Genomic DNA, 288,358 nt, shown 5'->3' with positions numbered 1-288,358 from the left:
TACTTAACCTGCTACTTGGCAGCTCCGTCGATGACCGGTAAAACCTACATACACAAAACTATATACAAATCACAAATCTCAATGGCGGTGGATGCAGAAAAAATTGGCTATGCTGGCTTGTTTAAATCTGTGTTGCTATTATTTTTTTGTCAATAAGTTACCAGATTCAATTAAAAACACTCTAACGCTCAAAGTGTTAAAAACTCGTTTGAAACGCTTTTTAGTGTCACAAACATTTTATAATGTTGACGAGTTTTTTGCTTATGATTGGGAGACCACTAATTAAAAAGGCTGACAAAATTCGTCGCTGGAAGTGGGAATAATTGGTGAATGAATGGATGTAGGTACGTTTGCAAAATTGTATGTTTGAATGAGATTTCTTGTGGTGTGTTTGACAAAAATTTTAGCAAGTAAAAAGTAAAACTCTGACGTTTGCCATGCGTTGTATAGCCTAATGTTCCGGCAATAAAAATCTGATTTTATTTTATTATTCCTATCATGACTGGACCTCACCAGTCTCCAGGATTTGAACCCATGATCTCTCAGTTAGAGAGCCGTGACTGTAATCCACTAGTCTACGGAGGAGTAGATTGTTGCTTTAAATCAAAGCTTATTAAGGTAAAATTAACAGAATCAACCAGCAAATTTTAATTGATATCACCTATCAATACATGTATTGTTCTTACTTAGTTCTGGCATAACATCAGAAAACCCACTTATAAATTGATTCTCTGAGAATTCCTGTAGCATATAAATGCACACCAGTTTAAAGAATATATCAGCAACTCTTACATAGAGTAATATTAGATCCGCGGTTTACATGCATAACTCAACTTTATCTATTAAAAGTGATCGCTATAAATCAATAACCATGTCAATTCTTTCTCGAGATATTGTGAGACATACAGAAATTAAATTTTCATCTCTCTCAGTTGAGTGGCTTCGGCACTGTCAATCGGCGGCTTCTGTCAATCGAATTCCTCATAGTGCATGTTTGGAGTTGTAGTTGTAAAAAATCTACTATTACAGTTTTGATTTGTTTGCAACGTTTTCATTTTAACTTTAATTTGAACGTTGGATAATGTTTGATTAACCATTTAATAATATTTAGGAACCTCAACCTGTTTCCGACAGAAGTATAAATATGAATGATAGTTACATTATTTCAGTTTTTGTATATGAGTGAAATATGTTTTGAATACATAAACAAGAATTGGGAATCATAACAAGAAATTTATGTCTTAAAAATATTTCTTATACTTTATAAATACAATTGTTACCAGACTTTAAATCTAGTTCAATAATATACAGGGTGATTCATGAAGTTCTCCCCCCACTTCTACAGCACATTTTACTAGTAAAAATAATGAAAAAAATGTTATATAAACATAGGTCCGAAAACGCTTCGTTAGCTAGTTACAGCTAGCGAAAGATTTCGCCTGAATTCCTGGGTAAAGAGTAAAATAAAGCCATACTGAACTTTTGGAAAGGTTAATTAAGTAAGAAATATCGTGGATTCTTATGTATTTTTACCTGATAAAGCTAATAAAATAGGTTTCAGAACTGTACCTGTAGTAGTTTTTGAGGGATTCAGGGTTAAATGCAAAAAATTGGGGCACGAAACAATGTTTTTTTTAAGTTTGATGTACAATAACTTTGTTAAATTTGTAATAAATACATAAAATCAACAAACAATAATTGTAGAGAATTTAATTATGAGAAAATTGATATAATCAAAGTCTAAAATAAAACAGAAATAAGTACCAAAAAATCGATTTTATTCAGTATAATACATTACTAGCTATAAAGAAATACCGTACGGTATTTAGTTAAAATAAAACAAAATGTTTGTTCCTTAATGATGAGATAAATTGAGAAAAACAAGATTAACTGTTAAATAAATTTGTTTGTAAATAAAAATATCATGTTTTATTACGTTGTATTTTTTTTTTAATAAAAATTTACATCAAATGTTCGAAAATAAATGAAGCAAACATTTTCCCATTATTGTTTACTAATCATCGAAATGCAGTTTTTTGTTTTATTAATTTCTAAGTTGGTAACGCACGAATAACAGCTGATCAACAATGGTATTCTGTACTGTTAAGTTAGAACTGTGTATTAGTGGTGTTTTGCAAGCTACAGCAGGAGATCGGGTTCTGTGAATCGTGTTATTAAATGCAATTTTTCTGTGAGTTATAATTCGGTTGTTTATTCAGCGAAAAAATGCCTTACTTATTTACATCAGAGGAATACGCTGCTGATATGGTTTTTTATTTTGGGTTAATGTAATGGTAATGCTAGAGCTGCTGTAGAAGAATATGAACTACGTTACCCTAATAGGAGGATTCCAGATACCAAAACAATTTCAGGAACTTTTCGTACTCTTCGGGAAACAGGATCACTACCAAGTACTAGAACCAATTATGAACGAGCTGTCCAACTTGATGATGATATTGTTATTAATGGTGTTCATCGCAGTCCAGGTGTAAGTACACGACGTATTTCTAGGCGGATAGGAGTTTCGCAGTCAACGGTGTGGAGGTCACTTAATCGAAACAAATGTTATCCATTTCATAAACAAAAGGTTCAACATCTACAGCTAGGGGATGGTCCGCTTCGCTTGGAGTTTTGCAACTTTTTGAATATTAATAATCAACTCTACAAGCGTATTTTGTTTACGGATGAGGCACAATTCACTCGGGATGGTGTCAATAACTTGCACACAATGAACACTCATGGGCAGAAGAAAATCCACATGAGGTAGTGGAACAGAACTTTCAACACCGATTTAGCGTCAATGTCTGGTGTGGCCTTTTGCACAATCGGCTGATTGGACCTTTCATATTACCTGGACGCCTAAATGCTGAGCTCTATTTGCATTTCCTTCAAGAAGAGTTGCCGCAGCTGTTAGAGAATGTTCCTTTACATCTCAGACAAAATTTGTACTTCCAGCATGACGGAGCACCTCCCCACTTTTCACGTGCCGTTTCTGCTTACTTAAATCATCCATTTCCTGGACACTGGATTGGTCGTGGAGGGCCTCACCCTTGGCCACCAAGATCACCAGATCTATCTCCATTGGATTATTGCATCTGGGGATGGATGAAAGACATTGTATACAAGACAAAAGTGAATTCTCGTGATGAATTAATTGCCCGTATTATGGATTCGGCTGTGCAGATACAGGGAAGTCCTGAAAAATTAAGAAACGCAACAAAAGCAATACACAAACGTGCTGCAAAATGTATTGATAATGATGGCCTCATTTTCGAACATCTATTATAAAAAGGTGCGTACGGTTGGCCCAACCTGATTAATTTTGCTTAAAACTAGTAACGTATTATACTGAATAAAATCGATTTTTTGGTACTTTTTTCTGTTTTATTTCAGACTTTGATTATATCAATTTTCTCAGAATTAAATTCTCTACAATTAATGTTTGTTGGTTTTATGTATTTATTACCAATTTAACAAAGTTATTGTACATCAAACTTAAAAAAAAACATTGTTTCATGCCCCAATTTTTTTGCATTTAACCCTGAATCCCTCAAAAACTACTACAGGTACAGTTCTGAAACCTATTTTATTAGCTTTATCAGGTAAAAATACATAAGAAATCCACGATATTTCTTACTTAATTAACCTTTCCAAAAGTTCAGTATGGCTTTATTTTACTCTTTACCTTACGATTCAGGCGAAATCTTTCGCTAGCTGTAACTCGCTAACGAAGCGTTTTAGGACCTATGTTTATATAACATTTTTTCATTATTTTTACTAGTACAATGTGCTGTAGAAGTGGGGGGAGAACTTCATGAATCACCCTGTATAAGCGTTTAAATAACCAAACTAATATATGATCGAAAGACCAAATACCTGTCAAATGACTTTTGTTTACATTTATTAAATTTGTATAAGTGGCAATAGCCTAATTTAATTTCAATAAACATTGAACCACAAAAAGTACTTGCTCCACCGGGACTCGAACTCGGATCTCTCACTTGCCGGGTGAATGTGCTACCATTACACCACAGAGCCCTCACTTTTTCCGATTCAACTATATTGTATTTGGGTATCTGTCACATATGCGTTTAAATAACTCCAGATTTAAGAAGTCAAGTCTGCAACAGCAGATGATTTCAGATGCTGCACTTAAAGAAGAAGGTGAAATGAAGCTAAAGTTAATATTCGCATCGAATCCGCCACTCACATCGAGTGTGTATAACAGGTTTCAATATTGTTTCCAACCGGTACGCCACCACGGAGAAATAAAAGGTGTTAAATATGTTTGCCTCAGGAAACAGCATCACTGACCGGGGCACCACTTCAATTACAGTTGTATTCTCACCTTCTCGTTCTTGGAAGAAATATTGGAATTTATTACTCTTCATATTGTTTTAGAAATTGTCTTCAGTTCAATGTTTCAAATCTCAATTTGGCTTGTATTCTGAATTGTTTGTTTATTCTATGAACGTTTTTGTACAGAGTAATAGCCTAGCCTACAGTTGGAGGACTTTAGCTGTGCTCGTAGGGCCCTAATACTACCCTTTCAACAAATAAACGTTATCTGTGTGGCGGGTTGCGTTTACGTTCTAACCGCTGAGATGAAGGCGCAACGATCGCTTAAACTCACGATTTCGATTTGCAGATTAGTATTGACAAATACGTTATTTTCAAAAACACGTTAAACAACACTATAACAACTAAAAAATAAGGATAAGTCCTATTATTGCTATTATTCGGTATTATCTTATTATTTAATTCCACCACAATCAGCACTGTCACAAAACAGACTGATTTTAGCGAGTGTGGTGAGTTATTTGGGCCAATACGATTCCCGAAAGGAGGGTTTTACCTATGAGTCACAGAAAATGTTTTCGGGACGCAGCGCATAATGCTACCCCGCCACCCCTCCCGCCTATCACCACACACTCAAGGTCACGCGCACAGCTAAAGTCCTCGAACTGTACGTTTGATTTAGTTTGTGAAGATTGTTAGATGATTTGGTATAAATATTGTAGAAAGCCTAACCACTGCGCTGTTTTGTATTTTGTTTGTTACAAAAACTCTTTCAACAAGGTCATAATTAAATAAATAGTTACATTTATCTATGACGATGGACCACATAGACGCCTCAGAATCGGATACGGCAAAGCTAAGTACTTCTGAGCCAAAATTTAATTCTACACGCTAATTTTTAAATATTGGCGGTCTTTACAACACACAGCGTACCCGAACACATAACCTCTGATATAGTTCAAGCAAAAGTAGAAATAAATGACGTTATAACAGAATACTAATTTAATTAATTGACGGCTAATAATTATTTTTACCAAACATTGTCTAGGATCAAAATACTGCATTAATTACTGGAGTAAGAAACATAAAAACCAAAAATCATGACGATACAATGGGCAGAGCGCGCTGGTGTCGTGTGACACGGAGGTCGGCGAGACGTGTCTGCGCATGCGCGTGGTGTTGTATTGATTGCTGGCGACAACAGCAATGTGACTGCTCGTCGGTCGTCGTTCTACTGTGTACTACAGCCGGGCGCGCGGGAATCTTCTGCCTCCAGACCGCGGCACATAATGATATACGTGGACAGATGACTATGAGCATCGACCAGAAGTTGATGTACGCCTTCAGAGGGTGGATAGCTTTTGTGGCCTTCATGGACCTCGGCGTCGCCTTCCGCTCCTTCATCGAGAAACGCTGCTTCCTCGGCGAGTACGCAGATGACAAGTCCGACCAACTGATAGAGCAGAGTAAGTTTATCGTTATCATTACAGTACCGACTATATTCCGTTATATATTTATATTATAACTTATAACACTAATCAAGATTTATAGAACAGTATTCATCGGTGTGCATCTATTCATGTTTCTGAAGATATTTGAAGAGCGAGATTCAAATTTTAATCGATTGACTGAAGTTATGGGAATACTTTTATTCGGCAAGAAGTGGAGTTCTCATAGCGATATTTTGGTTTTGGTTCTTCCCAATTAACCAACTCGTATGTACCTTTTACATTCAGTAATTTTTTAAATAAGTTAATGAAACATATTAATAAATTATAAAATTCGCCTGTATTTGTTTGATCATTGGTGTTTTTCACGTTTCCAGCACTCTAAATTTGAAAATCTACATGTATTTGTTAGTGTTAGTTCGAAACCAAGTGCAAAGCAATAGATGTGCATGATTTTATACACCAACTAGCTGTTTCCCGCGGCTTCGCACGCTTTACCTAAACTTTTCCCGTGCATTTGCACTTCTGGTTCATGCACGTACATGTATTTTATTATAAAGCGGTCTAACAGTCAAGCTTTAAGTTCAACCATATATTTATCATAAAGACAAACATATATCCTAACTTAGTGCCTTCAAATAGTCGTTGGCAAATTAATACACGTAACTGTCTCGTAATTGCAGTTTATAATGTGCTGGCGCTTTAAAAACTTTTATATTTTGTAGTGCCACCTCGTGGTGAGTTTTTATAAATGAGTATAGCATATAAACCTTCGCCGTCGAAAAGTACACATAGGCTAAATTCAAATTTTTCATAATGATCGGTCAAATAGTGTACGATTCCATAAAGGACAAACACAAAACATACATATATATATATATATATATATATATATATATATATATATATATATATATATATATATATATATATATATATTCACCCGGCAAGTGAGAGATCCGGATTCGAGCCCCTCAGAGCAAGTACTTTTTGTGATTCAATGTTTATTGAATAAATTAAAAATTCGGCTATTGCATTCATACAAATTTAATTAATGTATATATATATATATATAATACTCACCGGATTCAGTAACATTCTTGGATACTGATGTATCTATTGAAAGTCATAATATGAAACTCATATCAAAGACAACAACAAAATGCAATATTTGCATTTCAACAGCTGCCATTCAACCCACATTAAAAATCAATCCCTACCTAAGGATCTACCAATAAGGGCAACAAACCTTTATAGCAATTAATATGATTTTCATAACTACATAAGTACTTTAGAAGGGGGTATCCAAAACTTCTTGTTGATAAAGAAATCAGGACATCTAAAAACAATTCCATTGCTATCTATTTTCCTGGACTTCGTAAAATTGCCAAAGTTCTAAAGGTTCCTTTCCATCTTTGAATCTTTCCCTGAAACTAGAAGTTAAGTCCCATAAAGTAATCTTTAAAACCCCTCCAAATTTACAAAACATTCTCTGTAGACCGTAATTAAACTATGAAGGCCACCCACAAAGTAATAACTTAAAATGTAATGTGTGCAATCCTTGAATCCTTGTAACAAGCCAACATACGGCACTTGTAAGATGTAAATAAATTCTAAATCTTTTAAAAGTAAATCTAACCATTGATTGTACCACAAAAAATGTTATTTATCAACTAACATTTAAAGATGATATCGGAAAAACCATCACTCCATTAAGAGTGGGGATGACGAATCATCGAATTCGTGTTGTTCACCCGATTGGATTCTTGTTATTTATGGTAATTATTTGTTAAAACTTCCTTCTTTTTTGTTGTGTTTTTAATTCTTGAATTGAGTTTTGTTTGTTTGTTTCATTAATCAGTGTGTTTCTGATGAAGGGTTCTGGAAACCTGAAAATTAAAACGTGAGCACAGGTTTTTCAGATTTTTTTTATAAACTTTGACCTATTTGGAAGAGCACACACGCACGCACGCACGCACGCACGCACGCACGCACGCACGCACGCACGCACGCACGCACGCACGCGCGCGCGCGCACACACACACACACACACACACACACACACACAATTCGTGTTTTTAGATTTGTGGAAATAGTTAGAAGTAATTTTTATAGGCTATCCAAGGAATAAATAAACATTTTTATAAGACATTTAGTGTTCATTACTGCTTATCATCAATTTTCCGTACAAAAATGAGATTTGATAGAATATTGTAGTCCGAGGGGGTCGTTCATATGTCAACCTCTAACTAAGCAAGTACTAATCATACACTAATTAGTAACTTAGTTAAATGTAGTATAATTGGCTATAATTTGTTCTTTGTAGTAAATGTTAAACTTAGCTGATCGGCATCATCAAATACATAGAGTTTGAATTAAAGTAGCTTTCTGTTGCTCTGATTATCCATTGATATTTTCTAAACTCAATGTATTTTTCATATGGGTTTTTGTGTCGGCTTCATTATGAACTAGGACAAGTTCCTAGGTATCATTACGTCAATATTTTAATCATATAAATTAAAGTAGCTTTCTGTTGCTCTGATTATCCATTGATATTTTCTAAACTACTCGACGGATTTTGATATGGGTTTTGTGTCGGCTTCATTATGAACTAGGACAAGTTCTTAGGTATGCTACGTCAATATTTTAATCATATAAATTAAAGTAGCTTTCTGTTGCTCTGATTATCCATTGATATTTTCTAAACTACTCGACGGATTTTGATATGGGTTTTGTGTCGGCTTCATTATGAACTAGGACAAGTTCCTAGGTATACTACGTCAATATTTTAATCATATAAATTAAAGTAGCTTTCTGTTGCTCTGATTATCCATTGATATTTTCTAAACTACTCGACGGATTTTGATATGGGTTTTTGTGTCGGCTTCATTATGAACTAGGACAAGTTCCTAGGTATGCTACGTCAATATTTTAATCATATAAATTAAAGTAGCTTTCTGTTGCTCTGATTATCCATTGATATTTTCTAAACTACTCGACGGATTTTGATATGGGTTTTTGTGTCGGCTTCATTATGATCTAGGACAAGTTCCTACGTATCATACGTCAATATTTTAATCATATAAAATAAGTAGCTTTCTGTTGCTCTGATTATCCATTGATATTTTCTAAACTACTCGACGGATTTTGATATGGGTTTTGTGTCGGCTTCATTATGAACTAGGACAAGTTCTTAGGTATGCTACGTCAATATTTTAATCATATAAATTAAAGTAGCTTTCTGTTGCTCTGATTATCCATTGATATTTTCTAAACTACTCGACGGATTTTGATATGGGTTTTGTGTCGGCTTCATTATGAACTAGGACAAGTTCCTAGGTATGCTACGTCAATATTTTAATCATATAAATTAAAGTAGCTTTCTGTTGCTCTGATTATCCATTGATATTTTCTAAACTACTCGACGGATTTTGATATGGGTTTTTGTGTCGGCTTCATTATGAACTAGGACAAGTTCTTAGGTATCATACGTCAATATTTTAATCATATAAATTAAAGTAGCTTTCTGTTGCTCTGATTATCCATTGATATTTTCTAAACTACTCGACGGATTTTGATATGGGTTTTGTGTCGGCTTCATTATGAACTAGGACAAGTTCCTAGGTATGCTACGTCAATATTTTAATCATATAAATTAAAGTAGCTTTCTGTTGCTCTGATTATCCATTGATATTTTCTAAACTCGACGGTATTTTGATATGGGGTTTTTGTGTCGGCTTCATTATGAACTAGGACAAGTTCCTAGGTATCATACGTCAATATTTTAATCATATAAATTAAAGTAGCTTTCTGTTGCTCTGATTATCCATTGATATTTTCTAAACTACTCGACGGATTTTGATATGGGTTTTGTGTCGGCTTCGTTATGAACTAGGAAGTTCTTAGGTATGCTACGTCAATATTTTAATCATATAAATTAAAGTAGCTTTCTGTTGCTCTGATTATCTCTTTTGATTATGAACCATAATATCTAAACTACTCGACGGATTTTGATATGGGTTTTGTGTCGGCTTCATTATGAACTAGGACAAGTTCTTAGGTATGCTACGTCAATATTTTAATCATATAAATTAAAGTAGCTTTCTGTTGCTCTGATTATCCATTGATATTTTCTAAAACTACTCGACGGATTTTGATATGGGTTTTGTGTGTCGGCTTCATTATGAACTTATAACAAGTTCTTAGGTATGCTACGTCAATATTTTAATCATATAAATTAAAGTAGCTTTCTGTTGCTCTGATTATCCATTGATATTTTCTAAACTACTCGACGGATTTTGATATGGGTTTTGTGTCGGCTTCATTATGAACTAGGACAAGTTCTTAGGTATGCTACGTCAATATTTTAATCATATAAATTAAAGTAGCTTTCTGTTGCTCTGATTATCCATTGATATTTTCTAAACTACTCGACGGATTTTGATATGGGTTTTGTGTCGGCTTCATTATGAACTAGGACAAGTTCTTAGGTATGCTACGTCAATATTTTAATCATATAAATTAAAGTAGCTTTCTGTTGCTCTGATTATCCATTGATATTTTCTAAACTACTACTCGACGGATTTTGATATGGGTTTTGTGTGTCGGCTTCATTATGAACTAGGACAAGTTCTTAGGTATGCTACGTCCAATATTTTAATCATATAAATTAAAGTAGCTTTCTGTTGCTCTGATTATCCATTGATATTTTCTAAACTACTCGACGGATTTTGATATGGGTTTTGTGTCGGCTTCATTATGAACTAGGACAAGTTCTTAGGTATGCTACGTCAATATTTTAATCATATAAATTAAAGTAGCTTTCTGTTGCTCTGATTATCCATTGATATTTTCTAAACTACTCGACGGATTTTGATATGGGTTTTGTGTCGGCTTCATTATGAACTAGGACAAGTTCTTAGGTATGCTACGTCAATATTTTAATCATATAAATTAAAGTAGCTTTCTGTTGCTCTGATTATCCATTGATATTTTCTAAACTACTCGACGGATTTTGATATGGGTTTTGTGTCGGCTTCATTATGAACTAGGACAAGTTCTTAGGTATGCTACGTCAATATTTTAATCATATAAATTAAAGTAGCTTTCTGTTGCTCTGATTATCCATTGATATTTTCTAAACTACTCGACGGATTTTGATATGGGTTTTTGTGTCGGCTTCATTATGAACTAGGACAAGTTCTTAGGTATGCTACGTCAATATTTTAATCATATAAATTAAAGTAGCTTTCTGTTGCTCTGATTATCCATTGATATTTTCTAAACTACTCGACGGATTTTGATATGGGTTTTGTGTCGGCTTCATTATGAACTAGGACAAGTTCTTAGGTATGCTACGTCAATATTTTAATCATATAAATTAAAGTAGCTTTCTGTTGCTCTGATTATCCATTGATATTTTCTAAACTACTCGACGGATTTTGATATGGGTTTTTTTGTGTCGGCTTCATTATGAACTAGGACAAGTTCTTAGGTATGCTACGTCAATATTTTTAATCATATAAATTAAAGTAGCTTTCTGTTGCTCTGATTATCCATTGATATTTTCTAAACTACTCGACGGATTTTGATATGGGTTTTGTGTCGGCTTCGTTATGAACTAGGACAAGTTCTTAGGTATGCTACGTCAATATTTTAATCATATAAATTAAAGTAGCTTTCTGTTGCTCTGATTATCCATTGATATTTTCTAAACTACTCGACGGATTTTGATATGGGTTTTGTGTCGGCTTCATTATGAACTAGGACAAGTTCTTAGGTATGCTACGTCAATATTTTAATCATATAAATTAAAGTAGCTTTCTGTTGCTCTGATTATCCATTGATATTTTCTAAACTACTCGACGGATTTTGATATGGGTTTTGTGTCGGCTTCATTATGAACTAGGACAATTTTCTAGGTATTCAGTATTACGTCATATATCATTGATATTAAATATTAAAGTAGCTTTCTGTTGTAGCTCTGATTATCCATTGATATTTTCTAAACTACTCGACGGATTTTGATATGGGTTTTGTGTCGGCTTCATTATGAACTAGGACAAGTTCTTAGGTATGCTACGTCAATATTTTAATCATATAAATTAAAGTAGCTTTCTGTTGCTCTGATTATCCATTGATATTTTCTAAACTACTCGACGGATTTTGATATGGGTTTTGTGTCGGCTTCATTATGAACTAGGACAAGTTCTTAGGTATGCTACGTCAATATTTTTAATCATATAAATTAAAGTAGCTTTCTGTTGCTCTGATTATCCATTGATATTTTCTAAACTACTCGACGGATTTTGATATGGGTTTTGTGTGTCGGCTTCATTATGAACTAGGACAAGTTCCTAGGTATCATACGTCAATATTTTTAATCATATAAATTAAAGTAGCTTTCTGTTGCTCTGATTATCCATTGATATTTTCTAAACTACTCGACGGATTTTGATATGGGTTTTGTGTCGGCTTCATTATGAACTAGGACAAGTTCTTAGGTATGCTACGTCAATATTTTAATCATATAAATTAAAGTAGCTTTCTGTTGCTCTGATTATCCATTGATATTTTCTAAACTACTCGACGGATTTTGATATGGGTTTTGTGTCGGCTTCATTATGAACTAGGACAAGTTCTTAGGTATGCTACGTCAATATTTTAATCATATAAATTAAAGTAGCTTTCTGTTGCTCTGATTATCCATTGATATTTTCTAAACTACTCGACGGATTTTGATATGGGTTTTGTGTCGGCTTCATTATGAACTAGGACAAGTTCTTAGGTATGCTACGTCAATATTTTAATCATATAAATTAAAGTAGCTTTCTGTTGCTCTGATTATCCATTGATATTTTCTAAACTACTCGACGGATTTTGATATGGGTTTTGTGTCGGCTTCATTATGAACTAGGACAAGTTCTTAGGTATGCTACGTCAATATTTTAATCATATAAATTAAAGTAGCTTTCTGTTGCTCTGATTATCCATTGATATTTTCTAAACTACTCGACGGATTTTGATATGGGTTTTGTGTCGGCTTCATTATGAACTAGGACAAGTTCTTAGGTATGCTACGTCAATATTTTAATCATATAAATTAAAGTAGCTTTCTGTTGCTCTGATTATCCATTGATATTTTCTAAACTACTCGACGGATTTTGATATGGGTTTTTGTGTCGGCTTCATTATGAACTAGGACAAGTTCTTAGGTATGCTACGTCAATATTTTAATCATATAAATTAAAGTAGCTTTCTGTTGCTCTGATTATCCATTGATATTTTCTAAACTACTCGACGGATTTTGATATGGGTTTTGTGTCGGCTTCATTATGAACTAGGACAAGTTCTTAGGTATGCTACGTCAATATTTTAATCATATAAAATTAAAGTAGCTTTCTGTTGCTCTGATTATCCATTGATATTTTCTAAACTACTCGACGGATTTTGATATGGGTTTTGTGTCGGCTTCATTATGAACTAGGACAAGTTCTTAGGTATGCTACGTCAATATTTTAATCATATAAATTAAAGTAGCTTTCTGTTGCTCTGATTATCCATTGATATTTTCTAAACTACTCGACGGATTTTGATATGGGTTTTGTGTCGGCTTCATTATGAACTAGGACAAGTTCTTAGGTATGCTACGTCAATATTTTAATCATATAAATTAAAGTAGCTTTCTGTTGCTCTGATTATCCATTGATATTTTCTAAACTACTCGACGGATTTTGATATGGGTTTTGTGTCGGCTTCATTATGAACTAGGACAAGTTCCTAGGTATGCTACGTCAATATTTTAATCATATAAATTAAAGTAGCTTTCTGTTGCTCTGATTATCCATTGATATTTTCTAAACTACTCGACGGATTTTGATATGGGTTTTGTGTCGGCTTCATTATGAACTAGGACAAGTTCTTAGGTATGCTACGTCAATATTTTAATCATATAAATTAAAGTAGCTTTCTGTTGCTCTGATTATCCATTGATATTTTCTAAACTACTCGACGGATTTTGATATGGGTTTTGTGTCGGCTTCATTATGAACTAGGACAAGTTCCTTAGGTATGCTACGTCAATATTTTAATCATATAAATTAAAGTAGCTTTCTGTTGCTCTGATTATCCATTGATATTTTCTAAACTACTCGACGGATTTTGATATGGGTTTTGTGTCGGCTTCATTATGAACTAGGACAAGTTCCTAGGTATGCTACGTCAATATTTTAATCATATAAATTAAAGTAGCTTTCTGTTGCTCTGATTATCCATTGATATTTTTCTAAACTACTCGACGGATTTTGATATGGGTTTTGTGTCGGCTTCATTATGAACTAGGACAAGTTCTTAGGTATGCTACGTCAATATTTTAATCATATAAATTAAAGTAGCTTTCTGTTGCTCTGATTATCCATTGATATTTTCTAAACTACTCGACGGATTTTGATATGGGTTTTGTGTCGGCTTCATTATGAACTAGGACAAGTTCCCTAGGTATGCTACGTCAATATTTTAATCATATAAATTAAAGTAGCTTTCTGTTGCTCTGATTATCCATTGATATTTTCTAAACTACTCGACGGATTTTGATATGGGTTTTGTGTCGGCTTTCATTATGAACTAGGACAAGTTCCTAGGTATCATACGTCAATATTTTAATCATATAAATTAAAGTAGCTTTCTGTTGCTCTGATTATCCATTGATATTTTCTAAACTACTCGACGGATTTTGATATGGGTTTTGTGTCGGCTTCATTATGAACTAGGACAAGTTCTTAGGTATGCTACGTCAATATTTTAATCATATAAATTAAAGTAGCTTTCTGTTGCTCTGATTATCCATTGATATTTTCTAAACTACTCGACGGATTTTGATATGGGTTTTGTGTCGGCTTCATTATGAACTAGGACAAGTTCCTAGGTATCATACGTCAATATTTTAATCATATAAATTAAAGTAGCTTTCTGTTGCTCTGATTATCCATTGATATTTTCTAAAACTACTCGACGGATTTTGATATGGGTTTTGTGTCGGCTTCATTATGAACTAGGACAAGTTCCTAGGTATGCTACGTCAATATTTTAATCATATAAATTAAAGTAGCTTTCTGTTGCTCTGATTATCCATTGATATTTTCTAAACTACTCGACGGATTTTGATATGGGTTTTGTGTCGGCTTCATTATGAACTAGGACAAGTTTCTTAGGTATCATACGTCAATATTTTAATCATATAAATTAAAGTAGCTTTCTGTTGCTCTGATTATCCATTGATATTTTCTAAACTACTCGACGGATTTTGATATGGGTTTTGTGTCGGCTTCATTATGAACTAGGACAAGTTCTTAGGTATGCTACGTCAATATTTTAATCATATAAATTAAAGTAGCTTTCTGTTGCTCTGATTATCCATTGATATTTTTCTAAACTACTCGACGGATTTTGATATGGGTTTTGTGTCGGTTTCATTATGAACTAGGACAAGTTCCTAGGTATCATACGTCAATATTTTAATCATATAAATTAAAGTAGCTTTCTGTTTGCTCTGATTATCCATTGATATTTTCTAAACTACTCGACGGATTTTTGATATGGGTTTTGTGTCGGCTTCGTTATGAACTAGGACAAGTTCCTAGGTATGCTACGTCAATACTTTAATCATATAAATTCTGAAAAAGTTGGTATAATGCGATAATTAATAATTTTGAGCGCTTTCATTGTTAATACTAAATGATCCTTATGAATTATAACAAAATAATGTACTACAAAATTGCAAAGTTTCAAAAAGGCCTACAAAAAGGTCTGCGGTGGCATATATCTAGGTATTTCCAAAGAATAACCCACAATAACAATTTTCTCTGTTAAAGTTTACATTTTTACTAGCATTTCCGAAGCTTTATATAATAATATCCATATCAATGCATTAAGATACGTAAATATGAGGTCATATTACTCCTTGAGCGAGTAATTCCGAACAATATTTCAATAATAATAGGTAAGCCCACGTGTTTTGGTTCCGCGACTTATGATAAAAGAACGGTAGGCTACCTATTCTCTGGCTGGTCGAGCGGGCATCATACTACTAAAGTCAAGTAAAACTGGTTAGTAGAGTAGTGCCTTAGTGTACTTTAAGATCCTCGAATATAGCAATTATTGTTCTTTTTTATTGCTGTAAACATAGTAAAGAAAAACATTTGATTTTCAACAATTTAGTTCTTGACTAGGGTTGGTTTTATTAGGTATAGTAATTTATGTGTTAATTAACAATTATGTAATTTTCAAAGCAAGGTAAAAATAACTCAAATTATGATATTGCAGGTTTATGTAATAGTAGTGGTTGAGTATGAGAAATATGAATGTAAAATATATGTTTTGGTTTGATTTAAATTTTCCCCTGCCAAATAAGTAAAAAAAATTAAGGTCTTTCAAAGAAATTGTGGCTACCTTCTAAGGTACATATAATTTATTTGAGGTTATGGAATAAAATTCAATGTAAATATGTGTCAACTGAATAGAATCAATTAATACATTTTAGAAACAAAATACACGTAGGTTGGTGTACCTAATTGAATAAGTTGTAGTTAGGAAATAATAGTTTATTTTTGTTGTCTTTCGACACACGAATCTAGAAGTTAAAAATCAATGATCTGGTTCATGAATGCAAATACGGTTAAACAGATGTATTGGACCCTTGCATAGCAGGACCGGGTCACTAGTGAGAAATAATTTAGATTAAAAACCTTAAAATAGTTCACATTTATTTTCAAAGATTGGACGAAAATACGAAGCGGCAGTAGACCAAATGGCTGGACGAGCAGTTGGCGGTTGCAGCAAAACACGTGATTCCACTGCCGCGGAGCACAGAGATCTTGGCCCACCGGTCTGGCACTAGGCCATGAGAGACAATAATTCTCCTCTTGGTGCTTATCTGCGAGTATTTCGGTTACTCCTGCATCGTGTCCAGTTGTTGGCCTTCACAACACCTTGGTAGCCTACATATATATCATCGATACAGTAATTATCAAAGCAGTTTTGTAGCATTTTAGCGAACCAGGAAATAATCACCAAGTGACAGAAATAATTTATGCATGCCTGTATAAAACACAGAATAATGCCAGCATTACAATTGTATAGCAGTCTGGCATGATCTAGTGAAATGGCACTGAAATGGCAATGGCTGCTCGTGGCCAGTAGAAGTGACTAATATTGCGGCTGTGAACACCGGGGTAAACATGTAAGCATTAACATTTTACTGCAGAATGGCAAGATGTAATGGCAAATGCAATGGCCAGAACTATCCAACACGTCTTGTATTGTTGTAACCTGGTACAACTTTAATCACTTGTACTCTGTTTAATTACTCGCACATTGCCAGAACTATCCAACACGTCTTGTATTGTTGTAACCTGGTACAACTTTAATCACTTATACTCTGTTTAATTACTCGCACATTGCCAGAACTATCCAACACAGATAGGCAACCAAAACCAGTCAGCTTTGAAAATAGTGCATATAAGAATGTATTTAATTTTTATCAAGAGAAATGTTCTATTATGATAGGGCCAGTTTTAAGAGAAGATGTACTACAAGCAATTAATTCATTACAAAATGGAAAATCTCCTGGAATTGATGGAATCTATTCTTTTTTGCTTAAAAACATTTCTCATACAATTGTTAATGTTTTTACTTATATAATTAATCTTAGTTTTTCTACGGGAGTTTTTCCGTCAAAATTTAAAGCAAGCGGTTGTTATACCAATTCATAAGAAAGGTTTCAACATTACTTTGTAGTCAGTTCAGACCAATATCCTTAATTTCTACCTTTTCAAAAATAATAGAGAAAATTATGAAAGAAAAACTATTGAAGTTCTTAGAGAAAACAAAGTTTTTTAGTATTAACCAATTTGGTTTTAGAAGTGGGAAGAGTACGGAAAACGCGTTACTAAAACTCGTAAGCTCAGTCACAGAGGGGATTAACAATAATTTATTTGTTAGTGCACTTTTTTTAGATATAAAAAAAAGCATTTGACACTGTTGATCACAACATTCTTTTAAAAAAGTTGTATAATTGTGGTGTACGTGGAGTTGCTTATGATTGGTTTAAAAGTTATTTGACAGATAGAAAACAGTGTGTTAGAATTGATGGAGTTAGAATAGTAGCATGGGCAAAATTGTATATGGGGTACCACAAGGCTCTGTTCTTGGGTCAATTCTCTTTATAATATATATAAATGATTTATGCACAGCAAATTTTAAAGGACAAGTTACAGCATTTGCGGATGATACTGCCTTTTTTTATTCAAGTAGCACATTAAATAATATCGAAAGCCAAATGAATCTTGATTTAAAATGTATAAAGTGGTGGTTTTCAAAAAATAATCTTGTGTTAAGTACCGAAAAAACTAATTACATGAATTTTTCACTTAAAAGGAAGGACTCTCCGAAGATAAGGCTAACCTATAACTGTTTAAGTTGTTTAGTAAGTAGCAGCTCGTGTTCTGAATGTTCAGAAATAGAGGAGAAAAATGAAATAAAATATTTAGGTGTTACATTAGATAATGCGCTAAACTGGAAAAAACATATATTATATTTAAAGGCAAAATTAATATCAGGTGTTAGGCTGTTTTACTTTCTACGAAACATGTGTCCCTTGCAAACTTTGCGCTCTTTATATTTTTCATTAGTTCAAAGTAGGACTGCAGTATGGAGTTGTTTGTTGGGGTGGAACTTATAAAACTTCCCTAAACTCTTTAATTGTAATTCAGAAGCATTTTGTTAGATTAATCTCGAAAAAAAGTATTAGAGAACCTTCTCACCCTTGTTTTGTAAACTTAAAAATTCTTCCTTTGCGGCATTTGTACGTTTTTGCAGTATTAAAAAACTTTTTTATCGGGAATAGGAACTTAAAGAACTTAAACATTTTTAAGCAAAGATTACGAAAATGCTAATGAATTCCAAATATCTAAGCCTAAAACAACATTTTATGTCAAATCATATAACTATATAGGTCCAAAATTGTTTAACAAATTACCGAAAACCATTAGGCAGATAGAAGGTTTTAAATAAGTTTTTTGAAGGAAACAAAAAAAATGGCTATATAATTATAAAAACATTGAAGATCTGTTTTTGACATTAAAATAAAACCGCTAAGGGTATTTAACAGTAGCAATTTAAGTTAGTTTTAAGTGGTATATCTTGTAACGTTATGTTATAAGTACATTTACTATAGCAGAATAGTTTTTAATTTTCTATATATTTTCTTTTTAACAACTAAGCACACATTTCTTGTGTTTATATGTAGTAGTGGTGTGGTTATAATTCATATGATTTTTAGTAATGTTAGGGAAACAACGTTGTTACAATTTAGTTGCCGCTATGGATTTTCTCTTAGTTATTTTGTTTAATATTATGATGGAACCCCAAAACAGGTTTTCAAACCTTAGGGGCCCTATTTATTTTCTCCTTAGTTAATTGTCTCGAAAAAATTTATTATATTTTAAAATGTTAGTTTAGATACTTAAATTTTTACTCTTTATTTATTTATTTTTTTAGCTGCTAAGCATTATATAAGTGTAAAAGTTTATTTTGTTTAGGAGGCAGCCTGGCAAGTGTTGTTTTTGTATTCTATACTTAAATTGTTAATGCATGTGTTCTTTTGAGAAAAGGAGAAAATAAAACGTATTCTTATTCTTATTCACTTGTACTCTGTTTAATTACTCGCACATTGCCAGAACTATCCAACACGTCTTGTATTGTTGTAACCTTGTACAACTTTAATAACTTGTACTCTGTTTAATTACTCGCACATTGCCAGAACTATCCAAACACGTCTTGTATTGTTGTAACCTGGTACAACTTTAATCACTTGTACTCTGTTTAATTACTCGCACATTACCAGAACTATCCAACACGTCTTGTATTGTTGTAACCTTGTACAACTTTAATAACTTGTACTCTGTTTAATTACTCGCACATTGCCAGAACTATCCAACACGTCTTGTATTGTTGTAACCTGGTACAACTTTAATAACTTGTACTCTGTTTAATTACTCGCACATTGCCAGAACTATCCAACACGTCTTGTATTGTTGTAACCTTGTACAACTTTAATAACTTGTACTCTGTTTAATTACTCGCACATTGCCAGAACTATCCAACACGTCTTGTATTGTTGTAACCTGGTACAACTTTAATAACTTGTACTCTGTTTAATTACTCGCACATTGCCAGAACTATCCAACACGTCTTGTATTGTTGTAACCTTGTACAACTTTAATAACTTGTACTCTGTTTAATTACTCGCACATTGCCAGAACTATCCAACACGTCTTGTATTGTTGTAACCTGGTACAACTTTAATAACTTGTACTCTGTTTAATTACTCGCACATTGCCAGAACTATCCAACACGTCTTGTATTGTTGTAACCTGGTACAACTTTAATCACTTGTAATCTGTTTAATTACTCGCACATTGCCAGAACTATCCAACACGTCTTGTATTGTTGTAACCTGGTACAACTTTAATCACTTATACTCTGTTTAATTACTCGCACATTGCCAGAACTATCCAACACGTCTTGTATTGTTGTAACCTGGTACAACTTTAATCACTTATACTCTGTTTAATTCCTCGCACATTGCCAGAACTATCCAACACGTCTTGTATTGTTGTAACCTGGTACAACTTTAATCACTTGTACTCTGTTTAATTACTAGCACATTGCCAGAACTATCCAACACGTCTTGTATTGTTGTAACCTGGTACAACTTTAATCACTTATACTCTGTTTAATTACTCGCACATTGCCAGAACTATCCAACACGTCTTGTATTGTTGTAACCTGGTACAACTTTAATCACTTGTACTCTGTTTAATTACTCGCCACATTGGCCAGAACTATCCAACACATCGTGTATTGTTGTAACCTGGTACAACTTTTAATCACTTGTTACTCTGTTTAATTACTCGCACATTGCCAGAACTATCCAACACGTCTTGTATTGTTGTAACCTGGTACAACTTTAATCACTTGTACTCTGTTTAATTACTCGCACATTGCCAGAACTATCCAACACGTCTTGTATTGTTGTAACCTTGTACAACTTTAAATAACTTGTACTCTGTTTAATTACTCGCACATTGCCAGAACTATCCAACACGTCTTGTATTGTTGTAACCTGGTACAACTTTAATAACTTGTACTCTGTTTAATTACTCGCACATTGCCAGAACTATCCAACACGTCTTGTATTGTTGTAACCTGGTACAACTTTAATCACTTGTAATCTGTTTAATTACTCGCACATTGCCAGAACTATCCAACACGTCTTGTATTGTTGTAACCTGGTACAACTTTAATCACTTATACTCTGTTTAATTACTCGCACATTGCCAGAACTATCCAACACGTCTTGTATTGTTGTAACCTGGTACAACTTTAATCACTTGTAATCTGTTTAATTACTCGCACATTGCCAGAACTATCCAACACGTCTTGTATTGTTGTAACCTGGTACAACTTTAATCACTTATACTCTGTTTAATTACTCGCACATTGCCAGAACTATCCAACACGTCTTGTATTGTTGTAACCTGGTACAACTTTAATCACTTGTACTCTGTTTAATTACTCGCACATTGCCAGAACTATCCAACACGTCTTGTATTGTTGTAACCTGGTACAACTTTAATCACTTGTACTCTGTTTAATTACTAGCACATTGCCAGAACTATCGAACACGTCTTGTATTGTTGTAACCTGGTACAACTTTAATCACTTATACTCTGTTTAATTACTCGCACATTGCCAGAACTATCCAACACGTCTTGTATTGTTGTAACCTGGTACAACTTTAATCACTTGTACTCTGTTTAATTACTCGCGCATTGCCAGAACTATCCAACACGTCTTGTATTGTTGTAACCTGGTACAACTTTAATCACTTATACTCTGTTTAATTACTCGCACATTGCCAGAACTATCCAACACATCTTGTATTGTTGTAACCTGGTACAACTTTAATCACTTATACTCTGTTTAATTACTCGCACATTGCCAGAACTATCCAACACGTCTTGTATTGTTGTAACCTGGTACAACTTTAATCACTTGTACTCTGTTTAATTACTCGCACATTGCCAGAACTATCCAACACGTCTTGTATTGTTGTAACCTGGTACAACTTTAATCACTTATACTCTGTTTAATTACTCGCACATTGCCAGAACTATCCAACACGTCTTGTATTGTTGTAACCTGGTACAACTTTAATCACTTATACTCTGATTAATTACTCGCACATTGCCAGAACTATCCAACACGTCTTGTATTGTTGTAACCTGGTACAACTTTAATCACTTGTACTCTGTTTAATTACTCGCACATTGCCAGAACTATCCAACACGTCTTGTATTGTTGTAACCTGGTACAACTTTAATCACTTATACTCTGTTTAATTACTCGCACATTGCCAGAACTATCCAACACGTCTTGTATTGTTGTAACCTGGTACAACTTTAATCACTTATACTCTGTTTTAATTACTCGCACATTGCCAGAACTATCCAACACGTCTTGTATTGTTGTAACCTGGTACAACTTTAATCACTTGTACTCTGTTTAATTACTCGCACATTGCCAGAACTATCCGACACGTCTTGTATTGTTGTAGCCTGGTACAACTTTAATCACTTGTACTCTGTTTAATTACTCGCACATTGCCAGAACTATCAGACACGTCTTGTATTGTTGTAGCCTGGTACAACTTTAATTACTTATACTCTGTTTAATTACTCGCACATTGCCAGAACTATCCGACACGTCTTGTATTGTTGTAACCTGGTACAACTTTAATCACTTATACTCTGTTTAATTACTCGCACATTGCCAGAACTATCCGACACGTCTTGTATTGTTGTAGCCTGGTACAACTTTAATCACTTATACTCTGTTTAATTACTCGCACATTGCCAGAACTATCCAACACGTCTTGTATTGTTGTAACCTGGTACAACTTTAATCACTTGTACTCTGTTTTAATTACTCGCACATTGCCAGAACTATCCGACACGTTCTTTGTATTGTTGTAGCCTGGTACAACTTTAATCACTTATACTCTGTTTAATTACTCGCACATTGCCAGAAACTATCAGACACGTCTTGTATTGTTGTAGCCTGGTACAACTTTAATTACTTATACTCTGTTTAATTACTCGCACATTGCCAGAACTATCCGACACGTCTTGTATTGTTGTAACCTGGGTACAACTTTAATCACTTATACTCTGTTTTAATTACTCGCACATTGCCAGAACTATCCGACACGTCTTGTATTGTTGTAGCCTGGTACAACTTTAATCACTTATACTCTGTTTAATTACTCGCACATTGCCAGAACTATCCGACACGTCTTGTATTGTTGTAACCTGGTACAACTTTAATTACTTATACTCTGTTTAATTACTCGCACATTGCCAGATCTATTCAACACGTCTTGTATTGTTGTAGCCTGGTACAACTTTAACACTTATACTCTGTTTAATTACTCGCACATTGCCAGATCTATTCGACACGTCTGGTATTGTTTGTAGCCTGGTACAACTTTAAATCACTTGTATTCTGTTTAATTACTCGCTTTTAATCCTTCTGAATTGAAATTCTAATTTTTTACCTTTCGTAATAAGTGACATGACTTTCTGTTACCCTCCAAAGTAACAAAAGAACAATAGAGTGGTTTGGTCACCGACCTGACAACACATTCTTCTTGGATCACTTTTAACCTTTTCTAATTAAACCCTCCCCTCTCAACATCAAGTGATACTCAGGTGTCAGTGCCTTATTGATTTTAGGAGAATATAAAATGTACGAGTATAGCACAACTTCAGTATCTAATATTAGCTTTTCCAAACCATACTTGAATACAATCGATCACTTGTATGATCCAAATAATATATACAAATTGGAAAAATTACTCTCTGAAGCAGATTTATTACGTATACGTACGTAACTGTATGTATAATCTTTATTTAGAACTAGTAAAAAATAATTTAATGCCAGACTTTAAAATTATAATGAAATGTACATTAAAATCATAGAATATTTTAGTACATTTTATCAATGTTAAATCATATCATATAATTTTTGTTTTCATATTTTTTAACAGATAAAATATTAGTTAAGCACATTTCATGTAGGTCTTGATCTACACGCATAAAGTATAAAGAGTGACTCGGGTAGTGTTACCGGCACTTTTTGAGCTTATTGAACTATAAAAAATAATGAAAAAGTTCATATAGCTAAACATAGGTTCGGAAATGCTTTGTTACTAAGTAGAAAATTCAATACTGAAGAAAATTATGTACAATAAAGCAACTACAAAAAAATTAATAGTTTTAAAAATAAAATGTTACTAACAACACCCTACCGTACCGGTACAAGAAATATACATTTTGTAGTAGAATAAACATTTTAGTTCATTCCTCAATTTAATCATTACTCTACTGGTAAATTAAATTAAGTTTGAAATAAATTAAATTTAAACATTAAAAACCTAAAAGCACTTATGTGCAAGATTATCCAAACAGTTACAGCATGTACCTACGCATCTTTGTCACTTACCTTTCAAACAAGTAAATTGTGATTTGGTAAGTTGGTATCACGTATCAACTGACCAACAATGCAATGTTGTGAGAAGTGGATATTATTATTGAGAAGTATTATTGTGGAAAGTAAAAAACTTAGTATGTAATAGTACCTAGTGAGTTTGTTTATAATTTAGTGCAATTTAAAATTTTAGTATACTATTACGAATGCAATGCCTTTGTTATTTACAGCAGAAGAACATGGCCTCCTTTACTATCAGTTAATAGAAACGTTCATTTTCCAAGGAAATATAAACTCCAACATTTACCTGGAATTCCTTAGAGAACAATTACCGCAATTACTAGAAGATGTTCCATTAGCATCAAGATGCCATATGTACTATCAGCACGATGCTGCTGCCCACTTCTCACCAGTGGACCACACCTGGCCGCCAAGATCACCAAATCTAACGCCGCGCCGTTAGTTTGCCTGTGTATGAGGTTGGATGAAGACTCTAGTACTGTATACCAGAATGCAGATGCGTTGCGGGAGGGCCACGATGCTGCTGCCCACTTCTCACCAGTGGACCACACCTGGCCGCCAAGATCACCAAATCTAACGCCGCGCCGTCAGTTTGCCTGTGTATGAGGTTGGATGAAGACTCTAGTACTGTATACCAGAATGCAGATGCGTTGCGGAGGGCCACGATGCTGCTGCCCACTTCCTCACCAGTGGACCACACCTGGCCGCCAAGATCACCAAATCTAACGCCGCGCCGTCAGTTGCCTGTGTATGAGGTTTGGAATGAAGACTCTAGTACTGTATACCAGAATGCAGATGCGTTGCGGAGGGCCACGATGCTCCTGCCCACTTCTCACCAGTGGACCCACACCTGGCCGCCAAGATCACCAAATCTAACGCCGCGCCGTCAGTTGCCTGTGTATGAGGTTGGATGAAGACTCTAGTACTGTATACCAGAATGCAGATGCGTTGCGGAGGGCCACGATGCTGCTGCCCACTTCTCACCAGTGGACCACACCTGGCCGCCAAGATCACCAAATGTAACGCCGCGCCGTTAGTTGCCTGTGTATGAGGTTGGATGAAGACTCTAGTACTGTACTGTATACCAGAATGCAGATGCGTTGCGGAGGGCCACGATCGATCCGAAAGCGAGCTGCCAGATGTATTGAAGTACAAGGACAAAGTTTTGAAAACTTTCTCTAAATTTTACTTGAAACATTACTGAGCGTACGAATAATTTTCTGTCATTCAATTCCGATAATTTGTTTTTCTACACAATGAGTGTTGGTAGTAAAATTTAATTTAAAAAAACTATTATTTCATTGTAATTGCCTTGTTGTACATAATTATCTTCATTATTAAATTTCTACAAGTTTCTCTGTAAAAATTTATTTTTATTACCTATTTAACAAATTAATTGTTTGTTAAACATAATTAACTATATAAATATATTTTGTTTACTAAAACATTGTACATAATTTGAAATTAATTAAAATTTGTTATTGTAAATGGTAAAGTTGAATAAAACATTTACTAAAATTGGAATTTGAAATTCTTGCTAAACACAGTTAAATTCTAACTCCGCGCGTGGTGATTGGTCGGTTTAGTTCGTTTGTTTGGGTCGCACTGTTATGACAGGTTAGAGGTTATAATTTGTTATTTTAAATGTTTGACTAGCAATACGCGCTGTTTTCTTTCTCAATCGACTGAATTACGATTGATTGCAGAGTGATTTAAAACTAATAATTTACTTAACACTATCAACATTTGTCAATAGTATGACATAACCTATAAACTCAGTTTCTCAACTTTTGTGTCAATCTAACAATTAATCAATCAATCATAGTTTACGATAATGAAAATATCAGTGTACAATTATTTACCTTTATTGTTGTAGTTGTTGTAAAATTCGAATCTAAGCACTCCACATTTTCACGAATAAACATAGTTATCTGCTTTATCCCGTGCGGCGGACCCACTGGACGGGCATCGTAACGTTACCGGGCGTTACATTTTGTCATGAATGACTCCGAGCCGCAACCTAATTTAAGACGTTGTCACGTCAAAACATCGTTTTTTCGAATGCTCTTTTTTGTGTTTTACATAGTAAATTAAACAATAAGAGAGATACAGTTTTATGGAAAAACTTTATTCAATTTATCATGCCAAAAACTGCATTCTCTAAATCCCCAAACTCCCAGCAATGATCATTTAACCTCGGGTACTAAATTGTGGGTGAAATCTTTTATTGGCCGTTACTCAGTAACAATGCATTTCCGGACTTACGTTTGTATGAATTTTTGATTATTTTATTTAGTACAATAAGCTCAGAAAGTGCCGGTAACACTACCCGGAAGACCCTGTAGAATCATGATCAAAGTTATATACAAAACAGTGCGTATCATTAATAAGATAACCTTTAAAATACAATTCTATGTTCAAGCCGTGCCTTAAATTAAAAAAATATAAATTAACACAGAAATAAAGTAAACTTTTGTTCGAATAAAAACGTCATCAACGCAAAAAACAGTAATTAAATCTCAAATAAACCTACAACATCTAGTGTACAGTTAAAATATTTAACAAGAAAGAATATGATTTAATGTGTTTTGAATGAAAGTATGATAAATATGTTATGTTTTCCTCGTTCTCGGCGGCCTGGATTCATACGTGCTAGTATTGTGTCCAGACACAGTAGACCGTGTCTCATACTCGTGGTACTGGCCAATACTTACTTACAGTCATACAAAAATGTGATTTATTGTGTTTTGAATGAAAGTATGAGAAATATGTTATGTTTTCCTCGTTCTCGGCGGCCTGGATTCATACGTGCTAGTATTGTGTCCTGACACAGTAGGACCGTGTCTCATACTCGTGGTACTGGCCAATACTTACTTACAGTCATACAAAAATGTGATTTATTGTGTTTTGAATGAAAGTATGAGAAATATGTTATGTTTTCCTCGTTCTCGGCGGGCCTGGATTCATACGTGCTAGTATTGTGTCCAGACACAGTAGACCGTGTCTCATACTCGTGGTACTGGCCAATACTTACTTACAGTCATACAAAAATGTGATTTATTGTGTTTTGAATGAAAGTATGAGAAATATGTTATGTTTTCCTCGTTCTCGGCGGCCTGGATTCATACGTGCTAGTATTGTGTCCAGACACAGTAGACCGTGTCTCATACTCGTGGTACTGGCCAATACTTACTTACAGTCATACAAAAATGTGATTTATTGTGTTTTGAATGAAAGTATGAGAAATATGTTATGTTTTCCTCGTTCTCGGCGGCCTGGATTCATACGTGCTAGTATTGTGTCCAGGACACAGTAGACCGTGTCTCATACTCGTGGTACTGGCCAATACTTACTTACAGTCATACAAAAATGTGATTTATTGTGTTTTGAATGAAAGTATGAGAAATATGTTATGTTTTCCTCGTTCTCGGCGGACTGGATTCATACGTGCTATACTAGTATTGTGTCCAGACACAGTAGACCGTGTCTCATACTCGTGGTACTGGCCAATACTTACAATCATACAAAAATGTGATTTATTGTGTTTTGAATGAAAGTATGAGAAATATGTTATGTTTTTCCTCGTTCTCGGCGGCCTGGATTCATACGTGCTAGTATTGTGTCCAGACACAGTAGACCGTGTCTCATACTCGTGGTACTGGCCAATACTTACAGTCATACAAAAATGTGATTTATTGTGTTTTGAATGAAAGTATGAGAAATATGTTATGTTTTCCTCGTTCTCGGCGGCCTGGATTCATTACGTGCTATACTAGTATTGTGTCCAGACACAGTAGACCGTGTCTCATACTCGTGGTACTGGCCAATACTTACTTACAATCACACAAAAATGTGATTTAATGTGTTTTGAATGAAAGTATGAGAAATATGTTATGTTTTCCTCGTTCTCGGCGGCCTGGATTCATACGTGCTAGTATTGTGTCCAGACACAGTAGACCGTGTCTCATACTCGTGGTACTGGCCAATACTTACTTACAATCACACAAAAATGTGATTTAATGTGTTTTGAATGAAAGTATGAGAAATATGTTATGTTTTCCTCGTTCTCGGCGGCCTGGATTCATACGTGCTAGTATTGTGTCCAGACACAGTAGACCGTGTCTCATACTCGTGGTACTGGCCAATACTTACTTACAATCACACAAAAATGTGATTTAATGTGTTTTGAATGAAAGTATGAGAAATATGTTATGTTTTCCTCGTTCTCGGCGGCCTGGATTCATACGTGCTAGTATTGTGTCCAGACACAGTAGACCGTGTCTCATACTCGTGGTACTGGCCAATACTTACTTACAATCACACAAAAATGTGATTTAATGTGTTTTGAATGAAAGTATGAGAAATATGTTATGTTTTCCTCGTTCTCGGCGGCCTGGATTCATACGTGCTAGGATTGTGTCCAGACACAGTAGTGTCAAATAAAACTACAAATGTTTTTTGCTTTAATAATTTCTCCATTAAATGGAAATATTTTTTTAGCATCGCTTATTGAAAAATGAAATTATTCATGTTAACTTCAGAAAGCTCTAAATTACTTTTTTAACTTAGAACATCCTAATTATTTATATGAAGAGTATTGGTTGGTATTGGTTTTGTATTGGTTGGTTTAAGTGGTTTTTATCTTGATAATTTTGTGATGAGCATTGCTGGTGATACACTTATTAGTTTTTTTAAATCATCTTACAAGAGTTTATGAATCGTATGAAATTAAATAAGTATATTATACTCGGGAAACATAAAAAGTTTAATTGAGAATTATTGGAAAATGTTCAAACAAACAGCTAAGCCGTTTTACAGATGATGTAAAGGACTTTGAAATGAAAATATTACTCAATAAAAATTCAACTAAAATCTCCTGTTGTGATCTATTTTTTCTCTATTTTTGAATAATTTATTTGTATTTTATAAAGAAACTTTAGGAGAAAATCAGGTACATAGGAAATCCAAAGTTTAGACCATTTGATGTGGTTGAAAGTACATTGTAATCTCGTTGAACCTAGTTTTGAAAATTATTCTCAACATCTACACAAAGAATTATAAATTTTATACACTTTTTTCCAAATGTTGCTTATGGATAAAAAATCAGTGAAAACCAAATGAAATGTTGATTATATTCCAAAGTGTTTCTGAATATTCAAGTCTCTGATGGAAATTTATTGAAAAATGAGAGTAAAACTACAATATACCTGTATGATTACAAGTTACTAGTATGTTACAGTGTTTTTCTATGTAAATAATGGAGTTCTTGAAAGAGTTGAACGATTGTCGGTGAATTCATGTTTAAAGAATACAAGAAGTTGAATGAATTAGAAGAAAATAAGAAATATCAAATTTTGAATTTGGAAAGAATTAAAGATTAATTTGAATTAACAGTCATTGCAAAATTGGAAGATTACAAAGTTAATTTTCCAAATATATTTTTGAATATATTGGGTGATAAAAAGATCAAAGAAATCAACAAAAAAGATAACTCAAATTTAATATTTGTTGGAACGAAGAAAATGAAAGAAAAAGAATGTTATGTGATTAATATTGTAGAATAAAGATTTTTTCGTTTATTCGTAGCAGATTTGACAACATTTGTAATAGATAGTTCATTGATTAGATGCAGATTTTACAACATTTCCAATAGATTTTTCACTAAAAAAGCTTAAGAAATAGAAGCAAACCTGAACAGTAAAACAGTTATAGTAAACCAGGTAAAAGTAGGTTTTTGTCTCAACGACCCTCTTACTATATTTTACCCATTCAATGAAAAATGGGTTGTTGACGCTAAGACCCTTTTTCACATTGCTACAATGTAGTCCGTTGACAAAAAGACTGATTGAGTAAAAGACCTGGTTCTCTCAATATACACATTTAATATAATATAAGGTCGTTGTAACAACGACCCATATTTTGAAATATTCAAATAAAACAGGCAAAAAGGGTCGTTGTTGCTACAAACCCAGTTGATTCATTGACCCCTTTCATTCAATTTAGTGGGTTATTGTAACAACGAACCTACATAGAAAATCCTAAATATCAATATAGGGTCGTTGTCTCAACGACCTGTAGACTAAACAAACGACCTTGTTTTATTTGTTATTTTCCTCAGAAAGGGTCGTTGAGTCAACGAATAGTAGTGTAAAACACCTATTACCCGCACAGCAACACTTGTATCATCGGGGTATTGCACCAAGTGATCCTTTAAGTAGTTGTTAAATCATTTGCATATAGTAGAAACAAAAGAGGGCCTGTCATGTAGCCTTGGGGAACACCAGAGGTTATAGGAAGGAACCTAAACATGATTTTCCCAAAGAATCCATCACCTCACAACACATTGGTTTCTACCAGAGAGACAGGAGTGAAACTATTATAGTAAACCCCCTCTAACACCAAAGGCATTCAATTTTCTTAGAAGAAGTTTATGATTTTACAGTGTTACAAAGCTCGACTCAGATCACAAAAGTTCCTAGTCGTGCATTCCCCCGATCCAAAGCCATGATTGCAGCAACAAATAATTCATTTATGGCATCAGTAGGCATGGCATTCCTTAAAATCCGAATTGGGTTAGCGAGATAAGCTGATTTGCGAATAGGTAGTTTGATTGCTAATGTTGACTGGAAGTGTGTTCACAGGTGATACTACTTCCACTTTGCCTCGTGTCCTAGGAATGTATTCTATACTGAGAGCAATAAAACTGTAGATTGATGACTTATGTTGACTGGAAGTGTGTTCACAGGTGATACTACTTCCACTTTGCCTCGTGTCCTAGGAAATGTATTCTATACTGAGAGCAATAAAACTGTAGATTGATGACTTATGTTGACTGGAAGTGTGTTTGCAGGTATTCCCATACAGCCTCGTGTCCATGAAATATACTCCATGCTGACAGTGAATAAACTGTAGTTTTATGATTTATGTTGACTGCAAATGTGTTTACAGGTGATACCACTTTGCCTAGAAGTGTCCTAGAAATGTACTCTATACTTGAGAGCAATAAAACTGTAGATTGATGACTTATGTTGACTGGAAGTGTGTTTGCAGGTATTCCCATACAGCCTCGTGTCCTTGAAATATACTCCATGCTGACAGTAAATAAACTGTAGTATTATGATTTATGTTGACTGCAAGTGTGTTTACAGGTGATACCACTTTGCCTAGAAGTGTCCTAGGAATGTACTCTATACTGAGCGTCATAAAACTGTAGATTAATGACTTCTGCTGACTGAAAGTGTGTTCAGAGGTCCATTCCCATTCTGCCTCGTGCCCTAGGAATGTACTCTATGCTGAAGGTAACTAAACTATAGTTTGATGACTTGTGATGCCCGTAAGTGTGTTTACAAGTAATCCCAATCAGTTTCGTGTCCTAGGAATGTACTCTATGCTGACAGTGAATAAACTGTAGTTTTATGATTTATGTTTTATGACTGCAAGTGTGTTTACAGGTGATACCACTTTGCCTAGAAGTGTCCTAAGAATGTACTCTATACTGAGCGTTATAAAACTGTAGATTAATGACTTCTGCTGACTGAAAGTGTGTTCGGAGGTCCATTCCCATTCTGCCTCGTGCCCTAGGAATGTACTCTATGCTGAAGGTAACTAAACTATAGTTTAATGACTTGTGATGCCCGTAAGTGTGTTTACAAGTAATCCCAATCAGTTTCGTGTCCAAGGAATGTACTCTATGCTGAAAGTAATCAAACTATAGTTTGATGACTTGTGATGCCCGTAAGTGTGTTTACAAGTAATCCCATTCAGCTTCGTGCCCCTAGGAATGTACTCTATGCTGAACGTAATCAAACTATAGTTTTGATGACTTGTGATGCCCGTAAGTGTGTTTACAAGTAATCCCATTCAGCTTCGTGCCCTAGGAATGTACTCTATGCTGAACGTAATCAAACTATAGTTTGATGACTTTGTGATGCCCGTAAGTGTGTTTACAAGTAATCCCATTCAGCTTCGTGCCCTAGGAATGTACTCTATGCTGAACGTAATCAAACTATAGTTTGATGACTTGTGATGCCCGTAAGTGTGTTTACAAGTAATCCCATTCAGCTTCGTGCCCTAGGAATGTACTCTATGCTGAACGTAATCAAACTATAGTTTGATGACTTGTGATGCCCGTAAGTGTGTTTAACAAGTAATCCCATTCAGCTTCGTGCCCTAGGAATGTACTCTATGCTGAACGTAATCAAACTATAGTTTGATGACTTGTGATGCCCGTAAGTGTGTTTACAAGTAATCCCCATTCAGTCCCTTCGTGCCCTAGGAATGTACTCTATGCTGAAGGTAATAAAACTATAGTTTGATGACTTGTGATGCCCGTAAGTGTGTTTACAAGTAATCCCATTCAGCTTCGTGCCCTAGGAATGTACTCTATGCTGAACGTAATCAAACTATAGTTTGATGACTTATGTGATGCCCGTAAGTGTGTTTACAAGTGATCCCATTCAGCCTCGTGGCCTAGGAATGTACTCTATGCTGAAGGTAACAAATTAAACTATAGTTTGATAACTTATGTTGCCCGTAAGTGTGTTTACAAGTAATCCCATTCAGCTTCGTGCCCTAGGAATGTACTCTATGCTGAAGGTAAACTAAACAATAGTTTGATGACTTGTGATGCCCGTAAGTGTGTTTACAAGTGATCCCATTCAGCCTCGTGTCCTAGGAGTGTAGCCTATGCTGAAGGTAATTAAACTATAGTTTGATGGCTCTTCATGTTGCCCTGTAACTGTGTTCACAGGTGATCCCACTCTGCCTCGTGTCCTAGGAATGTTTGTACTGAGCACAATAAAACTATAGTTTGATGTCTTATGTGTCTGTAACTGTGTTCACAGATGATTTCACTCTGCCTCGTGTCCTAGGAATGTTTTCTGTACTGAGCACAATAAAACTATAGTTTGATGTCTTATGTTGTCCTGTGACTGTGTTCACAGATGATTTCACTCTGCCTCGTGTCCTAGGAATGTTTTCTGTACTGAGCACAATAAAACTATAGTTTGATGTCTTATGTTGTCTGTAACTGTGTTTCACAGATGATCCCACTCTGCCTCGTGTCCTAGGAATGTTTTTCTGTACTGAGCACAATAAAACTATAGTTTGATGTCTTATGTTGTCTGTAACTGTGTTCACAGATGATCCCACTCTGCCTCGTGTCCTAGGAATGTTTTGTACTGAGCACAATAAAACTATAGTTTGATGTCTTATGTGTCTGTAACTGTGTTTCACAGATGATTTCACTCTGCCTCGTGTCCTAGGAATGTTTTCTGTACTGAGCACAATAAAACTATAGTTTGATGTCTTATGTGTCTGTAACTGTGTTCACAGATGATTTCACTCTGCCTCGTGTCCTAGGAATGTTTTCTGTACTGAGCACAATAAAACTATAGTTTGATGTCTTATGTGTCTGTGACTGTGTTCACAGGTGATCCCACTCTGCCTAGTGTCCTGGGAATGTTTTCTGTACTGAGCATAATAAAACTATAGTTTGATGTCTTATGTTGTCTGTAACTGTGTTCACAGATGATCCCACTCTGCCTCGTGTCCTAGGAATGTTTTGTACTGAGCACAATAAAACTATAGTTTGATGTCTTATGTGTCTGTAACTGTGTTCACAGGTGATCCCACTCTGCCTCGTGTCCTAGGAATGTTTTCTGTACTGAGCACAATAAAACTATAGTTTGATGTCTTATGTGTCTGTAACTGTGTTCACAGATGATCCCACTCTGCCTCGTGTCCTAGGAATGTTTGTACTGAGCACAATAAAACTATAGTTTGATGTCTTATGTGTCTGTAACTGTGTTCACAGATGATCCCACTCTGCCTCGTGTCCTAGGAATGTTTTCTGTACTGAGCACAATTAAACTATAGTTTGATGTCTTATGTGTCTGTAACTGTGTTCACAGATGATTTCACTCTGCCTCGTGTCCTAGGAATGTTTTCTGTACTGAGCACAATAAAACTATAGTTTGATGTCTTATGTGTCTGTAACTGTGTTCACAGATGATTTCACTCTGCCTCGTGTCCTAGGAATGTTTTCTGTACTGAGCACAATTAAACTATAGTTTGATGTCTTATGTTGTCTGTAACTGTGTTCACAGATGATCCCACTCTGCCTCGTGTCCTAGGAATGTTTTCTGTACTGAGCACAATAAAACTATAGTTTGATGTCTTATGTTGTCTGTAACTGTGTTCACAGATGATCCCACTCTGCCTCGTGTCCTGGGAATGTTTGTACTGAGCACAATAAAACTATAGTTTGATGTCTTATGTGTCTGTAACTGTGTTCACAGATGATTTCACTCTGCCTCGTGTCCTAGGAATGTTTTCTGTACTGAGCACAATAAAACTATAGTTTGATGTCTTATGTTGTCTGTAACTGTGTTCACAGATGATCCCACTCTGCCTCGTGTCCTAGGAATGTTTTCTGTACTGAGCACAATAAAAACTATAGTTTGATGTCTTATGTTGTCTGTAACTGTGTTCACAGATGATTTCACTCTGCCTCGTGTCCTAGGAATGTTTTCTGTACTGAGCACAATAAAACTATAGTTTGATGTCTTATGTTGTCTGTAACTGTGTTCACAGATGATCCCACTCTGCCTCGTGTCCTAGGAATGTTTTCTGTACTGAGCACAATAAAACTATAGTTTGATGTCTTATGTTGTCTGTAACTGTGTTCACAGATGATCCCACTCTGCCTCGTGTCCTGGGAATGTTTTCTGTACTGAGCACAATAAAACTATAGTTTGATGTCTTATGTTGTCTGTAACTGTGTTCACAGATGATCCCACTCTGCCTCGTGTCCTAGGAATGTTTTCTGTACTGAGCACAATAAAACTATAGTTTGATGTCTTATGTGTCTGTAACTGTGTTCACAGGTGATCCCACTCTGCCTCGTGTGTCCTGGGAATGTTTTCTGTACTGAGCACAATAAAACTATAGTTTGATGTCTTATGTTGTCTGTGACTGTGTTCACAGATGATCCCACTCTGCCTCGTGTCCTAGGAATGTTTTCTGTACTGAGCACAATAAAACTATAGTTTGATGTCTTATGTTGTCTGTAACTGTGTTTCACAGGTGATCCCACTCTGCCTCGTGTCCTAGGAATGTTTTCTGTACTGAGCACAATAAAACTATAGTTTGATGTCTTATGTTGTCTGTAACTGTGTTCACAGGTGATCCCACTCTGCCTCGTGTCCTAGGAATGTTTTCTGTACTGAGCACAATAAAACTATAGTTTTGATGTCTTATGTTGTCCTGTGACTGTGTTCACAGGTGATCCCACTCTGCCTCGTGTCCTAGGAATGTTTGTACTGAGCACAATAAAACTATAGTTTGATGTCTTATGTTGTCTGTGACTGTGTTCACAGATGATCCCACTCTGCCTCGTGTCCTAGGAATGTTTTCTGTACTGAGCACAATAAAACTATAGTTTTGATGTCTTATGTTGTCTGTAACTGTGTTCACAGGTGATCCCACTCTGCCTCGTGTCCTGGGAATGTTTTCTGTACTGAGCACAATAAAACTATAGTTTGATGTCTTATGTTGTCTGTAACTGTGTTCACAGGTGATCCCACTCTGCCTCGTGTCATGGGAATGTTTTCTGTACTGAGCACAATAAAACTATAGTTTGATGTCTTATGTTGTCTGTAACTGTGTTCACAGATGATCCCACTCTGCCTCGTGTCCTGGGAATGTTTTCTGTACTGAGCACAATAAAACTATAGTTTGATGTCTTATGTTGTCTGTAACTGTGTTCACAGATGATCCCACTCTGCCTCGTGTCCTGGGAATGTTTTCTGTACTGAGCACAATAAAACTATAGTTTGATGTCTTATGTTGTCTGTAACTGTGTTCACAGATGATCCCACTCTGCCTCGTGTCCTGGGAATGTCTGTAATGAGCACAATAAAACTATAGTTTGATGTCTTATGTTGTCTGTAACTGTGTTCACAGACGATCCCACTCTGCCTCGTGTCCTAGGAATGTTTTTCTGTACTGAGCACAATAAAACTATAGTTTGATGTCTTATGTTGTCTGTGACTGTGTTCACAGGTGATCCCACTCTGCCTCGTGTCCTAGGAATGTTTTCTGTACTGAGCACAATAAAACTATAGTTTGATGTCTTATGTGTCTGTAACTGTGTTCACAGATGATCCCACTCTGCCTCGTGTCCTGGGAATGTTTTCTGTACTGAGCACAATAAAACTATAGTTTAGATGTCTTATGTTGTCTGTGACTGTGTTCACAGATGATCCCACTCTGGCCTCGTGTCCTAGGAATGTTTTTCTGTACTGAGCACAATAAAACTATAGTTTGATGTCTTATGTGTCTGTAACTGTGTTCACAGATGATCCCACTCTGCCTCGTGTCCTAGGAATGTTTTCTGTACTGAGCACAATAAAACTATAGTTTGATGTCTTATGTTGTCCTGTGACTGTGTTCACAGATGATCCCACTCTGCCTTCGTGTCCTAGGAATGTTTTCTGTACTGAGCACAATAAAACTATAGTTTGATGTCTTATGTGTCTGTAACTGTGTTCACAGATGATCCCACTCTGCCTCGTGTCCTAGGAATGTTTTCTGTACTGAGCACAATAAAACTATAGTTTGATGTCTTATGTGTCTGTAACTGTGTTCACAGATGATCCCACTCTGCCTCGTGTCCTGGGAATGTTTTCTGTACTGAGCACAATAAAACTATAGTTTGATGTCTTATGTGTCTGTAACTGTGTTCACAGATGATCCCACTCTGCTTCGTGTCCTGGGAATGTTTTCTGTACTGAGCACAATAAAACTATAGTTTGATGTCTTATGTGTCTGTAACTGTGTTCACAGATGATCCCACTCTGCCTCGTGTCCTGGGAATGTTTTCTGTACTGAGCACAATAAAACTATAGTTTGATGTCTTATGTGTCTGTAACTGTGTTCACAGATGATCCCACTCTGCCTCGTGTCCTGGGAATGTTTTCTGTACTGAGCACAATAAAACTATAGTTTGATGTCTTATGTTGTCTGTGACTGTGTTCACAGGTGATCCCACTCTGCCTCGTGTCCTGGGAATGTTTTCTGTACTGAGCACAATAAAACTATAGTTTTGATGTCTTATGTTGTCTGTAACTGTGTTCCCAGGTGATCCCACTCTGCCTCGTGTCCTGGGAATGTTTTCTGTACTGAGCACAATAAAACTATAGTTTGATGTCTTATGTTGTCTGTGACTGTGTTCACAGATGATCCCACTCTGCCTCGTGTCCTGGGAATGTTTTCTGTAGCCTACTGAGCACAATAAAACTATAGTTTGCTGTCTTATGTTGTCTGTAACTGTGTTCACAGGTGATCCCACTCTGCCTCGTGTCCTAGGAATGTACTCTATACTGAAAGCAATAGCACTTATCCATTGTACAGTTTTCATTCACTATAGGCCGTAAGTCAATTATGATATCTTACTTAACGATAGTTTAATATATTTTCACAAAAATATGTTTTTGTGATTTTTTTATTTTATTTTATAGTAGTAATTTTTTTAATTTTGGTTATTTGTTTAATCAGCTTACAAAATGACAAGTTTTCCTAATTTGTTTTTTATAACTCTCTTAGTAGACATTACATTATGCTAAAGAAAGTTGCCGCTTCTAAATTTTACCATAACTCAGTAATCAAGTTAATTTTAGTACAGGAGAAAGATGGCTCGTATTGATTAGAATTTTCTTTCCTATTTTAATTTTTTTGTATTGGATTATGCAATAAATGTTATCAATATCTTAAGTGTTATCGCTTCTTAAGTAAGCATCCAGAGGATTCAGTAGAAGTTTTTCGGGACAACGACGGCAAACATAGAATCAGGCACTTATCTTTACCATAGACTGCAAAAAACACTATATTCTAGAAAAACCTTTCTCTGGTTTTTCATACTGACCAACAACAGCTTGTATTATCGTATGTCAGCAATAAATCAATGTAGTTTTTGTGCGAACTACGAAATTAAAACGGAGGTAACGTATGCTTTTTTAATTTTAATTTTATCTTCTGAACTAAGGTTTTTATGTTTTTAATGAAATTAAACGTTGTTTACATGCAAAAGCTATGCAACAACATATTTGAGCTTAAAACAATGAAATTCGTTAATTAGGGTTCGGTGACATGTTAACTTTATGCATTATTATCGCATATATGCATAGATCGTGTTTGTTTTACAGTTAAAAGAATATAGTACATATTTCCATTCTCAGCACGTATTCATTGTAAAATAGTTCAACTCCACAAAGTAAAACGTTTTAATAAGTTGAAGTTAAAAATACTTACAAATAAGCCTACCAAATTTAAAGTTTTTTATTGAGGTTAGATGATTTGAAAAATATAACACGATTCGGCCTCGGATGGAGAAAGTTTGAAATCCTATTTATTACTTTTTCTGTCAAACCGCCGGAATTTTAAAATTTATAAAATAATTTGTTCAGTATTTATGAAAGAAGTATTCTGCTATGACGGGTTTGGTGTACACGATAAGTAACGTAAGCACTCTTTCTCATTGCAGCATTATAAGCATGGGGATCTGCTCATTGTTGCTGACCATTATAATGTACTTGATGGAAGCCCTGTACTACCAGTCGGCTACGTTGAACTTCTACATCATCTTCCCTTGCGCTCTCAACAGTAAGTACTGTCCTCTTCCTCTTACCTAACAATATTAAGTAGACAGACAGTAACTGAGATTCTAGATCGTCACATCGCACAGTCACGCGGGACCCAGGCGTTGAAACTGTACGCGTAATTTTAGCGATGTTGTACGCATAGACATACGATCATACAGAAAACACATGTTAATAGACTCAATCAGACAGAAAATAAATCGATTTAAAACTCAAAATAAAATAAATTGTGATAGGCTTCAATGAATGACGCAGCCAAGTCCTGTGAATAGTCTACTGCACCATCGTCGAGCTTACTCTAGTCTGGTAGATGACAAATATCAAGTTTATAGGCCAGTTCCATCTCGAGATAACGTGTAAACACCTAGGCAGACTGTTTCATGTATCGAATCATAGAATTAGATAAAGGTACATGACAAATATCAAGTTTATAGGCCAGTTCCATCTCGAGATAACGTGTAAACACCTAGGCAGACTGTTTCATGTATCGAATCATAGAATTAGATAAAGGTACATGACAAATATCAAGTTTATAGGCCAGTTCCATCTCGAGATAACGTGTAAACACCTAGGCAGACTGTTTCATGTATCGAATCATAGAATTAGATAAAGGTACATGACAAATATCAAGTTTATAGGCCAGTTCCATCTCGAGATAACGTGTAAACACCTAGGCAGACTGTTTCATGTATCGAATGATAGAATTAGATAAAGGTACATGACAAATATCAAGTTTATAGGCCAGTTCCATCTCGAGATAACGTGTAAACACCTAGGCAGACTGTTTCATGTATCGAATCATAGAATTAGATAAAGGTACATGACAAATATCAAGTTTATAGGCCAGTTCCATCTCGAGATAACGTGTAAACACCTAGGCAGACTGTTTCATGTATCGAATCATAGAATTAGATAAAGGTACATGACAAATATCAAGTTTATAGGCCAGTTCCATCTCGAGATAACGTGTAAACACCTAGGCAGACTGTTTCATGTATCGAATCATAGAATTAGATAAAGGTACATGACAAATATCAAGTTTATAGGCCAGTTCCATCTCGAGATAACGTGTAAACACCTAGGCAGACTGTTTCATGTATCGAATCATAGAATTAGATAAAGGTACATGACAAATATCAAGTTTATAGGCCAGTTCCATCTCGAGATAACGTGTAAACACCTAGGCAGACTGTTTCATGTATCGAATCATAGAATTAGATAAAGGTACATGACAAATATCAAGTTTATAGGCCAGTTCCATCTCGAGATAACGTGTAAACACCTAGGCAGACTGTTTCATGTATCGAATCATAGAATTAGATAAAGGTACATGACAAATATCAAGTTTATAGGCCAGTTCCATCTCGAGATAACGTGTAAACACCTAGGCAGACTGTTTCATGTATCGAATCATAGAATTAGATAAAGGTACATGACAAATATCAAGTTTATAGGCCAGTTTTTCCATCTTGAGATAACGTGTAAACACCTAGGTAGACTGTTTCATGTATCGAATGATAGAATTAGATAAAGGTACATGACAAATATCAAGTTTATAGTCCAGTTCCATCTCGAGATAACGTGTAAACACCTAGGCAGACTGTTTCTTGTATCGAATGATAGAATTAGATAAAGGTACATGACAAATATCAAGTTTATAGGCCAGTTCCATCTCGAGATAACGTGTAAACACCTAGGCAGACTGTTTCTTGTATCGAATGATAGAATTAGATAAAGGTACATGACAAATATCAAGTTTATAGGCCAGTTCCATCTCGAGATAACGTGTAAACACCTAGGCAGACTGTTTTCATGTATCGAATCATAGAATTAGATAAAGGTACATGACAAATATCAAGTTTATAGGCCAGTTCCATCTCGAGATAACGTGTAAACACCTAGGCAGACTGTTTCATGTATCGAATCATAGAATTAGATAAAGGTACATGACAAATATCAAGTTTATAGGCCAGTTCCATCTCGAGATAACGTGTAAACACCTAGGCAGACTGTTTCATTTATCGAATCATAGAATTAGATAAAGGTACATGACAAATATCAAGTTTATAGGCCAGTTCCATCTCGAGATAACGTGTAAACACCTAGGCAGAACTGTTTCATGTATCGAATCATAGAATGTGATAAAGGTACATGACAAATATCAAGTTTATAGGCCAGTTCCATCTCGAGATAACGTGTAAACACCTAGGCAGACTGTTTCATGTATCGAATGATAGAATTTGATAAAGGTACATGACAAATATCAAGTTTATGGGCCAGTTCCATCTCGAGATAACGTGTAAACACCTAGGCAGACTGTTTCATGTATCGAATTATAGAATTAGATAAAGGTACATGACAAATATCAAGTTTATAGGCCAGTTACATCTCGAGATAACGTGTAAACACCTAGGCAGACTGTTTCATGTATCGAATCATAGAATTAGATAAAGGTACATGACAAATATCAAGTTTATAGGCCAATTCCATCTTGAGATAACGTGTAAACACCTAGGCAGACTGTTTCATGTATCGAATCATAGAATTAGATAAAGCTAAGCCAATAAAGTATTCCTACAAATGCCACTTTCACCTATCAGAATGTTAATGTATTTGTAAAAATAAAGCTGGTTTCTTTGTTTAAATGTTCAGCAAGCAATCTAAATATTAGAGAATGGGTTCTGTTCCTTTTTTTTTAATTTCGATTAACGTAAACTTGAAGATTAGCAGAAGTTCTAGTTAATAAAGTTTAAAATAATGAAATTAAATCCGTTTGTATGGTAGTAGCATTAAAAAAGTATTTTTTTAAATTTAATGTTTATTAGACTTCTAAAGTAATTTAGATTAGTTAATTGTGCATTGTTAAATAAGTCCTAAAGTCTAAATAATTACACTGTGTGTACTCAGATATCAGGGCTGTAGTAGTAAGTAAGATATACAGTAGTACCGCCGACGCCCTTTGCAATGCACCAAACCATACAATACGTTATAGTAATCTTGCCCAATACAACGCCAAAGTCATTATATTGTTACTGCTTATTGTCCAATTATCGGTTCACTCTAGGTCTCTTTTACAATTAGGCCTATCTAAGAAAATTACCTACAATTAAATGACTGAATTTGATTGGATATCTTCAATTTTTACAGCTTATCATATATTGACATCGATAATTTTAAAAAAAGGGAGTATTGTAAGCTCGAATACTTTGCCGATGTGAGCAAGTACCTACTCGAACACTGTGAAGCGCTTGTTACTGGGGACTACAGATCTGACATGTTCTCCCCCCTCCCTCGGCCATCACACTGAGCACGTGATTGTATGAAATTATAACTATGAGACGTAATATTATAATTCCGAGTGGTTACCCTCGAAATTTAAATGAACATAGTTCAATAATTATCGAAAAACAAATTTACATGAAGGGAGGGAAATGCTGCACCATGTTTTCGCAGTGATATGGTTTGGTACTCGTTACTTCCAACAACGCCAGATAAGCTATACTGATACAGTACTGATGGTCAGGCACTTCAGTCAAGCGCCGTACTCGTAACACATAGTGCGTCAGCTGATAACGCGGGTGATGGTGTCACAACAACGCCAGATAAGCTATACTGATACAGTACTGATGGTCAGGCACTTCAGTCAAGCGCCGTACTCGTAACACATAGTGCGTCAGCTGATAACGCGGGTGATGGTGTCACAACAACGCCAGATAAGCTATACTGATACAGTACTGATGGTCAGGCACTTCAGTCAAGCGCCGTACTCGTAACACATAGTGCGTCAGCTGATAACGCGGGTGATGGTGTCACAACAACGCCAGATAAGCTTATACTGATACAGTACTGATGGTCAGGCACTTCAGTCAAGCGCCGTACTCGTAACACATAGTGCGTCAGCTGATAACGCGGGTGATGGTGTCACAACAACGCCAGATAAGCTATACTGATACAGTACTGATGGTCAGGCACTTCAGTCAAGCGCCGTACTCGTAACACATAGTGCGTCAGCTGATAACGCGGGTGATGGTGTCACAACAACGCCAGATAAGCTATACTGATACAGTACTGATGGTCAGGCACTTCAGTCAAGCGCCGTACTCGTAACACATAGTGCGTCAGCTGATAACGCGGGTGATGGTGTCACAACAACGCCAGATAAGCTATACTGATACAGTACTGATGGTCAGGCACTTCAGTCAAGCGCCGTACTCGTAACACATAGTGCGTCAGCTGATAACGCGGGTGATGGTGTCACAACAACATCGTACTTAATATCGATCATAACATCTACAGTATATTCACTTAAGATTACTTATAGCTTATTATTTGAGTACATGTAGGATTTCATAACAACATTGTACTTAATATCTATCATAACATCTACAGTATATTCACTTAAGATTACTTATAGCTTATTATTTGAGTACATGTAGGATTTCATAACAACATCGTACTTAATATCTATCATGACATCTACAGTATATTCACTTAAGATTACTTATAGCTTATTATTTTGAGTACATGTAGGATTTCATAACAACATTGTACTTAATATCGATCATAACATCTACAGTATATTCACTTAAGATTACTTATAGCTTATTATTTGAGTACATGTAGGATTTCATAACAACATTGTACTTAATATCTATCATAACATCTACAGTATATTCACTTAAGATTACTTATAGCTTATTATTTGAGTACATGTAGGATTTCATAACAACATCGTACTTAATATCTATCATAACATCTACAGTATATTCACTTAAGATTACTTATAGCTTATTATTTGAGTACATGTAGGATTTCATAACAACATCGTACTTAATATCGATCATAACATCTACAGTATATTCACTTAAGATTACTTATAGCTTATTATTTGAGTACATGTAGGATTTCATAACAACATCGTACTTAATATCTATCATAACATCTACAGTATATTCACTTAAGATTACTTATAGCTTATTATTTGAGTACATGTAGGATTTCATAACAACATTGTACTTAATATCGATCATAACATCTACAGTATATTCACTTAAGATTACTTATAGCTTATTATTTGAGTACATGTAGGATTTCATAACAACATCGTACTTAATATCGATCATAACATCTACAGTATATTCACTTAAGATTACTTATAGCTTATTATTTGAGTACATGTAGGATTTCATAACAACATTGTACTTAATATCGATCATAACATCTACAGTATATTCACTTAAGTTTACTTATAGCTTATTATTTGAGTACATGTAGGATTTCATAACAACATCGTACTTAATATCGATCATAACATCTACAGTATATTCACTTAAGATTACTTATAGCTTATTATTTGAGTACATGTAGGATTTCATAACAACATTGTACTTAATATCGATCATAACATCTACAGTATATTCACTTAAGTTTACTTATAGCTTATTATTTTGAGTACATGTAGGATTTCATAACAACATCGTACTTAATATCGATCATAACATCTACAGTATATTCACTTAAGATTACTTATAGCTTATTATTTGAGTACATGTAGGATTTCATAACAACATTGTACTTAATATCGATCATAACATCTACAGTATATTCACTTAAGTTTACTTATAGCTTATTATTTGAGTACATGTAGGATTTCATAACAACATCGTACTTAATATCGATCATAACATCGATATTTACTTAGTTAATGGAATTGGAAGAAAATAAGGAACATAGAATTTTGAATTTGGAGAAAATAAAAGATAAATAATTTTTTTTCGGGTTTACAATAATTTCAGAGTTGGAAGATTGTAAAGTACTCTTGCAGAACAGATTTTATTATATATATATATATATATATATATATATATATATATATATATATTGGATGAAAAACATTAAAGAATTTAATAAAAATGATAAATTATTCTAGATTGTTACTGGAAAAAAGACAATAAAAGACAAAGAATGTGTTACTATCTATTTTGTGGAATATAGACTTTTCATTAAAACACCTTAAGAAATTAGAAGCCTACAATGAACAGTAAAACAGATGTAGATTCGGTTATTTTTCATTCGTGATTTCCTCTTTGATTTTACAGATTCGTTTATGGTTCAATGGACAGTATTTTATATTGAATTTCTGACTGTCCCAAAAGTGGTTTAGGTCCGCCACATATATATACTTTTGAGTACATAGGCTATACGATTTCATAACAACATTGTACTTAATATCGATCTTAACGTCTATATTCACTTAAGATTACTTATAGCTTATTATTTGAGTACATATACGATTTCATGACAACTTTGTACTTAATATTGATCCTATCATCTATATTTACTTAAAATTACTAATAGCCTATTATTTGAGTACATATACAATTCATAGCAACATCCTACTTAATATAGGTCCTACCATTTCCATTTAATTAAGATTTATTAGTCTGTGTATATAAAGTGTATATGGCGTATAATGTATATGGCGGTTCTAGCTCACTTTTGGAGTCACTTGTAAATTGATGTAAAATATTGGTCATTGAACCATAAATAATACAATAGAAAATATCTTGTCCAAACCTGCGCGTTTCTTAAAAGTTATAAAAATCTTTCAAACCCCTTTGAAAGATCTGCTCGGAAATTATAAAAATTTTCCTATAACCATTGAAAAACCCTTATATTTCACAAAATTAATTGATTTTTTTTATTAAATGATTATTGTAACACATTCTTGATTTTTTTTATTGCCTTTCTTCCAGTCATTATTAGGTCAGGTGTAAATCTCTTTTCATCCACAATATTCAAAAATCTGTTCAGCATTTATACTTTACAGCCTTCTAACTCCACAATTATTGCAAACACACGAATTTGTCTTTGATTCAAAGATACAAATTGTCTCCAAATTCACAATTTTGTGTTTCTCTGTTTCTTTTAAAACGTCTAATTTCTTGTTTTCTTTGTAGTACAAATCAAAACATATCCTCTTTCACTATATTTAGGAAGCAATTTTCTTGTCCATACTATTTTTTCAATAACTTTTTGTGTTCAATTTTACTTAATTATTTATGGTTCTTAGAACAGCAATTAATTAAAAAAGTATAAATAGCCTCCTACAACCTGATATAGTGATACAAGCGTTATTCACCCTATATCCATACTATTTTTTCAATACGTGTCTTTTTTGAAAAAAAAAAAAATAATAAAAATAAATTTCCAAGAAACATAATGAAGGACACTATAAATAAATAATTCATAAAAATAAAAAACAAAGATACTTATGAAAAGGAGCGATATTCTTTACGAACCTGAGCTCAAGGACACCAAATTGCTGAAAATACGTATAATATAGAAAATGACAGGAATTAAAGAAAATATTTTATAGAAAATAAAAAATATTTCAATCTATTAAATAATTTATTAAACAATTTGAATTGTTTTAACATTTAAGGAATCACTGATTAATTATCTATAAAAACTTCTGAAATGAACTTACTTTCCTAATGAAAATTCCTCTAAAATGTTTAATGTTTTAGAGAAGACTCGATTAGGTTTTCCTAATTTGTTTTAATTAAACTCTTACGTTTTTAACCTTTACTTGATTTAGTTTTTTTTTAGCCGATTGGATCATTATTTTTGTACATTGAACCAGATTTCCATAAAATTTCAGTATAAATTTGTAAATCTTCATTAGAATATAACATCTCTTGGAACATCATTGTCTGTTAATAATCTCCACAATCCATGAGTACCTTCATGTACTGTTTAATTCATAATTATATCGTTATGTTCAAATTCACGGGCAAATTTCCAATTATAAAACTTTTTTTCTATCCCAATGCAAACCAAATTTGTCATCCTTTGCTCTAGGAAGAAATTTTTACCAATTTCACCAATTATTATATCAGTTGTTCCAGGACTTATTTGATTCAACTACTAACTGTAGGTTTTTTCAATAATTCTTGGTTTAAACGGTGTTTAAGATAGTAATTTTGGAAATTCAAATTCTTCTACTCCAGATTCTGAAATAGAAATATCTCCAAATTAACATATAACTAAACATGGAACTAAATCCATCATTTTGATTTAAAAAATTTTCAATTTTGCCCCAAACGTTTTAATTGCAAAAGCCACAGGTTGATTAATTTTGTGAATAAATTCTTGTTATTTTTCATCAATTCTAATCTGTTCTTTAAATTATTTGATTAATTTCTTTTCAATTCGATAATTTTTTTTGCTTCTTCTGAAGTTACGTTAGTAATTTATTTAGAAATAATTGAACGTGTTTGCTTGCTTTGTTGCAGGTCTGACTCTCATAGGGTTAGCTATCTTACCACGAAGACTATTGGAGGCCCCGTCTCTTGTAGAGGATGAAAATGCAGAACTTCTAAAGCAGGCGACAGCGTTCAAAAGAAGAAAAAGGGCCAAAAAAAGTGAACTGATATTTACAAACATTTGTAGCAATAACTCCTGCAATTTTGTAGGCTTTATTTGATTCTTGCCTTTTGTATATATTGTGTTAAGAATAGTTATGTATTAGTTGTTAATGAATTATATTTATTATTATTATTACAAGATTAGAAAATAAAGATAACACAAAATTGATAATAATTGTGTTTTAGTAATGTTAAGTATTTTTATAGTCAAAACACGATTTCCTACAATTAAAAAAAAAAAAAAGTTTGATATCTGAACCAGTTACTGATATGAGTACTCCCTGCAACACCCAATCAAATTTATTGGCAGCTTTATCTTAAATAATGTATAAATTATACCCGTAAAAATTAATCTCAACAATCCCATGACATGTACGTTCATGTATGTTCCAATAGTCACTCAAGGACTAGGATCAGGAACTTGCTAATTTGGGGTCTTTGCGGTAAGAAACAACGGTATGCCCATTGAACTCCATCTTAGACATTGGTGAGTGGTCATTTAGGGACGAGGATAATCGACTTGCTAATTCGGGAGTCTTGGGGGTAACTAACAACGGTATGCCCATTGAACTCCATCTTAGACATTGGTGAGTGGTCATTTAGGGACGAGGATAATCGACTTGCTAATTCGGAAGTCTTGGGGGTAACTAACAACGGTATGCCCATTGAACTCCATCTTAGACATTGGTGAGTGGTCATTTAGGGATAAGGATAATCGACTTGCTAATTCAGGAGACTTGGGGGTAACTAACAACGGTATGCCCATTGAACTCCATCTTAGACATTGGTGAGTGGTCATTTAGGGACGAGGATAATCGACTTGCTAATTCGGGAGTCTTGGGGGTAACTAACAACGGTATGCCCATTGAACTCCATCTTAGACATTGGTGAGTGGTCATTTAGGGACGAGGATAATCGATTTGCTAATTCGGGAGTCTTGGGGGTAACTAACAACGGTATGCCCATTGAACTCCATCTTAGACATTGGTGAGTGGTCATTTAGGGATGAGGATAATCGACTTGCTAATTCAGGAGACTTGGGGGTAACTAACAACGGTATGCCCATTGAACTCCATCTTAGACATTGGTGAGTGGTCATTTAGGGATGAGGATAATCGACTTGCTAATTCAGGAGACTTGGGGGTAACTAACAACGGTATGCCCATTGAACTCCATCTTAGACATTGGTGAGTGGTCATTTAGGGATGAGGATAATCGACTTGCTAATTCAGGAGACTTGGGGGTAACTAACAACGGTATGCCCATTGAACTCCATCTTTGACATTGGTGAGTGGTCATGTAGGGACGAGGATAATCGACTTGCTAATTCGGGAGTCTTGGGGGTAAACTAACAACGGTATGCCCATTGAACTCCATCTTAGACATTGGTGAGTGGTCATTTAGGGACGAGGATAATCGACTTGCTAATTCGGGAGTCTTGGGGGTAACTAACAACGGTATGCCCATTGAACTCCATCTTAGACATTGGTGAGTGGTCATTTAGGGACGAGGATAATCGACTTGCTAATTCAGGAGTCTTGGGGGTAACTAACAACGGTATGCCCATTGAACTCCATCTTAGACATTGGTGAGTGGTCATTTTAGGGATGAGGATAATCGACTTGCTAATTCAGGAGACTTGGGGGTAACTAACAACGGTATGCCCATTGAACTCCATCTTAGACATTGGTGAGTGGTCATGTAGGGACGAGGATAATCGACTTGCTAATTCAGGAGACTTGGGGGTAACTAACAACGGTATGCCCATTGAACTCCATCTTAGACATTGGTGAGTGGTCATGTAGGGACGAGGATAATCGACTTGCTAATTCAGGAGACTTGGGGGTAACTAACAACGGTATGCCCATTGAACTCCATCTTAGACATTGGTGAGTGGTCATTTAGGGATGAGGATAATCGACTTGCTAATTCAGGAGACTTGGGGGTAACTAACAACGGTATGCCCATTGAACTCCATCTTAGACATTGGTGAGTGGTCATTTAGGGATGAGGATAATCGACTTGCTAATTCAGGAGACTTGGGGGTAACTAACAACGGTATGCCCATTGAACTCCATCTTAGACATTGGTGAGTGGTCATGTAGGGACGAGGATAATCGACTTGCTAATTCGGGAGTCTTGGGGGTAACTAACAACGGTATGCCCATTTATGTCTATCCTTGACATTCGTGAATGGTCACTCGGGGAGGATGTAAGGTACATGTTTTTTTATGGCAGCTAGTGTGTTAGATGTTGTGGAGGAATGTCTCTTTGTCCTTTTTATGAATGTTTAAGTCCTGCGTATATATGTTAATGTATACATCTTTTAAGTTTATTTCACCATTTAATTAAACAGTAATTAATAACTTTTGTTAACGTTTATTGTAAAGCATAACAGGGTTGTTACACACTTTCTGGAATTAAATGTTCTGAGATTTCTATGTGTTTTAGACCAAAATATATTACACTCTTCATTAAGTAATGTCAAGTATTTGTAAACATTTATTTTTATGTAAATGTTATTACTTTTTATCAAAATCACAAGCAACATGTCCTAGTACTTTTGTAAGCCATAATAGTAAAGTTTTATCCAATGCTTGAAAACAACCACATATATGTGGTAATTAGAAAATAGCAAAGCCTGAAGATTAATTTACTGACACAATGTTCAATGTTTGTAAGTTAGAAATAAAAGAAAGCTACTAGTATAAGAAAGCTGAATATACTTTAAGAGTTTATTTCCTTTTCAAGTCTGGTTGGCTACTTATAAAACCTCTTTTTTAAATTCCCGGTCGAAAATTTACGATTATATAGTCTATTTTGAAACCAAATAGACAACTGTAATACTGTATTTAACGCCAAGTGCAACGATGACATTTTACCGTCACTTGCAGTATTTGCGTGAAATGCCACAAAGCTGCGGTGCTCTAGTATTTCGTCACTAGCGATATGCGAGAAATTCGGTGACGATTTATGGCTATCACCTATTTTAAGCTCCTTAATTTTTATGTCTGTGTCGACTTAACAGCGTGTATACCTAATAATATTCCTTTCTGTGAGATTTAGAAAATACATGTATCCAATTCGGAAATACAAATTATAACGTTTAAATCGGGTAGGGATAGTTTATAATACTATATAACCCTAAGACACAGGATAGAACAGCTGAGAGGGATAAAATCCAGGGTTCGAAAGGAAGAGGTAGTCTCCAAGTTGAGCTCAGACCCAAATTAATATAAAAACAAAAGCCGAAACAAATATAGCATCGATGATCAACGAATCAACAGTCTTCATCATCGCCGACTAGGAAATGAAAGGAAATAAAGTGAAGCATCGGCAATTGCTTTAGGATGACTGTTCCCCTACCTAATCGTTTCCTAACACGACAGTTGCTAGTTCAACTCAAGCCCGAAACTAAGGAACGCTTTAGCACCCGTTTAGACTAGCGATGTTTTTACAGCCAGACACCAAACTTGCGCCATATTTTGCCGGTGTAAACGCGGTTCAGTCGAGATTTGGACGTAACCGTGATATCAAAACATAACATTACTTCCTTTGTTTTAAACTATGAACGTGTTGTGAGAAGCAATCGTTCACAGGCCTCGGCCACGATACGAGAGGTAAGCGGTGGACGGTCAGCGCTAGATTGGGCGGGGACTTAGTTTAATGTTTGTGTTGTACATATAGAGAACACTCGACACTAGCCATGGCAGTACCACGATACGAGAGGTAAGCGGTGGACGGTCAGCGCTAGATTGGGCGGGGACTTAGTTTAATGTTTGTGTTGTACATACAGAGAACACTCGACACTAGCCATGGCAGACGTGAGTATCTGGGCAGTACCACGATACGAGAGGTAAGCGGTGAACGGTCAGCGCTAGATTGGGCGGGGACTTAGTTTTAATGTTTGTGTTGTACATATAGAGAACACTCGACACTAGCCATGGCAGTACCACGATACGAGTGGTAAGCGGTGGACGGTCAGCGCTAGATTGGGTGGGGACTTAAAGTTTAATGTTTGTGTTGTACATACAGAGAACACTCGACACTAGCCATGGCAGTACCACGATACGAGAGGTAAGCGGTGGACGGTCAGCGCTAGATTGGGCGGGGACTTAGTTTAATGTTTGTGTTGTACATATAGAGAAACACTCCACACTAGCCATGGCAGTACCACGATACGAGAGGTAAGCGGTGGACGGTCAGCGCTAGATTGGGCGGGGACTTAGTTTAATGTTTGTGTTGTACATACAGAGAACACTCGACACTAGCCATGGCAGACGTGAGTATCTGGGCAGTACCACGATACGAGAGGTAAGCGGTGAACGGTCAGCGCTAGATTGGGCGGGGACTTAGTTTAATGTTTGTGTTGTACATATAGAGAACACTCGACACTAGCCATGGCAGTACCACGATACGAGTGGTAAGCGGTGGACGGTCAGCGCTAGATTGGGCGGGGACTTAGTTTAATGTTTGTGTTGTACATACAGAGAACACTCGACACTAGCCATGGCAGTACCACGATACGAGAGGTAAGCGGTGGACGGTCAGCGCTAGATTGGGTGGGGACTTAAAGTTTAATGTTTGTGTTGTACATACAGAGAACACTCGACACTAGCCATGGCAGACGTGAGCATCTGGGCAGTACCACGATACGAGTGGTAAGCGGTGGACGGTCAGCGCTAGATTGGGTGGGGACTTAAAGTTTAATGTTTGTGTTGTACATACAGAGAACACTCGACACTAGCCATGGCAGACGTGAGTATCTGGGCAGTACCACGATACGAGAGGTAAGCGGTGGACGGTCAGGGCTAGATTGGGTGGGGACTTAAAGTTTAATGTTTGTGTTGTACATACAGAGAACACTCGACACTAGCCATGGCAGACGTGAGTATCTGGGCAGTACCACGATACGAGAGGTAAGCGGTGGACGGTCAGCGCTAGATTGGGCGGGGACTTAAAGTTTAATGTTTGTGTTGTACATACAGAGAACACTCGACACTAGCCATGGCAGACGTGAGTATCTGGGCAGTACCACGATACGAGAGGTAAGCGGTGGACGGTCAGGGCTAGATTGGGTGGGGACTTAGTTTAATGTATGTGTTGTACATACAGAGAACACTCGACACTAGCCATGGCAGACGTGAGTATCTGGGCAGTACCACGATACGAGAGGTAAGCGGTGGACGGTCAGCGCTAGATTGGGTGGGGACTTAAAGTTTAATGTTTGTGTTGTACATACAGAGAACACTCGACACTAGCCATGGCAGACGTGAGCATCTGGGCAGTACCACGATACGAGAGGTAAGCGGTGGACGGTCAGGGCTAGATTGGGTGGGGACTTAGTTTAATGTATGTGTTGTACATACAGAGAACACTCGACACTAGCCATGGCAGACGTGAGTATCTGGGCAGTACCACGATACGAGAGGTAAGCGGTGGACGGTCAGCGCTAGATTGGGCGGGGACTTAAAGTTTAATGTTTGTGTTGTACATACAGAGAACACTCGACACTAGCCATGGCAGACGCGAGCATCTGGGCAGTACCACGATGGCACTTATCCGCCGCCAATTGTAGACATTAAATGTTTCTCCTGCCGCCTAACCCTCAGCCCATTCTGTCATTGCTGTGTAACAGGACGCAAACGCACCCTTCTCGACGTTACTTGTTGTAACTAACCCACTACTTTCTTCTCAAAAAGTGATCTTATCAAGCTTGGTAAAAATCCAACTGACATTAAAAAACTGGGCTGCACCTCTAATAACAAACCGTCAAACATTGTATTATTCAACGAACCGAACTCTTAAGCCCTTATTACACTGTACACTTTAGGTCTATGCTATCCATCAAACACACGTCTTTTCAAAACACTATTTTTAATCAGGAATAAAAATTGGACAACTTCCGGAGACCCCAATTCAACGACTGAATAATACTTAAGTAACAAAAACCCGTTTGTATCGCGGTTAATACCGCTTAAAGCGTACCACTCGTTTAGTGCCGAAGTCCGTAACGATAGGTCGGCCGATTTAATTGTCCAATGCATTGTTACGTCTTTTGGAGGGGAGGGGCGGAGGCTTGCCGCGGCACAGGAGTAGAACTGACCAAGATAAACTCACTACACTAGTGGAGGTAACCTTAGATCAACCGGCGTCAGATGTAGCTCACGTACATATGTAGATCTTCATTCAAAGACTTACGAACCACGTTTGCGTAAAATACGATGCTTCGAGATTAATCAGTTCTTGATTCAAGAAGCTGTCAAATTATGTCTTGATTCTTTTTAGTTCTTGAGACATTCCCTGAGACTGCTGATTTTCCCTGAGTGACCCTATTGTTGAAATATCATGTATACAATATAGGTGAGGTGTTAGAGAGGGCTTGACTAGACCTAAATTCAAGTCTTTCACCCCCTCCCCCAAAGAAACTCTTGAGATATTTAACTATTGATATTACCTCAACAAAAACTGTACATGTACTGTTATATTCAAGTACTTAAAAATGATTATGGTATCATTTCTAATTATTAACAAAATATCTAAAAATTAACATTTTATTTGTTCAAATAATTCATGTTAATAAAAAATTTTATTTTTGAGGTTTATTTCAAACTGTATATAATAAATGAATACTTTAATTATAATTATTTTGTTGTACCACCCAGGGAATTAGTAATGCACTTTGTACTGGTGCACATACAAGGGTGTTAACTTTACTGTCAATCTACTGGAGTGAAATCATTTAGCAAAGTTGAAATTTATCATTTAAAGCCTTTTTTATGATACCGTTGACCTATAACAATATCAGATATTTGAAAATATTGCATTTACCGACCTCTAGGCCACTTTGAACACTGATACGAATTATAATGATAAACTATTATTATATACTGTAATCAGAAAAAATATAAAGCCTGATTAAACTGTGTCATACGATTTTACAGTGCAACAGAAACAATGTAACACTTGTTGACACAGTAAACACTTACTTTAGCTTATTAAAGTTGTTGTTGCTTTCAACAAAATACATCATTTAAATAGTTTTAAATATAACCTGGATACAAGTTTAATTTAGCAATATTTATGTAACAGAACGACTGACACATAACATTTGTAGTTTGTAATATTCTAAGCACTTTGTAAGATTTCAATTAATAAATTTGTATACGTTTATAAGTATTTGAGTTAAATGTACACCCAAAAGATTCCCTTCCGAAAGTTCAGAAAGCTACCACCAATTCATAATTTCCTTGGTCCCAGGATTTGTGTGTTCTATTGGCACTGATGAAGTTATTATAGGAAAACTTACAATTGAGATTTTGATAGTCGATTTTTGGGTATTTTACCTTATGTGAAATTATTTAAATACCCTGTGTAATTCATAACAAATTTTCATTAACCCTAGAACTGGCAATGGTCAACCTCTATACTGTCAAGGCATTTTTGCACAGTATATACAGGGTGTCCAGCAACCTTTCGAAATTTAATATTTATTTTTAAAATTTGTTTTAAGGTAAATTTTAAAAAAAAGTTCTTAACCAATTGTGAATCCTGGTTTTCAAATCTTAAAAAAAATGTTAATAGGGCTACGTTATGGTTGGGTATAGGGTTTTCTTACATGGCAATTGTGTGAAACAGCGTAATTAATTCAATGTGTTTGAAAAATGTTATTGAACAGATATTTTTTATTAAGAAATCAATGATTACATTACTGTAAAACTTTCATAATCGTTGCTCAAAGTGGCGTCCTTGTAACTCGTTGCAGATTCTGAAGCGTCGTAAGCACGATTCTCTCACCCCTTCAAAAGGATTACTGTCTTGAATAACTGCAGCAGCCTCAACAACTCTAGCTACTAGATCCATTTCATTCTCTATGGGAGTGGTATACACTAATTGCTTCATGTGTCCTCACAAGTAAAAATCAATGGGTGTTAGGTCAGGTGACCGTGGAGGCCAAGGGACGGGACCTCCACGTCCAATCCAACGATCTCCATACACTTCATTCAAATGTTCTCTAGCAATCAGGGAAAAGTGGGCCGGTGCTCCATCGTGTTGGAACCACATTCTTTGTCTAGTTTCAATAGGAACATGTTCCAACAGCTCAGGTAAGATTTCCCTCAAAAAAAACTTCATAAGTTCAGTCTGTTTGGTATAATGTGTGGCCCAATCAAATATCCGTCTACTATTCCAGCCCAGATATTGACAGAAAATTTGTGCTGAAACTTACGTTGCGCAATTTCATGAGGGTTCTCTTCAGCCCATAAATGGCTGTTTCGGCTATTAAATATGCCATCTAGAGTAAATGACGCTTCGTCAGTAAAGAGAACATACCTTAAAACATGGGTTCATCAACTAATCTGTGAAGGAACCAACGAGAGCAGTCTACCCTGAGAGGAAAATCTGCAGGTTCTAAGGCTTATACTTTCTGATGTCTGCTGATGTAAGGGCACAAACGTTCTTCATTTAACACTTTCCACACAGAACTTTTGCATACATCCAAATTATGAGCAATACCGCGAACGCTGGTGGAGGGGTTTTCTTCTATGAATAATAAAACCTCTTCTTCAAAATCAACAGTCCGTACGGATTTTACCTGTTCTACAACATTATTTTTCAAATGTCCAGTTTCCCTAAGACGAATATGAACGGCACTGAAGACGCTATGAACTGGGTGCAGCCTATCTGGAAAGCGCTCTCTGTACAATCTGCTAGCTAATCTGGCATTGCCTCCAGCAAGTCCGTACACAAAGTGAATATCAGCATACTCTTCAAAAGTAAAACGGTTCATATCGTACCAGAAACAAAGTAATAAAAGAAATTTAAATTAACAGGAAAAACTAACAGGAATTACAAAGAAGAACAGAACATTCAAACAGTGACAATCACGTTCAAAACATAGTCTTGCTCAACAATATCTTGATAGTTTGTTTATTAGTTTTTCTTCATTTAAAACACCTGATTTGGTTGCTGATTGTTGGTCAGCTGTTTTCATGTAATATTATGCTATTGTTTTTTTAAGAGCATTGTGAATAGTTTGTTTCTTTTTTATTTGTGTGTGTGTAACACATTGATTACTGTAAATGGAACAAAAATGATAGTAATATTTTTTTAGGTTATAATAATTGTACAGTATTTTAATAAAGAACCTTAAAAAGATTATTCGTAAAAATCCACTACATTTTTGTATGTACTTGCAATGCATGGATTTAACCTGTTTTTACGTTTGGTGCTGTAACTCAGTTATTTGTTATTCAATCTTTTTGAAACAAACATTGTTGAATTGGTAATAAAATATGCTAAAATAGTTATCCTGGTGAATTTGTTGTCAAAGTAGCCGTTTCAAAGCTAATACAATTTGAAAATTTTGAACAGCCGCCATTTTGAAATGCAATGAGATATTTGTTTTATTTTTTTCACTGAAAAGGACCAACACTAGGTTAACATAACTGTTGAGTTTGAATTCTGTATCTTAAGTGGTTTTTGAGTGGTAATTTTTTTCCCAAAAAACACATACAGACAGACAGACACTAAACAAAGCGAAATAGAGTACCTGTTATATTGCATTATTTGTTAGTTTTGGCCTGCTGAACAATGTGGCAGAGTTTGTTCGAATGGTTGCTGGACACCCTGTATAGTTGTCATACTTACTTATATATTGTACATTGTTTTATTCTTAAGGAAATGATCTTTCATTTTTTTTTTAAAATAGTAAAAATTTGTATACGTAGATACAACAGACAACAAAAACTTATATTTATAATAATTACAAATTACATTTATATGGTTTTATATAGTCAAAGTAATATTTTAAAATGTTGTAGAGTAATATTCTTGCAAAATATTCATCTTCTATACTCATGTACATTGTAAACATTTAACTCAGTTTTATAGCTTAAACCAAGCTCGCAGTGATAGATTATATCAGCTGAGGGATAGTGTTCAGATAGTAGTACCGGGCCAGTACTGTCGTAGTACCGGGCCAGTACTGTCGTAGTACCGGGCCAGTACTGTCGTAGTACCGGGCCAGTACTGTCGTAGTACCAGGAAAGTACGCTCGTAGTACCGGGGCCAGTACTGTCGTAGTACCAGGAAAGTACGGTAGTAGTACCGGGCCAGTACTGTCGTAGTACCGGGCCAGTACTGTCGTAGTACCGGGCCAGTACTGTCGTAGTACCAGGCCAGTACTGTCGTAGTACCAGGCAAGTACGGTAGTAGTACCGGGCCAGTACTGTCGTAGTACCGGACCAGTACTGTCGTAGTACCGGACCAGTACTGTCGTAGTACCAGGCCAGTACTGTCGTAGTACCAGGCAAGTACGGTAGTAGTACCGGGCCAGTACTGTCGTAGTACCGGACCAGTACTGTCGTAGTACCGGACCAGTACTGTCGTAGTACCGGGCCAGTACTGTCGTAGTACCGGGTCAGTACGGTCGTAGTACCGGGCCAGTAATGTCGTAGTACCGGGTCAGTACGGTCGTAGTACCGGGCCAGTAATGTCGTAGTACCGGGTCAGTACGGTCGTAGTACCGGACCAGTACTGTCGTAGTACCGGGCCAGTACTGTCGTAGTACCGGGTCAGTACGGTCGTAGTACAGGACCAGTACGGTCGTAGTAACGGGCCAGTACTGTCGTAGTACCGGGCCAGTACTGTCGTAGTACCAGGAAAGTACGGTCATAGTACCAGGCAAGTATGGTCGTAGTACAGGACCAGTACGGTCGTAGTACAGGACCAGTACGGTCATAGTACAGGACCAGTATGGTCATAGTACCGGACCAGTACGGCCGTAGTACCCGCGCCAGTACGGTCGTAGTACCGGGGGAGTAAGGTCGTAGTACCGGGGCAGTACTGTCGTAGTACCGCGCCAGTACGGTCGTAGTACCGGGGGAATAAGGTCGTAGTACCGGGGGAATAAGGTCGTAGTACCGGGGCAGTACTGTCGTAGTACCGGAGCAGTGCAGTCGTAGTACCGGGCCAGTACGGTGTAGTACCGAGCCAGTGCGGTGGTAGTACCGGGGCAGTACTGTCGTAGTACCGAGCCAGTGCGGTGTAGTACCGAGCCAGTGCGGTGTAGTACCGGGCCAGTACTGTCGTAGTACCGAGCCAGTGCGGTGTAGTACCGGAACAGTACGGCCGTAGTACCGCGCCAGTACTGTTGTAGTACCGGGCCAGTACTGTCGTAGTACCGGGCAAGTACGGTCTTAGTACCAGGCCAGTACTGTCGTAGTACCAGGCCAGTGCGGATGTAGTACCGGACCAGTACTGTCGTAGTACCGGGCCAGTACTGTCGTAGTACCAGACCAGTACGGTCGTAGTACCAGGCAAGTACGGTCGTAGTACAGGACCAGTACGGTCGTAGTACCGCGCCAGTACGGTCGTAGTACCGCGCCAGTACGGTCGTAGTACCGGGGGAGTAAGGTCGTAGTACCGGGGCAGTACTGTCGTAGTACCGAGCCAGTGCGGTTGTAGTACCGGAACAGTACGGCCGTAGTACCGCGCCAGTACTGTCGTAGTACCGGGCCAGTACTGTCGTAGCACCGGGCAAGTACGGTCTTAGTACCAGGCCAGTACTGTCGTAGTACCAGGCCAGTGCGGTGTAGTACCGGACCAGTACTGTCGTAGTACCGGGCCAGTACTGTCGTAGTACCAGGAAAGTACGGTCGTAGTACCAGACCAGTACGGTCGTAGTACCAGGCAAGTACGGTCGTAGTACAGGACCAGTACGGTCGTAGTACCGCGCCAGTACTGTCGTAGTACCGGGCAAGTACGGTCTTAGTACCAGGCCAGTACGGTCGTAGTACCGGACCAGTACGGCCGTAGTACCGCGCCAGTACGGTCGTAGTACCGGGGGAGTAAGGTCGTAGTACCGGGGCAGTACTGTCGTAGTACCGCGCCAGTAAGGTCGTAGTACCGGGGCAGTACTGTCGTAATACCGGAGCAGTGCGGTCGTAGTACCGCGCCAGTACGGTCGTAGTACCGGGGCAGTACTGTCGTAGTACCGGAGCAGTGCGGTCGTAGTACCAGGCAAGTACGGTCGTAGTACAGGACCAGTACGGTCGTAGTACCGGGCCAGTACTGTCGTAGTACCGGGTCAGTACGGTCGTAGTACCAGGCCAGTACGGTCGTAGTACCGGACCAGTACAGCCGTAGTACCAGGCCAGTGCGGTGTAGTACCAGACCAGTACTGTCGTAGTACCGGGCCAGTACTGTCGTAGTACCAGGAAAGTACGGTCGTAGTACCAGACCAGTACGGTCGTAGTACCAGGCAAGTACGGTCGTAGTACCGGGCCAGTACTGTCGTAGTACCAGGAAAATACGGTCGTAGTACCAGGCAAGTACGGTCGTAGTACAGGACCAGTACGGTCGTAGTACCGGGCCAGTACTGTCGTAGTACAGGACCAGTACGGTCATAGTACCAGGCCAGTACGGTCGTAGTACCGGACCAGTACGGCCGTAGTACCGCGCCAGTACGGTCGTAGTACCGGGGGAGTAAGGTCGTAGTACCGGGGCAGTACTGTCGTAGTACCGCGCCAGTACGGTCGTAGTACCGGGGGAATAAGGTCGTAGTACCGGGGGAATAAGGTCGTAGTACCGGGGCAGTACTGTCGTAGTACCGGAGCAGTGCAGTCGTAGTACCGGGCCAGTACGGTGTAGTACCGAGCCAGTGCGGTGTAGTACCGGGGCAGTACTGTCGTAGTACCGAGCCAGTGCGGTGTAGTACCGCGCCAGTACTGTTGTAGTACCGGGCCAGTACTGTCGTAGTACCGGGCAAGTACGGTCTTAGTACCAGGCCAGTACTGTCGTAAGTACCAGGCCAGTGCGGTGTAGTACCGGACCAGTACTGTCGTAGTACCGGGCCAGTACTGTCGTAGTACCAGGAAAGTACGGTCGTAGTACCAGACCAGTACGGTCGTAGTACCAGGCAAGTACGGTCGTAGTACAGGACCAGTACGGTCGTAGTACCGGGCCAGTACTGTCGTAGTACCGGGCAAGTACGGTCTTAGTACCAGGCCAGTACGGTCGTAGTACCGGACCAGTACGGCCGTAGTACCGCGCCAGTAAGGTCGTAGTACCGGGGGAATAAGGTCGTAGTACCGGGGCAGTGCGGTCGTAGTACCGGAGCAGTGCAGTCGTAGTACCGGGCCAGTACGGTGTAGTACCGAGCCAGTGCGGTGTAGTACCGGGGCAGTACTGTCGTAGTACCGAGCCAGTGCGGTGTAGTACCGAGCCAGTACGGTCGTAGTACCGGGGCAGTACTGTCGTAGTACCGGGGCAGTACTGTCGTAGTACCGGAGCAGTGCAGTCGTAGTACCGGAGCAGTGTCTTTAAACTTTGACTCCTGGAATCTGGAGATAGTGTCAGATACCAGGCGCTGCAATAAAAGGAAGGTAAACTTGAGCTAATCTCAAAATTCAATTAAATCAACCCTTCCTACCATAGCTACGTGGTATGTAGAAAACTCGGTTGCTCCACCGTACTTAGAGATCGTGTCTATCACATCGTAGTGCACTCAACTGTGTACCTGATGAGACAATGAGGCTCACCTATTTATAGGTATCTCTGATGTAGAAATGATGTAAATGTTTTGTTTTGAGCTTCTTCCTCGTCGTCATTTCAGACGAACATGACTCCAGGAGTCAAGTCTGAGACTGTCAGATACTAGACGCTGGAATAAAAGGAAGGTGAACGGGAGCTAAACTCTAAATTCAATTACATTAAAGTATCATCCACAATAAACGCTGCTCATTCTATTTTTCATCCTGACACCAGAAAGAGTAATACACATTGATAACAAACACGTTTATTCACCATGAAAATGTTACAGCGATTGAGGTTCATAAATTTACAATTTCTTACAGATAAAATACACGGTTTAAATCTAAATTATTTTATAGGAATTACATAGTATCTAAGTTAAGTAGCCAGAACATACAAAAAAAGAATTAAACCGAACAAATTTCTCTTCATTAGGAATAAACAACGTAAAGTGCTTTGTCTCTAATTTACTTACTTAATTTAATTACTTATGGGACATTTTATTCCTGGTTGATGATCTGACTGGAGTAATTATTTCTGAGGCATCTCCTTCTGAATCTTCTTCTGGTAAGTCTTCTAGCCTCGAAAGTCTCCTAAAAATATTACTACATTAGTCAATATTCTTTATTAACAATGTCATTGAGAAATGAAATAGTGCCATATATTTTAATACAATGTAAGTCAGATGATTAAAATAAGGCATACGAAATTTTAATTGGTATGAGATTTGGAGTTGTATTGATAGGATTCACACTAGAGAGTGATATGTAAAGTCTCGGGTACGTCTCTGGACATTCAGACTATAGATTGGATCTGCAGTTCAGGTGCTAGTAAATTGAAAAATTTGGATCCAGCATATGAGGTGATGGGTTCCATTCTGTACAATGGTAAGGTAGTCAGTCAGATGCATTTCATGTTTATAGACTGCTAGTAATTGAGGTATTAGAAAACCTTTCAAGCTATGCACGATCAAAGGCAGTAAACTGCACACTTACGTGTACACAGGCAACTATGTTACACAAGGATATCGAAATGGCATTTTTGGGTCTACCAATGATGTAGTGATGGTGTTACTAGGAGAGCTTGACGCACTCATTGATGGCTTTCTGACTTCGAAACTGATATGGCGATAATCGAGAACTTAGTGGTAATGGCATTTTTGGGTCTACCAATGATGTAGTGATGGAGTTACTAGGAGAGCTCAATGGCAACGACACACTCATTGATGACTTTCTGACTTTGAAACTGATGTGGCGATAATCGAGAACTTAGTGGTAATGGCATTTTTGGGTCTACCAATGATGTAGTGATGGAGTTACTAGGAGAGCTCAATGGCAACGACACACTCATTGATGGCTTTCTGACTTTGAAACTGATGTGGCGATAATCGAGAACTTAGTGGTAAACAAAACCCGATTGTGCAATACAGCTAGGATTGCCAAATGTGGCCATAGGAACGTGTTAATGATGACAGCTGCACCAGATCAGGGCAGAAAAATGGTGATAGGGGAAACACAGGTAAAATGAACCTGTTCTGAGACCACAGCGGATCAAATGGCTGCCTACCTGTATATAGTTTGTTTCTAAGTAGTTTTAGAAAGTCAACTGAAAACAAAATGGCAATTATTAACCTTTTGGAGACCAAAGTCCAATCCATTGGACATTCACACATTGTACTTAAAAGATAAACGTTCATTCCATCACACTTTTAGAAAATTTACATTTAAATAATAATAATAAAATAATAGAGTAATTTACTAACTATCACACGTAAATATAACACTATCTTCACTTAATATACACCCAGTTACGATACAATACTTTTTAATTTTATGATGAGTATGCAAAATTTTATTGATCTACAACTCATATCGGCAACGTTTTTGTACATAAGCCAAAATATTTGGAAACAAACAGTGAACATATTCTTTTATAAAAAAACAAAATCTTAAAGCATAACAACAAGCAAAAATTATTAATTTTGCTAGAGTCAGTAGTTTTTACCCTTTGAAAAGTAAACAAAATAGTAATTATAAATCGTGCAGAAATTCAGATATTGGCCTGAAATTTGGAAATTATACCACCAAATAGTAGTAGAACATAAAACAAAACCACAAATAAAGCTAACTATAAATGTTTAAAAATTTTGCTCATACTCAATTAGAAATTCTTTAAAAATTTGTTTTATTTTGAGTAATAAAATATGTACTTATATGACATGAAATAAGATAACATCATAAGGAATACATCAACAATAAAATTTATCATTCAACATGTAAGCATTACAAAGTTACAATTGGGAAAACTGTGCAAAATGACTTAAATAAATTATACTTATATTCGAGTAACTGGTTACTCTTACACACCCAAAAACCCACCTTGTGTATATGGAATGAGTAACCAGTTACTGATGATGCATACAGGTTATGCTCACACATGAGGAACGGTTACTCTTACCCACCCAAGAACCCACCTTGTGTATGTGGAATGAGTAACCATTTACTGATGATGCATACAGGTTATGCTCACACATGAGGAACGGTTACTCTTACACACCCAAGAACCCACCTTGTGTATGTGGAATGAGTAACCAGTTACTGATGATGCATACAGGTTATGCTCACACATGAGGAACGGTTACTCTTACACACCCAAAAACCCACCTTGTGTATATGGAATGAGTAACCAGTTACTGATGATGCATACAGGTTATGCTCACACATGAGGAACGGTTACTCTTACCCACCCAAGAACCCACCTTGTGTATATGGAATGAGTAACCATTTACTGATGATGCATACAGGTTATGCTCACACATGAGGAACGGTTACTCTTACCCACCCAAGAACCCACCTTGTGTATATGGAATGAGTAACCATTTACTGATGATGCATACAGGTTATGCTCACACATGAGGAACGGTTACTCTTACACACCCAAGAACCCACCTTGTGTATATGGAATGAGTAACCAGTTACTGATGATGCATACAGGTTATGCTCACACATGAGGAACGGTTACTCTTACCCACCCAAGAACCCACCTTGTGTATATGGAATGAGTAACCATTTACTGATGATGCATACAGGTTATGCTCACACATGAGGAACGGTTACTCTTACACACCCAAGAACCCACCTTGTGTGTGTGGAATGTGTAACCAGTTATTCATAATGCATACAAGTAATACTTATACTCGAGTAATTGGTAATTTTTGTGGTATAACGATAACGCAGAGGACATGTTAATCTACTGCAATTATTACATATGACAAAAGTAATAGAGAAGTTATCTGACTCACGGTGTATCTGACATTGAGAGCTCAAAACTCTTCTGAAGTTGTGAATGTTGATTTCGGGTCAGTCTTCTCTGTGTCAGATATTCCTCGGGTATCAAGTCTCCTGGCTGGAAAAATGATAATTCACTTACTAGTTAGTGTAATATTAACATGCTCATAATTCAAAGACCAATTTGTATTTTATTCTCATGAATTGCGTTACAAAAACTTGTTATAATGAATGAAGTGAACATTCACTTATACGAACACAGTAGTGTTTAGGCTACTATATAGAGACAGACAGCACATAGCCTACTGACAGTATGCAGTATTGATAGTCCGCCAAACTGCTAACTACCATGAAACAATGATTCTGCAAGGAATATTGGCTCTGCTTATAAACTGAATATTCCTAAATATGAAATGCTTCTGTTTATTACATTAGATCTTTTTTGTTTTTGTAATGTGCCCAAATACCACTGGCGAATGTTAAAGTCAGATTCTTTTACTTTATGCTTGGTGCGGCATCTGAAATTTGATGGTGTGACAATCTTGATTCCTGGAATCGAGCCATGTCAGTCTGAAGAGATTCAAAAAGATTGTGAGAAAGAAGATTAAAACGAAATGTTTGCATCGTTTCGACATAAGACTCCTAGACTACAAAATCTAGTGTGATCTAGATGAAAAGATGTGTTTATTTTCTCAGCACGTGCACAATTAAGTATATGATCCTAAAGCATGGTGGAGAAAACGGAATTTTCTACAAATACCACAGCTATGGTGGGAAGGGTTGGTTTAATACAAAAAGTTCGTTTTGAGCTTCTTCATCACGATTCCAGATTTCAGGAGTCAAGCCTGAAACTTCGTCAGATTTCAGGAGTCAAGCCTGAAACTTCGTCAGATTTCAGGAGTCAAGCCTGAAACTTCGTCAGATTTCAGGAGCCAAGCCTGAAACTTCGTGAGATTTCAGGAGTCAAGCCTGAAACTTCGTCAGATATCAGGAGCGCAAGGTGAAATGGAGCTGAACTCCACATTCGAACAGAATTCACTTTTCCCACCTTACCTGTGTTATTATGTGCAAATACCACTTATTAAACATAGAATCTGCTGGTTTATACAATATAAGTATATTTCTATCCGTTTAGATTGTTTTGACAATCAATTAAGTTAAACTTCATTACTTAAAATTTAAACTCAATAGCTGAAATCACAAGCTCATTGTTACTTTATTTTGTACATCAACTAATTTGAAGTAAGAAAAATATTGTGTAATAATATGAATTTTACATTTAATAAGTGGCATAGGGTCCCATATATAAACGAATAATTTATACAACAATCCAGCAAAACAACATGTAATCCACCATCCAAAAACAAATATTTTTTATAAGAATACACAAACAGACAGACAACTAACAGCTTGATTATACACAGTATAACACAAACAGTACACAATACATTGCAAGTATTACTGCTCAGTCACTCCACGCTAGTTGTGTCATTTAGCAAGAACATAACAAAATGTATAGCAATCATCAAAGCACTATACAACATTTTAAAATCATTTACAGCACTTTGAAAAACCCAGTCACATTGAAATTAACAATACTCTCACTCATACAACATTGACTTTTGCCAATTTTCTCACTTCCAGTGCCGGTTGTCAGTATATTGATTGTGCAGTCACCCAATCGTATGCCATAAACTCGTCAGCACTATAAAACGCTTGGGACGTTATAAAGCGTTTCAAGCATGCTTTTAACACCTTGGGCATCATGGTATTTTTAATTGATAATGGCAACTTGTTGACAAAACGAACTCCTGCCTGTGAGGGTAAGTTTTCATAAATCACAGTCCTGTGCTGATGGTTCGGTAAATATCTCTGCCTCTTGTTTCATACGCACGTATATCTCGACTACTTGTCATGGTACATTAAGACATGCAAAATAAAGTTGTCTCTAAAATGTAGAGGCTCCAAGAGTCTGCAGTTACAATTTTTTAAGTTTCCTTGTAAGATTCTCTGAACTTCAAATGTGTGATTATGTATTGCATGCTTTTGCATTTTGAACGCTCTTGGAACTGAATATTGCACTAGCTCCCCACAACACTAAGCCATAGGTGAAATGGGGGTAGATCAAGCCATAAGACACCGTCATCAGAACCTGAGAAGGGCAGTATTTGGCTCTAAGGACCTAAGAACTTATGCCTGAGGAAAATTTAGTGCAGACATGATCTATGTGGATGTTCCAAGTCAATCCCCTATCCAGGAATATTCCAATGGACTTCATCTAGCAGAGAATCATCTAATAAGACGGTTGGTCCGTCGTTTGGATCTGAGGATCTCAAAGCAAAAGTCAGGACATTTGATTTTGAGGAATTTGCTTTGAAATTTAGGCTGTTGAATACAAATTATTTGTGTCAATAAAAGCGTGTCGTGTCACAACATAGATAAGAATAAGAATTGGACTAATGAATGATCCTTAAGGGACACCGTAACTTAGTTAAATTGGTTCAGAGAATTTGCCTGATATTTGGACAACTTGTGTTCTATGGCTAAAATATGAGCTAGGAAGAGGCACACCTCTGATGCTATGAAAGTTAAGTTTGTCAAGTAATGTTATATGGCCAACAAAGTCAAATGTTTTTGATAAGTCTACAAACACACTTAATGTGGAATTTCGACTTTCTATTCCCTCTACCCACCTGTTCGACTAGACTCACAACAGCGTCTAGGGTCGACTTACCCTTTCTAAAACCAAACTGATTTTCAGAAAGTAGGTTGTGTTTGTCAAAAACTTGTCAAAATCATGCATATCAGGATCTAGATGCAAGGTTAAGATAAATGGGGAAATCTCGGAAAAGTTTGATGTAAGCACAGGCGTAAGACAGGGGGATGGATTGTCCCCATTGCTATTTAATTTAGCTTTAGAGGAAGCATTACAAGAAGTAAGACAAACAGAAGCTGGAATTACAATAGGGACCAAAATAAATGTTCTTGCATTTGCGGATGATGTTGCAATTATAGCGAAGAGTAAAGAAGAGCTGAAAGTGCTGGTCGCAAAACTCCTAAACCATACACAAAAAGTTGGTTTAAGCATAAATGAAGAGAAAACCAAAATAATGGAGTGTGGGAGAACAACCCAAATAAACAATGAAAATAATATAGAAATAGAAGGGCACAAATTTGAAAAAGTAAACAACTTCACTTATTTGGGAGTAATGCTGACGAATAATAATGAAGAAGACATGGAAATACAACAAAGGATAAATGCAGCACACAGAAGTTTATCAGCATGCCACAGTGCTTGTTTCTAGTAACTAACAATTTGATATGTCATGATCATGCTATTTTAAAATGATTTTCAAATTGTATAGATTAACCCCAGATGATCAAATATATACAATCACTTGCAAGTTTTGAAGTATTTACCTCATAAATGTACATACATGAGAAATCTAGGGGTTTCATCCTGAATAATCCCAATATTTATACTAATGTATAAGGACTTACCGTGTTAGAAGTAGCTGTCAAAGATTGTCTTCTAGTTGATCTTCTGGGAGTATTCAGCCTAGAAGATGTACTTGTATCACTGGCTTCTGACTCTGCATAAACATGTTTAGAAGGTGTAGACAGAACTATGTCCGACATCGCACCACTGCGTCTTGTTTTTCTCCTTAACTCCACTGACTCCTTCTCTTATGGTCGGAGTTAATAACTCGGTATCAGAAGCCCTTGACATACTTCGTCTTGTTCTCCTCTTTGATTCCAACAATTCCTTCTCTATGGTTGGAGTCAGTAACTCAGTATCAGAGGCCCTTGACATACTTCGCCTTGTTCTTTTAGCTGGAGTGTCCAACAAAAAAGGTTCATGATCTTGTGGAACTTTTTCTTTGGTCGGAGTCATCACCTCTATATCCATAGCTCTCGACATACTTCTCCTTGTTCTTCTAGCTGGACTATCCAACAGAAAAGCTTCATGCTCTACTGGTATTTTATTAGCTATGATGGGGGGTGAATCTTGTTTCCTTGCAATTTCTGATAGTTCTGAACTTGGAATATCCTTTGAACTTTCTTTTTTATTTGAATGGAGTTTTTTTGCCTTCTTTGGTGTAGATAATTCATTATTTGCAGAGGGTTTTTTAAAATTTCTTCGTTTTTACTGGAACGTTAAGCTCATCTTCATCTGTTTGTTTTATTACAACTTCAGGGGTTTTTTCTTTCAAATCAGTATCTCTACTGTTATCTTCAATGTTTGTGTTTCCTTTCTTACTTTTAGAGATTCTTGTTTTTTTTTATATCATTATCTGAAATAGTTTCAGATATTAGTGTATTGCTATTTGGCAGTACTCTATTTAAAGCTTTCTTTTCTTTTTTTCTCAGCCCCCTTTTTTTAATCACATGAGGTGTGACCATTTGTTCAATATCACCGTCAACACTATTCACTTTAATTTTATCTTGTTTGTCATCAGATGTTAAATTATTATCTTCTATTTTATTCTTTTCTAGTATAACTTTTTGTTTTTTTAGATAATTTACTTTTTTGTTTAGCAATATTAGAAATGATGGGGTTTTCTTCACCACGTCTTTCATTAGATGTACTCTGTATAGCCTCTAGTGCAGTTTCACTGTTATCAGCCATTAAGTGATCTAGTTGTAACATTCTGGAATTTATAGTTTTTGAGTTATCTTTGTCAAAATTTAACTTTTTACTTCCATCTTCATGATTTTTTTCTGTACTATCTGCTTTGATATCAGCTTTAACTTCATTTATGGGTTCAAGATCTGAGCAAACAACGTCCTTGGTAGATAAACTTTCTTCATCATCAGACTGAACAACCTCCATTGGTAGAAAGAAACTTACTTGAATACATCGACTTCCTATGAGAATGTCTGGACAAAATCAGTTTATGGATTTTATTAATTTTGCATGTTGAAGAACTCCTTCTATCTAGTTTTCGTTTTGAAATTTCTACATCTTCATAACTCGGTGGTTCTGACGAGCTTCGTAGATTTCTTCTGCTAATATGTAATGGAGGTGATGTTACAGTGTGTGTATCTTGACTACAACAGTCCATATTTGTTGTTTCAATTTCATTTACTGAGTTATTTGTATCTTCAATGTTTTCTTTGGGGACAACCAATTTTTCGGAACAATCTTGTATCTTTTCCTGGACAGTTTCTCTAATACTTTCCTCATCTGAATGCACAATTTCAAGAGGCTCATATGCACTTTTCAGCAATGATTTCTTATGTGAATATCTTTTTAACACTTTCCTATGGATATTCTTAATCTTTATCAAAGAAGAACTCCTCCTTTTTGTAGACAGTGCAGGGGGATCAGAATGTTCTAATGTTGGAGGTACAGATTGAGATCTTATTCTAGGCATTGTATCAACTTCAAGTTTACAGTCGTATGCTTCAATGTCTTCAGTATTCACAGTCACAGAAGACTCCATGTCTCCTTCATTTTCATCATTACTTTTAACAATTACAGTGGACGAGTTATTAGGTCCACTTTCTAAAGACTCTTTGGTATGTATTCTACTTTTATTTTTTTCACTCTCCTCTTCATCACTTGAATTGACTACTTCTAACGAGTTACTAACCACTGATGACTTGCGTTTCTTGCGAGTTATATAGTTCATAGCTTCCATTTCTAAAGTCCACCTCTTTTTAAGTTTAATCTTTGATGACTCATTTGACGAGCTCATTGTGCCTGTGTGTGTTTCTTTAGAAATGTTTGTACCTAACTCTAATTCAGAAGCTTTGCCATACTCAGACAAAATACTACTAGAACTGGATCTTTTCATAGAGGTTCCCATAACAGGTTGTTGTTCAACTAACTGGTTTGATGACACTGATCTTCTTAATGTTTTATCATTAGGTGAGGAAACATTTTCTGTATTTTCTTCTGTTATGTCCTGTAATTGACTTAAACGGCTTCGTCTACCACGCTTTCTCGGTAGATTCAATTTATCTTCACACAAGTCAGTTTCACTGGATGAAATACTAGTACTACTCTTAGCATCACTAAGCTCTGTTGCTGATTTTGTTTCTGAAATGACAAGGGATGTTAAGTCATGAGCAGAACTTGATTTTCTTCTTAATCTTGTCAATTTACTCGAAGAAAGATTAGTTGCTGAGCTGTAGCGTTTACTTCTTCTTAATTTCAAATCTAATATACTTCCAGTTTCTACATTACATTTATTTTTCTCTGGCTTCCCCATATTAAAGGTTTCATCAATTTTTTGTTCAAAAGTTTCCATGTGAACACTTTCTGAAAGCATAAACTCGGCTTTTTCTGAAATATTTTTATTGTTCATATCAGAATTTACAACTTTTGAATCTTCAAAAGAAGACATCTCTGCTTTTATATGATCTGCTGATTTATCCGTTTCAATTTCAGCCTTATTTAAATCAGAGCAACCATGATAAATGGGTTGCTTTGTATTTTCATCGACAACACTTTTAAGATTTTCCATTTGGGTTTGAAAATGACTGTTTGATTGGCTGTCCTGCCCTATAAGTTCGTATGGTGGTGATTCTATCGTATTTTCATCAGATGCAATGTCTTCTTTTTCAGAACTTCCTTCACTCTCAAAATCTTTTCTTTGTGATTTCCAGGATCTGTTTCCCTGGTGATTATCTTCTTCACTTGAATCAGAATAACTCATTTCAGTATTATGTTCCTGAATTTCATTTTCAGAACTATCATAGTTTTCTTCACTCGACTCATGATATGAGTCTTCATCATTGCAATCCTTATCATCATCTACATCATTGGTTTCATCTTCAAAATCCAAAGTTTCATCCACTTGTAAGTTTTGTTTTGAAAACTGTAACAAAAAGAATAATTATACTATGAATAATATAAAAAAACTGTTGCTTATAACTATTTAACCTTAATGCAGAGGACTTCAATACATCTGTGTTTTTAAATAAATTAGAATCTTTTTTTATTCTATTTAAATGAAAAATACAATATATTTCTCATTATGCAATTAAAACAGATTTTAACATAAATATAAGAAAAAATACATGAGATGCCCAATTATTTTTTAATCTAATGGATTGAATATAAAATGGTTTCACTCCAGAGCTGACAATACTTCAAGCATAGATAATTACTTTATATGATAGGACAATACTCAATAACTATCACAAATTTTGTGAATAAATGCAAGGCTGCTTGGAATATTATTAAAGCTGAGTCAAACAAAACAAAAGGAAATCATGATATTTTAATGGAGTCTAAGATTTTTAATGATTTTTTATTAATGCTGATAAAGAATTAGAATCAAATAAAGTAAAATAAGGATGTGTTTGATAATTATGCTTTAGAACTGGTAAATAACTATGTTTTAGATCACTATATTAGCTGTAATAATATAATTTTGAAGTAGAATGTAATTCGAACAATTGATATAATAAAATATGAAGCTAGCCTTAATTCGTCTAAGAGCCAAGACTACTATGGGTTTTATAGTATGCTATTAAAAGTATAATTGGTTTTAATTGTAGGACCACTAACATATGTATTTAATATGATGTTAGATCAGGGGTTATATCCAAAAGCTCTTAAGGTAAGAAAAGTAACTCCAGTCTACATAATAGGTGACAAGCTAAACCTATATCCTTAGTTCCTATTTTCAGTATGATTTTTGAATTGTGTATCAAACAGTAACTTAATGCTTTCTTTACTCAAAATGGCCTATTATGTGATGAGCAGTTTGGGTTTATGTCAGGCAGAAACACTGTCAAGGCTGTAGAGAGTATAGTTATAGTTATGGCAACCAATCACAGGCAGTCAGTAGTCAGGGAGATTTTTTACTTATAATAACTTGGTATTGTATGGCTCGAAATACAGGATTAATAGGGAAGATGTTTATAAAGTTATGGCAACCAATCACAGGCAGTCAATAGTCAAGGAGATTTGGTACTTATAATAACTTGGTATTGTATGGCTCGAAATACAGGATTAATAGGGAAGATGTTTATAAAGTTATGGCAACCAATCACAGGCAGTCAGTAGTCAGGGAGATTTTTTACTTATAATAACTTGGTATTGTATGGCTCGAAATACAGGATTAATAGGGAAGATGTTTATAAAGTTATGGCAACCAATCACAGGCAGTCAGTAGTCAGGGAGATTTTTTACTTATAATAACTTGGTATTGTATGGCTCGAAATATAGGATTAATAGGGAAGATGTTTATAAAGTTATGGCAACCAATCACAGGCAGTCAGTAGTCAGGGAGATTTTTTACTTATAATAACTTGGTATTGTATGGCTCGAAATATAGGATTAATAGGGAAGATGTTTATAAAGTTATGGCAACCAATCACAGGCAGTCAGTAGTCAGGCAGATTTTGTACTTATAATAACTTGGTATTGTATGGCTCGAAATATAGGATTAATAGGGAAGATGTTTATAAAGTTATGGCAACCAATCACAGGCAGTCAGTAGTCAGGGAGATTTTTTACTTATAATAACTTGGTATTGTATGGCTCGAAATACAGGATTAATAGGGAAGATGTTTATAAAGTTATGGCAACCAATCACAGGCAGTCAGTAGTCAGGAGATTTTTTACTTATAATAACTTGGTATTGTATGGCTCGAAATATAGGCTTAATAGGGAAGATGTTTATAAAGTTATGGCAACCAATCACTGGCAGTCAGTAGTCAGGGAGATTTTTTACTTATAATAACTTGGTATTGTATGGCTCGAAATACAGGATTAATAGGGAAGATGTTTATAAAGTTATGGCAACCAATCACAGGCAGTCAGTAGTCAGGGAGATTTTTTACTTATAATAACTTGGTATTGTATGGCTCGAAATATAGGATTAATAGGGAAGATGTTTATAAAGTTATGGCAACCAATCACAGGCAGTCAGTAGTCAGGGAGATTTTTTTACTTATAATAACTTGGTATTGTATGGCTCGAAATACAGGATTAATAGGGAAGATGTTTATAAAGTTATGGCAACCAATCACAGGCAGTCAGTAGTCAGGGAGATTTTTTTACTTATAATAACTTGGTATTGTATGGCTCGAAATACAGGATTAATAGGGAAGATGTTTATAAAGTTATGGCAACCAATCACAGGCAGTCAGTAGTCAGGGAGATTTTTACTTATAATAACTTGGTATTGTATGGCTCGAAATACAGGATTAATAGGGAAGATGTTTATAAAGTTATGGCAACCAATCACAGGCAGTCAGTAGTCAGAGAGATTTTTTACTTATAATAACTTGGTATTGTATGGCTCGAAATACAGGATTAATAGGGAAGATGTTTATAAAGTTATGGCAACCAATCACAGGCAGTCAGTAGTCAGGGAGATTTTTTACTTATAATAACTTGGTATTGTATGGCTCGAAATACAGGATTAATAGGGAAGATGTTTATAAAGTTATGGCAACCAATCACAGGCAGTCAGTAGTCAGGGAGATTTTTTACTTATAATAACTTGGTATTGTATGGCTCGAAATACAGGATTAATAGGGAAGATGTTTATAAAGTTATGGCAACCAATCACAGGCAGTCAGTAGTCAGGGAGATTTTTTACTTATAATAACTTGGTATTGTATGGCTCGAAATACAGGATTAATAGGGAAGATGTTTATAAAGTTATGGCAACCAATCACAGGCAGTCAGTAGTCAGGCAGATTTTGTACTTATAATAACTTGGTATTGTATGGCTCGAAATATAGGATTAATAGGGAAGATGTTTATAAAGTTATGGCAACCAATCACAGGCAGTCAGTAGTCAGGGAGATTTTGTACTTATAATAACTTGGTATTGTATGGCTCGAAATATAGGATTAATAGGGAAGATGTTTATAAAGTTATGGCAACCAATCACAGGCAGTCAGTAGTCAGGCAGATTTTGTACTTATAATAACTTGGTATTGTATGGCTCGAAATACAGGATTAATAGGGAAGATGTTTATAAAGTTATGGCAACCAATCACAGGCAGTCAGTAGTCAGGCAGATTTTGTACTTATAATAACTTGGTATTGTATGGCTCGAAATATAGGATTAATAGGGAAGATGTTTATAAAGTTATGGCAACCAATCACAGACAGTCAGTAGTCAGGCAGATTTTGTACTTATAATAACTTGGTATTGTATGGCTCGAAATATAGGATTAATAGGGAAGATGTTTATAAAGTTATGGCAACCAATCACAGACAGTCAGTAGTCAGGCAGATTTTGTACTTATAATAACTTGGTATTGTATGGCTCGAAATATAGGATTAATAGGGAAGATGTTTATAAAGTTATGGCAACCAATCACAGACAGTCAGTAGTCAGGCAGATTTTGTACTTATAATAACTTGGTATTGTATGGCTCGAAATATAGGCTTAATAGGGAAGATGTTTATAAAGTTATGGCAACCAATCACAGACAGTCAGTAGTCAGGCAGATTTTGTACTTATAATAACTTGGTATTGTATGGCTCGAAATATAGGATTAATAGGGAAGATGTTTATAAAGTTATGGCAACCAATCACAGATAGTCAGTAGTCAGGCAGATTTTGTACTTATAATAACTTGGTATTGTATGGCTCGAAATATAGGATTAATAGGGAAGATGTTTATAAAGTTATGGCAATCAATCACAGGCAGTCAGTAGTTAGGGAGATTTTTTACTTATAATAACTTGGTATTGTATGGCTCGAAATATAGGATTAATAGGGAAGATGTTTATAAAGTTATGGCAACCAATCACAGGCAGTCAGTAGTCAGGCAGATTTTGTACTTATAATAACTTGGTATTGTATGGCTCAAAATACAGGATTAACACATTCACTGCGGGTGACGAGCATGCTCGTCATGCGAACCTGGCGCGCCTGGCGGTGGACGAGCGAGCTCGTCATACAGCAGCTGCTTTCATATTGCCCCAGTGTGAGCTGAGCAGTTGCCTGGGAAGGCTGTAACACTCATAGCGAGGTGTGCCAGTTTCGGTGAGTCAGTTGGTGTGATTCGTCCCCGGTTCGCCATTTTCGTTTGTTGTGTATGCTTTGCGATATTGTGTGAGTGGATTATAGTGTCTGTTGACTGTGTAAGTGTATGTACTCATAATGGAGGAAGACGATAATGTTATTGACGATAATTTTTCATCTGATGAAGACAATGAGTCGAGTTCGAACAGTTCTAGCGACGGTGAAGGCGGCATCCCCCACCCCCAGTGGGCTGACACGGCCAGCGACATGGCTGGTTTACGTGACCTGCCGTTTACTGGTCAACCTGGCTTGCTCGTTCCCATTCCAGGTGACAATAAACCAATTGACTGGTTCAATCTCCTTCTTGACACCGTGTTTTTAGAGAATATTATTAGACAAACCAACTTGTATGCCCTGGAACTATTTTGTGGCCCCACCACTACTCCCGCGTCTCGCATAACCAAATGGAAGGACTTAGTGTTGGCCGAACTAAGAACATTCTTAGGCCTTCTACTGTTGACTGGCAACGTCAGATTGAATCGATTGAACGATTATTGGAAAACTCATCGGTTGTTGAACTTTCCTATGTTCAAGGAGTACATGTCTCGAGATCGATTTCTTGGCATTTTGAGATGTCTGCATTATTCAAGAGTTGATACCCCTGATCACCCTGAACCTGCTAACAACCGGTCTTTTAAAATTCAAAATATTGTTGAATATTTCAACAATAAGATGCGACAGATCTATTATCCCGACCGTGAACTGACAATCGACGAAGAGATGGTACTGTGGCGTGGCAGACTGGTCTTCCGCCAGTACGTAAAGGGCAAGCGCCACAAATATGGGATCAAAATTTATTCCCTGAATGAACCCGAGGGACTCATGCTGCGCTTCCATGTTTACACGGGGAGTCATGACTCTTGTAGTGGCAAAGGTCATACCGTCAAAGTCGTCATGAAGCTGATGAGGGACTTCCTGGGGAAAGGCCATTCCCTGTTCATGGATAATTTTTATAATAGTTTTGTCTTATCATCCAAACTTTTACGTCATTCAACCTACACTACCGGCACCCTACGCATCGACAGACTCCATACACCTCCAGCGGTGAAGGCAAAGGCATTGGGCAAAGGTGAAACGATAGCAAACTATGCCCAAAGTGTCATGATTGGAAAATGGAGGGATAAGCGGACGGTGACCTACATCTCCACACAATATGACAACGAGATGGTCCAAACCACCAACCGGAGAAACCAAAAACGAACGCTGCCAAAACCAATCATGTACTACAACTCTTACATGAAGGGGACTGACCGCTTGGACCAAATGGTATCGTATTACCCCTGTGAGCGCAAGACCCTGCGATGGCACAAGAAAATTTTTGTGCACTTTCTCCAGGTTGTTGTTGTAAATTCTTTTTATCTGTACAACATGTACAACTCAGATAGGCTGTCCCTGTATGACTTCCGAGTTCGTGTACTTGAAGACCTGCTCCCTCCAAAGGAAGCCCCACTGCTCATCACACCGACTCGCAACAGCATGCATCGTCTCTCCAAATCAATGAAGCGCAAAGGAAACGGCAAGTCAGTTACCCGGAGGTGCCGCGTTTGCTACCAAGAAGGCAAGCGTAAGGAAACAGTATACTATTGTGCAGTGTGCCCTGACGAACCAGCTCTGTGTGAACTCGGTTGCTTTGATAAGTATCACGAGGGCAAATAAGTAGTTTTTAGACTTTGGCGGTGGGTGGGGATGTATATAGTTTTTTTCTAATTTTTACTCTGAGAGGGGGGAGTGTTAACTGTTTTTGATGTTGTATATTTTTCAAACTAGTATGTAATATATACGTGTAATTGATGTACTATCTACGTGTCATTCATGTACTATATACGTGTAATTCGCGAGTGTTTGTGCCGAAACCTAGTGCGCAGCGAGCACATACAACACGGTGACCGGCACCCGGTGCGGATGACGAGCAAACTCGGCACGGACATGACGTCAACCGTTCCGGCCAACGAAGCTTCCGGGATACCTTGGACAACCCTTTCGGCTATCCTGACTCCATTTTGGGTAAGTAAAAAAAAAAAAAAAAATCCCGCATTTTCTGCCACCAGTAATTTTGTCATCCGCAGTGAATGTGTTAATAGGGAAGATGTTTATAAAGTTATGGCAACCAATCACAGGCAGTCAGTAGTCAGGCAGATTTTGTACTTATAATAACTTGGTATTGTATGGCTCAAAATACAGGATTAATAGGGAAGATGTTTATAAAGTTATGGCAACCAATCACAGGCAGTCAGTAGTCAGGCAGATTTTGTACTTATAATAACTTGGTATTGTATGGCTCGAAATATAGGATTAATAGGGAAGATGTTTATAAAGTTATGGCAACCAATCACAGGCAGTCAGTAGTCAGGGAGATTTTGTACTTATAATAACTTGGTATTGTATGGCTCGAAATATAGGATTAATAGGGAAGATGTTTATAAAGTTATGGCAACCAATCACAGGCAGTCAGTAGTCAGGCAGATTTTGTACTTATAATAACTTGGTATTGTATGGCTCGAAATATTTGCACAATATAATAGTGTGAATGTGTCATACAATTTTATAAGAAAACTGAACTAACACTATAAACGTTGCTTACATGTTTGTAATTAATTAGTTTTGTACATTTCACAATAAACTCTGTATTATTCTCACTTTTTCAAAATAAAACTTGTCACTAATTCTTTCTATAACCAATTCTAAAGGTTTAAAATAATTTTTATTTACAGGTTTATGTTTATTTATAGTTTTAATATTAATGTCACAGCTGATCAGAAATAGACAATTGGACAAAATCTTCATTTTAATAGTTATCAAGAAGGAAAATGGCATCACAAAGCTATTATAGAAAAGGATCTCAGTGGTTGAGAAAGTACCCAGTAGACATGAAATATTCCCTTCCAATCCTGACCTGCCTTTCCTAATAATAGCTGACATTTTCCTTCTTTAATCATACAAACCTACAACACAAAAAGATTAAAATTAACTAATATTTAAACAGTAAACAAGGACTTATATTATGAATGTAAATTTTATTATACTGAATTGGTAATGTTCTCAAATTTTCAAGGCAACATATTGACTGTAAGCAACTTTCGATACAACGCAAATTCATCTGAACTTGCAAACGACATGAAGTACGTGGCATTTAAGTAATTGTACAGCACAGTCTGCAGCTGCGTAGTATTTAGGCTGTGGATCACGTTATGAACGAACTGGCACTTTTAGTCTTGATCCTGTAACTGTTTAACATGGCACTTCTCTAATCCCCTATGTTACCTCATCTCTAGGTAAGGTGATGTTGCGTGTGCCCACATATCCTTTACGGGGTCATATTGGGCACATAGTATTTCATATACTCCTCTTGTTAAGAAGTTCAGCCCTAACTTCATCATCCCTAAACGGAACTTTATACCATTTCAGCTGCTCTTGTATATCAGCTTTCTTGCAGTTTCAACCTTTGGAGTCACAATTAATTTACATCCAGGTAAGAATCTGGTTTTTGCTAAACCAACATACAGCACAATAATCCTGCCTCCTTTTTCCACCGGTACTTTCAGCCCCCCCTTGCCAGGTAAATCTTTCTGATTTACCCAAATCTTGTATAAATAAATAAATATAGGTCTTTGAAAAGGTACATATCTAATGATTTGAATCTTTTCTAAAAAGTCAGTGCCAGCACACATTATGTCATTTATTACCAACAAGAACTTCCTTCTGTTGTTACACTTCTTGTACATAAATTTTATCTGCTTAAATATTCTGAGAACAGATTTTGTTGAAAACTTTTAAAGTTAATTTTTTTCTGTAGATCAACTCTAACTGTAATAAAGAATTGATGAATGATTGACAGATTTAATGTTTTCTGCAGTTGGAAACTCAAAAAAAAGAAAGAAATTTAAGACAGTGAGATTCATATGAAAAAAACCTTCCTAGGTTTCTTGAATGTTTTTCGTGGTATACTAAATTTAAGTGAAGTTCCAACCCAACCCCAAGTTATGGGGGTCCAACACATTCATTTTTTTTATTTTCTGGTCTGTACTCAATAAAATATCAAACATTTCAGCAGTAAATTTCTGTACTTGATTAAAACATTGTTTATCATTTCAGGATTCTTACACAAGTTATCAACATTTATAAACATTAGCTACAATGATTTTGCTTTGCTTATTCAGATCTGTTTTTCCACATCATTTGACTTTCCAGGTTATCACTATTGTCTGCAAAGTTGTTAATAGCCAGGGTTCCCAGTCAGAATTTTATTCGGGGATTTACCTATTTCTACACATTCTCACTATTGTCTGCAAACTTGTTATATTAGCCAGAGTTAACCAAAGTACACAGTCAGTGCTGATGTAAACAGTGTTTTAGTCAGGGATTTATCTATTTCTCCAGGTTCTCACTATTGCCTGCAAAGTTATTATTAAACCAAAGTACACAGTCAGTGCTGATGTAAACAGTGTTTTAGTCAGAGATTTATCTATTTCTCCAGGTTCTCACTATTGCCTGCAAAGTTATTATTATACCAAAGTTGCAAAGTTATTATTATACCAAAGTACACAGTCAGTGCTGATGTAAACAGTGTTTTAGTCAGGGATTTATCTATTTCTCCAGGTTCTCACTATTGCCTGCAAAGTTATTATGAAACCAAAGTACAGTCAGTGCTGATGTAAACAGTGTTTTAGTCAGGGATTTATCTATTTCTTCAGGTTCTCACTATTGCCTGCAAAGTTATTATTAAACCAAAATACACAGTCAGTGCTGATGTAAACAGTGTTTTAGTCAGGGATTTATCTATTTCTCCAGGTTCTCACTATTGCCTGCAAAGTTATTATTAAACCAAAGTACACAGTCAGTGCTGATGTAAACAGTGTTTTAGTCAGAGATTGATCTATTTCTCCAGGTTTCACTGTTGTCTGCAGTTGTTATTTAGCCAGAGTACCCAGTCAGTGCTGTTTTAGACAGTGTTTCACAAAATACAACACTGATTTACTCTTTATTTAGAGATTGTATACAAATTTGTAAAATGATATTTTGTTAATCATTGCATGATGTTTTCATGCCAAAAATCATCATAATAAGAACAAATATTAAAACTTACATCAGAAACCTTTGTGTGAGATGTTAACAGGATAGCTGACTTTTTCTGACGCTCTTCATCGGAACCTGATCCAAGACAAATCACATCACTATCATTATCTTCACCACTTTCCCCTTGGCTTTCACTCTTTTTATCTTCATCTGAACTGCAATCTTCTTTGTCTTCTATAATGTCATCATATATATCTTCTACATCTCCTTCTGTAAGGTCTGAAAGATAAAATAAAAAAATAATTGCTGCAACATATTACGTTTTGGACATTATTGATGGCTTAATGAGTATCTTGAAGAAATCTTTCTTGTTATTTGAAATAATAGAAATCTCTTAAAAATCTTATATAACAAAACAAAATATTTATGTTAAAATTAATACAAAAACAATAATATAATTAAAAAATAAACTAAAAAAGCAATAGCAATACGTATCCTGTTAGCCAGGCTAGTATCATTTTCTTGCCATACTAGAATAATTGTTTAAAAAATTAATCAACACAGGATATTAAATTAGATAAACAGCATAATATCTCACATTCAGTAGTGGTTGTCAGACTTGTACGCAAGGTATGGTTGTCTGTTAGTGGCTTTTAGTGCCTGCTAGCTCGTATCAAGGATGTCTAGCTTTATGAAATTCCATGACTTTTCCATAAATAAAATTCTCATATGCTATTACCAATGAAGTCAAAAGTTTTTAAAATTTAGTTTAATTTGTAACTGATGTGAGCGTCACAATATGGCACAAAAAATTGATCAAAATACAATAGTAAGTTTAAAAAGTTACTAAAAAGCTAATTTTTAGTTGGACAAAGTTAGACGTAGATCAGTTAAAGTAAAAATGATAGGCTGGATTATTATAAAAGGATGTTTGGAATAATCCTGACCCCAGAAAGTTCCAGAAGGTCTACAAAACTTTACGATTACAAGATACAGTGTTTACTGCTGAGGAATAACTTTAATTGATCTATTATTATGATTTATAGCGGCAATTGCTTGTATATTAATTTATTATGTTTTCAGTAATAAAGACTTTGATTGATAGAATAAACAATGATAATCAAAATAACTGTGAGAAACTTTCTGATTTTATATTCAAACTCTAATTTTAATGGCTATCACAATTAATTATGAAATATTAACAAATCTATAAATATTAAAAGAATTTTTTTACCTTCATTATACTGGTTTGTGACTTCCTCTTCAATGTTTTCTTCCACATGAAATGGTAAAGGCTTCAAATTCTCATACAGAGGTTCAGCAGCTTCTTCTGATTCCATCATACATGTCTTGTCTTTTTCAATAACTGATTCATCTTCAGTCATTTTTAAATCTAAGTCAGCAATTGTATCGTCTTTAGTGGTGGTGAAAAGTAGAGGTTCAGCTGAAGATGCAATGAGAATCGATTCTTCTTTTTCTTCTTCCAAAGCAACAGATTTTATTGACTCTGAAAATGAACAGGTTTCTCTCTCTTCTTGGATTGAAGATTCTACAGACTCAGTAGTACATGTCAATGGTGTGTGTTTTTTCTTAAAGGATTCAGATTTATCAGACTCAGTAAAAACAGATAAATCTTCTTTCTCTTCTTGGGACGATTTGGTTTTAGTAGAGTCAATGACAAATCTTATTTCTTTGTTTGGTTCATCTACAATAGTAGGCTTTGTAATATCAGTATCAACAGTTAATTTTTCTTCGTTGTCTTTAACACTATCAGTTTCTTTCGGATAAGTTCTGTTTTCTTCATTCATGTTAGATATTGATGAATCAGTAACAAATGTCAATCTCCTCTCTGGTTCGTTTTTTAAATTGCCCTGAGAATTAAGTTCTGATTCCACTTGGGCTTCTGATATTGAACAGATATCTCTTACAGGAGAAACTGCATTATCTTGAATGGAAGATTCTAAAGATAGAGACATTTCAAATTCATCTAAATCATTCTCAAACTGCTTCAAAGTGTTATCAGACTTGATTTGATCAATATCCAATTTTTTATTTTTTTGAGAGGGTTGAAAATCTTTTACTTCTTTGACAGATTTACCTGAATCAACCAAAGTATTATATGTTGTGTTTTCAAGTCTACCAGGTGTATCAGTAAAGGATTTGATATTATGCAAATTATTACTTTTAATTAGGTCCACTGCAGTAATATTTTTTTCTTCATCTAAAACTTTAGATATAAAATTGCCATTACTTGTTTTGTGAAGAGACTGAGTGGATGCAGCATAAGTTTCTTTTTCAACTTTGTTGTTAATGACACAAACTGATTGAGGTGAAAGATGGTGTTTTTCTGTCAGACTTGCAGAAATCCTGCCTCTATTTAATATTTCTTCTAATATTTGTGGTAGCTGAGATTTGTCAATTGGTGAAGTTGGTTGCACAGCTTCAGGACGAGAGTTAGTCATTTTATCTTTATTGTGTTCATCGGTTAATAGCTTATTTTCCTCTAATTGTTCAGTCTCAATTTTAGTCATAATTCTACTTGTCATATTCGACACTGAGTTTTCAGCAATATTAACTTCTTTTAATGGGGTATGTTCACACACATCCATTTCAAACAATTGAGCATCAGATCCTGTTTCAGTTTCGTCAAGTGATACATTTTCATTGGTTTTGATCATACTATTGGCTTGAGGGAGTTCAGGTCCTGATATTGAAGAGATTTTATTACCAAATCTTTTGGAAGTTTCTAATGATTCAGAATAGAACATGGGTATCGCTTTAGATATAGTAACTTTGGCTACACGTTTTTGCACCCCTTTGTCATCTTGCTTGCTTACTTCTAGCTCTAGAGACTCTTGTTTTTGATCCTGAATTTTAGTCCATTTATAAACTGGTGATTTATCATCTACATAGTGAGATTCATTTTCTTCATCAGCAACACAAATATCTTCTTTGGAAGACTCAGCTTCTTCGAAGCTCTCTTCTGTTGTATCATAATCCACTACTTTGGTTTTATTTAAAAATTTTGAAGTCCCTATAGTCTCGATAACAATTTTAATTTCTTCTGGACTTTTTGGTTGAACTGTTTCATGAGAGATTTCCAAAATATCATATGAAACGTATGCCTCAACTGGTATTTGGGCTTGCAATGTATCTTCCTTCGTGTCTACTTCACACATTTCTTTTGAAAGCTTAGGTTTTGATGAAACTTCAGTATTTGTAATATAATTTGGTACTTTGTTATCTGCATCTTCAATTGACCTAACTAAAACATCTAATTCCTTATCTTCTGTTTGAACTGAAACATTCAACTCTTTATCTTCTGTAAGAACAATTTCTTGCAGTTCAACCGTTTCATCTTCGTCTTCTATGTTCCCTTCCAGTCCTAAGGGCAAATCGAAGCTCACCTTGCTATCTATACTCTTAGTTTTCTGACTTGAAGAACTGCTATGGAAACTGAAGTAAGTTTCTTCACTGGAACCTGGACTAACTGATATCTTTCTCAATATAGCATCTGCTGTGGCACTTGGTTCAATGTGAAGTGGTTCTTTATTTGTTATGTCATCATCCAAAAATTTTAACTTGGTAGCTGAGCTCCTGAAAAACCCCAACGTTTGGACTGTAGAAACAATTTATCAAAGACACTTATTTAATAAACTAGATCAATAAAATATGGTACAATTAGCTTAATACCTAAAGAAAAACTAAAACAATTATGTGTTAATAGTAGTTTGATAGTTTAGTGTGATATTTTTCCAGATAATGATATATGTAAGAATATTAACCCTTTGAGTGCTGCGGCGTTTTTGCTAAAAGATGTGCATAAAATGCCGAGTGAAAATGTCTGATTTTGCAAGGGTCTGGTTAAAAATTCATAAAAATATTATTTTTTGGTATAATATCCTGGGTTTTGTTTTTTTTGCAGGTAAATATATTTTCTTTATAAATATAATACATTGATTACTTATTTAACGTTTTTATACCAATAAAAAAAACATTTACAAAAACTTTATGAGCAAAAACATTTTGTCTTTTTATTTTGCCACAACTTGGTGTTATTGAAAATATTTTTTTTCACTTTCAGTTATTCTATCTAATACTCCATTTAATTATTTACAAAAGGACCTATAAACACTTTTTTTATAATTATAAATAAAGTTTGGAAAATAAATATGAAAATATGAACCACTACATAACTAGAAATTTTCTAACCTAACCTAACACTCTGTGTATTGTCTGCACTGCTAATGCTTAAATCTAATGCCTGCAATACTAGGTCTTCATTGTCAGCAATTTTTTTACGACTCATCGCTTATAAATATCACTGAACAAACACATAAAAACTATACAAATGTATTTAGTAAAGTACTAGCTGCTTACGATCACCGTAACTCACGGTCAAGTCATTGTTCTACTTACACACTGACTAGAACAACATACAAAAATGAAATAATATGAAGATACTAACACTACAAACCCATTTACACTTAAAAACTTTCAAAATTTACAATAATTTGTGAAATAAACACCAGCGCAAACAAAACATGTGACGGCTCGTCCGTGTAGCTGTTGATTCTAAACTCACGCTCTCTTAACAACCGCCGTAAAAATCAGAATCTAACCAGAATGCAACAAATCTTTATCAAAAGTTGCGTTGAAGCCTTTGGAATACGTATGTACAGTCATTGAGCCAATTTAGTTAAATACTATATAAAATATAAGTGTTACTGCAGGATCGCAAATAGCGATGCTCCGGCACTCAAAGGGTTAAAGACAAAAGTTGTATTAAAAGTTTGTTTTCATTATTAATGAAAGATTTTGGATGTAAGTTTTCAAACATTTTAGTAATGACAAATAGTATATGTAATACATTTTACTGAGTTAATATTTTTCCTGGAAGATGGAGAAAAGAAAACAATTCTTATAAACAAGTACTTTGGACCACGGATTGATGTCTTTGAAGTATCAATGTGAAATCGAACAATGAAAATGAAACCATTACATCAATAATAAACAAATCTTTCTAGAGGTGTGACCAAATTAGATTCTTTTGTTATGATGAAATAATATTTTATAATGTCTGTTAATGCAACGTGCCTTCTGCTATGTTATACAATTATTTATTTATACAGGAAAAGGCAAATGAATACAATACTTAAATCACATGTGGATATGTAAGTTAGAAATATCTTGTTCACATACATATAATTTTTAACCCAAATATATTCCTTTTGATCATGTAGTTGCTGATTAAGAGACAGGAGTTGAGCACTCTCTGAAATAATCATTACATGCACAAACTCATTGCCTTGGATCTCCCAGACCTGACTGGCAAGTCTAAAACTAGAAAAATAAGTAAATACAAAAATCACAAATAACTAATTTTAAAAGTTCTATGATTTAAAAACAAATCTAAGGTAAAAAACCTCATTGGAACTCTACATCATTAAAACCTTTAAAGTACTGAGATTACTCTTACTTTTCATAATCTAAAAATGTAATCATCACAGAAAGTATGATTAATTCTAAACTTTAACTAAAAATAAATACAATGCTGAAATGTATAACTACTTAGAGACCCTGCATTTTAAGAATAATAATTCTCCTGAATGGTTCTTTTCCCAAGGACTGGTGTTACTGTATTGTGGCGGCCAGTGATCTTCTATCCAATGACACAACACCGACATATTTCAGCTTTACAGTCGATTTCGAAATCAGCTCTTGATAGTGCAATAAATTGGTTCTCGGCCAATAACCTTCTTTGTAACCACAAAAAAACTCAAGCACTTTTAATAGGTTTATCAAAGACTTAGAAAATAGATCAGTAAAACTATTAGAGATTGATTCAAAATTGAATTGGGTGGAAACCCACATTGATTTTGTTTGCAGGAAAATTTCTAGGGTTAGCTATCTTATCTGGAAATTATGAGATATCGCTTCAATTGAATACCTGAGAATAGCATATTTTGGGCTTTTAGAGTTAGAGTTAAGCTATGGCTTGCTTTTGTGGAGACATTCCTCTTTAGTCTGTGACATTTTATTGATAAAAAAAGTAATTCACACAATGTGTTGGGCTGGCCCTGCGGATCATTGTCGCCCCTTCTTCATTAAACTTAAAATGTTAACTGTGGTGAACTCGTATATTTTCAGTACAGTGATGTACGTAAAAAACAACTTAGCTGAATTTGTCATCAAAGAAAATATACATGGTCATATTACACGTGGAAAAAGTAAAATTGACATCCCAATGTATAAATTAACAGACTGCCAAATCACACAAAATGTATGGTATACACTTTTTCTATAAATTATCACTATCTGCTATAACTGTGCCTATAAGTATGTTTAGGACTAGAATGTACAGCTGGTTGCTTAAAACTTCCATTTTACTGTATAAAAGAATTCTTTGGCTGTGATATTACTGTTAGTTTTAATTAGACTTACATAGTTTTATATATTTTAATTTTGACAATTATGGATGAAACCTATTTCATTATGTATGATCAATGGTTAATAAAGACTATTTGACATTTTCAACTGATGTCAATTCCAAAAGAGACCCTCCAGACTTGTTTCCAAAAGTGGCAGGAGCTATACAGAAGTGTTTGGAACTATTTTGGAGGTCTCTTTATAAGAAATGTTGATACATTAATCGTTTTTTGCAGATTAATGTCGGATACTTATTGAACACATCTTTTAATAATAAAATGACAATAAAGAAAATCTCATTAATAAAACTTAACATCTGTGTAATCGAGGTCATGTTTGATTAGTTGTAAACCACATACCTGAGACTACAGGGGTCCCTCAATATTCTTGGATTGGCAGGAGTGCCTTTCCTTCTTTGGACATCAGACAGTTCATGGATGGACTTACGAGGAGAGACAGTGGGAGAGTAGTGATTCTCCTCATCATCAATCACACTTAAACAAACAATAAACATTATCAACAATAAACTATACAAGACATTAACACATTCACTGCTGATCAATATTTCCTATGATTTTGGTTGTGCTGAAGAGAATAATTTTAATTTTTGTATATCACAATAGAAAGACTGCAAGGGAAAAACATGGTTTTAATCTGTGGGATGAGTATAAGAACCTACAATTAAACTTAAAAGTTATTTATTTAATTAATTTTTTTTTATAAAAAAGGAGAAGCCGATCTCCCTTTATGCCTTATTCTGCCCGTCCTCATGGGCCACTGGCCTGTGCGAGGATCTTATCAAACAGAATAAGGGGGAGAGTCGATAAAGTGCAAGGTCAATGGTACTGATAAAAAGTGCAACGGTCACAGACAGGATTCGAACCTTCTCTATCTCTAGCTCAGACTCAAATCCAACGTCTTAGACCACTCGGCCATCGGCACTCTCCCCTTGAACCAACTAGATTTGCGGATTCCTGTTCTTTGATATCTTTTAGACTCTGGAGTTTAGCCATATATCCTCTGCTGATAATTCTGCCTCTCCACAGCGTCTGCTTTCATCAGCCTACTTACACCAATAAGCCGCAATCTGGTATTCCTTCTTCTGGTGAGAAATTTCAAGTGAAGCGTACATAGAAGAGATGCTCCTGACAGTGATGTGAAGAAATTGTTCGTTTTAAATTAAAACCATACTACAGGGCGATGGACATAGTGTTTATTAAATAAATTTACATAAAAACAAAGCAAAATCAGTGAAATTAAGTTATAAATGATATACAAATAAATCTAAATAACAAAGTGAGTTCGTTTTACTTAATATCTATCTCATTTGTTGAGATAATTGGTAAGTGTTAATAAAGTCATAGCCAGAAAACGTTAATAGACTGGACAAAATTTAAAACTTTTTAAATAAATTAGTCAATTTGTACAAATCTGAGATGAAATGAAAAATTTTAATGTAAAGACAAAGACGTACATTAAAATGCCATTTTGATACAATTAAATTTTTTTATTAAATCAGTACAATCCAGAAAATACTGTGAAATCAACCACCGTTATCCTCAAAATGCAACACAATGAATTTTTGATCTATACAAGGATTTAGCCTACTTGGACCCTGAGATAACAATAATTTAGATCACGAATCACGACACCAACCCAAACACATTTGACCTACAGTGTGAATTCGACCCACAGTATAGTAACCGGCTCATGACACATACTGTAACCAACGTGAGGCATTACACCTTAACTGAACCGGACAATATGCCACAACCAATTCAAAATCTGAGCAGCATCACATTTGACCTACAGTGTGAATTCGACCCACAGTATAGTAACCGGCTCATGACACATACTGTAACCAACGTGAGGCATTACACCTAACTTATTGTGCCTACACAATATAAAAACCGATACGGCTCACTAACACCTTCTCTAAAGTCAATGTTCACAATTAATTCTTTACTTGACAGCATATTAGTAGTGAGTATACCACACCACACAGTTGGGATGATGTACCTGCCAGTGACGGAAGAGGAGGGTGACTGCTCCTCGCTGGGCAGACTGAATCTTATCTGACGACTCACTACAGATGCCACCAGAGTCTTGTCGCTTCTGGCTGGTGTTACAGGAGTATTGGTGGCTGAACCCTGGAAAATCAACAACCCATCTTAATATGACTGAATCTTATCTGACGACTCACTACAGATGCCACCAGAGTCTTGTCGCTTCTGGCTGGTGTTACAGGAGTATTGGTGGCTGAACCCTGGAAAATCAACAACCCATCTTAATATGACTGAATCTTATCTGACGACTCACTACAGATGCCACCCGAGTCTTGTCGCTTCTGGCTGGTGTTACAGGAGTATTGGTGGCTGAACTCTGGAACATCAACACCCATCTTAATATGACTGAATCTTATCTGACGACTCACTACAGATGCCACCAGAGTCTTGTCGCTTCTGGCTGGTGTTACAGGAGTATTGGTGGCTGAACCCTGGAACATCAACACCCATCTTAATATGACTGAATCTTATCTGACGACTCACTACAGATGACACCCGAGTCTTGTCGCTTCTGGCTGGTGTTACAGGAGTATTGGTGGCTGAACCCTGGAACATCAACAACTCATCTTAATATGACTGAATCTTATCTGACGACTCACTACAGATGCCACCAGAGTCTTGTCGCTTCTGGCTGGTGTTACAGGAGTATTGGTGGCTGAAACCCTGGAACATCAACAACCCATCTTAATATGACTGAATCTTATCTGACGACTCACTACAGATGCCACCAGAGTCTTGTCGCTTCTGGCTGGTGTCACAGGAGTATTGGTGGCTGAACCCTGGAACATCAACAACTCATCTTAATATGACTGAATCTTATCTGACGACTCACTACACATGCCACCAGAGTCTTGTCGCTTCTGGCTGGTGTTTCAGGAGTATTGGTGGCTGAACCCTGGAACATCAACAACCCATCTTAATATGACTGAAGCTTATCTGACGACTCACTACAGATGCCACCAGAGTCTTGTCGCTTCTGGCTGGTGTTACAGGAGTATTGGTGGCTGAACCCTGGAACATCAACACCCATCTTAATATGACTGAATCTTATCTGACGACTCACTACAGATGCTATATATTGACATAGAGGACATATTTACAATTAAAAAATGACAAGATAAATTAAAACTAGTCAGTGTCTGTTTTGTTTAATGCTGAGGAGCTGCATTCATGCTGAGCAGCTGATACAATTATTTGTTCTTGTAAATTATATAACATATACTTCAAAATGTTTAAATGTTGTTCTTGTGCTGTATGACACGTCATTGCTAATATCTCAGAAATTGAAAGTTATCGGAAATTGATGCATATATTAATATAAATGCAATGTGTACTGTGGTTTAATGACAATAGATTTAAAAAGTGACCAAAAATTATTAGCAACCTAAATATATTCAAAACTACATTTTAAATATCCAAATATTAGGTTACATGAAATTAAAACAAGGAATTTATATTTTGAGAACTGTCAAACTAATACAAGGTTCCCACTCAATCTTAAACATCACATTCACGGCTCTTTCGCGGTTTTACGGTAAAAAATAGTTAAGTTCATGGCCAATAGTTTTTATAAACATTGCGACTAAAAATTAAAAAAAAAAGACGGTGTTTTTTCACATGGAATGGCCGATTTCAGTATCTAGCGCCAAAACAAGTCAAGCAGTGGACTAAGCCTCGAAACCTGCCGTCTGTTGCCTGTTCTCGTGTCTCAACTCGCTTGAATGCAGGTGTGTTTCATTTCTCAGACGTGACGAAAACGTGAAACTATTTAAAACTTTTTCTTAACTCACCTACGATGTCGACTGAGTTGAGACACAAGGACCGGCCACGCCATACATGATGAGTGCCGATCCACTGTATAATATACACCTTGTTTCAAACTGAGTTGAGACACAAGGACCGGCCACGCCATACATGATGAGTGCCGATCCACTGTATAATATACACCTTGTTTCAAACTGAGTTGAGACACAAGGACCGGCCACGCCATACATGATGAGTGCCGATCCACTGTATAATATACACCTTGTTTCAAACTGAGTTGAGACACAAGGACCGGCCACGCCATACATGATGAGTGCCGATCCACTGTATAATATACACCTTGTTTCAAACTGAGTTGAGACACAAGGACCGGCCACGCCATACATGATGAGTGCCGATCCACTGTATAATATACACCTTGTTTCAAACTGAGTTGAGACACAAGGACCGGCCACGCCATACATGATGAGTGCCGATCCACTGTATAATATACACCTTGTTTCAAACTGAGTTGAGACACAAGGACCGGCCACGCCATACATGATGAGTGCCGATCCACTGTATAATATACACCTTGTTTCAAACTGAGTTGAGACACAAGGACCGGCCACGCCATACATGATGAGTGTTGATCCACTGCACATTTTGTTGCCAAATACTGAAATCGGCCACTCCGTGTGAATGCACCTGTCTATTGATTGACATGGAGCAGTGGAACAATCGCAAACAACCACTCACCACTATAGGATCACAGCTGATAGCAGATTCAGTATCTATTTCTACCTGTAAAATTGTATACTATGCCTATGTACAAGATTCTGAAATACGGTATTGTACTCTGGAGTTTATCTCCTGATTTTGAAAACGTGATTCATAGCCCAAAAAGCTGTTCTGAGAACAATGGTTGGTACAAACTTTAGAGAAAGCTGCCGACCGCTATTTACAAAATCTGAAATACTCACATTACCAGGTTTATATATTTTTTAATTGTTGAACTTAGTCCATAAAAATCCAATACAAAAATCAGCATAATCATAATACTTGCCTTTCTAATTCATAAAACTTTTTTATTTGAAAAAAGTTCACTATATATGGGAATTCGCTTATATAATTGTTTACCTAAATCACTAAAAGAGCTTAAAAATAATAATTTTCAAAATAGTATTAAAAACCTACTCATAGAAAAACCTTATTACAGTGTAAATGAAATGCAGAAAGATTTTCAAATATCAGAAATTAGAAATTCTTTATTGATAATCTTTAAGATTACAAGTAGCGTCAATTAACAAAAAGTTTACATAGTTATAAAATATAAAAGTTCATGTTTGTCTCTATCAAGTTGTCATTCTCCATAAGTAAAATTCCTCCACTGTGTAGATGATTCTTTGCAAGAGCCAGTTCTTTATTGCAGTCTTCATGTTAATGTGATTGTTTCCATTTTTCTTAATTTCTTCTGGCAGAGCATTAAAAAGTTTTTTCCTGGCATAGGTTGGTTTTTTCTCAAATTATCATTAAAATAAATACATTACTATATCAATACCTTAAGGATGGAGTGGGGGGTAGTTGCTTCCTTGGGTTGTTTGACAAGTCGAGACACAAGCGGGGTATGGAGTAGAGCGCAACTCTCCGGACACGTCATATCCATCGTCTCTGTCTTGTGGGTGGTCTGCTCTGTAGAGGGAGATAACACAAGCCTCGCACGCTTGGCTCGGCCGTCCCCTGTTGTATCATCGGCATGCCACCGCACACCCGGTTTTCCTTCTTGGAGTGGAGATAAGCTGAGGATGGATTGATACTGTTAGTTACAACAATGCAATCTTATTGTAGACAATGGCTAACAGAATAATAGGTTAGTTAAATAATAATGTATAATGATCATTAATGTGATTCCCTTTGCAGAAAAGATAAGCTGAGGATGGATTGATACTGTTAGTTACAACAATGCAATCTTATTGTAGACAATGGCTAACAGAATAATAGGTTAGTTAAATAATAATGTATAATGATCATTAATGTGATTCCCTTTGCAGAAAAGATAAGCTGAGGATGGATTGTTACTGTTAGTTACAACAATGCAATCTTATTGTAGACAATGGCTAACAGAATAATAGGTTAGTTAAATAATAATGTATAATGATCATTAATGTGATTCCCTTTGCAGAAAAGATAAGCTGAGGATGGCTTGTTACTGTTAGTTACAACAATGCAATCTTATTGTAGACAATGGCTAACAGAATAATAGGTTAGTTAAATAATAATGTATGATGATCATTAGTGTGATTCCCTTTGCAGAAAAGATAAGCTGAGGATGGATTGTTACTGTGTCAGATACAATGCAATCTTATTGTAGACAATGGCTAACAGAATAATAGGTTAGTTAAATAATAATGTATAATGATCATTAATGTGATTCCCTTTGCAAAAAAGATAAGCTGAGGATGGCTTGTTACTGTTAGTTACAACAATGCAATCTTATTGTAGACAATGGCTAACAGGATCACAGGTTAGTTAAATAATAATGTATAAGGATCATTAATGTGATTCCCTTTGAAGAAAAGATAAGCTGAGGATGGATTGTTACTGTGTCAGTTACAATGCAATCTTATTGAAGACAATGGCTAACAGGATCACAGGTTAGTTAAATAATAATGTATAAGGATCATTAATGTGATTCCCTTTGAAGAAAAGATAAGCTGAGGATGGCTTGTTACTGTGTCAGTTACAATGCAATCTTATTGAAGACAATGGCTAACAGGATCACAGGTTAGTTAAATAATAATGTATAATGATCATTAATGTGATTCCCTTTGAAGAAAAGATAAGCTGAGGATGGATTGTTACTGTGTCAGATACAATGCAATCTTATTGTAGACAATGGCTAACAGGATCCACTTTGTCAGCCATAATCAAATTTCTTAATGAAATAATGAGAGGAATAATAAATAAATGGTGATTATATTTGTGGCGTGTTTCTGGATTTACAAGAAGTGTTCCTTGATAAATTAGAAAACTATGGAATAAGAGGGAAACCTCATGATTTACTGAAATCTCACTTAGTCTGTCTGCAACAGTTTGTTAGTATCACATCTCACACAGCAGACATTAAGTGGGATGTGCCCCAGGACTTGGTTTCTTGGTCCATTACTATTTGTAATATATATTAATGACATTGGAAATGTAAGTAATCCTAACCAGACAATTTTATATGCAGATGACACATTTGTGCTATGTAAACACAAAACTTTGGAGAATTTATAAATTATAGCAAATATACAAATTAATAATATAGTGCAATACTTTAATGAAAACTTTATAAGAGTAAATGCAAATAAATCAACAGCTGTAAATTTTACTTCAAATAAAAAAAATCTTTTGAAAATCAAATAGCAGTTGACAATTTAGTGATAATGTATGATTCTACAGGAAACATTGATAACACCTACACTGCGACACAAGACGTGTACTGACTTTAGGACAGTAGAGATAGTATTGAGCTAGGTCCTCAGCAGTCAATATGTTAAACAATGATACACCTTCAACTACGGATTACGTTGATAACACCTACACTGCGACACAAGTCGTGTACTGACTTTAGGACAGTAGAGATAGTATTGAGCTAGGTCCTCAGCAGTCAATATGTTAAACAATGATACACCTTCAACTACAGATTACGTTGATAACACCTACACTGCGACACAAGAAATGTACTGACTTTAGGACAGTAGAGATAGTATTGAGCTAGGTCCTCAGCAGTCAATATGTTAAACAATGATACACCTTCAACTACAGATTACGTTGATAACACCTACACTGCGACACAAGACGTGTACTGACTTTAGGACAGTAGAGATAGTATTGAGCTAGGTCCTCAGCAGTCAATATGTTAAACAATGATACACCTTCAACTACAGATTACGTTGATAACACCTACACTGCGACACAAGACGTGTACTGACTTTAGGACAGTAGAGATAGTATTGAGCTAGGTCCTCAGCAGTCAATATGTTAAACAATGATACACCTTCAACTACAGATTACGTTGATAACACCTACACTGCGACACAAGACGTGTACTGACTTTAGGACAGTAGAGATAGTATTGAGCTAGGTCCTCAGCAGTCAATATGTTAAACAATGATACACCTTCAACTACAGATTACGTTGATAACACCTACACTGCGACACAAGTCGTGTACTGACTTTAGGACAGTAGAGATAGTATTGAGCTAGGTCCTCAGCAGTCAATATGTTAAACAATGATACACCTTCAACTACAGATTACGTTGATAACACCTACACTGCGACACAAGAAATGTACTGACTTTAGGACAGTAGAGATAGTATTGAGCTAGGTCCTCAGCAGTCAATATGTTAAACAATGATACACCTTCAACTACAGATTACGTTGATAACACCTACACTGCGACACAAGAAATGTACTGACTTTAGGACAGTAGAGATAGTATTGAGCTAGGTCCTCAGCAGTCAATATGTTAAACAATGATACACCTTCAACTACGGATTACATTGATAACACCTACACTGCGACACAAGAAATGTACTGACTTTAGGACAGTAGAGATAGTATTGAGCTAGGTCCTCAGCAGTCAATATGTTAAACAATGATACACCTTCAACTACAGATTACGTTGATAACACCTACACTGCGACACAAGAAATGTACTGACTTTAGGACAGTAGAGATAGTATTGAGCTAGGTCCTCAGCAGTCAATATGTTAAACAATGATACACCTTCAACTACAGATTACGTTGATAACACCTACACTGCGACACAAGTCGTGTACTGACTTTAGGTCAGTAGAGATAGTATTGAGCTAGGTCCTCAGCAGTCAATATGTTAAACAATGATACACCTGCAACTACAGATTACGTTGATAACACCTACACTGCGACACAAGAAATGTACTGACTTTAGGACAGTAGAGATAGTATTGAGCTAGGTCCTCAGCAGTCAATATGTTAAACAATGATACACCTTCAACTACGGATTACATTGATAACACCTACACTGCGACACAAGAAATGTACTGACTTTAGGACAGTAGAGATAGTATTGAGCTAGGTCCTCAGCAGTCAATATGTTAAACAATGATATACCTTCAACTACAGATTACATTGATAACACCTACACTGCGACACAAGAAATGTACTGACTTTAGGACAGTAGAGATAGTATTGAGCTAGGTCCTCAGCAGTCAATATGTTAAACAATGATACACCTTCAACTACAGATTACGTTGATAACACCTACACTGCGACACAAGTCGTGTACTGACTTTAGGACAGTAGAGATAGTATTGAGCTAGGTCCTCAGCAGTCAATATGTTAAACAATGATACACCTGCAACTACAGATTACGTTGATAACACCTACACTGCGACACAAGAAATGTACTGACTTTAGGACAGTAGAGATAGTATTGAGCTAGGTCCTCAGCAGTCAATATGTTAAACAATGATACACCTTCAACTACAGATTACATTGATAACACCTACACTGCGACACAAGAAATGTACTGACTTTAGGACAGTAGAGATAGTATTGAGCTAGGTCCTCAGCAGTCAATATGTTAAACAATGATACACCTTCAACTACGGATTACATTGATAACACCTACACTGCGACACAAGAAATGTACTGACTTTAGGACAGTAGAGATAGTATTGAGCTAGGTCCTCAGCAGTCAATATGTTAAACAATGATACACCTTCAACTACAGATTACGTTGATAACACCTACACTGCGACACAAGAAATGTACTGACTTTAGGACAGTAGAGATAGTATTGAGCTAGGTCCTCAGCAGTCAATATGTTAAACAATGATACACCTTCAACTACAGATTACGTTGATAACACCTACACTGCGACACAAGTCGTGTACTGACTTTAGGACAGTAGAGATAGTATTGCGCTAGGTCCTCAGCAGTCAATATGTTAAACAATGATACACCTGCAACTACAGATTACGTTGATAACACCTACACTGCGACACAAGAAATGTACTGACTTTAGGACAGTAGAGATAGTATTGAGCTAGGTCCTCAGCAGTCAATATGTTAAACAATGATACACCTTCAACTACGGATTACATTGATAACACCTACACTGCGACACAAGAAATGTACTGACTTTAGGACAGTAGAGATAGTATTGAGCTAGGTCCTCAGCAGTCAATATGTTAAACAATGATACACCTTCAACTACAGATTACATTGATAACACCTACACTGCGACACAAGAAATGTACTGACTTTAGGACAGTAGAGATAGTATTGAGCTAGGTCCTCAGCAGTCAATATGTTAAACAATGATACACCTTCAACTACAGATTACGTTGATAACACCTACACTGCGACACAAGTCGTGTACTGACTTTAGGACAGTAGAGATAGTATTGAGCTAGGTCCTCAGCAGTCAATATGTTAAACAATGATACACCTGCAACTACAGATTACGTTGATAACACCTACACTGCGACACAAGAAATGTACTGACTTTAGGACAGTAGAGATAGTATTGAGCTAGGTCCTCAGCAGTCAATATGTTAAACAATGATACACCTTCAACTACAGATTACATTGATAACACCTACACTGCGACACAAGAAATGTACTGACTTTAGGACAGTAGAGATAGTATTGAGCTAGGTCCTCAGCAGTCCAATATGTTAAACAATGATACACCTTCAACTACAGATTACGTTGATAACACCTACACTGCGACACAAGAAATGTACTGACTTTAGGACAGTAGAGATAGTATTGAGCTAGGTCCTCAGCAGTCAATATGTTAAACAATGATACACCTTCAACTACAGATTACGTTGATAACACCTACACTGCGACACAAGACGTGTACTGACTTTAGGACAGTAGAGATAGTATTGAGCTAGGTCCTCAGCAGTCAATATGTTAAACAATGATACACCTTCAACTACAGATTACGTTGATAACACCTACACTGCGACACAAGAAGTGTACTGACTTTAGGACAGTAGAGATAGTATTGAGCTAGGTCCTCAGCAGTCAATATGTTAAACAATGATACACCTTCAACTACAGATTACGTTGATAACACCTACACTGCGACACAAGACGTGTACTGACTTTAGGACAGTAGAGATAGTATTGAGCTAGGTCCTCAGCAGTCAATATGTTAAAACAATGATACACCTTCAACTACAGATTACGTTGATAACACCTACACTGTGACACAAGTCGTGTACTGACTGTAGGACAGTAGAGATAGTATTGAGCTAGGTCCTCAGCAGTCAATATGTTAAACAATGATACACCTTCAACTACAGATTACGTTGATAACACCTACACTGCGACACAAGAAATGTACTGACTTTAGGACAGTAGAGATAGTATTGAGCTAGGTCCTCAGCAGTCAATATGTTAAACAATGATACACCTTCAACTACAGATTACGTTGATAACACCTACACTGCGACAAAAGAAATGTACTGACTTTAGGACAGTAGAGATAGTATTGAGCTAGGTCCTCAGCAGTCAATATGTTAAACAATGATACACCTTCAACTACGGATTACATTGATAACACCTACACTGCGACACAAGAAATGTACTGACTTTAGGACAGTAGAGATAGTATTGAGCTAGGTCCTCAGCAGTCAATATGTTAAACAATGATACACCTTCAACTACAGATTACGTTGATAACACCTACACTGCGACACAAGAAATGTACTGACTTTAGGACAGTAGAGATAGTATTGAGCTAGGTCCTCAGCAGTCAATATGTTAAACAATGATACACCTTCAACTACAGATTACGTTGATAACACCTAAACTGCGACACAAGTCGTGTACTGACTTTAGGACAGTAGAGATAGTATTGAGCTAGGTCCTCAGCAGTCAATATGTTAAACAATGATACACCTTCAACTACGGATTACATTGATAACACCTACACTGCGACACAAGAAATGTACTGACTTTAGGACAGTAGAGATAGTATTGAGCTAGGTCCTCAGCAGTCAATATGTTAAACAATGATACACCTGCAACTACAGATTACGTTGATAACACCTACACTGCGACACAAGTCGTGTACTGACTTTAGGACAGTAGAGATAGTATTGAGCTAGGTCCTCAGCAGTCAATATGTTAAACAATGATACACCTGCAACTACAGATTACGTTGATAACACCTACACTGCGACACAAGAAATGTACTGACTTTAGGACAGTAGAGATAGTATTGAGCTAGATCCTCAGCAGTCAATATGTTAAACAATGATACACCTTCAACTACAGATTACGTTGATAACACCTACACTGCGACAAAAGAAATGTACTGACTTTAGGACAGTAGAGATAGTATTGAGCTAGGTCCTCAGCAGTCAATATGTTAAACAATGATACACCTTCAACTACAGATTACGTTGATAACACCTACACTGCGACACAAGAAATGTACTGACTTTAGGACAGTAGAGATAGTATTGAGCTAGGTCCTCAGCAGTCAATATGTTAAACAATGATACACCTTCAACTACAGATTACGTTGATAACACCTACACTGCGACACAAGAAATGTACTGACTTTAGGACAGTAGAGATAGTATTGAGCTAGGTCCTCAGCAGTCAATATGTTAAACAATGATACACCTTCAACTACAGATTACGTTGATAACACCTAAACTGCGACACAAGTCGTGTACTGACTTTAGGACAGTAGAGATAGTATTGAGCTAGGTCCTCAGCAGTCAATATGTTAAACAATGATACACCTGCAACTACAGATTACGTTGATAACACCTACACTGCGACACAAGAAATGTACTGACTTTAGGACAGTAGAGATAGTATTGAGCTAGGTCCTCAGCAGTCAATATGTTAAACAATGATACACCTTCAACTACGGATTACATTGATAACACCTACACTGCGACACAAGAAATGTACTGACTTTAGGACAGTAGAGATAGTATTGAGCTAGGTCCTCAGCAGTCAATATGTTAAACAATGATACACCTGCAACTACAGATTACGTTGATAACACCTACACTGCGACACAAGTCGTGTACTGACTTTAGGACAGTAGAGATAGTATTGAGCTAGGTCCTCAGCAGTCAATATGTTAAACAATGATACACCTGCAACTACAGATTACGTTGATAACACCTACACTGCGACACAAGAAATGTACTGACTTTAGGACAGTAGAGATAGTATTGAGCTAGGTCCTCAGCAGTCAATATGTTAAACAATGATACACCTTCAACTACAGATTACGTTGATAACACCTACACTGCGACACAAGAAATGTACTGACTTTAGGACAGTAGAGATAGTATTGAGCTAGGTCCTCAGCAGTCAATATGTTAAACAATGATACACCTTCAACTACAGATTACATTGATAACACCTACACTGCGACACAAGAAATGTACTGACTTTAGGACAGTAGAGATAGTATTGAGCTAGGTCCTCAGCAGTCAATATGTTAAACAATGATACACCTTCAACTACAGATTACATTGATAACACCTACACTGCGACACAAGAAATGTACTGACTTTAGGACAGTAGAGATAGTATTGAGCTAGGTCCTCAGCAGTCAATATGTTAAACAATGATACACCTTCAACTACAGACGTTGATAAAACATTCTGCTATCTTAGTGAGGAAGCTCGTTGATGGTTGTCACTAATTGCATACCAAATGTACAACACACTTCTTGTCTTAGTAGATTCAATCATCTATTGATCATTCAGGTAGTGCTTGGTTGGCGGTCACTTTGAGACCTGTTATTTCTGCTACCTTAGTGAAGAAGCTCGATTGTTGTCACTAACTGCATACCTAATGTACAACACACTTCTTGTCTTAGTAGATTCAATCATCTATTGATCATTCAGGTAGTGCTTGGTTGGCAGTCACTTTGAGACCTGTTATTTCTGCTACCTTAGTGAGGAAGCTTGTTGATGGTTGTCACTAACTGCATACCAAATGTACAACACACTTCTTGTCTTAGTAGATTTTAAAAGATGATTTGAATACAGATAATTATAAAATTTTATTGTCAAGTTATGGGTTTGAATCTGTTATAAATGAACCCACAAGAACAGTCCGTAGTGCGGATGACTTGCACGTCGTTTCAAGCACATGCTTAGATCACGTCTATACACGAATATTGGATAAGAGCAGATTGTGTGTCTTGGGGAGCGTTGTTGAAGCGGGTATAACCGACCACAGCCTGTGTGTGGTGCGCGTGCAGGGGCAGGCCGGGACCTGTCGTGAACGCGTCCACTGCCACCGTAGCGGCCGTGGCACGTCGCATTGACTATCAGCTGTTGCACGGCCGGCTTGAAAATGCGGATTGGACAGCTGTTTACAACTGCATTGACGCGTCTCTTGCTTATGACACATTTGTAAACGTTTTTAAAATGTATGTCGAACAATGTTATATTAAAACAACACACATAAATAAGGGAATGAAAAAGATTAAACCGTGGGTGACAGACAAACTAATAAAGAGGATTAAACTTAAAAAATATTTATTTAAAATAGCTAAACGGAATCCAAGCAATGAAAAATTAAGAACAAATTTTATACGGTACAGAAATATTCTGCAGTTTGATATAAATCAAACAAAACAAAGTTATTACAGAGAATTGTTCCAAAATTGCAAAGGTGACAGTAAAGCGACGTGGAAAGCTGTAAATGAAGTTACCGGGCAAGGGGCTAAAGGGAGAGAAACATATGCGCTAGAAATAAATAATGTTATTGAACGAGATCCTTTCATTATAGCCAATCAGTTTAATTCATATTTTTTGGGGGTTGTTAGAGATTTGATTTCTTTAGAGGAAAACTTTATTGATACCTTTCCTCAAAATATCGTACATTTTTTTAAGGAAAAAATAGAGTTATCGTCTATGTTCTTTGAACCCGTTACAATGTATGAGCTAGAAAAGATTGTAAGTTCGTTAAAAATAAATAAATCGCCTGGAATTGATGGTTTAAGTACTAACCTAATTAAAAACGTATTTTCAAAAATTTCAGACGTTCTTTTATTTTTGATAAATTTAAGTTTAACAAGTGGCATTTTCCCAAATCAATTGAAGGAAGCAGTTGTGGTGCCTTTACATAAAAAAGGCCCTAGTACTAAGTGCAGCAACCATAGGCCTGTGTCCCTTCTCTCGACCTTCTCCAAAATATTTGAAAAGGTAGTTAAGCAGAGACTGGTTAAATATCTTTCAAAAACTGAGTTTTTAAGTAAAAATCAATTTGGGTTCAGAAATGGGTGTAGTACAGAATCTGCTTTGTTACATTTTATGAGCAAGGTAGAGCATGGGATGAATGATAATAAAAAAGTAAGTGGGATATTTTTGGATATAAAGAAAGCATTTGATACGGTAAATCATGAAATATTATTAAATAAAATGTATAATTGTGGAATTAGAGGTGTAGTGTATGACTGGTTTTGCAGCTATTTAAAATCGAGAAAACAGAGGGTTAGAATAAATGGACTTTTGAGTGATTTTGGGGAAATTGAGCACGGAGTCCCACAGGGATCGGTTTTGGGCCCGATTTTGTTTTTGATTTACATAAATGATCTTTGCAATGCTAAGTTCAAAGGATATGTTACATCATTTGCTGACGACACTGCCTTGTGTTATATTGAAAATAGTCGTGACGATGTAGAGCAGCATATCAATTTCGATCTGATATTGTTGAGGTGGTGGTTCCAAGTAAATAAGATGGTGCTCAGTCCAGAGAAAACAAATTATATACATTTTAGCCTAAGGGGAGAAAAAACAACTCAAAATCCGTTAGTGTACAGATGTTTAAACTGCTTAGAGGTTCCAACGTTTTGTGATGATTTTTGTTTCAAAATTAGGGGGGTTGATACTATTAAGTATCTGGGAATCGTATTAGATAGGGAACTAAATTGGAAACCACATATAGCAATTTTGAAGGGAAAATTGATGAATCAACTTCGTATTTATAATTTTCTTAGACAATTATGCCCATCAGACGTACTTCGCACGGTTTACTTTTCTTTAATTCATAGTAGGCTTGATTACGCTCTCTCCTGCTGGGGCGGAACGTATATCACAAATTTAGGAACATTAATAACAATACAAAAGATTTTTATAAGACAAATGACCAAAGCTAATTTTAGGGAACATTCTTATCCCTTATTTGTAAGCATGAACATATTACCCCTTCGTTATATGTACATTTATAAAGTATTAAAATTGTTTTATATGAGAAGTGGTAATGCTCTGAAAAATGTAAATAAAGCAGAAATGAGATTAAGAAATGCAAATAATTTTTGTGTACCAAAGCCTCAAAAAAACACATTTTACAAAATTTTTTTCTTTTATAGCTCCGAGGACATATAATTTACTGCCGGAATTAGTCAAAAATAGTAGGAACATAAATATATTTTCTAAAAAAATTAGAGTATGGTTGATAGGTCAAAATGATATTGAGTATATGTTTAAGATAATAAATTAGTGTATGGTTAGTCTTATCTGCTAAGTCATAAATCTATTTAAATAGATACGGTAGAGCATTATAAAAAAATTATTTGTAATATAATATTTAATGTTACATGTATAAAGCCTAACATTTTAATATTGTAAGTCATGCATAAATCCTTTTTATTTAATACAGCACAATAGTTATAATAAATTTAAACTTTGAAACATACCTAATAGTACATTATTTACTACATAAGCTACAATAACTCATTTTTATAATTTCATTCTTGCTCGTTTCCGCAATTTTTATTTTTTACCCTTTTTGTATATAGTATCCCCAACACAGGCACAGCCTTATGGGGTACCTAAATTTCCCTTATTGTATAAATTTATTGGCCTAATTATTGGTTTAAAAAAAGAAAGAAAAACCTAAAAGGATGTAATCTGCTTATTGTATTTTATTACTCTAAGTACATAAAGTAGAAATGAAATAAGTGGAAAACATTTTTTTGTATTTTTTATTTACTGCTATTGTAAATACGTTATGTAATAGTATTATTTATTATTAAGCACTGGCAATAATATTTGTTTGTAATATCCAGTTTGTTATTTTGGGGAAAATAAATGATTTATTATTATTTATTATTATTATTATTCAATCATCTATTGATCATTCAGGTAGTGCTTGGTTGGCAGTCACTTTGAGACCTATTATTTCTGCTACCTTAGTGAGGAAGCTCGGTGGTTGTCACTAACTGCATACCAAATGTACAACATACTTCTTGTCTTAGTAGATTCAATCATCTATTGATCATTCAGGTAGTGCTTGGTTGGCAGTCACTTTGAGACCTGTTATTTCTGCTACCTTAGTGAGGAAGCTTGTTGATGGTTGTCACTAACTGCATACCAAATGTACAACACACTTCTTGTCTTAGTAGATTCAATCATCTATTGATCATTCAGGTAGTGCTTGGTTGGCAGTCACTTTGAGACCTGTTATTTCTGCTACCTTAGTGAGGAAGCTCGTTGATGATTGTCACTAACTGCATACCTAATGTAAAACACACTTCTTGTCTTAGTAGATTCAATCATCTATTGATCATTCAGGTAGTGCTTGGTTGGCAGTCACTTTGAGACCTGTTATTTCTGCTACCTTAGTGAGGAAGCTCGTTGATGGTTGTCACTAACTGCATACCAAATGTACAACATACTTCTTGTCTTAGTAGATTCAATCATCTATTGATCATTCAGGTAGTGCTTGGTTGGCAGTCACTTTGAGACCTGTTATTTCTGCTACCTTAGTGAGGAAGTTCGTTGATGGTTGTCACTAACTGCATACCAAATGTACAACACACTTCTTGTCTTAGTAGATTCAATCATCTATTGATCATTCAGGTAGTGCTTGGTTGGCGGTCACTTTGAGACCTGTTATTTCTGCTACCTTAGTGAGGAAGCTCGTTGGTTGTCACTAACTGCATACCAAATGTACAACACACTTCTTGTCTTAGTAGATTCAATCATCTATTGATCATTCAGGTAGTGCTTGGTTGGCGGTCACTTTGAGACCTGTTATTTCTGCTACCTTAGTGAGGAAGCTCGTTGATGGTTGTCACTAACTGCATACCTAATGTACAACACACTTCTTGTCTTAGTAGATTCAATCATCTATTGATCATTCAGGTAGTGCTTGGTTGGCAGTCACTTTGAGACCTGTTATTTCTGCTACCTTAGTGAGGAAGCTCGTTGATGGTTGTCACTAACTGCATACCAAATGTACAACACACTTCTTGTCTTAGTAGATTCAATCATCTATTGATCATTCAGGTAGTGCTTGGTTGGCAGTCACTTTGAGACCTGTTATTTCTGCTACCTTAGTGAGGAAGCTCGTTGATGGTTGTCACTAACTGCATACCAAATGTACAACACACTTCTTGTCTTAGTAGATTCAATCATCTATTGATCATTCAGGTAGTGCTTGGTTGGCAGTCACTTTGAGACCTGTTATTTCTGCTACCTTAGTGAGGAAGCTCGTTGTTACAAACTGCATTCCACACGTTCAGTGTAATCTGTTTACTTCTTGCTTTAATAGATTCAAATTCTTTATTGCTAGAACATAATCATAATGTTTAGCAGTGTCAGAAACAAATTTAGCATAAAAAATCATCTATGTTATACATCACCTTGGCCCAATAACATGTCTATCCAATTATATCAAAATAATCATTGAGGTTATATGGGCCAAATTTAATTAATATCTTTTCAAATTTTCCTTGAAACACTTTATTTCAAGATATTTAAGATGATAAGGAAACTAATAGTAGAGTTTAACTGTTTCAGCAAAACAGATCAAAGTAGTTTTAAGACTTGCATTGAGTTATTCCAAGAGAACTAAGAGTTTCTTGTCATATGGCTATAAACAGATCTATTTGTAAGAATGGCATTTACATTTCTTTTTATATATAATATGCAATCTAAAATATACAGTGCAGGTACTGTAAGAATACCATACTTAATAATTCCGTAAGATAAGAAACTATGAAGGTAGGCATAGTAGACAGTAATGAGGATGTCTGTAGTTACAATATATCTTAGCCTAATTAATATAAAAATACCCTTAGACACTTTATGGCATAATATTTCAACGTGCCTAGTCCATTTGATGTTACTCTGAAGAATAGCTCCTAAAAATTTAACATACTAGTCAACGTTCTGTTGGATAGGTTTTAAACAAAATTCTACAGTCTGGGTTTTATCTTTATTAAGACAGAGTGAATTGGCAGCTAACCAGACTTCGATAGTGTCACTAATATTACAAAGGACATCAGTAACAAACAAAATATCATTATATTTAACTTGTACAGCCAGGTCATCTGCAAACATAAAGAACTTACATTGTTAGTAGCAACAGCATCAGGTAAATCATGTACATAAGTAATAAAAATTACTACGCCCAGTATTGAGCCCTGTGGGACACCAGTTCTTACATTTAAGTATTGTGAAAAGTAGCCTTCATAATAAACTGCTTATAGCCTTTTCAAACAAATAAGACCCAACAAACTTAACTTCTAAACCACCAAAACCATAAAATTTAAGTTTATAAACAGTTTGTCATGTGAGATAGATTGTGTGGAATGTTTTTGACATGTCATAAAACGCACAAATTACTTTATTCTTGCTGTCCAGACCATATAGCCCTCTATTCAGAAATGACTAGACTAGTACCTTTCTTAGACCTAAAGCCATACTGACAATCAGTAAAAAGAAATTTTTTCAAAATATTCAACAATTTAATTGTTTACAATAATACCAAATACCTTAGATATTATTTGTATTATCGATAAAGGTCGATAACTGTAATCAGACACAGAGCCCTTTTTGTAAATTGGCAAGACCTTAACTAACTTCAAACATCGAGGGAAAACACCACTTTCAATACAACAGTTAAATAAATAGACTAAAATCTCAGAGATGAGTTGCAGTAATTTTTAGCAGACCAGAGTTCAGGTGATACACATTCAAACACTTACTACAGCAAAATAAAAAGATATACACTGATTTGAGTCAGGCACATTACCACCAATACTACTTACACCATTAATGAAAAAATCATTAAATCTACCAGAGGTAAGATTTCTTTTACTATCTTTGACTACATTAAGGCTTAACATTTTCGCTTAATTTCTTCTTTACAATAGACCACATTTCATTGAGTTTCTTCATAGCATTAACAACTCAATTACAGTTATACACTCTCTTTACCTCTCCAATAGATCTCCTATACTTGCACCTTGAGTAATTAAATCAATCCTTTATCATGCTAGACTGGTGTATTTAAAGTGTTCATTTATAGACAAACACTGATCTTTCAGATGTCTAAGATCAGCATTGTACCAATTACAGTTATACAGTCTCTTTACCTTTCTAATAGATCTCCTATACTTGCACCTTGAGTAATTAAATCAATCCTTTATCATTCTAGACTGGTGTATTTAAAGTGTTCATTTATAGACAAACACTGATCTTTCAGATGTCTAAGATCAGCATTGTACCAATTACAGTTATACAGTCTCTTTACCTTTCTAATAGATCTCCTATACTTGCACCTTGAGTAATTAAATCAATCCTTTATCATTCTAGACTGGTGTATTTAAAGTGTTCATTTATAGACAAACACTGATCTTTCAGATGTCTAAGATCAGCATTGTACCAATTACAGTTTTATGAGATTTACATCATCACTAGAAACAATTTTTACAGGAAACACAATTTTTAGAAAGTAGTTTAAAAACCGACCAAACTTCTCATCTATTGTTAGAAAGGTGTAGAGAAAAAACAACTTGTTTTACTTAATAACACTGAAAAATAAAGTAAGCTCAAACAATCAATGTGTCTTACTCTCTTTGTAGCGCCTCTATCAGCCATATCATTAGCCATTAGTCATTCTTTATTTGCGCACTACGTATTATATGGGTACAAGGTACACATTATACAGGTGCATTATGGGGAGGTAATTTTGTAACAAAAAATTAAAGGCATATATGATGGGCTTTATTCAAATAAGGATAGATTATGGTGGGATACTGAAATGTTGTATTGTTCCTTGTATTAAGCCATGCTGGGTCTAGGTCCTCAGGAGTCCTGCCGAGGAGCTTTTATAAACTTAAAAATCCTCACAGTGGCAGCTCTCTACATTCTTGAGGTAATCCTCCATGCTGCACGTCAAGATCTCCCCAGAAGAAACAACCTACATAACCACTTCACAAGAAACGGTAGCGACTATGTTCTTCCCAATCACAGACTGGCACTCTATGAGAAGAAGCCCTCATACATCGGTGCCAAACTTGCCAACTACCTGCCTGATGAGCTGAAAACTCCAGGGCCAATCAAGAATATGAGACAGGGGCTTATCAACTGGCTCCTAGTTCGACCCCTTTACTCAATCGATGAGTACATTCGGTGGAGGGAAGACCCGACTTTTCAAAATCAAAACTAATTTTCGTACATGGATTCATCAAGTTCCAACTCTTGCAAACTTTTGACGACATTTCTGTACTCAAAGTTCATGAAATAAAGAGATTTGTCTATTGTCTATTAAAGTGGTGTGTGTAGGTAAACTCATTATATAAGGCAGGCCTATCACACACTAACTTTATGACTTCATAAACATATATTCCTGTTAGTGTCAATGCCTCAAACGGTCTAAATAATGGTCGATAACGTGTTTGTTTATTTGTTGAGCAATTGTTCTAATTTTATACTCTTCTGTACAAACCAATATTTTTTTAACACTTTTTGTGTGCACTCCAGACAACAATACCATATCATAAAAGAGATTCTACACAGGATTAATGTACTGCTTTGCATGTTACTAAAGATGTGCACTGTGACAGAATGCTGAGAGCGGAACTTAGACTACTTAATTTATTAACTAAATAGTTTATATGGTCATTCCATTTTAGGTTTTGATCAAAATGGAGCCCAAGAAGTTTTTGGGATTCAACAATGTTGAGCCGTGTTGTGTCTGAGTGATTTGATGAATGTTTATTGTGATTGTTCGGTTTAAATTGAATAACATATCTGCACCATTAGTAGATGCAAACTGCAAATGGCACCCCATAATGATCAGAAGGCCAAAAAAAACTCCTAACAGGATGTACAGTTGTGGCTATATTATCAAGACAAGAACCTTGATCTAAATCAGGCTTAGCCATTTCATTAATAGTTGTAGTTAAATCAAAAGTTGTCCACGGATTTAAAATTATATGCTTTATTAATACACTCATATAAATTATTTACGTTGACATCTCCACACAATACCAGAGATGAATTGTACTGATTCCTAGAATTAAATACAGATAATAAATTGAATAGTCCTTCAATAAACACATTGAAATTGTTGTTCAAGGTCACATGGTACTCGACTAGGCAGGTAAGGCTAGACTCTTGAATGTAAACGGCAGCCATTTCTCATGTACCTTCAATTGAAAGTTCCACCAAGTCTGGTACCTAAACACCTACTCCTCCTGATCTGGTGTACATTGCTACACCACCTATCCTACCAGATGATCTGCAATAGGCACTGGCCAAGTCGTGACCTGGTATCAGTCATTTCTTTTAATGATTGCTACGTGATAGAAAAGTAGAGCAAACAGTTTGTACTTTGCTTGGTGCAGAATATCTCATTGTAAAACAAAACACCGTGCAAGTAAGGTTACAGAATGTCTATAGTGTAACTTAATTTTTAGGTTGGTTACCTATAATTCCTCCAAAACCGTGGAAATAAAACTTTGTCATATGTATACATTTCTTTTAAATAGTCCCTTTGTTTTTTGTAGTTGCATAGGTATATATTCTTATTTTTTATTCGATTTAAAACGAAATGATTATCTAAGATATTGTAAAAAATATTTTCTTTGGATTTTGTCTGGGTACTGATTTTGAAATATGTATATACAGGGTGTCCACAAAATAGTGTCACAAACTTCTATGGGTTATAGTACTTATGATTTCAAACAAAAAATTTCATATAAACATAGGTTGTGAAATGCCTCTTGTTTAGAGACTAGACTCCATTTTGTATTTTTTATAAAAACAATTTTCTAAAACTAGTTTAGCTAAAGAAACTGAATTTGGCACATAGGTTTTAATAGATAAAAGAAAAATAAGATAAAATAATTAATTATTTTCCTCTTATCTATTAAAACCTATAAGCCAAATTTGTTTTCTTAAGCTTAACTTGTTTTAGAAGTAATAATAATTTTATAAAATATACAAAATGGCAGCTAGCAGCGAGACATTTATTGATCTATGTTAATATGACACTCTTGTTTAAAACTATAAATACTATTACCCACAGGAGATTTTGATACCCTTTGTTAATCACCAAAAATATATTATTTGAATATATTATAATATTACAACTTTCTCAAAAGTTACACCAACTGAGAAAATTAATGAAAATCTCTGCCTAATTCACCGTAAATAATCCACCATTTTAAAACAGATAATTTGAAACTTTGTTAAAGAAAAATCTATAAAAAATAAATATAAAAATCTATGTTTTGAATGATGAAAATTATGTTGAAATTAAATAAAAATTCTATTATTTCTCAAATATTAAAAACTATTCTTCTTTTTTCTCCCTCAATGTTTTGGTAATTAAGTTTACTTGAAAATCGATTCAACATTGACAAATGTTCTTTTTTAAAGTTCAAAGCTCATGCTAAATGTATCACAATTTAATAAAAAAAATTCTTAAATTAAAAATTATTGTACTAAATGGTATAAAACTCCCCAAAGTCGTAACAATTCCTAGCATTTAAAAACCTAGTGACAGGAGACGAATTTAATAAGTTCAATGAATAGCTGAATTCTGTTATACAACAATTCTACATTAAATTGAACAATGATAAAATTATCAAGATTTATCAAAGACATTTAAAGAGATTATGTTTTTGATGTCGATTGGATTGCTATTAATTGGTAAAGGAATTTATGAAATTGGTATTTTTGTCCATGCGACACTGATAAAGAAACAGCAAAAATATTTACTTGAACAATACAGTTTGATATTTACAAAGACATTCAAAGATTTGAAGGTTAACTGATTATAAAAAGATTTTTACAAATCTGATGTTTCATATAATTTTATTCCACAAATTCAATCATAATACATTCTTTTTCTTTAATTGCCATTTTACCAGCAACAACTAAGAGCATGTTATCTCTTTTATTAATTTCTTTTTAGTCTTATTGTAGTTTAGGGCATTCAAAAATCTATTAGGCAAATGCATTTTAAGATCTTTTAATTCTGAATTAATTGTCATCCCAAATTTATCCTTTATTTTCTTCAAATTCACAACCTTACACTTCTTGTTTTCTTCTAAACAAATTTTTTAAATTCTTGATTAACTTCTTGTATTCAAACTTGAACTCACCAACTCTGCCATGAGCTCCATTTATATAGAACAAAATGTTCAGCAAGTGTTTATATTTCTAGAACTGAGATAAATAACTGTTTAGTATATTGCGTTTATGATTATGAGGAACAAAGAATCCTAATCCAAAATGAAATAAATTTCTAATCGCTTCAAAATGTCTAAAATTTAAAGTTGATTCAAATCCATTTGAAGCTTGAGAAATAACGTCACTTTTAGAATAAGAAATGGTTCCCTTAAATTCAATTGTACTTAATTGACCACAAGTTTTAAATTTCTTCTATAAATTTATTGTGTTTTCTCACTTCAATTTTAGAGAATAAAAATTGTATGAAAAACCATTTGTTCAAAGTTATGATTGACCATCTTGCATTTTTAATGTTGATGAGCAAAGTTTATCTCCAAAATCCATATTAAACTCAGTTTTTTTTATTTGCGCCATTCAGATATTATTTACTACTTGCGCAAAATTACTTAAATCTTTCCTCCCAATATCGCTCAAATACTTATGGTAACCCATCATCTATTTAGAAAAAAAATGGTTGACATTTCTTTAAGAAAAATTTGTTAAAATTATTGCAAGTTATATAAAAAATAATCATACAAAGCCACTGAAAATTTAAAAACTGTTTAATATAATATATAAAACGGTTTTAAAGTTTTTATAAAAAAACTAGAATGGTTTTAATAAAGAATCAGAAGATGCCATGGACGCACCTAGACCAGCTCACGAACATTGCGAGCGAGTCTCCATACCTCAGAGACTATGGCCTTGAAACCTCTATGTGATTGTACTTCTTGAAAGCTGTATGTCAATGCCAAACAAAAAAGACTCAACTTTTAAAACAATAAAAAGATGTTTTTGTTATTATTTTTGCTTTCTCTATTGTTAATCTTTGTAAAATCAAATAATAAATTAGCTCTCTTCAACCGTTGTATTTGTAACTACATATTAACATTCCTAACCATCTGTAATATTTTGTGTCATTTATAATTTATTGTGTTTTATTTATTTATAATTTATCCACATCACTTCCATTTAAAATTCAATAATTGAGATGAACGAGGATGTACTGTACATAGATTACAAAGAACAAGTCAAACATTTTTCAACATAGTCACCATTTAGATTGAAGCGTTTATTGAAAATAGGTAAAAAGCTTTCTCAATAGATAATAAATAAAATTGTGCTGTCTGTGCACATAACCAAACAGTGACAGTGGCTTTGAAGTGTTTTTACCCCAGCCGATTTGACATTGACAAAGAAACCCTGTCTTGCCACTAGTGACTATCTGGTTAAGAAATTTGTCACCAGGGCTGCTCTCATTCTCGCTTTGAGTTCACGAGTCAAGAGTTTGGGTATCCATCGGGCACAGAATTCACTGTATCAAAGATTCTTTGTCAGAATTTTCATACACTCGAGTTCTAATGTCTATAATTTGTTTTTTTGAAAGATTTGAAATTGTTGGCTATAGTTTTCCTTGGCCTTGTGATCAATTTATTCATAAGGCCATTGGCAATCTCAGCCACTTCGGTTTTCGTTGTTAACATTAGTTTCTTCAGAAAACATCTGGAATAATTTTATAATAATCTGGCATCAATAATAACTGTAGTATAGCTCACAATGTCTACACGTAGCTCCATACATAGGACACGATTCATGATTAATTTTCACTAGTAACACTTTTTTTGTTAAAAACATAAAGACAATTAGATCTGGCTACCCATTTGAACACTACTGTATAGCACTCAGAATAACGTATGATATTCACTGTGACACTGCTACATGTGAACTGTACATAACTGTACAGCGCAAACCAGATCACATCTCTAACCCAACCCATTTGAACACTACTGTATAGCACTCAGAATAACGTATGATGTTCACTGTGACACTGCTACATGTGAACTGTACATAACTGTACAGCGCAACCCAGATCACATCTCTAACCCAACCCATTTGAACACTACTGTATAGCACTCAGAATAACGTATGATGTTCACTGTGACACTGCTACATGTGAACTTTACATAACTGTACAGGGCAACCCAGATCACATCTCTAACCCAACCCATTTGAACACTACTGTATAGCACTCAGAATAATGTATGATGTTCACTGTGACACTGCTACATGTGAACTGTACATAACTGTACAGGGCAACCCAGATCACATCTCTAACCCAACCCATTTGAACACTACTGTATAGCACTCAGAATAACGTATGATGTTCACTGTGACACTGCTACATGTGAACTTTACATAACTGTACAGGGCAACCCAGATCACATCTCTAACCCAACCCATTTGAACACTACTGTATAGCACTCAGAATAATGTATGATGTTCACTGTGACACTGCTACATGTGAACTTTACATAACTGTACAGCGCAACCCAGATCACATCTCTACCCAACCCATTTGAACACTACTGTATAGCACTCAGAATAACGTATGATGTTCACTGTGACACTGCTACATGTGAACTTTACATAACTGTACAGCGCAACCCAGATCACATCTCTACCCAACCCATTTGAACACTACTGTATAGCACTCAGAATAACGTATGATGTTCACTGTGACACTGCTACATGTGAACTTTACATAACTGTACAGCGCAACCCAGATCACATCTCTACCCAACCCATTTGAACACTACTGTATAGCACTCAGAATAACGTATGATGTTCACTGTGACACTGCTACATGTGAACTTTACATAACTGTACAGGGCAACCCAGATCACATCTCTAACCCAACCCATTTGAACACTACTGTATAGCACTCAGAATAACGTATGATGTTCACTGTGACACTGCTACATGTGAACTTTACATAACTGTACAGCGCAACCCAGATCACATCTCTACCCAACCCATTTGAACACTACTGTATAGCACTCAGAATAACGTATGATGTTCACTGTGACACTGCTACATGTGAACTTTACATAACTGTACACCGCAACCCAGATCACATCTCTAACCCAACCCATTTAGTGATCACATGCCTTGGAAACTTACTTTTCAAATTATTCCTATAGAATGTGCTGTTCTATAGAAATCTGAAAATTATTTTGTGTACTGTACATTTATTTCAAACTCTTTGTTTTGGATACTAGTCTTGTTGCTATGCGATGAGCTTCAAAATGGGAAATATCTGGTACAGACGGTTGCTCTTGGCTCATGGAGAATGGAGAGTTTTCACTTAGTTTATGGTTAAACAAAATTCGTCCTTGAGGTTTGAAAAATTAACCTAATATTATAAGGCCTACTGCTTACAGTTAAACAATTCAATAAGAAACAAAATGAGGAAGAAACAAAGTGTAATACAAGAAAGGTACATGGAAGAACAGATAGATCAATGTGTTGTGTGGAGTTCACCTACTTGGAGAGGCGAGGTAAGAGGGGGGTGCGGAGGAAAGGTGTGTCCTCGACGTTGGAGCAGAGTTTGCGTTTCAGAGCTGCAGGAGTCCAGGTCTCCCTGGTCTTGGAGAGGGCAGCCTGTACGAGCAGTGAGTCTGGGACCTTGTAGAACGGCAGGCGTTGTGCTGATAGGTCCGTGTGGACCACCACAGAGAGAGGTGTGGGCCTCGTCACTACAGCAATGTAAAACATTGTATAAAAACTATACTAAAAAATACTTTCAGGTAAAAATGTTACAAAAACTTACTTAAAATATGTAAAAAAAAATTATATTTATTCTTCTAGACTCTTCTTAAAGTAATAAAGAAACAAAAAATAGTAACACACGAGTAATATTTCAAAGACAATCGAGTTAAAACCATGGTTCCAAGATAAATCTCCATGATATTTTTACTAAATCAGATAATGATATGTACCTTGATTCCACTTGAAGTTCTTCTCTTTGGCGCAATAGTCAGCGAGGTGGTCCCTGGTGACGGAGGGGAGGGACTTGGCCAGAGACTGTATAAGCAGATCTCTGGTGGTGACCACCGGCTGTGTAGGAGCCCCCATCTCATCTCGAGGACCGAACAGGCTGTGACTGCGAAGCTTGGGTCCCACTGTCAGACTTGACACCCTTCCGCCGCGACAGACCCAGGCCACGCATCTTCTCATTCATGTCTATGGCCTCTACGTACCTGTAGACAATCCAACAGTGTATAAGTGTTCTGGATATGTTTAAATATTAAACTTCCATAACTACATTACTAAACATAAATTTATAATAAAAGAACCTATCAATCAATCAATAAATCTTTATTTACATTTTCGTCAAGAAAAGTAATGGCGTCAATTACATAGAATGTTATAATACAATGCAATACAATGGTGTCAGGCTATGCTCCGACAAGAGTGTAGAATTCTTGAATAGAGTACAACCTAAAGTTGTTTAAAGTCTAAAATCCAATTTTTAAAAATATTAAATTATCCTGTAATAAGGAAAAAGTAAGTTACATATAGCATTCAGAAACTAAGACAAAATAAAATTTCGCTACATTGAACATAGCGATGTAACAAAGCCGAATCCCAAATCCACAGAACCTTCAACAACATCAGGATTTGGAAATCGATCGATAGGAATCGACAATTGAATTTGCGGAGATCCGCTGTGTCATTATTTATTGGCACACAAATTACAGATTGCTAAATGTGTTTTTTGTAGTACTTCCAGTTAGATAAAACACAAGCAGATAGGCTTAATAAATTATCGCACTTATGTAAACAAAAATTAGTGTGCGAAGTAGCGGGGTCATGTGCCAATCCAGAGCGTCCACCTTCTCCCTTCCTAAGTGCTGTATTTCGTGCGCCCACATATGGGAACTGTCTCACCCAATTCTTGTCTTTTATAAAAAATCTGATCAGGCTGAGCTAAACAGGCAGGCTTATTTTTGGCTATCCTTTACCACCCTCACTTTCCTTTTCAGTCTACCCTCACCTATCGAGAAACATTTCCTAAAAATTTAACTTCTACTATACCTAATTTCTCTATCTTCCAAGCCAAGGTGGAACAGCATATGCCAAGGGCTGTGTGGTCAAGGGAGTGCTTGCACTCTGGATACCTGGCAACCTCCAGTTTAAACATAGCCTTCCCCAAGTAGAGCGGGACAATGCTTGGTGTGACCTTTAGATACCTACTCGTGGAACACTATGAGTACAAATCAACAAAAAACAAACCAAACCAGAGCTCTAGCACCTCTAAAAATGTGAATGAAAATACACAAAAAAAAGGGACTGGAAATGGGTGCTGACCCGAGCTGTACTGAACAATCAAAGAAGACAGGCAGACTTCTTAGCAGAAGTCCTGAATATTACACTCTGATTTTCCCGAAACCCTGCTCTCATCTGAACAGATGGAAGATATTCACAACTCCATCCTGGAAGCGATCGTGAAAGAACAGGAGGATCCTAACTCTCCAAGCTACCACAGGACCAACAGGAGACAGGGAGTCCTGACTTTCACATGTGAAAATAACAACAAAGCAGAATGGCTGAAAGGAAAGCAAGACTCTCTTAAGCTTTGGGAAGGGGCCAGTCTGAGGTTTGTACCAGAGGGAGAAATTCCCTTGTGCAAGAATCGTCATGACTGCCTATTTTCCAAATAGCACAAATGAATCCACTGATAAGATCATGAGGTTCTTGAAAGCACAAAAAAGAACTATCAGTTGATGATGGAATATCCTGTGTAGAAGTGACGAGGGAAAGTCAGTGCTGCTTACCCTGGCAGTCGACTGCGCCACAGCAAGAAGCTTGAAAAAGAGGGTCCACAATTCAGCTACAAGTTTGGTAAAATTCAGTTAAGACTGAAGAAGAAACACCAGGGGAACAGTGAGGAACCAAAAAAAGTTGGGGGAGACTTCAGAAAAATCTGAGACCGTCACCAAAGAAAAGAACACCGTTGAGGAGATGGAAGTGGAAGAGACCGAAAAGGTATCAAAGCAATTTGTACATACCTTACCTGAGAGGTCTACTCCCGAAGGTGGTTCAAAAAGAAAAACTGATGCTCCCTCATCCTGAAGAAGGGACCCTCTCTGAAAGGACCACCTGTTTAGGCAAGGGAAAGAAAAGGAGGCACTGTTACCAAACGCTCCAAGAGGATGGACAGGAGTGGACCACCAGGGGAGGTGGTATAAAGGCGTAAGTATGTGCCTCACACAGATGCCAAGGGCGCAACCGACATCTTGAGTAGGAGGATATGCCCCTAATCCAGGAACCTTGAATCAACATAGGTCACATCAAGGATTGACGAATCAGGTTCGTAATCTCATATATGATCGTTCAATTGAAAATCCAAGACCATGTGTTTTAATTTCAAAACATGTAACAGCTCTCCCTGTTACAGATATAATTTAAAAAGATATGGTGGCGGTGTCTGTGAAAGTAGCCTCACAACAAGTGGAAAAAGAGGTAATCATAGCCTCAGCTTACTTCCCCAACCCTTCAACACACTGTCCACCAGCACCAGTAGAAATAGAAAGGCTACTGCAGCACTGCAGACAGAGAGGCTGTGACTATAACGCTCATCACACCTTCTGGGGAAGCACTAACATAAACCCCAGAGGTGAGGACATAGAGGCTGGAGTTGAGGTGAACATGACCAACAGGGTTCCTAAATCTACCAACTGGAGGGAATACCGAGTATTCAGAGCTGAAGAGTTGGGAGAAAAATGAACTTGAATTAGAAAGGTCTGCTCAACTAGTTGAACACGCTATCATAAGGCCAATGAGAAAAACGGAAGATGTGCCTTGGTGGACTGGGAGGTTAGAAACACTCGAAAATTATTAAAATGGGCAAAAAGGAAAGGTGACATGGATCCTTTATCTCCATGCTCTAAACGAATATAAAAAATAAATTAGGAAAAATAAAAGAAGAACCTTTTTTTGCAAAAACTATTAATAGCCTACCAGAGGCTGACAGGCTTCTAAAAGCTCTCCTATGTGACCACTCTAACCCAATGGGCTCCTTAGCAAAGAACTTTAGAGCTGCTGTTGGAAACACACTTTTCGGGCAATCACTTGACATGAAATGAGGATTCTTGTACTCTAGTCGGGAGAGATCTGGTCGGGAAGTAGCCAAGTCCAGACAGTGGTCAAAAAGGATATTCACATCTAAAAGAATTAAATGGGCAAAAAGATCTTTTAAGCCATTTAAATCTCCTGGGGTGGATGAAGTTTATCCTGCCCTTCTTAAAGAAGGGTTGGACATATCCTCAAATCCTCTGATTACTCTGTTCAGAAGCAGCTACACCCAAGGTTTAGCTGGAGGACAACACTTGTGGTGTTTGTGCGGAAAAATGATGGGGATCCGACTCAACCCAACTCGTTTAGACCCCCCCTAACCTCCTTCATGGTGAATACTATGGAAAAAATAATCAATAGACACATTAGGGATGAAACCTTACAAGTACACCCACTCAGTCTATCTCAACATGCTTATATAGAAAGTAAATCAACTACCTCCGCTCTCCACAGCTTAGTGGAAGGGGTGGAGAACACCTTCATTAAAAGGAAGCCCTAGTCAGCATTTTTATGGACATTGAAGGAGCTTTCGACTGAGTAGTATATCAATCACTGAAGGTAGGTCTGGAACGGTTTGGAGTTCCCTCAGATGCTGTCAAGTGGATTTTAGCCCTCCCAAAAAGCAGAAAAGTAAAAGATTTGGGACGAATCAGTCACCATCACGGTCCGAAAAGGCTGCCCCCAGAGAGGGGTTCTGTCACCCCTCCTGCGGGCGATGGTGATGTTGACATTCCAACTAAAGCAGAGATGAGGGGAATAAGTGTAATATGCTATGCTGACGACCTAGTGCTTATGGTCAAAGGGAAAAATAAAGGCATGCTGGAATGCCTTATTCAAGAAGAATTAAATTTTATAAGCAACTGGTGTTACGAGGAAGGTCTTTGGATTAATCCATCAAAAACAAACATGATAACCTTTACCAGGAAATAAAGTTACAGCTTGTAAAACCTGTACTGGAAGGAATCACGATAAAACACTCAAAAGAAGTCAAGTATCTGGGTGTAGTCCTGGATGAGAGGCTGACCTGGAACCCACATATTGAGAACACAATATCTGAAGTGACAAAAGCCTCTTGGTGTCTACAAGAGACTCTTTGGATTTATATGGGGTTTGAAAAAAAAAATGATTTATTGGATATATGAAAACTATTATAAAACCAATGGTCACATATGTTGCATTAGTGTGGTGGCCGAAAGTAGGACAAAAACAGCTACCAAGAGGCTACAGAGTCTTCAAAGGATAGCTTGCCTAAGCCTTAGAGGAGCGATGAGCTCCTGCTGAACCCTGGTGCTTCAAGCGGTCCTGGGATACACTCCACTGGGGCAGGAGGTGATGAGGACAACCGCTCTAAGCGCAATAAAGCTTCTAGGAAAAAAGGTAATAATAACTGGGAATGCAGGTATGGTCTGGTACAACTGGCAAAGAAGAACAGAGTTGCACTCAGTTGGGTGCCAGGCCATTAGGGCACTCACGATAATGAAAAAGCAGGTACCCTTGCCAAAAAAAGGGATAGAGTCCCTAATGGTAGGGCTAGAGCTTGGCTGCGGAGTAGCTTTATCCTACAGCAAAGCTCTTGTAAAATATTGGGAAAAGAAGACAAGATACTTTAATTGGGGTAGGGCCTCAGGATTAAGACAATAAAAAATGTTTATCTCTAGTTATGCTAAAGGATGGACATCCCTCCTAGATCATTATAAGGAGGATATAAGAATAATTATAGGGATGCTGACAGGACATGACCCCATTAGAAAACATCTGATGAAGGTGGGTCTTAGTCAGACTGATGAATGCAGACTCTGTGGAGAAGCAGAATAATCAGCGGAACACATACGGCTAAGTTGTCTTGCTATAACTACAACTAGTTAAAATTTTCCTAGTCATGTCTCCTCAGAGAACACTCAAGGACACTAGAGAACAGAAGGCCTCAAATGTAATTGACTTTTGTAAAAGTCTCTGATTTTTAAGACAAAAATATAAGAGAGGCGCAAAGGTCCTTTTAGGAAGTGCCGGGGACAATCGTCTCTTTCCCTGAGGAGAAAAAAAAATTATGTGCAGTTAATATAGAAAATGATATTTTCTACATTTATGTTTTGCATAGTTGCGAATCTCCTGCGTCTATTTCATGGAAGACCGCTGATCAGCACTAACATAGATAAACCATGAGACTAGTTACAGTACCTGGACCGTGACAGGAGGTAGAGGACCCTGAGGTCATCTGATTGTGGATGTGAAGTTTTCTCTAGGAAAGACATGAAATCGTCTTCTTCAGCAGGATTCAGTGGCAGCTTGAATACAATGTCTAATTTGTTCATCTCAACACAACCTGTGGCATGAAAGACATTATCATATAACAAAAATATACTGACATTTTACATTAAAATAATTCAGGACAAACATTAAAGTAAATGATGTAACCCAATTTGTTTGAAGTAAAGAACAGGTTTTTTTTATATATTTCATTCTGCCTGAGGAACCTAAATTTACTGTACGCAAAAATAAATTTTGGGGACCCGAGTACACATGGCCCCCAGCGTGCAAGGTAATGGATAGACCAGAGTTAACAGGACCCGAGTATACATGTCCCCTAGCGTGCAAGGTAACGGATAGACCAGAGTTGACAGGACCCGAGTATACTTGTCCACCAGCGTGCAAGGTAACGGATAGACCAGAGTTGACAGGACCCGAGTATACATGGCCCCCAGCGTGCAAGGTAACGGATAGACCAGAGTTGACAGGACCCGAGTATACTTGTCCACCAGCGTGCAAGGTAACGGATAGACCAGAGTTGACAGGACCCGAGTATACATGGCCCCCAGCGTGCAAGGTAACGGATAGACCAGAGTTGACAGGACCCGAGTATACTTGTCCACCAGCGTGCAAGGTAACGGATAGACCAGAGTTGACAGGACCCGAGTATACATGGCCCCCAGCGTGCAAGGTAACGGATAGACCAGAGTTAACAGGACCCGAGTATACATGTCCCCTAGAGTGCAAGGTAACGGATAGACCAGAGTTGACAGGACCCGAGTATACATGTCCACCAGCGTGCAAGGTAACGGATAGACCAGAGTTGACAGGACCCGAGTATACATGTTCCCCAGCGTGCAAGGTACCGGATAGACCAGAGTTGACAGGACCCGAGTATACATGTCCACCAGCGTGCAAGGTAACGGATAGACCAGAGTTGACAGGACCCGAGTATACATGTCCACCAGCGTGCAAGGTACCGGATAGACCAGAGTTGACAGGACCCGAGTATACATGTTCCCCAACGTGCAAGGTAACGGATAGACCAGAGTTGACAGGACCCGAGTATACATGTTCCCCAACGTGCAAGGTAACGGATAGACCAGAGTTAACAGGACCCAAGTATACATGTCCCCTAGCATGCAAGTCTCTGCTATAACCGGCTCCTCATGTAGCAGTAAGCATTGAGTAAACACATACCTGAGAAGAACTGATGAAGAAGTTCAGACTTGCAAGAACTGTGGTGGCGCTGGAATTCAAATGCCTCATGGATCAACCCATTGAGTAGTAACAGAGTCATTTTCATTCTGTGGATAGAAAACATAATTTATTACTCTCACTAAAATATATATCAGTAGTAGAGTATTCAGGTACTGAACTTTACTGCACTCTAGAGCTAAGCATATACTGTTCACCCTGACAAAGCGTAGCGTCCTAGACTTTCCGTGGATATAGAAATATTTATTGCACTTTACCTTAATAATCAAATCTTGTTTTTTAGAATTCTTGATATAAAACCAATTTTTTTGCACTCTTGAGATTTATTATAATCAGAGATAATATAAACTTGTAAGCTCATCCTTCCTGTAATACGTGAATGAATACATTCTCTACTTTAAAGTAAATTAGTTTATTGTTTCAAAAATTTTTATGAAACCAACGTACTTTGAATTAAACAAAAATTTGGTAAATATGAAATAATACACAGACTTTTTTCATACTTTTTACACTGAACCTCATGAACTCTTATAATTTACTATAAGAATGTCTGCATAACCATGATGTACCATCCTTAATAAAATTTTTCCTTATTTATATATTACATTACTGAAATAAGAGGTGTAGCTAGGAAATAACGAGACTATTGTTGTAAAAAATTTAATTTTAATTTTATAGATAATCACTTACTGTTACATTAAATTTACCACTTTCTCTATCACTACAACGTTCCATGGGAATTTTCCATTGTTAGAAACGTGCTGGAAGTCATCTTCTGTCATCTCCTTCAGGACATGTACCACTTTCTCTTTTACAGCTTCCACAGACTTAATCTTGTCCCTTTTAATGCAGATTTCACTTTAGGGAACAGGTAGAATTTATATGGTGCAAGATCTGGTGAATACTAACAGTAGGATGCTGTACTTGGCTAGGGACCTCTAGACAGATAAGGAAGGATAATCTGGTGCATTGTCTTGGTGGAGAACTCATTATTTGTCCTTCCACATTTCGAGGTGTTTTTTCCTTACCCTTTGGCTTAGTTTAGAAGGTACCTCAAGGTAATAATATTGAATTATTGTTTGATCTTCAGGAACCCAGTGAAGGTACACAATCCCATGGATATAAAAAAAGAACATCATCATCATCATCATCATCATTGCTTTAAATTTAAACTTACTCCTACGAGCTTTTTTTGGGTCTCTGTGAAGTTCGGCTCTCAGTGCAAGAATTGGTGCTTTGTTTTTGGATCATAAGTAAAAAACCAAGTTACCTCACATTTTATTATTGTTTTCAAAAAACTTGGGTCATTTTCAATCGCATACAAACATTTTTGCAAGCTTCTTGTTGTACAAACATTAGGCACCATTTTAGCACAAACTTTTCACATGTTAAAATTGTCATGTACAATTTGCCTTACACATTCTTTATCAATACCTACAGTTTAACCAATTGCCCCAATACTTAATCAATGGTCAGACCAAATCAATTCCTGATTTATTCGTAATTTCCATCCATTTTTGACGATGAAGGGCAACTTGGCTGCAAATCATCTTGTATGTCTTCTCTGCCATCTTTAAAACGCCATTCAAAAACAAGTAGCCGCAATTTACATTCACTACCATACACTTCTTTTAGTAAATTATCAGTTTCAGTAGCAGTTTTTCCAAGTGGAATTTAAAAATAATTAGTTGTTTTACTATTACACTAACCATTTTATCTGGCAAAACAAGAAAACTACAATAACGTGAACGTTGGTTCTGATGAAACGAGACTAGACGCATATTAAAGAGCTTGATGGCGGTTGACAAATGCCTCCTTGATCCACACCAGCGTCAGTCTCATAATTTAATAGCTACACCTTATACATTCCTTACATAGTTAGTACGCCTAATGACAGAAAGTGCTTTTCCACCGAGGTTTGGGGTACATTTTAATATAATTAATTCTGATAACCCTTTTTGGCAAAGTTACCAAATTACTTGAGAACAAGAAATAATTTTGCCAATCTCTTATTTGTAATAAGCCAGACAGCCGTTACCAAGAGTCACGTTAATACACAATAAGGTTTTTTATTTTATTTCAGGCACAATACATCACCTGATATCCTCAGGCTCAACCAAACCAGGCTTTCGAATGTTGAGGTAATGCAGAGCTAGTTTATGGTGACCAGACGCTAACAGTAGGCAGACCACAGTACGATGTTGGTACACCTGGATGTCCTCCTTATTGACAGCATCATCCAGCAGCAAACTAACTCCCTCCTATGACAATATGTTTACATTACTAGGAATATACTTCCTAATACTATGTTGGTACTCCGAGATAACATCTCGCAGTAAACATTCCCTCCCCTGACAATATTTTTATATTAAATAAAGTACAATTCCTGACAGTGTGTCAGTACACTTGGATGTCCTCCTTATTGGCAGCATCGTACAGCAGCATACTCCCTCCCACCTGTGACAATATGTTTATATTGCATGGAGTATACTTCCTGACAGTGTGTCAGTACACCTGGATGTCCTCATTATTGGCAGCATGGTACAGCAGCATACTCCCTCCCGCCTGTGACAATATGTTTATATTGCATGGAGTATACTTCCTGACAGTGTGTCAGTACACCTGGATGTCCTCCTTATTGGCAGCATGGTACAGCAGCATACTCCCTCCCACCTGTGACAATATGTTTATATTGCATGGAGTATACTTCCTGACAGTGTGTCAGTACACTTGGATGTCCTCCTTATTGGCAGCATGGTACAGCAGCATTGGCCCTCCCACCTGTGACAATATGTTTATATTGCATGGAGTATACTTCCTGACAGTGTGTCAGTACACCTGGATGTCCTCATTATTGGCAGCATCGTACAGCAGCATACTCCCTCCCACCTGTGACAATATGTTTATATTGCATGGAGTATACTTCCTGACAGTGTGTCAGTACACCTGGATGTCCTCATTATTGGCAGCATGGTACAGCAGCATACTCCCTCCCACCTGTGACAATATGTTTATATTGCATGGAGTATACTTCCTGACAGTGTGTCAGTACACCTGGATGTCCTCATTATTGGCAGCATGGTACAGCAGCATACTCCCTCCCACCTGTGACAATATGTTTATATTGCATGGAGTATACTTCCTGACAGTGTGTCAGTACACCTGGATGTCCTCATTATTGGCAGCATGGTACAGCAGCATACTCCCTCCCACCTGTGACAATATGTTCATATTGCATGGAGTATACTTCCTGACAGTGTGTCAGTACACCTGGATGTCCTCATTGTTGGCAGCATGGTACAGCAGCATACTCCCTCCCACCTGTGACAATATGTTTATATTGCATGGTGTATACTTCCTGACAGTGTGTCAGTACACCTGGATGTCCTCATTATTGGCAGCATGGTACAGCAGCATACTCCCTCCCACCTGTGACAATATGTTTATATTGCATGGAATATACTTCCTGACAGTGTGTCAGTACACCTGGATGTCCTCATTATTGGCAGCATGGTACAGCAGCATACTCCTTCCCGCCTGTGACAATATGTTTATATTGAATGGAGTATACTTCCTGACAGTGTGTCAGTACACCTGGATGTCCTCATTATTGGCAGCATCGTACAGCAGCATACTCCCTCCCACCTGTGACAATATGTTTATATTGCATGGAGTATACTTCCTGACAGTGTGTCAGTACACCTGGATGTCCTCCTTATTGGCAGCATCGTACAGCAGCATACTCCCTCCCACCTGTGACAATATGTTTATATTGCATGGAGTATACTTCCTGACAGTGTGTCAGTACACCTGGATGTCCTCATTATTGGCAGCATCGTACAGCAGCATACTCCCTCCCACCTGTGACAATATGTTTATATTGCATGGAGTATACTTCCTGACAGTGTGTCAGTACATCTGGATGTCCTCATTATTGGCAGCATCGTACAGCAGCATACTCCTTCCCTCCTGTGACAATATGTTTATATTGCGTGGAGTATACTTCCTGACAGTGTGTCAGTACATCTGGATGTCCTCATTATTGGCAGCATTGTACAGCAGCATACTCCTTCCCTCCTGTGACAATATGTTTATATTGCATGGAGTATACTTCCTATCACTGTGTTTGTACATCTGGATCTTGGTACCAGCAGCAAACTTCAATGTAGTAGAAATCCTTAAATCTGGGTATAAATAAATTGTAATTATATTATCTATAAATAAATGTATTTACAGGGTTCCACTACAGCCTTGTCCCCCAATAATGGAGGCTCAATACACATTTTCATAAACCATTACATTTATGGACATTGTCTACAGCAATTAATACTACAAAATCATGAGCAGATTTATCATAATCTAAAACAGCTTTCAGGGTACTTAAAAATATAATAGCGAACATTCAAGATTAAATTTAAAGTTAAGCAAAATTTTAACATTACACTTTGAAACTGATTTAAATTACCTGGTATTTGCAATGATCCAAGCACCAAAATGCAGTAGCAATTTTACACTGGCTGTCTGAATGTCCGAATTCTGAACAATATGAGAGCAGTTTTGTCTTTACGTCTTCACTCAAGCTGAAACATTGAGAAGTAAAGTTTAAACTTGCAACATTGTGGGTTTACCAATCACTAGTAACATTAACCATATCCAAGCTTCAGTTGAAACTAACAGCAGTATGATAAAGACATTTATTGCTCAGTTTTAGACTTTAAAAGTTAATATTCCCACCAAATAAATTTGTTATATTAATAAATCAAAACAGTTTGTCATCTATATTTGTTGTAAATTGTTATGAATAAATAAAGCTGAAAGCCAGGGATTATTACTTGATGATACAAACATGATAAGTAGAATTCTCTACTGGTTGAGAAAGATCACAGTGCAATAGAAAATTTCTAATTATGTGAAAAAAGTGTACTTTTATGGGTTCTTTCAATCAGTGGACCCTAGAAGATAGTTTTCAAGATAAATTGATCTAGCATCAACAGCAAGCAATTAATATCACAATAAACAATAAAAATTAAGGCATAAAATAACACAAAAATGTGTGATAAGTCATGGCACAAACTAAATACACAACATAACTTGTTGTACACTCAGTCGACGAAGAAAATTGAATATGAGGGTTGTTATTACACTAACCAAAAATATGCTGGACTTGCCGATGATTAAAACTACAGACAAAAACTGATGACATACTTGATAAGATTATGAAAGAATGACTCAATATTGTTATATTTAAAATATTAACTCTTCTTTGATTAACTAAAATGGGGTTCAGCTCAACAAGAATTGAATATACAGACTGATATGATGCTTATCAACTCAAATAAATTTATAGTTGTGTTTGTTAAACGTATAAAAATTGACAGCAAAAACCCAATGTCTGTGCGTTCTATCCCGTTCTAATCTAGATTTGTACAAAGTAATAATAATCTCAATAATAGTAAGATAAGAAATGCTGTGTATAAATGAAAAAATAAAAAGTTGAATTATAAATAATTATAATATGTAAAATTGCACGCTTTTAAATAAAACACGATATAAAACAAATATTTTGGAAATAAATAAACTAAAAAAAATTATTGCAAAAACAAAGCAGCATAGATGATAAAAATGAGTGGAGATTAATAACTATATCATTAATGTTAGTAATAGCAATGAATTCATTATATTGATTAGTAGCGTTAAGTAGGGGACAAGAGTAACTCAGCCCTGTCCGGACCGATCATACAAAGCCAGGCAGTGACTAGCTGCAGTTTCAAGGGGTATGGAATGAAATAGCAGCAACTCATGTGCACAGGATATCTAACACAGCAGTTTCGAGGGGTATGGAATGAAATAGCAGCAACTCATGTGCACAGGATATCTAACACAGCAGTTTCGAGGGGTATGGAATGAAATAGCAGCAACTCATGTGCACAGGATATCTAACACAGCAGTTTCGAGGGGTATGGAATGAAATAGCAGCAACTCATGTGCACAGGTTATCTAACACAGCAGTTTCGAGGGGTATGGAATGAAATAGCAGCAACTCATGTGCACAGGATATCTAACACATCAGTTTCGAGGGGTATGGAATGAAATAGCAGCAAACTCATGTGCACAGGATATCTAACACAGCAGTTTCGAGGGGTATGGAATGAAATAGCAGCAACTCATGTGCACAGGATATCTAACACATCAGTTTCGAGGGGTATGGAATGAAATAGCAGCAACTCATGTGCACAGGATATCTAACACAGCAGTTTCGAGGGGTATGGAATGAAATAGCAGCAACTCATGTGCACAGGATATCTAACACAGCAGTTTCGAGGGGTATGGAATGAAATAGCAGCAACTCATGTGCACAGGATATCTAACACAGCAGTTTCGAGGGGTATGGAATGAAATAGCAGCAACTCATGTGCACAGGTTATCTAACACAGCAGTTTCGAGGGGTATGGAATGAAATAGCAGCAACTCATGTGCACAGGATATCTAACACAGCAGTTTCGAGGGGTATGGAATGAAATAGCAGCAACTCATGTGCACAGGATATCTAACACAGCAGTTTCGAGGGGTATGGAATGAAATAGCAGCAACTCATGTGCACAGGATATCTAACACAGCAGTTTCGAGGGGTATGGAATGAAATAGCAGCAACTCATGTGCACAGGATATCTAACACAGCAGTTTCGAGGGGTATGGAATGAAATAGAAGCAACCCAAGTGCACAGGATAACAAATACAGTTTCTAAATGATTGAAACTAATTTAGCACCTAGTTACTACTTGCACATCCTGTGGACAACACTGTATCAGTCTGTAAAAAAACATTAAGATGGCAGCCATTTATATTTGTGCAGAATTTTTTATTAACATTACACAACAAATATAAAAAACAAACTGTTTCATACAACTTGTATGATAAAATTTTTTTAAGATAACTAGTTAAAGTTAGTTCAGTTTTTGATACAAAAATATAACTTTTTGAATGATTGAAGGAAATGAAATAATATAAAATGGAAGTAGTAGAGTTTGGGGAAGTACTAAGACTGAAGTGCCCCAATCACTGTTATTCCTCAAACTATTGACTATTTCAATAACTGATATGTTTAACCTGTGTGGGTGGAGCGTGTGGACAATATCGTACAGGAAGTATGAGACTACGAAGTGCTTGACGTGGATGGGAATGCCACGGACCAGGTAGGAACGCAGCAGGGACTGTACGGAGGACGGGGGGTATTTGCCCATCGTGGTGGTCCCCCCCTCCCGTTCCCACTGGTCTGTCAGCTTATCGCCAGCTCCCTCCTGCATGATCACTGCGTCCACTAGCAACAGTCCTGTTGGCGGCGGGGGCTGCTTCAGACTCCTGCCCAGCTGATGCAACTCCGCCCTCCTGCGTGCAATCACAGTAGGGTTGTAACAATTTGATCTACATTACTGCTTAACAGAGTAAATTAATGTATGACTTTTTTAAAGGTTGCTTAACCATCCTTTTTTTAGTTTGATAAGGTCAAGGATCTGAGTACTCTCAAAGAAATGTAATTTTCATTGTTAATTCTTCGTTAGGTTTGTTATCTTATTTTCCTTAAACTATACCCCTATGAACGTGTACAAAGTTCTTTTTTCTTTACAAAAGTAAAGGATGTCATTGTAGCATGCTCGTACTCATATTCTTTACTGCTAAAACCAATAGCTACAAATAAATTTCATAGAAACAAAAAATAATTAAAACTATCATTAATATTTCAAACTAAAACTATAAATAAATACAATAAAAATGAACTAAAACAAATTACTAGAACCATAATATTCTCCAATGACGAAATGTAATTTTGAATCCTCTCTGAACTTGCATGTGTCATCTTAATTCTTAGGCACCCGGTGTCATAACTAACATCAAAGTCTTCCGTTCACACCATATACAAACATTGCTTACACAATTAACTTTTTCACATATTTCGACCTTGCTGAGAGTAATCTTTACCAAAACTGCTCTCTTAACATTGTACACAATGTTTCAACACGATTTGAACTGGAAGTCAAAGGCCTTAATCAGGTAAAAGAAAAGTTCAGAAGTGTGCTTTGCTTTTTACTACCCACGTCACAATGGAAAATTTGAGTACAAAATCAAGCATAGCGTCAAGTGTATACACCAGATCTGAAACCAAACTGTTCTGGAATTAAAATGTTATTTACTTACAGTTAAGATAAAAGGTAGATAAGTATAAGTTTCACAAGGATTTTAGAAAAGGCAGATGAGATGGAAATAGGCCTATAGTATTTATGGTCCTTATTGTCACCCTTAATGTCGATAGGAGTGATGATAGCCTGCTTAAAGAAAATGGAAAAGTGCAAAATTCAAAAGAAGAGTTTGTAAGGTGAGTCAGAGGGGCAACCTCATCCGCACAGGCCTTCAACAATATTACAGAAATACCAACAGTTTGAGACTGGAGGATCGAGAATGAATGAGTAACCACCTCATCCATTGAAAGTGGAGTAGTGAAAAATAAGGTGGTAGCCTATTACAGGTATGAGAAGAAGGAATAGGTACTGTAAAGCCAAAATGGTCATCAGTCTCCGCAAAAATGTATGGAAATTATTAGCAACAATTTGTGGCTCTGCTATCACCACTGCCATTGAGGCTGAGACCTACCTGAATTGATTGGGTGTTCAGGTCTAGTGTCTCTGAGCAGATTCCAGATAGCTTCTCTTTGTTTTTTGGAAGAGTTCATCAAATCCAAAACTCTTTATGACTTTTGAGTTTAAGATGGAAGACCTAATTTTTATTGTTTCCTGAGTTTCAAGTAAGATCATATTAAGACAATAAGTGGAACCCAGGCTTTTTGATATGTGGAATGAAAACACAAACGGTACCTATATCTCTAACCTCATAAATTCCTTTCCAGGAATTACGAGCTAAAAGCAGTTTAAAGACAAGAATATTACCCACTGAGATATTATATATAGTTTAAATATATATCTGAAGACCCTGTAAATTATTTTTTGGAGTTGATTACTACCCGTTGGTATGGCAATCAGAAACGCAACGTTTTAGAATAAAAGAGATAAAATCTAAGACTCTGGAATATTAGTAAAGACTTCGTTTATTAGTGAGAGAAAAGATGACTTCAAGCAGTCCATACAAGGTCAAAAAAAAAAAAAAAATCTTGAGGTGTAAAATTCTGTTGCATGCAAGTTACTTGATAGATCAACATTAAAACTAACATCATAACAGTAGCCATTCACCAACTTTTAATATAATGGAACCTGAAAGTTGGTGTTGTGGTAAACGTACTTGGAAAAATAATAAAAGTTTTAGTCACTGACCTTGATATGGTAGAGTTGACAATGATGTCAGTGAAGTACGGAATATGTCCTTTGGTGTCCCCAGCGTTCGTCTCTGGTAAGATATTGTATCTCACACACCAAAGCACCGAATCATAGAATTGTGTGACCAGACTGAGAGCTGTGTGCTGTTGTTCGTAGTTGCCTGGCAATCAGTCATTCCACATCAAAATTGATACATTTCTTATATCATATAACCTCACGATGAAGAACTTTGCAATACTTGTTTAAATGACCACTACATTGAAATTTAATTTTCAGATTTTACCAAAATTTATAGTACATAAATTTAAAGGTGATACGTTATAATTACTAGAAGTGGGATATTCCAACTGGAACTGCCTCAAAGTGACCCCTTAAACTAATCTGAGCGTCATGACTTGAGGTGGGACATTCCAACTGGAACTTTTTCACAGTGACACCATGACTAGAGGTAGGTCATTACAACTGAAACTGTGTCATAGTGACATTATGACTAGTGGTAGAACGGTACAACTGGAACTGTGTCATAGTGACATTATGACTAGTGGTGGGACGTTACAACTGGAACTGTGTCATAGTGACATTATGACTAGTGGTGGGACGTTACAACTGGAACTGTGTCATAGTGACATTATGACTAGTGGTGGGACGTTACAACTGGAACTGTGTCATAGTGACATTATGACTAGTGGTGGGACGTTACAACTGGAACTGTGTCATAGTGACATTATGACTAGTGGTGGGACGTTACAACTGGAACTGTGTCATAGTGACATTATGACTAGTGGTGGGACGTTACAACTGGAACTGTGTCATAGTGACATTATGACTAGTGGTGGGACATTACAACTGGAACTGTGTCATAGTGACATTATGACTAGTGGTGGGACGTTACAACTGGAACTGTGTCATAGTGACATTATGACTAGTGGTGGGACGTTACAACTGGAACTGTGTCATAGTGACATTATGACTAGTGGTGGGACGTTACAACTGGAACTGTGTCATAGTGACATTATGACTAGTGGTGGGACGGTACAACTGAAACTGTGTCATAGTAACACCAGCAACGAATCTGAGTGTCATGACTAGAGGTGGGACTTTGCAACTGGAACTCTGTCATAGTAACACCAGCAACGAATCTGAGTGTCATGACTAGAGGTGGGACTTTGCAACTGGAACTCTGTCATAGTAACACCAGCAACGAATCTGAGTGTCATGACTAGAGGTGGGACTTTGCAACTGGAACTCTGTCATAGTAACACCAGCAACGAATCTGAGTGTCATGACTAGAGGTGGGACTTTGCAACTGGAACTCTGTCATAGTAACACCAGCAACGAATCTGAGTGTCATGACTAGAGGTGGGACTTTGCAACTGGAACTCTGTCATAGTAACACCAGCAACGAATCTGAGTGTCATGACTAGAGGTGGGACTTTGCAACTGGAATTGTTTCACTTATTTAAAAAGTACTTTTTTTATTACACACTAATTGTCCCTTCTTGCCAAAAAAGTATAACATTTTAAAAAGTACAATTATTTATGAAGAAAACTACTGGTTCATTTATATATTAGGAAACATGATTCATGGCATATTAGTTACATTTGTACACCTACCTGCAAGACAGGTTCACTGAAACTGAGATTGGAAAGGATAAAGCTGAACTTATCTTGGATAATACAGTTGTGGTATTTGTACAATACCAGATGGAAGACAGGATCACTGAAACTGAGATTGGAAAGGATAAAGCTGAACTTATCTTGGATAATACAGTTGTGGTATTTGCTTAATACCAGATGGAAGACAGGATCACTGAAACTGAGATTGGAAAGGATAAAGCTGAACTTATCTTGGATAATACAGTTGTGGTATTTGCTTAATACCAGATGGAAGACAGGATCACTGAAACTGAGATTGGAAAGGATAAAGCTGAACTTATCTTGGATAATACAGTTGTGGTATTTGTATAATACCAGATGGAAGACAGGATCACTGAAACTGAGATTGGAAAGGATAAAGCTGAACTTATCCGGGATAATACAGTTGTGGTATTTGTATAATACCAAATGGAAGATAGGATCACTGAAACTGAGATTTCAAATGATAAAGCTGAACCTATCTGGGATAATACAGTTGTGGTATTTGTTTAATACCAGATGGAAGACAGGATCACTGAAACTGAGATCGGAAAGGATAAAGCTGAACTTATCTTGGATAATACAGTTGTGGTATTTGTTTAATACCAGATGGAAGACAGGATCACTGAAACTGAGATCGGAAAGGATAAAGCTGAACTTATCTTGGATAATACAGTTGTGGTATTTGTTTAATACCAGATGGAAGACAGGATCACTGAAACTGAGATTGGAAAGGATAAAGCTGAACTTATCTTGGATAATACAGTTGTGGTATTTGCTTAATACCAGATGGAAGACAGGATCACTGAAACTGAGATTGGAAAGGATAAAGCTGAACTTCTCTTGGATAATACAGTTGTAGTATTTGCTTAATACCAGATGGAAGACAGAATCACTGAAACTGAGATTGGTAAGGATAAAGCTGAACTTATCTTGGATAATACAGTTGTGGTATTTGTTTAATACCAGATGGAAGACAGGATCACTGAAACTGAGATTGGAAAGGATAAAGCTGAACTTATCTTGGATAATACAATTGTGGTATTTGTTTAATACCAGATGGAAGACAGAATCACTGAAACTGAGATTGGAAAGGATAAAGCTGAACCTATCTGGGATAATACAGTTGTGGTATTTGTTTAATACCAAATGGAAGACAGGATCACTGAAACTGAGATCGGAAAGGATAAAGCTTAACTTACCTTGGATAATACAATTTTGGTATTTGTCTAACACCAGATGGAAGACAGGATCACTGAAACTGAGATCGGAAAGGATAAAGCTGAACTTACCTTGGATAATACAATTTTGGTATTTGTCTAACACCAGATGGAAGACAGGATCACTGAAACTGAGATCGGAAAGGATAAAGCTGAACTTACCTTGGATAATACAATTTTGGTATTTGTCTAACACCAGATGGAATAGGTCCTGGAGGTCATGAAGTTGACATATAAGATGGTGGAACAGACCTACATCATTGCTATCTAATGCAGTGCCCGAGTAGTCGAACAACGGAACACCTGTTGAAAAAACAACACAGTAAATATATAAAATAATTCAAATGTTTATTGTCATAACATTTTAAGAAATCTTGAACATGTTAGCGATTGCTAAAAGCCTAGTCTAAATATCTAAGCTAATTTAATTAATTAATGGATAAAATTAATAAAAAATCAATAAAATGTACATATTTAACTAAAATACATTAGTCATTTAATAAACAGAACTAAAACAACACTTGTTAAGTTAAAGAAATATATGTAGATAATAAAAAAAGGATGTACACAAGCTGTGCCAAACGAGTTATAGGGTAATTTAGCTAATAAATCATATTAATAATACAATAAATAATAATAATTGAAATTAAACAGTCAATAACACTAGAAACAAAATTCATTAATTACTTAAAGGTAGAAATAAAAAATAAATACAATGTTTATAATGAAGTTAAAAAAATATATAGAATCAAAATTAAGGAAGAAAAATTTATGAAAACGATAATTGTATAAAACAACTCCACAAGTAGTTGTAAATCTGCCTAGAAAATAATTAAGCGAGTCTGACTATTTTAAGATTTGTCTAAAAATGACAAATTCTAACAATTGACCCCTATATATTAGTGATTACTTTATAAAATCAAGAATAGTTTATTTTAGCTATTTTTTTAATTTCATAATTGAAGCCAAACATTAAAATTAAAATTTTCAAAAAACTATTTTGGTTTTTCAACTGATCTACTTTTCAACTAAACCAAGGTAAGTAAATTATTTTAACATTGTTACATTGCGTGTTTTGTGCAGTTTAATTTGATATATAATATGTCATATTTATATAATTTTTAGAGCTAAAAATATGTATATATTGATACAATACAAAATGTGAGAAAAAGTCCCGCCACTTGGAGAAAAAGTAGTTGCCACTGGGAGGGTTAAAAAAGACATCAACATTATAAACATATAAATAACTTCTGTCATACACAGACAGATCAATGCTACTACACACTGAATGTATACGCATTCAATAACACACACAGTAAATATACATATATACAACACCATTTATATACAATTGCTATATGAAACCAAATAAATGTTTATGTAAAATAAACAGTAACTTTTAACTTTAACTAATGACTCTATTAAAAAAATCTAACATCATTTATCTCAACTAACCAGTCAAATACACTATTGTTGAAAAGGTTTAATTTATCTATTGATCTAATATCAATAGGCAATTTATTAAAGAATGTTGGACCTACGTACTGACAGCAGTCTAAATATTAGTAGTAGGCTGATCGGTCTAAGGTTGCTTAATTGTGTGGAGTTTTCTTTTTTTATCAGTGGCACAACGATACTTTTTTTTGTTTATTTCCGGTATTCATGCTGCAATTTATAAGTTAATACTGGTGTAATAAAATTGTTTATTTTTTTTGTTTGGTACTAAAGGCGTCGAATCCAGTTGATCATTTATTCTTAAGCTGATTGATAATATTTTCGACTTCTGTTTCTGTTGTTGGAAACATAAAAAAGGAATGAACGCAATGTACTGGCGAGACTAGCGCAGGCAGCGGCGCGGCCGGCAAGCAGCTTGCACAGTTTGTTGTTGTTTGTTCTTGACCGTGATAGTCAGCTGATTGAACAGAGATAAAATATTTGTTTATCTCTTCTGCTACAATGTTTGCGTCCGATACCACAACTCCGTTATCTTAAGTTATCTTACTGATGCCTTTTTACATTCCTACCCGTCAAAATGTTTATTATTTTCTATTGTTGTTACGAATCCCCCTTACAGTCACACAGTTTCTTGGAACAATATTGGTTTTTCTGTGTCAATTTAATATTTTAGGTTATTACAGAATCGAATGTAATAGATTTTAAATACATTATCATAAGGCCTCTTTCGGTAAGTTCTGTATAGTTTTTTCCTTTTTTCCAATTTGTTTAATAACCTAGCTGTCATCCACGGACTTATTGACTTTGCCTTTATCACCTTGGAATTTGTATTATTAGATTTGCTACTACTATTTACTATGTCAGTCAAAATTTGGTTGAAAATGTCATAACAATAATTCACATCAAGTACAATTTTAGCAAAGTTTCCCAATTGGTTTTCAGACCTTTTCTCTAATCATGTTATAATCTAGACTAACCTGTGTGTTTAATCGGTCTTCCTTAATTATATTTGCCTTACAGTTTATTTCCCATTTCAAACCTATGGCACAGTGGTCTGTCAGATCAATATCGAACACAGCACTTTTAAATGAATTTAATTTTCTGTGTTTAATAAAAATGTGATCGATACAAGATTGTGAACTGTGTATTCTTGTTGGTGTATTGACCAGTAAGTTTCTAGATCTGGTTTAAAGTTAAGTTTAAGTGATGACTATTACAGGTTCTAATGAATTGTTTAAAAATAAACCAGTCTTATTATTGACTAATCTCATTGATATCATATTTAGCAAGTTTTTGAAAGTTGTGGTAAAGAACAACTAATATTTTTTCATGAGATTTATTACATTAAAACAATTTGGTTTTCTTCTAAATTTAAGTTCACTACTTAAGCCATAGAATGGATAATAAAACAGTATTTTAGATAACTTTGAAAATAGGTTTATATCATCTGCAACTTTATTTTACCTCACTGAAGCTTTTGACTTGTCCCATTCATTACTTGTTCACAAATTTGTTAGTTATGGATTTAAAAACAATTAATTACAGTTGATTTCCTCTTATTTAATTAATACAAAGCAAATGGTTGTAAAAGATCAAGAACAATCCAATTATAAAATTACTCAAAGTGGAGTTAGACAAGGATCTGTTTTAGAGGTCCATGCTTGTTTGTAGTTGTAAAAGATTCTGTTTTTAATACACCAAAGCAACTCAGTGTTATACACATGACAACCTTATTGAATCAAAGAAAATATTTTAAAAGTTATTATTAGGACAGTCTAGGACAGTAACACTGAGGATAAGAGCCTGTATAACCTTTAGGATTATATCTGAACAATACTGTTAGGTAGTACAGTGGGGAGTCATAAATACTCCAATATTACAGTAAACTACCTATACTTTCTTATTTATAGAGAAAGTTTGAGAATTGAATTTGTCTGTCAATGTAAAATGCAGCTTATTACGCCTCCTGTGATTCTCACCTATTCCACTTTGGGTCAATAGCCTCTTCAAAAAATGTGTTCATACAGCAGAAAGCAGCAAAAAGAATAGCAAAAATATTCCAAACAGACTCATGGGTAAAATATTTTTAACAACTTATAATAATTAATGTGTGCATGTATATATGTCAGTGTTAAGACATAATGAACAACTTTCAGTTTAGAACAACATTTGTACCAATGATAATAAAAGAAATAATACCATCCACATCCACACTATTTCTAAAGCTATAAGCAGATGTAAATGCCTGTCTTATAAACTAAGTAATCCATATCAGTACGAGTATTTCAAACTGATTAAAAGCACATCCCTCTTATTCTGTCAATACATTTTTGGCCTTTGTTACCTGAAGTTTTTAACCTTTTAAGGAGTGCGTGTAAACGCTACATAATGAGTAAGGACGTCATGACGTTTAGCCTCTGTATTTTTGTATTATCGTAAATGCATTGCTATTACTGATTGCCTTTAAGTAGATTTGTCTGTAAAGTGGTTCCATCTATCGGCAACATACTTAACCTCCATGTTTGTGCTCGCATTCACTTGTAATCTGATTTTACCACCTGATCGCAGTAGCCACCTGGTAGAAGCCACTGACTCAAGGTCGCGTCGCGCGCATCGCTTTGCTGTCAGAATATGCTGCAACATATACTAACCATTCCTTGTATACTTCATACTATGGCCATATTTATCCTGTGAGAGTGACTTATACTTGTTGATCAACCATCTAGCTTGTTACTGTGGTCCAAGTAGCAGGCAATATTGATCGAGTCTGTCGTAGTGAGGAATAAAACATTTGATTTTGAAAAAGTAGAAATATTGACTTGTAGTCCTTTTTTATTAAGCTTTCCAATGTAAATACACATTTTTAAGAGATTTTAAAGTTTTTTTATTTTTTACTATTTTTCGTAATTTTTTGGATTTTATCCTTTACTCATTTTAGCCTATCAAAAGAAGACGTCATATAACGTCCATACTCCTTAAAGGGTTAATTATATTTAAACGAGTTAGGTGTTATTGTTTGTTAAATTTTTAGATAGCAATTTTATCGTTTCGAGCTTTGACAGACAGAGAGAATCACCTTTATTCCATCAGTATACAACACATTAAATGTATATAAATAAGAGTCTATAATACAACTAAAATATGAGTTTGTAAACCTGACCTAAAAGTAATATTTACATTTTCAATATTTCATTGACTTACACAATCCATCGAGACACTTCTTGTACCGGTCTACACGACCCCAAGCCCAGTGCAGCAAGTTGGGTAGTGTACAGCCCGCCACCGCATGACTACCGTCCGACCAGTCGTGTACACAGCTACGCAGGAACCCCATCATGCCGTACTCCAGTGCCACACACAGCAAGTATTCCCTTAGTTCCTTCTGTAAGCAACAAGTGGACATTAGTACTTCACTTTTACATTGGTTAGCACAATAAAAATATAAATTTAATCTACACTACACTACACTTAGTACAAGAACCAACATTTATAACGTTTTATTTTGTAAGGTCTTTCAATAGCAAGGCTATCTTCTTGCTAACTATTTTCATTTTGATTTTTTTCTCTGTTTGAAAGTTATTTTATTTGGATTAGATACAGTTTTATCATACAGTGTTGATTACAATACTTCAAAAGGCGTGGTCCTTGGAGATCCAATAATATTTGGGTCACTCTAATGGAATCTGATGAGTCTGGGACACTTTGTTGAGTCTGAGGTAGAAGTGTTACATCTTCATACAGTGTTGATTACAATACTTCAGAAGGGGTGGTCCTTGGAGATCAAAAAATATTTGAGAATGGAAACTGGTATGACTGACTTTGTTGAGTCTGAGGTAGACGTGTTACATCTTCATACTGTGTTGATTACAATACTTCAGAAGGGGTGATCCTTGTAGATCAAATAATATTTGAGACAGTTTAATGGAAACTGGTATGACTGACTTTGTTGAGTCTGAGGTAGAAGTGTTACATCTTCATACAGTGTTGATTACAATACTTCAGAAGGGGTGGTCCTTGGAGATCAAAAAATATTTGAGAATGGAAACTGGTATGACTGACTTTGTTGAGTCTGAGGTAGACGTGTTACATCTTCATACTGTGTTGATTACAATACTTCAGAAGGGGTGATCCTTGTAGATCAAATAATATTTGAGACAGTTTAATGGAAACTGGTATGACTGACTTTGTTGAGTCTGAGGTAGAAGTGTTACATCTTCATACAGTGTTGATTACAATACTTCAGAAGGGGTGGTCCTTGGAGATAAAAAAATATTTGAGAATGGAAACTGGTATGACTGACTTTGTTGAGTCTGAGGTAGAAGTGTTACATCTTCATACTGTGTTGATTACAATACTTCAGAAGGGGTGATCCTTGTAGATCAAATAATATTTGAGACAGTTTAATGGAAACTGGTATGACTGACTTTGTTGAGTCTGAGGTAGAAGTGTTACATCTTCATACAGTGTTGATTACAATACTTCAGAAGGGGTGGTCCTTGGAGATCAAAAAATTTTTGAGAATGGAAACTGGTATGACTGACTTTGTTGAGTCTGAGGTAGACGTGTTACATCTTCATACTGTGTTGATTACAATACTTCAGAAGGGGTGATCCTTGTAGATCAAATAATATTTGAGACAGTTTAATGGAAACTGGTATGACTGACTTTGTTGAGTCTGAGGTAGAAGTGTTACATCTTCATACAGTGTTGATTACAATACTTCAGAAGGGGTGGTCCTTGGAGATCAAAAAATATTTGAGAATGGAAACTGGTATGACTGACTTTGTTGAGTCTGAGGTAGACGTGTTACATCTTCATACTGTGTTGATTACAATACTTCAGAAGGGGTGGTCCTTGGAGATCAAAAAATATTTGAGAATGGAAACTGGTATGACTGACTTTGTTGAGTCTGAGGTAGACGTGTTACATCTTCATACTGTGTTGATTACAATACTTCAGAAGGGGTGATCCTTGTAGATCAAATAATATTTGAGACAGTTTAATGGAAACTGGTATGACTGACTTTGTTGAGTCTGAGGTAGAAGTGTTACATCTTCATACAGTGTTGATTACAATACTTCAGAAGGGGTGGTCCTTGGAGATCAAAAAATATTTGAGACAGTTTAATGGAAACTGGTATGACTGACTTTGTTGAGTCTGAGGTAGAAGTGTTACATCTTCATACAGTGTTGATTACAATACTTCAGAAGGGGTGGTCCTTGGAGATAAAAAAATATTTGAGAATGGAAACTGGTATGACTGACTTTGTTGAGTCTGAGGTAGAAGTGTTACATCTTCATACTGTGTTGATTACAATACTTCAGAAGGGGTGATCCTTGTAGATCAAATAATATTTGAGACAGTTTAATGGAAACTGGTATGACTGACTTTGTTGAGTCTGATGTATAAGTGTTACATCTCCATACTGTGTTGATTATAATACTTCAGAAGGGGTGGTCCTTGTAGATCAAATAATATTTGAGACAGTTTAATGGAAACTGGTATGACTGACTTTGTTGAGTCTGATGTATAAGTGTTACATCTCCATACTGTGTTGATTATAATACTTCAGAAGGGGTGGTCCTTGTAGATCAAATAATATTTGAGACAGTTTAATGGAAACTGGTATGACTGACTTTGTTGAGTCTGATGTATAAGTGTTACATCTCCATACTGTGTTAATTGTAATACTTCAGAAGGGGTGGTCCTTGTAGATCAAATAATATTTGAGACAGTTTAATGGAAACTGGTATGACTGACTTTGTTGAGTCTGATGTATAAGTGTTACATCTTCATACAGTGTTGATTACAATACTTCAGAAGGGGTGGTCCTTGGAGATCAAAAAATATTTGAGAATGGAAACTGGTATGACTGACTTTGTTGAGTCAGAGGTAGACGTGTTACATCTTCATACAGTGTTGATTACAATACTTCAGAAGGGGTGGTCCTTGGAGAACAAAAAATATTTGAGAATGGAAACTGGTATGACTGACTTTGTTGAGTCTGAGGTAGAAGTGTTACATCTTCATACTGTGTTGATTACAATACTTCAGAAGGGGTGATCCTTGTAGATCAAATAATATTTGAGACAGTTTAATGGAAACTGGTATGACTGACTTTGTTGAGTCTGATGTATAAGTGTTACATCTCCATACTGTGTTGATTATAATACTTCAGAAGGGGTGGTCCTTGTAGATCAAATAATATTTGAGACAGTTTAATGGAAACTGGTATGACTGACTTTGTTGAGTCTGATGTATAAGTGTTACATCTCCATACTGTGTTAATTGTAATACTTCAGAAGGGGTGGTCCTTGTAGATCAAATAATATTTGAGACAGTTTAATGGAAACTGGTATGACTGACTTTGTTGAGTCTGATGTATAAGTGTTACATCTCCATACTGTGTTGATTATAATACTTCAGAAGGGGTGGTCCTTGTAGATCAAATAATATTTGAGACAGTTTAATGGAAACTGGTATGACTGACTTTGTTGAGTCTGATGTATAAGTGTTACATCTCCATACTGTGTTGATTATAATACTTCAGAAGGGGTGGTCCTTGTAGATCAAATAATATTTGAGACAGTTTAATGGAAACTGGTATGACTGACTTTGTTGAGTCTGATGTATAAGTGTTACATCTCCATACTGTGTTAATTGTAATACTTCAGAAGGGGTGGTCCTTGTAGATCAAATAATATTTGAGACAGTTTAATGGAAACTGGTATGACTGACTTTGTTGAGTCTGATGTATAAGTGTTACATCTCCATACTGTGTTAATTGTAATACTTCAGAAGGGGTGGTCCTTGTAGATCAAATAATATTTGAGACAGTTTAATGGAAACTGGTATGACTGACTTTGTTGAGTCTGATGTATAAGTGTTACATCTCCATACTGTGTTAATTGTAATACTTCAGAAGGGGTGATCCTTGTAGAGCAAATAATATTTGAGACAGTTTAATGGAAACTGGTATGACTGACTTTGTTGAGTCTGAGGTAGAAGTGTTACATCTTCATACTGTGTTGATTACAATACTTCAGAAGGGGTGATCCTTGTAGATCAAATAATATTTGAGACAGTTTAATGGAAACTGGTATGACTGACTTTGTTGAGTCTGATGTATAAGTGTTACATCTCCATACTGTGTTAATTGTAATACTTCAGAAGGGGTGGTCCTTGTAGATCAAATAATATTTGAGACAGTTTAATGGAAACTGGTATGACTGACTTTGTTGAGTCTGATGTATAAGTGTTACATCTCCATACTGTGTTAATTGTAATACTTCAGAAGGGGTGGTCCTTGTAGATCAAATAATATTTGAGACAGTTTAATGGAAACTGGTATGACTGACTTTGTTGAGTCTGATGTATAAGTGTTACATCTCCATACTGTGTTAATTGTAATACTTCAGAAGGGGTGGTCCTTGTAGATCAAATAATATTTGAGACAGTTTAATGGAAACTGGTATGACTGACTTTGTTGAGTCTGATGTATAAGTGTTACATCTTCATACTGTGTTGATTACAATACTTCAGAAGGGGTGATCCTTGTACATCACACAATATTTGGGATACTTTAATGCAATCTGATACGACTGACCTAACCTAACCTAATCTGATGGACTTGACATTTTCTGTAAACTGTTTTCCACGTATTTTTGCCCATTGTTAAGATAGTTAAGTAAACCAATTTAGTTCTTTTTTGACTATTCCTAAATTCTTGAGTTTGTTTAACGACAGCGCATGGGATACACTGTCAAAGGCACGTGATAAATCAAGGAAAATACCTATAACTTTTTTTCTGGCATAAACTGAATTTATAATATTTTTAATAAATTCTATACTTGCTATAACAGTTTATTTGCCTGGTAAAAACCCAAGCTGTTCTTGATCTAATAACTTATTTGATTCTAAAAATGTAAGTAATTGATTATAAACGATACGTTCAAAGATTTTTGAGAAGGAGGGTAGAATCGACACTGGTAAATAACAAGAAGCTTCTTTTGTATCATCTTTTTTAAAGATTGGGATGACTTTTGATATTTTTAGCTTTGAGTGAAAATATCCAGAAATAAGAGAAGAACTAATCAAATGTGTTCAAGGTTTCTTGATGAATTTTACAGAACCTTTAATTACTGTGATTAGAAGTAGTATACTTTGGCCGTTGCTGGGACAGAGCACCCGAGACCGGTTCTGGGACAAACCGTGTGAGACCGAATCTGGGACAGAATTTTTTCGAGAGCGACTAAGAGTGTGAGTACGGGTAGTCAGAACCGCGCCGCGCGAATCACCACGCATGTCATCGCTGTCCCGCCACCGCAATTTTTTAGAGAGCGACTAAGAGTGTGAGTACGGGTAGTCAGAACCGCGCCGCGCGAATCACCACGCATGTCATCGCTGTCCCGCCACCGACACCACGCGTTGTTACTGTAAGTGTACAAGCAATCGGCACGCGCCTCGTCAGCACCGCACCGCGCGACTGCTGAACCGTCACCGCCAAGCAATCGGCACGCGCCTCGTCATCACCGCGCCGCGAGACTGCTGAACCGTCACCACCACCGCGCCGTGTGAGACACCGCGTCTTGTTTCTATAAGTATACAAACAATCGTTACGCGCCTCGTCACTGTCCAGTCACCGCCGCGCCGCGCGAGACATCGCACCTTATAAATTACTAGTTTGGTATACTGTAAGTGAATTGTAGTTAGTATCAGGAATTAATGAAGCAGAAAAGTCGGAAAGAAATCCTGCTTCGAGCATTAGAGGTTCATAAACCTGTGGTTAAGCGATTCCCTAAGAGAAAAAATTGTAACTTTGGGTATTGATGATTTGTGGGCTGCAGACCTTGTTGTAATGATTAGGTTTTCAAAGGAAAATGATGGATTCAGATACATACTTAATGTAATTGATACGTTTTCAAAATATGCGTGGTCAGAACCATTAAAAACTAAAAGCTCACAAGAGGTTACTAAATCGTTTAGTAAAATATTAAGAAGAGCGAAATTGGTTGGTCACAAACCCCCGAACCTTCTTCACACGGATAAAGGACGAGAATTTGTTAATAAGGAATTTAGAGAGTTTTTACACAAAAATCAAATAAAGTTATACCATACTGAAAATGAGGAAAAAAGTGCCATTATAGAGCGTTTCCATAGAACTCTCAATGAAAAAATGAAAGTGCACTTTGAAATTCAAAACTCTTTTAGATGGGTGTCACATTTACAGAAGCTTCTACGTCAATATAACAGTAAATTTCATAGCACTATAAAGATGAGCCCATCAGAAGTGAATTCAAGCAATGAACAAACTTTAAGAAACATGTACGCAAACACTGGACGATGTCTAGTATTCAGACCCAGACTTTCGGTTGGAGACCGCGTAAGAATTACTATAAAGAAAGATGTATTTGGAAATAAATACCGCAGAAATTGGACAAGAGAAATTTTTCGGATTGTGGCTGTCAACAAAACTTGCCCCGTTACCTACAAAATCGCAGACCAGTCTGGTGAGGAAATAATAGGATCGTTTTATGAAAAAGAGTTACAAAAAACTATGTTCTAGTTCAGAGTCAAATGTATTAATAATGCTCTCATCCTTCCTTCCACTCATCCCACACACCCACCCTCTTCCTACTCCTCTTCCTATTCTCATCCATCCATACCTCATCCTTTTCCATCGTCAATCGCCCATACAGTAAGAGAGTAGCCAGCTCTATAATAATGGCGTTTTCTCCTGCTAGCAAGCAAACAGCATTTCTCAATGCTACGGATGGTCTTCGAAGATCATCAGTCAAGAAATGTCCGAATTGTGGAGAAGAGGTTACTGCATCTAACCTATCCCGCCACCAAGAAACAAAGAAGTGCATCCATACCTCATCCTTTTCCATCGTCAATCGCCCATACAGTAAGAGAGTAGCCAGCTCTATAATAATGGCGTCTTCTCCTGCTAGCAAGCAAACAGCATTTCTCAATGCTACGGATGGTCTTCGAAGATCATCAATGAAGAAATGTCCGAATTGTGGAGCTGAGGTTACTGCATCTAACCTATCCCGCCACCAAAAAACAAAGAAGTGTATGTCAGCGTCAAATCCACCAGCTTATGCTTCTTCCAACGGATTCAATGAAAAACCTCCTTCGATGTCCCGCCATAAAAAAACAAAGAAATGCATGTCCAAGTTAGACAGACAAACTCCGGATTTTGATATGTCTATGTTGGAAAACTACGCTGATGCTGTGAGTGACAATCAATTCCAGAACGTGATTGCTGATTTTGATATGTCTATGTTGCCAGAGTCCTATTCAAATCTCAGACCTGAAGAACAAGACGCGATTGCTGATTTTGATATGTCTATGTTGCCAGAGTCCTATTCAAATCTCAGACCTGAAGAACAAGACGCGATTGCTGATTTTGATTTGTCTATGTTAGACACTCCAGATTTCTATTCCAAAATTAGAGCTATAATTGGTCCATCTACAGCTGACGCTCCAAAGTTTGAACGACCAGTAAAAAGGATACACCCCGATTCATCGAAAATTATATCAATACTTGGTCCACCACCATTTGAAGTTCCGGATACGTCAGACTATTCACTGCATATACCATATAGTCCTGTATACCATTCACCACTACATATCCCGGAGAGTCCAACATACAACGTGCTTAGTCCGACCGATGTACGTGCTCAAATAAAACCCCAGAAGAAACCATGTCCAAAATGTAGTAAGGAAATAACGGTTTCCAACATGGCTCGGCACCAAAAATCTAAGAAATGTGCCAGCAACCAGCATGGTATGACATATAACGAACGTCTGAAAAAGATGGAAATCAAACCAGCTCCTAAAAGTAAAATGTGTTGGATTTGTGAAACACCAATAGAGTCATCCAACTGGAACCGTCACAAACAATCGAAACGCCATATCCGTTTGTCAGCACTTCATGAAGGTCCTCGATACAGGAGTGAAATATTACCCATTACGAGACTGACACCAAGACTGCCGGCACCCACTCCAGACATCAACATGTTGGTAAAGAAATACCCAAAACGACCAAGGGAAATCAAACAAGTACCGAAGGTCAATACAAACGATATAGCTCTTGAAGCGATGATCCGAAAACCGACTAGACCACAAAAGATTCCTACAGGTGTGAAAAAGATTATTAGTGAGACACCGACTAGTACAATTAATAGTGAGAATTCGATTAGCCCTACCATGGAAGAGAGACAGCTTCTGTCTGAAACAGAATCGCCTTCAACACCTCATCTGGTTCCGGTACGTACTCCAGAGGAGTCACAGACAATACTTGATGAAATATCAGAAGTCCAGTCGGCATTCACGGGAAGATTGAAAACGTATGTGATTATGAACAAACGTGGGATCAAAGATCCAAAAATGTTTCTTGAGATATGCAAACCACTCGTTGTTGAAAAACTTCAGGAAGCTGTAAAAGAAAAAAATCTTAAGGTAAACATGGTTTATCATGCTGAATTCAAGAAAATAATAAACGATGTGGAGGTGACTCAAGTCATGAACTTTAAAACGAAAAATGAAATTCTTTACTCGACAACGTCTCTGTCTGACTATTATAACTCAGCAAAACTTAAGATGTTGGTTGAGATGGAGGAGTTTGAGGCAAACGGTTCTCAATGGTCACTAAAAAGTGTGAAAGACTTGGAGATCAGAGTCAACCGATACGTTCCTTTTCACGGATCCAGCTATGTGGTTCTACCAAAACAGATTCAATCCAAAAAGGCTGTTATTAATGTAAAAAACGAAGATCAGAAATGTTTTATGTGGTCTATTTTGGCAGCTTTACACCCGGTTAAGGTTCATCCAGAAAGAATCAGCAATTACGAACCTTTCAAACGAGAGCTGCTTCATGCACTAGCAACTTGCGAATGCCCCATGAAACTTGATGATATAGCAAAGTTTGAAAGACGTAGTGGAATTTCTGTTAATGTCTATGCTTATGATGACAAGTTCGATATATTCCCGCTGAGAATAACCGATAACGAGATGGAAAAACATGTTAATCTACTGTTTATCAGAGAAAAAACAAACACTCACTACTGCTGGATCAAAGATATGTCCCGTTTGGTTAGTTCACAGATCTCACGAAATGGACATAAGATGTGGATATGCAATAGGTGTTTGCAACACTTTACGAGAGAGGATTTACTCATCAAGCATAGAGAAGACTGTAACACACACGATGCTGTGAAATTGGAACTACCAGAGCCAGGAACTGTAATTAGATTTAAAGATTTCAATTGCTCAATGAGAGTGCCCTTTGTGTATTACGCAGACTTTGAATGCTGTCTAGCACCTATTTCAACATGTCAACCGTGTAAAGTGGATTGTAATGGTAATCATCAGTCGTTCACTATCAAATATCAGAAACATAATGCCATTTCTTTCTTTATGTATGGGGTGTCAGAGGACGGCTTTTCCAAACCACCGATTAAATACTTTGGAGACGATGCTGCACATGTATTTGTAAAATCATTGATTGAGGAGTCGATAAGGATTAATGAACTTTACAAGAGTGAAGCAATAGTCCCCATGCAGTTGATGACAAAAGAGCAACAGGAAATGTTTGAATCTACTACTACATGTCATATCTGTGGAAATTACCTTGGTGATGATCGTGTTAGAGACCATAACCATTTGACGGGTTTGTTTAGAGGAGCAGCTCACAACAAGTGTAACATCAATTTCAAAAAACCTAGGTTCATTCCTGTTTTCATTCATAATTTAGCAGGTTACGACACTCACCTTTTCATTAAAGAGTTTGGTAAGTTCCAAAATCGCATATCATTGATACCCAACAACGAGGAGCGGTAAATTTCCTTTACGGTCAGTGTGGAAGGTGGAATTGAACTACGATTCATCGATTCATTCAAGTTCATGTCACAAAGTCTCGATAGGTTGGCAAAGAATCTGACTAGATCTCAATTCAAACACATCTCAACATATTACAATGGTAAGGACCTCAATTTATTGCTACGAAAAGGAGTGTACCCTTACGACTACATGGACAGTATAGAAAAATATAGTGAAACATCACTACCTAGTCAAGAAGAATTTTACAATAGACTGAATAAACAACACATAACAAATGAAGATTACAAACATGCGTGCGATGTATGGACCGCCTTTAACATTCAGAACATGAAAGAATATACCATGCTATATAACGAAACCGATGTCTTGCTGCTTGCAGATGTTATGGAGAACTTCAGGGATGTATGTCTCAATACATACAAATTAGATCCTGCATGGTATTTCACAGCACCTGGGTTGGCTTGGAACGCAATGCTAAAAATTACAAAAGTCGAACTGTCCCTATTGACTGACATCGATATGGTACTCATGGTTGAAAAGGGTATTCGTGGTGGTATTTCACAGTGTTCTCATCGATATGCGAAGGCAAACAATCCCTACATGAAAGACTACGACAAATCGAAACCAAACAACTACCTCATGTACTTGGATGCAAACAACCTGTATGGATGGGCAATGTCTGTAAAACTACCATATGCAAACTTTCAGTGGAGCAGTACAGACATCGATGTAATGAAAGTTAGTGACGATTCACCCACAGGCTACATATTAGAAGTTGATTTGGAATATCCTGAAGAACTACACGACGTACACTCTGATCTACCTCTCGCTCCAGAACGTAGAGTCCCACCAGGATCGAAAATGGCAAAGCTTCTGACAACTCTCTACAGCAAAGAAAAGTATGTCGTACACTACAAAAATTTAAAGCTTTATTTGAGTCTGGGTATGAAACTAAAACATGTTCATAGAGTTCTTAGTTTCAGTCAAAGCAATTGGTTGCAGCCGTACATTAATCTGAATACCATGGAGCGTACAAAGGCGAAAAATGATTTTGAGAAAGACTTTTTCAAACTTATGAACAACTCAGTTTTTGGAAAAACTATGGAAAATATGAGAAATCGTGTGGACATTCGTTTGGGTACTAAGTCCAAATTAGTGGAAAGATGGGTTAGCAAACCGAACTTTAAGAGTCGAACCATCTTCACAGAAAACCTAGTTGCTGTACATTTTAGTAAGAAAAAACTTTTGTTAAATAAACCTATTTACGTAGGTATGAGTAGGCCTATTCTAGACATATCAAAGACACTGATGTATGATTTCCACTACAATGTAATGAAAGAGAAGTATGGGTCTAATATAAAAATGGTGTACACCGATACCGATTCCCTGATATATGACATCAAAACTAAAAACTTCTACGAAGACATGAAACATTTAATTGGATTATTTGATACAAGTGACTACCCCAACCCCAACCAATATGGGCTTCCCCACGTAAACAAAAAAGTTCTGGGTAAAATGAAAGATGAACTTAATGGTCGAATCATGCGAGAGTTTGTAGGACTACGATCCAAGATGTATGCGAGCAATATAGAAGACAACCATTTCATAAAGAGGTCTAAGGGTGTGAAAAAAGCTGTAGTTGAAAATGAAATTACCTTTAGCAACTATAAAGACTGTTTGTTTAGTAACATCGAGCACTACAAAACGATGAATACAATTCGGAGTCAAGCGCACAATCTCTACAGCGTAGAACACCATAAAGTGGTACTTTCATCAAAGGACGACAAGCGTTTCGTACTCGAAGACAATATCCGAACCCTAGCATGGGGTCATTATAGAATATGCGAAAACTGTTAAATTGTAAATGTATGTAAGAGAACATACTATGGAAATTCAAGTGTATTGCAAAGATAAATTCGAAGACCAATTTTTACCTAGACCGTTACGGTGTCTTATTGTAGGACCGTCTGGGAGTGGTAAAACGAACTTGTTATTGAATTTCATTTACAACAAAGATGGAGTTCCGTTCAAGAATCTATACGTGTTCAGTCGTTCAATAGAACAACCTGCATATGTAGATCTGCGGTGAACAATACAGTAGATTAGAAAAAAACCTTAGAAGACAAATAGCGTTTTTCTATTCGTCCTGTGAAGATCTCATTTCTATCGATGACTGCAAACCAAACTCACTTGTGGTGTTTGATGACTGCCTCCTAGAAGAGCAAACTAAAATCAAAGACTATTTCATTAGAGGACGTCATAAAGGGATTTCTTGTGTCTACCTGAGTCAGAGCTATGGTCGAGTTGATATGCAGGTCATACGAAACAATGTTAATCTGTTGTGTCTGTTTACAATGAACAAGTACTATACAAAGAGAGTGTTCCAGGACTTTGTAGGTTCTGACATGACTTTCAACCAATTTGAGGCTCTCTGTTTTGAGTGCTGGAAAACACCTCATGGGTTCATATCTATTAATACAACAGCTAAACCACAAAAAAAGGAAATACATGTGCAATTTAAAAAGGAAACTAAGTGTTGAATAATACTTCGCTGTACAACGTACCAGTATAAACGTAATTTGATGTTTAAGTATAAACGTAATTTGACGTTCAAGTATAAACGTAATTTGACGTTTAAGTATAAACGTAATTTAACGTTCATAAACGTAATTTGACGTTTAAGTATAAACGTAATTTAACGTTTAAGTATAAACGTAATTTAACGTTTAAGTATAAACGTAATTTAACGTTCATAAACGTTATTTAACGTTCATAAACGTAATTTGACGTTTAAGTATAAACGTAATTTAACGTTCATAAACGTAATTTGACGTTTAAGTATAAACGTAATTTAACGTTCATAAACGTAATTTGACGTTTAAGTATAAACGTAATTTAACGTTCATAAACGTAATTTGACGTTTAAGTATAAACGTAATTTAACGTTCATAAACATAATTTGACGTTTAAGTATAAACGTAATTTAACGTTCATAAACGTAATTTGACGTTTAAGTATAAACGTAATTTAACGTTCATAAACGTAATTTGACGTTTAAGTATAAACGTAATTTGACGTTCATAAACGTAATTTGACGTTCTAGTGTAAACGTGACTTGAAAGATTTGAAGAATAACGCTGTATCTATTACTATAAGTATACAACATGGCGAATAAACTAGATGCAAAAGAAGCAAGGCGACTTGAAAAAATTCAGACTGTCTTGGCTGCAAAGTTCAAACGTGCTGAACAGGATGAATTAAAAAACTTCTCAAACAAAAATACTATATCATCAAATGCTAATGAGACGTCTACCAATCGTAACATATCAATAACACATGATCGACCGCTCACTGTTTCTAAAGCTCGAAAGTTGGATGAGTTAAACCGGAAATTACAAAGTGAGTTTGCTCAGACTCATTTTAAAGAGTTAGAAGATGTTCGTGAAAATGAGAAAAAGTACGAACCAATCACCAGAGCCATTAGGGAACAACAACATAGAGAATTGGAAACACAAAATATACGTAGTCAAAACCGTATGAAACAGTTGGTAAGATTTCAACCTCAAGCATCAGATCGTCGAACGTTTGAGGATGTAGATTACGATGATGAGCCAGAAGTACAACCTCAAGAGCAATCGATGAAACAGTTGATGGATTCTAAAGTAGTAACACTTGGTTCTCTAGGAGCCCGATACCTTCCAAAATCCAACAACAAACAGTTTGGTATTTGGTACGATGAAAATCTAGAGCAGCCGATGATCGGTTCCGAACCGATTACATTTGATTATGATGACATTATATTAGTCAGCTCTCAAAAGAAATACAAAGGGACTGAGGGTCTTTGGAGATTGTTGACGAAAAACAATATAGTAGAGAAGGATCTGTACACCGATGAAGACTGGAACTCTTACAAGGACATATTGGTGAGGACAAACTCGCTTTTCCAAAGAAACAATCCCAAAAGTAATCGTCCCAAATCAAGTCAAGGACTAAAGTGGAAACATATGATAAAACCTATTTGGGATGAGTTGGTGAATGGAAAAGTGGCAACAATTGGTTCAGGGTTAAAGGTTTACAATGAAAGTCCGGTCGAATATAAGTACATAAAGAACTTCAAAGACCTCATTGACAGGTTACACTACATTCAAGCTCAGGAAGAAGCTGGAAACAACAACTTTCATAATGAAAAACTGTCTGTAGTTGATTTCCTTCACGATGAAATGGAAGACCTAATTGCTACACCTAAAGGGTTGAAGTACCTAGTCAGATGTTTGTCTGTTTTGCCTGAACATGTTATAGAAGGTAAAGGGCTTTTGAACGACATCATTAACAAGTTACCATTCGAGTTACATGCGCCCAAGAACTGGAATCTTGATACGTACAACTACTGTGGGCCCGGCACCCAGCTTGACAAGAGACTTGTTAGGGGAGATAAGGGAATTAATCCCCTCGATGAAGCTTGTAAGAAGCATGATATATGGTATAGGGATCATAAAAACACAGAAGACAGGTGGGAGGCGGACAAAATATTACAAAAGAAAGCTTGGGAGAGGGTTACCTCAGATGATGCTGACTTGAATGAGCGTATGGTCGGTCTAGCAACAACAGGAGGAATGTGGTTGAAACGTAAACTCGGTATGGGGTTAGGAACTTCAGGATGTATCTACCCATCAGATATATAAAGCAATGAAAGCAAATATTTTTTACCCTATATATAAGAGAGGATATAATAGAACAGTGATCAGTGGTAAAACCAGTGATGGAGAAACTGTATATTGAATTTTCGAGCGGTATAGCAAGAAGTGAGTATAGAACTGCAATGCCAGTTTCAGAGCTTAACTTCAATGCACCCAACAACAATACAACATTCAAACTGGATCATGGAGACGCATTTTATGATTCACGCATAATGTACCACATTCAAGGAAAGTATGTGCAAAAATCTGATGGATCTGATTATCAAACTAACTCTACCGTCAAACTGGTAGACAACTTCGCGGCCTTCTTGTTTTCAAGAATAGAGCTGAGGAAACACAATACATTGATCGACACAGTAGAACTCCCCGGCATAACCAGCACTATAAAGGGGATTGTTAGTTACAGTAACACTGAAAAACAAACACTCTCAAGTAGTGGTTTCTCATCATCGTTTACAGGAGGTGGGAAGTTTGAAGCACTCGGCACACTTGGGCATTTAGGATTAGGGTTCTTTGACCACCTACGTTACCCGATGTACAAGGGAGGTTTTGAAATCACATTTACTAGGAATGAAGATAATGATGCGTTGTTTCACTGGAAAGGGGCAGGGTCCACAGCAACGGATCCTGGCGATGGGAAAATTGTGATAGAGTCGTTTGTGTTACGAGTCCCCATAGTCGATTATACCAGCACTTCCAAAATTCAGTTAATTGATGGTTTGAAACATCTGAGTGACAAGGATGCTTTAGTCTACAACTTCTTTCAATGGCAATGCATCGACAAAAGAGGGGTGTTCGGTTCATCATTCAGCTTCGATATTACAAGTGTTTACAGAAATGTGTACAATCCTAGATTTGTTATAATCGCACTTCAGACAAACAGAACAAACACCCAGGCAAAAGATCCCAGTAGATTTGACAGCTGCAACATCAAAAATGTGTCTGTGAAAATTAATGGAGAAAGGTACCCTCAGGAATTGCAGAATTTTGATATTACTAATGGTATATACAGGATCATGTACGATCAGTACCTAGGGTTCCGAAAAATAAACTTCGGAGACAATAACGTGTTAGTAAACCTGAAAGAATTTATTGATAACTCACCTTTGGTTGTAATTGACACACATCTACATCAACCAACAACAGACAGATCTCGAAGTGACATTCAGATTGAATTAGATTTTGTAAAAGCTATTGCATCTCCACAGGGGAGTAGCGGCACCACAGCATATGTTGTTGTTGTATCTGAGGCACATTTCTCATATGACATTACTCGAAACATAATCAAATTCCTGTAAAAACAAATAAAAAAAACAACAAAAAAAGTAAAATAAAAATGTTTTTTTTTCATTAGTAGGCGGCAATTATTGTTTTCATGTCAGTGTTTTGTATATAAGAAAGCGTATAGAATGGAAAGTCAGCATAATTATACAGTTCGGCTATCCGAAGCTCAAAAACGTAAGCTTCGTACAGCGTACAAAAGACGGAAACCTACAGTAATCAGATTATCTAATGAACAGCTGTCTCACGGAAGTGATCGTATACTTCTTTCTGGAGAGCAACACAAAGCCGTTTCTAGAGCTGTTAAGAACAAAAAAGGTTTACAATTGCTTCTAAGTTACAACCAACTCGTATCTAATAAACAAGGAGGGTTTTTGAAGGAAATTATGGAAATGGTGGATTCGTCAGTTCCTGGAGGTAAACGCTTCATCTCTCCATTAATAAGAAGAAAGTTGGCTCCTTTACTGAGAGAAAAATTTATACCTTGGTTAAAGAGTTTAGTCGATGAGGAGTTGGACACCATTATTGAAAAAGACCCTACGGGTAGAGGGTTGAAACGTCGTATTGGTCGGAAGCTTGATGCATTGTTGTCTGTGAATAAAAAAAAGAGATCTTCCCGCTGTCTCTTGGTGAAATAGAAAAATTAGCAGGTATATTAAACATTAATGAGTTTAGAGGTGTTTTCATGCGACAGTTACTTCCAGACAAACCTACAAATATCGAACGTGGTATTGTAAATCTTGGTGACCTTTCATCTGGTGGTACTCACTGGACGTGTTATGTGAAACGTGGTGAAAAGAAATTCTATTTTGATTCATATGGTGATGTCAATCCTCCAATAGAAGTAGTCAGGTATTTGGGGCCAAAAGGGTTGGTTTATAACTCAGAGCGTATTCAGGGGTTTGACGATCCTCCTATCTGTGGACATCTGTGCCTGGAGGTTCTACGACGAGATTCAGCTGGTGAGGACTGGGAACATATTCTTCGTAGTATAAGAAACAATAAAAATGCATGGAAACCGTGGTTTTATTTTCAACAGATTTGGAGACGAAATTGAAATTGGATCAATACCAACTCAACCCAATTCAGACCCTTTTCCTGACGAGATAATTGAGCTTGCAAGTGATGTATCAAAAGTCTCACAAGATTTATCCGAAGTCAAGAAATTATTGGAACGCATTTGGTAAAATCGGAAAAAATAATAAATGCGATTGAGATTGTCCCCACTAGTACCGTAAATGGTGAAAAGATATGGGGCAGCTTCCTACTGAAAAACTACCAGAGAATTGGTCAAGTGAGCAAAGCAGTGGAGCCATATGATGTGGTTGTCAAAGTTCAATTGAGTGAATTAGAAGGCAAGATATACATCATGCAGAAAAAATTCAACAACGAAATAAAAAATATATGGAAAGAGGTTTTGAAGACTTCCATGATGGTAGCAACTTCATCTAAAACTTGTATAGAGAATTATAAGTATATAAAAAACTGCAACCATGCCATTACTCAAACTAACTGGAACTGAGTCTGTACTGACTCTCCATCTAGAACACCCCATCCACTTGGATCCAAACACAGAGTATTATATGGCTCTTGTTGGATTTTACTCTGAGAACAACATATACAACTTGTTGCAACATGCAAAAGTCTATTTTTGGGACTTGGGAATACATTTCATTCCGAAACCACTGATACTTCAATGCGGTTACTGGACCATTGAAAAACTTGAAAAGAGTTTCAGAGATTGCATAAAATCGTTGAATCTTAGTATAAATTCTGATGATTTCAAGATCTTTAAAGATGGTGACAAAATATCAATTAATTCTCCAATTAAATTCTACTTGGATAAAACCGTTAGTGGTCTCTTAGGTTTTGAAAAATCTGATGCAACAAACTTACAAAAAGAATCGTCTTACTTCAACTCAAATGAAAATGTAATTGCATCGAATCCACCGAATCTCAGAGCCGTTGATGTCATCGAGATACACTGCAATATTGTCAACAACAGTCTTGTCAATCATGATGTTCACTCTCACAAACATTTGGAGACAGCAATCCTCTACTCCTTTTCCCCTAATGTACCACACGGCTACAAAATATCTCAATCACCTCAAGAAAAACACTACATACCTCTTCGGAGCGGTTTACGAAAGATTCAACAGATCACTATCACACTTGTAGACCAAAACAACCAACTGCTCCAGAACAACCATGTAAACAACATCGTCTATTTAGATCTGATCAGTAAATCACAAACACATACATACTCACAATTGTGGTAAATAAAAACGCGTGGTGTCGGTGGCGGGACAGCGATGACATGCGTGGTGATTCGCGCGGCGCGGTTCTGACTACCCGTACTCACACTCTTAGTCGCTCTCTAAAAAATTGCGGTGGCGGGACAGCGATGACATGCGTGGTGATTCGCGCGGCGCGGTTCTGACTACCCGTACTCACACTCTTAGTCGCTCTCTAAAAATTCTGTCCCAGATTCGGTCTCACACGGTTTGTCCCAGAACCGGTCTCAGGTGCTCTGTCCCAGCAACGGCCAAAGTATACTACTATTAGAATTTCATCTACACCGGCAGAGTACTTACTTTCAAAAGAGAGAACGATCTTTTCTACTTCTTTTTCAGTTACTGGTTTGAAAAAAAATGTCTTTCATATTGCAATTGAAGTTTAGTTGGACTTGACTAATCTTTTGTGGCTTTATATTTGGTACTATATCAATCTTCATTCACAATTTCACGAACCATAAAATGGTTGAATAAAATACGATGTTTGGAGATTAATCAGTTCTTAATTCAAGGAGCTTTACTTTATAATTCTTGGAGATGGATATGTTGTATTTGAAATTTTCTTGGTTCTCAGGAAGATTCCCGGCCTATTCCCCGTTTTTCCTGGTCCATTGAATTTCCGGTTTCCCACACACATTCAATCTATAGCTATAGCACCCGAAATCCCAAATTTAGTTTTTCATTTAGCATTATAACTACAGAGTATAACCACTTTTAAGAAAGTACTCACACTTGATATATACATGCAGGCTTATAGAGTAATAATATTGCTAAATAACATCATTTATGAAATCAAATATTTTTTAAAAATGTTTGCCAGAACATCACAAAATGTACAACACTTGTCAAAGTACTAATTGAAATTTTAAACATCCACACCACATCAAAACCTCAATTAGAGATACAATTCTCTCACTCATACCACTTCCAGTACCGGTTGTCAGCATACCGATTGTGCAGTAACCCGTCGTATGCCATAAACTCGTCAGCACCATAAAATGCTTGGGACACTAAAACGCATTTTAAAAGCGCTTTTAATGTCTTGGCCATCGATACATTTTTAACTGATTCTTGCACTTTTTGACAAAACGAACTCCTGCCTGTGAGGGTAAGTTTTCATAAATCACAGTCCTGTGCTGACGGTTCGGTAAATATCTCTGCCTCTCTTGTTTCATACGCACGTATGTCTCGTCCACTTGTCATGGTACATTAAGACATGCAAAATTAAGTTGTCTCTAAAATGTAGAGGCTCCAAGAGTCTGCAGTTGCAGTTTAATCCTATTTTTGTGGATTATATGTTACTTTTTACAAAAAAAGTAATATGATGTCATAGTGACGTCATTAGTAATAATGATATTGACACGCAAAATACTTACCAAATATTTATACCAATTGAAACATTTGGGAGCCTGGCGGAAATCAGGTACTAATTAGAACAGCTAATTACAAATCAGCTGAAACTCAAAGTCTGCACTCAGTTGGCTAACAAATTTATACTGTCTGCGATTTTCTTACTGCTGTCACGGTTACCCAGAATACAAATGTAAAAATGTTCACTATCGCTCAGCCAAATCACATAGAGTGACATGACCATCATTTAACTTGGTGTTGCTTATATATAAATGAAGCGTAATGCAATGTTTCAACACTAAAGATTAGTTTGTTCTCGAGGTATTATGCATACAGACAGACAGAAGTTTAATTCTTCCACTTCCTCGAGTGATAGGTTTTACTAATGCTCAGCTAATGACAAACAGAATCATTAAAATTATTTATGACACCTGATTTTCTTTTAATTTTAAGTACCAACATAAATAATTAGACGTAATATGATTAGAAATTTAATTCTCAACAAAGAGACATTTTCTTATTTACAAATAAATAAAAATAGCGGCATAGTGATTTTTGTCCTGCACAATTTTTTCACACAATCCAACCGCTGCTACTTTTGAATTTCAGATTAAAAAATGTTTATGAACAAAATATGACACTCACACTGTGAGAAGAGTTAGGGCTACTGACATCCAAGAGTAAAGGTTTGATGCCGGCCTGAATGCAGAGCTTGTATAGACGGGACGGCAAGAGCAACGCACTGGGACCTCCATCCTTTATAGCCTGCAGGCACACCTCTTGAGTGCCGTGGTGGACACAAGTCGTCACCTGAGTCTGCTGGAGGCACACACACTCTGTAACAGGTGTGCACAAAGACACATTACAACATCCATGAGCAAAGGTTTGATGAAAGCCTGACTGGGACCTCCATCCTTAATAGCCTGCAGGCACACCTCTTGAGTGCCGTGGTGGACACAAGTCGTCACCTGAGTCTGCTGGAGGCACACACACTCTGTAACAGGTGTGCACAAAGACACATTACAACATCCATGAGCAAAGGTTTGATGAAGGCCTGACTGGGACCCCCATCCTTTATTGCCTGCAGGCACACCTCTTGAGTGCCGTGGTGGACACAAGTCGTCACCTGAGTCTGCTGGAGGCACACACACTCTGTAACAGGTGTGCACAAAGACACATTACAACATCCATGAGCAAAGGTTTGATGAAGGCCTGACTGGGACCCCCATCCTTTATTGCCTGCAGGCACACCTCTTGAGTGCCGTGGTGGACACAAGTCGTCACCTGAGTCTGCTGGAGGCACACACACTCTGTAACAGGTGTGCACAAAGACACATTACAACATCCATGAGCAAAGGTTTGATGAAGGCCTGAATGCAGAGCTTGTATAGGCAAGAGCAACGCACTGGGACCCCCATCCTTTATTGCCTGCAGGCACACCTCTTGAGTGTCGTGGTGGACACAAGTCGTCACCTGAGTCTGCTGGAGGAACACACACTCTGTAACAGGTGTGCACAAAGACACATTACAACATCCATGAGCAAAGGTTTGATGAAGGCCTGACTGGGACCCCCATCCTTTATTGCCTGCAGGCACACCTCTTGAGTGCCGTGGTGGACACAAGTCGTCACCTGAGTCTGCTGGAGGAACACACACTCTGTAACAGGTGTGCACAAAGACACATTACAACATCCATGAGCAAAGGTTTGATGAAGGCCTGAATGCAGAGCTTGTATAGGCAAGAGCAACGCACTGGGACCCCCATCCTTTATTGCCTGCAGGCACACCTCTTGAGTGTCGTGGTGGACACAAGTCGTCACCTGAGTCTGCTGGAGGCACACACACTCTGTAACAGGTGTGCACAAAGACACATTACAACATCCATGAGCAAAGGTTTGATGAAGGCCTGAATGCAGAGCTTGTATAGGCAAGAGCAACGCACTGGGACCCCCATCCTTTATTGCCTGCAGGCACACCTCATTGAGTGTCGTGGTGGACACAAGTCGTCACCTGACTCATCCAGCTCATGCAAATGAGCCAAAAGGTTTAAAAAAATTTATAATAACCTTGGATTCAAGATAATTAGGTAATTAAGATAAGATTCAAGATAATTAGGTATTTTGTAATGTTGGAATAATTTTTATATTGTTCTGTAAGCATAAAAAAGATCAATAAAACTACATTTTTTGTTTTTCTAAGCATACATATGACAAACACATCAATAATGAAAGTAATTAGAATATTAAGCAAGCAAAAATACAATTTCCTTTCAGGCTTTGTTTAAATGTCAAGGATGAAATAAATAGTTCATGGTGAACCTTATTCTTTTAAAATGTTCTAAACTACTATTTACTTCAATACCAGCATAATAACTATACTGTTTGTGTTGTTGTGAATTCCACTACTGTTATGTTTTCAGTAATATACTAAAAGATCGAGTACTTCTAAGTACCAGATTGTGAGCTTCTACAGTACTATAGTACAGATCTCATCCCCCTAATAAACGATCAAGTGCTTCATAAGTACCAGATTGTCAGCTTCTACAGTACTTTAGCACAGATCTCATCCCCCTAATAAACGATCAAGTGCTTCTTAAGTACCAGATTGTGAGCTTCAACAGTACTATACCACAGATCTCATCCCCCTAATAAACGATCAAGTGCTTCATAAGTACCAAATTGTCAGCTTCTACAGTACTTTAGCACAGATCTCATCCCCCTAATAAACGATCTAGTGCTTCTTAAGTACCAGATTGTCAGCTTCTACAGTACTATAGCACAGATCTCATCCCCCTAATAAACGATCAAGTGCTTCTTAAGTACCAGATTGTCAGCTTCTACAGTACTTTAGCACAGGTCTCATCCCCCTAATAAACGATCAAGTGCTTCTTAAGTACCAGATTGTCAGCTTCTACAGTACTTTAGCACAGATCTCATCCCCCTAATAAACGATGAAGTGCTTCTTAAGTACCATATTGTGAGCTTCTACAGTACTATACCACAGATCTCATCCCCCTAATAAACGATCAAGTACTTCTTAACCCTTTGAACGCCAGCGCCCGAGACCGCGGCCTTACCCGTCGCCGCCAGGCGTCTCAGCCGCTGTACTACCCAATACCGCCAAGGCATAATTGACGTTTTAACAACCTTTTACGTTCCGCTCTGTGCTATCCTTATTTTTTATGCAAATGGAACGATTTTTTTTTTGTTTTCTAGCATATTGTATACGCTATCGAATAGTGTTGATTAAATAACACTACATATAAAAAAAAGTTTTCTATAATGTGATAACGCCTAAAGTAAAAATATTTTTATTTAAAAAATTAACTTTAGACTAAAAAATCAGTGGTAAAAAAAATATTTTTATACATCGCAAACATTTGTATTTTGTGCACTTGTTACATATCTAACTATTTACAAATTTTTAGAACTCTATCTAGAAAATTAGTGTGTTTACAAAAGTAAATTTGAAATGTTAACATTTGAAAATAATCTAATATTTCAAGAGCTACTTATATTAAATAAGCTTAAAAATACTTACGTGTTATAGTAATGGAAGTTTTATAGGTACTGATAATTGTCAATTTAAAAGTGTTTCTTCAAAGAACACAGGAAAATACACAAATAACATTATCAAATATTAGTAAAGAAGCATATTTACAAATATATACAATCAGTTCACATTCCTTTAGCATGTATGTTTCGGCAAGCACAAAGGGTGAACACTTTTCTTGCAGTTTTTGCAAATGTACCTACTTTTCTTCCTTTTGCCACCTTGGGCTGTGCTCAACCTACTACACACAGAGCAATTTCTTTCTTTTCCACCAGGTAATAGGTCAAGAGGTTCATTGCCAGCACGTTGTGCTTGAACTGGCGCTTGGTCACCGAGCCACTCGGCAGCAAGTCCTTCGACTAGTGCCACAGTAAAATCTAGTCTCGATATCGGATTGTCTGTGTTATTTTTGTATAGGACATATAGGTTGACAATCATCCGTCCAAAAATGTGGAATGTTACCTTTAGCCAATATTTAAGCGTACGTCGTTCGTCCAGGTAACAATACAACATTTGGTCTGACGTGTCTACGCCACCCATATAGGAGTTATACTGACGAATGACAGAAGGCTTGCTGGTAATAAATACTTTATTTCCCCGTTTTTTACTTTTCAACTCACTTTTTGCCTCAGCATTAGTTGACAAGAGAAGTACTTGCTTTTTTTGCGATTTTTTCAATCGGGCAGCAACCAAAAGCATTTTTCCTTTGCGACAATATTTAGTTTGCCCTACACCAAATTTTTGTGTAAGGGTAGGGGGTATTCCTTGCCTGTTTATTCGTAAAGTGCCTGTCAGATGAGTAAGTTTTGCGTACAAATCATTGGCCAACGGAAATGAGGTGAAAAAGTTGTCGACAAATACATGAAACCCTTTGTTCAAGTAGTTTCCCATTTCTAACAATTTCATTACAACAGTATACCCAAGTCCATGTTTGACACGTCCATTGCTTTGTTCTGTATCTCTTTTACCCTTGTAGCAAAAAAAAGATAAACAGTAGTGAGTAACACTGTCGCATAACAACCACAATTTTACTCCCCACTTATGATGGTGCTTGTTGGGCAGGTACTGTAGCAGCTGTGTGTGATTTTTAGTGCCCACTAAACTTTCGTCAATAGACAGCTGTTTATTTGGTGCATAGTAATGCTTGAATACATTGTTAGCATGATCAACAATAGGAGCAAATCGAGCACATGGGTCATATCCAGGCTCCTTTGGTGAAGGCAAGTGTCGCGTATCTAGCATATGGAAAAATTTCAGAATTGATTCGAATCTATTTCTAGAAAACATTTTCCCGAACCAAGGTGAATTCTGGGATGACTTTGTACTCCAATATGACTCAATCGTAGGCTTTTTATTCAAACCCATATTTATTACAACAGCTAGGAAAGCTTTTATCTCAACAAAGCTGACAGGCCTCCAAGCTCGACTTCTGCTGTGATTTCCTAATTTATGGAGGTTTTGTTGAATAAAATTTCTAGCATACAAGTTAGTGTAGGTCACTAATATGTTCAAAAAAGTCATAGGGAAATAAAGATCAAAATAAGTTATGGGGGCTGAATTTCGAGGAGGACAATGTTTACAGCCAGGAATTTCATTGAACTGAAAAGAATGGTTATACCCAGGGTCATTGTTTTCCTCTATATTTTCCCACTGATCATCGTCGCTATTAGACTCACTGCTTGAGATGTTTTCAGGAAGGCGGGGCCGGCCACGTGGCCGCGGGGTAGTTGTAGTTGCTGCACTTCGATCTTCATCCTCAGATGACGAAATTACTGACCTATTTACAGGCCTATTGCTAGCTAAAGTTCCTTGAAAATTACAACTTGTACTAGGGGTAGGAGTATAACTAGGATCCAAGTCAGTATCATCAGCTTCACTTTCACTTACTTCAGATGACGAACTGTTTTGCAAATTGTTTATTTCACTATCACTAAGAAATTCGTCCTCAACAATAATATTGTGGATTGTGTTGTCACTCACCGGCGAACGACTCATCTTGCACAAATAATACAGATCACTAACTTCAGAGAAAAACTAAACAAAAAACCAAGTAGGCATCTATGAGAAAGGCGGGAACTTGGCAAATAGGTTGGTCGTAAACACTAGCGCACGCTCGGCGAGTTAGAGAAGTAAACAAACAGCTGAGTCAAGGTCTCCAGGACTGCCAACATTAAAATTGTTCACATATCATCTTATTTAGTCAAAAGGAAGTCGAACAGTGTCGACACAAACTTTTAAAGTTCATATGTATATTTAAAAAATATTTTTTCCTGAACGTCCGATCGGTCGGACGTTGGCGGTTTTGGAACGAACCTAGGCTGTCCGATCAGTCGGACGTTGGCGGTTTTGGCATAAACCTACACTGTCCGATCAATCGGACGTTGGCGGTCAAAGGGTTAAGTACCAGATTGTGAGCTTCTACAGTACTATAGCACAGATCTCATCCACCTAATAAAAGATCGAGTACTTCTAAGTACCAGATTGTGAGCTTCTACAGTACTATACCACAGATCTCATCCCCCTAATAAACGATCAAGTGCTTCTTAAGTACCAGATTGTGAGCTTCTACAGTACTATACCACAGATCTCATCCACCTAATAAAAGATCGAGTACTTCTAAGTACCAGATTGTGAGCTTCTACAGTACTATACCACAGATCTCATCCCCCTAATAAACGATCAAGTGCTTCTTAAGTACCAGATTGTGAGCTTCTACAGTACTATAGCACAGATCTCATCCCCCTAATAAACGATCAAGTGCTTCTTAAGTACCAGATTGTGAGCTTCTACAGTACTATAGCACAGATCTCATCCCCCTAATAAACGATCAAGTGCTTCTTAAGTACCAGATTGTCAGCTTCTACAGTACTATAGCACAGATCTCATCCCCCTAATAAACGATCAAGTGCTTCTTAAGTACCAGATTGTGAGCTTCTACAGTACTATACCACAGATCTCATCCCCCTAATAAACGATCAAGTGCTTCTTAAGTACCAGATTGTCAGCTTCTACAGTACTATAGCACAGATCTCATCCCCCTAATAAACGATCAAGTGCTTCTTAAGTACCAGATTGTGAGCTTCTACAGTACTATAGCACAGATCTCATCCCCCTAATAAACGATCAAGTGCTTCTTAAGTACCAGATTGTCAGCTTCTACAGTACTATACCACAGATCTCATCCCCCTAATAAACGATCAAGTGCTTCTTAAGTACCAGATTGTCAGCTTATACAGTACTATACCACAGATCTCATCCCCCTAATAAACGATCAAGTGCTTCTTAAGTACCAGATTGTCAGCTTCTACAGTACTATACCACAGATCTCTTCCCCCTAATAGACGATCAAGTGCTTCTTAAGTACCAGATTGTCAGTTTCTACAGTACTATACCACAGATCTCATTCCCCTAATAAACGATCAAGTGCTTCTTAAGCTTGTTCTTGTAGCCTACATTGTTCTTGTTGTAAATCTCACAACATGGGCTTCTTTCTTCTGAAATAGGGTTGAGGTTAAGTTTTGTTAGTGTTTAGAAACTATTGTTGAACAAAATGGAACGAAATAAGAAACGTAAGCTTGTGTGTACTGACAGTGACATTGATCGTGAGCTGAGTAATAGTGACTGTGAATCTGACTCAAGTTCTTTGTTTTCATCGATGGACAGAGTGAGTACATTCTGACCTCTAATCGTAGTGATGATAGTAGTGTAGTAGGACAAAATTAATTAATTGACATTGAGGCTAATGAAATTGTAAATAACACTGTCACTGACGAAATTGAACAGTCTCAAAATAGTTTGGGAAATGATTCTAACATGCAGTTTGTAACAAATGAATTGCACAATGCCTACGTTAGTTCAGTTGGTTGTTGGACAAACACAAACAATATTCCACTAGTTCATGAGTTTACAGGTGAAGAACAAATACAAAATTTTCTTATATTCTACTTATATTCTAGATTCTATTGTCTTTATATTCTAGAAGTGAGGCTATGTGTAGGTACAGCCTACTAAGTCATCATTCAACAACGTTTGAAGGAAAGCCAACATAACTACAACTATCTACCACTGAAGCTGCAAAGATTCTATTGTCTTTATATTCTAGAAGTGAGGCTATGTGTAGTACAGTCTACTAAGTCATCATTCAACAACGTTTGAAAGAAAGCCAACATAACTACAACTATCTACCACTGAACCTGCAAAGATTCTATTGTCTTTATATTCTAGAAGTGAGGCTATGTGTAGTACAGTCTACTAAGTCATCATTCAACAACGTTTGAAAGAAAGCCAACATAACTACAACTATCTACTACTGAAGCTGCAGAGATTCTATTGTCTTTATATTCTAGAAGTGAGGCTATGTGTAGTACAGTCTACTAAGTCATCATTCAACAACGTTTGAAAGAAAGCCAACATAACTTCAACTATCTACCACTGAACCTGCAAAGATTCTATTGTCTTTATATTCTAGAAGTGAGGCTATGTGTAGTACAGTCTACTAAGTCATCATTCAACAACGTTTGAAAGAAAGCCAACATAACTACAACTATCTACCACTGAAGCTGCAGATATTCTATTGTCTTTATATTCTAGAAGTGAGGCTATGTGTAGGTACAGCCTACTAAGTCATCATTCAACAACATTTGAAAGAAAGCCAACATAACTACAACTATCTACTACTGAAGCTGCAGAGATTCTATTGTCTTTATATTCTAGAAGTGAGGCTATGTGTAGGTACAGCCTACTAAGTCATCATTCAACAACGTTTGAAGGAAAGCCAACATAACTACAACTATCTACCACTGAAGCTGCAAAGATTCTATTGTCTTTATATTCTAGAAGTGAGGCTATGTGTAGTACAGTCTACTAAGTCATCATTCAACAACGTTTGAAAGAAAGCCAACATAACTACAACTATCTACCACTGAACCTGCAAAGATTCTATTGTCTTTATATTCTAGAAGTGAGGCTATGTGTAGTACAGTCTACTAAGTCATCATTCAACAACGTTTGAAAGAAAGCCAACATAACTACAACTATCTACTACTGAAGCTGCAGAGATTCTATTGTCTTTATATTCTAGAAGTGAGGCTATGTGTAGTACAGTCTACTAAGTCATCATTCAACAACGTTTGAAAGAAAGCCAACATAACTTCAACTATCTACCACTGAACCTGCAAAGATTCTATTGTCTTTATATTCTAGAAGTGAGGCTATGTGTAGTACAGTCTACTAAGTCATCATTCAACAACGTTTGAAAGAAAGCCAACATAACTACAACTATCTACCACTGAAGCTGCAGATATTCTATTGTCTTTATATTCTAGAAGTGAGGCTATGTGTAGGTACAGCCTACTAAGTCATCATTCAACAACATTTGAAAGAAAGCCAACATAACTACAACTATCTACTACTGAAGCTGCAGAGATTCTATTGTCTTTATATTCTAGAAGTGAGGCTATGTGTAGGTACAGCCTACTAAGTCATCATTCAACAACGTTTGAAATAAAGCCAACATAACTACAACTATCTACCACTGAAGCTGCAAAGATTCTATTGTCTTTATATTCTAGAAGTGAGGCTGTGTGTAGGTACAGCCTACTAAGTCATCATTCAACAACGTTTGAAAGAAAGCCAACATAACTACAACTATCTACCACTGAAGCTGCAAAGATTCTATTGTCTTTATATTCTAGAAGTGAGGCTATGTGTAGGTACTGCCTACTAAGTTATCATTCAACAACGTTTGAAAGAAAGCCAACATAACAACAACTATCTACCACTGAAGCTGCAGATATTCTATTGTCTTTATATTCTAGAAGTGAGGCTATGTGTAGGTACAGCCTACTAAGTCATCATTCAACAACATTTGAAAGAAAGCCAACATAACTACAACTATCTACTACTGAAGCTGCAGAGATTCTATTGTCTTTATATTCTAGAAGTGAGGCTATGTGTAGGTACAGCCTACTAAGTCATCATTCAACAACGTTTGAAAGAAAGCCAACATAACTACAACTATCTACCACTGAAGCTGCAGAGATTCTATTGTCTTTATATTCTAGAAGTGAGGCTATGTGTAGGTACAGCCTACTAAGTCATCATTCAACAACGTTTGAAATAAAGCCAACATAACTACAACTATCTACCACTGAAGCTGCAAAGATTCTATTGTCTTTATATTCTAGAAGTGAGGCTATGTGTAGGTACAGCCTACTAAGTCATCATTCAACAACGTTTGAAAGAAAGCCAACATAACTACAACTATCTACTACTGAAGCTGCAGAGATTCTATTGTCTTTATATTATAGAAGTGAGGCTATGTGTAGTACAGTCTACTAACTCATCATTCAACAACGTTTGAAAGAAAGCCAACATAACTTCAACTATCTACCACTGAACCTGCAAAGATTCTATTGTCTTTATATTCTAGAAGTGAGACTATGTGTAGGTACTGCCTACTAAGTTATCATTCAACAACGTTTGAAAGAAAGCCAACATAACTACAACTATCTACCACTGAAGCTGCAAAGATTCTATTGTCTTTATCATAGGCGTAGCGTGACCTAATAATTTGGGGGGGCACGGGGTCTCCGGGGGGGGGGGGGGGGGTGGTCCCGTGGAAACTTTTTTGAAAACTACCACTTAAGAACTAAAGTAAAGTATATGTGTATTTTTGTTAAACATTGGTTTTAATCAATTTTTACTATATTGATGGATTGTAAAAAGACTCAATTTCAAATTATACAAGTTTATTCTATTCTAGACATAACTGCAAGGACATTTATAACACAAAAACAAATTTGTGTACAAGACAAAGTTTTAAGGTGAACAGAACTACAGTAATGGTTTTCAACGAACCAATTTTCGTTACTTCTAATGAAGCATTAGCCTCCTATCGGCTAGATTTGAAAATCTGTCAACTAACAGATCTAGTTTTTTATCTTTCATGTATTCAGACGTCAATTCTTGCTCAATAGACATCAGGGCAAGCCCACTTAAGCGGTCTTCTGTCATGGTGCTTCGAAGAAATGTCTTTAGCCTTCGTAGTGTAGAAAACGATCTTTCTGCGCTTGCTGTTGTGATAGGCCACGAAAGTGATATTTCTAGTAGCTGCCAAACATCTGGTGCACTGGCTTGAAGATCATTCTCAATAAAAAAATCAGCCAACTCTTGGAACGTTATTCTTGTGGTTGCTTTGTCTGTTTTGACAAAATTGTTCTTTGCATAACAGTGAAAAAACTTAAGATGTACAGAGAAACTTAAAGACAAGTTATAAAACTTTTGGATTGCCATAACAGCGTTGTTGTCAATTTCGGTCCAATTAAATAGTAACTGGGCAATGCAGTTGATTTTATCATAATCGTTCTTGGAAAAACGAGATTGCAGGTTTACAATTACTGTGTCTAAAGCAGCAAAGTAAATGCCAGTCTTGAACATCTGTTCAGGTTCAGGTTCAGGTGATTGATGAAATGCAGCATCTGAAGAGCTACTACTAGCTTCAAGTTTTTTCGGAATCTTCCGTTTGCGTGGTAGTGAAGGCCTTTCAACTGACAAACCTTTCATACCATATTTGTTACACTGTTCTTCTGACTCATTCCACATCTGAATAAAGCCATCATCATTTCTGTCCAGTTTTAAACAGTCAATGACTGATTCAACTTTTGCAAAAACCTTAGAAATGTCAAGAGATTCACTCTGCAGTTCTTTGGAGAGTATATCAGTCTGACTCAAAACGCTGTGCAATAGTTTTAAACTGAATACAAATTCAAATGTGCTGATTTGTTTGGCTAGACCATCAGCTTCGGCTGCAATTTTACGATTTGATACATCGTTTGCAATAACTTCCAAAGTTTCGTACACTTCAGGGAGCTGCTCTAGAATTACATGGATTGCTTTGTGTCGAACTGTCCATCTAGTTCGAGACAAGCTCACCAGTCTTTTCATTTTTGTTTCTCCGCTTTGCTTACATATTGATTCAAATATTGAAAACCTGTTAGCTGATGCATTAATTAAGTTATACAGGTGATTTACTATGGATAAGCAATTCCGAAGCTGTCTTATTTCTTCACAAAATCTCTGAACAGCCAGATCAAGCAAGTGGGCATGGCAGTGTGTGTACAAAGCTTTAGGCTCTTCTTCTTGGAACCTTGAGGCAACACCTTTGAATTTGCCGCTCATGTTACTAGCTCCATCATATGCCTGGCCGTGCATTTTATTTAAGCTTATACCCAACTGCTGCAGATACTGTTTAATAGTGTGATGTAAATTTTCACCAGTAGTGTCTGACACATCAACGAAGCCCAAAAACCTTTCATTGATTTTAATGTGTCCATCTATTTTAGTAATGTATCGAATGCAAATGCTAAGCTGTTCACGGGTTGAAATATCCGTAGTTTCATCACAAATAATTGAGTAGGCCAAAGCCTCACTCACCTCTTGGACAATTTGTTGAAGCATTTCACTTTTTATGCAATCTATTATCTCATTTTGTACCTGGGCACTTTTGTATGAATGGACTGGGGATTTCATTAATGTTTGGATTCCTTCCTCCATTTGAGTAGATCTCAGTTGTAGCAGTTCTATAAAGTTCCCCCTGTTAAATGAAGCAGTACTCTCATCATGTCCTCTTAAGGCAAGATTCTGTTTTCCAAGGAATAGGATGTTTTCAATTATGAATTTTAAATACCTCCTATTCATCTCAACCATTTTAGTATGTGCCGAGGACAACGAATCTGCTACCGTGCTTCCTGCTTTTCTATACTCATTGAGAAACTGTTTAGATTTTTGATGCATTTCACTATTCTCATGTTTCCTGAATTTTTCCAAAGCTTTCTTCCAATTGTTCATGCCCAGTTTAGTGAATGACTCCTCCCCGCGACCAGACTTATGTTGACAAAATAGTCGGCATGGGTAACAAAATGCAGCGTCTTTAATGGGGCTATATTCGACCCAATTAAATTCACTGTACCAGGATTCTTTGAACTGCCTCGATTTGGATTGAATCTTGCTTACCTTAAAACAATCAACAGGCTGAAATGCTCCTTTTGCAATATCTGCACTTTGTACTCCCAATGAAGGATCTCTACTTTCGCCCTGGAATGTAGCATCACGATCTGGGCGTAAACAAGATGGCGATTCATCACCAACGCTACCTCCAGTGCTACTTCCCGCTAAATGTCTATCTTCATTTACACTTTCACTTGAATTTCCAAGTTTTTTAAAGAATGTTAGTACAGAGGACTGTTTCTTAGACATGATAACAAACGAACATCCGCAAAAATTACACAAACAATAGCAGCTCAGCTAGTAACAATAAGCTTATTGAACGAATAAAACGTGGCGACCACCTACACAACACAACACACGCGCACTGAGCTGGTATGATATCCCTCCGCCAGGCGTCGTCAATGCTCGGAGGCCCTCGGCCGGCGTCGGCTGGGCTCGGGTGCATTCGATCGGCTGCTCCAGCTCGGGCGCAACCGGCCAGAGTCGGCTCACCGGCACTTGTAAATTTAGTTGTAACACGCGCATACTTTACACACACAGAATCAAATTAGATGCATACAGAAAAATAGACTAACGGGGGATCTATATTAGTTATTCATTCGTAACTTTTAGTGTATACATATACGTAATTTAAAGATAATTTATATTATTTTTTTTCTTTTTTTGCATAATGTTGGGGGGGGGGCACGTGCCCCCCCGGCCCGACGCCACTGGTCTTTATATTCTAGAAGTGAGGCTATGTGTAGGTACAGCCTACTAAGTTATCATTCAACAACGTTTGAAAGAAAGCCAACATAACAACAACTATCTACTACTGAAGCTGCAGATATTCTATTGTCTTTATATTCTAGAAGTGAGGCTATGTGTAGGTACTGCCTACTAAGTCATCATTCAACAACGTTTGAAAGAAAGTCAACATAACTACAACTATCTACCACTGAAGCTGCAAAGAAAGAATGGAAAGAAACTGAAAAAAGGAGCTACAATAATGTTTTACAAATCTTGTACAAATAATTTTTAAACAATTTTTAAATTTTCCCTGAAGTAATTTGGAAAATGTAACATGTTTTATGGCAAGTTTTTATAACAATCTTTTAACATTGATATATTAACTTTACACCATTAACGAAAATGTAAATAAAGAAGTTGTGTTTATTGTCTATACATTAAGAATCCACTTATCGCTTGGAAGAAAATATTGGTGCTTGTGATTTAGATGTTTAAACGATTATTGGATACTTTCCTTGATTCTGGATCTACATTAAATTTCTTACACCTGACTAAGATGATGGATTTCAATCCTTGAAACTTAGTGTTTTACATTATGTAACATAAAATGATGGCAAATATCCGAAATCCTATTATCCGTTCAAACCTTCAATTAACAATAACAAACTTAAAAAGAATCTCCTAAGTGTTACAGTTTTTTCACTACAGTGATCTTACGGAAGGTGGTAGCAGTAGGGAAGAAGTGCTCATCAACCGGTTGGAGGGTGGCAAACTGTCGGATAGAACTCTGGACGACACTGACGTCCAGCAGAGGTCCGTCCGGCAGGCAGAAGTGTGCCATGAAGTGGGAGTATTCGATGTCCGATGACTGGGGCATGTATTCACGATACCACTGGTTCAGGTCGAACAGAGTCAGTTGTGTGAAGGTGGCCAACTGGTTAGGAACCCATACTTCCCACACGATGGACAACAGGCTGGCCGTGGCTTCCTCACTGGACGCTTCTGTCAAACAATGGCACTCTGTTACTTATCACTATGGACATGTATTCACGATACCACTGGTTCAGGTCGAACAGAGTCAGTTGTGTGAAGGTGGCCAACTGGTTAGGAACCCATACTTCCCACACGATGGACAACAGGCTGGCCGTGGCTTCCTCACTGGACGCTTCTGTCAAACAATGGCACTCTGTTACTTATCACTATGGACATGTATTCACGATACCACTGGTTCAGGTAGAACAGAGTCAGTTGTGTGAAGGTGGCCAACTGGTTAGGAACCCATACTTCCCACACGATGGACAACAGGCTGGCCGTGGCCTCCTCACTGGACGCTTCTGTCAAACAATGGCACACTGTTTACTTATCACTATGGACATGTATTCACGATACCACTGGTTCAGGTAGAACAGAGTCAGTTGTGTGAAGGTGGCCAACTGGTTAGGAACCCATACTTCCCACACGATGGACAACAGGCTGGCCGTGGCCTCCTCACTGGACGCTTCTGTCAAACAATGGCACTCTGTTACTTATCACTATGGACATGTATTCACGATACCACTGGTTCAGGTAGAACAGAGTCAGTTGTGTGAAGGTGGCCAACTGGTTAGGAACCCATACTTCCCACACGATGGACAACAGGCTGGCCGTGGCCTCCTCACTGGACGCTTCTGTCAAACAATGGCACACTGTTACTTATCACTATGGACATGTATTCACGATACCACTGGTACAGGTAGAACAGAGTCAGTTGTGTGAAGGTGGCCGTGGCCAATTTATTTTATAAATTGTATGTTTTGTAATACTACTGGATGTCAGCTGATATCGATCCAAATGCCGCACGGCATACAGCTGATGGACTATGCAGCTGGTGATGTGCTGCACGGCCTTGACGTTCTTTGCTGCTACTGTTGCTAGGTTATTATGTAGGGTAGTTGTTTACAAATTTGATTGCTATGTTGTGAAGTGGGTCATCCTCGTTGTTCAAATCATATACATGAAATATTGGATGATGAAAATATTAGTTCTGACAATGAAAGTGACATATCAGCAAATTAAGTGCATGACAATATTTCTTTGTCAGAACTCTTGTCAGGTAGTCTGGATGAGTGTAAACCGGTGGAATGTTAGTTCGGTTGTGAAAATTGATAGTGACAGTGAAACTAATTCATCATTATATGATATTCCTTTTGCCAAAAGAATTCATCAAACAATAGTACATACTTATTTATGTACAGATAAAAAACAATACTCTATTATGTGCATACTTTTATTATTTTAAAATTTTCTCTGGTTTCTAAAACAATTTGATATATTATAACACTTATTATTTAGCACCTATTCTAAAAGAATATTTGAAAAATAGGTTGTGCAAAGACAAAAACCAGTGTATGATTCTGTGAGTTTCTTATTATCATTAGGAGGGTTAAATCTAGTCATGCGATATTGAGTTTGACCGAGTGGCTTATTAATGGTCTTCACAAAAGATAATTTTACAGGAAATTTCAGCAGCTGAAATTTGAAAGATAAGTCTGTAGGGATTAAAAAATTCGGAGGAATCAAAACAACTTCTCCAGTTCCACATCCAGTCAGTATTGTGCATCCTATTATGTAGGTGTTTAAAGATCTTATCAGTAAATAAGTACCATTGCATAATCAAAACAACTTCTCCAGTTCCACATCCAGTCAGTATTGTGCATCCTATTATGTAGGTGTTTAAAGATCTTATCAGTAAATAAGTACCATTGCATAATCAAAACAACTTCTCCAGTTCCACATCCAGTCAGTATTGTGCATCCTATTATGTAGGTGTTTAAAGATCTTATCAGTAAATAAGTACCATTGCATAATCAAAACAACTTCTCCAGTTCCACATCCAGTCAGTATTGTGCATCCTATTATGTAGGTGTTTAAAGATCTTATCAGTAAATAAGTACCATTGCATAATCAAAACAACTTCTCCAGTTTCCACATCCAGTCAGTATTGTGCATCCTATTATGTAGGTGTTTAAAGATCTTATCAGTAAATAAGTACCATTGCATAATCAAAACAACTTCTCCAGTTCCACATCCAGTCAGTATTGTGCATCCTATTATGTAGGTGTTTAAAGATCTTATCAGTAAATAAGTACCATTGCATAATCAAAACAACTTCTCCAGTTCCACATCCAGTCAGTATTGTGCATCCTATTATGTAGGTGTTTAAAGATCTTATCAGTAAATAAGTACCATTGCATAATTTAGGGGGATTAAGGTTACTTTCAAAACTAGTTTATGCAGAGGTATTGTAGAGGGCTACAAGGAATTCAGGAATTCTTTAGGAAAGTGAATTGCCTCATCAAGATCTAGCATAGTATCTGCAGAGAGGTATGTTTGCATCTGTGAACCAATTTTTGAAAGAATTAAAGTATTTAATTTGTCTTTTTGTTCGTTTGTAAGTGTAGAACTGCTCTCTCCCTGAACCAAGCTATAGTTCTACAACTTACATTATTGATATCGGGATATACTAGGTCAAGCAATTATAGAACGCCATTTACCAGAACACAAAGATTTCCATTGTCCAAATTATTCTACCATTGACTTGAACCAAGCTATAGTTTTACAACTTACATTATTGATATCGGGATATACTAGGTCAAGCAATCATAGAACGCCATTTACCAGAACACAAAGATTTCCATTGTCCAAATTATTCTACCATTGACTTGAACCAAGCTATAGTTTTTACAACTTACATTATTGATATCGGGATATACTAGGTCAAGCAATCATAGAACGCCATTTACCAGAACACAAAGATTTCCATTGTCCAAATTATTCTACCATTGACTTGAACCAAGCTATAGTTTTACAACTTACATTATTGATATCGGGATATACTAGGTCAAGCAATCATAGAACGCCATTTACCAGAACACAAAGATTTCCATTGTCCAAATTATTCTACCATTGACTTGAACCAAGCTATAGTTTTACAACTTACATTATTGATATCGGGATATACTAGGTCAAGCAATCATAGAACGCCATTTACCAGAACACAAAGATTTCCATTGTCCAAATTATTCTACCATTGACTTGTAGTAAATTTCCATTACCAACTCTGAGTAATAATTCTGAAAAATACATGTTTTCTTGAATAGATCAATAAAAGTCTCATGTTAGTGTTAAGATCTAATTTATTTTCATATGGCCTGATATATGATTGTTTTAGTAATGTGTTAATATCATCATTTGAATCCTACAATAACTGCTAAATTAGATGATCTAAAAGTGTACTAAGGTATTAAAATTACTAATCGGTTTTAATTGACCTTAGTTAATCTTCGATATCACCATTGTACTTTGTAATGAAGTGTGGTATGATGCCCACTCGACCAATCAGAACTCAGACGCTGTTCTTTGATTATATTTCGCGCAACCGAAACACACGGGTAATACTTATCTCATTTCTAGAATTAGTAATGTGATTTGAGTAACTTGACTTCATATTTATGCATTGATATGGATATTTTATTGATCTAAATAGCTTCGGAAATGCTAATAAAAATGTTCACTTTAAACGAGAAAAGTTATTATTGTGAGGTTTCTTTTGAGATAGATGTATACCCTCAGAGACTTTAATGTAGGTCTGTTCGAAATGTACTCTGCAGTGCATTATTTTATTACAAGTCGTAAGGTTTAGTCAGTATTAACAATGAAAGCACTCAAAATATAAATTTTAACATTATGCAAACTTTTCTCTACTTTCTATGAATACAATATTGATTTTGATATCTAGAAACCTGCCATAGATCATAACAAAGCTAACAGTGAAAACGGTATCAAAATCTGTTAAGTAGTTTAGACAATATTGATGCACTCACAGACCCAAAGAAAGAGCTGCTTTAATTTAAACAATGACATTATGATATACCAGCTACGTCAGCTGGTGGAGATGAGAGTCAGAATAGTAGTCTTTGTCAACCTCCTAGGTAACAAGCAAAACTGGGACTCAGCTTATCAGAGTTGTCACCTTTTAAACATTTACATTCTTTGTACCTTTTAACTATATACAAAATGTTTATTTATTTCCAGTCCATCCTCAGATATGGTCGACCAATGACTTGTAGTGTCTGCTGTTGTTCGGTTAACCCTCCAAGTGGTAATTAAATCACTTTAAAGTTCTGGGCTGTTTTGAAGCAAAATACATAGTTTCTTAATAGCCACTTTTTAGATACAAATATACATTCAAAGATCATGTGTTATATATCATTATTTTCATAAAAACATGCTTAAGGAAATAAAGATAATTCAAAACAATTACCACTTTTCTCTATAAAAACATTGCAAGGAGTCAGCGTGTCATTGATAACTGAGTGAAATCATATACCTTCCTGTTGCCACGCAGGAGTAGACTTGGTGTGGCTGCGGTGGAGTCCCTGGCAGGAGATGATACGGCCACTGACCACATTGTCCAGCTCTGTTCCCAAGTCTAACTGATAACGGATCGAACACGATGAGAATCCCTGTGGAAAGAAATTACCACATTGATCTTCAAAGTTGGAAGCATAAAATCCAATCCTATAAGTACTTCACATGAAGGAATAGACACTTTAAATTATTTTCGTGATATACTTAATAACGTTAAATTCTAGTAAAATAACAAATGGTTGAGGTGGTTTAAATAGTCAAAAATTGAGAAACAGGATGCCAAAGAAACACAAGAGTGTGGAATAAATGCTAGACCAAGAAGAATATACAAACAAAATGTAATTTACATTTGCTAGTCAAGTAAACAATTTGTCAAAATGGTTGACTTGCAAACATACTTGAACAGGTAATGACGTAAAGGTACAAAATCAACAAAGAAGGACAAGATAGCTAATTTTAGATGTCCTAATGTTACAATACATAAATATTTCGTTATAAAATCAATATGTTATTACCCGGTAGTATGGAACCATGCTGTAGTTGCTGAAGTGTTTCTCCCGATAGTTGAGAAGGTACATTCCGGCGAAGGGGAGATTATCCTCATCTACAGAGTGGTGCAAGGACCACAGGTAGCAGACATGGCGAGGGTCGTCTGAAGGCTCCAGGAGCATAAATGAGAACACAGGTAACATCGCCTCCAGCAGTGCCGACGTATACCTTTACAAACATCAGGGACTCAGTAGACAAATGCTTTATTTAAAGAAAAATTACAATACTTTTAAACAATCTGAGAGCTCACAGAGCTTGCGCGGAAATACTATTAACACAAGAAACAAAATTAATTAAGGCATATATTATTAGTTGTCAGCCAGTCTTGATACAATTATTAGTTTGTCATTATATCAACACTTTTAACTTTTAACAAAGTAACATGTATTTTCTATGTTTAACAGAACAAGTATCTGAACAGTAGATTCCGTGGCAAATTATTTAACTGCCAATTTTCACAAAAATATCAACAATAAATAAACTACTATTACCAACAATACATTTTTTAAAGCTACATCTAACAAAAAAATTGCAATAAATAAACAAATACAAACCAACAATAATATACAGTAAAGAACTACAGATCAAGAACAATATACAATAAATTCTAAAAGAAATATCAACAATAAACCATATATAATTAACATTTAATAAATATATTTTTAATGCGAACAAAGTTTAAAACGATTTTTGAATTTTGTCAATACACAAAATATATAAGCTATGCTTCTGAGATGCAGACTAATACCATTACTAAATATTAATTTCGTTTTTGAAAATTGCGCTCTTAACTTTCATTTTAAAACGAGGTTTCCCTTCATTTAAAATGTCTTTACCAAAGTGTACAATAATCTTATTGAAATTTTCTTTTCCAACAAAACAAAACTGTCTTCTACAAAATTCTTTTCTGAAATTGGGCGTTGAAACAGTAATGAATTGCGAAGTTCGCGTAGGAGCATTAAATTGTTTCAAGCTATATTTGCCAAAAAACTTATATGTATGCAACAAACCAGTCAACAAATACAACTGATCAATTGTAAGATAATTATTCTGCAAAAATAAATAAGACATACTCTCTGATTTTTTTATAAAACAGATAGTTCTTATTGCAAACCTTTGTACCATTACAATTGATTTGAATACTGTAGGGTAAGTCCCCCCATAATGAATGATGCCATAACGAGCTGTACTTTCAAACCAAGATCTGTAAAGAGAATTTAAATGCTCCCTCCTTAAAAAGTTCCTTATATAATATAAAGCATAATTGATTTTTTTGAGTTTTGATTCCAAGTACTCCACATGTTTATTCCACTATCAATAAAAACGCCTAAATACTTAACTGGGTCAACAAATCCAATATTTTCACATGTACATTCATATAAGCATTGATAATTGTGACAGACTAATTGAAATTCTAACGTGAGGTTATCTACATTGCATGAAGAAACAGTGAAATGTACATAATGAACTGAGCTTTGATATGACAAGTTTCAAAAACAGCTATGTTTCTAGGAATAATTAAAGAGTTCTATGAATATTACCAAATGGAAGTAGCTAGTTTTAATAAGTGCTCAAATAATGACACTCACAATAAGGTGAGAACACAACTCCAATAATTAGAAGAAGCTTGTGTTATAGCCTACAACCAGTTTTAACCCATTCAGTTGGATAATCTCCTTCCCCAGCTGTGCAGACTGTTCAGAGCCTCCGTGGCTCTTAGGTACATCCCACTATCCTGGAGAATGTCCAGAGTAGTGTTCATACCGAAGCAGGGGAGGGCGGGCATTGATCGGCCGAAGTCTTTAAGGCTGATATGCCTGTCCTCCTTCCTCCTTAAAAACCATGGAGAAAATGGTTGCCAGGTTTGTTTAGGAGGGAGCTCTTTTGGAGCGACCTCTACATCCTAACCAGCATGCCTACACTCCAGGAAGGTCAAGCGACTCAGCCCTATGGCGGCCATAGGTGTCTTTCTAGACATCGAAGGAGCCTTTGACAATACAGCCACTCAGGCCATTATCAATGCGGTCTCAAGACGTGGTGTTGATGGTCAGGTGTGTGACTGGAAAAGGGCCTTGCTCACGGATAGGGTTGACGTCACAACCCTCATGGGAGCAAGTGTTAGGGCGAAAATTATGAGGGGCTGTCCGCAAGGCGGCGTCCTCTCTCCTCTTCTGTGGAACCTGGTTGTGGATGACCTGCTAAATTCTTTGAATAGCAGCGGTGTCTTTGCACAAGGCTACACAGATGATATTGTGATTCTTGTGAGTGGCAAGTTCAACACAACAATCACGGAACTGACCAATGCTGCTCTGAACATGGTGGGAAATTGGTGCGATGAGGTTGGCCTCACTGTCAACCCCACCTAGGTTGCCTTTACCAGGAGGCGACAGATGGAGGGCATTGGTCCCTTTCTGTTCAAAGGCTCTCCCGTTGAGCTGAAGTCTGAGGTCAAGTACCTGGGCGTGATCCTAGATAGGGTTCTAAACTGGGGACCTCATCTAGAAAGGGTCATTGCCAGGGGGAAATGGTCTCTAATGCAATGCAGACGTGTGATAGGTGGGCCCTGGGGACTGAAGCCGAGGCTCTTGTACTGGCTTTATGTTTCCGTGGTCAGACCTGCACTAATGTACGGAGCTGTCGGTTGGTGGCCAAAAACGGAGGCCAAGACGGTGGTAGCTCGTCTGGTGGGTATCCAAAAGATGGTCTGCCTTGCTATCACTGGGGCTTTTCCTAGTGCGCCAGGCGGGGCTCTGGACTGTTGTCTTAACCTCGCCCCACTGGACATTGTCATTCGGGCTATGGCCAGGAGGAGTGCCTACTGTCTTCAGCAGATGTGACTCTGGTCAGGCTGCAGCGGTGGGCACTGCAGAATTAGCACCCTGATACAGGAGGATTTTCTGCACATGATCTCTGATCAGATGCAACAAAAGTTTTCCTTTGACCCTTTAGGATTATTGTACCCTCTAGGGATGATTGGTCAGAGGGAAGGAAACCTCTTCCACCAGCGGAGCTCGAATGGTTCAGAGACGGCTCTACGCTGGAATTCTAGGAGTGAGACCATGTAAGGAGCTGGTGGTCCCTATGGGTCTGTCTGTATCCGACAGTCTTTCAAGCGGAGGTCGCAAGCTATATTGGAATGTGCTCGTGAGAATCTTCGTGTGCGATATAGGAGCAAGACGATTAATACTTTCACGGACAGTCAAGCAGCGCTGATGGCGCTGGACTCTTGCGTGATCAAATCCAAACTGGTTTGGGATTGCTATCAGGCTATTTCCTCCCTTGCCAGAATCAACAATGTAACCGTTTGTTGGGTTCCTGGTCATGAGGGGATTCTTGGGACCGAGAGAGCTGATGCCCTGGCCAACCAGGGCTCAGCGACAATTATGACGGGCCCTCAACCGTTCTGCGGTGTTCCAAGGTATGAATCCTCTAGGGTTGTCTCGAAATGGATTCGCGTGGAGCATGAGAGAAGGTGGAGGTTGCATCCGGGGTTTGAGAATAAGTAGAATGGTATTACAGTCACCTTCCTACAGAGTGGCTTCGGACCTTCTCTCATTAAACAGATCAATGTCTTCTTAGGTTATTGGTCTCATTACGGGACATGGTCATCTGAGGAAGCATCTTCACAGAGTCGGCATCCTTCAGGAGGATCTGCTCTATAGAAGGTGTAATGAGCAGGAGGAGACTGCTGAGCACCTGCTCTTTGATTGCCCTGCAATAGCAAGAGAGCGGTATGGCACCTTTGGTAGTTTGGACAGGGGTGGTTTTTTCCCAGGAGGACTTGATAGGTTGTTTTCAGGGGTGGGCCTCATGGTGTGTTTCCGGGGTGCGCAAAAAGCCCTTGAAGCTTAAGTGCATGGCAGTAGGCCGCCCCAAGGGAGAAAAAAAAAACCCGTTCAGTGCGGCGGGCCCACATCAGGGCCCACGCGCCATTTGTCAAACATTGTCTTAGTGTGGTCTCGCCACTCGCAGTAGACGGTTGATTTGCAGCCGTGTATTCAGTGACGTCCAAGAGTCATCCCTGGTATCCTCCGTTCTGGCGTAACCCGTGCGTGGCTGGCCCCTAAGTGGGCCCACTTTCAACTTCACTTCTTTTAAGTGTTTTTGTGTATTTTTACGGTTGTGTTTTTTAATTGTGAGTGTTTAGTTTGTTTTTGTTTACCAAAATGGATCCTTCTCAGCCTAGTTGTTTCGGTCTGAGTAGTGGTAGAGCTAGGAATATGGACGAAAATGACAGTGACGGATCTATCGACCCTATGCAAAGGATTGTTGACAACACTTCAGAATCATCATCTGATGAAGACACCAGTGAAGATGAGGCTGATATTGAAGTGGTATGTCCGACGTGGAGCATTCATACAGGTGGGTTACAAAGCATTGAATTTGTCAACTGGTCGATTCATTGCTGGTGGTGCCGATTCCTGGTACTGGCTCTCCGATTGATTTTTTCAATCTCCTTCTGGACGATATTTTCCTTCAGAACATTTGCAAGCTAAGCAAGTCTTATGCATTGAACAATGTTTATGCTCAGCCAAACCTGACCCCCTAATCCCGAATCAATGCCTGGAAGGATCTGACAGTGCCAGAATTAAAAACATTTTTGGGTATTTTGATCCTTACCGGCACCATCAAGATGAACCGCGTGCAGGACTATTGGAAAACGGACTATTTATTTAACCTGAAATGTTTTAGCTCATTTATGTCCAGAGAAAGATTTCTCTCGATCTTGCGATGTCTACACTTCAGTAGGCCAAGTGGTAACAACCTCGATCATGCCAATCCTACTGAAAAAATCAAGTTTGTTTATTTTACAAAATAAAATGAATCTATGTACTACCCCCAAAAAGAATTGTCACTTGATGAAGCTATGGTGCTTTGGAGGGGTAGGTTACGCTCCAGACAGTACATCCAGGGTAAGCGTCACAAGTATGGTGTGAAATTATACACGCTTACTGACCACCAGGGTTTCATAGTAAAATTTTCGTTGTATTCCAATCAGTTAGACAACATTGAATAGAATAGAATAGAATAGAATCTTTATTCACCACAAGATATTCCATAGAATACATAGGCAAGTCATGTAACTATGAGATTAATATTTCTACACACAAGCCATTGTTTACATAAATATAACCTAAGCCAATGGACTATTTTAAGACTACAGTAGGCCCTATAATATAAATAACAGCAATATAGTATTACAATACTAGTAAATATTTTAATCAAAATAGCATTTTATAAATTACAACAGGCCTAACTTAAACATTATAATAAACAACACATTGGACATTACAATAAATAGATATTATTTTACTTAAACATATATTTGTTTAGCACAAAGTGACAAAAGATTCTTGGAAAGCGTCAGGTCAGGCTAAAATCCAATTCGGACCAACTCTCAGAAAGAAATTCTTCCACTTTATAAAACGGATTTTTTAATAAAAAATTTATGATACAGATTTTAAATTTATCATTTTCTAAATTCTTGACTGGGTCGGGTAACTTATTCATTAATCGGCTTGATATAACTATGGGATTTCTTTCACTTTTTAATAGCCTATTTTGTGGTACATTAATTAAATTTGCAGATCTAGTATTGTGGGAATGAATGGAGCTTCTTGTATGTACCTTGTCTAAATTAGCTCTCAAGTACATGAGACACTGAAATATGTATAGGGAATGTAAAGTCAATATTCTTAATTCAATAAATAATTGTTTACAATGGGCTAATCTATGGGAACCAGTAATTACTCTTATAGCTTTTTTTTGTGCAACAAATATATCTTCTGACTTGGGAGCACCACCCCATACTATTAAACCATAAGACATATGGGCATGAAATAAACCAAAATAGGCCTGCCTTAGGCCTTCCCTTTCCAACTCACCACTTAACCTTTTTAAAGCGTAAATGCTTTTACTAAGCCTACTTTTGAGGACAGATATGTGTTGGTGCCAATTAAGGGTTGGGTCTAAAGTTAATCCTAAAAACATTGGACTATCTAAGTTCATATTTTTTTCTTTAAGAGAAAAAAATACAGTTTTGGTTTTTTCCTTGTTTAACACTAGTTCGTTAGCAGCCAACCAATTCTCAATGAGGGTTTGATTATATTTAGCATTTTCTAATGCCAGACTTTCACTATCATGCCTATTTAAGACAGTAGTGTCATCTGCATAGAGAATAATCTCCGCAGGAATATTACTACTGAGGTCGTTAACCATAATAATAAATAATAAAGGACCCAAAACAGATCCCTGCGGAACACCGCACGTGACAGGCAAGAGACATGAGGATTCATTACTGTCTTGTACATATTGTACTCTGTTCTCAAGGTAGGATTGAAAGATTTGAAGAGCCACACCCTTTACCCTAAAATACTCAAGCTTAGAAACTATAAGATCGTGTGAAACACAATCAAAGGCCTTGCTGAGGTCACAGAACGTGACCGCAGCAAGGTCCTTACCCTCAAAACAATCATGTATACCCTCAACTAGCTTTATAAGGGCATGTGTGGTAGATAACCCATTTCTATAGCCAAACTGATTGTTACATATTAGCCTATTCAATTCAAAATAAAACATTAATTGTTTGCCTATGATTAACTCTAAGACCTTAGAAAAGACAGGAACTACCGTTATAGGCCTATAATTATTCAAGTCATCTTTTTTTACCTTTCTTAAATATAGGAATGACCTTGCTTATTTTTAAACAATCTGGGAAAATTCCTTGGGCCAAACATAAATTGATTAGCCTTGTCAAAGGATTCAAAATACAATCTATTATTTTTTTCAGTAAAACGTTACTCAAGCCATAATGGTCCTTACTATACTTACTAGACAAATGACTAACTGCATCCAAGACAATTTTTTCAGTTACATAGCTAAAACTTAACCCTACCATATGCTCAGGTACCTTGCAATTATTTACATACTGCATTGCTTTAAGCCCATTAGCTGCTACACTGTTTAATTTCGGCTTTACATTACTGGCAATGTTAATAAAAAACCTGTTATATTCATCTGATGAAAAAATATTTGGGTCTTTTGTTTTAGTTTCACCTTTCCTACTTTTATTTACAATCTGCCAAAGGGTTTTGCTCTGATTTCCTGACTCCTTTACTAGTTTAGAATTATATTGTTTTTTTGTGTGTTTAATTTGCTTGCGATAATCTTTTTTTTCAGATTTGTACAATACATTATACATTTCAAACTCATGCCCTTTTGAAGATTTTAAATGTTCATAAAGTAAGTGAAGCCTATCTTTTTTAGCACACAGCTCATCAGTGTACCACTCTACATTAGCCTTAGAACCAATATTTACTGTATTTTTCCTTTTAATCTTAACCTGTTTATTAAAGCTTAAATTAAAGTAATACTGAACTGTGAGCATAAAAGCATTGAACATTTCATTTACACTAGTTTTAGCAAATAAAATATCACTCCATTTTTCTTTGGCAAGGTAAAATCTGAATACATTGATGTTAGAGTCACTTAGAATAGGAACAGTCTTTAAGCTAGGACCCATATATGACAGTTCTTTTTTAGCAAGATAAGAGCTATTTTCCTTATAAGTATTGTTAACAATTAATAGCTGTCCCAAATGGTCACTCACATGACAGTTAATAACTGTAGCAGTACAATTTTGTAAGGTCAAAGAAGTAAAAAAATTATCTAAGCAGTTTTTACCTCGAGTAGGTTCGTGAATGGTCAGTTGTAGGCCATAAGTAAGACACAGGTTCACAAACTGGTCTGCGTCTTTATCACTAGTTAAAAATTTTAGATTAAAATCTCCACAAATTATAGATTTTTTGTCAAGTCTATTAATATATGATAGTACTTTTTCCATTGTATTGAGAAAAGAAATAAAATCTCCATTCATACTCCTGTAAACTGTAACCAGCACTAGGTCCAGGTCAACAACTTCAACACAGCACAGATCACAGTTCAATTCAACTGACAAACTATTAATTGCTTGATTTACCTTTACTTGTTGAGAAGAGTATCTTGAGTAAATAGCAGTCCCTCCATGACCAATAGTTGTTCTACAAAAATTAGACACTAGTAGCCTATCATTAATAAGTAAGTACTCGTTTAACTCGTCTTCCGACATCCAGTGTTCTGTTATGCACAGAAAATCTATGTCATACTCAGATAAAATCTGTTCAAGCAGCTGAACTTTATTTGATAAAGACTGTACATTCTGATGTAAGAAATTAATTGAAGTTATTTTAGAGGGCTCCTTACAGAATGTCTGGAGTTTTCCGAATGAGTAGTTTCACTAAGGTTGGGACAAACCAGGCCTACTGACATACGCCTAACACTTTCCACAATTTTATTAGCCAGCCACTTTTTCCCTTTTAAATTCAAGTGCGACCCATGTCTTGTATGTAGTGTTCTCTCTGCCGTGCTAGCCTTAACTAGAGTAACATTTTTATGTTTGTCACACAGTTCTTTTAGAGCAAAATTTGTATTGTTGACTTCAGTGTTAACACATGACCAGTTCACTAAGTCATGCCTTTTTGGCAAGTCTACAAGTATAATATTGCAAGTAGGCCTACCATTAAATTCTAATAGACTGGAAATTTCTTGAACAGCTTCCAATGATTCATTTTTTGATACATCATTCGTACCTGTTATAAGAACTACTACATCTTCACTTTCAACTTCATTTAGGTTATTGTAAATTTCAGCCACTTGTTTTGTCCGAGCACCTGGTCTCACAAAGCCAACAGCTTCATAAGAGGATACTTGTTGATTTATTTCCCATGACAAATCTCTACCGTGACTGTCGGCACATATCCATATCTTTTTTTGCTTTTTGTTCTTCTTAGTCTGAGCTTCAATTAATATATCCTCACTCTCGGAGGTTGAGCTAGGTTCATCTTCTAAAGACAAAGTCTCATAGCGGTTAGGGGTCTCAAAACCTTTTTTCTCCATAGGTTTGGTTGTAGGCCTAGCTCTATTCGACTTTTTTTTCAATATTGACGAGAAGGTTTCTGGTAGGCCTACCTCCAAACTTAGCCTAGGCTTGGTCTTATCATTGCCTGTCTTGTCACTATTTTATGGCCAGTGTATTTTTAAACTTTTTTATTTCTCTTTCTAATAAGATAATTGTCTCTTCCTTCGTAAGTACAAGAGTTTCTAATTGTGTGTTATGATTTTTCAATCGCTGTATTTCTTCACATGATTGGTTAAGATCGTTCGATAGTGTTTTTATTATTAAAGTCCTGGTTTTTAATCTGCTGAACTAGCTCAGCCGTAACCACTTCATCCTCTTCTTTGTTTTCAACATTTTGAATACTTGATTTACTACATTCATAGCATGTCCACTTTAGTTGTTTTAGTTTAACCTTCTGGTATTCTTCATCTGAAAAGTTATCAAGACATTTACGATGGTACCATTGCAAACAGCTACTACATAACACTGCAATACTGTTCTTGGTCACATTCTTGAGACAATTACCACAAGGATTCTTTGGCAATTTCTTAGTCATAATAATGTAATAAAGTATAATACTGTCAAAAAAGTATACGTTAAAATTAAGGTTAAGGTTAAGGTACACCGGTAGTCTGAAACTAATTATTGATGAATTGAGGTTATAGCTGTGTCACCAATAAACTGTGCATTCCTATTTTACAGAACACAGACCAAGCACACCATCAATTATTATTGTTGAAAAAGTGGTCCTACATCTTCTGAAGGATTACTTGGGGTACGGGCACTCAGTTTATATGGATAATTTTAATAATAGCTACGCCCTAGCCTCTAAACTGTTGTCCAAAAAAACCTATTGCACAGGAACGTTGTGTTCTGATGGGAAATTCATTCCCAAAGAAGTGTCCAGTAAATCCCTAAAAAAGGGAGAAACAATTGCAACAGAGAGAAACAAGGAGAAATAAATAGTAACAGGAACTGTACTAGATTATATCCAGCAAATAAGTGACTGTGCGGTACAATCAATACACTCAGATCGCGTCAGTGTTCCGTCATTACGTTACCCTCAGGATATGCGGCGGGACCACATGTGGGCCCAAGCTTAACCGGACACATCCCCGAAATTGCAGTTTGACCCATCATTCCCGTCTTCTATCAACACAACGTAAGATTTGACAAAACAAATTTTCAGCATCCCTCCCTTGTATTTTTGCCACAGTGAATGTGTTAATAGATGCTCAAATGATTCTCACTCACAGTATGGTAAGAGAAGACAAGTCCCATAACTTGAAGCAGCTTGTGTTGTAGCCTACAAATAGTTCTATTAAATGCTCAAATGATTCACACTCACAGTATGGTAAGAGAAGACAAGTCCCATAATTGGAAGCAGCTTGTGTTGTAGCCTACAAATAGTTTCTATTAAATGCTCAAATGATTCACACTCACAGTATGGTAAGAGAAGACAAGTCCCATAACTTGAAGCAGCTTGTGTTATAGCCTACAAATAGTTCTATTAAATGATCAAATGATTCACACTCACAGTATGGTAAGAGAAGACAAGTCCCATAATTGGAAGCAGCTTGTGTTGTAGCCTACAAATAGTTCTATTAAATGATCAAATGATTCACACTCACAGTATGGTAAGAGAAGACAAGTCCCATAATTGGAAGCAGCTTGTGTTGTAGCCTACAAATAGTTCTATTAAATGCTCAAATGATTCACACTCACAGTATGGTAAGAGAAGACAAGTCCCATAACTTGAAGCAGCTTGTGTTGTAGCCTACAAATAGTTCTATTAAATGCTCAAATGATTCACACTCACAGTATGGTAAGAGAAGACAAGTCCCATAATTGGAAGCAGCTTGTGTTGTAGCCTACAAATAGTTCTATTAAATGCTCAAATGATTCACATTCACAGTATGGTAAGAGAAGACAAGTCCCATAACTTGAAGCAGCTTGTGTTATAGCCTACAAATAGTTCTATTAAATGATCAAATGATTCACACTCACAGTATGGTAAGAGAAGACAAGTCCCATAACTTGAAGCAGCTTGTGTTGTAGCCTACAAATAGTTCTATTAAATGCTCAAATGATTCACACTCACAGTATGGTAAGAGAAGACAAGTCCCATAATTGGAAGCAGCTTGTGTTGTAGCCTACAAATAGTTCTATTAAATGCTCAAATGATTCACACTCACAGTATGGTAAGAGAAGACAAGTCCCATAACTTGAAGCAGCTTGTGTTATAGCCTACAAATAGTTCTATTAAATGATCAAATGATTCACACTCACAGTATGGTAAGAGAAGACAAGTCCCATAATTGGAAGCAGCTTGTGTTGTAGCCTACAAATAGTTCTATTAAATGATCAAATGATTCACACTCACAGTATGGTAAGAGAAGACAAGTCCCATAATTGGAAGCAGCTTGTGTTGTAGCCTACAAATAGTTCTATTAAATGCTCAAATGATTCACACTCACAGTATGGTAAGAGAAGACAAGTCCCATAACTTGAAGCAGCTTGTGTTATAGCCTACAAATAGTTCTATTAAATGATCAAATGATTCACACTCACAGTATGGTAAGAGAAGACAAGTCCCATAATTGGAAGCAGCTTGTGTTGTAGCCTACAAATAGTTCTATTAAATGATCAAATGATTCACACTCACAGTATGGTAAGAGAAGACAAGTCCCATAATTGGAAGCAGCTTGTGTTGTAGCCTACAAATAGTTTCTATTAAATGCTCAAATGATTCACACTCACAGTATGGTAAGAGAAGACAAGTCCCATAACTTGAAGCAGCTTGTGTTGTAGCCTACAAATAGTTCTATTAAATGCTCAAATGATTCACACTCACAGTATGGTAAGAGAAGACAAGTCCCATAATTGGAAGCAGCTTGTGTTGTAGCCTACAAATAGTTCTATTAAATGCTCAAATGATTCACACTCACAGTATGGTAAGAGAAGACAAGTCCCATAACTTGAAGCAGCTTGTGTTATAGCCTACAAATAGTTCTATTAAATGCTCAAATGATTCACACTCACAGTATGGTAAGAGAAGACAAGTCCCATAATTGGAAGCAGCTTGTGTTGTAGCCTACAAATAGTTCTACTGAATGCTCAAATGATTCACACTCACAGTATGGTAAGAGAAGACAAGTCCCATAATTGGAAGCAGCTTGTGTTGTAGCCTACAAATAGTTCTATTAAATGCTCAAATGATTCACACTCACAGTATGGTAAGAGAAGACAAGTCCCATAACTTGAAGCAGCTTGTGTTGTAGCCTACAAATAGTTCTATTAAATGCTCAAATGATTCACACTCACAGTATGGTAAGAGAAGACAAGTCCCATAATTGGAAGCAGCTTGTGTTGTAGCCTACAAATAGTTCTATTAAATGCTCAAATGATTCACACTCACAGTATGGTAAGAGAAGACAAGTCCCATAACTTGAAGCAGCTTGTGTTATAGCCTACAAATAGTTCTATTAAATGCTCAAATGATTCACACTCACAGTATGGTAAGAGAAGACAAGTCCCATAATTGGAAGCAGCTTGTGTTGTAGCCTACAAATAGTTCTATTGAATGCTCAAATGATTCACACTCACAGTATGATAAGAGAAGACAAGTCCCATAATTGGAAGCAGCTTGTGTTGTAGCCTACAAATAGTTCTACTGAATGCTCAAATGATTCACACTCACAGTATGGTAAGAGAAGACAAGTCCCATAATTGAAAGCAGCTTGTGTTGTAGCCTACAGCCAGGGTGGAGATCTGGGGGAAGTAGCGGAGTGCTGACACAGCCAGGAACTCCCGTGGCATGCGACCCAGTATGTTCTGTACTCCAGGGTGTGTTGCAGACCTCTGCCTCTGAAGTGTCTCCTCTAAAACACAAAACAGTAGACACAGATACAGATATAGTTGGCATCATTGTTATCAGGCTTTACAATAATGTCAATATTTTTTTATTTTTAAAGTAAACAGAACATAGTTTAAACCTCTTTTAATAATGTTATATTGTGCACAAACACACAGCTGATCAATCAGTAACAGGGACTAAAGTTTACGATCAACTAGGCCGGTCGCCAATGACGTTGTAGCTGAGATGCTTTGATTTCATAGTTGTTGGTCTGCTGTTTTGGTGAGTGTTCTGTCAGAATGTTGTGGTTATGTTTACATGTTTGTTTATAATAAAATGTAAGCAAATTGTGAAAGTAATATGGATCGTTCAAGGGCAAAACCGAGTGAAAATACTCTTAGAAGAGTAGCGGAAGAAGAGTTCCTAAATGACAACTTTGTAAGTGATATTTTTTGAACCTGAAACATCTCAAACTGAAAGTAATGATAGTGTGGTAGTGACCCTGACTACAACCCAGATCATGAACTATCTCAGAATAGAGGAAGTAATACATTTTTATATTGAAATCTAAATTAGTCAAATTCATGATGAAGACGAGTCTACGCCAGTAGACCTCAAACTTTGTCAATTCTACACCGACCTAGATCTAAGGGTAGACAAAGACATGCTAGATCTAATGTAGTAATGAGAGCAATACTGATTAGGAAGATGGGACAGGTTGGGTGGTTAATGAAGAAAATGACAATGACTATGCACAAAACTGTCATGTCTCACACTGTTGGTTCAGCATACAATATAGTCAGCCTAGTCTCTGAGTGTCACTTCTATCAGCTTACTCCTATTCTACACTACTGACTCCCCAACTTCCCAATGTGAAGTTACTCACCATTAAGCCAAAGAGCGAGGGTAGAACTGCCATGTCTCACACTGTTGGTTCAGCATACAATATAATCAGCCAAGTCTCTGAGTGTCACTTCTATCAGCTTACTCCTATTCTACACTACTGACTCCCCAACTTCCCAATGTGAAGTTACTCACCATTAAGCCAAAGAGCGAGGGTAGAACTGCCATGTCTCACACTGTTGGTTCAGCATACAATATAGTCAGCCAAGTCTCTGAGTGTCACTTCTATCAGCTTACTCCTATTCTACACTACTGACTCCCCAACTTCCCAATGTGAAGTTACTCACCATTAAGCCAAAGAGCGAGGGTAGAACTGCCATGTCTCACACTGTTGGTTCAGCATACAATATAATCAGCCAAGTCTCTGAGTGTCACTTCTATCAGCTTACTCCTATTCTACACTACTGACTCCCCAACTTCCCAATGTGAAGTTACTCACCATTAAGCCAAAGAGCGAGGGTAGAACTGCCATGTCTCACACTGTTGGTTCAGCATACAATATAGTCAGCCAAGTCTCTGAGTGTCACTTCTATCAGCTTACTCCTATTCTACACTACTGACTCCCCAACTTCCCAATGTGAAGTTACTCACCATTAAGCCAAAGAGCGAGGGTAGAACTGCCATGTCTCACACTGTTGGTTCAGCATACAATATCGTCTGCCAAGTCTCTGAGTGTCACTTCTATCAGCTTACTCCTATTCTACACTACTGACTCCCCAACTTCCCAATGTGAAGTTACTCACCATTAAGCCAAAGAGCGAGGGTAGAACTGCCATGCCTCACACTGTTGGTTCAGCATACAATATAGTCAGCCAAGTCTCTGAATGTCACTTCTATCAGCTTACTCCTATTCTACACTACTGACTCCCCAACTTCCCAATGTGAAGTTACTCACCATTAAGCCATAGAGCGAGGGTAGAACTGTCATGTCTCACACTGTTGGTTTCAGCATACAATATAGTCAGCCAAGTCTCTGAATGTCACTTCTATCAGCTTACTCCTATTCTACACTACTGACTCCCCAACTTCCCAATGTGAAGTTACTCACCATTAAGCCAAAGAGCGAGGGTAGAACTGCCATGTCTCACACTGTTGGTTCAGCATACAATATAGTCAGCCAAGTCTCTGAGTGTCACTTCTATCAGCTTACTCCTATTCTACACTACTGACTCCCCAACTTCCCAATGTGAAGTTACTCACCATTAAGCCATAGAGCGAGGGTAGAACTGTCATGTCTCACACTGTTGGTTCAGCATACAATATAGTCAGCCAAGTCTCTGAGTGTCACTTCTATCAGCTTACTCCTATTCTACACTACTGACTCCCCAACTTCCCAATGTGAAGTTACTCACCATTAAGCCAAAGAGCGAGGGTAGAACTGCCATGCCTTACACTGTTGGTTCAGCATACAATATAGTCAGCCAAGTCTCTGAGTGTCACTTCTATCAGCTTACTCCTATTCTACACTACTGACTCCCCAACTTCCCAATGTGAAGTTACTCACCATTAAGCCATAGAGCGAGGGTAGAACTGTCATGTCTCACACTGTTGGTCCTGCACTCAATATCGTCTGCCAAGTCTCTGAATGTCACTTCTATCAGCTTACTCCTATTCTACACTACTGACTCCCCAACTTCCCAATGTGAAGTTACTCACCATTAAGCCAAAGAGCGAGGGTAGAACTGTCATGTCTCACACTGTTGGTTCAGCATACAATATAGTCAGCCAAGTCTCTGAATGTCACTTCTATCAGCTTACTCCTATTCTACACTACTGACTCCCCAACTTCCCAATGTGAAGTTACTCACCATTAAGCCAAAGAGCGAGGGTAGAACTGTCATGTCTCACACTGTTGGTCCTGCACTCAATATCGTCTGCCAAGTCTGTGAGTGTCACTTCTATCAGCTTACTCCTATTCTACACTACTGACTCCCCAACTTCCCAATGTGAAGTTACTCACCATTAAGCCAAAGAGCGAGGGTAGAACTGCCATGTCTCACACTGTTGGTTCAGCATACAATATAGTCAGCCAAGTCTCTGAATGTCACTTCTATCAGCTTACTCCTATTCTACACTACTGACTCCCCAACTTCCCAATGTGAAGTTACTTACCATTAAGCCAAAGAGCGAGGGTAGAACTGCCATGTCTCACACTGTTGGTTCAGCATACAATATAGTCAGCCAAGTCTCTGAATGTCACTTCTATCAGCTTACTCCTATTCTACACTACTGACTCCCCAACTTCCCAATGTGAAGTTACTCACCATTAAGCCAAAGAGCGAGGGTAGAACTGTCATGTCTCACACTGTTGGTTCAGCATACAATATAGTCAGCCAAGTCTCTGAATGTCACTTCTATCAGCTTACTCCTATTCTACACTACTGACTCCCCAACTTCCCAATGTGAAGTTACTCACCATTAAGCCAAAGAGCGAGGGTAGAACTGCCATGTCTCACACTGTTGGTTCAGCATACAATATAGTCAGCCAAGTCTCTGAGTGTCACTTCTATCAGCTTACTCCTATTCTACACTACTGACTCCCCAACTTCCCAATGTGAAGTTACTTACCATTAAGCCATAGAGCGAGGGTAGAACTGCCATGCCTCACACTGTTGGTTCAGCATACAATATAGTCAGCCAAGTCTCTGAGTGTCACTTCTATCAGCTTACTCCTATTCTACACTACTGACTCCCCAACTTCCCAATGTGAAGTTACTTACCATTAAGCCATAGAGCGAGGGTAGAACTGCCATGTCTCACACTGTTGGTTCAGCATACAATATAGTCAGCCAAGTCTCTGAGTGTCACTTCTATCAGCTTACTCCTATTCTACACTACTGACTCCCCCAACTTCCCAATCTGAAGTTACTCACCATTAAGCCAAAGAGCGAGGGTAGAACTGTCATGTCTCACACTGTTGGTTCAGCATACAATATAGTCAGCCAAGTCTTTGAATGTCACTTCTATCAGCTTACTCCTATTCTACACTACTGACTCCCCAACTTCCCAATGTGAAGTTACTCACCATTAAGCCAAAGAGCGAGGGTAGAACTGTCATGTCTCGACACTGTTGGTTCAGCATACAATATAGTCAGCCAAGTCTCTGAATGTCACTTCTATCAGCTTACTCCTATTCTACACTACTGACTCCCCAACTTCCCAATGTGAAGTTACTCACCATTAAGCCAAAGAGTGAGGGTAGAACTGCCATGCCTCACACTGTTGGTCCTGCACTCAATATAGTCAGCCAAGTCTCTGAATGTCACTTCTATCAGCTTACTCCTATTCTACACTACTGACTCCCCAACTTCCCAATGTGAAGTTACTCACCATTAAGCCAAAGAGCAAGGGTAGAACTGCCATGCCTCACACTGTTGGTCCTGCACTCAATATCGTCTGCCAAGTCTCTGAGTGTCACTTCTATCAGCTTACTCCTATTCTACACTATTGACTCCCCAACTTCCCAATGTGAAGTTACTCACCATTAAGCCAAAGAGCGAGGGTAGAACTGCCATGCCTCACACTGTTGGTCCTGCACTCAATATCGTCTGCCAAGTCTCTGAGTGTCACTTCTATCAGCTTACTCCTATTCTACACTACTGACTCCCCAACTTCCCAATGTGAAGTTACTCACCATTAAGCCATAGAGTGAGGGTAGAACTGCCATGCCTCACACTGTTGGTTCAGCATACAATATAGTCAGCCAAGTCTCTGAGTGTCACTTCTATCAGCTTACTCCTATTCTACACTACTGACTCCCCAACTTCCCAATGTGAAGTTACTCACCATTAAGCCATAGAGTGAGGGTAGAACTGCCATGCCTCACACTGTTGGTCCTGCACTCAATATAGTCAGCCAAGTCTCTGAGTGTCACTTCCATCAGCTTACTCCTATTCTACACTACTGACTCCCCAACTTCCCAATGTGAAGTTACTCACCATTAAGCCATAGAGCGAGGGTAGAACTGTCATGTCTCACACTGTTGGTTCAGCATACAATATAGTCAGCCAAGTCTCTGAATGTCACTTCTATCAGCTTACTCCTATTCTACACTACTGACTCCCCAACTTCCCAATGTGAAGTTACTCACCATTAAGCCAAAGAGCGAGGGTAGAACTGCCATGCCTCACACTGTTGGTCCTGCACTCAATATCGTCTGCCAAGTCCCTGAGTGTCACTTCTATCAGCTTACTCTGTTTATGCTCATCGTAAATGCTATGATGATAATCTTCAATACCTAAAAAAATTGATTTTAACATTGAAATTACATGGATTAATCTAAATTACTGAATTTGAATACTAACAGAATAACTTCATTTAAATAGAATTCTTAACAAAACCAATTATAGGATATTATTCTTTAATAAATTTTATAATGGGCAATCACTTGGTTATTTTTAGCAGTCCTACAGTGAAACCTTGTTATTTCACCTACAAATAACATAAATTTAGGATTAAAAAAAACCATGGGTGTTTATTGCAAAGTATCTCAGGTCTACCATGTCTAATGTTTTCAGTCAGTGTTTTAATACATTTAGTTGCATTATAATTTTGCAAATTCAAGGGATGCTGAATGGGTGCTGATATCTCCAGCCACTCGCACCAGGAGAGTAACAGATTGTGGAAAAGGACATGTACAACAGATGACAAGGTGCCTCTGTGTTATCGCTGGTCGGCAGGAAGCTGAATGGGTGCTGGTATCTACAAGCCACTCTTACCAGGGGAGTACAGATTGTGGAAAAGGACATGTACAACAGATGAAAAGGTGCCTCTGTGTTATCGCTGGTCGGTGGGAAGCTGAATGGGTGTTGGTATCTACAAGCCACTCGCACCAGGGGAGTACAGATTGTGGAAAAGGACATGTACAACAGATGAAAAGGTGCCTCTGTGTTATCGCTGGTCGGCGGGAAGCTGAATGGGTGCTGGTATCTACAAGCCACTCGCACCAGGGGAGTACAGATTGTGGAAAAGGACATGTACAAGAGATGAAAAGGTGCCTCTGTGTTATCGCTGGTCGGCGGGAAGCTGAATGGGTGGCCACTCTTACCAGGGCAGTACAGATTGTGGAAAAGGACATGTACAACAGATGAAAAGGTGCCTCTGTGTTATCGCTGGTCGGCGGGAAGCTGAATGGGTGCTTATATCTACAAGCCACTCTTACCAGGGCAGTACAGATTGTGGAAAAGGACATGTACAACAGATGAAAAGGTGCCTCTGTGTTATCGCTGGTCGGCGGGAAGCTGAATGGGTGCTTATATCTACAAGCCACTCTTACCAGGGCAGTACAGATTGTGGAAAAGGACATGTACAACAGATGAAAAGGTGCCTCTGTGTTATCGCTGGTCGGCGGGAAGCTGAATGGGTGCTTATATCTACAAGCTACTCTTACCAGGGCAGTACAGATTGTGGAAAAGGACATGTACAACAGATGAAAAGGTGCCTCTGTGTTATCGCTGGTCGGCGGGAAGCTGAATGGGTGCTGGTATCTACAAGCCACTCTTACCAGGGCAGTACAGATTGTGGAAAAGGACATGTACAAACAGATGAAAAGGTGCCTCTGTGTTATCGCTGGTCGGCGGGAAGTTGAATGGGTGCTGGTATCTACAAGCCACTCTTACCAGGGCAGTACAGATTGTGGAAAAGGACATGTACAGCAGATGAAAAGGTGCCTCTGTGTTATCGCTGGTCGGCGGGAAGTTGAATGGGTGCTGGTATCTACAAGCCACTCTTACCAGGGCAGTATAGATTGTGGAAAAGGACATGTACAACAGATGAAAAGGTGCCTCTGTGTTATCGCTGGTCGGCGGGAAGCTGAATGGGTGTTGGTATCTACAAGCCACTCGCACCAGGGGAGTACAGATTGTGGAAAAGGACATGTACAACATAAGTCATAAGTCATAAGTTCTTTATTGTCATTAAACATTACAAAAATGTGATAGACATAGTCAATTTGTAACAATAAGTTAGGCTATTACAATAATTTAAATGTATGAAACATAAGTAGCCTAAAATAATAGTCTATATAACAAGTAGGCCCTAGTTAAATTATAATATTATCAAACTTTAAAAAATCTTTTAAGTCATAAAAAGGGTTAGCAATTAACCATTTGTGAAATCTGACCTTAAATAGACTAAGAGGTAAGGACTTGGATGCAATATGTAGTTTATTGTACAACTTGAGGCCAACAACATTGTAACTATTTGTACTCTTACTTAATCTGCAAAGTGGGATTACTGCCTTAGACTGATTGCGAGTGTCATGATTGTGAACATCACTATGTACGGAAACTAAATTTGAGTTATTTTTCACATTTACCACACAGACAAATATATACAGGTTTATCACAGTTAAAATTCTACTATCTACAAAAAGGGGTTTGCAATGAGCTTTGACTAGAGATTTGGTAACAATCCTAATGGCCTTCTTTTGGAGCAATAAAATATTATTTACATGACTGCTGTTTCCCCACAGGAGAACACCATAACATATCACAGAATGAAAAAAGGCAAAATAAACTATACGTAAATATTGTAATGGCAACATGGAAGAAAGACTCTTGAGCAAGTAAATTACTTTGGCTAACTTTGTGCACATTGATTCTATTTGGGGAGTCCAAGTTAACTTATTATCTACTATTATTCCTAATATTTTAATTTCTGTGATGGATTCAATATGGCCTAGGCTTACACTATTTTTTAAGCTACATAAAAGATTTTGGGTTTTGCCCTGATTCAGTGTTAAACTGTTTGCTGCAAACCAATCTACTGCTTGCTTCATGGTGTTTTCTACTACTAATGAAAGACTATTTACATCACTGTCAACACTTAAAAAAGTAGTGTCGTCCGCAAACATAGCGGTAAAGGATCGACTAATATTATTTGGCAGATCATTCATAATCAAAAGAAACAATGTTGGGCCTAATATAGATCCCTGAGGCACACCTTCATTTACCTCAACTTTTTTAGATTGATCCTTACCATTATCTACATATTGCGACCTTCCAAGTAAGTACGATTTAAAGAAATCTAATTGGTGACCACAAACACCATAATAATTAAGTTTCTCCAAAAGAATCTGGTGGTCAATACAGTCAAACGCCTTACTCAGATCACAAGCTGTGATCTGAGCAAGGCGTCTGTCTTCGAAAGCCTGTAACACTTTTGAAATTAAGGACTCAAGGGCATCAACTGTCGATCTATTTTTACGGAAACCAAATTGTGAGTTTGAAAAAATATCGTTCTCACTTAAAAAGGTACACAATTGCCTATGTACAACATGTTCTATGATTTTACCAATACAAGGCACAAGAGATACAGGACGGTAGTTACAGACCTGGTTTCTGTCATTCTTCTTGAACACCGGCACAACTCTGGACACTTTCTGTGAAGTAGGAAACACACCCTCTTTAAGGCAAGCGTTTATGCACAGCATAAGAGGCAGCATTATTTCACTAATCACCATTTTCAAAATATAACTAGACAGGCCATATACATCTTTGCTTTTGGTGCACTTCATTTTATTCACTGTACACAACAAGTCTTTTTCAGATACAGTTTCCCAATGAAGTTGCTGCTGAGGTTGCACGATGTTCCGCAGAAAGTGGCTTGAAGTCGCAACAGGTTGTGACTCCGCAGCCTTGGTAGCGTGTACTGACTCGATGAAGAAGTTGTTGAACTCATCAGCGGAAATGTTTGTTGTCTCGTTTACGGCTGGGGATGTCTTCTTTTTTATAAGAGACCAGGCTGCCTGACAAGGGTTGCTCGCAGACTCAATAAAGTTGACATTGGCTACTAGTTTGGCTTGATTTACTGATTTCCTGTACCGACATCTGATCTCCTTATAGGCCCTAAGAGCCTGTTCGCTCCCAGTAGTTTTGAAAACTGTTCGGTAACCCATCACCCTCTTCCTTAAAATTTCCAGCTCCGGAGTATACCACGCAAAATGTGATTTAATAGACCGTTTCTTCACGGTATGAGCTTTAGCTTTTACATACTTCAAAGGGCAACAATCATTGAAGTACAATGATGACTAGGTCAACAGATGAATAGGTGCCTCTGTGTTATCGCTGGTCGGCGGGAAGCTGAATGGGTGTAGGTATCTACAAGCCACTCGCACCAGGGGAGTACAGATTGTGGAAAAGGACATGTACAACAGATGAAAAGGTGCCTCTGTGTTATCGCTGGTCGGTGGGAAGCTGAATGGGTGCTGGTATCTACAAGCCACTCTTACCAGGGGAGTACAGATTGTGGAAAAGGACATGTACAACAGATGAAAAGGTGCCTCTGTGTTATCGCTGGTCGGCGGGAAGTTGAATGGGTGCTGGTATCTACAAGCCACTCTTACCAGAGGAGTACAGATTGTGGAAAAGGACATGTACAACAGATGAAAAGGTGCCTCTGTGTTATCGCTGGTCGGCGGGGGGAAGTTGAATAGGTGCTGGTATCTACAAGCCACTCTTACCAGAGGAGTACAGATTGTGGAAAAGGACATGTACAACAGATGAAAAGGTGCCTCTGTGTTATCGCTGGTCGGCGGGAAGCTGAATGGGTGCTGGTATCTACAAGCCACTCGCACCAGGGGAGTACAGATTGTGGAAAAGGACATGTACAACAGATGAAAAGGTGCCTCTGTGTTATCGCTGGTCGGCGGGAAGCTGAATGGGTGCTGGTATCTACAAGCCACTCTTACCAGGGGAGTACAGATTGTGGAAAAGGACATGTACAACAGATGAAAAGGTGCCTCTGTGTTATCGCTGGTCGGCGGGAAGCTGAATGGGTGCTGGTATCTACAAGCCACTCGCACCAGGGGAGTACAGATTGTGGAAAAGGACATGTACAACAGATGAAAAGGTGCCTCTGTGTTATCGCTGGTCGGCGGGAAGCTGAATGGGTGCTTATATCTACAAGCCACTCTTACCAGGGCAGTACAGATTGTGGAAAAGGACATGTACAACAGATGAAAAGGTGCCTCTGTGTTATCGCTGGTCGGCGGGAAGCTGAATGGGTGCTGGTATCTACAAGCCACTCTTACCAGGGGAGTACAGATTGTGGAAAAGGACATGTACAACAGATGAAAAGGTGCCTCTGTGTTATCGCTGGTCGGCGGGAAGCTGAATGGGTGCTGGTATCTACAAGCCACTCTTACCAGGGGAGTACAGATTGTGGAAAAGGACAGGTACAAGAGATGAAAAGGTGCCTCTGTGTTATCGCTGGTCGGCGGGAAGCTGAATGGGTGCTGGTATCTACAAGCCACTCTTACCAGGGGAGTACAGATTGTGGAAAAGGACATGTACAACAGATGAATAGGTGCCTCTGTGTTATCGCTGGTCGGCGGGAAGTTGAATGGGTGCTTATATCTACAAGCCACTCTTACCAGGGGAGTACAGATTGTGGAAAAGGACATGTACAACAGATGAATAGGTGCCTCTGTGTTATCGCTGGTCAGCGGGAAGTTGAATGGGTGCTGGTATCTACAAGCCACTCTTACCAGGGGAGTACAGATTGTGGAAAAGGACATGTACAAGAGATGAAAAGGTGCCTCTGTGTTATCGCTGGTCGGCGGGAAGTTGAATGGGTGCTGGTATCTACAAGCCACTCTTACCAGGGGAGTACAGATTGTGGAAAAGGACATGTACAACAGATGAATAGGTGCCTCTGTGTTATCGCTGGTCGGCGGGAAGCTGAATGGGTGCTTATATCTACAAGCCACTCTTACCAGGGAGTACAGATTGTGGAAAAGGACATGTACAAGAGATGAAAAGGTGCCTCTGTGTTATCGCTGGTCGGCGGGAAGCTGAATGGGTGCTTATATCTACAAGCCACTCTTACCAGGGGAGTACAGATTGTGGAAAAGGACATGTACAACAGATGAATAGGTGCCTCTGTGTTCCCACTAGCCAGCAGGATGCTGACATTCATTAGAGAGTTGTATTATCTACAAAAGTTTTTATCTACATTAAAACGATTCAATTCAAGTATTGATGATAATTAATTATCTTACTTTCTGGGTGTTCCTGTGGTACCTAATAATACATTGTGATTTCTACACCCGTTGAAGTTATTATTTAATTTTGTATTAAAATAACTGAGTCATTGTTACTCCCCTTTAGGTTTGTTTTCTAGTCCTAGCTGTCATTTAATAAAGAAAATGCTGTACACTTAACTTTTTAAAGCTTTGTTTAAACTCTGGAGATTACAAAAATAAACTCTATGTTATTTGGGATACTCCCATTTAAACTTCTTACAAGACTGGATGTAGCAGCAGTTAACTTACATTTCTGAAGACCTTTCCACCAGACATCGAGCAGATACACTTTGCCAGAATTGGTTCCAACAGCAATGATCCCATTCCAGAACTTGAGTAGCCCCGACAGTCTCTCCTCTCGAGCGTCAGTCTTAGACACCATACCCAGTGCTGCTATCTGGAAATATATCAGATATTTCTGAAAACTTTTCCACCAGACATCGAGCAGATACACTTTGCCAGAATTGGTTCCATCAGCAATGATCCCATTCCAGAACTTGAGTAGCCCTGACAGTCTCTCCTCTCGAGCGTCAGTCTTAGACACCATACCCAGTGCTGCTATCTGGAAATATATCAGATATTTCTGAAAACTCTTCCACCATACATCGAGCAGATACACTTTGCCAGAATTGGTTCCAACAGCAATGATCCCATTCCAGAACTTGAGTAGCCCTGACAGTCTCTCCTCTCGAGCGTCAGTCTTAGACACCATACCCAGTGCTGCTATCTGGAAATATATCAGATATTTCTGAAAACTTTTCCACCAGACATCGAGCAGATACACTTTGCCAGAATTGGTTCCAACAGCAATGATCCCATTCCAGAACTTGAGTAGCCCTGACAGTCTCTCCTCTCGAGCGTCAGTCTTAGACACCATACCCAGTGCTGCTATCTGGAAATATATCAGATATTTCTGAAAACTCTTCCACCAGACATCGAGCAGATACACTTTGCCAGAATTGGTTCCAACAGCAATGATCCCATTCCAGAACTTGAGTAGCCCCGACAGTCTCTCCTCTCGAGCGTCAGTCTTAGACACCATACCCAGTGCTGCTATCTGGAAATATATCAGATATTTATGAAAACTCTTCCACCAGACATTGAATAGATATATTTTGTCAGTATTGTGAGTAGACGAGGTCGGTTCTGTACAATTAACAAATAATCAAAATACTTCCATCTGAACTCTACTTTTAACTTTGTTTGACCCTTTGGAGTAACCATGCCTAAGAATACCATGCTACTTCAAAGGCAGACATTCAGGGATGAGTATATTTTTTAAAGTCATATATATTATCTACCTTCTACTTTTAAATAATAGAAATGGTAGCCTCTACAAGTTGACATCCAGCATCTAATAGTAGGCTGTAATCATGGCTCACTCTGAGAATGATTGGGTTTACACTTTGCTCTTGTTCTTCTCAGCCTTGAACTGCTTTCAAAGATGACATCAAGACTACTGCAGATGAACTCGTTTATGGAGAATTTTTGCGTCTGTGAATTCTTCTCCTCGGATATCAATAATCTTGACGATTCACGCAGCTTTCTTTCAAGTTTACGAGAGTTTCTAGTTTTATTTACAACCTTCTCCAACATCAAGACATTGGCAACCTGTGGTTTTTTATCTTCAAAAAACTGGCAAATTGCAATTATGCTTTTCTGGGAGAAGGACCCTGGGAGAAGGACCAATGTTAAAAGCATTACTACCACCTTTTAATATAGTGGACCTCACGACATTCTCAACCAAGACAGCAAAACTGTAACTATCGAAATTTGTAACAAACCTACCAAAGTTTATATTGGTCGTGTGAAACTAGTTTTCATTCTGCAAGAAGTAACGGCACCTGTTCCTATTGCTACACCCTTACCTGTACCTACTTCACCTACAAAAATCACTGCCTGGGGGAATGCAACATGGTTCGATGTCTAGCGATAACTATATGTCGTTTGTTTACTTTGGTAATATTTTAACCCTTAAAGCGCCAAACAGTTTCAGCTAAACTCTGGATTAGCGCTCATTTATTATAAAAAATTAAAATTAGATTTTCTCAACGCTAATTTTAATTTCTTTTTTTAGGTAACAAAATAAAACAGAAACTGGAAAAAAATATCTTTTATCATATTTATTGCCCAAAATACACATGATTTACTATGTAGCGTTCCAGCTCCTTTATAAATTTTACCCAATGCTTACTGTTTCCTTTTATTATTATGTATATCAATGATGACATTGCGTGCTTATATGTACTAGAATAGAACTAGAAAATAAGTATATTACATATTTAATACAAAAGTTATAATAAAAAATTAAATTTACATGCCAAAAATTTGAAAACCAAAATATTTTCCAAATTCTTAGTCCTCTAACGGGTGTTATTTTTATAATAATTACAAAATGGTTTTCAGATGTTTATAGATGTAAATAAAATATTGTAACACTTATTGGAGTAAAAACAAGCCTAAATAAAAAAATAAACATAAATGTAGAATTTCGGAACAAGAGCTAAAATACATAATTATAAATATAAGGAGTAAAAATATTTCTACGAGGAAAAAAGACTTTTAATCGCCATTCAAGAAACTGTTTATTTCAAAAGTTTATAAATATATAACTTTCATAAAAAGATGATCATATAACACATAAAACTACACAGTAGTTTACCGATCAACTATTCGCACTGCTTCAACAGGATATGAAGAAGAACACAAGAGCTGCCCGGCGCGCGGCGAGGCAGTGACGTACGCATAAATGCGCTTGCGGCGTTGAGCAATACTAACAAACTGCCAGCTGTTCAACAAAAACCGGTTCAGTATCGATCGTTAAACACAAAGATTGTCACGTAATGTGGCACAGCCCCGCTACACTACTGTAACATACACCCCTCACAGTCTAGCGGACAAACTCTGAACTAACAGTGCAAAATAGTAAAAACAAGTATATTGCGCGTCTACGCGCTTACGGCGTTCAGAGCAAAGTCGATCCTCGCGCGCATATGCGCTTACGGCGCTTTAAGGGTTAAAACAATCGATCATTGTACTCAATATAAACACCTGTGTATACAAGTCATATTTATTTAAAGTAGGAATCAACCCGACCTTATCCTATATATGTAATGAAACACTGTAGTAAATAGCATTTTAAAATGGTATTGACAGTTAACACAGTTATATTATATTACTATTTAATTATTTTATACTTATAAAATATGACCCTATTCTTTATATTGTACAATATGATTAAAGGATTAAAATTTGATACATTAGCAACCGGTAATTTGTGTTGGACAATTTGGTTCGAACAGCTTGTATAATTGACCAACCCATCATTATGTGTGCAGGGAAGTTTTCAGATAATTAGTTGATTTAAGAACTGCTGCCAATGCTGCTCTGACGACGATAACTGATATGCGTGGTAGATTTGGCTGAGTAGCTGTCTGCAGACTGATGACACTATTAAGCTACATTTACACTGGCAAGCTGCTGGAAAACTGCTGCCAATGCTGCTCTGATGACGATAACTGATATGCGTGGTAGATTTGGCTGAGTAGCTGTCTGCAGACTGATGACACTATTAAGCTACATTTACACTGGCAAGCTACTGGAAAACTGCTGCCAATGCTGCTCTGATGACGATAACTGATATGCGTGGTAGATTTGGCTGAGTAGCTGTCTGCAGACTGATGACACTATTAAACTATATTTACACTGGCAAGCTGCTGGAAAACTGCTGCCAATGCTGCTCTGATGACGATAACTGATATGCGTGGTAGATTTGGCTGAGTAGCTGTCTGCAGACTGATGACACTATTAAGCTACATTTACACTGGCAAGCTACTGGAAAACTGCTGCCAATGCTGCTCTGATGACGATAACTGATATGCGTGGTAGATTTGGCTGAGTAGCTGTCTGCAGACTGATGACAATATTAAACTATATTTACACTGGCAAGCTGCTGGAAAACTGCTGCCAATGCTGCTCTGACGACGATAACTGATATGCGTGGTAGATTTGGCTGAGTAGCTGTCTGCAGACTGATGACACTATTAAAACTATATTTACACTGGCAAGCTGCTGGAAAACTGCTGCCAATGCTGCTCTGATGACGATAACTGATATGCGTGGTAGATTTGGCTGAGTAGCTGTCTGCAGACTGATGACACTATTAAACTATATTTACACTGGCAAGCTACTGGAAAACTGCTGCCAATGCTGCTCTGACGACGATAACTGATATGCGTGGTAGATTTGGCTGAGTAGCTGTCTGCAGACTGATGACACTATTAAACTATATTTACACTGGCAAGCTACTGGAAAACTGCTGCCAATGCTGCTCTGACGACGATAACTGATATGCGTGGTAGATTTGGCTGAGTAGCTGTCTGCAGACTGATGACACTATTAAGCTACATTTACACTGGCAAGCTGCTGGAGAATTTGTGCCATTGTCACATAATGCTAACAAGAAACCACTGCAAGTACTTGCTACAGCTGTATCGCTGGACAAGAACCACTGCAAGTACTTGCTACAGCCGTATCGCTGGACAAGAACCACTGCAAGTACTTGCTACAGCCGTATCGCTGGACAAGAACCACTGCAAGTACTTGCTACAGCCGTATCGCTGGACAAGAACCACTGCAAGTACTTGCTACAGCCGTATCGCTGGACAAGAACCCCTGCAAGTACTTGCTACAGCCGTATCGCTGGACAAGAACCACTGCAAGTACTTGCTACAGCCGTATCGCTGGACAAGAACCACTGCAAGTACTTGCTACAGCCGTATCGCTGGACAAGAACCACTGCAAGTACTTGCTACAGCCGTATCGCTGGGACAAGAACCACTGCAAGTACTTGCTTCAGCCGTATCGCTGGACAAGAACCACTGCAAGTACTTGCTACAGCCGTATCGCTGGACAAGAACCACTGCAAGTACTTGCTACAGCCGTATCGCTGGACAAGAACCACTGCAAGTACTTGCTACAGCCGTATCGCTGGACAAGAACCACTGCAAGTACTTGCTACAGCCGTATCGCTGGACAAGAACCACTGCAAGTACTTGCTACAGCCGTATCGCTGGACAAGAACCACTGCAAGTACTTGCTACAGCCGTATCGCTGGACAAGAACCACTGCAAGTACTTGCTACAGCCGTATCGCTGGACAAGAACCACTGCAAGTACTTGCTACAGCCGTATCGCTGGACAAGAACCACTGCAAGTACTTGCTACAGCCGTATCGCTGGACAAGAACCACTGCAAGTACTTGCTACAGCCGTATCGCTGGACAAGAACCACTGCAAGTACTTGCTACAGCCGTATCGCTGGACAAGAACCACTGCAAGTACTTGCTACAGCCGTATCGCTGGACAAGAACCACTGCAAGTACTTGCTACAGCCGTATCGCTGGACAAGAACCACTGCAAGTACTTGCTACAGCCGTATCGCTGGACAAGAACCACTGCAAGTACTTGCTACAGCTGTATCGCTGGACAAGAACCATTGCAAGTACTTGCTACAGCTGTATCGCTGGACAAGAACCACTGCAAGTACCTTGCTACAGCTGTATCGCTGGAATGGAACAAAATCTGTTCACACACAGCAGTAATGTCTCGGCAATGTTTATAACAATTGAAATTTTAATGGCTCTCCAGTTCTTGGAAACTACTGCCCAAACTATCTAGTTGTGCCTGGTAAGACTAGCTGTGTTTACTGTTGGACACAATATTTAGCCAGCTAGATCAGTTGAGGTTTGGATGCGACGGTGATATCAAAACATAATATGACTTTCTTTTACCTATCTGACGACCAATCGGAACGTGTTTTTCCTCTCCAAAAGTTGTCTTATCAGGTCTCTTATAATTCAAACTGAAATTTCGGTGCACTCAAAAATCTGGGTTGCATCTCTTATCAAACCGTCAAACAGATGATAATATACGCTTGTTTATAGGATGAACCTGAACATTTTAGGACTGTGCAATATGTCCTACATGTCTTTTCAAAAAGCTATTTTCACTGAAGAATAAGAGTTGGACAACTTCGTCCGCAGACTGCAATTCAGTGACACTATAAAACTCAAAAACAAAGACACCACTCGTATTGCGGCCACTATCACTCTGGCATTTTACTGCATACCACTTGTTGGCCTGATATGATCGGTCGGCTGCCATGGGTAGAACTAACGAAGATAAACTCAACTACACTAGTGGAGGCAAGTTTCAACTAACCGGGGGTCAGATGAGACTCGCAAACATACGACAATCTTCATTCATAGTTTTGTGATTAACCCTCTCCCATAGACATTAAGTAGTGTCGATGTGCTCGTAGTAAGACCTATTTATCCAGCTGATCAAGCAAAAAACGTAGTGGTAATCTTTTACTCTATAAAAAGTTATGTTTTAAACTAAAACTATATTTTTAGTACAGTTTTAAAGCTTAGGAACGTGTCTTCAAAACTAACACTGACTAAAGTACTACAATGCATTTTAAAGGCATTTATTAAGATGAGAAATAAAATATTTTTAGTTTTTGTCTTTATTTATGAAGTAGCTGTTTTACTTTTAATGATAAGTTGCAAATATACAAAGTAAAACCATTTTAAAACAGTATACTTAAAAACATTGACTTATGTCGAAGCCATATCAACTAAAAAATTATACCACAATACTTTTTTTTCCATAGAGTTGCCGATGTATCAGAACAATTGCAAAGACGTCATGTAGGTCTAATATAAAACGACGCCATATATGAAATAAAATTTGTTTGCAGAAAAGAAGTACAAATTGGGTGTTTTAGAATTAAATAAATTTTAATTTAGTTTAACATTATGGACAAGTAAGCCTATTTTTTCAATAGTGTATCTTGCAAGGGTAGATGTCGCAATTTTCACACATCCATGAATCACTGTCATTACTACCAAACATGTCTAATTCATAATCTATTTCACTGTAACTAATGTTACGACTTGAAGTCGCAATGTTCGTTACACAGGAGGTGACCACCTTGACACATATCGCACAGAATGCATTGTACTAAACTGTAAATAGGTGCTTGCGTAGTGGAAATACAGAAGAAAGGCTATATAAATGCATTTTTTGATGCTCACCAACTTTTGCAAGGTAAGCAAATCAAAATAGTCTTTATTCATGAATTTGTACATTTTGAACATTGAATTGTGTCAAATTTTACAAAGGAACGTATAATCATATTTATAACTATAATACAACGTTTATAAATTTCATTTTTAATTAATCTCTAACAAATATTTAATAACATGCACTTAAATTACAAAAATAATCTAAAGATCTTATGGTAACTCACCCAAATGTTTCTCAAGATCACAAAGCCTACCAAAAATTCTATAAACTTTCTATTAGAACAAGTAAAATAATGAACTAGTGAACAGACCTTATCATTGAAGTGAATAGCTTTCAGTACCCTGGAGGAACCTGAGTGGTAGAAGCACAGACAGCTGCCATTTAGTTCACTTTCACAGCCTACCACAAGGATTGGACTTGCAAAAGATCCCATTGGCAGTTCCTCCACACATACGATCTGAAACATTGAAGTGAATAGCTTTCAGTACCCTGGAGGAACCTGAGTGGTAGAAGCACAGGCAGCTGCCATTTAGTTCACTTTCACAGCCTACCACAAGGATTGGACTTGCGAAAGATCCCATTGGTAGTTCCTCCACACATACAACCTCAAACATTGAAGTGAATAAGTTTATTAACCCTCTAAGTGGCGGTAATATGTTGCTGGAATGGCGGGCTATTTTTCAGAGTCAAGCAGGACTATCTTATAATTTAAAAATAAAATGCAAATTCTAATATGAGCAATGCTTGTTGTATATCAATCTTTTCGTAATAAACTACAGAATAACATAGTATAGTTATTTCTTACATACCGTAACCTTTTTTTATGATATCCACACAAATTTTCAAAAAAACGTTTTTTTTCTCCACCAAACTTTTCATTTTTACGTTCTGTAACTTTAAAAATGTCATTCCTAGAATATTATGTTAAATGCAACCTTTATTCACAATTTAATTCTAAACAAAAAACCTTCAATCATATTTTTTTCTATTTACAACACTGTAAAAGTTATATGGGAAAAACTGAATCTAGAAAAAGCACTTTTTGTAGTCAGAATCGCTAGAAGTTGCTTGCCTTTTCCTCCCTTTCCCTCAGTAAAAAAAAACAGACTGCGGGAGAAAACTTAGGATTATTGGTACTTTGGGATTATACCGACCACACCAGTATGAAGAACACAAAAATATAAATTTATAGAAACAAACATGATAGAACGAAAAAAGAACTCTTTAATTACAAAATTAAAAACTTACAAGCATTTCCAGGTATTGTAATCGGTATTGTTGTCTCTGTTATCTTATCTTTCTCGAGAATCCCGATTACGGCAGGCCGTGCGGCATCACATGATTTGCACGGTACATAATTGCCTTTCCATTACAATTCAATTTATATTTCTGATCAGCCCTTTTGGAATTTGATATTTTACTGATAGGTACTATCTCGAGGAATGTTTTTCTTTCGTTGACATCAGCGCGGGGCAGCACCATTGGGGGTGGCGGAATGTGATCAAGAATAAAAACAAGTTTTGAGTGTTTTTTTCAATAAAGAGTTTAGTTTTAGTTTGGTAATGTTTGTTTTTATTGAATTTTTGTGTTTGGAGAAATGTAGAGGTAAAACACGGAAGTACAACAAAGCGACGCGACTCTGCAATCACGTTATCTACTAGACCGCTCGACTTTGACCTCTGTCTGAGGATGGGGAGGGGTTTGCGATAAGACAATTCCTGTTTTATATTGACGAAATATTGTTTTACGCTAATCTAGTAATCAGTAGAAGCAAAATGTCAAATAACGATTCATGTCTGGGTGTGGTCGGTATAATCCCAAAGTACCGGATTATTTCAGTTAGTACCATTGGTTATTTCATCGTGATGTTGATGATACTATATGAAATGTATTTAAAATTTAGTGGTGAATGCAACTGTGCAAACTAGGCGTAAAAATAATTATCGGTTGCCTAGCAATAAGCGGCAATGTGAAGCGACTTCTAAGACGTCGCTTGCCACGTCACGGCGGCGTAAATAGAACGTCTCAGACGTCGCTTGCCACTTAGAGGGTTAATGAAGGATATCAAACAACTGGTTATATCAAACAACTGGTCTGTCAGTTTTGTTAATGCTACCTGTTCATTTGGTTTGGCAGCATCAATTATTACAATTTTGTACAAAGTGTTGGGTACAGTAAGACAAAAATTGGTGGACAATATACTGGAGAAACTTAAGTGGCAGAATGTAGGGAGCTACTGCTCAGTTACTTTCACTCCCTCTTCAAACTCTCAGACATCCCACGTTCTACAAGATTCTTGTTAAGACACAAACTGCGAGGTTCGGCTGATTAACTGCGGTACTAGTCCTCTCTTAGATCTCCCAGATGTTCCATGTTCTAAAAGATTCTTGTTGAGACACAAACTGCGAGGTTCGGCTGATTAACTGCGGTACTAGTCCTCTCTTAGATCTCCCAGATGTTCCATGTTCTACAAGATTGTTGTCAAGATATAAACTATGAGGTTCGGCTGATTAACTGCGGTCCTAGTCCTCTCTTAGATCTCCCAGATGTCCCATGTTCTACAAGATTGTTGTCAAGATATAAACTATGAGGTTCGGCTGATTAACTGCAGTCCTAGCCTTCTCTTAGATCTCCCAGATGTCCCATGTTCTACAAGATTGTTGTCAAGATATAAACTATGAGGTTCGGCTGATTAACTGCGGTCCTAGTCCTCTCTTAGATCTCCCAGATGTCCCATGTTCTACAAGATTGTTGTCAAGATATAAACTATGAGGTTCGGCTGATTAACTGCGGTCCTAGTCCTCTCTTAGATCTCCCAGATGTCCCATGTTCTATAAGATTGTTGTCAAAATATAAACTATGAGGTTCGGCTGATTAACTGCGGTCCTAGTCCTCTCTTAGATCTCCCAGATGTCCCATGTTCTATAAGATTGTTGTCAAAATATAAACTATGAGGTTCGGCTGATTAACTGCGGTCCTAGTCCTCTCTTAGATCTCCCAGATGTCCCATGTTCTATAAGATTGTTGTCAAAATATAAACTATGAGGTTCGGCTGATTAACTGCGGTCCTAGTCCTCTCTTAGATCTCCCAGATGTCCCATGTTCTATAAGATTGTTGTCAAAATATAAACTATGAGGTTCGGCTGATTAACTGCGGTCCTAGTCCTCTCTTAGATCTCCCAGATGTCCCATGTTCTATAAGATTGTTGTCAAAATATAAACTATGAGGTTCGGCTGATTAACTGCGGTCCTAGTCCTCTCTTAGATCTCCCAGATGTCCCATGTTCTATAAGATTGTTGTCAAAATATAAACTATGAGGTTCGGCTGATTAACTGCGGTCCTAGTCCTCTCTTAGATCTCCCAGATGTCCCATGTTCTATAAGATTGTTGTCAAAATATAAACTATGAGGTTCGGCTGATTAACTGCGGTCCTAGTCCTCTCTTAGATCTCCCAGATGTCCCATGTTCTATAAGATTGTTGTCAAAATATAAACTATGAGGTTCGGCTGATTAACTGCGGTCCTAGTCCTCTCTTAGATCTCCCAGATGTCCCATGTTCTATAAGATTGTTGTCAAAATATAAACTATGAGGTTCGGCTGATTAACTGCGGTCCTAGTCCTCTCTTAGATCTCCCAGATGTCCCATGTTCTATAAGATTGTTGTCAAAATATAAACTATGAGGTTCGGCTGATTAACTGCGGTCCTAGTCCTCTCTTAGATCTCCCAGATGTCCCATGTTCTATAAGATTGTTGTCAAAATATAAACTATGAGGTTCGGCTGATTAACTGCGGTCCTAGTCCTCTCTTAGATCTCCCAGATGTCCCATGTTCTACAGATTCTTGTTGAGACATAAACTATGTGGTGGAGCTGATTAACTGCGGTCCTAGTTCTCTCTTAGATTTTTCATATATCCCATGTTCTACAAGATTCTTGTTGAGACACAAACTGCGAGGTTCGGCTGATTAACTGCGGTCCTAGTCCTCTCTTAGATCTCCCAGATGTCCCATGTTCTATAAGATTGTTGTCAAAATATAAACTATGAGGTTCGGCTGATTAACTGCGGTCCTAGTCCTCTCTTAGATCTCCCAGATGTCCCATGTTCTATAAGATTGTTGTCAAAATATAAACTATGAGGTTCGGCTGATTAACTGCGGTCCTAGTCCTCTCTTAGATCTCCCAGATGTCCCATGTTCTATAAGATTGTTGTCAAAATATAAACTATGAGGTTCGGCTGATTAACTGCGGTCCTAGTCCTCTCTTAGATCTCCCAGATGTCCCATGTTTCTATAAGATTGTTGTCAAAATATAAACTATGAGGTTCGGCTGATTAACTGCAGTCCTAGCCTTCTCTTAGATCTCTCAGATGTCCCATGTTCTATAAGATTGTTGTCAAAATATAAACTATGAGGTTCGGCTGATTAACTGCGGTCCTAGTCCTCTCTTAGATCTCCCAGATGTCCCATGTTCTATAAGATTGTTGTCAAAATATAAACTATGAGGTTCGGCTGATTAACTGCGGTCCTAGTCCTCTCTTAGATCTCCCAGATGTCCCATGTTCTATAAGATTGTTGTCAAAATATAAACTATGAGGTTCGGCTGATTAACTGCGGTTCTAGTCCTCTCTTAAATCTCCCAGATGTCCCATGTTCTACAAGATTGTTGTCAAAATATAAACTATGAGGTTCGGCTGATTAACTGCGGTCCTAGTTCTCTCTTAGATTTTTCATACATCCCATGTTCTACAAGATTCTTGTTGAGACACAAACTGCGAGGTTCGGCTGATTAACTGCGGTCCTAGTCCTCTCTTAGATCTCCCAGATGTCCCATGTTCTATAAGATTGTTGTCAAAATATAAACTATGAGGTTCGGCTGATTAACTGCAGTCCTAGTCCTCTCTTAGATCTCCCAGATGTCCCATGTTCTATAAGATTGTTGTCAAAATATAAACTATGAGGTTCGGCTGATTAACTGCAGTCCTAGCCTTCTCTTAGATCTCTCAGACACACCAAGTTCTACAGATTCTTGTTGAGACATAAACTATGTGGTGGAGCTGATTAACTGCGGTCCTAGTCCTCTCTTAGATCTCCCAGATGTCCCATGTTCTATAAGATTGTTGTCAAAATATAAACTATGAGGTTCGGCTGATTAACTGCAGTCCTAGTCCTCTCTTAGATCTCCCAGATGTCCCATGTTCTATAAGATTGTTGTCAAAATATAAACTATGAGGTTCGGCTGATTAACTGCAGTCCTAGCCTTCTCTTAGATCTCTCAGACACACCAAGTTCTACAGATTCTTGTTGAGACATAAACTATGTGGTGGAGCTGATTAACTGCGGTCCTAGTTCTCTCTTAGATTTTTCATATATCCCATGTTCTACAAGATTCTTGTTGAGACACAAACTGCGAGGTTCGGCTGATTAACTGCGGTTCTAGTCCTCTCTTAAATCTCCCAGATGTCCCATGTTCTACAAGATTGTTGTCAAGATATAAACTATGAGGTTGGGCTGATTAACTGTGGTCCTAGTCCTCTCTTAGATGTTCCATATATCCCATGTTCTACAAGATTCTTGTTGAGACACAAACTGCAAGGTTCGGCTGATTAACTGCGGTTCTAGTCCTCTCTTAAATCTCCCAGATGTCCCATGTTCTACAAGATTGTTGTCAAGATATAAACTATGAGGTTGGGCTGATTAACTGTGGTCCTAGTCCTCTTTTAGATCTCCCAGATGTCCCATGTTCTACAAGATTGTTGTCAAGATATAAACTGTGAGGTTGGGCTGATTAACTGTGGTCCTAGTCCTCTTTTAGATCTCCCAGATGTCCCATGTTCTACAAGATTGTTGTCAAGATATAAACTATGAGGTTGGGCTGATTAACTGCGGTCCTAGTCCTCTTTTAGATCTCCCAGATGTCCCATGTTTTACAAGATTGTTGTAAACTAAACTATGAGGTTGGGCTGATTAACCGCAGTCCTAGCCTAACTTAGCTGGAAGGGATTGGTGATGGTACTACTATGGTCACACCTCCTCACATCCAGCCAGGAATTTATTTACAGCCTATAAACTAGGGAATGGAGAGTGGCTCTGAACAAAAGAGAGAAAAGGAACATACAAACCTGGTTTTAGGTGCCATATCGTTTGTCCGAACCATTGATTAAAAAAGAAGTGTAGAGAACAATGAGAAATTGTATCACTGAAGATAAAACCTGGAGTCTTTCAATAATAAAAGACAGAAATACTTTGACTGACATTCTCATATATTTAAAGTAAATCCAATAAAAAAAAATACTTAAAAATACTCCCAAATCAACAAGAAATACTTGAATTTATAGCTTTTGTCTTTACAAGATAAATGCACGTAAAATGTTTAGCTTTATCAATATTCAACTATGGAAACTTAAATGGTGTATCAACGCATTAACACAATAATATAAATATTGTCAGGTTATGGCAGATACAGGAAGGTCAATGTCGGTCAAAGCAACAAATGAATTAAATTAATGATCTTAGTATAAACCTGATCTTAAACATCTTATATATATAAAAAAAAAAATAGTTAACGTCACAAGCAATCGTACTACTCAATGTGTTGTTATAAACAGTATGAAAACCCAAGATGTAGCGTTAGGCACAAGTCATTGCAACTTAAATAAATAATGTAGTTATTAATTCACAGAGCTCAGTAAATCAATAGAATTTTAATACTTTATCGATAGATTTTTTAATATATTTCACGTGAAAATCTGACATCCTCCATGTCAAAAATGTCTGAATTTTAATATCACACATGATTTTTGCTACAGCATTTTTTATTTAAATTTGTACCAACCTTGTACGAAGGATCAGAGAGTCCCCAGCCAAATGTCCAGCCTGTCCTCTTAGAACCATCATCATTGTTGATGGTAGTGATCCGAGACCCACACGAAACCCATGACAGTTTCGGATCTGTAAGTACAACACCAACATTACTCAGTCTAGTAAATAAATATATAGTACCAACATACAGCATAAATTGCCCTTCTTTACATAATACAGTATACATTTTAGAAACTTTTCTTATTGGAATTCTTTATAAATTTGAAAAACAAATACTGCAATAATATACTTTTTATTTTTGTGAGGCATTTTATTTTCAGTTATGTGGGTCTGATGAGGTAATCCTTGATCATGAAAGGCCTTACAAAAAGAAAAGTATATTATTGGAGTTTTTATTTTCAAATTCTTAATAAAGTATGTTTATAGTGACACCAACAAAAGTGTTCAATCTGTAAGTGCAACATTACTCATTCTAGTGAATAAATAGTGTCTATGTAAGGCAAAACCTGTCTTCCATTAGACAACAAACACTTTTTATAGTGGTCCACATGACACGTAGGAAAGTGTTAGATCTGCAAGTGCAACATTACTCATTCTAGTGAATAAATAGTGTCTATGTAAGGCAAAACCTGTCTTCCATTAGACAACAAACACTTTTTATAGTGGTCCACATGACACGTAGGAAAGTGTTAGATCTGCAGGTGCAACATTACTCATTCTAGTGAATAAATAGTGTCTATGTAAGGCAAAACCTGTCTTCTATTAGACAACAAACACTTTTTATAGTGGTCCACATGACACGTAGGAAAGTGTTAGATCTGCAGGTGCAACATTACTCATTCTAGTGAATAAATAGTGTCTACGTAAGGCAAAACCTGTCTTCCATTAAACATCAAACACTTTTTATAGTGGCCCATATTACAACTATGAAAATGTTAGATCTGCAGGTACAACATTACTCATTCTAGTGAACAAATAAATAATGTCTACATAAGGTTCAAACTGATTTCCATTAGACAATAAACACTTATGATAGTGGCCCATATAGCTACAAAAAGTTTGGATCTGCAATTGCTAATTACAGATAAGCATAATAAACTCTGTTGATGGTGACATCCATAAAGTTTTAGAACTGGGTCATTCAGTATTAAAATCAACACACTAAAATTAAAAATTTTACTTAACCACCTCAGAATTTGAAGAAATTTGGTATGAATGTAGTCTTTATATAGATTAGTAGATTTAGTTATTTACAAAACAATTGTTTTTTTTTTTATTATAATGAACTTTATTTGAAAATGTAAAGAGACACTCGTAAATAATAATCATGAGCCTCTGATCTAGATGATTCTTCAAGTCTTTGCCAAAAGATTTGTGATTACTTAAATGGATGTGTTACATAGTGTAAAAAATAAGAAAAACTAGTATTAACTAATGCTATCATAAGCAATACTTTGGTGTAGAGGAAGAGTGGCATTTTTCTGCTATTGCCCATGGAAAATGTGATGTAGTTGGGTTGAATGAAGATACTTGATAAAAGAATATGTCTATGTCTATATGGACACCAAGTTCTAACTCATTTCCAACCCGAAGAGGGTTTAGTTAAAAGTTTATCTGTATTTATTTTTACTTTCTCCATTTAAGATGAGTATGTTGAGGCTGAGAATTTTTCGTTTCAGCCAAACAGTAACTACTAAGGGAACACAGAAAGGGATGTTTTTATCCACGTAAATTCAATTATACCAAAGATGCATGTAAAATATTTTCTTGAGATACAACAGAATAAATAAGAACACCCAAAAATGCCTGTAAGTCCTTCCTGTAGGAGTGGTGGGATCAATTTTACAAAGTTTGCCTGCCTCTACACCAAAATCCTGCTTATTATGGCATCAGTTAATACTAGTTTTTATTATTTTTACATTGTGCAGCACACTCATCTGAGTAATCACGAATCGTTTTTGGCACTGACTTGAGGAATCATCTAGATCAGAGGCTCATGATTATTATTTATGAGTATCTCCTTACATTTTCCAATAAAGTGCATTATAAAATAAAAACAATTATTTAGTAAATAGCTAAATTTCTGTCTTAGGGGCAAACCCTCTTTTAAGAACTCATATGATAATTAATTATGATAATAACCACTATCATAGCGAAATTAAGTAAACATAGTATATGACATTTGTATAAAAACGTGTAAACACGCTTTCTTAAATTATTATTTAACTACGAACCCATTAGCCTCCCACTTTGAAATTTTGAGAATCACGGTACTTAAAAAAAAAAAATTCATAAGAATTTTTTCAAAAGTTTCAAAAATGCACTTTTTGTGAAAGTTGATATCAAAATTTTGAATATGAACTTTCCAAAAAACTTTTTATGACAAAGTATGTTGTGTTGTACAACAAAAGGAAGAGTATTTAAAACTGAGTAAATTGACACTCTCCTATTTCTCCAGCTCGATAAAGAGAAAAGCTATGATGATATCAAAATTTTGTTGTGTCCGGTTTTTGGTGGATTTTGAAGAACTTTACACAGCCGTAACTTTGAAACCGTTTGAAATATTTGGGGGGGGGGAGGAATTGGAAATATTCCTAATCTATATGAGGACTACCTTCATACCAAATTTCATCAAATTCTGAGGTGGTCATGCTTATAATGTTGATTTGATATGGAATGACCCATTTGTAAGTGCAACATTACTAATTCTAGTAAATAAATAAATAATACCAACACAAGGTACAAACTGCTTTCCTTTAAATGATAAACTCTGCCTGTGGTAATGATCTAAAGTATAAAGGATTACTTTGGAACTTTTGTTACAGTAATGGTTTCTTTTCTAAACATGAACCCTGGGCTTCAATTTAGAGTGTAATAAAATAATTTATGATTAGTGACTCTGTTTCTTTTCAGGAATTATTTCAAACATTTAAATAAATAAATATATTTTTTACATTACATTATTCTATTAGTGTTTTACAGGTTTTATAAAAAAGACTCAAAAGAGAAATTCAGCATAGTGATAAAAGTAATTTATCCAATGCGAGGGTCCAAAACATAATGTAGTTTTTATGGGGGGTTTGAATGACTGAGAGTGAGGTTCTTACGCCTAGACTTAGCTTTTAATGTTATATTACTTGACAAACATAAGTTTTTGGATTATTTGATGATAAATTATACAGAACTGTACACAATATTAACATGACCTAATCAATTACAATTCTAGAAAATTAATATTTTCAAATTACTTGATAAAATGCCGCCTTTAATGTAATTTTCATCTTGGGCTGACAACAAGTCCACTACTCCAGTGGAAATATTGCAGTTTTTAGTTATCCTCAGCTGATGATCACCGAGTTCTTCCATGATTTAACCTGAAATTATAAAAAATTTCATTAAAATTAGGCATAGAATACTTAACACAAAACTAATTACATCTCAAAATTTTGTTTCAATTGACCACAGCCCCAAGACAACATGAAATTGTATTTGAATATTTGCCTAAAGTGGTAATTTATAAAATGGTAACCGAAGTTGTAACATCAGACAACTTATATTTCATTGTTGATGTAGTGGCAACACCCGAGCTAGCAGTAACAATTAGTGAACAAAGTTGTGACATCAGACCAAATTAATCTGACTTTATACTGAATAATCAACTGGTACAAGTTGTTTCATTGTTGATGTAGCGGTAACACCTGAGCCAGCATTAACAATTAGTGAACAAAGTTGTGACATCAGACCAAATTAATCTGACTTTATACTGAATAATCAACTGGTACAAGTTGTTTCATTGTTGATGTAGCGGTAACACCTGAATCAGCAGTTAACAATTAGTGAACAAAGTTGTGACATCAGACCAAATTAATCTGACTTTATACTGATGTAATTTGTTACGCTGATGACACCAGTCTGATTGATGTTAATGCTGATATACATGACTTAGTCGTATCGATGCAGGACTCACTTGACTCAGTCTCGAGTTGTTTCCGAGCCAACCTTTTTATGCTTAACATGAATAAAACACAACAAATTATATTTAGCTTGAGTGGTGTAGATATTTTTAGAGATAGTGTTAACCTACTAGGCATAACCTTAGATAGTAAGTTAGTTTGGCATGATCATGTACATATTTTAAGTAGTAAGCTATCTAGAGTAATATATCTCTTAAGAAAACTAAGGGACTGCGTCCCCATTGAATATGTTAAGACAGCATATTTTGCTTTTTTTCAAAGCTTAATCCAGTATGGGCTCAGTCTATGGGGAGGCAGTTCTGGTGTAAATAGTGTTTTAATACTGCAAAAGAAAGCTCTTAGAATAATATGCAAAGTTAACTCATGTGCTAGCTGTAGACCATTGTTTAAAACCCAGAATATCATGACTGTGGTTAATCTGTATATTTTTAATGTTATTATGAATATTAAAGAGAATTATGAGAGCTTAATATTAAGAAGTGATGTCCATAGGCATGACACTAGGAATAAAAGTCTTATTGATATTCCATACAAAAGGCTCACTAAATCTAAATCTAATCTGCATTACCAAGGTATTGTATTTTTTAATAAACTTCCAGGCTCAGCTCGGACCTTGAAGGCAACCAAATTTAAAAACAAACTGTTACTGCTTTCCTTTTGGCAAACCCTTTCTACAGTCAAAGTGAGTTTCTTGCCTTATCTCAGAGTGACTTTAACCAGTAAACTTCTAATGCATGGATGCTCACTTTTAGTATTTATTAATCCTGCATGGTTTGTACATAGCCTTTGGGATTTTAGCCATGATTGTTCTTTTAGCCTCTACTGACTAAACCTATTACATGTATGCTACTTGTTAAACGGTTAATAAAGTTGTCTATTGTCAATATAATCAACTGGTACAAGTTGTTTCATTGTTGATGTAGCGGTAACCCCTGAGCCAGCATTAACAATTAGAGAGGTCAAAATTGTGACATCAGACCAAATTAATCTGACTTTATACTGAATAATCAACTGGTACAAGTTGTTTCATTGTTGATGTAGCCTAACACCTGAGCCAGCATTAACAATTAGTGAAAAACAAAGTTGTGACATCAGACCAAAACTAATCTGACTTTATACTGAATAATCAACTGGTACAAGTTGTTTCATTGTTGATGTAGCGGTAACACCTGAGCCAGCATTAACAATTAGTGAACGAGTGACATCAGACCAAATTAATCTGACCTTTATACTGAATAATCAACTGGTACAAGTTGTTTCATTGTTGATGCAGTGGCAACACCCGAGCTAGCAGTATCACAATTAGTGAACAAAGTTGTGACATCAGACCAAATTAATCTGACTTTATACTGGAATAACCAACTGGTTCAAGTTGTTTACATTGTTGATGTAGCAGGCAACACCTGAGCCAGCAGTAACAGGTTTACCGTTCTAAGATTGTCTCTGCTTTTCTTCTTTAAACTGTGTTTCACACAGATTAAGTTAATAAAGTCCTTTTAACAGATTTTGGAATATAAAATGTTAGTTAACTAAATTTGGATAGTTTAAATTACAGTAATGAGATTCTTTAAAAATACATTAATATATACAAATATTTAAGAAAATAAAATCCACTACCTAATTTTACGAGAAACTGCATTATAGGGTTTGACATCATCGCTGGGGAGAAAACAACACCACATAAGTTAATGTTGACTCTAATTGGTGTAAAATAGGGGGTGGGAAAGGACAGGAGGGAGAAGAGTTGAGATTCCCCTCTGCCATGAAATGGACGTGTGTTGGTTGCTAACATTACAACAAACATTAACCCTTTATTTTTTCAATAACAGTGAATAATAGTTGCCTTTGTGGATTTATACATTTATAATCGGTGTTGTGTAATCAGGGAGACATGATTGAAATTTTAAACGTTTCAAAGTTAAAAGTTTAGTTAGTGAGTACTGGAATTGGAGCAGTTTGCAGAGGGTTCCAGAAAACGTAAAGGGAAACCTGGTGTACACTTATGAGTCATTGGCCTGTGGTAAAGCTGGGGGGGGGGGGGAGAGTCCATCTTCAATTAATAATGGCGGTTAGCTTGGGTGGAAGTTGACGGAATCAATTAGTTTTTTATATAAGTGTACCAGACCCAAAACAACTGTTTCATATTTATCTCTTTACTTACTATTAAAAATAATCACTTTATGAATATATCATGTTCAAAGAGACATTTATTATTGAATCATGACAATATACGCTAATAGCTATTAACTCTTTGAGTGCCGCAGCATCGCGTTAAGTACCAGTGTTTTAATAATATTTCATATAGTAAAAAGTTATTTCGGCCAGGAATAACCGGATAGCCTAGCTGTATTTAATAGGCTCCAAACTATTGATAAATACAAGTTTTACTTTGCTTTCCTTTCTCTTTGATCTGTGAAACATATGTTGCTTGGAAATTTTGGTATTATCCAGAGACCACTATTTTTGAACAAGTTTTCCTTATCGAGGACCAAAATAAATTACAGCATTAAAAATATAATCTAATATTTAAAAAATCTCAAAAGTATGCATACAACAAAATTTACTCAAACATCTTAATTTATAAAAAGTGGGGGATAGGAAGACTATATACCTGTCAAATGTTTGACAGGTATTTGGTCTTCCGATCATATGTTAGTTTTGTTATTTAAACGCATATGTGACAGATACGGCCAAATACAAAATAATTTAATCGGAAAAAGTAAGGTCTATATGGTGTAATGGTAGCACATTCACCCGGCAAGTGAGAGGTCCAGGTTCGACTACCGGTGGAGCAAGTACTTTAAGTGATTCAATGTTCATTGAATTTATATATATATATATATATATAGGCAAAAAAATGTTGCAATTTTGTATTCTAAAAATCCATGAAAATAATTATATGGCATTCTCCTTTTTATTTCTAATAATTTATTTCAAAAATCATGAAAACCAAATTAATAGAATTTTTGAAATCATGTTTTTTCTAAATGCTTGTAGCCTAATTTCAATTAAAATGTTATAGTCAGATGAGTCACCTTAATGTTTTTTTTCCTGTAAAAATGTTATACTATATGACATTTTTTAATTTTTTCATGGCTTTTCAAATGGAATAAAGAAAGAAATCTTAAAAAGTACTTTAATACACTACAATTAGGTTAAAACTTAACTTTTTGTAAAAAAGTAAACTTTTTTTATAAAACAGAAATTTTTATATTTTAATAAAGTAAATTTTGTTTGTAATGATATGTCTCGTATTTTTCATTTCATTAGAAAAAGAACAACAACACAATCGTGAAAATCTGTTGGATAGTTATTGTACAATAGTTTGTTTACCTAAAAGCTTGCAAATATTAAAAAAAAAACAGCTAGGCACTTTATGCATATGACTTGGGAAAATGCCCGTAGCACTCAAAGGGTTAAGAGTTAAAAAATTGTTTACCCAAATTGTAATATACAAAAGTCTGTAGGCACCTCATGGCATGGCAAAAATTGCTTGCTAGATTACAACTTTGCCAGTTCCTGAACTAAAGAAATCCAATGAAAACTCACCTAGCCTGACTGACTGTCGGACCTACCCAAAGGCCACCTGCCCTATCAAGAGCAATACGGCCTAGGCCTTAACTTATTCCAGATTTGTTGTTTATAAGGGGAGACTTTAGTAAGTGGCCCACACTCGTTATTTAATTACTATTACCTACCGAACAATTCGATATATATTATTAAACTTAGTTATGTAAAAATTACACAATAAGAGTTATAATAAATTACCGTAATAAGAAGAATCTTGTATACCTATATTACAATTTTAAAAAAATAAGGTAAATGTATTAATAAATTACAAAACAACAAAACCAACTAGGCTAGGCCTATCAAAGAACCCTTACAATATTTATCATTTCCCAGCTTGATATCAATGAGTAACCGCTTTTGTGAAATGGAAGAAAGAATTCTTCCCATAGGTTACCAGGAGCAAAACCCACATGTTAAAGCCACTTAACCCTTTGACGTCGGCGCTATTTGACGTGCGCTGTGCCTGAGTGGCGGTGCGCGCGAGACTTGCCTGCCCTCACTGGGCGGCGGGATTTCACTCAAATCTCACGTCCCACGCATCGTTCTAGTTATTTGCCTCCTCTAACTTTCTTATTTTTTTATTCAATTGGTTCAAAGTAAAGTTTTTATCTTGTAAAACTAAATTACCTTTATTTTGAGTTAATCTTACGAATTTTCCGACAATTAATATATGTGTTTTACATAAATTTAGTTTAAGAAACTTGTGTTTCATTACATTATAAACATGTTTTGTGGTAAAAAAAACCTAGAATGAAGCTGTTTTTAAATACTTATCATTGAAATTAGTTTTAGTCGAAAGTCACTAAGAGGCTTCTTTGTTCCATTTTTAGGTTTGTAGAGAATATAGCTGTTCAATACAGTGGTATTCAAAAAATGAAAGAATAGTTTTTTTGCAAGAAAACGTTCCAAAACAAAGTCAACAAATTACAATTTGTTTTTTGTGAAAAAATTCAAACTTTTAAGAAACAAGCTAAAAACATTTGGCATGAAAAGGTTAGTTTGTTTAGGAGATACAAAAATAAAGAAAAAAGCACTACAGTGCGGGACAGCAGGTAACATTTGATTATTAAAAATGACAGTCAATTTTAGAAAACTACACGACATTGCTTTAGAAGATGATAAGACATGTTTTTCATGTCTTCAACATGTTGGACTCGTGCAGAAAAAGCCATTATGTGAAATTTGTGGGAAAGAAACAACTGTAACTTTGAGAGGAGCAAATATGGTCATATTTTGTTTTCCTAATTTTGGTTATAATAGGCCCTAATTTATTTGATCACTGTGAATATTAGATTCATATTTTAATTTAAAACATAAGATTGTTATTGAGAACTATAGATACTTTGGTATCAATTTACAATATCGTGACCATGGAAAGGTATGTTCATTTTTTTTTCCTGAAAACTACAATTTTTCCTGAAAACAATAGTGAAGAAAAAATTCGTCGGCAACGAAAATCAAAGGAGTTACGATTTTTTGAAATCCTCTGAAAACTCTGTTTTTGAAAGTACCTCTGGCAATTTTACTGAAATGATGACGTTAATCCTGTCAACGATGCCTGCCCGCTGCGCAGTGCTGCGCACTGCTTGCTCTTTTAGAAAAAAAATAAACTCGAGCTTGCAAAAGTCGAATCCCAGATCACGTGATGCCCCTGATCCTTAACCCTCCAAGTGTTGTTCGACAAAATTTTGTCGGTTATTTTCCATCTTTAATGCAATAATGCCTGAAAGGCATCAATATAATACAATGATATACTTTCCCCCCAGTTTATATGCACCTGTGATAATAATACTTGGCTATAAATGCCCAATCCATGAAAAAAAGTCCATTTTTCATGGTCACGGTATTGTAAATAAATACCGATACTTTATATCAATTGATAATCTAGGATTTGAGATGCGAATATTAGGTATCGATGATTACATTCTTCGATATAAAAAACCGGGTCCTCTTATTGTACCCTACCCCTATTTTCCTCACATTCATCACCATTTTCAATCCTCAAAATATTAGTTACTTCTTGCTGTTTATTATTTACATTACAATTAATTACTATAACTAATAAGTTGAAACCATTGCTAAGTTAAACAAATTGTAATATCAAATTATTCCTTCGGATAAAAACAATCAAACCATTCCATAAAAACAACCGAATGAGTGTAGGCCACTTACTAAAATTTCTACCCGTTTATAATTTAACTACTTAAAAAAATAGAATGACTCACCAAACCTAACTATTTGACCGTCGGACCTACCCGAAGGCCAATCATTCTAGCCGATAGAATACCAGCATGCTCATACTGATTCATTGTTTAATAATTTAACTATACTTAAAGGGAAGTAATGACAACTTACCTAACCTGCCAACCTGTTAGACCTCTAATATGAGGTTGTAACTTGGATCCTTATTTAATGTCTCCTCACCCTAGGCTATATATTACCTGTTAACATGTACACTATAGGAAGAGTTCTAAACATGTTTTAGCAAAAATAACCTGTTCATAAACTCTAAAATTGCCAATAGTTCATTAAGACATAGTTTGGCCATCATCTATAGTTCAGACCTAGCCCAAATGTGTAAAATTAGTTAGTCTACATAAATAAATAAGCACCGTTTTGGTATATATGGATCTATCAATACCAAACCGTGGTAATATTAAATTGTTAGCTTGGGTCTCCATTTAATAAATATTTATGTGTTAACTGAATACATTGTCATGTTTCAGCCCAGAAAAGTATAAATTAATAGGAAACCGTCAGTTAAATGACAATATTCAGAAAAGACTTCAGCGAAAAATATTCCTTATGCAGATATGACGAACACTTACATGGAAAGTTTTCCGATGTTAAGATTCACTTTTAAATTTAATACTAACTGTAACAAACATAATTATAAAAACATTTAAGGAGAATCGCGCACTAAAATGCACTAGGCCTACTATGTACCAAAGCATCCACCTCTTCCTATCCGGGAGGGACGAAAAGTAGAAAAGACATAGAAACGAAACGAAATGGTGTGGACTGTGTTTATAGGAACAGCGGTTAAACAGCTTCACCAAAGACACGCAAAACAGCAAAAACGGTACATCCAACATGATCTATAAAACACCTGTTACTGAGTAAAGGCATGTCCTTTACTATAATAACCTTCTGGAACCCTAAAAAGTTTTACAACAAGCAATGAAGAACTTACCAAAACTTACAAAAAGGTTTTTTTGGTATTTGATTAGGATATAAAACACCATATTACAAAAATGCACGGGCTTCTCCTATCTGGCGTCTAATATTGAAGGAATTTTCATAAGAAAATGTATTCTTTATACTTCATATGGCATCCGCCATTATACATTTGTTATTACATCAATTCAAATACTATAATAAGAACAAAAACATGTCCTTAATAAAAAAATAGTTATGATAGAAATATTATAAATACTAACTGCTAATAAAAAATTCTAATTGCTGTAAACTAAACAAAGTTTCGCCTTTTAAAATAAGACAAAAACAGTACAGAACCCAACAAAAATACAAAATGTAACCATTACTGTAGTACTGTACAAATATAGTCATAACGCTAATAACGGTAAATAAACCATTTGAAATTTAGTAACATGTTAAAAGTAAACTTTGAATACAGTGGTTTAATTAAAAATACGTTATAATTTAAATATACTAGCTGGTGTGAACATATACTCGAGTAGATGTAAACAATGCGTATATATTACTGTTTATTTACTATAGTGTTACATTTAATTGAAAACGTTGATCTGTATCGAAATGGGGGAAGGCCGTGAGTACGTAGAAGAGTATTTAGGAACGGTGCGCAGCAGAGAGAATGATCGAGGTCAATTTACAACGCAAGTGAACAGGATGAAAATTACGTCACACACAGTAATGCTGGTAGCATCGCTCGAAAACTGCATGCATTGTAGTGTAATTCCTTTTCCGGTGAGATAAGTTAAGGTTTTTAGCACTTTTTTAGTTCATATCTCCACAATGGACTGGTACGGCTATCTCAGTCCAGACCAAACCCTCAACAACATTCATGTTCATTCAGTACGCAACACCATTTATTCGTGTAACATTCAGTATGTATTTTATTAATAACACCCGAAAACACAATAGTATCGTAGTTTTAACATAATTTCAGCATGTACCAAAGGTATGCAAGCAGACACCTTCAAATAACCATAGTATTTGACGATATGTATACATCGTCGCTGAGTTACCTCGTATCTGAAATTTTTAAGGGTTTCATATATTGGTTTTTTTCAGGTCCAGAAAAAACTTTTTTCTTACAACTCATATCGTCAAAATCGTTGTCTGTTAAATAGTCGATTGTAGCGGGGCCTCTGAAGTCGACTGTTCAAACGATACAGTCAGTTACTTTCTGCTGATACTTCGAATGTATGCCTTTTGCCACTGCACTACTACACCTTACAGACTGTAATTCAGTTCGGCTGTGCTTAATGATTTTTGTTATATAACTTTATCCATTTAAATGTACGCAAGTCATAAACAATAAATAATCAATTTGCCATGTTTAATGCTATTGTAAACGAAGAAAATATCGAATTTCGTGTCAATATTAACCTTCAAAAGGCATTAATGTATTTTTCCTTCAATAGCCAAACAGGGTTTAATAACAGGGTAAACAAACAGGGCATTATATTGAAAAACACGCTTAAAATATAAATATCAAGAAATTGTATTTATATAAGTTTCGTTTGTTTCCTTCAACTATTAGTCTCCGAGCAAGCTGTAATATATTGACTAAAAACAATAAATATACCAGTTATGAATTTCTTCTCGCAAAATACTGTAATTTTAACAAAAAATGTAAACTCTTTGAAAATAAACATGTCTATGAGTTTTTTTAGAGTTTTATATGCCAAAATATATATCAAAATATATGCTATATAATTTTAAACATTAATTATTAGGTTTTATATTATTGTATATTATTTGTGATTGGCTATTTATTATAAATGGTATTTGATCAATAACGAAGATTATGTATATTATTTAATAAATAACCTCAAAAATGAAATTACAGCCAGTACCTATAATCAAATATAGGTAATAAGGAAAAACACCACCTTAAACGGCACACAGGGGTCCCCTGGACCCGAAGATAAATACAATTTTTTATTAATCAGATGACAGCAGGCAACTAAGGTGGCCAGTGGTGGGGCTTGAAGCCTAATGATACCAAATAAAATTTATTATATGGGTACTAACAATTCCAGGAACTAACTTAAGGGGGCAATGTACCCATAAAAGTTGAGTTTTTGAAAAAAAAAGTTTATTACATGTTTTTGTTCCCAAACTATTAGGAAACAAATATTAAGCATTGGTTTTGAATTTTCAATGTCAAAAGTGTATCTTTTATTAGATTCATTACCGCGCAGATCTGATTTTTCTCCTCCAGGCGTCAATTGGAAGCAAAACGCGTCATATTCATAATATATCATATATACATTTATTACTAATGTGCTTTATATCTGTATTTAGTTTACTAGGTTAGTTTCAATGTTTTAGAACCATTTTCAAACTTTATTTTTTATACTGTATGTACCTATTGAATCAAACAGTTGGCCAGCAGCTGTCACTGATTAGCTGTTAGTTGTTGTACCAAACATAACCTTACTTTGTGACTGATTCACTGTTCATGTTGTGTTTTGTGGTTCAGTTTAGTGATTTAGTTTAGTACTTTTGTGTTAGTCATTGAGCAATCAACTAAAAAACAGTATTCAAGAAGTAAAGTTGGTAAGAAAAACAAAGCTGTATTGCCAGCAGCGAAACGTTGGCAAAATGTGAACAAATCAAAATGGAAAAAATGAAAAAAGAAAGAAAAAAAAATTGAAATAAGAATGTGTTACGTATGGGCTGGCCTCTTTAACTTCAAAAGATTTAAGTAAAATGTAAAATACCAAAGACAAAGTAGTTTATGTAAATAGTCGTACTTTTTCATTGTAAATAAACATCTGAAGTTTTTTGCGATTTACCCTAAGTTTGATTTTCCTGTGTTTTCCATCACGTTTTACAGCATAACTTTATTATTTTTTGAACTAGAAAGCTAAAGTTTTTGTACATATGATCTTCAGTATATTGCGCACAAACTGTAGCATGGGAATCAAAATATTTTTAGCCATACTCCTAATATAATTTTTTTGCATTCATCGAAAAATTATAATATTGTCCAAAAATTGTAATTGTATATCAGTTATTTATTTTTTTACAACAAATCAAAAACCACGCTACGGTTTGTATAGCTATTTATTAGCTTTAACAAAATGTTTAAATCATTGAAATAGGGGCAATACAAAATGAGTTATGCTGTAAAACAAGAGTATGGGTTTTTTAATTTTTTACCCCTTCCACCGAATGGGTGGGGGTGGGGGGCTAATAACACATTTTCTTTTTAGTTTTGTGCTAAGGTACACTTTTAACAATAAAAAGATTTTTTAGATACAAATATAAAAGAAATTTTGGGTACCTTGCCCCCTTAAACTGATAAATATGAAAAGGTTATGTGGGGTCCTGTGGACCCTGTACCGAATGGACAATACACATGGGGTTGGATACCGCTGAGGTCGTAGTAATGAATACTCAAAATTCGAAGTTTACGTATATGTTTAATGTTGGCAAATAAACATAATGCGGCACTTGTATTTGGTAAAATAAAATAACGTATTGACACATTGATAGAGTATGAATGAACTAAAATACGATACCATGGGATGGGCCTAAATATTGCAATGTTCTACGGATTGTACCTTCGAAATTAATAATTATTAAAACTTTAAAAATAACTTTCCTTTACGATGAACTTGTCTCATTAACGCGGGCGTCAGCATTCTTGGCTCGACAATGCAGCTGTCGTCGGAAAAGGGGAAGATTAGTAGACTGGAAGTCTAAAACATAAAGTAATTGGGCTTGAACTCAAGTGAGCTCGAAGATCGAACTACAACTCGCCTAAAACAAAATCGCGACGGTATTAGCCATTTATCGAGACAACTTATAATCACGACAACGTGGTCTCGTCAGAAGGACATCGCCACAAATATTATCATTATTAAGTTGATCTGGCAAATTAAACACATTCTAGGTAAGTTACTTTACAAGTTACAATTTTACTTTACATTACATTCAAATTAGATGTCTCGCATGAAAGGGCTAAGTTATGATACGAAATATAAATTTTTCCTTAAGGACAAGCGCGCGAGGTGTTGCTTCGGTAGCGAGGTTCGGCAGCTACAAAGTTCTCGAGATAAATAATTTATACGCGTGCCAATTAGGTTATCAATCCACCAAGAATTTAGTTCCAAGAACATAAAATGTAACTTATACTAACCAATAACAAGTAACTGGGTTGCGAAAATATGTATTATATGTATTATGTGAAGTAAAACTAAATAATGGTACAGATTTTTCCCGATTTTTGTTTTCGCAAATCAGGTTACTTCAAAATACATATATACATTCTAAATAATGGAATAAAAATTACTTTAATATACTACCCATATTCAAATATAATAACACCACAATCATATAGTGCGGGTAATACTACTACTACCCCCAGTGTGCTCTTTGAGTATTAATATTTCGTCAATAGGCCCTATATGCCTACAAAAGTTGTTATCTCAGTCCCTACTGAAGTGTATCCTGTGATGTAACAAAGATGTATCCTTTCGATTTTTCCTTGTGGCGAGTCTGGAAGGGATAAGGACATGACAAATAATTTAGCAAAAAAACAGCCTACACGACAAAAAGTTAATCTGTTTCAGTTTGTGAGTTACAGAATAAATTATGGTATTTCTGCCTTAAATTCCAGTAAAACATCTTCAACAATGTTTGGTTGACCAGCATATCAGAGTAGAAAGAACCAGACCTAACTACTTGGGAGTACACAGACCCGTACTTAGGACAGGGTAATACAAAAGACTTAAAGACTTTGTGATAAACCATATTCAGCATGAAAATCTTTGGCCTGGAACATTGTTATTCTGTTATTTACTGTTGAGGGACCACCGAGAAACATATTGTGCAGCGGTAACAAAATGTAATGTATATAGCGCGTAAATCTGAAAACCTAACCTTCTTATAACAATTACCTGCAACTCTATGCAGAACGAGATAACAAATTGTTTGACTGAACGGCAACTGAAAGACTAGATTTTGTATAAAAAAGTATTTAAGTTACAACTACACGAAACAAAAATATACTATAAGCTATAATTTATTTGATCATTTTGTGGCGTATATATGTTATTGAGTTTCAGGAGAGGCCTTTGCCACATGCTTTACTACTTCTAGATAGTGCCAAGTTTCATGAACCAGAGAGTATTAACAGTTTAGTTTGTACAAAGAGAACCAATTCACAAGAGTTCCTAAAACGTACTGGAACTGTGTTAAGGAAATAATTTTAGGTCCATTTGGAAATCGAAAAATAAATTCGCCATATATGATAGATAGAAAATGTTTGAAAGGGTGCCGAAAGGAATGGACTGTTTTAATGGTGCTATTTTCTTCTTATTCTAAGGGGCGACCTATTGCCACGTACTTAAGCCTCGAGGACATTTTGAACACGACGGAAGTATACCATGAGGCCATCCAGTTTATGGTTTCAGCAGTTGTACAAACCGATAAAAACAGCCAATCAGGTCCTCCAGGGAAAATTTACTACCCTTGTCCAGACTACTAAAGATGTCGTAGGGCTGACTTGCTATTGTAAGACAGTCAAAAGCAGGTGTCCAGTGGTTTCCTCCTGCTTGTCACACATTCTACAGAGCGAATCCTCCCGAAGAATGTCGACTCTACGAAGGTACTTCCTCAAGTAACCAAGTCCCGTAATCAAACCAATAACCCTAAAAGACACCAACATACTTAAGGAGAGGTCAGACGCCATCCTAGGGGAAGGCGACTATAGAACCATTCTGCTTATTCTAAGATCCGGATGCAGCCTCCTCCTTCTCCCATGTTCAGCGTGAACCCACTTCGAGACAGCTCCAAAGGAATCACACGTAGAATAACTCGGTCGGAGTCCCATCATGTTAGACGCTGAGCCCAAGTTGAGCCTTTTCATTCCAAGAGATCCTTTAATCAGAAACCTAACGAACAGTCACATTGTTTATTCTGCCAAGGGAAGAAACGACTTGATAGCAACTCCAGACAAGTTTGGAGCTGAACACATAAGAGTTCAATCACTTTAATGCTGCCTGACTATCTGTGAAAATGCTAATCGTATACGGCAGACGAAGATTCTCATAACCCCTTTGCGAAGACACCACTTCTGTGCAAAGACACGAGCAGGTCGTCCGCTACTAGGTTCTACAGAAGAGGAGAAAGGACACCACCCTGGGGACAGCCACTCACGTTCCTTGCTCTCATACGAATGTCAGTAACCACCCTATCTGTGAGTGAGGCCCTTATCCAATCACATATTTGACCACCAAAACAACGTTCACACTCACAATCACATGAGTGTCTGAATTATCAAAAGCTCCTACGATGTCCCTATAAACACCAAAGGCTACTTATTTTACTGCTGACGTCTTCTCAATCCTGCGGTTAGCTATAACCTCTATAGCTGAGTGGTTGATCGTTGTCATCAATTATACAGTTCGGAAAGTGTGTACGGGTATGTTTCCCAACATACCCGTATTACTCTCTCCGGTTCAGTAATATGTCTACTTTGATCGTCCTTGAGACCACTAAGCGCCGAGATTGTATTTTCTGCGAGTAAGTATTGAAGCCTTGCACATACCTGCACACTGGCAATGTCAACGCAGAGTTTCTTGGAGCCTAATTTCTTAGTCGTACGAACTTGCGGTTGTACAATGCAAGAGCCTCATGGTAAGTCTCACAAGTACCCCAAGTTGTTGCTCTCCTGAAAAAAGTTCTGACTCTCTTCCTCAAAGAGGCTAGTTCAGAGCTCCACCAGGTTTCTTTTGATATAATCCTGTTAATAACGGATTAACCGAGATCAAATAAACCCATAATTGCAGAAGACTGTCGGCAGATTTGTCACCTGTATTGTATTGTGAATCCGTTTCCGGTTACTACTACCGGATTCTAGTTGTACACTTAGGGTTTCCTTGTATGGCATCCAGTCTGTACTCCTCGGATTTCTACACTAAGTCAAGTATTAAGTTCTAGGTCTCCGATTTTAAAGCAGATGTGAGCATGATCAGAGAGGGAAGACTCACCAGACACTAACCATACCCCCGTCCTCATTGTCATGTCTATCACCTCCCAACCCGTCCGCGTGCGAAGCGTAGGAGTATTACCCACGTTTGCAATCACTAGACTCGGGACATTATATACTCCAGAAGCAATTTACATCTGCTGTTTATGTTGGTGCTACCCCATGTCTCGCTATAGAGTTAGCATCACAGCCAATCACAAATTACAAACCACTCCTCCCAGCGATCCATCAAAGCAGCCATCTCTCTGGAGGGTGTGGAATCCACATCACCATATATGGAAAATATGAATATTAAATAATCAGAATTCGTCCAGTACCAGTCCCAATCAGCCTTACGTTGGAGAGATCCCTGGAAAAACCCCAGAATAGAGATGTTGTTCACCTTGTTGCTTACAGAAATACGAACTCTGAAATTATTAAAATGGGCGGTAACAATATTAATTCCTGCCGTGGAAGCCCTGATATTTACCTTAAAACTCAACAAAGTTTCCTGTATCAGGGCTACGTGAAATTATTCCACCCAAAAGCGTCTGCAGAACACAGATGAAGCAGTTTTACTGTGCTGCAGACAGTCCTGAAGGACCTCAATCTCAATGATCAGTTACCACATCTCAGCTGGTCTGTTTGTTGCAACTTCTGCAACAACACTTCCAACTGCTGAATCTGTGTGGATGTTAGTTGAGCGTGATGAACAGGCAAAGACTCCCAAAGCCAAACCGCCGGATGTAACTGCCTGCTGTAACCTTTCCAGATTCCTGATAAAAATAAAGTCCACATAAATCTGGAGGTATATTCAAGCACTAGAAGTGTTAAATATTGTTTAAAGTATTTTTACAGATGAAATGCTTGAATAATACACTATAATTTACCTGAATGTACATAAACAGAGATTGAATATAGTTTATTTGAAAAGTGGAGAAAAGGCCGTGGCTCTTGAAAACGCCGCTAACAAATATAAAACTTTCACATCATGGTTTGAGTTGAACATGCAAGATCAAGAAGTTTATCAATAACTACATTAAAATTCTTAATCATCGAACGTTCAAAAGTGATAAATGGACAAAAGGAAACGGGATGGAAACAAAATTATCGGGCGAATATATTCTGGTACACTATATTCTGGTACACTACACTATATTCTGGTACACTAACTTATGTAAAGCGAAACTACTACTTCTTCAAATAAGCAAAATCCTTCAGAGACTTACAAAATTACCGTCACCTGAAAACGGAAAGATTGGCCTTGATTTCCTGAAACCATACATTCTTTACGTTTGTAACCTCCGTTTCGATTGCCTTAAAGGTCTATTGAAATTATTTTTGCCTATATCATTCCTTGCATTTTCCAACCTCTTCACAAGCGAAGCGAATCGGTATTAGCTATTTTTGTATTATGTTAAATAGATAATTAACAATATTAATAGTTTTATTCCGCAGTTTATGATTTAATTGCAATCCAGAATACTGTATGGAAGAAGTAAAAATTTCAGCTGTATTGTAACAGTCCTCACCGGAATGTTCAGATTTAGAATATCATCTGATAAATCCTGAAATTTGTCCCAGTTAATACATTTATTAAGGGCGAGTGATCCCTATCCGATAAAGATCCAGTTGTCTTATATAAATTTGAGGAACTCAAAGAACACAAAGAAATCAAGAAACTCTTGAATTTTGTTTGAATGTAATTAAGATTATGATAATCTATGTATATAAGCAGATTTACTCTCTAGGATTTACTACTATATGAACCCAAAATTACATGCTTTAACATTCCGATCGTCTTCTGACAAAAATTGAGAACTTAAAGAGCTGAACATTGTATTAAAACGTTGTTCCGAAATGTTAAATATAGGAGGATAGTAAAGTGTACCACAATTTTACTGGTAGATTGAATGTAATGTTTCTGAAAATTTAGAAACTTGTTATTCAGTATATTTTGTACTTTTAGTAAGCACAACACTCCCATCGTGAATGGTGGGACAGGATTTTAGCTTACAAGTAAGTTATTTATAAAAACCTTAATAACACTTTGTGATGGCAATTATCAATAGATTAATTATAAGTAACTATTTGTTGAACTTGTTGTGACATGAACATTTTAAATTTGTTAATAAAATACGTTGAATATAAGATTGAGATTAAAATTTTCGTTTAATTCCATTACTAATTTAGTTATAAAATTAGGTTTTACAGATTTTATCTTAGTTTCAATTTACAAATTTAAGTAAGAGAATAATCCACTCCAGAAGACTTGATGGGCTAGGTTGGTAAAGTTCAGCAAAAATGAAACGAACAATTTCTTTATCAGCAGACGTACCTACTACACTCAGTACGTCGCTAGTCCTTGTTACTAACCAAGCGCAGCTCAACAAAAATACAGCTAGAGGGTTTTTAGATGTAGCACTGGTTAGATTCAACATATTTATAAGAATGTGACATGGCGCTTCCATGTAGCTTGTTTATTGCCTGCAGTTCAGTAGTAAAGCCACTAGTAATTACGTTTTTAGTACTTAAAACGTTATTTTTTATATTAATAATGTTGGGGACAAATATAGAAGGAACTAGCATAGGTCTTACTTAAGTACTACGTACATTTTGTTCAGAATTAATTTTCTCATTTATAGCTTGTTCACTACTGTTTAGCACCTTACAACTGTTGTGTAAGTTGATAACATGTTATTAACTTGCCAACGAGTTTAGTTTTGGTTGGAGCAACCAGCACTGGAGATACTCATGATAGGAACTTATGGCATTCTGTCACATATTGGAAGTAAATTAATATTGAAATTATAAATAACAAATAATTATGAAAATGTATAAAAAAGAATCTGCACTAAAAGTCAATAGATATAACTGTATCGTACATGTTATGCATGGCAAGAACCGGGGTTTCAGGTAGGGAGTGATTATTACACAACGGTTGGTTAGGCCAATGAATACAAAAATAAGGTTTGTATTCATTGGTTAGGCAGTGTAGACCTATTGTGACCTGTACTATTGTGACCAGTACTATTGTGACCTGAACTATTGTGACCTGTACTATTGTGACATGTACTATTGTGACCTGTACTGTTGTGACCGGTACTATTGTGACCTGTACTATTGTGGCCTGTACTATTGTGACCTGTACTATTGTGACCTGTACTATTGTGACCTGTACTATTGTGACCTGTACTATTGTGACCTGTACTATTGTGACCAATACTATTGTGACCTGTACTGTTGTGACCTGTACTATTTGGTTCAGTTTTAATAATTAGTGTTAAGTTTTTATTAAATGCCTGTTTTATCGATAGTGTGTATGAAGTTGACGTACAACACTGTTTCAACTGAGGAAGAGATCAGATTGATCAGACGTACTGTATCTTTTGTATCATTAAACAATGGCAACTGTCCGGGAAATCGTGTTTCTTTCACAATCCTTCCATCGTCCAAAACAAACTTCAAACAAAGTGTCACAAAGAAATAATTTGATATTAAATTAAAATAAAATAATAGTACTTGCCTGAATATTATAGCACGGAAATATTTTAGCAAACAACTTAAAGTGTTGTTTGCACTTTATACAAGGAAACTTCAATAAAATTATGTAGAAATAAAAAAAAATAACTTTCTAGTTTTGCCAGCTTTCGGCGAGTGCCACTAGCGCGTAATCTATCAGTAGCCGCGAACACGTTAGCTAGCTGTGCCAACCATAGCTAGCTTGTGTCGGAGTCGTTGTGCGGCTATCGTGTAGAGTAGACCGGGTAGAAGTGTTTGCACATCGTCTAGGCTTAGATGTAATAGTTAAACGACTTTCGGAACCATATCTAAATTTATTAGTTTATCTTTTCCTCATAAAAGCTGGTTAGGTTTGAGTAGGGGAAATCTAGTGGTGAAACAACGGTTAATAATTAGTCCTCTGGAAAGGTGTCCTCTTCCGGTGGCGACGACACGAGGTTGTAAGTTTGGTTTCAAACAAAGGCATTAACAAACTGAAAAAGCGGTGATTGAACAGAAAGTAAAATTGCAACTGTTTTGACAGAAATGATAATTGTTTTCACGACACGAAGATTTTACAACTCCGAAGGTCTCACCAGTTGGCCGAAAGATCTCCGACAGTAAGTCGCTTGCAGTAAGTGCGAGGGAACTCCCCTTAGTAACAGCATGTAAAATACAAATTTGAAGTCTTCTATCACATTTGTTAAGTAGCTCAACTAAACTGAAGAAACAACTGGGACTTGGCGTGTGACCATCTAGTGGTGTATTGTATTTTGTACTTTGTGGATATCATATCTTAGCTCAACAGCTGGGACTTGGTGTTTGACCTTCTAATGGTGTATTGTATTTTGTACATTGTGGATATCATATCTTTCATGTTCTTAGTGCTTGGACTTACACGACCGGTGCCACGATTAACACCATGCCCGGTCTTCCTGTTCACGCCGGGTCAAAACAATGGCTAAAAGTTAACTTCTTGAAATATTTCGGCTTCACTGTGTGTAGACATCTTCAGTCAACAGTGTATGTGCAGGGGAGTTATGCCCGGTCTTCCTGTTCACACCTGGTCAAAACAATGGCTAAAAGTTAACTTCTTGAAATATTTCGGCTTCACTGTGTGTAGACATCTTCAGTCAACAGTGTATGTGCAGGGGAGTTATGTCCGGTCTTCCTGTTCACGCCGAGTCAAAACAATGGCTAAAAGTTAACTTCTTGAAATATTTCGGCTTCACTGTGTGTTCACATCTTCAGTCAACAGTGTATGTGCAGGGGAGTTATGCCCGGTCTTCCTGTTCACGCCGAGTCAAAACAATGGCTAAAAGTTAACTTCTTGAAATATTTCGGCTTCACTGTGTGTAGACATCTTCAGTCAACAGTGTATGTGCAGGGGAGTTATGCCCGGTCTTCCTGTTCACGCCGAGTCAAAACAATGGCTAAAAGTTAACTTCTTGAAATATTTCGGCTTCACTGTGTGTTCACATCTTCAGTCAACAGTGTATGTGCAGGGGAGTTATGCCCGGTCTTCCTGTTCACGCCGAGTCAAAACAATGGCTAAAAGTTAACTTCTTGAAATATTTCGGCTTCACTGTGTGTAGACATCTTCAGTCAACAGTGTATGTGCAGGGGAGTTATGCCCGGTCTTCCTGTTCACGCCGGGTCAAAACAATGGCTAAAAGTTAACTTCTTGAAATATTTCGGCTTCACTGTGTGTAGACATCTTCAGTCAACAGTGTATGTGCAGGGGAGTTATGCCCGGTCTTCCTGTTCACGCCGAGTCAAAACAATGGCTAAAAGTTAACTTCTTGAAATATTTCGGCTTCACTGTGTGTTCACATCTTCAGTCAACAGTGTATGTGCAGGGGAGTTATGCCCGGTCTTCCTGTTCACGCCGAGTCAAAACAATGGCTAAAAGTTAACTTCTTGAAATATTTCGGCTTCACTGTGTGTAGACATCTTCAGTCAACAGTGTATGTGCAGGGGAGTTATGCCCGGTCTTCCTGTTCACGCCGAGTCAAAACAATGGCTAAAAGTTAACTTCTTGAAATATTTCGGCTTCACTGTGTGTAGACATCTTCAGTCAACAGTGTATGTGCAGGGGAGTTATGCCCGGTCTTCCTGTTCACGCCGAGTCAAAACAATGGCTAAAAGTTAACTTCTTGAAATATTTCGGCTTCACTGTGTGTAGACATCTTCAGTCAACAGTGTATGTGCAGGGGAGTTATGCCCGGTCTTCCTGTTCACGCCGAGTCAAAACAATGGCTAAAAGTTAACTTCTTGAAATATTTCGGCTTCACTGTGTGTAGACATCTTCAGTCAACAGTGTATGTGCAGGGGAGTTATGCCCGGTCTTCCTGTTCACGCCGAGTCAAAACAATGGCTAAAAGTTAACTTCTTGAAATATTTCGGCTTCACTGTGTGTTCACATCTTCAGTCAACAGTGTATGTGCAGGGGAGTTATGCCCGGTCTTCCTGTTCACGCCGAGTCAAAACAATGGCTAAAAGTTAACTTCTTGAAATATTTCGGCTTCACTGTGTGTAGACATCTTCAGTCAACAGTGTATGTGCAGGGGAGTTATGCCCGGTCTTCCTGTTCACGCCGGGTCAAAACAATGGCTAAAAGTTAACTTCTTGAAATATTTCGGCTTCACTGTGTGTAGACATCTTCAGTCAACAGTGTATGTGCAGGGGAGTTATGCCCGGTCTTCCTGTTCACGCCGGGTCAAAACAATGGCTAAAAGTTAACTTCTTGAAATATTTCGGCTTCACTGTGTGTAGACATCTTCAGTCAACAGTGTATGTGCAGGGGAGTTATGCCCGGTCTTCCTGTTCACGCCGAGTCAAAACAATGGCTAAAAGTTAACTTCTTGAAATATTTCGGCTTCACTGTGTGTAGACATCTTCAGTCAACAGTGTATGTGCAGGGGAGTTATGCCCGGTCTTCCTGTTCACGCCGAGTCAAAACAATGGCTAAAAGTTAACTTCTTGAAATATTTCGGCTTCACTGTGTGTAGACATCTTCAGTCAACAGTGTATGTGCAGGGGAGTTATGCCCGGTCTTCCTGTTCACGCCGAGTCAAAACAATGGCTAAAAGTTAACTTCTTGAAATATTTCGGCTTCACTGTGTGTAGACATCTTCAGTCAACAGTGTATGTGCAGGGGAGTTATGCCCGGTCTTCCTGTTCACGCCGAGTCAAAACAATGGCTAAAAGTTAACTTCTTGAAATATTTCGGCTTCACTGTGTGTAGACATCTTCAGTCAACAGTGTATGTGCAGGGGAGTTATGCCCGGTCTTCCTGTTCACGCCGAGTCAAAACAATGGCTAAAAGTTAACTTCTTGAAATATTTCGGCTTCACTGTGTGTAGACATCTTCAGTCAACAGTGTATGTGCAGGGGAGTTATGCCCGGTCTTCCTGTTCACGCCGAGTCAAAACAATGGCTAAAAGTTAACTTCTTGAAATATTTCGGCTTCACTGTGTGTAGACATCTTCAGTCAACAGTGTATGTGCAGGGGAGTTATGCCCGGTCTTCCTGTTCACGCCGAGTCAAAACAATGGCTAAAAGTTAACTTCTTGAAATATTTCGGCTTCACTGTGTGTAGACATCTTCAGTCAACAGTGTATGTGCTGGGGAGTTATGCCCGGTCTTCCTGTTCACGCCGGGTCAAAACAATGGCTAAAAGTTAACTTTTTGAAATATTTCGGCTTCACTGTGTGTTCACATCTTCAGTCAACAGTGTATGTGCAGGGGAGTTATGCCCGGTCTTCCTGTTCACGCCGAGTCAAAACAATGGCTAAAAGTTAACTTCTTGAAATATTTCGGCTTCACTGTGTGTAGACATCTTCAGTCAACAGTGTATGTGCAGGGGAGTTATGCCCGGTCTTCCTGTTCACGCCGAGTCAAAACAATGGCTAAAAGTTAACTTCTTGAAATATTTCGGCTTCACTGTGTGTAGACATCTTCAGTCAACAGTGTATGTGCAGGGGAGTTATGCCCGGTCTTCCTGTTCACGCCGAGTCAAAACAATGGCTAAAAGTTAACTTCTTGAAATATTTCGGCTTCACTGTGTGTTCACATCTTCAGTCAACAGTGTATGTGCAGGGGAGTTATGCCCGGTCTTCCTGTTCACGCCGAGTCAAAACAATGGCTAAAAGTTAACTTCTTGAAATATTTCGGCTTCACTGTGTGTAGACATCTTCAGTCAACAGTGTATGTGCAGGGGAGTTATGCCCGGTCTTCCTGTTCACGCCGAGTCAAAACAATGGCTAAAAGTTAACTTCTTGAAATATTTCGGCTTCACTGTGTGTAGACATCTTCAGTCAACAGTGTATGTGCTGTAGTGGCGGTCTTCCTGTTCACAGTCAAAACAATGGCTAAAAGTTAACTTCTTGAAATATTTCGGCTTCACTGTGTGTTCACATCTTCAGTCAACAGTGTATGTGCAGGGGAGTTATGCCCGGTCTTCCTGTTCACGCCGAGTCAAAACAATGGCTAAAAGTTAACTTCTTGAAATATTTCGGCTTCACTGTGTGTAGACATCTTCAGTCAACAGTGTATGTGCAGGGGAGTTATGCCCGGTCTTCCTGTTCACGCCGAGTCAAAACAATGGCTAAAAGTTAACTTCTTGAAATATTTCGGCTTCACTGTGTGTAGACATCTTCAGTCAACAGTGTATGTGCAGGGGAGTTATGCCCGGTCTTCCTGTTCACGCCGAGTCAAAACAATGGCTAAAAGTTAACTTCTTGAAATATTTCGGCTTCACTGTGTGTAGACATCTTCAGTCAACAGTGTATGTGCAGGGGAGTTATGCCCGGTCTTCCTGTTCACGCCGAGTCAAAACAATGGCTAAAAGTTAACTTCTTGAAATATTTCGGCTTCACTGTGTGTAGACATCTTCAGTCAACAGTGTATGTGCAGGGGAGTTATGCCCGGTCTTCCTGTTCACGCCGAGTCAAAACAATGGCTAAAAGTTAACTTCTTGAAATATTTCGGCTTCACTGTGTGTAGACATCTTCAGTCAACAGTGTATGTGCAGGGGAGTTATGCCCGGTCTTCCTGTTCACGCCGAGTCAAAACAATGGCTAAAAGTTAACTTCTTGAAATATTTCGGCTTCACTGTGTGTAGACATCTTCAGTCAACAGTGTATGTGCAGGGGAGTTATGCCCGGTCTTCCTGTTCACGCCGAGTCAAAACAATGGCTAAAAGTTAACTTCTTGAAATATTTCGGCTTCACTGTGTGTAGACATCTTCAGTCAACAGTGTATGTGCAGGGGAGTTATGCCCGGTCTTCCTGTTCACGCCGGGTCAAAACAATGGCTAAAAGTTAACTTTTTGAAATATTTCGGCTTCACTGTGTGTAGACATCTTCAGTCAACAGTGTATGTGCAGGGGAGTTATGCCCGGTCTTCCTGTTCACGCCGAGTCAAAACAATGGCTAAAAGTTAACTTCTTGAAATATTTCGGCTTCACTGTGTGTAGACATCTTCAGTCAACAGTGTATGTGCAGGGGAGTTATGCCCGGTCTTCCTGTTCACGCCGAGTCAAAACAATGGCTAAAAGTTAACTTCTTGAAATATTTCGGCTTCACTGTGTGTAGACATCTTCAGTCAACAGTGTATGTGCAGGGGAGTTATGCCCGGTCTTCCTGTTCACGCCGAGTCAAAACAATGGCTAAAAGTTAACTTCTTGAAATATTTCGGCTTCACTGTGTGTAGACATCTTCAGTCAACAGTGTATGTGCAGGGGAGTTATGCCCGGTCTTCCTGTTCACGCCGAGTCAAAACAATGGCTAAAAGTTAACTTCTTGAAATATTTCGGCTTCACTGTGTGTAGACATCTTCAGTCAACAGTGTATGTGCAGGGGAGTTATGCCCGGTCTTCCTGTTCACGCCGAGTCAAAACAATGGCTAAAAGTTAACTTCTTGAAATATTTCGGCTTCACTGTGTGTAGACATCTTCAGTCAACAGTGTATGTGCAGGGGAGTTATGCCCGGTCTTCCTGTTCACGCCGAGTCAAAACAATGGCTAAAAGTTAACTTCTTGAAATATTTCGGCTTCACTGTGTGTAGACATCTTCAGTCAACAGTGTATGTGCAGGGGAGTTATGCCCGGTCTTCCTGTTCACGCCGAGTCAAAACAATGGCTAAAAGTTAACTTCTTGAAATATTTCGGCTTCACTGTGTGTAGACATCTTCAGTCAACAGTGTATGTGCAGGGGAGTTATGCCCGGTCTTCCTGTTCACGCCGAGTCAAAACAATGGCTAAAAGTTAACTTCTTGAAATATTTCGGCTTCACTGTGTGTAGACATCTTCAGTCAACAGTGTATGTGCAGGGGAGTTATGCCCGGTCTTCCTGTTCACGCCGAGTCAAAACAATGGCTAAAAGTTAACTTTTTGAAATATTTCGGCTTCACTGTGTGTTCACATCTTCAGTCAACAGTGTATGTGCAGGGGAGTTATGCCCGGTCTTCCTGTTCACGCCGAGTCAAAACAATGGCTAAAAGTTAACTTCTTGAAATATTTCGGCTTCACTGTGTGTAGACATCTTCAGTCAACAGTGTATGTGCAGGGGAGTTATGCCCGGTCTTCCTGTTCACGCCGAGTCAAAACAATGGCTAAAAGTTAACTTCTTGAAATATTTCGGCTTCACTGTGTGTAGACATCTTCAGTCAACAGTGTATGTGCAGGGGGAGTTATGCCCGGTCTTCCTGTTCACGCCGAGTCAAAACAATGGCTAAAAGTTAACTTCTTGAAATATTTCGGCTTCACTGTGTGTAGACATCTTCAGTCAACAGTGTATGTGCAGGGGAGTTATGCCCGGTCTTCCTGTTCACGCCGAGTCAAAACAATGGCTAAAAGTTAACTTCTTGAAATATTTCGGCTTCACTGTGTGTAGACATCTTCAGTCAACAGTGTATGTGCAGGGGAGTTATGCCCGGTCTTCCTGTTCACGCCGAGTCAAAACAATGGCTAAAAGTTAACTTCTTGAAATATTTCGGCTTCACTGTGTGTAGACATCTTCAGTCAACAGTGTATGTGCAGGGGAGTTATGCCCGGTCTTCCTGTTCACGCCGAGTCAAAACAATGGCTAAAAGTTAACTTCTTGAAATATTTCGGCTTCACTGTGTGTTCACATCTTCAGTCAACAGTGTATGTGCAGGGGAGTTATGCCCGGTCTTCCTGTTCACGCCGAGTCAAAACAATGGCTAAAAGTTAACTTCTTGAAATATTTCGGCTTCACTGTGTGTAGACATCTTCAGTCAACAGTGTATGTGCAGGGGAGTTATGCCCGGTCTTCCTGTTCACGCCGAGTCAAAACAATGGCTAAAAGTTAACTTCTTGAAATATTTCGGCTTCACTGTGTGTAGACATCTTCAGTCAACAGTGTATGTGCAGGGGAGTTATGCCCGGTCTTCCTGTTCACGCCGAGTCAAAACAATGGCTAAAAGTTAACTTCTTGAAATATTTCGGCTTCACTGTGTGTAGACATCTTCAGTCAACAGTGTATGTGCAGGGGAGTTATGCCCGGTCTTCCTGTTCACGCCGGGTCAAAACAATGGCTAAAAGTTAACTTCTTGAAATATTTCGGCTTCACTGTGTGTAGACATCTTCAGTCAACAGTGTATGTGCAGGGGAGTTATGCCCGGTCTTCCTGTTCACGCCGAGTCAAAACAATGGCTAAAAGTTAACTTCTTGAAATATTTCGGCTTCACTGTGTGTAGACATCTTCAGTCAACAGTGTATGTGCAGGGGAGTTATGCCCGGTCTTCCTGTTCACGCCGAGTCAAAACAATGGCTAAAAGTTAACTTCTTGAAATATTTCGGCTTCACTGTGTGTAGACATCTTCAGTCAACAGTGTATGTGCAGGGGAGTTATGCCCGGTCTTCCTGTTCACGCCGAGTCAAAACAATGGCTAAAAGTTAACTTCTTGAAATATTTCGGCTTCACTGTGTGTAGACATCTTCAGTCAACAGTGTATGTGCAGGGGAGTTATGCCCGGTCTTCCTGTTCACGCCGAGTCAAAACAATGGCTAAAAGTTAACTTCTTGAAATATTTCGGCTTCACTGTGTGTAGACATCTTCAGTCAACAGTGTATGTGCAGGGGAGTTATGCCCGGTCTTCCTGTTCACGCCGAGTCAAAACAATGGCTAAAAGTTAACTTCTTGAAATATTTCGGCTTCACTGTGTGTAGACATCTTCAGTCAACAGTGTATGTGCAGGGGAGTTATGCCCGGTCTTCCTGTTCACGCCGAGTCAAAACAATGGCTAAAAGTTAACTTCTTGAAATATTTCGGCTTCACTGTGTGTAGACATCTTCAGTCAACAGTGTATGTGCAGGGGAGTTATGCCCGGTCTTCCTGTTCACGCCGAGTCAAAACAATGGCTAAAAGTTAACTTCTTGAAATATTTCGGCTTCACTGTGTGTAGACATCTTCAGTCAACAGTGTATGTGCAGGGGAGTTATGCCCGGTCTTCCTGTTCACGCCGAGTCAAAACAATGGCTAAAAGTTAACTTCTTGAAATATTTCGGCTTCACTGTGTGTAGACATCTTCAGTCAACAGTGTATGTGCAGGGGAGTTATGCCCGGTCTTCCTGTTCACGCCGGGTCAAAACAATGGCTAAAAGTTAACTTCTTGAAATATTTCGGCTTCACTGTGTGTAGACATCTTCAGTCAACAGTGTATGTGCTGGGGAGTTATGCCCGGTCTTCCTGTTCACGCCGAGTCAAAACAATGGCTAAAAGTTAACTTCTTGAAATATTTCGGCTTCACTGTGTGTAGACATCTTCAGTCAACAGTGTATGTGCAGGGGAGTTATGCCCGGTCTTCCTGTTCACGCCGAGTCAAAACAATGGCTAAAAGTTAACTTCTTGAAATATTTCGGCTTCACTGTGTGTAGACATCTTCAGTCAACAGTGTATGTGCAGGGGAGTTATGCCCGGTCTTCCTGTTCACGCCGAGTCAAAACAATGGCTAAAAGTTAACTTCTTGAAATATTTCGGCTTCACTGTGTGTAGACATCTTCAGTCAACAGTGTATGTGCAGGGGAGTTATGCCCGGTCTTCCTGTTCACGCCGGGTCAAAACAATGGCTAAAAGTTAACTTTTTGAAATATTTCGGCTTCACTGTGTGTTCACATCTTCAGTCAACAGTGTATGTGCAGGGGAGTTATGCCCGGTCTTCCTGTTCACGCCGAGTCAAAACAATGGCTAAAAGTTAACTTCTTGAAATATTTCGGCTTCACTGTGTGTAGACATCTTCAGTCAACAGTGTATGTGCAGGGGAGTTATGCCCGGTCTTCCTGTTCACGCCGAGTCAAAACAATGGCTAAAAGTTAACTTCTTGAAATATTTCGGCTTCACTGTGTGTAGACATCTTCAGTCAACAGTGTATGTGCAGGGGAGTTATGCCCGGTCTTCCTGTTCACGCCGAGTCAAAACAATGGCTAAAAGTTAACTTTTTGAAATATTTCGGCTTCACTGTGTGTAGACATCTTCAGTCAACAGTGTCTGTACAGGGGAGTTGAAAGGCGGTGCTTTGTTGTGGTTGGCTGAAGCTTAACCACCGATCAGATATTATCAATTTCAAATCAAAACAAAACATTGATTGTTCTAAGACATATACATGTATAGAACATAATCATTAAATAGTTGTTATTATATATACTACCAGAACCATATATAACATATAGTAGTAGTATATGTTATAAATAGGCTACCCTTACCTAAAATATTAATTGATAGCATAAGAAAATGTCATTAAAACTAAAAGTGATATACAATTACGCATTTTTAACGGCCTAGACTACGGAGTTCCTTTCCTCTCCAATAGCCCAGGAGATACCCCTCTTGTATCACAGGTATCCAACTCTTTGTTGGAGTTATTTTCGTTCTTGATTATTTCTAAAGTTTCTCTAATTTTCATTGGATAATAGTAGGGAATTTTTCCAGGCACTTTTGTTTTGTATTAGTTTGTAACATTCTATTGCTTGGTCTTGAAACTGTTGTGCTATGGAAAATGTGTCCTTATCTTGAAATGATGCGTGTCCAGTGTATCTACTATACCAGTGTTCTCTCACTGGTATAGATATTAAACGTTTTCTCACCCCAATGCTGACTGAGCCAGTGGATATCGTAGACTAGTTTACGAGGATGAATCTAACGGAAGACGGAGGTTTGTACGTAAGGAATGAGTGAATACCTTGCTATCCTTGGAACCGAACATAAATCCTCGCTATCCGTAGTCAGGCTCGTTAAATACCGCACCTTAGAGTTCACTGCACAAAGAATTTCGACAAAACTGAATCTAATCTATGCCATCGATATGTCCCTGTGTAGAGATCCAAACGTGCGTGGCGAGATGGCGGGTAGTCAAGACAGAGAGATTTGTGTACTTTCTCATCATTATTTGTACTCCTTTACCACGTCTGGTTTGGTTAGAAAGGGCGTTGGTTGCTTTCAATGCAGTTATGTACGGATCCAATTTTAAATAGATTGGAATTCATTTCAACATTTCATCTGCAGGAAATACTTAGTCCACTATTCATATTTGAATGAAAAGTGAAGAAAATAAAATATAAAAACACGTAGGATATACATATATAGTGAAAGTAAAAATTACATGTAAAGTGAGTAAAGAAGCCAAGTAATGTCGGCCCGGCGGTGTTGAGAATGTCGCGACCTCTAAGCCAATCATAGCCATTAGTTGATTCTGTTAGCCTTGAGTGTCGGGATACCGATTAATAAAACATTTTTACTGAAATATTTAGAAAATTGTTATGAATCACAAACGATACTCAGACATTTGCATAATCAAAGAAAGAAATATAATTAACTTAATTTGCTGTTTAAGAAGAAAGCCGTTTTAGATGATAACAGGAGCGTTTAATACAACCCACAGAAAGTGTGTTTTTGTTTATTAATAGTTTGCACAATCTTTAGAAATTATACACTTAAACATGTCGTTGACATTAATAAAAAAAACCAAGGTTTGTAAGGAAAAGAACTTAATGCGTGACGATAAACCAGTAACTGAACAATATAACAGTATGCTTTACTGCTAGAAGTATGCCTCCAACAGTCGGTATTTATTGAGAAGATAGAGAATGCTTGGTTGACATATTGCAGATATTCAACAAAAATAACTTTATAAAGCGTTATAACAATCCTATCTTAGGAGCTCAGGGTGCAAACGAGGAACTCAGACTCGTCAAAACCGATAGTGTATAGTGTAGGCTCTTGAAAATCTCAAAGCTTGTGCCGAACGAGCTGACTACGCAAGCATGCATCATCTCTGACAGTCGACGATTATGAGTGACACTACACATGCCGGTGAATGATAGTGTAGGCTCTTGACAATTTCAGAGCTTGTGCCGAACGAGCTGACTACGCAAGCATGCATCATCTCTGAAAGTCGACGATTATGAGTGACACTACACATGCCGGTGAATGATAGTGTAGGCTCTTGACAATCTCAGAGCTTGTGCCGAACGAGCTGACTACGCAAGCACGCATCATCTCTGACAGTCGACGATTATGAGTGACACTACACATGCCGGTGAATGACAGTGTAGGCTCTTGACAATCTCAGAGTTTGTGCCAAGCGAGCTGACTACGCAAGCACGCGTCTCCGGCAGTCGACGATTATGAGTGACATTACACGGGCCAGAGAGTATAGTGTAGGCTCTTGACAATCTCAGAGCTTGTGCCCAGCGAGCCGACTACACAAGCATGCGTCTCTCCCAGTCGACGATAATGAGTGACATTACACGGCCAGGTGAATGATTAGTGTAGGCTCTTGACAATCTCAGAGCTTGTGCCGAACGAGCTGACTACGCACGCATGCATCATTTCTGACAGTCGACGATTATGAGTGACACTACACATGCCGGTGAATAATAGTGTAGGCTCTTGACAATCCCAGAGCTTGTGCCGAACGAGCCGACTACACAAGCACGCATCTCCGACATCGATGATTATGAGTGACACTACACGTGCCGGTGAATGATAGTGTCGGTACTTGACAATCTCAGAGCTTGTGCCGAGCGAGCTGACTACGCAAGCATGCATCATATCTGACAGTCGACGATTATGAGTGACACTACACGTGCCGGTGAATGACAGTGTAGGCTCTTGACAATCTCAGAGTTTGTGCCAAGCGAGCTGACTACGCAAGCACGCGTCTCCGGCAGTCGACGATTATGAGTGACATTACACGGGCCAGAGAGTATAGTGTAGGCTCTTGACAATCTCAGAGCTTGTGCCCAGCGAGCCGACTACACAAGCATGCATCTCTCTGACAGTCGACGATTAATGAGTGACATTACACGTGCCGGTGAATGATTAGTGTAGGCTCTTGACAATCTCAGAGCTTGTGCCGAACGAGCTGACTACGCACGCATGCATCATCTCTGACAGTCGACGATTATGAGTGACACTACACATGCCGGTGAATAATAGTGTAGGCTCTTGACAATCCCAGAGCTTGTGCCGAAGCGAGCCGACTACACAAGCACGCATCTCCGACATCGATGATTATGAGTGACACTACACGTGCCGGTGAATGATAGTGTAGGTACTTGACAATCTCAGAGCTTGTGCCGAGCGAGCTGACTACGCAAGCATGCATCATATCTGACAGTCGACGATTATGAGTGACACTACACGTGCCGGTGAATGACAGTGTAGGCTCTTGACAATCTCAGAGCTTGTGCCGAACGAGCTGACTACGCAAGCATGCATCATTTCTGACAGTCGACGATTATGAGTGACACTACACGTGCCGGTGAATGACAGTGTAGGCTCTTGACAATCTCAGTGCTTGTGCCAAGCGAGCTGACTACGCAAGCACGCGTCTCCGGCAGTCGACGATTATGAGTGACATTACACGGGCCGGAGAGTATAGTGTAGGCTCTTGACAATCTCAGAGCTTGTGCCCAGCGAGCCGACTACACAAGCATGCGTCTCTGCCAGTCGACGATAATGAATGACTTTACACGTGCCGGTGAATGATAGTGTAGGCTCTTGACAATCTCAGAGCTTGTGCCGAACGAGCTGACTACGCAGGCATGCATCATCTCTGACAGTCGACGATTATGAGTGACACTACACATGCCGGTGAATAATAGTGTAGGCTCTTGACAATCTCAGTGCTTGTGCCAAGCGAGCTGACTACGCAAGCACGCGTCTCCGGCAGTCGACGATTATGAGTGACATTACACGGGCCGGAGAGTATAGTGTAGGCCCTTGACAATCTCAGAGCTTGTGCCGAACGAGCTGACTAGGCAAGCACGTATCTCCGACATCGACGATTATGAGTGACATTACACGGGCCGGAGAGTATAGTGTAGGCTCTTGACAATCTCAGAGCTTGTGCCAAGCGAGCTGACTACGCAAGCACGCATCTCCGACATCGACCATTATGAGTGACACTACACGGGCCGGAGAGTATAGTGTAGGCTCTTGACAATCTCAGAGCTTGTGCCGAACGAGCTGACTAGGCAAGCACGCATCTCCGACATCGACGATTATGAGTGACACTACACGGGCCGGAGAGTATAGTGTAGGCTCTTGACAATCTCAGAGCTTGTGCCAAGCGAGCTGACTACGCAAGCACGCATCTCCGACATCGACGATTATGAGTGACACTACACAGGCAGGAGAGTATAGTGTAGGCTCTTGACAATCTCAGAGCTTGTGCCGAACGAGCTGACTAGGCAAGCACGCATCTCCGACATCGACGATTATGAGTGACACTACACGGGCCGGAGAGTATAGTGTAGGCTCTTGACAATCTCAGAGCTTGTGCCGAACGAGCTGACTAGGCAAGCACGCATCTCCGACATCGACGATTATGAGTGACACTACACGGGCCGGAGATTATAGTGTAGGCTCTTGACAATCTCAATGCTGGTGCCGAGCGAGGGGACTATGCAAGCTTGCGTCTCTGGCAGTCGTCAATGACAAGTGACAATATACGTGCCGATAAGTGATAGTGATGTTTCTGTACATTTCAGAGCTTGTGCCGTGGGAAATGACAACGCAATAGTCATTCTCCAACAGTCGCTAATCACAAGAGACCACACACGTGCCGATAAGTGATAGTGAGGGTTCTGTACGGTTCAGAGCTTGTGCCGTGGACATGACTACGCAGTCGTGATTCTCCAACAGTCGCTAATGACAAGTGACCACACACGTGCCGATGAGTGACAGTGAGAGTTCTGTACAGTTCAGAGCTTTTGTCGTCGCAGCTGACTACGAAAGCGTAATTCTCCAACAGTCGCTAATGACAAGTGACCACACAGATGCCGATAAGTGATAGTGAGAATTCTGTACATTTCAGAGCTTGTGCCGTCGGAGCTGACTACGCAGTCGTGATTCTCCAACAGTCGCTAATGACAAGTGACCACACAGATGCCGATAAGTGATAGTGAGAGTTCTGTACATTTCAGAGCTTGTGCCGTGAACATGACTACGCAGTCGTGATTCTCCAACAGTCGCTAATGCCAAGTGACCACACACGTGCCGATGAGTGATAGTGAGAGTTCTGTACATTTCAGAGCTTGTGCCGTGAACATGACTACGCAGTCGTGATTCTCTAACAGTCGCCAATCACAAGTGACCCAGAACTCCGTTCCTAGCCTCATCGCTTGCACAATAACGAGGTTACTGAGTACCAGCGAGACGTTGTGAGAACGCCAAATCATTCAGCCCACCTGTTACTGAAACAACATGGTGTTACTGGTAACACGTTATCCTGGCAATAGGTCACCACTGAATAACGAGGTTACTGAGTACCAGCGAGACGTTATGAGAACGCCAAATCATTCAGCCCACCTGTTACTGAAACAACATGATGTTACTGGTAACACGTTATCCTGGCAATAGGTCACCACTGAATAACGCTGTTACCGACACTAATACGTTATATACCGCCCATCTCTACTTTGAGGTTATGTAAAAACTTGGGTTGAAGCTCTCTGGGGTTATGAGCACTCTAATGATTAATTTTTGTTTTTTTATCACGGTCAGAGGGGTAAACGCGTGTTTCATTAGACAAATCAACAGGTTAGAAAAATTTGAAAACTCTTTTTTAATGTCAATAATTTATTACAGAATACAATTCTTCTGCTATAGTCTGGCTCGACTAAGTCCTTGCACAGTTTGAATTTTGTAAGAATAAAACTAAAGGTCCTAGTGCAAAATCCTCAACAAGGATCTGTTTGAAAACCCTAGTGCTAAAACTTGCTACCAGGCCGCCCGCTTTGGACTGCGGTAACTGCAACTCTCACTCTTCCCACATTGTCTAGTGTGCGCAGTGCGCACAATGTAGACTTCCCCGAGTTTTATTTTGGGTAGAGGCCATATTTTTAAATAAACTTACCCCATTTTTAATTGCTTTTAGATCGAATACCTGATGCTTTTTTGTAGGATTGTGGGTATTAGTTAGCAGATTTGTCGACTTGGTCTATTCCGTTATAACTGTATATTAGTCGTAATCATAGGTCATAGTTGTAAGAATACCCATTGGACTCAATTAAAAGACGTAGACGTTCAATTATCGATCAATTCATAATTACATCTCAAAAAGTATAAACTTTATGACAATAATATATTATGTTTATACATTTTTGTACATAACTACACTATACTTTTGAATAATATTAATTACATAAATCATTTACAAAACTGTGTGTTTATTCGGGAAAATACTTAGTATTTTAAGCGTTACAAATATGAAATACTAATTTAGAGTAGCCTATCTAGTATTTAAAACGTGAACAGTACCGAAATACTGATTTTAAGTATCCAGTACCGTATGTAAAGCGTTACAAATACAGAAATACTAATTTAGAGTAGCCTATCTAGCATTTAAAACGTGAACAGTACCGAAATACTGATTTCAAGTATCCAGTACCGTATGTAAAGCGTTACAAATACAGAAATACTAATTTAGAGTAGCCTATCTAGCATTTAAAACGTGAACAGTACCGAAATACTGATTTCAAGTATCCAGTACTGTATGTAAAGCGTTACAAATACAGAAGTACTAATTTAGAGTAGCCTATCTAGCATTTAAAACGTGAACAGTACCGAAATACTGATTTCAAGTATCCAGTACCGTATGTAAAGCGTTACAAATACAGAAATACTAATTTAGAGTAGCCTATCTAGCATTTAAAACGTGAACAGTACCGAAATACTGATTTCAAGTATCCAGTACCGTATGTAAAGCGTTACAAATACAGAAATACTAATTTAGAGTAGCCTATCTAGCATTTAAAACGTGAACAGTACCGAAATACTGATTTCAAGTATCCAGTACCGTATGTAAAGCGTTACAAATACAGAAATACTAATTTAGAGTAGCCTATCTAGCATTTAAAACGTGAACAGTACCGAAATACTGATTTCAAGTATCCAGTACCGTATGTAAAGCGTTACAAATACAGAAATACTAATTTAGAGTAGCCTATCTAGCATTTAAAACGTGAACAGTACCGAAATACTGATTTCAAGTATCCAGTACCGTATGTAAAGCGTTACAAATACAGAAATACTAATTTAGAGTAGCCTATCTAGCATTTAAAACGTGAACAGTACCGAAATACTGATTTCAAGTATCCAGTACCGTATTTAAAGCGTTACAAATACAGAAATACTAATTTAGAGTAGCCTATCTAGTATTTAAAACGTGAACAGTACCGAAATACTGATTTCAAGTATCCAGTACTGTATTTAAAGCGTTACAAATACAGAAATACTAATTTAGAGTAGCCTATCTAGTATTTAAAACGTGAACAGTACCGAAATACTGATTTCAAGTATCCAGTACCGTATTTAAAGCGTTACAAATACAGAAATACTAATTTAGAGTAGCCTATCTAGTATTTAAAACGTGAACAGTACCGAAATACTGATTTCAAGTATCCAGTACCGTATTTAAAGCGTTACAAATACAGAAATACTAATTTAGAGTATCTAGTATGTGTAACCAGTATTTGTACTCAGTATCGCCAAGTAACGGTGACATGTATGAACCGATTGTGCCCATCTCTAGTCACGACATAATTCTTAGTTTGGCCACTCACATAAACTTTTTAAAACAATTTTCCCCCTCCATCAAGTGTCCCCCTCCAAGGAGCTGTGGCACTATGGGGCCGTACCGTTTGCAAAATTGAATTCCCTTTGAGTAGGTGTTGAATTTATTTATATTTATCAATGATTGGTTTTTGGGGTTACAAGACCGCAAGAATAACTTTTTGATAAAAACATTATTTGATTTATATCGTATTATATTAATTGAGGTAATTTGTGTTTAACGCTAACACACTTTGTAGGCGCTGTGAGCGTGAATGCGATTTTTTATTAGGTTATGTTGTCGCTGTGAGCACTCGACCAATACTGGGACGCTTTGAGCTGTGGCACTATGAGCTGTGGCACTATGGGGCCGTACCGTTTGCAAAATTGAATTCCCTTTGAGTAGGTGTTGAATTTATTTATATTTATAAATGATTGGTTTTTGAGGTTACAAGACCGCAAGAATAACTTTTTGATAAAAACATTATTTGATTTATATCGTATTATATTAATATTGAGGTAATTTGTGTTTCTCGCTAGACACAGTAGAAGTAAGCCTCGGCGCGCAGCAGCAGACACAATACTGCCGCAGAGCCGCCGAGCTGGCAGCGCAACAGAGTGGGCGAGAGTATATTTAGACACGTGTAACAAAGTTTATCGGACCAGGCAGTCGGCGTTCCTATGTTTAGATAGTTGCAGTGCCACGCCAGTGTCGGTACCGCGCGAGGAGTGCTGTAACCGTGGACAATGAGAACGGAACGTGTCGCGACAGTCGATTCACGATAACCGCAGTGTATCGTGTAATAGTGTCAGTTTAAAGTGCTGTTATGAGGGTCCGCATTGATTTTCCCTCCGACTAACCGGATTAGGCGATGATAAGGAGTTGTCCCGGCCCGAACGTCTTCAGTCGCCGCCGAGCCAGTGGAGTGTGAGCACGACGGGGCTTCATGGGCAGGCCACACGCTCGTGCCCGTTCAGTAGAACTCCAGTAGTGTAACGGTGAACATGTCACGTCGCGACCGGTGTATCGCGTCCGGACCTCTGTGATGAAACGCTGTGAGAGGATCGGTAGGGTCAAGTTCAAGTGAATCTCTACAGGAGCTATGCTGGACGTGTTTCGGGGGTTGAAGAACTTGATCAAGGTCAGTCACATACACATCGACTCGCCGGTGTTCCGGTTACACTACAGCATCACCGTCATGATCCTGATCGCCTTCAGTCTGATCGTGACCACGCGCCAGTACGTCGGCAACCCCATAGACTGTGTCCACACCAAGGACATCCCTGAGGACGTGCTCAATACCTACTGTTGGATACACTCGACTTATACCATCAAGACGGCGTTCAGGAAGAAGGTAGGGGTAGTGGTGCCGTACCCCGGCGTCGACAACACCCGTGGCAAGTCCGAGGACAAGAAATGCTACGGGTATTACCAGTGGGTCTGCTTCTGCCTGTTCTTCCAGGTGAGCGAGTAACAGATGTATTCTGACGTATACAGTATTTCTCTATGATATCAGAGTAGATATTGTACGTATAACAATAACAATAGTTGTATAACTTATTATTGTGTAGACATTAAAACAATAAACTTATCGATATTAATGCGTCGTGGTAATGATTAAAAATGCAAAAGGAACTTTTGTGTAGATCGCCACGTCGCGTTAAAAATACTTAATTTACAGAAATAGATTTTTAAACATATTTATGAACCGAAAAGATATTTATAAAAATTATATTATTAAATTAAAATATGTTTTCATAGTTCCAATATTTTCTTATCGAAATATCTAAATTAGCTGTGAACACTACTAACTGACACCCTCTTATAAGTTACAGCATCAGACGACTATAAGTTAATCTTTTTCAAATACTGATTTTATTAATGTTTGATTATATTATGATATTTTGACAATATTGTAAAGTGTAAAATATTCAGGTTAGACATGGGATGGAAATCATGTTTATGAATAATCTTAAAAACATGCATTCAATAAATTCTTATACAAAATATTTGGTTTTTACACGGGTTTTGTAAAGATCATTATTATTTGATCTAAAATACTTACTATAATGACCGTCCGGCAGTTGACAAATTTTATAGATGTTCACAAATGTAACATTGTTAATTGCAACTGCTAAATAATCTATCAGCGACGTATTCATATTGAAAGGTCCTTTTACTGATGGTTTCGAGGGTATAATTTACGCAGGGTTTGGACTTCTAGACATGTGGGTCTATCTAGTGCAGTAAAAAAATAACATGAAAACGTAATTGTTGATTGTCGGGTAGAATACTTCTTAGTGAACTACTAACTTACTTTTTGCGGAAGATAAAACTAAGATTCCGGCGCGTAGCAGTTGCGCAACTGACAGTCCAATCAATGTTTTATCTGCTGCCAATAACGTAAGGGATTCTTCGTAGTTACATAATCCTTTCTTAGCTCATAGTTTCTTTCCGAAGTCTTAGCAATATTCTGTTCACGACAAGCCCCAGATTCGTTTAAACACTTAAATCTCGTTAAGTAATATTTTACAGTTGCACGAAAAATCACTTTTACAGTTGATAATACGGTTAAATGTTCAATAAGCCCATCAAACAGAACACGATAAATGTAAAGGGGGGGGGGATAAATGCTATTCAAAGGTGGAATTTACTACTTATTTAGACACCAATAACTTAATCGATTGTCTTGCAATTTCCAACACATATTGTACGTTATAAGACAGATAAAATGTATGAATTAAAAATATTAAAACTTATAAGTTTATAATTATTTTTAAATTACTCAATAATTAAACTTTTTGATTGGATTCTTTAAACTTTAGTAACAAAAATGCGAATACATAGTGTAGATACCTTAATAATCAAGCCCTGAAAAAATGTCAGACCATATGATGGCTAGTTCAGAAGAAAGTTGTACCGTGGGCCTATTTCAGTTAAAACAACGATATTTCGTAAATCAGGTGGACATAACGCCCCCTGGACATAACGCCCCCTGGACATAACGCCCCCTGGACATAACGCCCCCTGGACATAACGCCCCCTGGACATAACGCCCCCTGGACATAACGCCCCCCCTGGACATAACGCCCCCTGGACATAACACCCCCTGGACATAACACTTCCGGGATATGACGCCCCCGGGACATAACGCCCCCTGGACATAACGCCCCCTGGACATAACGCCCCCTGGACATAACGCCCCCTGGACATAACGCCCCCTGGACATAACGCCCCCTGGACATAACGCCCCCGGGACATAACGCCCCCGGGACATAACGCCCCCGGGACATAACGCCCCCGGGACATAACGCCCCCTGAACATAACGCCCCCTGGACAAAATACCCCCTGAACATAAACGCCCCCTGGACATAATGCCCTGGACATTGCCCCTGGACATAACACTCCCTGGACATAACACTTCCGGGACATAACATGGACGCCCCCTGGGACATAACGCCCCCTGGACATAACACCCCCTGGACGTAACACTCCCTGGACATAACACTTCCGGGACATGACGCCCCCGGGACATAACGCCCCCTGAACATAACGCCCCCTGGACAAAATACCCCCTGAACATAACGCCCCCTGGACATAATGCCCCTTGGACATAACACTCCCTGGACATAACACTTCCGGGACATAACACCCCCTGGACATAACGCCCCCTGGACATAACGCCCCCTGGACATAACGCCCCCTGGACATAACGCCCCCTGGACATAATACCCCCTGAACATAACGCCCCCTGGACATAACACCCCCTGGACATAACGCCCCCTGGACATAACGCCTCCTCGCTACTGACGTTATTTTGGCGTCATGTAAAAGGGTGCTAACTCAGCGCAGTGACTGTGTCCATGTGCTTATTTAGCACTCCCTTAAATCTGGGGGTGCTAAATCAGCGTTTATAACTTGTTGATGAGAAGAATAAGCACCCCCCACTGAATAAAAAAACAATACAAATCGAACTATATTGCGATTTGTTAATGGATATATTTATTGCGTTGCTAAGGTTTGACTTTAATATAAAATAAAGTAATTTATTACCTGTTGTAAAAATACTACGCATTGAATATACTTCCGTTAAAAAACTAGGCTCTAGGCATTAAAAAATAACTTAATTATAAGTAAAATTAATTTGAAACCATGGTACAAACAACGCAGAGGAACTGATATTGCTTAAATCCGGCATGTGTAATAAATATACATGATCAGAGATTGTATCAACTTATTAACAACTTTAAAACAATTATTTATTTGTTTTTAATTTTGCGAAGACTAATCAAACTAACAAAAATTATATACTGTGAAATTGTAATTTTCCGAATGCTAAGGATCGATGATTTTTAAGGACGGACCAGTTTAAATATTATAATTCAAATACACTGGACAAACAATTACAATATTATCGTACGTCTACAAGAATCAGTATCTGCTATCTTCATCGGGTTTTTAGTTTGTAAAGGAGTTGGTGCAATGCTCGTGAAGTTGATTGCCTTCAATTATATCCATATATCAGTTAGTTCAACTATTATTAACAAAACATTAAAACGCTGTAGCAAACCATATTAAAACATGTGGCAATATATTATAATACTACATTTTCAAAGTCATTATTGCTTAGGTCAAGACAGCACATTTATACACGGATTATTATGGATCTACATTGTTTAATTTCCCCTCTGTCGGTGTGTGTGTTCTTTTTATTAAACATTTTATATCTTAAAACCTAATAAATTAAATCCTACAAAGTCGTGGTCACATGTTTATGGTGGCAAGGCCAGCTGCAAAAAATATATTATGATGTTATCTTCAATACTTTCAAAATATTGGCTATTTTAAAATATTTTAACTTTGAACTTCTTAAAAATCTGAAATTTTACCAAAATATTGCAAGAATTGCATTTTAAGTGGATTCTATCACGATCTAATGGCCAAATATATATAAAATAACATACACATAGATTTACTGTGACAAAGCACGGTCGACATTGAGGCTCTCAGCGAGTAGCTTACAACACAAAAATCGAATAAACGGCAGCTCCGGAGTATCTATTGCCACCTGCGCTCAGATACGACTTCCTTCATTTAAACTACATGAACTACATTAATATCTATTGCCAAGTAACTTTTTGTCCAATAAATTAAAAATTAATAGAGAAATTGTACATTTATCAACAATGAACGCTTTTATGAACAATGACAGACAAAAGCATTCTTATTAATCAACAATAATAAACTGTATTATGTAATTTGTGTTAAATAAAGCAGTTTATTGTGTTTATTGTTAAGCTTTATAGCTTAAATTATTTTTGATCAGGTGATTTTAACATTACATTGTTGAACTGTGATCCTTACTATATCCTATAATATCCTTACTTATTCAGGGATATAGGTTTCTTTTGATTAGGCTACATCAGAAAAGACACTATAAGACATGTTGGTTATATAGACCAAAAATTAAAAACACTCGTAGAACTCGCAAACACAGGTTATTGAAGCTGTTTATTGTTGATAGATCAATCTTTCTATTTAAATTTTGTTATTTAAATGAAAGTTCTCAAACTTACTGTTGACCCTTACCTTGTAAATTTATACGAAGTTTGTAGATAAGCTATTGATTATGGTGGTAAACGTAGATGTTTAAATGTACCAGTAAATATTGCTATTTGTTGCAGTTATTAAGCATCGAAAATTACGAGTTGTACATTTTGTGACTTGTTTAATTAGTACTACTGTGTCTTTACCAATTAACAAATAAATTAAACAAAACAAAATTGAAATATAATTAAATGAACATATACAAATAATTATGTGTAAATGGGTTTTAGCTGGTAACATTATTGTTTGTTAACTAAATAATATTGTGAAACTCGGAATGTGGGAACGTGGGCGCGTGGCAATATTGCTGTGGGAGCCCAAGATATTCTGCAGGTGCGACTTTGATACTTAACAACTTTCACTATTTCGGAAAATGACGTTTAAGTGGTTTTTGTTTGTGTCGAAGCTACGTGACACTAGTTTGTATTATCGCATCTCCTTACTTGTAAACCTTATGTGGGACATTGTAGTCCACTCATCGTTTACAATCATTACAATGTGCTATTGGGAATAAAACTAACAAGTTGCCTGATACACTAGGAGGAGGATGATAGAGAATACGAAATACGAGGAAGAGAGGAACTGGTCAGTTTTATATCATAGTTATTTGGAGTACGTAAGGAGGAAACTACCGAATTATTATAAAACCGGTGCTGCCACCAGTTATTTAAGGTTGTAGCCACTGAATGGTCGTTTATGTAGATCACTAGTCATACAACTCTACTGTAGCTATATGTAGATCACTAGTCATACAACTATACTGTAGCTATATGTAGATCACTAGTCATACAACTATACTGTAGCTATATGTAGATCACTAGTCATACAACTCTACTGTAGCTATATGTACATCACTAGTCATACAACTCTACTGTAGCTATATGTACATCACTAGTCATACAACTCTACTGTAGCTATATGTACATCACTAGTCATACAACTCTACTGTAGCTATATGTACATCACTAGTCATACAACTCTACTGTAGCTATATGTACATCACTAGTCATAAAACTCTACTGTAGCTATATGTACATCACTAGTCATACAACTCTACTGTAGCTATATGTACATCACTAGTCATACAACTCTACTGTAGCTATATGTACATCACTAGTCATACAACTCTACTGTAGCTATATGTACATCACTAGTCATACAACTCTACTGTAGCTATATGTACATCACTAGTCATACAACTCTACTGTAGCTATATGTACATCACTAGTCATACAACTCTACTGTAGCTATATGTACATCACTAGTCATACAACTCTACTGTAGCTATATGTACATCACTAGTCATACAACTCTACTGTAGCTATATGTACATCACTAGTCATACAACTCTACTGTAGCTATATGTACATCACTAGTCATACAACTCTACTGTAGCTATATGTACATCACTAGTCATACAACTCTACTGTAGCTATATGTACATCACTAGTCATGCAACTCTACTGTAGCTATATGTACATCACAAGTCATGCAACTCTACTGTAGCTATATGTACATCACTAGTCATACAACTCTACTGTAGCTATATGTACATCACTAGTCATACAACTCTACTGTAGCTATATGTACATCACTAGTCATACAACTCTACTGTAGCTATCTCATTAAACATAATGCGTCCTGTCTACTCCACCCTATCCTGCACATAGCCGTTCTGAGGACTAGGCAAATCCCTGTAGGAAGATCGGAAGATGAGGGGCGGGTGGTGATCACAGCAGGAGTACAGGAGAGGAATATTAGGACCGCTTTTACAAAAATCGTATAAGACGATGGTGGGAAGGGAATCACACCAGGAGTACAGGAGAGGAGTATTAAGGCCACTCCTACAAAACTCGTATAAGACGGTGTTGGGAAGGGGATCACACCAGGAGTACAGGAGAGGAATATAAGACCGATCATGCAAAACTCGTATAAGGCGGTGGTGGGATGTGGATCACACCAGAAGTTCAGGAAAGGAATATTAGGACCACTTCTACAAAACTCGTATAACGACGGTAGTGGAAAGGAGGCGTTATAGCTGTTAGTGCTGCGATCCTTGAGTTACTGGCTCCTTCTGAGAGGGACTAGCAATAAAAACTGAAAAACCTCCGTCACACGAGGGCCTATTCTGTTTTCCGCCAGACTCTGGGCAAAGCCTAGTCAAAAACAAAAGACGGTACTTAGAAAATATTAATCAAAGTAGAGTTACATGATATCGACATTATTATGATAAACGAGAACAGCACCGTGGCAGGATGGATTGAGCTGGTTCTGTGATACCCTTGGTACCGCAGCGTCCTGGATGCTGAGCACAGACGGTTCCTGCCGTGAGTAGCGAGGAGTCAATCTATTCTGCTGCTATTATCTGAATTATATGTGTAACTTTTTCGCCGTCTCGGTGGAAACTCGAATGTAGCCGACGACTTTTATACAAAGGGAATTGAATAGGGAACTTAAGTTGTCATAGTTATCCCAAGTTCCGATCGCTGGGATAAGCCTTTACCGTCTCTGGGTGGAAAAGCTCTACCAAAGTATGGCCGGGGTTGGTGGATTATACTGCGTCTGATCACCTTCAGTCTCGTGCCAAGAAATCAGGTGAACGAACAGTGAAAAAGTACCGTAGAGTAAGCTCGCCTGTGAAGTTAGCAATCGTTAGGAGTTAAGAGAGAACAAGAACCCTTGGAGAATGGGTTATCGAGTTCTTCTCTGCAGTGGATGCCCTGTTTCCGACCCACCCGGTCACGAAATACGAGGAATTCCATCCGGCGACGGACAGATTCTCTTCTTCACTGAGATAGACGTTTCCCGTGCCGTCACACAGATGCGGTGACCGCTGCTTACAAGACGGTCCAGTGCCTGCTCGACAGTGGTATGCTGCGAGTGTTAGCTTAGATGGGAGAGCACAGCATCGTACTTCTCATTCGGTCCCGACTGGGTTGGGGTTTCCCTTGCCGTCACACAGATCTGAGAGATGCAAGGGGAACGGGGAGGTAACACGCTCAATGTATTCGCCATGCCCAAGGAGAGGACGTTAGAAGGCTGGGCTGATCGGAGATCTGAGAGATGCGAGGGGAACGGGGAGGTAACACGCTCAATGTATTCACCATGCCCAAGGAGAGGACTTTAGAAGGCTGGGCTGATCGGAGATCTGAGAGATGCGAGGGGAACGGGGAGGTAACACGCTCAATGTATTCACCATGCCCAAGGAGAGGACGTTAGAAGGCTGGGCTGATCGGAGATCTGAGAGATGCGAGGGGAACGGGGAGGTAACACGCTCAATGTATTCACCATGCCCAAGGAGAGGACTTTAGAAGGCTGGGCTGATCGGAGATCTGAGAGATGCGAGGGGAACGGGGAGGTAACACGCTCAATGTATTCACCATGCCCAAGGAGAGGACGTTTAGAAGGCTGGGCTGATCGGAGATCTGAGAGATGCGAGGGGAACGGGGAGGTAACACGCTCAATGTATTCACCATGCCCAAGGAGAGGACGTTAGAAGGCTGGGCTGATCGGAGATCTGAGAGATGCGAGGGGAACGGAGAGGTAACACGCTCAATGTATTCACCATGCCCAAGGAGAGGACTTTAGAAGGCTGGGCTGATCGGAGATCTGAGAGATGCGAGGGGAACGGGGAGGTAACACGCTCAATGTATTCACCATGCCCAAGGAGAGGACGTTTAGAAGGCTGGGCTGATCGGAGATCTGAGAGATGCGAGGGGAACGGGGAGGTAACACGCTCAATGTATTCACCATGCCCAAGGAGAGGACGTTAGAAGGCTGGGCTGATCGGAGATCTGAGAGATGCGAGGGGAACGGGGAGGTAACACGCTCAATGTATTCACCATGCCCAAGGAGAGGACTTTAGAAGGCTGGGCTGATCGGAGGTCTGAGAGATGCGAGGGGAAAGGGGAGGTAACACGCTCAATGTATTCACCATGACCGAGGAGAGGACGCTAGAAGGCTGGGCTGATCGGAGATCTGAGAAAATGGATCTGAGAGACATGAGGAGGTATATTTTTACCCGACCCAGTGCCTCACTGACAATAGCTTCTTACATATAGGCTATTTATAATAATCATATTTGGAGACATTTCCATGAATTTTATTTCAATGTAAAAATTGGTAAGTAATCTAATATTATTAAAATGCTTAAAATTTCCTCAAATATAAGCATTCTTTCTGAAAGAATTACAGCTAGTGCGGACCTTTTTTTATTACAAAATGTGTTTTGTATGGTAAATTAAAAAGTGGTATGGACACAAAGAAATATACATCCTCAAATCACCCGTTCAGAAGTGGAAACATACGCGGTTTGAAATGTGTGACAAGAAAAAAAGGACTCTGGGCGTAAAGTCTCGTGGCGCGTGCGGAGAAAGATTGGCCTGTCGGTGACATACCTGCTGAGCAGACGTAGACGAATCTCCACTGGAAATAGGACGTGTCTGTAAATGAGGGCGTAAAGTCTCGTGGCGCGTGCGGAGAAAGATTGGCCTGTCGGTGACATACCTGCTGAGCAGACGTAGACGAATCTCCACTGGAAATAGGACGTGTCTGTAAATGAGGGCGTAAAGTCTCGTGGCGCGTGCGCAGAAAGATTGGCCTGTCGGTGACATACCTGCTGAGAAGACGTAGACGAATCTCCACTGGAAATAGGACGTGTCTGTAAGTGAGGGCGTAAAGTAGTGCATTTATAAACTTGACGCATGACTCCTCCACTTAGCAATAATCGATTTCTAGAATTGGATTTCACTGATCTCTTCCGGAAGTATTAAAATATCTATGACGTAATCGGCGAGCCCCGACATTGCCAATGAGTGTCATTCTAACAATACTTCTTCACATGTTCCCGTAGAAAAAATAAAGATGTATAAAACACATAATGAGAAGAAATGAGGGTAAAGTTAATACGATGTTACCGTGTGCGGGCTACGTTAATGTCACGTGTCGAGCACTGCACAGAACCACTGTAGGAAGGACGTATTTGCTTTTGAAGTCGCCCTATCTAAAAGTGTTACTAAAACTCAATCAACAATATTTTTAAATTGTAAAAAGCAGTATTAAATAAGTGTAAATCATCAGAGTAACTATAAAAATAATTAGTATAACATTGCTGAAAATACAAACTTTAAAAATCTGCTTGCAATGTGCTCTCAACTTATATTCTATATATTACTAAATGGTAAATAATTTATAAGAAGATATTGTATACAAAAATGCTGTCTTGTTAGAGACCACGTGTTATGTCTACAACAAACTGTGATTGACCTTCTATGTATAGCTGATAAAACTTCGTCAACATATATTGTAAGGTAAAAATACCAAGACCTAAACAATCTATATATATATATATATATATATATATATATATATATATATATATATATATATATACGCGCGCGCGCGTGTGTGTGTGTGTGTGTGTGTGCGGAGTTACGTTTGTTAGTCCCACTAAAATGGGAGAGCGGCTGGACCGATTAGACAAATTTTGATTTTTAAATATTCGTAGAAGTCCAAGGAAGGTTTAAAAGATGAGAATAATTGGCAAATTTTCACAGAATATTTAATAATACTGGAAAATAGTTATAATATTTACGACACGTTATCCAAAGTTAACTTACTCTAAACAGCCGTTGACACTTTCAGCTGTTCTCAAAAGTCGCAGAAACATTTGTAGACATGTAAATTTGAGAAAATATTGAATAATTATACAGTGCTTGGTCAGTTGTATTATGCGGTTTACAAAGACAAAGTTAACTTACTCTAAACAGCCGTTGACACTTCCAGCTGTTCTCAAAAGTCGCAGAAACATTTGTAGACATGTAAATTTGAGAAAATATTGAATAATTATACAGTGCTTGGTCAGTTGTATTATGCGGTTTACAAAGACAAAGTTAACTTACTCTAAACAGCCGTTGACACTTCCAGCTGTTCTCAAAAGTCGCAGAAACATTTGTAGACATGTAAATTTGAGAAAATATTGAATAATTATACAGTGCTTGGTCAGTTGTATTATGCGGTTTACAAAGACAAAGTTAACTTACTCTAAACAGCCGTTGACACTTTCAGCTGTTCTCAAAAGTCGCAGAAACATTTGTAGACATGTAAATTTGAGAAAATATTGAATAATTATACAGTGCTTGGTCAGTTGTATTATGCGGTTTACAAAGACAAAGTTAACTTACTCTAAACAGCCGTTGACACTTCCAGCTGTTCTCAAAAGTCGCAGAAACATTTGTAGACATGTAAATTTGAGAAAATATTGAATAATTATACAGTGCTGGGTCAGTTGTATTATGCGGTTTACAAAGACAAAGTTAACTTACTCTAAACAGCCGTTGACACTTTCAGCTGTTCTCAAAAGTCGCAGAAACATTTGTAGACATGTAAATTTGAGAAAATATTGAATAATTATACAGTGCTGGGTCAGTTGTATTATGCGGTTTACAAAGACAAAGTTAACTTACTCTAAACAGCCGTTGACACTTTCCAGCTGTTCTCAAAAGTCGCAGAAACATTTGTAGACATGTAAATTTGAGAAAATATTGAATAATTAATTATACAGTGCTGGGTCAGTTGTATTATGCGGTTTACAAAGACAAAGTTAACTTACTCTAAACAGCCGTTGACACTTCCAGCTGTTCTCAAAAGTCGCAGAAACATTTGTAGACATGTAAATTTGAGAAAATATTGAATAATTATACAGTGCTGGGTCAGTTGTATTATGCGGTTTACAACGACAAAGTTAACTTACTCTAAACAGCCGTTGACACTTTCAGCTGTTCTCAAAAGTCGCAGATACATTTGTAGACAAGTAAATTTGAGAAAATATTGAATAATTATACAGTGCTGGGTCAGTTGTATTATGCGGTTTACAAAGACAAAGTTAACTTACTCTAAACAGCCGTTGACACTTTCAGCTGTTCTCAAAAGTCGCAGAAACATTTGTAGACATGGAAATTTGAGAAAATATTGAATAATTAATTATACAGTGCTTGGTCAGTTGTATTATGCGGTTTACAAAGACAAAGTTAACTTACTCTAAACAGCCGTTGACACTTTCAGCTGTTCTCAAAAGTCGCAGAAACATTTGTAGACATGTAAATTTGAGAAAATATTGAATAATTATACAGTGCTGGGTCAGTTGTATTATGCGGTTTACAAAGACAAAGTTAACTTACTCTAAACAGCCGTTGACACTTCCAGCTGTTCTCAAAAGTCGCAGAAACATTTGTAGACATGTAAATTTGAGAAAATATTGAATAATTATACAGTGCTTGGTCAGTTGTATTATGCGGTTTACAAAGACAAAGTTAACTTACTCTAAACAGCCGTTGACACTTTCAGCTGTTCTCAAAAGTCGCAGAAACATTTGTAGACATGTAAATTTGAGAAAATATTGAATAATTATACAGTGCTGGGTCAGTTGTATTATGCGGTTTACAAAGACAAAGTTACTTCTAATTTTTATTTTAGACTGCACCAGTGACGAATAAACCCTATTGTGCATTGAAAAAATAATGTTTAAACGGTGTTCAAAACCCACCTTGATGAACAAAGTTGTGAACGCTTTTCACATATGGTTATCAAAACTAGTTTTCTCTCTTAAAAATTTACAGAAGTTAAAGAAAGTCAAAGGGAAATCACTCTTACCCTTATATCAGAATCAGAAAAAAGCGTCGGAAGAAGATGCATTTTTACTAAAGTCGTCTTTTTAAGCTTACGTATGCACATATTTTCGTAATCGGAGTAAAAATAAATATTACTCATACAAAATTAAAAGAGCCGTATATACTTTTAATCGTTGGTAAAAAGTTGGTCTTTGATGGTATACATTTTCTTGATCGGAGTTCACAAGTCAAACTCAACTATGGCACTTGGAAACCTTAGACAGAAAGTAAATTAAAAGAGCGTAATCGCTTTCAATCGAAGTTGGTTTTTGTTGGTATATATTTTCTTGATTGGGGACACAAGTGAAATTCATATATGGCACTTGAAATACCGTAGATAGAAAACTAATCTAAACAGATGGAAGTTGATACTTTTTTTACCAAATTAGGTTTTCAAAGCCATGCCTTCGAATTTAAAAATAGCGTGTAAATGCGAGTAACTGTTAGTATCGAATAAATATCATAAATGTTACTATATAAAAAAAAATGTACAGTGTGATACAAAATTACCATGATGAAATTTGTTGAATATAGTTACGTATGTAATATCAACGACAACATTACTATACAGTTATATCCCATCATGTTTAGTTTTCGGTTGTTTTGTCTTCATGTTTTAAAAAATAAAATGTACAGTGTGATACAAAATTACCATGATGAAATTTGTTGAATATAGTTACGTATGTAATATCAACGACAACATTACTATACAGTTATATCCCATCATGTTTAGTTTTCGGTTGTTCTGTCTTCATGTTTTAAAAAATAAAATGTACAGTGTGATACAAAATTACCATGATGAAATTTGTTGAATATAGTTACGTATGTAATATCAACGACAACATTACTATACAGTTATATCCCATCATGTTTAGTTTTCGGTTGTTCTGTCTTCATGTTTTTAAAAATAAAATTTACTGTTATGGCAAGAAAACGTTAGTTTCAATAACAATAAAAGTTTTAACACAAAACTAAGCATACGGAGAGATTTCGATGGCGCGGCGAGATCGTAAATTGTTCTACAATATCGACTTTAGGATTACTTTAGTTAAAATAACAATAACAGATTAAACACAAAACTAAGCATAAGGAGAGATTTCGATGGTGCGGCGAGATCGTAAATTGTTCTACAATATCGAGTTCAGGATTACTTTAGTTAAAATAACAATAACAGTTTGAAACACAAAACTAAGGGTAAGGAGAGATTTCGATGGTGCGGCGAGATCGTAAATTGTTCTACAATATCGAGTTCAGGATTACTTTAGTTAAAATAACAATAACAGTTTGAACACAAAACTAAGGGTAAGGAGAGATTTCGATGGTGCGGCGAGATCGTAAATTGTTCTACAATATCGAGTTCAGGATTACTTTAGTTAAAATAACAATAACAGTTTGAACACAAAACTAAGGGTAAGGAGAGATTTCGATGGTGCGGCGAGATCGTAAATTGTTCTACAATATCGAGTTCAGGATTACTTTAGTTAAAATAACAATAACAGTTTGAACACAAAACTAAGGGTAAGGAGAGATTTCGATGGTGCGGCGAGATCGTAAATTGTTCTACAATATCGAGTTCAGGATTACTTTAGTTAAAATAACAATAACAGTTTGAACACAAAACTAAGGGTAAGGAGAGATTTCGATGGTGCGGCGAGATCGTAAATTGTTCTACAATAACGAGTTCAGGATTGATGGAAAACCGATTTGGATGTGGACAAAAGTATATTCAATTACAAAAACCTATACCTTTAAGCTCACAAGCTTGACAGGAAGTTTGCTTACAGAACATATCGGTTATTCACCCTCCAAAGATGTTTTCATGAAGTTGGCCACTTAATCTCTGCCACATCCACGTGAGTACCGACGGTCCTGGATTACGAAGTTCCTGACTCCGAGCAAGGGTCACGCATATTGACAACTACTACGTAGTCCTCACACTCCCTAAACTTTGAATACTTTTGGGGAGGAGTACAAAAGTTGTGGGATAAGTTCAATTTAAATATGGGAAAATCTCTGCAGACCTCTTTGTCAATATCTGTTGTGTATCAAAGTTCGTTTTATTTAATGAAAAAGTCAATTCATAAAAAAACGTGCATTTCGATGGTTAGTGTCGAATTACAATAGGCCTACTGTTTTCATTCCTCCTAATAACATTTTAACTGCATCTACTATTTAAGTTTTTCATTTAATCTATCCAGTAAATAAGCAGCTCTCACTTTGTATGCTTTTTAAATATTTTTAAAAACATCAAAATATGTGATAATCCACATGGTATTTGATAATAATGATTTGGTAAATTTGATAATATGATTTTGTAATGTCGGTTTTTGTAAGCAACAGTCTATCCGCACACTAAGCTCATATTGTATACTGACTAAACATTTGTAAATTTCTTATTTTGTTATTCTTTTAAGTACATCAAAGAAATGTCTGTTTTGCGATTAAAACTTGAAATTAAATTTGTTTTTCTTAACTTTCAAATAGATCTCTCTGCGTTTAATTTCTGCATGCATCTAAACAAATTCAAATCGGTTAAAAAACAAAACTCAAGTATAAATTCTTCGTATAACCTTGAATAGCTAAGGCTGGCCTGTGAGTTTTGTGTTTAGCTCCAGTTCAAATTCCTCTTACGTGCAGCATCTGAAACTTGATACTGTTGCAGACTCGACTCCTGAAATATGGAGTCATGTTCGTCTGAAGGGATCCGTAAATTCGACGACACAATTTAGTGCACTCTAGGTGAAGTGGTATTGTCATCGTCTCACGAGTGCACTTCGGTGTTGACTTACACGAGCCCATAGCACTTGTCTTCTACACATAAATCTGTGACTGAGATTGCTGATAGTTGCTATCAGCTTGAAAATCTGTAACATAACGCTGAGTATCTGTTCTCTTCTTTAGATTTCAATTATTTAGTAGTCGGTTTGCTCTAAAAGCTTCTTCTTAGTGACAGAAACGTTTACAGTCAGGAGTTAAGGTGTGTGAATCATAGATACTAAACAATCATAGATACTAAACAAGATTGTTAGACAAAAACTAGTTATGTGGTAATACTCAGCGTCCACGGTAATCAACAATACACAACACGATTGTTAGACAAAAACTAGTTATGTGGTAATACTCAGCGTCCACGGTTATCAACAATACACAACACGATTGTTAGACAAAAACTAGTTATGTGGTAATACTCAGCGTCCACGGTAATCAACAATACACAACAAGATTGTTAGACAAAAACTAGTTATGTGGTAATACTCAGCGTCCACGGTAATCAACAATACACAACACGATTGTTAGACAAAAACTAGTTATGTGGTAATACTCAGCGTCCACGGTAATCAACAATACACAACACGATCTCACTCCATTATGTAGACGTTGTGGTGGAACGATTTAATTGGAGGTTAGAAATGGCACCGACAATAATTATTAACCTTACAAAGATCAAAGCGAGGGCCAGCTGTTCACCGTTCTTCACGTTTCCCTCCTCTCTGATAATTAGATGCATAAAATCTCTAACGGGACTAGTGCGACTTTTTACTTTCATTGATAAATTACGGAAAAAAGATATACATTTTACCAATGAAAATATAAAATGTAGTTATATATTTATCACGGTTTACTTTTTAATAAAACGAAAATATATAGACCAACTAGCAGTTGCCCGCGGCTTTGCACGCAATTTCCTGTTGAAAAACAGTACAATATATTTTCGTATTCTTTTTCTATCACATTTTTTAAACATTGCTGAGATAATTAATAGTCGTTCCTTCGTGAGTCTCTTGGGCATATTATGAAGGGGTGTACCATATCTCCTGTCTCTGTATTTCGTGGCTATTGCTAGGTATTGATAAGTTATTCAATACAATTAATTTATAAAGATGAACTACATCTTTCCTATGAAGTAGGCTTAGAAGGCTTTATTTATTTAGTAACTTCTGAGTTAAATTAAACCTCAGAATCTCTTATGTTGTCATATACGTTATATACAAATATATGTTATAGTTCACTTACTTAGAACATGTAGTGAATATTTATACTCACTTTATAATTCTGATTATATCAATGAAATAATAACAAACCGACAATGCGTTTTGTTATTTAGGTCTTTGTGTGATACCTCCACAATAGCTAAAGAAATAAGAAGTCACTGTTTGAAATATAAATAATATAACAACAGCAGCAAAATGTTTAAATTCCGAAATAAAACGTTTCCTACACCGAATCTTCAGATCTAAGCAACAGTGTTGTGTGTCGCGTGGTTGCTGGTGGATCAGCGATAAAGTACAAAACAAGTTAGCAGTGGAGGTGTTAGTCTAATAACAACAAACTTGTGCAGTATTGTTGGCACAATACGAGGTACACTGAACTGTCAACGCGGTATGTCTCAGAGATTCGTATCAAAAATATTACGCCACAAGCAAAAACACTCTCTAAGTGACTACATAACGAAACAGTGTTTTGATCCACCCACCGTCGGCGAAATAAGGGTGTCGCAAAGCGGTGCTACTAGAGAATATGTTAAGTAAGGCACGAGACGGTCCGGTACTGTACACTGATGACAACACATTACGTGTAAGCTAGGGCTATAGAAGTGAATTATAATATTACTTCACGTCAGTATATGACCAGCTGTAGCTCAATACACTTTCAGTTGCTGGTCCTAAGACTGATACTGATGACAACACATTAAGTGTACGCTAGGGCTATAGAAGTGAATTATAATATTACGTCACGTCAGTATATGACTAGCTGTAGCTCAATACACTTTCAGTTGCTGGTCCTAAGAATGGTACTGATGACAACACATTAAGTGTAAGCTAGGGCTATAGAAGTGAATTTTAATATTACGTCAAGTCAGTATATGACTAGCTGTAGCTCAATGCACTTTCAGTTGCTGGTCCTAAGACTGGTACTGATGACAACACATTAAGTGTAAGCTAGGGCTATAGAAGTGAATTATAATATGACGTCACGTCAGTATATGACTAGCTGTAGCTCAATACACTTACAGTTGCTGGTCCTAAGACTGATACTGATGACAACACATTAAGTGTACGCTAGGGCTATAGAAGTGAATTATAATATTACGTCACGTCAGTATATGACTAGCTGTAGCTCAATACACTTTCAGTTGCTGGTCCTAAGACTGGTACTGATGTCAACACATTAAGTGTAAGCTAGGGTTATAGAAGTGAATTATAATATGACGTTACGTCTGTATATGACTAGCTGTAGCTCAATACACTTTCAGTTGCTGGTCCTAAGACTGGTACTGATGTCAACACATTAAGTGTAAGCTAGGGTTATAGAAGTGAATTATAATATGACGTTACGTCTGTATATGACTAGCTGTAGCTCAATACACTTTCAGTTGCTGGTCCTAAGACTGGTACTGATGACAACACATTAAGTGTACGCTAGGGCTATAGAAGTGAATTATCATATGACGTTACGTCTGTATATGACTAGCTGTAGCTCAATACACTTTCAGTTGCTGGTCCTAAGACTGGTACTGATGACAACACATTAAGTGTAAGCTAGGGTTATAGAAGTGAATTATAATATGACGGTACGTCTGTATATGACTAGCTGTAGCTCAATACACTTACAGTTGCTGGTCCTAAGACTGATACTGATGACAACACATTAAGTGTACGCTAGGGCTATAGAAGTGAATTATAATATTACGTCACGTCAGTATATGACTAGCTGTAGCTCAATACACTTTCAGTTGCTGGTCCTAAGACTGGTACTGATGTCAACACATTAAGTGTAAGCTAGGGTTATAGAAGTGAATTATAATATGACGTTACGTCTGTATATGACTAGCTGTAGCTCAATACACTTTCAGTTGCTGGTCCTAAGACTGGTACTGATGACAACACATTAAGTGTACGCTAGGGCTATAGAAGTGAATTATCATATGACGTTACGTCTGTATATGACTAGCTGTAGCTCAATACACTTTCAGTTGCTGGTCCTAAGACTGGTACTGATGACAACACATTAAGTGTAAGCTAGGGTTATAGAAGTGAATTATAATATGACGGTACGTCTGTATATGACTAGCTGTAGCTCAATACACTTTCAGTTGCTGGTCCTAAGACTGGTACTGATGACAACACATTAAGTGTAAGCTAGGGCTATAGAAGTGAATTATAATATGACGTTACGTCTGTATATGACTAGCTAAAAGGATGTGGTTAATCTTGATAATGCTAAAGCTTGTGTTGCTAAATAATCCAGGACTGTCCATGAAGCCGTTGACAATTATGTAGAGTATTAGAAGTTCGGCGTAGGAGGACCCTCTACCTCCTCTACCGTAGTACTCCGATATGCTAAAGCTTGTGCTGCTAAATAATCCAGGACTGCCCATGAAGCCGTTGACATCATGTAGAGGACTAGAAGTTCGGCGTAGGAGGACCCTCTACCTCCTCTACCGTAGTACTCCGATATGCTAAAGCTTGTGCTGCTAAATAATCCAGGACTGTCCATGAAGCTGTTGACATCATGTAGAGGACTAGAAGTTCGGCGTAGGAGGACCCTGTAACTCCTCTACCGTTGTACTCCGAAATATAGTCTCTTGACGAATCTTATCTGGATACTTTGAAGTTGGTTAATATGATTCAACTGGTAGAGTTGGAATCAAGTTCTGGATCGAATTATTTGTATCAAAGAGTTTTAATAGAATGGTTAAAGTCAAATCAAGTTTATGCCGATCCAAAGATGGCCTCAAAAACATTATCATTGTTAATCCTACTTAGAGAGCACGTGGTACCATGCCTGTATTCAAAGGTAGAAAACATCATAGACTTCATTTAGTTGGTTTGTCAAAAAATGAACTATTTTTAGAATTTTATTTATTGATAAACATGTACCCATACAATCTGAATGGGATTATGCGTATATTAAATGTTATTTTAATCATTTTAGTGCATTGAAAAAACGAGCTAAAGAGTTTAAAATTAATACAACAGTGTTATATACGAACTTATTTTGTATAATAACCCATAGTTTAGAGGTGTGCTAAATTAAATACATTATGAGATCCTATAAAACTGAACAAGCTATGATTGGAGTACTAGCTGGATAGTAAATAGATACATAGGATAGCTGGTACATGCGTACATCACTCTCAACGTATCGCTTACACAGAAGAACTGATTAGAATGGCAACTGCTGGTTTTTCTTCGATATAAGCTAAGTGCAATTAACACTATGTCCAAAACATTCATTGCTCAAAATAAGCCAAATAATTATCAAAGTTATTTTGTATAATTGAAATTTGAGACAGGAACATGCTTATTCTAAATTTTCTGTTTGTAAAACTAATTGCAAAAAAGATTCTGAGACTGTGGGGATAGTATTCCACCCAACCGATCTGCAACATTATGGCTCTGAGTGTGTATGAATACTGCATGTATCACTAACCAGAGTGTATCGCGGCATCGTGCTGATCATGTTCCTTACTATGACGTCATGCGTTTGTGACGTACACGTGTCAACATTGATCCAGTATTGTACGAGTGTATATAATGTTTTTGACAGGCAATGAATTTTACAAAGTAAACATTGAAAAAACGTATAATGAGATTTTAATCCTGTACGTTCAGACAATACACAATACATTAGATGTTTCTGTTAAATAATTGTCCAATGGCTAATAACTATGCATTTTAATCCTGTACGTTCAGACAAGACACTACATTAGATGTTTCTGTTAAATAATTGTCCAATGGCTAATAACTGTGCATTTTAATCCTGTACGTTCGGACAATACACTACATTAGATGTTTCTGTTAAATAATTGTCCAATGGCTAATAACTATACATTTTAATCCTGTACGTTCAGACAATACACTACATTAGATGTTTCTGTTAAATAATTGTCCAATGGCTAATAACTATGCATTTTAATCCTGTACGTTCAGACAATACACTACATTAGATGTTTCTGTTAAATAACTGTCCAATGGCTAATAACTATACATTTTAATCCTGTACGTTCAGACAATACACTACATTAGATGTTTCTGTTAAATAATTGTCCAATGGCTAATAACTATACATTTTAATCCTGTACGTTCAGACAATACACTACATTAGATGTTTCTGTTAAATAATTGTCCAATGGCTAATAACTATGCCTTTTAATCCTGTACGTTCAGACAATACACTACATTAGATGTTTCTGTTAAATAATTTTCCAATGGCTAATAACTGTGCATTTTAATCCTGTACGTTCGGACAATACACTACATTAGATGTTTCTGTTAAATAATTGTCCAATGGCTAATAACTATGCATTTTAATCCTGTACGTTCAGACAATACACTACATTAGATGTTTCTGTTAAATAATTGTCCAATGGCTAATAACTATACATTTTAATCCTGTACGTTCAGACAATACACTACATTAGATGTTTCTGTTAAATAATTGTCCAATGGCTAATAACTATGCATTTTAATCCTGTACGTTCAGACAATACACTACATTAGATGTTTCTGTTAAATAACTGTCCAATGGCTAATAACTATACATTTTAATCCTGTACGTTCAGACAATACACTACATTAGATGTTTCTGTTAAGTAATTGTCCAATGGCTAATAACTATGCATTTTAATCCTGTACGTTCAGACAAGACACTACATTAGATGTTTCTGTTAAGTAATTGTCCAATGGCTAATAACTATGCATTTTAATCCTGTACGTTCAGACAATACACTACATTAGATGTTTCTGTTAAATAATTGTCCAATGGCTAATAACTAACTGCATTTTAATCTGAGTACTTAAAGAACATTAATTTCAGGAACATGTAACTTCATATACAAAATCGTTTTGTTCAGAAAACGTATTAAGTTCAATACCAATAAATCGGATATTTTAAAACATTAATTAGAATATAGAAATATATGTTAAGATGGGTTATTACAGTGCTGCAAGTGTACACCAAGCGTTCAACAATACAATGTTACAAGTGTATGCCATGCGTTCCTCAATTCAAGGTTACAAGTGTATGGCATGCGTTCCTCAATTGTTGTTGCAAGTGTACACCAAGCGTTCATCAATTCAAGGTTACAAGTGTATGCCATGCGTTCCTCAATACAATGTTAAAAGTGTAAGCCCAGCGTTCCTCAATTCAATATTGCAAGTGTATGTCATGCGTTCCTGAACTGTTGTTGCAAGTGTACGCCAAGCATCCCCCAATCTCAATATTACAAGTGTATGCCAAGCGTTACTCAATTAAATGTTACAAGTGTATGTCATGAGTTCCTCAATTCAATTTTGCAGTGTACGCCAAGCGTTCCTCAATTTAATGTTGCAAGTGTACAATTCAATGTTGCAGTGTATGTCATGCGTTCCTCAATCGATGTGTTGTAGGTGTACGCCAAGCGTTCCTCAGTCTCAATAAGGCAAGTGTATGCCATGCGTTCCTCAATTCAATGTTGCAGTGTATATCATGCGTTCCTCAATCGATGTGTTGAAGGTGTAGGCCAAGCGTTCCTCAGTCTCAATAGGGCAAGTTTACGCTAAGCGTCTCTCAATTTCAATATTACAACTGTATGCCATGTGTTCCTCAATAACTGTGTTGCAGGTGTACGCCAAGCGTCCCTCAATCTTAATATTACAAGTGTACGCCATGCGTTCCTCAATCGATGTGTTTTAGGTGTACGCCAAGCGTTCCTGAGTCTCAATAAGACAAGTGTATGCCATGCGTTCCTCAATCGATGTGTTGTAGGTGTATGCCAACCGTTCCTCAGTCTCAATAAGGCAAGTGTACGCCATGCGTTCCTCAATCGATGTGTTGCAGGTGTAGTGTACGCCAAGCGTCCCTTAGTTTCAATAAGACAAGTGTATGCCATGCATTCCTCAATCGATGTTGTAGGTGTACGCCAAGCGTTCCTCAGTCTCAATAAGGCAAGTGTATGCCATGCGTTCTTCAATCGCTGTGTTGCAGGTGTAGTGTACGCCAAGCGTCCCTTAGTCTCAATAAGACAAGTGAATGCCATGCATTCCTCAATCGATGTTGTAGGTGTACGCCAAGCGTTTCTCAGTCTCAATAAGACAAGTGTATGCCATGTGTTCCTCAATCGCTGTGTTGCAGGTGTGCCGTGTACGCCAAGCGTCCCTTAGTCTCAATAAGACAAGTGTATGCCATGTGTTCCTCAATCGCTGTGTTGCAGGTGTGCCGTGTACGCCAAGCATCCCTCAATCGCAATGTTACAATATTGTAAGGCACGCGTTCCTCAGTAGAACTGGTGCAAACAATCTCATGCGATCGTACGCCTCCCCAACTCCGAAAAGTGTTATTGTTAGTGTGTAGTGTTATTGTTAGTGTGTAGTGTTATTGTTAGTGTGTATTGTTATTGTTATTATTAGTGTGTAGTGTTATTGTTACTGTGTAGTGTGTAGTGTTATTGTTAGTGTGTAATGTTATTGTTAGTGTGTAGTGTTATTGTTAGTGTGTAGTGTTATTGTTAGTGTGTAGTGTTAATATTAGTGTGTAGTTTGTAGTGTTATTGTTAGTGTGTAGTGTTTTCGAGGCTTCCTTCCGTTTTCAAACCGTTCGATCGTCTTGAATGTGCAGTTGGAAGTGTATTGTTTGAGGTTCTGTACATGAATAATAGAAACTTTAATTTCCATAAATATTGAAATATTTAGTTTAAATAATTTAATTACGATTAAAAGATTACAAAGTAGTCATAAATACATTAGTAATGTAGTATTTCAGTAAAACGCTTTTAGAGAACAACAATTCTAAAGATTATGACATCTAGATAAGGTTTAGTAAAATAACATTATTGGATATAGAAACTGTTTTAGTAGCACTCTCTTAACACGGAATCATGGAAACTGTTTTAGTAGCACTATCTTAAAACGGAATCATGGAATCTGTTTTAGTAGCACTATCTTAACACGGAATCATGGAAACTGTTTTAGTAGCACTATCTTAAAACGGAGTCATGGAAATGTTTTAGTAGCACTATCTTAACACGGAATAATGGAAACTGTTTTAATAGCACTATCTTAACACGGAATCGTGGAAACTGTTTTAATAGCACTATCTTAACACGGAATCATGGAAACTGTTTTAGTAGCACTATCTTAAAACGGAGTCATGGAAACTGTTTTAGTAGCACTATCTTAACACGGAATCATGGAAACTGTTTTAGTAGCACTATCTTAACACGGAATCATGGAAACTGTTTTAGTAGCACTATCTTAACACGGAATCATGGAAACTGTTTTAATAGCACTATCTTAACACGGAATCATGGAAACTGTTTTAGTAGCACTATCTTAAAACGGAATCATGGAAACTGTTTTAGTAGCACTATCTTAACACGGAATCATGGAAACTGTTTTAGTAGCACTATCTTAACACGGAATCATGGAAACTGTTTTAGTAGCACTATCTTAACACGGAATCATGGAAACTGTTTTAATAGCACTATCTTAACACGGAATCATGGAAACTGTTTTAGTAGCACTATCTTAACACGGAATCATGGAAACTGTTTTAGTAGCACTATCTTAACACGGAATCATGGAAACTGTTTTAGTAGCACTATCTTAACACGGAATCATGGAAACTGTTTTAGTAGCACTATCTTAACACGGAATCATGGAAACTGTTTTAGTAGCACTATCTTAACACGGAATCATGGAAACTGTTTTAGTAGCACTATCTTAACACGGAATCATGGAAACTGTTTTAGTAGCACTATCTTAACACGGAATCATGGAAACTGTTTTAATAGCACTATCTTAACACGGAATCATGGAAACTGTTTTAGTAGCACTATCTTAACACGGAATCATGGAAACTGTTTTAGTAGCACTATCTTAACACGGAATCATGGAAAATGTTTTAGTAGCACTATCTTAACACGGAATAATGGAAACTGTTTTAGTAGCACTATCTTAACACGGAATCATGGAAACTGTTTTAGTAGCACTATCTTAACACGGAATCATGGAAACTGTTTTAGTAGCACTATCTTAACACGGAATTATGGAAACTGTTTTAGTAGCACTATCTTAACACGGAATCATGGAAACTGTTTTAGTAGCACTATCTTAACACGGAATCATGGAAACTGTTTTAGTAGCACTATCTTAACACGGAATCATGGAAACTGTTTTAGTAGCACTATCTTAACACGGAATCATGGAAACTGGTTTAGTAGCACTATCTTAACACGGAATCATGGAAACTGGTTTAGTAGCACTATCTTAACACGGAATCATGGAAAATGTTTTAGTAGCACTATCTGAACACGGAATCATGGAAACTGTTTTAGTAGCACTATCTTAACACGGAATCATGGAAACTGGTTTAGTAGCACTATCTTAACACGGAATCATGGAAAATGTTTTAGTAGCACTATCTTAACACGGAATCATGGAAACTGTTTTAGTAGCACTATCTTAACACGGAATATGTGAATGAAGAGTTCAATATGTAAACTTTTATATCAAATAAATGGTATATTAAGAGGTAGAAGTTCGAGAACTACAATAAAGTAAGCTTGCCAACCTTGCAAGCCAAATTGCGGCCGACAATAGCAACACACAGATGCGTATACTGTGAGTTACGACATGCTTTCTGTCCCGCGTTTTATTTTCTCCTGCTTATTGTTTGTTCTAGTGACTTTTAAATAAGTGTTAAAGTGGATTGCCAGATGTGCTGCTAGGTGCTGATCTCGGGAATGGCTGGACTAATTCGGAAAATAAGAAAAATCGATCGACTCTAAGAAATGTTATAAAAAGGTTTTAAAGTTTCCAAGAATATTTATGAATCCGGTAAAATATAATTGAAATAATTACGAAACGTAATCTAAAGTGATCTGACACCTAACTTGTGTAGACAATTACAGGTGAAGTTCTTCGAAGAGGCAGAAACAATAGTTTTAATTGAAATTTTAGAAAATACATTGGTTAATTGTTACTGTAATGAACATTACAAATACGGAGTTACTATTAACTCTTTACTATAAATTGCATCAGTGACGTATGATCGAGCTAATGAATTGGAAGTACTGATTAAACGCTGTTATAAAACCCACAATGATGATAGCAGCGAATGTTTGCACGTAAGGTACTCGGAACTGGTTAGATCCCTTGACATTGTGTGTGGCACTTTCACTGCACCTTAAGTAGTATCAAAGGGAAGGCACAATCTTCCTCTTAATCCTAAAACAGAACATAAGCAACGAAAATAGATAATTTTGGATCAAAGCAGTCTTTTATTTTAAGTTGGATCTTAATTCCCAAATGTGTAGTTATTTTCTTGGTCGTCGCAACGACGCAAAACAATTGTAGAACCGTAAATAAATGATACGGTGAGTATAAACATAAACGGACAGAACTGACACGTTCTGATCGCAGTGTCGATATCTTTTCTTAATTAGGACATACAAGCAAACTCTAACACTGTGGAACCGTTAATAAATTAGACCACGAGTATAAACATAAACGGACAGAACTGACACGTTCTGATCGCAGTGTCGATATCTTTTCTTAATTAGGACATACAAGCAAACTCTAACACTGTGGAACCGTTAATAAATTAGACCGCGAGTATAAACATAAACGGACAGAACTGACACGTTCTGATCGCAGTGTCGATATCTTTTCTTAATTAGGACAATAGACAAGGACATAACTCTAACACTGTGGAACCGTTAATAAATTAGACCGCGAGTATAAACATAAACGGACAGAACTGACACGTTCTGATCGCAGTGACGATATCTTTTCTTAATTAGGACATACAAGCAAACTCTAACACTGTGGAACCGTTAATAAATTAGACCACGAGTATAAACATAAACGGACAGAACTGACACGTTCTGATCGCAGTGTCGATATCTTTTCTTAATTAGGACATACAAGCAAACTCTAACACTGTGGAACCGTTAATAAATTAGACCACGAGTATAAACATAAACGGACAGAACTGACACGTTCTGATCGCAGTGTCGATATCTTTTCTTAATTAGGACATACAAGCAAACTCTAACACTGTGGAACCGTTAATAAATTAGACCACGAGTATAAACATAAACGGACAGAACTGACACGTTCTGATCGCAGTGTCGATATCTTTTCTTAATTAGGACATACAAGCAAACTCTAACACTGTGGAACCGTTAATAAATTAGACCACGAGTATAAACATAAACGGACAGAACTGACACGTTTCTGATCGCAGTGTCGATATCTTTTCTTAATTAGGACATACAAGCAAACTCTAACACTGTGGAACCGTTAATAAATTAGACCGCGAGTATAAACATAAACGGACAGAACTGACACGTTCTGATCGCAGTGACGATATCTTTTCTTAATTAGGACATACAAGCAAACTCTAACACTGTGGAACCGTTAATAAATTAGACCACGAGTATAAACATAAACGGACAGAACTGACACGTTCTGATCGCAGTGTCGATATCTTTTCTTAATTAGGACATACAAGCAAACTCTAACACTGTGGAACCGTTAATAAATTAGACCACGAGTATAAACATAAACGGACAGAACTGACACGTTCTGATCGCAGTGACGATATCTTTTCTTAATTAGGACATACAAGCAAACTCTAACACTGTGGAACCGTTAATAAATTAGACCGCGAGTATAAACATAAACGGACAGAACTGACACGTTCTGATCGCAGTGACGATATCTTTTCTTAATTAGGACATACAAGCAAACTCTAACACTGTGGAACCGTTAATAAATTAGACCACGAGTATAAACAGAAACGGACAGAACTGACACGTTCTGATCGCAGTGTCGATATCTTTTCTTAATTAGGACATACAAGCAAACTCTAACACTGTGGAACCGTTAATAAATTAGACCGCGAGTATAAACATAAACGGACAGAACTGACACGTTCTGATCGCAGTGACGATATCTTTTCTTAATTAGGACATACAAGCAAACTCTAACACTGTGGAACCGTTAATAAATTAGACCGCGAGTATAAACATAAACGGACAGAACTGACACGTTCTGATCGCAGTGACGATATCTTTTCTTAATTAGGACATACAAGCAAACTCTAACACTGTGGAACCGTTAATAAATTAGACCGCGAGTATAAACATAAACGGACAGAACTGACACGTTCTGATCGCAGTGACGATATCTTTTCTTAATTAGGACATACAAGCAAACTCTAACACTGTGGAACCGTTAATAAATTAGACCGCGAGTATAAACATAAACGGGCAGAACTGACACGTTCTGATCGCAGTGACGATATCTTTTCTTAATTAGGACATACAAGCAAACTCTAACACTGTGGAACCGTTAATAAATTAGACCGCGAGTATAAACATAAACCGACAGAACTGACACGTTCTGATCGCAGTGACGATATCTTTTCTTCATTATGACATACAAGCAAACTCTAACACTGTGGAACCGTTAATAAATTAGACCGCGAGTATAAACATAAACGGACAGAACTGACACGTTCTGATCGCAGTGACGATATCTTTTCTTAATTAGGACATACAAGCAAACTCTAACACTGTGGAACCGTTAATAAATTAGACCGCGAGTATAAACATAAACGGACAGAACTGACACGTTCTGATCGCAGTGACGATATCTTTTCTTAATTAGGACATACAAGCAAACTCTAACACTGTGGAACCGTTAATAAATTAGACCGCGAGTATAAACATAAACGGGCAGAACTGACACGTTCTGATCGCAGTGACGATATCTTTTCTTAATTAGGACATACAAGCAAACTCTAACACTGTGGAACCGTTAGTAAATTAGACCGCGAGTATAAACATAAACGGACAGAACTGACACGTTCTGATCGCAGTGTCGATATCTTTTCTTAATTAGGACATACAAGCAAACTCTAACACTGTGGAACCGTTAATAAGTTAGACCGCGAGTATAAACAGAAACGGACAGAACTGACACGTTCTGATCGCAGTGACGATATCTTTTCTTAATTAGGACATACAAGCAAACTCTAACACTGTGGAACCGTTAATAAGTTAGACCGCGAGTATAAACAGAAACGGCCAGAACTGACACGTTCTGATCGCAGTGACGATATCTTTTCTTAATTAGGACATACAAGCAAACTCTAACACTGTGGAACCGTTAATAAATTAGACCGCGAGTATAAACATAAACCGACAGAACTGACACGTTCTGATGGCAGTAACGATATCTTTTCTTCATTATGACATACAAGCAAACTCTAACACTGTGGAACCGTTAATAAATTAGACCGTGAGTATAAACATAAACGGACAGAACTGACACGTTCTGATCGCAGTGACGATATCTTTTCTTAATTAGGACATACAAGCAAACTCTAACACTGTGGAACCGTTAATAAATTAGACCGCGAGTATAAACATAAACCGACAGAACTGACACGTTCTGATGGCAGTAACGATATCTTTTCTTCATTATGACATACAAGCAAACTCTAACACTGTGGAACCGTTAATAAATTAGACCGTGAGTATAAACATAAACGGACAGAACTGACACGTTCTGATCGCAGTGACGATATCTTTTCTTAATTAGGACATACAAGCAAACTCTAACACTGTGGAACCGTTAATAAATTAGACCGCGAGTATAAACAGAAACGGACAGAACTGACACGTTCTGATCGCAGTGACGATATCTTTTCTTAATTAGGACATATAAGCAAACTCTAACACTGTGGAACCGTTAATAAATTAGACCGCGAGTATAAACAGAAACGGACAGAACTGACACGTTCTGATCGCAGTGTCGATATCTTTTCTTAATTAGGACATATAAGCAAACTCTAACACTGTGGAACCGTTAATAAATTAGACCGCGAGTATAAACAGAAACGGACAGAACTGACACGTTCTGATCGCAGTGACGATATCTTTTCTTAATTAGGACATACAAGCAAACTCTAACACTGTGGAACCGTTAATAAATTAGACCGCGAGTATAAACATAAACGGACAGAACTGACACGTTCTGATCGCAGTGACGATATCTTTTCTTCATTAGGACATACAAGCAAACTATAACTGTGGCCCTTGCCACATCTTAGACCGAAGGTAGATCAAAAATTGCGGGTACACCTAAATATATCTTTAAAACCAACACAATAAGTAAACATTTTCCTGATCAGGACAACGCCAATATTGGGGCAGCAAATAAACTAGACTGAAAATAAATTTCATGGGCTGAAATTGGTTTTTTTTAACCTCATTAACGTGTCGGTCGTACTTAAGGGATGTATTATATTCGCCGGGACAAAGAGGCAAACAAGAGTCATGGAACTTGAAATATCTTAGGCGGAAAGTAAATTAAAGAGGATGTAGATTCTTACTGATCGAAGTTGTTTTTCGTTGGCATATATATTCTTGATCGGGGTACAAGGCAAACTCAACTATTGCACTGTAAATACTTTACATAGAAAATGGATTTGAACAGACGTAATTTAAAACTTAATGACCACATTATATTTGTAAGACGTGTATGATTATAATATTTCATACCAAACAACCTAAATAGAACTAAATAAAACTTTATTCAACTTTTAAATTTCTCAGCGATAGAAAGACTGAAAATATATATATGATATACCTACTTCTGTTTGACAAATATAATAGCGCTCCATCATGTTTCATCATTAATGCTTTCACTGGGAAAGTACTGCCTTGTATTTTGGGGATTGCGTGTGAAGCCGCAGGTAATTGCAAGTATATGAATATGACTCATGTTGCATACGGACATAACAGGTGCTGCAAATAATCAAACACAATACTGAGTTTGTAGCAGCGGGCAACTGCTGGCATATAAATACATCATATGGCATAACATTCATAACAGGTGCTACTACTAATAAAACACACGCGCAACACGAGGAAGTCACACCATACTGACTTTGTAGCAGCGGGCAACTGCTGGTATATAAATCCATCAATTTGCATACTTACATAACAGGTGCTGCAAATAAATAAAACACAAGCAACAAGAGGAAGTCACACCATACTGAGTTTGTAACAGCGGGCAACTGCTGGTATATAAATACATCAATTTGCATACTTACATAACAGGTGCTGCAAATAATCAAACACAAGCAACAAGAGGAAGTCACACCATACTGAGTTTGTAGCAGCGGGCAACTGCTGGCATATAAATACATCATATGGCATAACATTCATAACAGGTGCTACTACTAATAAAACACGCGCAACACGAGGAAGTCACACCATACTGACTTTGTAGCAGCGGGCAACTGCTGGCATATAAATACATCATATGGCATAACATTCATAACAGGTGCTACTACTAATAAAACACGCGCAACACGAGGAAGTCACACCATACTGACTTTGTAGCAGCGGGCAACTGCTGGCATATAAATACATCATATGGCATAACATTCATAACAGGTGCTACTACTAATAAAACACGCGCAACACGAGGAAGTCACACCATACTGACTTTGTAGCAGCGGGCAACTGCTGGCATATAAATACATCATATGGCATAACATTCATAACAGGTGCTACTACTAATAAAACACGCGCAACACGAGGAAGTCACACCATACTGACTTTGTAGCAGCGGGCAACTGCTGGCATATAAATACATCATATGGCATAACATTCATAACAGGTGCTACTACTAATAAAACACGCGCAACACGAGGAAGTCACACCATACTGACTTTGTAGCAGCGGGCAACTGCTGGCATATAAATACATCATATGGCATAACATTCATAACAGGTGCTACTACTAATAAAACACGCGCAACACGAGGAAGTCACACCATACTGACTTTGTAGCAGCGGGCAACTGCTGGCATATAAATACATCATATGGCATAACATTCATAACAGGTGCTACTACTAATAAAACACGCGCAACACGAGGAAGTCACACCATACTGACTTTGTAGCAGCGGGAAACTGCTGGCATATAAATACATCATATGGCATAACATTCATAACAGGTGCTACTACTAATAAAACACTCGCAACAAGAGGAAGTCACACCATACTGACTTTGTAGCAGCGGGCAACTGCTGGTATATAAATACATCATATGGCATAACATTCATAACAGGTGCTGCAAATAATAAAACACAAGCAACAAGAGGAAGTCACACCATACTGAGTTTGTAGCAGCGGGCAACTGCTGGCATATAAATACATCATATGGCATAACATTCATAACAGGTGCTACTACTAATAAAACACGCGCAACACGAGGAAGTCACACCATACTGACTTTGTAGCAGCGGGCAACTGCTGGCATATAAATACATCATATGGCATAACATTCATAACAGGTGCTACTACTAATAAAACACGCGCAACACGAGGAAGTCACACCATACTGACTTTGTAGCAGCGGGCAACTGCTGGCATATAAATACATCATATGGCATAACATTCATAACAGGTGCTACTACTAATAAAACACGCGCAACAAGAGGAAGTCACACCATACTGACTTTGTAGCAGCGGGCAACTGCTGGCATATAAATACATCATATGGCATAACATTCATAACAGGTGCTACTACTAATAAAACACGCGCAACAAGAGGAAGTCACACCATACTGACTTTGTAGCAGCGGGCAACTGCTGGCATATAAATACATCATATGGCATAACATTCATAACAGGTGCTACTACTAATAAAACACGCGCAACACGAGGAAGTCACACCATACTGACTTTGTAGCAGCGGGCAACTGCTGGCATATAAATACATCATATGGCATAACATTCATAACAGGTGCTACTATTAATAAAACACGCGCAACACGAGGAAGTCACACCATACTGACTTTGTAGCAGCGGGCAACTGCTGGCATATAAATACATCATATGGCATAACATTCATAACAGGTGCTACTACTAATAAAACACGCGCAACACGAGGAAGTCACACCATACTGACTTTGTAGCAGCGGGCAACTGCTGGCATATAAATACATCATATGGCATAACATTCATAACAGGTGCTACTACTAATAAAACACGCGCAACACGAGGAAGTCACACCATACTGACTTTGTAGCAGCGGGCAACTGCTGGCATATAAATACATCATATGGCATAACATTCATAACAGGTGCTACTACTAATAAAACACGCGCAACACGAGGAAGTCACACCATACTGACTTTGTAGCAGCGGGCAACTGCTGGTATATAAATCCATCAATTTGCATACTTACATAACAGGTGCTGCAAATAATAAAACACAAGCAACAAGAGGAAGTCACACCATACTGAGTTTGTAACAGCGGGCAACTGCTGGTATATAAATACATCAATTTGCATACTTACATAACAGGTGCTGCAAATAATAAAACACAAGCAACAAGAGGAAGTCACACCATACTGAGTTTGTAGCAGCGGACAACTGCTGGTATATAAATAAATCAATTTGCATACTTACATAACAGGTGCTGCAAATAATCAAACACAAGCAACAAGAGGAAGTCACACCATACTGAGTTTGTAGCAGCGGGCAACTGCTGGCATATAAATACATCATATGGCATAACATTCATAACAGGTGCTACTACTAATAAAACACGCGCAACAAGAGGAAGTCACACCATACTGACTTTGTAGCAGCGGGCAACTGCTGGTATATAAATAAATCAATTTGCATACTTACGTAACAGGTGCTGCAAATAATTAAACACAAGCAACAAGAGGAAGTCACACCACACTGAGTTTGTAGGAAATAAGTTTTTATACTGGAATTCAATCTTATATGAAGCTCACCTGTCCCGCCGATTCAAACATAATCCAACATATATTTATAACAAACATAATACTGTACAAATACAAGAAATTGTATAAATGTATTACACAAATGTTTTTGATTGCAATATGGACACATAAAACAAATATTAAATACTTGTTTATTTTACAAAAACAAACAACTTAAGGAATATGTATAACTTTTTATAATTACTTGACATTCTGTCTCTGCAGCAGGTTAACAGTTAACTCGAAGCCTGATTACATGGTATAAACGTGTTTGGTATTTAAAAATAAAAATTATATTGAAACATATAAAAGTAACCCTTGTAAATTTTCAGTTCGAAAGGAAACTAAAATGGTATACATGGCTTACTTTTAGAGGAATATTCCCTTATTGTATTTTGAAATATTGTAATAATTTTGTATGAAAAATGTACTTGTGTGTGTTAATTAATCGAAGAGAGTAGTGGAAGCATGTGGGGAACGTCGTGGTCGCGCCCATAGTGGACAATGGGTGTGAGTTGCCAAGTGCCGTGAATACTCGAACTCGTGGCCCGCGGTATTGGGGTAGTCCCCCCCCCTCCCACACACCCTGCGCCGGCCACAGAGTTCGGGAGAGATCCCACTTTACATCTCGTCGCTTAAGTGCCGCCGTGCCTTCTTTCAAGTGCCCGATAAGTTCTAAATAAATCGGCCAGTTGTGTTCTGCGGCTGAAGCTAGTGTGTGATTTAATTTTGTTCAGTGCACTTTCAAGTGTAAAGTGTTAGATTAATAAATGTGTTTCGAGTGATCTCTGGTTTGTTTATAGTGTTTATTGTGTGTAATGTTTATAGTACGTTATTCTTAATTCTTGGTGATAGTAAAATATTTATTCTATGTATTAATATGATCTATTAATTTGAATAGTTTACATTGTTTAGTTATAAAAATTTATTTATAACCAAACTGTTATAGTTATCAGAAATGTATAGCAACATAAGTTAGTTCTTATAAAATAAGCTATAATTTACACTTTTACAAAAATAATTTTATTTGAAACCATTATTTTTTAATAATAAATAAAAAAATCATAATTATTTTCATAAATAAGGAACATAGGTACTAAATTTTAATTAATGTCTTTGAATGGCTGAAATTAAATTTATAAATATTGAATTTACATACTATAAATGAAATTATTGAAATAATAAAAAAACCCTTCATCAATACAGATTTGAAGAATTATGATTAGAATATATAAAATTGAACTTAATTTAGTACTTTGTCCTATTAATTTTTTAGAAAAGTTAGATTAGAGGGTGTTATATGCTATGTCTCAATGTGTAAGCTGAAATTCGAACTTAAATTTTAAAAAAATGCCTCAAGCTTATTAATATGCGAACATATGAGTAATGTAGTTTAATGTTATATCAATATTTTGATGTTGAATAGAATTAAAGTTACTTATTCATATAAATAACTTTTCTCTTTTAGAAATATTCAATATTAAATATATCCCGTACAAGATACACAGCCACAATACCGCTATTACGATTGATTTAACAACGACGTTGAGTGTAAGGTACAGC

At 37.2% G+C, this 288,358-nt stretch overlaps 9 protein-coding genes across 10 annotated transcripts; 2 read left to right on the top strand and 7 right to left on the bottom strand.

The window, feature by feature from the left end:
• The first annotated feature begins 5,570 nt into the window (after positions 1–5,570).
• Positions 5,571–47,557, top strand: LOC124360941. 2 transcript variants are annotated; one of them, XM_046814962.1, is made up of 5 exons: positions 5,571–5,765; positions 31,523–31,672; positions 37,716–37,806; positions 38,917–39,035; positions 47,329–47,557. In XM_046814962.1, the coding sequence occupies exons 3-5, from the start codon at positions 37,745–37,747 to the stop codon at positions 47,517–47,519; spliced, it is 372 nt and encodes a 123-aa protein (XP_046670918.1). In that variant the 5' UTR covers positions 5,571–5,765; positions 31,523–31,672; positions 37,716–37,744; the 3' UTR covers positions 47,520–47,557. The 2 variants fall into 2 exon arrangements, with proteins under 2 accessions (XP_046670918.1, XP_046670919.1); XM_046814963.1 differs by lacking the exons at positions 37,716–37,806; positions 38,917–39,035; positions 47,329–47,557 and having other exon boundaries at positions 31,523–31,666.
• Positions 47,558–61,309: 13,752 nt separating this feature from the next.
• Positions 61,310–67,959, bottom strand: LOC124360940. Its single transcript, XM_046814961.1, has 3 exons — positions 67,782–67,959; positions 64,295–64,398; positions 61,310–61,586 (listed from the first exon to the last, which is right to left on the bottom strand). The coding sequence occupies exons 1-3, from the start codon at positions 67,917–67,919 to the stop codon at positions 61,478–61,480; spliced, it is 351 nt and encodes a 116-aa protein (XP_046670917.1). The 5' UTR covers positions 67,920–67,959; the 3' UTR covers positions 61,310–61,477.
• A 1,135-nt stretch (positions 67,960–69,094) lies between these two features.
• On the bottom strand, positions 69,095–82,110 carry LOC124361394 (MATH and LRR domain-containing protein PFE0570w-like). The gene is made up of 3 exons (XM_046815442.1): positions 81,537–82,110; positions 80,373–80,581; positions 69,095–71,107 (listed from the first exon to the last, which is right to left on the bottom strand). Exons 1-3 carry the CDS (start codon positions 82,108–82,110, stop codon positions 69,095–69,097), a joined length of 2,796 nt encoding a protein of 931 aa, XP_046671398.1.
• Positions 82,111–88,902: 6,792 nt separating this feature from the next.
• Positions 88,903–115,062, bottom strand: LOC124361392. Its single transcript, XM_046815440.1, has 9 exons — positions 114,825–115,062; positions 114,371–114,581; positions 92,102–92,339; positions 89,709–89,808; positions 89,514–89,576; positions 89,281–89,343; positions 89,166–89,228; positions 89,051–89,113; positions 88,903–88,997 (listed from the first exon to the last, which is right to left on the bottom strand). Exons 1-9 carry the CDS (start codon positions 115,060–115,062, stop codon positions 88,903–88,905), a joined length of 1,134 nt encoding a protein of 377 aa, XP_046671396.1.
• Positions 115,063–125,121: 10,059 nt separating this feature from the next.
• On the bottom strand, positions 125,122–128,949 carry LOC124361391 (protein ELYS-like). Its single transcript, XM_046815439.1, has 3 exons — positions 128,536–128,949; positions 125,894–126,008; positions 125,122–125,181 (listed from the first exon to the last, which is right to left on the bottom strand). The coding sequence occupies exons 1-3, from the start codon at positions 128,730–128,732 to the stop codon at positions 125,122–125,124; spliced, it is 372 nt and encodes a 123-aa protein (XP_046671395.1). The 5' UTR covers positions 128,733–128,949.
• Positions 128,950–129,804: 855 nt separating this feature from the next.
• On the bottom strand, positions 129,805–172,268 carry LOC124361390. Its single transcript, XM_046815438.1, has 12 exons — positions 172,265–172,268; positions 172,037–172,153; positions 171,863–171,987; positions 171,537–171,696; positions 159,062–159,378; positions 158,715–159,014; positions 158,557–158,667; positions 158,178–158,432; positions 138,263–138,443; positions 133,769–133,909; positions 130,749–130,911; positions 129,805–129,832 (listed from the first exon to the last, which is right to left on the bottom strand). Exons 1-12 carry the CDS (start codon positions 172,266–172,268, stop codon positions 129,805–129,807), a joined length of 1,902 nt encoding a protein of 633 aa, XP_046671394.1.
• LOC124361389 (protein ELYS-like) lies at positions 172,216–194,351 on the bottom strand. The gene is made up of 6 exons (XM_046815437.1): positions 194,254–194,351; positions 193,040–193,080; positions 189,413–189,593; positions 176,744–176,945; positions 176,188–176,323; positions 172,216–172,486 (listed from the first exon to the last, which is right to left on the bottom strand). The coding sequence occupies exons 1-6, from the start codon at positions 194,349–194,351 to the stop codon at positions 172,308–172,310; spliced, it is 837 nt and encodes a 278-aa protein (XP_046671393.1). The 3' UTR covers positions 172,216–172,307.
• A 6,537-nt stretch (positions 194,352–200,888) lies between these two features.
• On the bottom strand, positions 200,889–217,793 carry LOC124361388. The gene is made up of 5 exons (XM_046815436.1): positions 217,652–217,793; positions 214,417–214,532; positions 207,896–208,042; positions 200,948–201,552; positions 200,889–200,892 (listed from the first exon to the last, which is right to left on the bottom strand). Exons 1-5 carry the CDS (start codon positions 217,767–217,769, stop codon positions 200,889–200,891), a joined length of 990 nt encoding a protein of 329 aa, XP_046671392.1. The 5' UTR covers positions 217,770–217,793.
• A 35,602-nt stretch (positions 217,794–253,395) lies between these two features.
• Positions 253,396–254,193, top strand: LOC124361387 (innexin shaking-B-like). Its single transcript, XM_046815435.1, has one exon. It carries the CDS (start codon positions 253,822–253,824, stop codon positions 254,191–254,193), a length of 372 nt encoding a protein of 123 aa, XP_046671391.1. The 5' UTR covers positions 253,396–253,821.
• Positions 254,194–288,358: the final 34,165 nt, after the last annotated feature.

This window comes from Homalodisca vitripennis, chromosome 4 (assembly GCF_021130785.1).
Source record: "Homalodisca vitripennis isolate AUS2020 chromosome 4, UT_GWSS_2.1, whole genome shotgun sequence".
Classification (NCBI taxonomy): Eukaryota; Metazoa; Arthropoda; class Insecta; order Hemiptera; family Cicadellidae; genus Homalodisca; species Homalodisca vitripennis.
Note: the sequence above shows the minus strand (reverse complement) of the source record. Positions and strands in the feature narration are given on the sequence as shown.

Bases quoted from the DNA above. Each gene is read 5' to 3' on its own strand.
- LOC124361394 (XM_046815442.1), bottom strand. From the start codon at position 82,110: ATGAATGAAGAAAACAGAACTTATCCGAAAGAAACTGATAGTGTTAAA. The intron at 80,582-81,536 runs GTAAAAAAATTC...TTTATCTTTCAG, and splicing joins CACAAACCAGTATAATGAAG to ACCTTACAGAAGGAGATGTA. The intron at 71,108-80,372 runs GTAAGTTTTAAT...TTTTTGTTACAG, and splicing joins CTCACACAAAGGTTTCTGAT to TTTTCAAAACAAAACTTACA.
- LOC124361388 (XM_046815436.1), bottom strand. From the start codon at position 217,769: ATGGAAGAACTCGGTGATCATCAGCTGAGGATAACTAAAAACTGCAAT. The intron at 208,043-214,416 runs GTTGGTACAAAT...TCAATGTTTCAG, and splicing joins TCTCTGATCCTTCGTACAAG to ATCGTATGTGTGGAGGAACT. The intron at 201,553-207,895 runs GTCTGTTCACTA...ATATATTTCCAG, and splicing joins CTATTCACTTCAATGATAAG to ATAGCAGCACTGGGTATGGT.
- LOC124360941 (XM_046814962.1), top strand. From the start codon at position 37,745: ATGTACTCTATACTGAAAGCAATAGCACTTATCCATTGTACAGTTTTC. The intron at 37,807-38,916 runs GTAAGTCAATTA...TTCTCATTGCAG, and splicing joins GTTTTCATTCACTATAGGCC to CATTATAAGCATGGGGATCT. The intron at 39,036-47,328 runs GTAAGTACTGTC...GCTTTGTTGCAG, and splicing joins CTTCCCTTGCGCTCTCAACA to GTCTGACTCTCATAGGGTTA.
- LOC124361389 (XM_046815437.1), bottom strand. From the start codon at position 194,351: ATGGAAGTGACACTCAGAGACTTGGCTGACTATATTGAGTGCAGGACC. The intron at 193,081-194,253 runs GTAACTTCACAT...CTGAACCAACAG, and splicing joins ACTCTATGGCTTAATGGTGA to TGTGAGGCATGGCAGTTCTA. The intron at 176,324-176,743 runs GTAATAACATAT...TTCTTTCCACAG, and splicing joins GCATGGTTCCATACTACCGG to GGATTCTCATCGTGTTCGAT.
- LOC124361392 (XM_046815440.1), bottom strand. From the start codon at position 115,062: ATGAGAAGATGCGTGGCCTGGGTCTGTCGCGGCGGAAGGGTGTCAAGT. The intron at 89,344-89,513 runs GTGAGTCGTCAG...TTGATGTTCCAG, and splicing joins AGACTCTGGTGGCATCTGTA to GGTTCAGCCACCAATACTCC. The intron at 88,998-89,050 runs GTGAGTCGTCAG...TTGATTTTCCAG, and splicing joins AGACTCGGGTGGCATCTGTA to GGTTCAGCCACCAATACTCC.
- LOC124361390 (XM_046815438.1), bottom strand. The intron at 130,912-133,768 runs GTAAGTTCAGCT...ACTGATTGCCAG, and splicing joins CCAAAATTGTATTATCCAAG to GCAACTACGAACAACAGCAC. The intron at 129,833-130,748 runs GTCAGTGACTAA...ATATTGTTGAAG, and splicing joins GTCAACTCTACCATATCAAG to GCCTGTGCGGATGAGGTTGC.
- LOC124361391 (XM_046815439.1), bottom strand. From the start codon at position 128,732: ATGCAGGAGGGAGCTGGCGATAAGCTGACAGACCAGTGGGAACGGGAG. The intron at 126,009-128,535 runs GTTAAACATATC...TCAATGTTTCAG, and splicing joins CACACGCTCCACCCACACAG to CTTGAGTGAAGACGTAAAGA. The intron at 125,182-125,893 runs GTAATTTAAATC...ATATTGTCACAG, and splicing joins TGGATCATTGCAAATACCAG to GTGGGAGGGAGTATGCTGCT.
- LOC124360940 (XM_046814961.1), bottom strand. From the start codon at position 67,919: ATGTCGGACATAGTTCTGTCTACACCTTCTAAACATGTTTATGCAGAG. The intron at 64,399-67,781 runs GTAAGTCCTTAT...TCATTTTTCCAG, and splicing joins TGACAGCTACTTCTAACACG to CCAGGAGACTTGATACCCGA. The intron at 61,587-64,294 runs GTGAGTCAGATA...TAATATTTTTAG, and splicing joins CTCTCAATGTCAGATACACC to GAGACTTTCGAGGCTAGAAG.
- LOC124361387 (XM_046815435.1), top strand. From the start codon at position 253,822: ATGCTGGACGTGTTTCGGGGGTTGAAGAACTTGATCAAGGTCAGTCAC.